Source organism: Carcharodon carcharias, chromosome 14 (genome assembly GCF_017639515.1).
Source record: "Carcharodon carcharias isolate sCarCar2 chromosome 14, sCarCar2.pri, whole genome shotgun sequence".
Lineage (NCBI taxonomy): Eukaryota > Metazoa > Chordata > Chondrichthyes > Lamniformes > Lamnidae > Carcharodon > Carcharodon carcharias.
Window position 1 is genome coordinate 26,711,957 of NC_054480.1, and position 243,793 is coordinate 26,955,749.

At 41.9% G+C, this 243,793-nt stretch overlaps 4 protein-coding genes across 7 annotated transcripts; 2 read left to right on the top strand and 2 right to left on the bottom strand.

Moving 5' to 3' along the window:
- Positions 1 to 30,098: 30,098 nt before the first annotated feature.
- LOC121287508 (peptidyl-prolyl cis-trans isomerase FKBP1A-like) lies at positions 30,099 to 30,356 on the bottom strand. The gene has a single exon (XM_041205442.1). The coding sequence runs from the start codon at positions 30,354 to 30,356 to the stop codon at positions 30,099 to 30,101; it is 258 nt and encodes an 85-aa protein (XP_041061376.1).
- A 19,354-nt stretch (positions 30,357 to 49,710) lies between these two features.
- Positions 49,711 to 93,675, top strand: LOC121287444 (EMILIN-3). 2 transcript variants are annotated; one of them, XR_005945192.1, is made up of 8 exons: positions 49,711 to 50,148; positions 50,626 to 50,751; positions 55,907 to 56,070; positions 58,352 to 60,226; positions 81,975 to 82,010; positions 89,244 to 89,375; positions 89,488 to 89,683; positions 91,447 to 91,562. XR_005945192.1 is itself a non-coding variant. In XM_041205333.1 (7 exons), exons 1-7 carry the CDS (start codon positions 49,973 to 49,975, stop codon positions 91,782 to 91,784), a joined length of 2,847 nt encoding a protein of 948 aa, XP_041061267.1. In that variant the 5' UTR covers positions 49,711 to 49,972; the 3' UTR covers positions 91,785 to 93,675. The 2 variants fall into 2 exon arrangements, 1 of the variants encoding a protein (XP_041061267.1); XM_041205333.1 differs by lacking the exon at positions 89,488 to 89,683 and having other exon boundaries at positions 91,447 to 93,675.
- A 1,168-nt stretch (positions 93,676 to 94,843) lies between these two features.
- Positions 94,844 to 187,202, bottom strand: LOC121287052 (phosphatidate phosphatase LPIN2-like). 2 transcript variants are annotated; one of them, XM_041204510.1, is made up of 20 exons: positions 187,027 to 187,202; positions 146,087 to 146,287; positions 144,796 to 144,891; positions 143,843 to 144,132; positions 140,634 to 140,741; positions 140,432 to 140,552; positions 138,938 to 139,427; positions 131,673 to 131,772; positions 126,533 to 126,720; positions 122,637 to 122,730; positions 121,426 to 121,495; positions 120,178 to 120,270; positions 119,663 to 119,739; positions 118,070 to 118,214; positions 114,925 to 115,073; positions 113,050 to 113,136; positions 103,472 to 103,624; positions 101,910 to 102,024; positions 101,280 to 101,383; positions 94,844 to 97,942 (listed from the first exon to the last, which is right to left on the bottom strand). In XM_041204510.1, exons 2-20 carry the CDS (start codon positions 146,276 to 146,278, stop codon positions 97,777 to 97,779), a joined length of 2,838 nt encoding a protein of 945 aa, XP_041060444.1. In that variant the 5' UTR covers positions 146,279 to 146,287; positions 187,027 to 187,202; the 3' UTR covers positions 94,844 to 97,776. The 2 variants fall into 2 exon arrangements, with proteins under 2 accessions (XP_041060444.1, XP_041060445.1); XM_041204511.1 differs by lacking the exon at positions 146,087 to 146,287.
- A 2,631-nt stretch (positions 187,203 to 189,833) lies between these two features.
- Positions 189,834 to 237,772, top strand: LOC121287128 (myosin regulatory light polypeptide 9). Of its 2 annotated transcripts, none has more exons than XM_041204693.1 (4): positions 189,834 to 189,982; positions 226,991 to 227,191; positions 227,680 to 227,841; positions 237,164 to 237,772. In XM_041204693.1, exons 2-4 carry the CDS (start codon positions 227,008 to 227,010, stop codon positions 237,334 to 237,336), a joined length of 519 nt encoding a protein of 172 aa, XP_041060627.1. In that variant the 5' UTR covers positions 189,834 to 189,982; positions 226,991 to 227,007; the 3' UTR covers positions 237,337 to 237,772. The 2 variants fall into 2 exon arrangements, with proteins under 2 accessions (XP_041060627.1, XP_041060626.1); XM_041204692.1 differs by lacking the exon at positions 189,834 to 189,982 and adding an exon at positions 196,149 to 196,277.
- Positions 237,773 to 243,793: the final 6,021 nt, after the last annotated feature.

Consider the following 243,793-nt stretch of genomic DNA (forward strand, 5'->3'; position numbering starts at 1 on the left):
GTGCTTCCCATCGTCATCGCGCACTCACGCGACATTTCTTTCAGCAGGCACGCGCCGGAGTCGGCTGCGCGCCCTTCGATAATTGAAAAGCCTATTAAGGCCATAAATGAGCTAATTAGTGTGAAATTTACGCTGCCCGTCCAACCTAATGGTTGACGGGCAGGCGAAAAGGCCAAGCAGCCTTTACATTTTTTAGGAAGCCTCATCCATGAGCGGGATGAAGTTTCCTAAAGCTAATACAAATTAAATAAAAACTTTATTTTGAAAATAAAAATGTGTCCCATCTCATGTGACACAGTCTTCCTTTTAGACTCCTTGCAGAACATGCTGTCCCTTGGTCAAAAGGCCGGTACATTAAACGCCTCCAGGTGTAAGTCTATACTATTCTTCAACAAGCCGGCACTTGCAAGAGTATTGCGAATGGCAACTAATTCACTGAGTATCCCTATCCCCTTGTGTCAGAATCACTGGGCCTCTGTTGTGTACCGTTCCCCATGACACAGCTAAGATTGGTTTTACGTCTTGGCACAGTTATGCAGTACCATGACATCTAATTTCTAAACATGTACAATGTCGCTTTCTTTTAGGATTGCACAGATTATTGATCAACTACGTTTGAATACAATATGTTACAAACGATACACTGGAAAAACATTGTTTCCAAAACCTCTATTCAAGTGGAATGAGCAAGTATCTATTGTTTTAGCAAAATTCCAAAGAGACAAAATGGGGATTGATGATGCCATGTATGAATAGAATGAGCTTCACTCAAAATGTGAGAAAAACACACACCAAAAGTAGATAACCTATCATTCTTCCGCATCATTTATCCTCCCCAGATATTATGATAATTAATGGTCTGTCAACATTATTTCAGCTGTTACTACAGGGTCAATTTAATTAGATAATTAGGAAATGTTCACTGTTTAGCATGGAAACAGCTGTGAGACTTCAAATGTTTAGCACGTTCTTATTTCCTGACAAAATAGTTCAATATGAGTCTTATCTTTCAGTTGTTACTTCATGTATAAATAAATAACATACATGACATAATTTGGCACATCCGTGTCTGGAAGCTAGTTTGGTTTTAGTGCCCAGGCTCATAATGTGTAACGAACACTCAGTTGACCTGAGAAGGCCATGGATTGACTTTAAAAACTCTCGAGCCTCAACAGCATACTCGGCATTTGTTACTGACACCTTCACAGACAGCCCAAGCAAAGACAAGCTGCCTGATTTGCTGGGAGGAGAGGTTGTAAGAGGCCGCATATAGGTTGGGTGCACCTATTTCGACTCCTGTGGATTCAGGAGAGCATTCTTGCTTCTCCTGCCTCTACAGGATGGGTTTTTAACTTTCTTGGAGTTAGCAGCTAGAGAGGTGTCTGAAGGATCTTGGGTGGGGCAGGCCCAATGTCTGCCCTACTCATCAACTAATTTCTCGATTGGGTCCTTCAACAGGTGCTAAGTTTCTAATTTACTGATATAAGGGGCCAGGGAAAACAAAGGGCCCCCGGAATTTAACATTGGGACCAATGCCTCTGCAAACTGGGTACAGCCTCTCCAACTGCTAAATTGGTATACTTTGCACCCACTTTAATCGATGCTTACCAATTTCTACCCCTTTTGAAGGATCAACTTAGTGGGTCTAAGCACTGTTGAAATGAAACTATGGGCTGAATTTTACAACCCGCCGGTGGGCGCACACCAGGCCCAATTGGGCTTAAAATTGCACAAGATGACATCGGGCTAGAATCCTTATGTCATCGCGCACTCGGGCAATATTTCACTCAGTGAGCACGTGCAAAAGTCAGAAGTGTGCCCGCTGACAATTAGGAGGGCAATTAAACCTATTAACGGTGCAATTGTCCCCCATTTTTCATGGCCCATTCAACCTTACAGTTGGCGGACGGGCGAATTAGCCAGGCGGCCTTTACATTTTTCATCAAACCTCATCCAAGGGCGGGATGAATTCTCCGTTATGAAATAAAATAAAAATAAATATCAATGGACAGCATTTTTAAGGAGGTATATTTTCAGGTGCTTGATTGTGAGGCATGGACATTTTTTTTTGCGGCTTTTTAAACCTTCATTTCATCATTTGCAGGTCTGCAGCTCCCTGAGGCAGCTGTCTGCCTTCAAGGAGTTTTCTCGCAGCGCTCACCTGCACCCACCATGACATCATCACCCGCCCTCTTCCCACCCCCACCCCAGCAGCGCTGAGCTTTTCAGCACGCGTTTTACACTGTCTGGCTGTTAACTGGCCAGCTAGCTTGAAATCGCAGTCGGGGGCTCATTTACTGGCCACTTTTGGGGCCCGCCTATTGTGTGCAGCCACCAAAGGTAAAATTCAGGCCCATGAATGCATAACTTAGGAGAACTTCACAATACTTCATAGTTGGAAAAAATAATATTTTATTGTTTAACTATTCATCCTCACTGCCAAAAATGCAACGTAGCAGTCTGCAATTCTGCTTCTTTAAATAAAGTGCCCATAACTATTAACATCTTCAGTTGATAATTAATAATTTACTAATTGTATTTTGTTTCCAAGAAAGCTAAGCAATGCTCAATGCAATTAAATTCTGAATTCAGAATTCAGCTCTTTTCCTTGCCTTAAGTTTTGTTTATTTTTTTTTTAAATATTCAGAAGACCGACAGATATAATCACAATACAAGACATTTATTCATCAACCAACACTATCAAAAGCAGAACAAAAACAGAATTACCTGGAAAAACTCAGCAGGTCTGGCAGCATCGGCGGAGAAGAAAAGAGTTGACGTTTCGAGTCCTCATGACCCTTCGACAGAACTTGAGTTCGAGTCCAAGAAAGAGTTGAAATATAAGCTGGTTTAAGGTGTGTGTGTGGGGGGCGGAGAGATAGAGAGAGAGGTGGTGGGGGGGTGTGGTTGTAGGGACAAACAAGCAGTGATAGAAGCAGATCATCAAAAGATGTCAATGACAATAGTACAATAGAACACATAGGTGTTAAAGTTAAAGTTGGTGATATTATCTAAACGAATGTGCTAATTAAGAATGGATGGTAGGGCACTCAAGGTATAGCTCTAGTGGGGTTTTTTTTATATAATGGAAATAGGTGGGAAAAGGAAAATCTTTATAATTTATTGGAAAAAAAAGGGAAGGGGGAAACAGAAATGGGGTGGGGATGGGGGAGGGAGCTCACGACCTAAAGTTGTTGAATTCAATATTCAGTCCGGAAGGCTGTAAAGTCCCTAGTCGGAAGATGAAAAAAAACCCCCACTAGAGCTATACCTTGAGTGCCCTACCATCCATTCTTAATTAGCACATTCGTTTAGATAATATCACCAACTTTAACTTTAACACCTATGTGTTCTATTGTATTATTGTCGTTGACATCTTTTGATGATCTGCTTCTATCACTGCTTGTTTGTCCCTACAACCACACCCCCCCCACCTCTCTCTCTCTCTATCTCTCCGCTCCCCACACACACACCTTAAACCAGCTTATATTTCAACTTTTTCTTGGACTCAAACTCAAGTTCTGTCGAAGGGTCATGAGGACTCGAAACGTCAACTCTTTTCTTCTCCGCCGATGCTGCCAGACATGCTGAGTTTTTCCAGGTAATTCTGTTTTTGTTTTGGATTTCCAGCATCCGCAGTTTTTTTGTTTTTAACTATCAAAAGCAGATTGACTAGTCAGTTATCTCATTGCCCTTTGTGGGACCTTGCTGTATGTAACTTAACTTGTGTTTGTCTAAATGACCATAGCAAATACACTTCTAAAGTACTTTGTTAGGTGTGAAGCACTTTGAATGTCCTGAGGTTGTGAAAGGCGCTATATAAATTATTTTTTTCTTTATAAATTAATGCACTTCAAGAACAAAAAGTCCAAATGATAACCAGGAGAACATAACCTGAAAAAAGTGAAAACATCACTCAAACAACATAACTTACGCAACAAATCACCCTCTCTTGAAACTGCAATGCAGTAGAAAGAAAATCAGGGATGGAATCATTTAAACTAACAGAACATTATGGAAGCAAGGGAGAAGTCCTACCCTCAAGGGGGGTAATCAATCACAACACCTAATTATTTTACTGGCTCAGCTCATCACTGGGAAAGGCAATCCATATGATGTGTTGGTCTCTGATGTCATACTTTTTCCCTCCACAATACTTCATAGTTGGAAAAAATAACATTTTATTGTTTAACTATTCATCCTCACTGCCAAAAATGCGACAAAGCAGTCTGCAGCTCGGCACAAAATGGAACTGCATTCAACAAATTAATGGCTAAGATGAGAAATTATGCCTAACCTGAATGCCCTGGGATGATTCTGAACTTAGTATTGCAGAGTAAAATGCTTCTGGCTGCACATAACAAGTGTGTTTCACAAAGTACTGTATGAAAGAAGCAATAACTCCTCCTACCCTAGAATGATGCCAGGACCTACAAGATGGTGTTAGATATCCACAACAAGGAATGAAAAGGGGGGAACAATTGACTTCAGCTATTTCTTGATGTAACGTGGAGCAAATCAAATTGGTGGAAGATTGACAACTGGATGCTGGGGACCTCAACAAGAGGTCAAGATGAATCATCCACTCCGCACTTCTGGCTAAAGATAGTTGCAAGTGCTTCAGCCTTGTGTTTTGCACTAAGGTGCTGGGTTCCCCCATCATTGATGATCAGGATATTTGCGGAGCCACCTCCTCTTGTTAGTTGTTTAATTGTCCCCCACCATTCGTAACTGGATGTGGCAGGACAGCAGAGCTTTGATCTGATCCGTTGGTTGTGGGATCGCTTAGCTCTATCTATCAAATGCTGTTTGGCATACAACAAGTTCTGTGTTGTAGCTTCACAAGATGACACCTGGTGCTGCTCCTGGCATTCCCTCCTGCACTCTTCTTTGAACCAGGGTTGATCCCTTGGCTTGATGGTAATGGAAGATTGAGGGAAATGCCAGACCATGAGATTGCAGATTGTGGTTGAATACAATTCTGCTGCTGCTGATGGCTCACTGTGGCTCCTGGATGCCCAGTTTTGATCTGCTAGAACTGTTCTGAATCTAGCCCATTTAGCACGGTGGTAGTGCCACGCAACAAGATTGAGGTTATCGTCAATGTGAAGACAGGACTTTATCTTCACAAGGATAATGTGGTGGTTATTCTTACCTATACTGTCATGGACAGATGCATCGTTGACAGGTAGATTGGTGAGGACAAGATCTAGTAGGATTTTCACTCTTGTTGATACATTCACCAGCTGCCACAGGCCCAGTCTGGCAGTTATGTCCTTTAGGACTTGGCCAGCTCAGTCAGCAGTGGTGCCAACAAACCAGGCTTGATGATTGGCATTGAAGTCTCTCATTCTGTGCCATTGCCACCTTCTGCACTTTGTCCAAGTGGGGTCCAACATAGGGAAGCACTGATTCATCAACTGAGGGACAGCAGTAAGTGTTAATCAGTAGGAGGTTTCCTTGCCCATGTTTGACCTGATATCATGAAACGTCATGGGGTCTGGAGCCAATGTTGAGGACTCCCAGGACAATTCTCACTGTGCCACCACCTCTGCAGGGTCTGTCCTGCTGATGAGACAGGACATATCCAGGGATGGTGATGGTGGTGTTTGGGACATTGGCTGTGAGGTATGATTTGGTGAGTATGACTATGTCAGCCTGTCACTAGACTAGTCTGTGGAACAGCTCACCCAATTTTAGCACAAGCCCCAGATGTTAGTAAGGAGAACTTTGCAGAGTCAACTGCGCTGATTATGCTGTTGTTGTTTCCAGTTCCTAAGTCAATGCCAGGTGGTTTTGATTTTGCTGTATTGGTTTTATACAACTAGCTAGGCCATTTCAGAGTACAGTTAAGAGTCAACCCCATTGATGTGGGCCTGGAGTCACAAGTAGGCCAGACCAGGTAAATATGGCAGATTTCCAGTTTTTCAAAAATCAATGATATTTTCATGGCACCACTTTTGAAACTAGTTTTCAATTCCAGATTTTTTTATTATTCACTTTGAATTAATTAATTGAGTTTATGTTCCACCATTTGCTGTGGTGGGATTTGAACCTATCTCCCCAGTGCATTAGCCTGGGCCTCTGGGTTATGAGACCAGTGACTAGGTCTTTATAAATAGTTCTTTTTAAGTTTGTTCATGATATTTCTGTTTCAAACTAATCTCCCTGTGTGTGCTTCAATCTTTATTTCACTCTCTGGAAACTTCTTAAAAAGTGGTTTGATTGTAGTTTGATTTTCATTTTCTGATTGGCTGACTGTGAGAATTCTTTAATGTGATTGCTTTTTTGGTCAACTTGATTACATCATTACAGTCCCATGCTGGGAATCCCCATTAAACTATGCTACAATCAATCGCACATCAATAAAATTACAGTTCTCACCACAGAGATTATTAAATCTCTCAGTGCAACATTCTTTGAGATCAGCAGTAAGTACCCTTGTTTTGTCACTGACCATAAAATGGGAGCCAAAATAACATTCACTGATACATCAATAAAACAACAAGTAGCAATAGCCATTAGCAACACTCGCTGATAAACCAATGAAATAATTTTCACTGATACCCATAAATAACACCCACTGGTACATCACTAAAATAACACTCAATGATAACCACAAATTACATCATTGACATATATAAATAATTCTCAAGTCTGACTCACATGATGACAATTCTCCATTTAATTCATCACTGAAAATTTGGGATATCATGAATGTGATTCATCTGATTTTCAGCGTGAAAAGCACAGGAAATTCAGGGATTTATATTGTAAAGACAGAAGAGAACCGATTTTCAATGATCTGTCTAATCAAGAAATTCATGGGGCAGAATTTTCTGGATGGCGGAGGGGTGGAGTGGGTACGGGCATTGGTAAGTGCGGACCCTTTCGCCGCTCACGATTGGGTCCACGCCACCATTTTACACAGGCCAATTAAGGCCTGCCCAGCATACTTCACGACTCCAGTGCATAGTGGGAATGGGCGGGTGGCGGTGGGCGTGCTCAGCCCACCAGGTCCAATGGCAACCCAGAGACCTGTATAAAGGAAGGCCTGGCAGACCTGGAAAGGCTGCTCAATGGCTGGGCGAAGGGCTCTGCAGACGGGCAATGGAGGTGACGCAGGTCCGGAGGGTAGGCCATCAGGGCAGGCCAGGCCGGTGGGTAGGCCATCAGGGCAGGCCAGGCCGGTGGGTAGGCCATCAGGGCAGGCCAGGCCGGTGGGTAGGCCATCAGGGCAGGCCAGGCCAGAGGATAGGCCATCAGGGCAGGCCAGGCCAGAGGATAGGCCATCAGGGAAGGCCAAGCCGGAGGGTAGGGCGGGGAGCCAGTGTGACCCACGTTTTTCCGATGATTGCCTTGCTGCCCTCCTCGAGGAGGTGGCAGCATGGTGGGAGGCGCTGGTTCCCCAGGATGGGAGGAGGAGGAGCAAGGATAATGTTGGCATTGGTCACTTAACCCATCAGGTCGGCTTTTCTCCCTGATTTGGAGAGGTGCCATGCATCCAGGTCCACTGATGTTGGTGAGGCTAGGATACCATGGCCAGGTATGTTTGCCCAGCTGTGAGGTCAGCATTGTTCTCCCAACAGCCATTGCAGTGCTGAATGTGAAGTGATTTAATTTTGCATCATGGCTTGATTATTGCTTATGGAAGGATGGGCGCATAATGATCCAGGGGACTGGGATGCATTTTGTCATTGTCTCCACGTTAGCTGGTCCAATGTCCTTGTTCTTCCTTTTAGCATCAGTGGAGCAGGGCCGGGAGGAGGAGCAGCAGAGGCCCCCTCTCACACCTGAGGGGCCTGAAGTCTCACCAGTGTCACACCATCTCTGCCAGCCAGGCACCAGCACAGATACTGGCACCTCGGTGGGAGTTAGAACATCGGCTCGTGTCTTGGGGCACAGCGGTGAGGGCACTTCACAGTCACAGGAGGAGCTGGCAAAGACAGAGAGTGACCATGGTGCCAGCAGTTGAAGGACTGCAGGGGACCAGGCACATGCTCAGTCGGTGGCTGATGATGTGCATCTGGAGTCGTCCGCAGTAGGGGCATGAAATGCGGCCGGGTGTGCGAGAGCATCTGGGGGAGATACATGAGACTATGCTTGGCCTGGTCTCCATTGCGGAGGAGTCTACGCAGACGATTGCTGAAGCAATGAGCCACATGTCCAAGTGCCATGCGTCATCCATGGAGAGAGTGGTGACTCTCGTGGAGAGGCTCCTCCAGGGTTTCCTGGGGATGCGCTCTGACCAGCAAGCCTTCACATCAGCATTGACCTCAGCTGGTCAGTGCCAGTGTGGGAGATGGTGTGGGCACCAAGTTTCCCAGCTCGGTGCCCATCCATACACGGTGAGCAGGGAAGTCCAAAGTGATTTCACTTCGGCACAGCCGGTGCCTGTTGTCTCTGCAGGCACCTCTCAGGGCGCTCCGGATGAGGGAGGCGGCACCTCCGCCCCTCTGCCAGTGACCGTAGCATCCGATGATGCTGCGACGACTGGGGAAATGCCAGTTCTGGAACTGGCAGCTCCCTCCCGGGCGGGGCCATCACAGGTTCCACGGGCCAGAGGACAACAGCCAAGGTCATCGAGGCCAACAGGACAGCAGAGTCAGCAGGCTATCTCAGAGGCCAATCCCAGCGATGGGGCAGCACCAAGATGTAGCACCTGGAAATGTAAATATAAGGCACCTTAGGCCCACCACGGGTTTATCACCGATGCTTTTGCATTGGCCTGAGATGAGGTCTTTATGATTTGGTTTGAATTGGAACTCCCTTGTCATTTTGTTTCATTATGTTGCTTTGCTTGTGATATTAAATTCAGACATGTGACAATGGCTGAGGGTGCCTCTTTTCTCCTGCATGTAGATGGTTTCCAAAAATGTTAGGAGTGCTTTGTGGGTCATTCAGCTTTATTAACAGGGCACTTAGTAACTGTTCCTAACCTGGAAGATTTAGCACATAGGTATCGAGTATGGAGCCTACAACCCAGGCTTGTCCTGCAGGTCCATCTGTGGTGTGCTAGCTGAAGTTTTGTTAGATTAAAGCCTCCCGTGTGTCACAGCCTCCCTGCAATATGCCCGGGTCAGCGACTACCCCCTCAGCATTTCCCTGTGCTTGCTCATCCTTGGACATTCACTGACGCATAAAATGGCGCGCGGTGACGTTGGGGAACTCCTGACATCACCGCGCCCGATTTAAATTTTCAGGAAGGCGGGAGCGCAGCAAAATCAGCTGTGCGTCAGTCAACCTGTCACTGACCAATTGAGGCCATTGACAGGGCCAATTAAGCGATTAAAGGACCTGCCCGTCCAACCTTAAAGTTGGTGGGCAGGCCAGGAGCCCCGGCAGGAACTAGACAAAGCATGAAACCTCATCCACGGGTGGGATGAGGTTTCATGTAGGCTTTAAAAAATTTAAATAAAGATGTTGTAAAAATTATGGACATGTCCCAACCCATGTGACATTGTCACATGAGGGGACATGTAAGGGAAATTTTATTTTTCTATTTTTAGCTTTTTTGCAATAAGAGTCGATCTCCCTGAGGCTGCACTCAGCCTCAGGGAGATGTGAGCTCTCTCGTGCACATGCGCAAAAGAGCGCACTCGCGATTTTGGGATCCATCCCCCCTGCCCGCACAGAGGGTGCATATCGCTCCCCTGCAGATGTCACGTTGGGCAGACTTTAATTGGCCCACCCACGTAAAATGGCGCTGCGTCTCCGATCGGGGATGCTGATCAGAAGCATGCCCGTACGCGCCCACACATCAACTTCCCCCTTAATGGGTGGAAAATTCAGCCCATTGTGTGCAGCCGCAGCCACTGCTTCGATGTCTTCATCATCCACTGTGTCCATTCCAGCAGAAGATTGTGGAAAGCGCAGTATGCAACCACTATCACTGACATACGATCTGGGGGATATTGGAGTCCGCCCCCTGAGTGGTCCAGGCATCAGAAGCGTATCTTGAGAAGACCGATGGCTCTCTCCATCACAGCCCTTGTGGATGCGTGGCTCCTATTGTACCGCTGCTCAGCTACCACCTGCTGGCACCTTGATGGCCACATGTGTGCAGTCTATTGCACCCTGGATGCGGGGGAAGCCAGCAATCACCGCAAAGCCTCTGGCTCACTGTGTCTGGCTTGCCTCGTCCCAACAGAAGTGGATGAAGGTCAATGCATGCCTTACCAGAGCATCTGTAACCTGCTTGACACAAGTGTGGACAGCTGATTGGGAGACACCGCAAAGATCACCCACCAACCCCTAGAAGGAGCCAGAGGAATTGAAGTTGAGGACAGCTATGACCTTTAGAGCCACTGGGATGGGGTGTCTATCCACACAGTTAGCGGAATCTCAGGCCCTATCATCTGATAGATATAGTTGACTGTCTCCCTTGAGAGACAGAGCCTCCTTCAGCATTGCACCTCAGACTTATTGAGGTAGCTGCTTCGCTGCCTGCGCAGCAAGATAGTGGCGTCTTCTGCAGCCCCTTCCACCTTGGTCTACTTCTTGGCCCTGCACCCCTTGTGCTTGCGCCTGTCCTCCCAAAGGTGGCTCCCCTGGAGGTTGAATGTGCACTCCTGGCTTCCTCCCCTTTCTAGCCCTCCCTTCCTCCTCAGTGAAGGTGCCTCCAGTGGAGAGTTCTGCTCCCATTCCCAGGTTATGGAAAGGCTTCCAGAAACTTGCAGGCCCAAAAAGGATTCCTCACTGCAGTGTGCTGACCTGAGGGTTAAGAGTCCAGACAAAACAGCTGGAATGTGTTTTGAAGTATTGCAGATCATACAGGCAAGTTTCAAAAGCTTTGAAAAATCAATATTTGACAGAGCACACTCGCAATCCCAGTGAACCCTCTTATCCCGCCCATGGATGAGGTTTATACAAATGTGTTCTACCCGCCTGCCCGTCGTGCCCATTGCGCCGACCCGAAAAATCGGCATCGGTTGGTGAGTCAAGGGCCTTAAGTGGCCAGTTAATTAATGGCGAATGCACAGTGGAGATCATCACCCACCCGCCCAACGAAATGTCACGATGAAACTGGCTGAATTGTTGTACAGATAAATCTTGAAGAGCTCTGATAAAATATCATCAGCGGAATTCTTCTCTCCACAGATGTCGCCTGACCTACTGAGCCTTTCCAGCATTTTCTGCTTTTATTTCAGATTTCCAGCTTCTGGAGTACTTTGTTTCAGCAAACTTTTAAAACCCCAGTTCTCAACACATTGAAGAAAAGACAAAGGAGCGGGGCTAGGCTCCGCCAGCAGGGTCTCTCATGGAATGGGCAACTCATTGAAAAATGGCTTTGCTTTGCCTAAGATTTATCATCCTTTGACTTTAATGGACTGCAGTGGTTAAAGAAGGCAGCTCACCGCCACCTTCTCAAGGGCAACTAGGGATGGGCAATAAATGCTGGCCCAGCCAGCGAAACCCACATCCCATGAATGAATTTTTTAAAAATAGGAAATTAAGCCTACCTGTGCAGTAAAGGAAAAAATACACTTCCACCTGATTCTTTATTGCTTTGGAGCTGACAGTTTCATGATTTTTATAACCTTCAAATGAAAAATAGTTGAAATCAATTCAGGACTTTGTACAACCCTGAGCTTATTCTTATTGTTACCACTCAGTTCAGTATACAGGTATTGCTTCCATTGTTGAATTAGGTCACTCGTGAAACAATAAATCCTGCATGGTTATCACCCCCAGCATAAGCAAAACATCCATTTTCAATTTCAATTGCTCCCTCTTATTCCCATTGCTAAGTTTAACTGTCATTTTTAGTTTTCAATCATACTTTTTTTTAAAAAAAGTAAAACAATATGTTGTAAAATCCTGAGAGATTTGGTCCTAATGTGCTCCTAGGCATGGTTACAACAATCTTTAATGAGATTTTTGTTGCTGAGATTTGTCGCATAGAAAACAATGACTTCCACAGTTGAGCTTAATATATGCACACACTGCTGTTCATAATGGTCTATTTTTTCACAATATTCAGAATGTACTGAAATGAACAAACACAGCTGAGTTAAACTTTGGCACTTCTTACATACCAAGCCTTTGCACAGGCAACAAAATAATGGATGATTTAATGGTACCTTTAATAGCCTTGTCTGGAAGGGGCTTTACCAACTTTCTCAGATACTAATTGGGTTCTATATTTGTACAGTATACAATTGCACCTTGTAACATTGATTTACGGTGTGAATTGTGTGTCTGCCAAATGACATAACTCTAGCAATTCATTTCATACAGAAACATGCAGGGAAATCCCATGGGGGCTTGTCAAATTAAAAGGTTGACGTTGTCAGAAAAACTGTATACATGCAAATTATTAGCACAAATTGCATCAGTCAGGGCCACAAGGTTTCATAGAACATTGATAGATTCAGTGGGCCATTCAAAAGCCCATTAACTTCAGCGGGACCATAAAATCCCACCGGTGTAAAATTCCACCCGCCGTTTCTGGGGAAAACATTAAATCACTTTTTTGAGTTAAGCTGATAAAATATATCACCTGTATACCTCATCACTGTTATTTCAAAGACAAAAACACCATTTTAATGCCCTGATGTAATGACTGGTATGTAGAAAGATAAGTGCACAGTAAAGTTTAAATAGCCCATTGAGGCCACAATTAACTGCAAAGAGAAACTACAGCTCTTAAAATATTATACATTCTTTTTCCAGCTCTTAATAGCATTTAACATAAGCTATTCTAAAATGTGGATGCAATGGCAATTTATATATTTGTTTCACTGCAGTTATTTTTAAAAGGTAGTGTGTTCACCTCACATTAGAGATATAACGTCACTCATATTTCTTCATCGTTAAACTTGTAAAATAGATTAACTCTAACAGTATTCAATGAGCTTTCTCAAAAGTTTGTGGGACTTATTTCATTCCAAATATGATGTTGCTACATTAACATCTAATACATTATAGGGGTTATTACAAGTCCAATGCTCCAGCAAGGTGCAGCAGTCAAAGGGGAACTTTCACAACCACATAACCCACTATTTTTCATGCTTTAAATTGAGGGACCTCCAGATCCTGGTATCACCCCTTGTATTTGATCCTTCCTGATGGTTCAGTGGGTAAAATATACCATGCGGTGTGGCACTAAACTTATTCTGTTCTAAGTTAGCACTTAGTTCTGGGATAACAGTGAGAAGGGCTCAGCATCCCTGTGATATAAATAGAGATGACAGTGGTCCCAACCCCTGGTCAATAATCAGCTGCCTCTGCAGGAATTACATGTGCAAGGCATCTGGTGAGAAAGACCAGTCAATGATGAACCATCTGTGGTCGAACAGCTCACTGACACATAAAGCCCTGGTTCATGTATGTGGAATCGACAGCTGGGTAAGCAACTAGATGACTCCTGCCAGTGAAATCAAAGTCCAGCATCAGTTATAACTTTGAAGAAAATTGTGAGAAGAGGATAAAATCTGACAGAAAATTAGAAAAGAAAATGCACAGCAAGTCATTTGCAGACTCCAGCCAAACACTTTGAAAGTGGAAGTATGAAAAATGAAGTCACTTTTAAAATTGTACACCCATGGACTAATTTATAATGATCAGCGTTAGAACGATTTTGCTTTGAAAAAGAATTAAATATGTTACAAAATAAAGGATCCTCTAGCTTCTAATGGTTGATTTCCTCTTTTTTGCAACACTACAGATGGTGTGCAAACACAGACAGATTAGTGGAGCTATTCTCTGTTTACAATAGGAAGCTGAAAGTGAAACACACACAGCAGTGGGGTGTGAACCCTAAATGCAGGCTCCTGACTGCAATGTAAACACAATCTCTGTACTCTCAGCAAATTCAAGATGACTTTGTTTTCAGCTTTCTGTTTGTTCACTTTCAACCCTGTTATTTTAAACATGCAAAGGTCATCCTCTAACTAAGTATTCTAACTCCATTCTGTTTTTAAATCTTATAATTTTACTTTGTCTCTTCCTAACCTTCATGCATTTTCTCAAAACGTGGCTATATGGCAAAGCATTCCCAAGTAGGCTTGGTGGCTATCTTTTAATTTTCTGTGAAGCACATTGAGAGTTTTTTCTTATGTTATAGGTGCCATTTAAATGCAAGGTCAATTTATCGGTACCCTCTATTCCTAAGTATACTTGCTCTCAACTCCCTTGGTGTAATACCACATGAGGTCGAATAGCCTTAGGCAAAGACGCTTTTTTTTTTGCACAATGTATTTTGATTTTCAAACCTTGCATCTATAACATGTCTTTAAAATGATTTAAAATCCTTAGGCACTTCAATGTCAGAAGAAAAATGGATTCTAGAGCTAAGGACGGAAAGGTTAGGAAAGACCAAAAAGATTTGTCAAGGGGATGGGTTATGTTGTTTATGTATGTGTATATTGAAATGTTCCTTCTCTCCCTGTGCCTTATACTTTTTGGTTGGATGCATCGGGTGATTTATGAATCTAAAGAGTGGGTGGACAATCTGGAATTTCTGACTATGCATTGCAGAGGCAGTCTCACTGATACAGTTGGGTTAAATAATGTTCATAAATAATGCTGCAATAGATTGCATCAAAAATTGGTGTAGGCCCCATCTTTTATAGTATGTTGTGCATATTTGCCTTTGGAACTTGCCATAAATTGTGCGGATTTTTATCTTTATGGGTATATATTTCATTTACTTTGATGCAGGACACAGTTCTGCATTACTGGCATCAAACAGTCCTAAAAATTAACTTCACCTGAATAATGTGATATCATATCCAGTTTGAGCCATATGGTTTACTTTTGTCTGATTTTACTGCTTGTCTCAGTTATCTTCATGCTTTTATCTTGTACAGGCTCTTTTTAAGTTATTATCTATTATTGAGTTTATGCAAACAGTAACAAATCAAGTTAGTGAATGCATTGGTCAGTATGAAACTGGGCCAAGTAGATCAGGAGATCTCAGGATCAGTCTCCACCCAGGCTCTGCCAAGTTAATTGATGCCAGCAGAGCACTATTGAGGATGCTACAACTGGTTTCAGAGCTTCTCCCGCAAACATCCAGTTAACCCTGCTACAGGAGTGGGCAAGAATAAATTGTGCATCCATGGTTGCCTGGTATGTTAGAAAAGATGAAAACAAATTTAAAGCACCCCACAGCTATATCTGTAGGCTTTCCATAACTTATTTTTGAAGCCAACTACTTTCCACCAGCTTCTGTGCCATTTGCCAAGGGAGCTCACTGACATTTTAGACAGCACACATTAGATTCGTAATGAGAATTCTATTATAGAATAGAAGTGGTGAATTTTTGGAAAAAACACAACTGATGAATAGATACTGATCAGGCAACACCAGAGGCACATGGTGCCAACCTGCCTAGCAACTCACAACCTGAACATTAATTTCTGTTTCTTCCAAAGTTGTCTTCCTTATTTTCTTGATAGGCTCCTTCGTTCCTATTTCATTATGTTTTATCCATTTTTTGGGGTCTTTAACACACATTTTCTCAGCCTGACTGAGATTATCTTAGAATTCCATGTAGCACTTTTCTTACTTATCAGTTTTTATTGGGTAAAAAATACACTGAGGTATTAAACCTCAAGTGGTTCCTCCACTACAATTCTTCGAGACATTTTGTTTTTCTCACAATTGAGACAATAGCATATCCTTTGAAACAAGCTTCTGGCTGGTTGAATATAATTGTAAAATTTGCTTTTTGATTCAGTCAGAAGAGAGGCTATAAAAGTCAGGCTGTTGGAAAAGTGGCAGGGCAGACTGACAGAATTTTCAGGGGTCTGATACTGCACTAACAAACTAAATAACACGTTGGTAGCCATTTCTGAGATTTCACTGAATATCTTATTTCATTGGTATCATGCATGAATTAACATCTTTTTGTGACATTATGCACCAATACATATCTATGATAAATGACTGGCACTGGTAGTGGAGCTGAACCAGACCATGGAGATTACTAATTTGTTAAGAGATCAGTTTTTGGTCCATTTGAGCACTTTCTACAGCTAGTATTCATCTGGAAGTCATTTGTCCTTTTTGTCTAGTGTCTGCAGTAAATAGTACAATATTTCTATTGCTGCAGGAATCAAGCCTGGAGGCACTTTTTCAATCATTTCTTATCCAGTCTGGACTATACGGCAGTAAAACCCCTTTTAGTCACTGTTCAGCCAATTTCCACTATCTTACAAAACTCATGTATGGGCAACTCACAAAATAGTGAGATATCATGCAAAAGAAATTGGAACCAATGAGATTTTCAGCTTTGGGTTTTTCATGTAAAAGGCAGCTTTGTTCTCCAGGCAATGCAGGCTATTTTCTATAGGTTATGAAACAGACAGACTTTTCTGCTACTGACAGTTCAAACCTTGTTATAATCTTAAGCAGAAGTATGAATTCTGCGCTCATTTACTTCAAAGTCGTGTGTGATATTGTGCTATGTTTGTGCAAATCTCGCCAGTCTGGTTACTGACCAGACTGTGGTTCCATATAAAGAAGCAAGAGTTACAGGACCAAGAAGAAACAATGATAGGTAAGATAATTAAACGTCTTCTGAGCTGCAAATAAACAAAGGTGTATTGTGCCAGAAATTATTATAGAAGAGCAACTAGCATCAAATGCTGTGGGGTTTTTTTCACCTCACCCTTCAGGTTGTATTATTTTTAGGATTCAAATAGCAGAAAATGCAAATTGATAATGAGGCATCTGAGACCTCCTGAACGTCGGGGCTAATGGTCTATCTCCTTAACTTATGACATTTATGGTGAGAGAAAGAAACAGAGTGAAAGATGGAGAAGGTGAATTTTAGTCAAATTAGACACAGAGAGATAAAAAGCAGGAAAGAACAATCGGATTACAAGAGAAAGAAACAGGAAGGAAAAGAAGAAAAACATTTTTAAAAACTGAAAGTTTTATATTAAAAAGCCTCTAACTTTGTAGGAGTGCCACTCCATCGTTTCAGTTCTATTTTGGGCCTCCATGTGGGTCACATGTGGATCATAAATCATATCATTAACAGGGCCCCTACTGCATGAAAGGCTGTGGCCAGATTAATTCATACTTACAGCACAAATCCAGCAATTTCTATAGATTTATGAGGTTGCCATGTGTAGCACATGGTAGAATGTGCTCCCATTCTTGCAAGGCTAACGGTGAAGGGACTCAATTCTTCAAGCAATTTGTGACAATTTGCAACTTCTAGCATATATTTTACTGTCCACAAATGGCTAGATATTTCACACACTAATAATGGCAGGTGCCATGAACTTGCCATCATTTTTCGAGCAATTTCTGGTCCAATATTTTTTGCAGTATTTCCTTTTCTCCATCTGCAGGAACTTTACAAAGTTGGCAGTAATTCGACTCTGGTATAAAAGTGTGTTGAAAACTCACCTGATAAATCCTGGACTTCAGACCGATATTTTATGAGTAGAAATGTTTATTGACCTTGATATACTTCCAGCTTGCAATGTTATAGTTCTATATCAACCAACCAATCACAAAGAGGTCCATTTATAAAGTGAAGGCTCAACATAAATATAGTGGATCCACATTCCAAGGTCCTGTGCATAAATCCATAAACTAAGACCGAAAAACCTTACCCTGATGTGAGACGTAAGACCTCTGTTTACCCTTCTGATGGAGAGTCTTGTTCACAAACAATGCATATCAGAAATTGAGCTCATGCCCTGTGCAGGATTTTCTGACCATAGATTTAAATGGTTTCCTGCAAAAAGCACAAAGTTGGAGAATTAACACTATGGTGTAAAAGGATCCTCGCTGGTCAGATTACTGTAGTTCCCAAAGTTGAGAAAGTAAGATTATACTAAGTACATTACATGAAGGGAGATTCAAGCAGTTTGCTTCCCCTCCTTCACTCAGGACAGCTGCAGTTATTGTGTTACATCCATCCTGCCACTCTTGAATCCATTTACAAAGTGATGAAAATCATCAAAATGTATGGCATATTCATCTGTTGAGTCCTCCAATGATGTGGTTCCATAGCTGTTGATACCTGAGAATCTGTATCCTAGGTTTATGCAAAGAGTATAATTTCTTTTTTCTGCAATGGATAGTTATGTTGTTACTCAGTTAAAAGTACATTGAATATATGCTATCCTAAATGGAGGTGCACAGGACATACATATTTTTGTTTCTGGTTAATTATGGGGTATACTTATAGGTTAAAGAAAAAAAAACAACTTGCATTTCCATAGCTTCTTTCATGACCTTAGAATGTCCCAAAGTGCCTTACAGCCAATTAAGTAATTTTGTGAATTACTTAATTGATACTTTACAGGAAAGTGTCACTTAGCAGATTGAAATTTTTAATAAAGTCCAGCACCAGGTTTTAATATTTCATGTAAAGAGATCTCTGGCATCTTAATAGCAGCAGCCAATCTGCTATCTAGATTTTATAACAGATATTCCAAATATAATAATTGCATAGATGTAAAGCAAACAAAAAGTTATCTGTTAAAGATTTTAAAAATTCACTATTTCTGCACTTGTGCATTTATGCAGTGAACTTTGTGTTGGATCTTTTATAAATGCATGTTTGCATAAGTATTTAACATATAACTATAATTTATGGGCCTTGGTCTTAAAATTAGAAAGTATTAATAAAATTTATGATAGTTGTTTGTTAAGTAGTTTAACAAAGATTTCAATCACTGAGGTAGAGAATTCTCATGTGAAGATTAAACATTCAACAGTGACACCTTGCATTTATATAGCACCTTGAACACAAAACTATCCCAAGTGCTTCACGGAGGTGCAAGTAAAAATAATGCTGCCACATAAAAGGATGGGTGAGGGGGTGAGGACATTTTTGGTTGAAGAGATGTATTTAAAGTAGGTTCTCGAAGGAGAAAATGGAGGTAAAGAGGCAGAGGGAATTTCAAGTGCGTGAGGTGGGTTCAGATGCATGCATAGTGGGAAAGTCCTGAAAATGGCTTTTGGCCAGCATCCCACATCATTCCCCAACCCCCCCACTCTTCCATTTCCCCCCGAAGCAGCTTCCAAATCCTGCGGGGAGTCCCCATGTATCTAGTGGAAAAGTAATTATGGTGATTGAAAAGGCAATTTAGAATTTTTCTAACCATTAATTCCTCCTTTCACAAGTGTTCTGATTCCACACTGAGTCTGCACCTCACCAGGGTCACTGAGACAAGTGCACAGTGGGAAGGGCTTCTTCAATGAAACTGACAAGCTGTGAAGGTTTTGGTCAGTTACACTGAAGAGCTCCAGCCATGGCCATTGGGAGATTGCTGTTCAAAGCACTTCTTCTCTCAGAGAATTCTATCATTGCTTCATCTTTCTAGCACTTCACTCACTTTCAGCTGCCAGACTTCAACAAAGCATAGGGCAGAATTCTCCGGTCGGCGAGCTGGGGCAGGACCCATTCGCCGACGTGTAAAATGACGCACACTGGCATCAGGCGACCAATCCGACATCACCGCGCGCCATTTAGGTTTTCAGTTCAGTGGGCGCACAGCCGACTTAGCTGTGTGCCTGCCGAACTGTCAAAGGCGTATTAAAGCCATTTAAATAGTAATTAATTAAATTAACTGAGCTGCCCATCCAACCTTAAGGTTGGCGGGCAGGCAAAGAGCACAGGCGGCCTTTGCATTTTTCACGGGCGGGATGAGGTTTCATGAAGTGTTTTAAAAGTCAATAAAAATTTTTAAAATAATTATTTCACACGTCCTAGCTCTTATGACAGTGCCACATGAGGGAGCATGTTTTCAAAGTTTTTATTTCCCTTTATTTAAATTTACACATGTCAAAACGATCTCCCTGAGACAACTCAGGTTTGCGCCCAACCCCACACAACCCCCTTGACAGGGGAGAAAATTCAGCCCATAGAAGCAGTTTGTGCAGCTCACCTTAAACTTCTACTGAGGTTCAAAAGCAAAGCCTTACCACCCGCAATGGCAGGAGCAGCAACATCCACAGCAGCACCAGCTGTCTTCTCCTCAACTGCATGCCCCCTCCATAGAGCAGGGGACATGGACACAGAGATCCAGTCTGAAGGAGGCAAGATCCCCAATACAGAGTCTACAGGCAGAGGAGCAGCTCTCTCGACATGTCTGAGCACCAGTGCTTCAGGAGGCCCAACCTCTCATGGGGGAGGGGACAAGTTGCTGCTGACAGCTGCAGCCTCCTGGAACAAGAGCTTCTTCCCAATGGAGGAGGTGGGAACACCTTGCCAGTGGCCAACAATGTGCCTCTCACTCAGGTCTCTGCCTCTCACCAAGTTGTGTGCTCTCTTCTCCTGTGAGGAGATTAAGCAGAGAGGTGTGTTCATATCATCCTATGTTCAGAGGAGGAAAGGGCAATATTTGTGCAGGTTGATTGTGAGGCATGGGTGCAAGAAGGCAATAGCGTGAGTGTGAGTGTTGGCTGTTCAGATGGGAATATGCATGAGTGCCTGGAGAGAGAGGAATGAGTGGTGCTGTAAAGTGTGGTGTTTTGAAGGGTGCAGAAGAATGCTGGGAAAGGCAGAGTGTGGGGCTTGTCACCTGAAAGTGTTATGCCACTCACCTTCCCTACCCTCCTGAAGTCCTTGATGCTCTTGGTGCACAGTCTTCAGACTGGAGGGATCACACCTGTGCTGTTGAGTTCCTCGGCTACTTCCATCCACACTTGCTTGGTTGGAGAGGTTGTCCTCTTCCTCCTGTCCTTGAGAGGCGCATCTCACTGAAGTTCCTCAGAACCCATGGCTCAAACTCCAGTTAAGAGTGAGACATCCCAGGGTACAGCCTTCCTATATCCCCTCTACATTCCTCTGGTAGCTGCAGGTTTAAAAATCTAAGTACTGGTGAGACATTCTAACTTATGCCATGGTCCTTTTAATTAGAAAGCCTTCCTTTGATAGAATGAATGCCTTGTCTTATCCACTTCTCTAATTGTTCAGGGAATCAGAGGTGGGATGATCATGTCTTTGCTTTGGGAAAGATCCTTGGCAAAGCCCGCTCACTGGAAATTGAGTTCCAGACCGGAAAATGTTCCTTTCATTCTAGCAGGTACTAAGTGGACAAGATTCTGCCCTTGGTTTCAGACAAGGATGAGGAAGAAGCAAAAGGAGAGCTCCTGGGGGACTTCTGAGAAGTACAGATATGGGAAGGAAGCTAATGCTCAAATTGCTTTGGCTACGATTGGATAAGTAAGAATGGAACTGAGCAGCCCTACAGCATTGGACAAAAGAGGCATTGGGAGGAAGAAAACTGGAACACGCCATGATCATAATCACAGTTTGTGGTTTTGATTAGGGCTGTGCATGACAATTTAAACAAGGTGTTATGGGAGAGACGGGCAGAAATCTGGAATGCTGCAGCACATCCACATACAATAGTTTCAAGACCATCTAGAATTGGTCATTATGAGTGCATTGTGAAGTTTGCTTGTTTGAATATAGCTTTAGTCTAAAAATCATTTAAAAGGGTATTGCATAATGTGAATATTTGCCAATCTCTATGACTTTAATATGCCAAGATTAAGTAATATGTGTGCATTTCAGTACAAGTCAGGTCAGACAAAACAAAATGTTATTTCACCTTGTTCGAACTCTCAGGAAATATTTATTTTGCCATTACTTAAACTTCTAATGTAAAAATTGTAGATTTGCTGCATTGACATTGGCCCCAGAAGGCAGTCCTACCAGTGACCAGGGCTGCTCTGATGACAATTTGGCAATGTCTATTCAGGCACTCAAATTTACCACTGGGTACTGATCTGATTATGTTTGAGCTAATGAATTTATATTGCCACTGCAGAGTGTGCTGGGAAGGGAAATGAAATCATAATGTTTTGATGCATGGGCATGATGATATGCAACAGTCATTTCTTTCCGTCTACTGAGCCTTGCACTGTCAGCAGCTTACTTCTACACTGTGGAACCAATGCTGCTCTCCTGTCTAAACATTCTCTCATTTCCAAGCAAGCCAATTCAGATCCAATTGCAAATGAGATAGGTCCAAATTGGCAGTCTGAAGAGTTACTTGTTTTTTTATGGGCTTTGGCAATTCCATTATTTCTCCATCAGGATTATCCCCAGACATTCCCAAGTATCATTTCCAGCTGTTGAGAACAGACAATGAAAAGTCAAAATTTATTCAATATTTAATATTTTTGTTGAGATCAAACCGAAAAACTTAATATTAGAAAGAAAATCAAAGTGATGGTTCCAAGGTTTTCTACATGTATTTCTAATCTTTTCCCTATTTTGTTCTAAATTCATCATTAAGCTCCTTTGCCAAGGCAATAAGGTCATCTATTCCATAGGCATCTCCATAAATATTTAAATATGTACAGTGCTGAACTAGTATTATATATGGACTTCCAGAAATCCCCATTGTAAAAGTGTTAGAAAACTTGTCACCCTGCCGTTTTATCTTGACCGTTTAAAACCAATGATGATGCCCTCAATCTGACAACATTGTTCAAGTAATACGTGTTTACTGCATTGTGAAACATGTCAACTTGTTGAATAAACAAAAAGAGGCAATTAACCTCGTTAAGAGTTGTAGAAAGATTAATCGAATGATTCTAGGCAATGGAGGAAGGTTACTGAAATCAGAAGTTGCTACATTCTCAATGGTCCTAGCAGAGGGTGGGAGCTAATATGGAGACAATTTGGCAGTGATCAACCAGATAACCACTAAAATGTGCCAAAAGAGCTGGACCTTGGTCAACTGTCAAAGAAATTCACACCAGAAAGCTACAAAAAATTTGCAATTCTATGCCTTTACCACTTTCCCTCTACTATTAAACGATGCAGGCAAAATTGGCAAAGTTCATTGTAATCACCAATCATCTTATTTAAAACATTCATTAAGCTGTAGAGCTTTCCTGACCTGTAACTTTAACCAATGACTAAACAGCGCAGCTAATATATTTCATAAAACAATTCAACCCTTGCATTACTTGTTTCTTGTAGGTTTCCCATGTTTCAATTACTTTTCTTGCTTATAATAAACCTGACAAATAGCTCTCCAAATTGTTCAGTTGGTAAGGTCAGTGTGTACCTGAATCATACAAACTAGAAATCCCAGGTTTAATTCCCAGTCTGTAAATTAGTTAATCTCAGCTGGGGAGACCAATGAGGTACTACTGGCTTCATCGTTCTTGAGTTGAGAGTGGAAGATTCAGCAGGTTTCTTTTTAGCTTCTGATCGGGCAAGCAGGTCTGTGAATGACTGCAGAGGACAGACTCCGTTCTGATTCATGTACTGCAGGTAGTGGAGAGTTACTGGTAAAAATGTGTCTTCGCCAGGACTTTCTGCCGAACAGGAGAGAAATTTGAAAAGAAATAAAAATTTAAGATGGAAAGAGAATATTGGTAGAAGAGTAAATAGGGACTAAAATGATAGAACATTTCCCTCAGATCTTGCCAAATTTAATATTGTTTGTCACTGGTTCCTGGCCTCAGCCAACCAGACTGGCCAGGGACCAAAGAAGAGAGAGAGAGTAAAAACAGAATTACCTGGAAAAACTCAGCAGGTCTGGCAGCATCGGCGGAGAAGAAAAGAGTTGACGTTTCGAGTCCTCATGACCCTTCAACAGAACATGAGGACTCGAAACGTCAACTCTTTTCTTCTCCGCCGATGCTGCCAGACCTGCTGAGTTTTTCCAGGTAATTCTGTTTTTGTTTTGGATTTCCAGCATCCGCAGTTTTTTGTTTTTTATAAGAGAGAAAGAGTGTTCGAAAAGTCTGGGGGTGGGGAAGTGAGAATGGGAGCCATGGGTGAGATTGGAGATACCTCTGGGTGGTGGTGGTGGTGGCGTGGTGGGTGCCGGCTGATGGTGGGGGAACTAGTTTGGAAGAGGGGTGAATATTGGAGGCTACTGCAGGGGGGGCACATAGAGTGGGGGACAGGGGGTTTGTGGAGCACAGGATAGGAAAGACGTAGGGCAGAAATTTTCGTTCAGTGGGCGGGCACGTGCCCGACCTGCTCAAGCGTGAAATGACGCACTTTGACGTGGGGTGTGCATGCCCACGTCAACACGCAGTCGTGCGATAGTTTGGTCGGTGGTCACGCGCTGGAGTCAGAAACTAAAAGGCCTCTTAAGGCCATTAAATAATCAATTAACCAATCAAATCAAAGATTGGCTGGGTGGTTAACAATGAGGTTGAGTGTCTTGGGCTATGGGAAGATATAGATGGGATGGTCAAATGGGCAGATAAGTGGCAGATGGAATTTAACCCTGAAAAGTGTGAGGTGATACACTTTGGAAGGAGTAATTTGACAAGGAAGTATTCAATGAATGGCATGGCTCCAGGAAGTGCTGAGGAACAAAGGGACCTTGGCGTGTGTGTCCATAGATCTCTGAAGGTGGAGGGGCATGTTAGTGGGTTGATGAAAAAGGCATATGGGATGCTTGCCTCTATCAATCAAGACATAGATTACAAAAGTAAGGAGATCATGTTGGAGTTGTATAGAACCTTAGTGAGGCCACAGCTGGAGTACTGTGTGCAGTTCTGGTCGTCACATTATAGGAAGGATGTGATTGCACTGGAGGGGGTGCAGAGAAGATTCACCAGGATGTTGCCTGGGATGAAACATAAAGTTATGAAGAGAGGTTGGATAGACTTGGGTTCTTTTCATTGGAGCAGAGAAGACTGAGGGGGCGACCTGATCGAGGTTTACAAAATTATGAGGGGCATGGACAGGGTGGATAGGGAGCAGCTGTTCCCCTTAGTTGAAGGGTCAGTCATGAGGGACATAAGTTCAAGGGGAGGGGCAGGAGGTTTAGGGGGGATGTGAGGAAAAACTTTTTTACCCAGAGGGTGCTGACGGTCTGGAATGCACTGCCTGGGAGGGTGGTGGAGGCGGGTTGCCTCACATCCTTTAAAAAGTACCTGGATGAGTACTTGGCACGTCATAACATTGAAGGCTATGGGCCAAGTGCTAGTAAACGGTGTTTCTCACGTGTCGGTGCAGACTCAATGGGCCGAAGGGCCTCTTCTGCACTATGTGATTCTGTGAACCTAAATTTTTCGCTGCCAATCCCACCTAACAGTTGACAGGCAGACAAAAAGGCAGAGCGGCCTCTGGAAACCTCATCCATGGGCGGAGTGAGGTTTCCAAAAGCAAATAAAAATGAAATAAAAGTTTTACAATTGAGTCACATGTCCCTGCTCATGTGACAGAGTCACATGAGGGAACTTATTATTACATTTTTATTTTCTTCATTTCCTTCTTTAAAAACAGAGATTATGGGCTGAATTTTCCCCCCTTTGGGGGGGAAGGTGATGGGCGGGCACGTTTCCAATCAGAGTTGCGGTGCCATTTTAGGTGGGTGGGCCAATTAAGGCCCACCCAGCATGACATCTGCACAAAAGTGCTATGCGCTCCCTGTATGGGTGGTGGGGGGGGGTGGATTCCTAAAATCGAGGGTGCGCTCTTTCACATGAAAGAGCGCACTCATCTTCCTGAGGCTAAGTGCAGCCTCAGGGGCAGAATTTTGCCGTCAACGAGCAGGGGGCGGGGCCCGTTTGCCGACGCGTAAAATGACATGGGATGACATCAGGCGGAACCCCCGACGTCATCCCACCCCATTTAAATTTTCAGGAAGGCAGGGGCGCAGCAAAATCAGCTGTGCGCCCGCCGACCTGTCAATGGCCAAATGTGACCATTGACAGGGTCATTTAAACAATTAAAGGACCTACCCGTCCAACCTTAAGGTTGACGGGTCGGCCAGGAGCCCCGCCAGCTAATAGGTAAAACATGAAACTTCATCCAGCTGCGGGATGAGGTTTCACGTAGGGATTTAAGAAGTTTAATAAAGTTTTAATGTAAATTATGAACATGTCCCATCTCATGTGACATTGTCACTTGAGGGGGACAGGTTAGGGAATTTTTTTTTTCTATTTTTAATATTTTTATAAGTGTCAGCGATATCCCTGAGGCAGCACTCAGGGCGCTGTGAGCTCTGTGATGCGCATGCGTGAAAGAGCGCACGCTCACTTTTGGGGAATCCCCCCCGCCCGCAGGGGGAGCACATAGAACTTCCTGCCGGACGTCACGCTGGGCGGGCCTTCATTGGCCCGCCCACTTAAAATGGCAGCAATGTCACATGAGTTGGGATGTGTTCATGATTTCCAAAAAGACTTTATTAAAAATTTTAAAACTCTACATGTAACCTCATCCCGCCCATGGATGAGGATTCATGTTTTTTCTAGTTCACGCCGGGGCTCCTGACCTTCCCGCCAACCTTAAGGTTGGTCGGGCAGGTCCACTAATTACTTTAATTGCTTTGTCAATGGCCTCAATTGGCCATTGACAGGTCAGTGGGCGCACAGCTGATTTTGCTGCGCCCCCGCCTTCCTGAAAATTTAAATGGGGCGGGGTGATGTCAGGAGTTCCGCCCAACTTCACCGCGCGCCATTTTACGCGTCGGCGAGCGGGCCCCGCCCCCGCTCGCCGGTGGTAAAAACCAGCCCTACAAGGTGCTCACTCACCTGCATGCACAAAGTCCACACTCACCCGGCTCACACTCCACACCCCCACCCCCCCCACCTCCTCAGCCCCGCAGGCACTGCTGTGCGCTGTCACTCGGGTTTCACGCTGGGTGGGCCTTAATTGGCCTGCTAGCTTGAAATTGCAGTCCAGTGCCTATTGCGGGCGGCAGTCGGCTTCCCGACCACCCCCGCCAAGACCACCTTCCAAAGACAAAATTCTGCCCCTGGTGCGGGCTTTGGGACATCAGGGCTCGAGGGGAGATGATGACATAGTGGGAGGTGTTGGCACATGGTAGAGGAGCTGTCCAATCAGCGGGCTGGTAAAGGCAGTTAAGCTAGATTTATCCTGCTGCTTAAGATAATCATCAGGGAATCTCTGCTTGTTATTACCGGAAATTTACTTTCAAGAGTAAGATTGAAATCCATTCAACTCAATGCTGAAAATATCCAACCAGACAGTTAATGCGGGTTCAGAAAATAAAAAGCAGCAACTGATACAATCTTTGCAGCCAGACAGCTCCAAGAATAATGTAAAGAGAGAAATATAGGCCTCTACTGTGGCTTTGTTGACCTGACCATGACACTCGATGTGGTTAGTCAAAAAGCTCTCTGGAAAAATTCATTAAAATGGTCAATTGCGAGGTGTCATGTGGCTAGAGTGAAGGAAGTTGGGGGCAATTCCAACTCCTTCCCCATTACATTTGGCATTAAGTGAGGGTAGTTGTTTGCACCATCAATCTTCAGCATTTTGTTTGCTGCCATTTGCAGATGACGGTGCTCTTTGGTTCACTCCCAATATTATATGCAAACAATCTTGAACCACTTTATAATAGCTTACGTGCAATTTGCCACAACCAGCCCCAGACAAAGATTACAGTTCAGCTAGCATCACTATCAGCACACTTCAGGCTACGAACAGATCGACCTAGCTGGGTAGCACTCTATTGAGAGAAGACTATTTCAATACTGAAGCAGCCTGCAGAATCACCTTAATCAACTTAGCTTTTGACAACTGTGTGACCATATCAGAGATAAGAGGCATCAGCTGTTAGACCAAGCTCAAAGTATCCATTCTGATGCCTCTAGCTTATGCCTCTGAAACCTGGACAGCATATCCATACCACATTAACAAACAAAATCACTTGCATCTGAAGTGCTTGTGATGACTAATGCAGATCAGATGACAAGACAAAATCCCTGACAACTAAGTTCCTAATACAAATTGCCATACCAAGCATAAACAGTTTGATCATGGGTGTCAGGTGTGGCTCAGTTGGTAATACTCTCAATTCTGTGTCACAGTGTTGTGGGTTCTAGTCCCAATCCAGCACTTAAACAGAAAAGTCTAGGCTGATGCTCCTGTGTAGTAATGAAGGAGTGCTACAATGTTGGAGATGCCATCTTTTAGATGAGATGTTAACCCAAGACTGGAACAGATTCTATGATGCTCTGAACTCTGTCTACAGGCCCCAGTCTATGAATTCATCACCAATACTGGTCAATGCTGCTCACAGAAAAAGCCCAAATTTTAGAAAGAGGGGAAGAGCATTTTAACTACATCCTCAATCAGCCTTCATCTGTCAATGAAGTAACAATCAACAGGCTGTCTTGGGTTGCCATCAGCTACTCTCATGATAACCCTTCCATGCTGTTAGAAATGATGAATCCAAACAAACTTCAGTCTCGCGCCAAAGCTCCAGATGCTGATGCTATTCCAGGTGAGGCCTACAAGGCTGGAGGTCAATGTCTGGTCAAGAAGCTGACTGAACTCTTTCAGTCTATGTGGAAGCAAGGAGCGACCCCGCAAGAATACAAAGATTCAAAGTTTCCATTGTCCACCTATACAAGTGGAAAGGAACACAACAATTATAAAGGAATCTCATTCCTCCCCATCACCAGCAAAATCTTCACAAGAATCCTTCTAAATCACTGACTGCTACATCTCGACCAGTGTCTGCTGTCAGTGAGTCAGTGCAGTTTCAGAAAAGGTCCAGGAGCCACTGATATGGTGTTTGCAGTTAGACAGCTCTTGGAGAAATGCCAAGAGCAGAACATGGACGTCCACACCAAGTGTGTTGAACTGGCCGAGGCCTTTGACACAGTCAGCTGTGAAGCACTTCCTGGCTTCACTTAGGTATTTTGCTATTGCCTTCAAATTCTGGGAGAAGCTTGCACAGTATCGTTGTACCTAGCGCCACCAAATAAAAACAGTGCGGCTGTGTTCAAAAGCAAGCGCACATCAGAGGCAGAGAGAAAACAAGAAGAAGAAATCCTGATCCAGTAACTCATCTAAAATTCAATCAGCTGCAGCATCCAGCAGAACCTTGTGGGTATAGATTGGCTTTAGCCGTCACCTACATAACCACCGGAACCCTACCAAACACCCCAGATGATGAATATGGTCATCTTTGCCTCAAAGGATGAGTAAGAATAAACCAAGGTCTTCAGTGGCCTCTCAGGTTCATGTTAAAGATCCCATTGTACTGCTTTGAAGAAGAGCAGGGGAGTTATCCCTGTGTCCTAGCCAATACTTATCCCTTAATTAACATCACAAAAACAGATTATCTGGTCATTATCACATTCCTGTTTGAGGGAGCTGCGGTGTATAAATTGGTAATAATGTTTTCTACATTATAACAGTGACTACACTTCAAAAGTACATCATTGGCTGTAAAACGCTTTGGGACATCCAGTGGTTGTAAAAGGTGCTATACAAATACAGACTTTCTCTTTTATCTTAAAGCCATGGCTATGTTGGTTAGGTTATGTGATGTGAACTTTGTATATTCTCTCATGGGGTGTGGGCATAGCTGCCAAGGCCAGCATTTGTTGCCCATCAGTAATTACCCTTGAACTGAGTGGCTTGCTAGATCATTTCAGAGGGAAGTACAGAATCAACCACATTGCTGTCAGTCTGGGGTCACATGTAGGCCAGACCAGCTAAGGATGTCAGATTTCCTTCCCTAAAGGGCATTAGTGAACCAGATGAGCTTTTACAACAACTAATGATATTTGGCATGGGAACTATCACAGAGACTAGCTTTATATTCAGATTTATTAATTCATTGAATTTAAATTCCAGTAGCTGCCATGGTGGGATTTGAACCCATGTCCCCGGAGCAATAGCCTGGGCCTGTGGTTGTCCAGTGACATTACCATTATGCTACCATCCCCCCCCGAAGCATGCTTTAAACACACTTTGAATCAGTGCAAGATAACCATCAATGGTGGGAACAACTCGCTCAAGATAAGAGAGCATGGTAAAAAGGCATCCATGAAGGCAGGTCCTACTCGTCGCATCTGTCCCTTGATTCAAGAATGGTGTTCTCACAGGGTCCTGAGATTATGCCTTAAATGATCAGCTGACCTTTTTTACTAACAGGCAGCTTGATGTTCATTCTTGATCATGCACAACTTAGAATTATCAGAAAGCAAAGCATGATTTTCTTTAAAAAATTAAAGTTCAGGATTGAGATCATCAGGTTTTAAGTAACAGCCCAAAAGGAACATGAGAGAAGCAGATTTGTTGCTGACATACAGGTTGTGGTTGGGGAAGGTAAATGTAGTGTGATTATAGCCAAGCCCTGCATATTCAATGCACATTCCCCAAGCTTGCTCATGTTTGTGTGCCAAAAGCAGGAGACAACCAAATAATGATTTCACTCAAGTCTCAAGAACTCTACATCAAAAATCATAGTAGTATTAGGTGGAATAACGACAGGGTGGCCAGCAGCTCCATAAGCATAGTCAGAGGTGTGGGTTGGTTTTGCTCTCTGTACAACACTCATCTGAACTAATCCTTCTTCCCCGCCCTTGATGACCTGATTTTCACCGATTTTAAATTTAAATGGCTGAGCTCGGTCCCGAGAAGAATCAAACTTTGTTCCATCCTTCAGTGACCCCGTATAGTGAACCATGTGACTGAACAGGCTGATTCTCGACCCACAGATCTTTGGGCACAAGGGACAGGCCATCCCTTGAGGTAGTGGGATCCAGAGAGCAAGAATGGCTTCCTTTTCTTTCCTTCTCTGCTATCACTCTGCCTCATCACTAAGACATTATGGCTCAATGTGTGATGCAACTTGATGGACAAGTTGTCGCCATTTTAAATAATTAGTGGCAAACTCCACCCAGTCATTAATGTCAATGCCGCCATGCTTCAAAAAAAGCTTCAGTGTGCCTTTGAAGTGTTTTCTTTGTCCTCTCCTGGAACGTTGACCATTTGAGAGGACAGAACCTGGTGAGTGAGAAGCTTTTCAGCCAGCCTGACATAGTGTCCAGTCCATTGAAGTTGATTTTGCAGTTTTGCCTGAATGCTTGTGGAGCTGGCTTCAAGAAGGACACTAGCATTTGTTCAACAGTCCTCCCATTGAACATAGAGGATGCAGGAGAAGCATTACTGGTGGAATATCTCTAGTGCTTTTATGTGTTGTTGATACACAGTCCAGCTCTAACTGAAGTACAAGAGCCTGGTGACAACAATTGTTTTGTACACTAGGACTTGCGGAGGACTTTGTTGTCAAACACTCGCTGCCACGACTTGCAGATGGTTAAGCTGGTGCAGCTGATCCTGTGTTGGTTCTCCTCATCAATGGTGGCCTTTTGAAAGATTTGGCTGCCAAGGTAGGGGAAGTGTTCGACACATTCCAAAATCTCTCCTTCAACATGTATTGGAGGTGGAATATTTGGTTGACTTGGTGTGGGTTGATATGAGTTCTATTCCTGCAATTGCTTCATGATGATATGACTGCAACTGTCTGGAGAGCTCAATTCTGAGGAGCATGATATTGTTGTAAAGCCAGGGGCTGAATTTTCCCTTTGGCATGAGGGGGAGGGTGCCCCGCACGTCTGCACATAAAACGAGGCGCGGTGACATCAGGCGTGCGTTCTGACATCACCGCGCGGCATTGCGATATTTTGCTGGGCGGGCGCCCACCATTAATTAACGGGCCAATTACGGCCCTTGAGGTGCCAATCAACGCCGAGTTTTTGGCGGCCATGCAATCTTTGGGTCAGCGCATGGGCGCAACAGGCAGGGTACGACACATTTGTATTAACCTCATCCAGGGGCGGGATAAGAGGGCTCATTGGGGTCACCAGTGTGCACAGTCAAGCATTTATTTCTGAAAGTTTTTGAACTTGCCTGTGTGATCCAGAGAGCAAGATTGGCTTCCTTTTCTTTCCTTCTCTGCTATCACTCTGCCTCATCACTAAGACATTATGGCTCAATGTGTGATGCAACTTGATGGACAAGTTGTCGCCATTTTAAATAATTAGTGGCAAACTCCACCCAGTCATTAATATCAATGCCGCCACGCATACCAGCTGCTTTTTCTGGACTCTTAACCTTCAGGTCAGCACTCTGCAGTGAGGAATATTTTCTGGGTCTGCAGGTTTCAGGAAGCCTTCCCTTAGCCTGAGAATGGAAGCTGAACTGTCCACTGGAGGCAGCTCCTCTGAGGAGGAAGGAAGGGCTAGAAGGGGGAGGAGGCCAGGAGTGCACATTCAGCCTCCAGGGGAGCCACCTTTGGGAGGACAGGCGCAGGCACAAGGGCCGCAGGGCCAAGAGGTAGTCCAAGGCGGAAAGGGCTGCAGAAGAAGCCACTATCCTGCTGACAGGGTATACAGGCGGCGAAGCAGCTACCTCAATTTGTCTGAGGTGCAGTGCTGAAGGAGGCTCCACCTCTCAAGGGAGACAGTCAACTATATCTGTCAGATGATAGGGCCTGAGATCCTGAGATATCCCCTAACTGTGTGGGTGGACACCCCATCCCAGTGGCTCTGAAGGTCACAGCTACCCTCAACTTCTATGCCTCTGGCTCCTTCCAGGGCTTAGTGGGTGATCTTTGCAGTGTCTCCCAATCAGCTGTCCACACTTGTGTCAAGCAGGTTACAGACACTCTGTTCAGGCGTGCATTGACCTTCATCCACTTGCGTTGAGGCCAGGCAAGCCTTCGCGGCCATTGCTGGCTTCCTCTGTGTCCAGGGTGCAATAGACTGCACACACGTGGCCATCAAGGCACCAGCAGGTGAGCCCAGTGCCATTGTCAACAGGAAGGGCTTCCACTCCATGAACGTGCAGATAGTGAGTGATCACAGGATGCAGATTCTACAAGTCTGTGCAAGGTACCCAGGCAGCTCCCACGATGCCTACATCCTCAGACACTCTCAGGTGCCGGGGCTCTTCAGTGCTCCAGCCCGGCTTGATGAATGGCTGCTGGGAGACAAGGGCTATCCCCTCAGAAGGTAGCTCATGATGCCTCTCCGCCATCCAAGAACAGAAGCCGAGCAGCGGTACAATAGGAGCCATGGCACCACAAGGGCTATGGTGGAGAGAACCATCGGTCTTCTTAAGATGCGCTTTTGATGCCTGGACTGGGCGCACTCCAGTACCCTCCAGATCATGTGTCACTGATAGTGGTTGGATGCTGCACTCTCCACATTCTTGTGCTGGAAAGGGGGGACACTGTGGACGATGAAGATGTCGATGCAGTGGCTGCGGCTACACAGCAGTGAGTCCGAGGATGAGCAGGCACAGGGAAATGCTGAAGGGGTAGACACTGACCCGGACATACTGCAGGGAGGCAGGGATACCCGGGAGGCTTTAATCCAATGAACTTTCAGCTAGCACACCAGAGATGGACCTGCAGGACAAGCCTGGGCTGTAGGCTCAATACTTGACACCTAACTCCAAAATCTGCCAGGTTAAGAACAGTCACTAGGACCTTGTTAATAAAGCTGAATGTCCAACCAAGCACTCATTACAGTTTTGGAAACCATACACATGCAGAAGAGACACCCTCAGCCATGGTGACATATCTGAATTAATTCTGTCAAGCAAACCAACATATTCCAAAAAAAAAGAGAATAGTGCTACCAAACAAAGCAAATCATAAAGACCTCATCTCGGGCCAACACAAAAGCACCAGTAATAAACATGGTGTGCCTAAGGTGCCTTATGTTTACGTTTCCGGGTGCTATGTCTTGGTGCTGCCCCATCACTCAGAGTGGCATCTGAGACAGCCTGCTGACTCTGCTGTCCTGTTGGCCTCGATGACCTTGGCAGCCGTCCCCTGGACTGTGGTGCCAGTGGTGGTCCCACCTGGGAGCTATCTGCCATTTCTACAGCTGGCATCTCCCCAGTCGTCGCAGCCTCACTGGATGCTACAGTCACTGGCAGAGGGGTGGAGGAGCTGCTGCCCTCATCTGGAGCACCCTGAGAGGTGCCCTCAAAGATGCCAACCAGCTGCTGTGCCGACATGAGGTCGTTTCGGACCTCCCTGCTCACCGTGGATAGATGGGCACTGAGCTGCGAAAGCTGATGCCCAAACCATCTCCCACACTGGCACTGACCAGCTGAGGTTAATGCCGACGTGAGAGCTTGCTGGTCCGAGCGCAACCCCAGGAAGCCCCAATGGTTGTCCCGGAGGAGCCTCTCCATGAGAGTCGCCACTCTCTCCAGGGAGGACACATGGCGCTTGGACATGTGGCTCATTGCTTCGGCAATCATCCACGTAGACTCCTCCACCATGGAGACCAAGCCAAGCAAAGCCTCATCTATCTCCCCATATGCTCCCACACACCCGGCCGCAATTCCTGCATTTGCTGTGTCGCAGACGACTTCAGAGGCACATCATCAGGCACAGGCTGAGCATGTGCCTGGTCCCCTACAGTCCTCTAGCTGCTGGCGCCATGGTCACTCTCTGTCTCTGCCAGCTCCTCCAGTGACTGTGAAGTGCCCTCACTGCTGTGCCCTGGGACACTAGCCAATGTTCTAACTCTCACCAAGGTGCTAGCATCTGCGCTAGTGCCTGCCTCGCAGAGATGGTGTGACACTGGTGAGTCTTCAGGCCCCTCAGGTGTGAGAGGGGGGCCTCTGTTGCTCCTCCTCCCAGCCCTGCTCCGATGATGCTGAAAAGAAGAACAAGGACAGCGGATCAGTTAGCGTGGAGACAATGTCAAAGTGCATCCCTGTACCCCGGATCATTATACAATCATTCTTCCATAAGCAATGGTCAAGCCATGTTGCAAAATTAAATCAATTAACATTCAGCAGTGCTAGGGCTGTTGGGACAATAATGCTGACCTCACTGTTGGGCCTAAATACCTGGCCGTGGCACCCCAGCCTCACTGACACCGGTGGACCTTGGCGCATGGCGCCTCTCCAGATCCAGGGCATCTTGCTCGAAGCGGCTAAGAATGGCTAACTGCGCCTGGCTACCACCAGTCCTTACCCGCTCTGCCGTGTTATGAGCATTCTTTTCCTGAAAATGAGAGACAAGCATTGATTTATGCAAATTGCACATGGACTCTCTTCACGCACGGTGGGACATATCAGGGCTCCAGTGTCTCCTCACCCCACTGCTGCCGAACACTCACACAAAGTTACTAGGCCCGCTCCCCACCACACCAACCACCCCCCGCCCCCCCGTCCGGACACATGCTGCCTACATCATATTAGGCACCGTACAGAATATCTTTTCATAGCAAGGAGGCATAAGCACATGGAGCGCAAAGGGCAGCAGATGGTTCGTTGCCATACCACCTTGAAGCTTCCCTCCCACCATCTCATCACCCTGACTTGGACATGTCCTGCAGTTCAAGCACAGGGCCCAGATGCAGCTCCTCCAGGTTACCCCCGAGCCAGTCATGTGGAACTCAGTGTACCACATGCTGCGGGGGCAAAACACACCTCATCACCACCCTCTCAGGCTGACCTCAGCATGGGTAATATCTGTTTGTCCACCCAGCGGAGGACACACGCCGTCAATGATACAATGCAGTCACTACACTCAGACTTGGGGGAGACAGCCGGTGCGCGGGGAGGGAGGGGAATGCTGTGGCAGCAGGGGAGAAAGTTGGCCTTCTGGGTTAAGTGACCAATGCCAACATTGTCTTCATCCTTCCTGAATGTAAAATGTCATTGAAGCGCTTGCGACACTGGATCCAGGTGCACCACACCTCACCGTGGGAGATCACCACCTCTGCCACCTCCTCCTAGCCGCATTTCGTCATGTGACGGGGCCTCCTCCTCCCATCCTGAGGAACCAGCACTTCCCCCCTTGCTGCCACCTCCTTGACGAGGGCAACAAGGCAGTCATCCAAGAAATGAGGGGCACACTGGCCCCCCCCGCCCTACCCTCCGGCCTGGCCTGCCCCGCTGGCTTACCCTCCGGACTGGCCTATTCACCAGAAGCCCTCTGGTGAGCCCTTCCACTTGACATTGCGAGCAGCCTTTCTGAGGCTGCCAGCGCTTCTGATAAACAGGCCACCGGATGGCCATTGGACCCAGCGAACAGTGCACTCCCGCCTCCACCCACCTACTCCCGCTATCCTCGGGAGTCGGGCATTACGCTGGGCGGACCTTAATTGGCCCGCCCGCATAAAATGGCGGTGCAGACCCAATCACGGACAGCGATCGGGCGTGCGCCCGCTCCCACTCCGCCTCCCTGCCAAACAGAAAACTCAGCCCCAAGAGTTAAATGGCAGATGGAGAGAATATATAGAATTGCCCTGTTTGATTGCTCAGAACTTTCAGAATAACAGCCAGTGTAAAACCCAACAGAATTGCAGTTTTGATTCTTAAATTACTTTCCATCTTTTTTCTCTTGGATTCCTATCTCAGTTTCCTGGTTTACAACAATAATGCCTCACCTGTGCTAAAACGTATACAATCAGGCTGCTAATATATAAGTACCTACTGCAAAAAATATTTTGCTGTTTTGCAGTGTTAAGCATATTGAATAATACAATTAAATACTGTGTGTTTTGGAATTTTTTTACATTCAGCATTATGTTCATCATATATCAATAATCAAAAAATCCCAGTAGGTTAAAATTTTGGAATAATGAAGGATATGATTTAATCTGTGTTTCACATGAGTTCCATTTATTGAATCATTACTGATGTAATGAACCTGTGATAGATTTACTGTTTAATTTATTACTTACTTCCACAAGATTCCTTCAAACTATTCTTGTACTGCTTCCAAAATCGTGACAAAATGAGAGACTTTCAGTTTATTTAAATGCTATTATTAATAATCCTCCTCTGTTATTTTTCATTTGAAAAGTAGGTGAATAAATTAAAATGAGTGCCATGCCGTAAGTATTTAACCTTCGGGGTGACAGATGAATTCCTGATACTTAATATAGCAAGTTGATGGTAACTTGAAGTTGTGTATCCATAGTTCGTAGTTTTCATTTTATCCAATGGTTTAATTTCAATTTTAATTTGTAGTTTTCTTCCCTTCTGATCCAAAAGTGCTGCTCAATTGGCCCCTCAATATTTCCTATCCATCTCATTATCTTCCTGAGATTCAAAAGTCTTACTTACAACCAAAGCACCACTTTGGCCAGAACCCAGTATAATATCATTTGGAAAGGAATTTATAATGTAAACCACCTCATGGTATTACTGCAACTAAGCCCCAGTCCTACGTTCATGGTGTTATTGCCAGATAAGCCAGTGAGCATAAAATCTGCATTTTATCATCCTTCTTTGTCACTCGGCAACAGCTGATGGCGCATGTTAATGCAGTATTATCTCTCTGGTGTTAGTCCAACACTGGTGATAAATATGGCTTAGGGCTTGAATTATCCAAAATGCAGATTTTCCAAACTCTAAGGTTGAACACTGAAGCCATGTATTTATTGGCATAATGGCAGACTTGCATGGGAGACCCTTGAAGATAACACAGATGTGAACCCTTGCATCATTGCTTAATGTAACAGACAAAATAGTACTTCTTGAACCTAAATGTACATTCACAGTCATATTGTCATTCTTGTTGCAAAGAGGTATTTACAAATTAAACTTTTGACATGCTAAGTCTTACTGTGAGTAACCTGTAATAATTGTATTCCATTAAAATTTTACTGCATGTCATTAATTGCTCTCATATCCCTTGCCTGTGATATTTCATACCATGAATGTTTTGATGTTCCAACCACTTGCTGTGTCACTGTCAAAAGGCATGTGATTACAAGAACACTGTCAATCTTGTGCTCTATGAAGATCGTTGGACCTCACCAATCACTTGTACCACAAAAAGGACATGAAAATTGAACATCCAAAATATCCATAGCTCAAAAACTCAACATGTTATAATGATTAAACTTTTAAATAGTCAAGATAAGTTAAGTTTTTGACAAAATTTCAGCAAACTTTAATATCTAACAATATTTATATTATCCTTTCTTCCTCTGGGCATTAATACAAATATAACAATATATAGGATTTACAGCAATGCATTGCTGGCATTACTTAACTAGTGACAGTGTGCTTAAGATCATAAGACATAGGAGCAGAAATTAGGCCAATCGGCCCATCGAGTCTGCTCCGCCATTCAATCATGGCGGACAGGTTTCTCTACCCCATTCTCCGCCTCCTCCCCTTAAGATTGCAGTTATGCTGCTAATTGCATAAACTCTATAAAATTCAAGTTAATGCACAATTTGCATAGCATGGCAGTCATTTCTGCACTCTTTTACACTCCCAGGCAGGATTCAAGAAAGTACTTCTTGTCTGATAAGCAATCCATAAGATCTTAAGTTCATGAGAAATAGAAGTCGGAGTAGGCTATTCAGTCCTTCGAGCCTGTTCTGCCATTCAATAAGATCATAGCCGACCTGATGGCCTTAACTACATTTTCCTGCCTGGTGCCCCATAACCCTTGACTCCTTTGTTGATCAAAAATTTGTCTAACTCAGTCTTGAATATATTCAATGACGCAGCTCACCGGAGGAAAGAATTCCAAAGTCTAACAACTGTCTGATAGAAAAAAATCCTCCTTGTCTCCATCTCAAATGGGCCAACTCTTTTATTTTGAAACTGTGCCCCCTAGTCCCAGACTCCATTGCAAGAGAAAACATCCTCCCAGCATCCACCCTGTCAAACGCCCTCAGAATCTTATGGGCAGAATTTTCTGCCTGTCGGGCGAGTGGGCCGGACGCAATCTCCGGCGGGTGGGGAGACAATCCTCGTCGGAGAAGCGGGCCCCGTCGCCATTTTAAGTGGGCGGGCCAATTAAGACCCGCCCAGCGTGACGTCCGGTGGGAAGCGTTATGCGCTTCCTGTGCGGGCAGGGGGGATTCCCCAGAAAGAGCGCACATCTCCCTGAGGCTAAGTGCTGTCACATGAGATAGGACATGTTCATAAATGGATGAGGTTTCATGTCTTTTCTATTGCCCGCCGAGGCTCCTGGCCTGTCCGCCAACCTTAAGGTTGGACGGGCAGGTCCTTTAACTGTTTCAATGATCCTGTCAATGGCCTCAATTGGCCATTGACAGGTCGGTGGGCCCGCAGCTGATTTTGCTGTGGGCCGCCCTCCTGAAAATTTAAATGGAGCGGGATGACATCGGGGGTTCCCCCGGAGTCATCCCATGCCATTTTACCCCTGCTCACCGACAGCAAAATTCAGCCCCATGTTTCAATAAGATCACCTCTTCTAAACTCCAATGAATATAGGCCTAACCTGCTCAACCTTTCCTCTTCATCCTCACAACCCCTTCCTCCTAGGAATCAGCAGAGTGAACCTTCTCTGAACTGCTTCTGATGCAATTTTGTCCATCCTTAAATAAGGAGACCAAAACTGTACACAGTACTCCAGATGCGGTCTCACTGAGGCCCTGTACTGCTGAAGCAACACTTCCAGAGGTGAAAGTAAACTGGGACGGTCCAGTACAGCATACCGGTAAGAAAGTGACTTGTGCATTATCACATGGGCAAGTACCTCCATTTGTAACTGTTGGTTTGTATTTCTGATTGGCTGAGTGGATATAAATGAAGGAGTGTTTTTTGACTTGTACTGCTGCACAATTTATACTTTCATCATTAACCTATCAGAGGAATTCCCATGAGCAATCAAAGTTTTCGGAGATTCCTGCAGGAACATCAGGATGCCAAGGTCACAGATCGGTAAGAGGAAGAGGGCTTATGTTCCAAGCGAAGGCTCCCATTTTGATTTGGCCACTCACCTCTATATGTGAGGCCACCCCCCTCTCTCTCTCTCACACTCTCTCTCATCAGCTTCTTCCCTGGAACTGAGGGTAAGGGAATTTTCAGCCCAGTTGCTTCTGATATTCTGTGCTGACCCTGGTGGGGTCCCCAGCTGTTCCTCTCTCAGCTATTCCCTCGTGAAGTACGGCTCAAATCAGCTGTCTTCCTGACCTTTCAGTGAGTGATCAAATGAATAACTATCAGCAGCTGCACAAACAGCACTAATCGGATGTGAAAGGTGTTCAATCTGTGCCTTCTGATATGAAGTTTTATTTCATGATTATCACTGTTCGATTGGCGTGGAGGTAGGGAGGTGGGTTGCGATACGACCGTACCGGTAAGAAATTTAAGTTACTTCCACCCCTTAACATTTCCCTACTTTTATACTCCGTTCCCCTTGCAATAAAGGCCAATCCTTCTCTTGTCCCTTCAACTTCTCCTACTGACCTCTCCCAGAATCTTTCTTGCGTTTATTTTATTGATAGCTTTTCAATACTAACTTTTTTTCTCTGTTCTTCCTTCTAAAGAGCAAAAATATCACTCTTTCTGCTCCTTTTCCTCAGCAGGTTTATATCAAGACTCATCACATGGTCTTCTATTCAATCCTATTTTTCCCAAGTACCTCGGAATTGTGAACCTTCTTGCACCCTTCAGCCTATTCTTCTTTGTTTGAACTTCATTTATTTTAAATTCAAGGTTGGTGTGACATACTTCACCTTTTGTACTTTTTTCAAACCTGCAAATGGATTGCACTATTGATCTCGGTTTTCCAATTGAATTATCAAATTCAGACATCTCTAAGACATATTATCTCTTTTTCTTACAGAAAATGTGCTGTGTCCTCAGTTCATCCGTATAAAATAACTGTAAGAAAGTGAAGCATGTCAAAGTATTCCAGTTAAAATCTTAATTAACAGAGTTTTTAATGTTATGGCCTTTAATTCTGTATTTTTGACCACTGCATTTGTAACATTTCTGGCTGAATTTTAGCTGCTTTCAGTTTACAATATTTCTGGTAGCAATATGTTTGGTTGCTATGATTAAAATTCTGGATATAATTATCCCATGCTTATTTTTAAATAGAGGAAGAAGACAGTGAAGGAAGGGATAAAAGACAGGGTCAAATGCACCAGAAGTGGAACCTTGCACCCACCCTTACCAATGCAGCTACGTCTACATACTGAGTGACACCTATAGGGAAAGGTCTGAGGAAAATGGCCTCATCAGTGAATTGTGCCATCTGCTGGAATCTGCATTGCAAACAGGTTTCACCACAGGGATGGAACTGATTGTGAATCAAGGTCACCAAAGCATTGAACTTTTAGCCTTTGGCTCATTCTTACTGTGTCAGGGGTCACATCAATTAATGAACGAAGAAGATTCAAATAAAGCTCTGACAAGTTGTTTAACGATACAAACATTCTCATCACTTTTTCTATGGCAATCCAACAACAAAATGTGAGGGCACTGCAATTTTTCTGCACTGCACAATTCCACCAAGTCCAGGACATTATTACCAGTACCCATGCGGACACCAAGACCCTAATACACAAAAATGCCTTCGTATATGACAAGGGCTTTCCAGTCCATCAATATACAAATAGTGAGACAGCAGTCATGAATCTTCCATTTTAAGACAACCATCTATGATGAGTTATTTGAAGAAAAAGGTATACTAGAAAGATGGCTCTTAGGAGACAGAAGCCACGATCTTCAGTGCTGGCTTAGAAAATCAACAACAATTTATATTTATATAATGTCTTTAATATAATGAAACATCCCAATGTGCTTTACAGGAGCATTATAAAATAAAGTAAGACACCAAACCACATAAGGAGATATTAAATCAGATAACCAAAAGCTTGGTCAAAGAGTAGGTTTCAAGAAGTGTGTTTAAGGAGGGAAGCAAGAGAGAGAGGCGGAGAGGTGTAGGAAGGGATTTCGAGAGATTGGGGCCTAGACAACTGAAAGCACGGCCACCAATGGTGGAGCAAATATATTATAATAGGTAATGCACAAGCGCCCAGAATTAGTTGAACACAGTTATCTCACAAGGTTATGGGGTTGGGGGCGATTGCAGAGATAGGGAGGGGCAAGGTTATGGAGGAATTTGAAAACAAGCAGTGGAATTTTCAGGTCCCGCGTGCTAGTGGGATTTACCAGTGCCTTCTGGCTGGTTCTCTGCGGTGGGGCCCGCTGCACCAAGGCCAAAAAATCCCAGCCAAGGATGAGAATTTTAAAATCAAGCCATTGCTCGACCAGGAGCCAATGTTGGTCAGAAAGCAGAGGGTGATAAGGGAATAGGACTTGGTGCAAGTTAAGACAATGGTCAGCTGAGGCTTGGCTGACCTCCAGGTTATGGAGGGTAAGATGTGGGAGACCAGCCAGAGACCATTGCAATATCCAAGAACAGCAACTAACCAAAAAAAAACAGTTAACAGGGTCACTACTGAATATACAGTCAGCATCTTAAAGCAGAAGTTTAGATCCCTGCATGGATCGGGGGTGGGTGGAATTGGGAGGGTGGTGGGGGGGAGTGGGGGTGGTTGGTGGTGGAGGCAGGGTTGGAGTACAACCCATTGTGTCTCCACGATTACTGTTCTCCGCTGCATGCTCCTTGACTTCATCATCCAGAAATTTCCAACAAGAAATCTACTGGAGGATGTATTGGGCATATCTACTTTTCATTTTTGAGGGTAAGAGTCGGCTTACATTTGACAGCATGTAACTGGGAATATACTTAGCACTGTTGTTTTTATTTTTGGAGGTTAAGAATGAGGTTCAAACACATGTTATGCTTATTCCTTATTAAAAGTCATAATTTGCCCTGTCCTACCATCAGTAACAATAATTAAATATTTCAGATCGCTTGACAAACATGAAAATAATTGTGAATTGGTAAGAGTAGTGTTGTGTGTGATAACCAAAATTATAGGTTTTGAAGCAAAGGAGAGAGATAGCAATGCAGATGTATTTAGAGAGGCCATTTCAGAATGTGGGGCTAAGTTAATGATTGGTTGTCACTAATGGTACAGAGGGAGGGTGGGGAATACAAAGTCAGCCACAGTTAGAAGAATCAGACAAATGGTAGAATGGGGCAAGATCATGGAGAGTCTCACTGATGAGACCAATCATTTTGAAATTGATGAATTGGAGGTAGAGAGAAAACAAAGATTGGTGAGGACAGGGATGATAAGAAACAGGGACTTAGAGAAGTTTCACTCTGTGAAGGACTGAGTTAGGGAGGCCAGCAAGCAGCTATGGAGTAATTGGCCCCAATTTTGGTCTCTCTATCAGGCAATTTATCAGTGGGATTGGTGATGTAGTGAGCCTATACTGTCAAAATTAAGCTTACAGGTGACTTCTCACCTGAGACCTGCTCACTGTCATTTTCAAATGGGTCTCAATGTAGGTGACCAGAGCACCTGCCAGAACCAGGCAAGGTGGTGTCTGATGATAATGCTGACGACCTGATGTATGCCAAAGATGAAAATCAGTGATTTTCACTGATTGGCAAGGTGGATACACACAGGATTGGGTGAAATGCTGGTTTTATTCCCCACTCAATGGCCAGAATTTTACGGGCCTGTCACACAGGAACTGGGCCATAAAATGCGGCAAGTCATTCTAAACTCCATTGATTTCGGCAGGACCATAAAATGCTGCTGCTGTAGAATTCAACCCAAGTTATTCTTATTTGACTTTTATGGAGAATAAAACTGGCAGGGTATAAAATCAACATTACACCTGATCCTATCAATTCCCTAAAGGGCATGTTAGGTTACAATTAACGACACTGTCTCTGAAATTAAAGCATGAATAAAAATTTCAGTAGCAATCGGCATGAGGTAAGGATGGAAGCAGGCAAAGCTACAGAACAAACTGATTTAAGTTCCCATGTATACAAGTCATTAAAACTGATAAGCAACTGCAAAACGTAATCAAAGAGGCGAATAGAATATTGACCTTTATGTCAAAGGGGTTGGAATTCAAAAGTGAGCAAGTGACGCTTGGTCAGAACCCATTTGGAATACCATGTTCAGCTTTAGGCCCCAGTCCTCAAAAGAATACACTGCCCTTGAAGAGGGTACATCACAGATTCATCAGAATGATAGCGTGGCTAAAAGAGTTAGCATTAATGAAGCAGACTGCGCATCCGTGGCTTATATTCCCTTGGGTTTAAACGGTTGAGGGGTAATCTGATCGAGCTGTTTAAAATAATAAAGCAATTTGAAAGGATATTTCCTCTAGTGGGAAAATCAAAAACTGGAAATTGGAAAGCACTTTTTCACACAAAGTGTAGTGGAAATGTGGCACTTGCTTCCCAAAAGGCTGTGGGTTCTAGGGCAATAAAAATGTTCACGTCTAAGATTAATGGATTTTTATTGGATAAGGTATAAAGGGATACAATGCAAAGGTGAGTAAATGAAGTTGAGATGCAGATCAGCCATAATCCGACTGAATGATGGAACAGGCTCAAGGGGCTGAATAGTGGACTCCTGTTTCTACGTAAACCTTCAGAAAGAAATAGTAACATGTTTGAGCTTCTATGAGTAAATAACAACTGTCACAAAGTAAAGAACAAAGAACAAAGAAAAGTACAGCACAGGAACAGGCCCTTCGGCCCTCCAAGCCTGAGCCGAACATATTGCCCGTCAACTAAAACATTTAGCACTTCCGGGGTCTGTATCCCTCTATTCCCATCCTATTCATGTATTTGTCAAGCTGCCTCTTAAACATCACTGTCGTACCTGCTTCCACCACCTCCTCTGGCAGCGAATTCCAGACACTCACTGCCCTCTGTGTAAAAAACTTGTCCCGCACATCTCCTCTATAGTTTTCTCCTCTCACCTTAAATCTATGTCCCCTAGTAATTGAATCTTCCACCCTAGGAAAAAGCTTCTGACTATCTACTCTGTCCATGCCGCTCATAATTTTGTAAACTTCTATCAAGTCGCCTCTCAATCTCCGTCACTCTAGTGAGAACAATAAGTCTCCCTATTTGATCCCTTACAAGTGTACAGAGATGTCAGAGCAAGTGGTAGCACTCTCTGGACTTGGAAAGTGAAGGCTCAGCTGCGGGAATGATCTGAGGCACTGAACGATAAAAGGAACCACAAGAGAGTCAAAGGGACAAATGCATAACCGCCCCATCACTTAAATGCCTACATTGTCCATTGCACAACATTCATATGTGCACAATGCAGTGATCCAATCCAACATTACCAACATTACCCTCTTGATTTACTCAACTACCTTGGGCACCTATCTTTTATGTGCTAAAATGTTATTCTGAACTATCAGAAGCAAACTCTGGGCATTGTTGAAGTGGGAAATCTCTGCAGATGCTGCCAGCCAGACCTGCTGAGTTTTTCCAGGTATTTTTACTTTTGTTTTGGATTTCCAGCATCAGCAGTTTTTTTGCTTTTATGTTGTTGAAGTGGGGTCCTGTTTGAAACCTTAACAAAGATGAGTGCATAAGCCTGATGTGTTGTATCCCAATGGTATCAATGTTCTGGAATCTAAGTTAATGTTCTTTCTACATAAGATGTCTGTTCAGTGTAAGTAGGAAACTCTTGCAGCTTGAATGTGTGCCCTGCTGGAGTCCAGTATGTATGGTTATCAAAGAAAAAATTGAGAGGTTGTATGAAGACTTGGCTTGATGAAACAGTAAGTATGAAACAAGCAACACTTTGTAGCTAGCACACTTATCCATTCCCCTGGTAAATGATATTGTTTAAATTCCCAAAATAATTGCAGTTATAAAATGGGGGAAGGAGTCGAAAGTATAAGATTTCAAAGGAGTTAAACAAATTCTTCCTGATGGTTTAGTCAGTGAGTAAATAAGCTGTACTGACGAAATAGGTCCAAGGAGCTTTTAATCTCACCTGGGCATAATATCTGATCACAGTAGCCCCAGGCTAAAGAGGTGAAAATCAGCAGGGTTTCCAAACATGATCACTATCCAGTAATCCCCTGCTGGAATCTTGCATGGCAAGGAAAGAATTCGTTTATTCTATGAATGGCCTGAATACACTCACTGTGCTCATGCACAGGTGGGGTACCAGGAGTCACCTGTGAATCTGTACTTCAATGTCAATGCTTAGAGAGGGAGGAAAACTGGCAACAAAAAAAATAAAACACAACCCTGTTTTACTAATGGGCTATGTCCAACTTTGTACGGGGTGGGGAGTTTGCATATCATCAAAGCTATGGAAAGAGTATAGAACGCATTCACAGAGATGATACCAGGATTAAGAAGCTTCGTTTGTAGGGGGAAATTTGAGAAAATAAAGGTTGATTTTAACTTAGTCCACCCAGCAGACACGGGGTGATAATTGTTGTGGTAATTACTCTGAGAATCCATTTGTCTCTGCAAATAAAATTTCTTACTTTATCGCAAATATTTTCCAGAAATCCTTGTCCTTGTTCTGTGGAATTGCAAACAAAAAAGTGAGATCATAGAGCTTTAATCACACACCAATTCTTACAACAGTTCATTCATGACGTACAGCAGAAACAATAAATTCCTATGGAAGTGTATTCTTTGGCTCTTACATTTTCACAACGATTGCAGGAGTTATGCTGCTGTCAGTCTGATGTGCATCAATGTAAGTCACAAATTGGACATCTGGTATAGGCTACAAAAAACCTAGCTGTTGTATAGAACTTGATAAACCTTTATTGCACATCTGTAGTAACTGAGTTTGGCACTTTCTCAGAGGAATGTGCATTGACCTTCTAAACATAAATCAACTCTGGACATTGATTTTTAGAAAGAAAAACTCAAGTGATAAAATTTGCACTGTCAGAGTGCAGTTTTACTGAAACCTTCACTGCAACACAGAAGTCACAAAATAACTTAAGAGCTAACCCTTAAATTGGGCAGTGTAAAACCCCTTCAGAAAAATTATCTCATGTTCTCATATTTCCAATATTTTTTAATGTGTCAACTAGCAGCAGAGTTCTGCATGTGTACGTAAGAACCGCAAACACTGAGCTCCCTCTTGGCCAGAGGAGTTAGATTCACAGCCAGACAATATAAATTCACAGCTGCCAGCTGTAAGCTCGGTAGCTAAGAGTATAACCACAGCCTTAAACACTAACCGGGAAACACAAGACTCCCATGAGTTATGGATCACTTTTCATTTCAGAACATGTCCGCTGCCCTAAAGCCCTTTTATTTGTGGGACGGTTGAATCATTTTTTTTTTGTACTTTCCACTTCAGGGAAAATTCAGGTGTCACACCAAGTTGACAACTACCTCATCAAAAGTTTGCATGTGGCATGCACATACACAGGACAAGGTTTGATCATGAAGTGTTGGTATGCAAGTAAGGAGGGTTGCAGCTGATAATTATAGACACAAAGCTGGTATATTCTAATCAGTTTCACGAATGCGAATAGCAAAATTTAATATGCTTTGTTTACATTATTGGCATTCTGGGTGGAGTGCTATCTATTGAATAACCCTGAATGCTCTTCCTTAGAAGCTCAAGGATTGTTTCATTAATTTTCTTTTTGTTAGGAATTTTCAGAGGAGCAATACCTTTGATGCTTAGTCACATGCATCACCACAAGATTGAGAAAGGAAATTTCAAGTGTGGTGCTGCATCACCAGTTGTTTAATAAAAGATTTGGTTGAAAGAACCTTTTCCCTTAAAATATTCCTTCATCTAAACGGTATCATGGTCAACCCTTCTTCCACAGCACCTCCCAAACCTGCAACCTCTACTACCTGGAAGGTCATGGGAAGAATATCCAACTTTCCCTCAAATTCACACACCATCCTGACTTAGATTATTTATTCCTTCATCATTTCTGAGCCCAGTTCCTGGAGCTTCCTCCCTAACAGCACTGTGGGTGTACCTACACCACAATGACTGCAGCGGTTCAAGAAGGCAGCTCACCACCACCTTCTCAAGAGCACTTGGGGAGGGCAACAAATGCGGGTCCTGCCAGCGATACCCATATCCCAACAATGATTCAAACTCATCTGAAGGATAAATCGACGTCGGTTTGAAAATCAACTCCTTGATATGGAAAGTGATTTTCCCTCCAAAATTATACTTTATTCATAAAATTTGTAAAAGTACATGACAAAACAATTCAAATTTGACATTATATTAAAGTGCAATCTGGTACGTGGAGGGGGAGGTGGCCTGAGACTGTGGCCTTTCCTCATTGAGCCTTTATGGTGGCTGCCCCAAGCTTCCTTGCATCCCATAGCAGGTCCCTGGTTTTTGGAATGTGCCAGCCTACAACACTTGGGCATGGACAGCTCTTTGCACTGGGAAAGCAACAAGTTTCGGGAATACCAGACAATGGCTTTCAAAACATTAATGGTCCTCCAACAGCAGTTGGTGCTTTATCTTGGTATGTAACCACCCCCCCGCCCCCCCCCCCACCGAGGACAGAGCCCTGCATGGCAGAACTGCTCGGAATCAACCTCGACAACAGCCACTGCGTCTCTTTTCACTCCTTCTTTGCAAAGGCACGTTCTGGAAGGGAGGTGGGCAATGATCCTTTTTAATGCCAAAAAATGGGTCTGCATTGTGCGTGATGAGATCGCGGGGGTTGACATTAGGCCACTTTAAGGTGGGTACAATTGAGCTGACCTAGCAAAGATGAAGATGCAGCGGTTGGCGGTTTCCATCTCTCGGGAGTGTACGTTTGATTTTTAAACAAATAGCAGATTTCCTGGTTTAGTGCTCGGAAATGCCTCTATACCCCGCCCAACGTCAAAAGTTTGGCTCCGATTCATGAGTCGTGCAATCACTGAGCGCGATACTCAAATGTCAGTTAAAACGACACGAAATTCGGGGACATGGAGCTGCGTACGAAACACCTCCCGGTCTAACTGCTCGGTGTGAGCAGCGAGTACTGTGCCCATGGAGAACGCAAGCCACTATCGGACAGACCCTTTCTTTAATGTGGGGGGTAAGCATTATATTCAGTGATTCCACCCGCTTCCTATTTTAGTGGATAAAACATTGAGCAAGAAATATCTTGCTCAAAGTGAATCGTGACCAGGAATTAGGTCAGTGACTGCAAGGTCCAGATTGTCATTGCGGCTACCAGGGTATAAACAACTATTGACTTTATAGGGTGTGTGCCAAATGATGCACATTATCCCTTTCTAACTATGGCCGGGATAATTCAAGTCGCTTCCCTCCACATTAAAAACTCCCAATGGTTATTATTTTCTATTAACCCCACACACACGTTAAGGTCCAACCTGATCCGAAGCTGCGGTGAGGAATCAAACGGACTCGCCACAGAGAGGCTGCTCAGTGTAGCGGGACAGACTCTCTAACCTGTCCACTCTGGGGTGGGGGCAAGATTTCCCCCGTCCTCTTCAACTCTTGCCTGACATTTTATTTTATTTTCACAATGCGTGACATTATTTTCAAAAAGGGGGGGGGGGTGGAAAATAAGCCGCCTTCCATGTTCCCCCCTCTCTCTCTCCCTCGTTAGAAAATCAGCAGCGAAGGTTATGAAAACACAGACACACATCTTCCAACAGCAAACCCGAACTCATTTATCCCGGAGTGACATCCCGAGCGAAACTCGGGAGAAGTCGAAACGTTAACTCTTGTTTCCCTCTCCACGGATGCTGCCGGACCTGCTGAGTTTTTCCAGCATTTTTCTGTCCTTTTTTTCTAAAAAAAAATTCAGATTTCCAGCATCCGCAGTGTTTCGCTTTTATCTTTCGGATGGTGCTTATTGGCTGCTGGGGGTGGAGGGGAGGGTGGACTGTTTTATTTGCCAACACTTTTGGGGCTGTTTTGCTTAGTTGGATTGTATTTCTGCAAACACGCTCGCCTGCGGACCCTCTCTCTCTCTCTCTCCTCCTTGAATAATCTCCAGTGAAATGAGAAGGTGCCTACCCTGTTGTCCCGGAGAGGCGCAGGCTGCTGCTAAAAGGGAAAGCGGCGAGGCTTCGTGCAACAATGCGCTGGGCGGGGAGAACTGCATTAAAACTGGGAACCTGCGCTTCAAGGGAATATGTGATTGTTAGAGATCAAAAGATTGGCTTCTGCCCGAACGGTAGTGAGAGTTTATAGGAAAGGTGGGGGGAGGAGGAGGAGGGGGGTTGCTGAGGGTCGCTGCTCCCTCATTGGCAGCGCTGTGGGAAGGTGGGGTGGGGGTTGTTCCTGTTACTGCCATACTAAATATCAATGAAACGCCCACTTGTCCGGGTCCGCTTCTTCTCGAGGTACAGGCGATGAGTGCTGACATATAGACCCAGATCCAGAGTGAATGGCTCATCGGTTGCCTCCTGTGCAGCAACCCCCAACATCTCAGCTCTGATCTGGCTTCTTGTCTCTCACCAGGGGGGGAAGCAAGACTTTTATTTACCACCACCACCTCCTCCTCTCCCTCCAGTGAGAGACTGTAGCTCGAAGTGGCCAGTCCCTTTCACAGTGAATTCCTCCTTCCGCACCCAGGGATTTGCCTCTCCTCCGCTCAGACAAGCAAAAGGGATCTGAGGGGGCAGCATTGTCGTTGCCACTGGGAGAAGCTGTCACGATGTTGGAGAGTACCGCCGGCTCTGCCTCTGTCACCCTGCCCTGCCTGTTGCTACTGACCATCCTAATACTCACCGATGCGAAGGGCAGTTTTTACCCTCCTTACCGATACAACCTCTTCACCTCTGGGTCCAGCCCTACTCTGAAAGGAACAGGACGGGTCACCGGCCGGCACAAGTGAGTCTTTTTTTTAAAAAAAAAACTTTGCTCAAGAAATAAACAATTATTCTCCAATATATATATAAAAACGAAAAATTATTCTCCAAACTGCCTGCAATGTTAAGCCTCCAGATATTTGATGCATTGATTATTTTGCAAAGCTGAACGCAACGGAAAGCAAACGGGGAAAATTTGAAGACAAAATAACTTTTTTTCTCCAGCTTTGAACACTGCCAAACTTTTGATTTTCTACCTAGTCAAATAATTTTTTTTGAGAAACTTTTAAGAGCAATCCATATTTTATGCAACATCGGAAAATAGATCCGTTGCATTTGTTTTTGACGTGAACCTCGTTCGGTTATCGTCATGTGTTGATGCAAAATTTCAGCTCTGTAAGGTAGAGAGAGATCTGGCATCAAGTGTTGCTCCTGTAAACGTTCCAGTGCAGAGAGAGAGAGAAAAAAAATATATGTCTGGTTTGTTTTGTTTTTGTAGGAACTACTGTGCCTATATTGTGAAAAAGAATATCACTTGCACGATGCAGGACGGTACAGACACCTATGTGAAAGCCGAGTACCACCAGTGTGCCTGGGGCCAATTGAAGTGTCCGGGAGTGGTCATGTAAGTCTTTCAAACCTCGAAACGCTGCACGACACCACATCAGTAATGCAGGAGGAGCCCGAGAGGTAACGGGCTGCTAATTTGCCATTACAGCTGCGGTGTCTGTATATTTGTTTCCAGTCTGGTGGTGCCCTGAACACTACAGACTTTTTTTTTAAAGACCCTGTCACAGTAGAATGCACTATGCAGATTTATTTTGACGGGATCTTCCATCCATCAGGGAATAAGGGACACGTTTTAATCCAGGGGCAAATCATTAAGGGGGGTGGGGTGGTAGGGGGGCTGCTTTTGCGTGACTTTTTAAGTGCGCATCTCCTTTAAACTCCAGTCCACAAGTGATTTTCATGATTTCAAAATAAACCTAGGGTCACTTCACGTGCACAAAAGAACACAAGCTTAAAAGAGTGCTTTTGTGCAGCGTTCAATGGGAGATTGCGCAGAATGGTCTGAGCTGATTAAAACTTGATGGTTGACTGTTTCTGGCTTAATATTATTCAGTGTTTTCACATTCTGTGAAAATTAATACATTGGACGATTTTAAATGGGGGAATTGTTTCTGTGCGGCAATACACAAATTTGAGACGGTTGCTCTAAATTGACAAAGAAAAAAAAACAAACTGAAATAAGATTCGGAACCGAGAAACTGCATTGCTTGTAGAGTCATTTAACTTTGAGTGTGGGGGAAAAGGGGAACTTTCTGAGCAGTGGCGCAGTTGTGCCCTCTGGTGGCAAGGAAAGGACAATCACGCGTCTCAGTATCGAATCTCAGTATCCAACACCCTCTTACAAAAAGATGCCAGGTATTTTTTCATCAAAAAATACATTTGATGGTTTTAATCACATCGATATGACTTAGTACCACAATTACCTATTTAAAATTCATTAAATTCAATTGGTAGTACAGACTGTATTGAACAAAGACTCCAAGCAGGATTGAAATTTAAAAATAAAAGTAACTAGTGCAGCTTATTTAAAATCCACTAAAATGGTCAAAGCACCCTTGATTGAAAAAGGCAGAGTTTTCTATTAGAGTTGTTTAATTGATACACGGCAGAGAGACTGGGAAAGCTGAATTGTTCTCCTTAGAGTGGGGGAGGTTAAAGGTAGATTTGTTTTTTAAAATGTTCAAAGTTTGTGAGGGATTTTCAGAGTAAATCAGGAGAAACTGTTTCTACTGGTCTATAGATCAACAACCAGAGGACACAGATTTAAGCTAATTGGCAAATGAATCAGAGGGGTGAGATGAGAATATTTTCAGGCAGCTTTTGTTACACTCTGGAATGCACTGCCTGAAAGGATGGGGCAAGCAGGTTCAATAATAATTTTTGAAAGGGAATTGGATATGCACTCAAAGTAAAAAATGATGCAGGCACGGACAAAGTGGGATGGATTCAATGACTTTCAAAGAGCTGGTACAGACAGCATGGGCTGTTTGACCTTCTTCTGTGCTGCAAGGTTCTGTGATTTGATGGATTGATACAAGAGGGTGCTTCTATCTTCACATGCACATCTATAAGTCATAAAGGACACCAGTATGGTGGCATCATTATCATACTGGTGTCCTTCCAATTTGTCAATGACACAGTTTCCAATTGAAAGGCAACAATAGTGCATATGCTGGAAGCCTTAGACTGGCACCAGGAGCAAAGCAGTTGAAGATCTGCCAGGTATTAAAAGCAGCCACTGAATTAAATGCACAGCGTTAGAAGCAAATGTGTGTTTGGGAAGATGTTTCATATTAGGTCATCATTTTGGCCAAGCTCTGTTATTAGAGTAGCTTCTTCCAAAATCTATTAGCAGATGCTACCAAGAACCCCAAAGAATGAAGGGCAGCTGCTTTTCAAAAGCAGGTTGGCTACTAGGGCAAGTTGTGCTGCAGATGTTACATCTGCTGTAGCAGACATTTGCACAATGTGTTTTCTAGTTCAAAGGTTTTTACAATTTAAGCTGTAATGAAAACAAAGAATTAGTCATGTCAGATGCTGTCAGCAATGCAGTAACATACATCTTATTAGGAGTAATTTCATATTCCTGATCATGCTAAACAGTAATGTCCTTGTTGGAAGTAGCATAAATCAAAGTTATAGTAGCTTATAATCATTCTTTCATGTATTGGTATCAGCCAGAAAAACCTGCTTATATGGGGGGGGGGGGGGGGGACACCTCCTTATGCTGCTAGTTACAGTTTGTTTGCAGTTTTTTATGCAGCAGAAATGGATTATTGATCCGATGCACTTAGTGCAATTACTCTGCTGACCACCACTTTTCAACTTGAAGTCCAATAAATATAGTAACTAGGAGCAAAAAGATGTGGTCAGTTGTGTAACTACACACAGAATTGTAGCAGTGCACAAGGAGGCCATTCGGCTCACCGTGTCTACACAGGCTCTCCAAAGAGCAGCTTCCCCTAGTGCCATTCCCCTGCCTTCTCCTTGTATCCCTGCACATATTTCCTTTTCAGATAACAGTCTAATTCCCATCTGAATGTCTCGATTGAACCTGCCTCCAGTACAATCTCTCAGGCAGTGCATTCCAGACCTTAACCACTCGCTGTGTGAGAAAGTTTTGCCTCATGTCACCTTTGCTTTGCCAATTACTTTAAATCTGTGCCTTCTCATTCTCAATCCTTTCAAAATGGGAACAGATTCTTCCTATTTACCCTGTCCAGGCCCCTCATGATTTTGAATACCTCTATCAAATCTCCTCTCAACCTACTCTTCTCCAAGGAAAACAGTCCCAATTTCTCCAATCTTTGTAACTGAAGTTCCTAATTCTTTGAAGCATTCTTGTGAATCTTTTCTGTATTCTCTCCAATGCCTTCACATCTTTTCTAATGTGCAGTGCCAATTAAATAAGGAATGAAATATTTTCATACCTTGAGTGGGAAGCAGAATTTGTGTTCTACTTAGAGAGAAGGGAAAATCTGGAGCTAAATCGTCACCTGTTCACTTTTGGACATTTCTTCTTTGGCACAGCACTCGTGGTGGCCCGAAAGCAGGTCAGTCACCACTCTCTTGCCTAAAGTTGGCCAATAAACTGCAGCTAGCTGAAAGAGAAAATATAAACTTAAAACAGTAAGACATCAGAAACAGGCTTCTCTGGCTGATAACCAGACATGGAAAATTATTATAATACAACAGTTAAGCATAGACTGAAATTGGAATGGAATATCAAATTGGATTGCAGTATTTCTGATTTTTTTTGCCTCTCACTGAAACTACCAGTTGACTTGGAATGTTTAGATTATCATAGCAATAAGACTGCATTAGGACTCCACTCCGTCTTCAAATAATTAATAATCTGAGCAGAATAATGACCACAGCATTAGACTGTTGCAAGAAATTGTTGCTTTGAACCTCAATATCAAAGCCAGGATGTTTAAAGTAGCCACTGACTATTTTTCCGCAATTCTGGGTTTTAACAAACGTTCCCAAACATTTTATCACAGAGGTACCTGCTGATCAGTGGGTCAATGAACTTTAAATGATTATTCCTGGGAAAAAAAGACATTAACTATTACTGAAATTAGTCTGACCCCTTCAATGTGCTGGGAAGATGCTAAATTAAATTATCTGCCTGTTCAGGTAGATCTAAAAGGTCCTGGGATACTATCCGGAGAAGAGCAGAAAGTTATTTTAGGGTAATTCCTCCCTCATATGACATTAGCAGGTTAACAAGTAACTGATTTAATGACAATGGGACATGAATTGAGTAAAGTTGTTGCTGTATTTTCATACATAACAACAGTGATTAATTAGTTGCAAAGTGCATTGTGATATGATGAGGATGTGAAAGGGATTATATAAATGCAAATTCTATTTTTTACAAGACCTTTGCTGACAACTGAGTAGAGGTGAAAATATTTGGGTTGTAAATCTGCCTAAGGGAGGATAGTATATATAATAATGTGACAGTTATATATCTGTACAAAAGGCTAGACTGCCTTAGCTTTAAATGCCTCCAAATTCAGCACCTGTTATTCAATGCAAAGTTTCACTAACATAAAATACACCATTATACAGAGTGATGTTGAGTACAACTTGCAAATGTCTCACAGCAACAGAATCATGTAGATGCTAAATCTCTACCTGTTGGAACAATAACTCAATATCTTTGGCATTTACGATTGAAGTTGAAAGGATTGCCAAAAGAATGGCACAGATCTATTGTATTATGAACAATGTTTTGACGTGCAAATGTGTATTATATAAATACCAAACTACACACTGGATTAGGAAGGTTAAAACAATCGATTTTGTTTTTGAATAAATGTTAACAGAAGATACTCAATCAGAAACGACATGGCAAGTCAGGTGGGAGTCCAGTGTGCTACGTAAGCTGACTCTCATGTGCTCCCTTTGTGTGTTCTGTTACTACCACGGTTAATGAAAAACACATTGCTTTATTTAACTGGCTATTTTTAGTTGTTAGAAACAGCTGAATAACCTGGATGACTTTGAACCTCAATCGAATGCTGAGATCTACTTCACAGCTGTCACTTAATTTAGATTTAATAAGAGTATGTGAAAATACAAAACGATTTTAACTCGGGCCTGAGATACTCTTGCATGTGTAAGGGATGAGTCAGTCACTCCCTTCGATACATCAGCAACAGAAGTGTTTTGTTACAAATTGAATAGAGGTGGTGAGAACCCAAAAGCATCAAGGTAATAGCTTAAAGGGTAGCAGAAAGCATGAGTCATTACTAATAATGAGCTCTATCTGTAGGGTTTTGAGGATAGCGGGTTGATTGAGTTGAAGAATGCAGCCTGTGAATTTGAAGTCAGGAATAACTTTCAGTACATCTCCCATTGAGATAGCGTTAATTTGGTTCCAAATTCTCATTAAAAAGAAACCTTAAGCTTCTTAACCCAGACTCTCTCTCTCATACCCAGGTTCCAGAAATTAAGAAAAAATACTGTGTCATCTTGCATATCTACAGCCAGTAAAGCTTTGTACTGGGGTTAAAAAGTTCAAAGTAAACAATAAATGACTAAGCTAGGAAATCAGGACCAAGTCACTTTTGAGCTTAATTTCACACTATTTTAAAATTACTGCCATATTGGAAAGCACATAGTTTGTTTTAACTATTCTTATTAGCCTTCAGACTGTAAATAACTGTTTACTGATCAAAGATAATCATTTCTCCACACAGGTACCGGACCTTTTACAAACCTAAATATAAAATTGGATACAAGACCGTTACAGAGTTAGAATGGAGATGTTGTCCAGGGTATTCGGGTGATGTATGCCAGGAAGGTCCTACCGGACTGCCTGAACTTGTGCCATCACACCCTGGACCCAGAAAAGGTTATTATGGTAAGTTTTAATTTCATTCGAGGATTTTTTTGTCTTTTTTTTATATTTCATGGACGTATATAGTGTTTTATTAGCTGTGTTTGGGACCTGAGGCTAGTTGGAATTGTAAGGTACTGGAGCAATCTGATCTTTTCTGACTTCTCCAGTAACGTTTTTTTGTGTTAATTTGCAATAAGCTTAAAACAAGACAGCCAAGTGAGATTTGGTTCTTCAATTACTCGAGTGTCCAAACTACAACCACGGACAATCCAGCCTGCTTAACTCTGTTTATATATCTTGCTTGTTAATTTGAATAGGGCGCTCCTTAGTGTTTGTTTCTTCACTGGTGCATAAATCCAGAATCAAAACCGCAAGGTCTGTAGATCTAGTATTCACATGCGATATGTACAAATTAATGGGAATGTTCATTTGAACATTGGCCTGAAATTTCCTACAATGGCATAACAATGCTAAAAGTTGCTTGTGAAATTTCCTAAGAATCTCATTTAGAATACATCAGAATGTTAAAAAAAGTACAGAAATCAGCATTAATTGGGGCTTGAAGAAATGTCACAAGGTAATTCCCTCTTTAAGTCCTTTTTTATGCATGATAATTAAAGTTTGTACTCAACGGACCACCCTTTACATAGATTATGAACATTAATTAACACACTTAAGAAAATATCATGAAAACTTTTCAATTTTTCATGGAGTTCTTGTGATACAAACATACAGTGTAGTCTCTGTCATGAGAAACAAACAAATTGATTAAAAAATTAAATATAAGAAATATGACTAAATCCTACTGCTCCTAAAATTTCAGGTGTAATTTTACAGCCCATTTGTAAGGGGCCTAAATGCAGGAAACTCTTCCATCTTTTGCACGATGAGGTGGAACAGCATTAATGAACAACAGTGGTTTTTGATTTGAATCTGTTGCTTTTGTGCAAATGTTGAGGAAATTCCGGGCTGTTAATCCAGAAACTCCACATTATTTACTAAGGAATCCAATAAGATAAAAAGCTTGGGCAATTCTACTTTCATTGGGTAAAACATTAGTTAAGAATAGATGTACTTGATGGTGCATCGATGAATCCTAAGTTTTACAGCAGTTGTCCTCCCCAAAAAAAAAGAGCTGCAGAGGAAGAAACAATCTGATTCCATTTATCGTTGATGCGTGGCACTTTAATGCATTTAGGAAGCAGTAATGAAGATTTGCAGGATCAATCTTGGGCAGTCACACAAAATGGGCACTTAGGATTGGCAACCCAGTTTGCACGTTCTGCTTCCAATGACTTGGGGAAAAATAAACTGGTAGCGTCTGAAACGTTAACTGCCAACTCACCTGCACACGTCACACCATAACCTAAGAGTAATTTTACCCCCTTGGTTCTTTCCAGGATAAGCTTTTAACTGTTACATCTTGTAAAGAAAAATGTTCTTACATGGGGCTTTGACAATTATGAAAATATGAAGCAACGTTCACAAGCCACCCAAAAGTTCAAATCTCTAATATATTCATTCCTCTGAAGGCCATGTGTGTAAACTCATTTGTGGAAGAATCTGCCCTGCAGTAACAAGAAGATTTTTTACAATTGCCTTGCCAGATTATCTGACTCCATGGCTTAACTTTTATATCCAAACAAATAATCAGAACGAAAAGCCCCAAGTTTGAATGTAAATAGGATGTTCATGCCTGCAGGCTGAGATGTCACTATGAATACTTGATGTTTTGTAAAACAGTTATGCAAAACAGATACTTCCTAATTTGATTCTTTATTATAAAAGGTCCCAACTCATTCACTATCTTATCCTGAGTATCAAATATAGATTAAATTATTGAAGCCAGACATCACCCTTTAAAGTGTCAACAGTATTAAGGAAGGGATGGGGGAGGTGGGGGAGGGAAGGACTTTTTGTTTCTGACCTGGAGCTGAAAATTTACAAGCACCTGACAGTCTAGAAATGTTTCACAACCAAGAGTACTTGATTGACCTCAGGATATACTTGGATCCTTCTCATCTCAATAGTGGCTTTAAAAGTACAGGTCCTGCTAGTCACTTATCATAATTATCCTCCAGATCACTTGTGAGTAACACCTTGATACTTCATTTATGTCACTTAGCTTGGTTTAGAGCCTTAACCTTTGTGGAACGTGGCGTATAAACCATAGGTCCTTGTATTAGTAATTATACAGAGAGAGAATATTAAATAATGGTACAATTAGTTAACAGCTTTTTAAAATCTCAATTTATATTTAATTTTTATAATTCATTAATCTGATAATACTTGTCCTTCCCAGGTCCCAAGGCTCCGGATGTCTATGGAGAACGAATAGATCGTTTGGAAGATGAAATGCGACGTTTTTCACAATCGTTTGAGAGACTCCAATCCATGGTGAGTGGGATCAGTGACAGTCTCAGGCTATCAATTCAGGAAGACACCAATAAAATGATTGTATCATTGCTGAATAATCTAAAATATCCAGATTCTGTAGTAGGCTTTGGATATATAACTGATGGCCTGGAAAACCTAAGTAAAGGAGAAGCAACATATCCACCAGCAATGGGAGACTTAGTAGCCAAAGTGACAGAGGTTAAGGATGTCCTGAAAACAAAGAGTGATTTGCTTGATGAAGTTCATGGGATGGTGATTGGCCACGATGGCCAAATCAGGCAACTTCTGGAGGCCAATAGACCACCTTCGCCTTTAGCAACTGTGGATTTCCTTGATAGTTACATAGATAACAAGCTCACCAAGTTCAGAGCTGACCTACTAGATGGTTTTGAAAACAAATTCACCGATGTACAAACTGTCTGTGATTATAAAGTAAAGTTGGTCCAACAACAGTGTGAAGAACAGAAGGGCATAAATCAAAGACTTGAAGGAATGATAGATGGGACAGAATCTGGCCTAAAAAAGGAGATTAATAACTTACAAACACAAATCGATGGTTTGGCTGTCACTGAAAATTGCTGTGACACTGTTAAGTACCTATCAGAAAAAATCAATGCTCTGGAACGGAACCTACAAGAAATCTCGGACTATCAAATGTCATTGACGACCCGGTTTGAGAGTGAGCTGCCACAATTCTCCAGTATTCATGTGGAAAATGTCTACGATAGTAGGCTGGATGACATCGAGGCTAAAATCAATGCCACGGAGAGGAGTATAGAGGAAAATTGTCAGTCCGTAGAGAACAACATGAAGGGACATCTTGGAACTGAGCTGGATGGAATGAAGACTCTCCTGCATGATAAGCTAAAGGACCTTGAAGGCCGTGTTACCATTATTGTTGAGGAGTTGAGCAATGTGTCTGTACCTGCCCACCTAGAGGGAGAAGTAATCCCAATGCTGGAAACAGAGATTGCCGCAATTAAAAAGAAAACTAATGATGGCCTAGATAATTTGGGAGGAAGGCTGGTAGCTTTGGAGAATCTGTGTACTATTGGTTGTACCTCAATTATTAATGAAATTGAAACTCTGAGAACAGATATTGATGCTTGCCAGAAAAACTGCCAAGATATTGTGACCAAACTAGATAAGAACTCTGGTCTACTTAATAAACTTAACTACTCCATGTTTGAAATAAACAGAAAAATTAAAGAGGAAGAAGAATCCAGCGCAGTGCAGGGAGAAATTACTTTATTAAAGATCAACATCAACTCTGTTAACAGAACACTAAAAGGGATCAAGGATTCTGTCAACAAATATGCTGATGACTTTGCATTTGCCAATTCAACATGGGATGAACACGAGCGCAAAATGACAGATGAGGTCCATCTGATCCAGCAGATAGTGAACAGCCAAGGTTCCCAGCTCATGTTTAATGACAAGCGTGTCCATGAGCTCAAAGGAGATCTGGAACGAATTAACCACAGGATAATGTCAGATCTCCATAACTGCAAGCACAATGCTCAAGATATCCAGAAGGAAGTGTCACAAGTTGACAGACGAGTAGCTGAGATGGAGAGTCTGTGCAGCAAATTAAGTGCAGTATTAAGGAGTCTGGATTATATTAAGGATGATTTGGATAATCATGCTGGTGATCTGTGGAGTTACTTAGACCAAATGAATGGAACCCTTGTGGTACACAGTCAAGATATCACTGGTCTGAAAGATTCAGTCCGTGAGTGCCATACCAGAATAACAGGCATTGGAAATCGGGCATTAGATGGTAAGCATCAAAAATGCTGTACCTTCACTACAACTTTACAAATAGAATATAAAACAACCAATTCAAAAACCTTATAAAGACCTTTTTAGGAATTTGGAAGAAGTCCTATCAGATATCAATGTTCTTACTATCTTTATTATGAAATAAGTGTACACAATATAGTAAAAGAAAAGCACAGAGATAATTATTAATTACAAGCAGCATTTATTCTATAAATCAGTTATAAAGCAGTAATCTAGAGAAAAGGGTTTAGACACATAAATTGCCAAGCTTGTTTGATTTTCAGTTGAATCCTGTATTTGGGCTATTACATTTAAATCAATTTCATAGGAATTGGTTTCAAAAGCAAATAATATGGGGATAGAGCCAAAATGTGGAGCTGAGAGAGAAGGTCAGCCATGATTTTATTAGATGGTGGAGCAGGCTTCAAGGGCCATATTGCCTGCTCTTGTTCCTACTTCTTATGTTCTTATGAATGCACATTGACAATGACATTGTGCAACCCTTATCCTGGAGTGTTATTTTAAAAATAAATTTTCACTTCAAGTTTAGCATTGGTAAGAACCAGTTTAATCTTTGCTTCAATGCTAAATTTATGTCGTGTAGATAAGGTATTAAGATTCAAACTAGCACAAAAGCAGAATAGTGAGGCTCCCTGCTCATTCACCAATTTTTTTTTCCATACTTGAGGTATCAATTTGGATCTTCATGTGTAATTATCCCGACAGTGAAATTACTGGTCTCATAAATTGAACCATTATTATTTTGATTACAAAACTGAATTAGAGAGGAAAAAATTACAATTCAGTGGCATTTCCTAGTTAAATTGTATTTTTAAAATACTGTGGCTACAAGAGCAGGTCTGAGGCTAGACATTCTGCAGAAAGTAACTCATCTCCTGACTCCCCAAAGCCTGTCCACCATCTACAAGGCACAAGTCAGGAGTGTGATGGAATAACCCACACTTGCCTGGATGAGTCCAGCTCCAACAACAGTCAAGAAGCTTGACACCATCCAGGACAAAGCAGCCCGCTTGATTGGCACCCCATCCACCACCTTAAAAATTCATTCCCTCTACCCCGACTCACAGTGGCAGCAGTGTGTACCATCTACAAGATGTACTGCAGCAACTCATCAAGGCTCCTTCAACAGCACCTCACAAACCTGTGAACTCTACCACATAGCAGGACAAAGGCAGGAGAAGCATGGGAACACCACCATTTGAAAGTGTCTTTCAAGCCACACACAATCCTGACTTGAAACTGTATTGCGGTTCCTTCACTGTCACTGGGTCAAAACCCTGGAACTCCCTCCCTAACAGCGCTGTGGGTGTACCCACACCTCAAGTACTGCAGCAGTTCAAGAAGGCAGCTCAGAGCCATCTTCTCAAGGCCAATTAGGGATAGGCAATAAATGCTGGCCTAGCCAGCAATGCCCACGTCTAGTGAACAAATAAAGCGAAACAAAACAACACTTAGCAAATGAAAGAAAGTACCAGTGTATTCCTTTTCTACCATGCATGGTTTTATATGAGCAAACATGGGATGTATGATGACTATCAAATTCACATATCTACCTAAACCAACATAGAACTGTGGAAGTTTACAGCACAGCAGCCAATCTTGCTTGTATTAGCACTTTCCTAGACCAGTTCTAAACAAATCTTACTGCTCAAGATAGAAGCAAAATACTGCGGATGCCGGAAATCTGAAACAAAAACAAAAATTGCTGGAAAAACTCAGCAAGTCTGACAGCATCTATAGAGAGAAAGACAGACTTAATGTATCGAGTCCGTATGACTCTTCAGAGTTCTGATGAAGAGTCAAACGGACTTGATACATTAGCTCTGTCTTTCTCTCCACAGATGCTGTAAAATCTTACTGCTCTGCTGTGTCTCCTTAGCCCTGTATCTTTCTCTGGTTTAAATGTTTATACACTTTCCCTTAAAAGGTGCAAATTGTCTTTGCCTCAACTATTCCCTGGGCCATTTCTAAACAATTCCCTGCGTAAACAAATTTCCCCAAACTTCTCAATCCCTGTCAACATTTTAAATTAATTACTCCAGGTCATTAACTTGCTAACCAAAGGAAATAGTCTTTCTCTACCTCCTGCCCCCCATCAAAACCTTTCATAATCTTAAACATCCCTTAAAACTTCTTTTAGCCTTCCCCACTCTAGTGGAAATAGTCTCAGTACTTCAAGTTCAGTCAGAACCATCAATATTCAGGGGCAAACGTACTCACTCAATGTACGAAAGCTTCTGTACTTGAGAAGAGAAATCCAAATATTCTTTTGTGTCCATTTGGAACTGTCAATATTATCTTCAGTACAACATGCACTAACAACTTTCCTAAAACTATTGAAATTATGCAGCTGTTGCACAAACTATTAACATCCCATTACTGAGTGTTAGATTATAATTACACATTTCACATTTTGAACAACGATGCTGGGTCACTATTAAATTGTACACCAAATTGTTATATTTTGTTGTGCTGCAAATGTCAAGGTAAAATTTTATTTTATTTAAGCACCAACAGGAGACTCCAATCATTTTAATAGCTTTGGAATGCGATTTACTTCACAGAAAGAGGAACCTTTCTCATTTCTGTTGCAACCTAAAATGACGCAAAATTGAAGGCTCGTTAGAAGAAATGCTGCACCTCCAACTCATATCATTTACCTCAAGCAAAGCATTCAATTATATTTTGACAGACAGTATTTAATGAATAGACAGGTTTTAGCTTATAAACACAAAATTACAGCAATTCCAATTCTCTCAAATTTCAAACTCGTTAACACACGAGACAGGGAAAGTTGAAATCTCCCAACAGCCCCTACTCGTTGCCCACGTATAGGCATCATTGGTCATCTGCAGTATGCCCCAATAGAACAGAAGCTGGGCCCATATACACACCACACTAACTCAGTTCATACCTAGTGCTGCTTGAATACTTTTTTATAGCATATTTAGATAACATTTCTTAGAGCATAGGCACATAAAGATTTTTCTAATTTTATAATGCTGTAACAAGCTAGAACAATCTACAGAGTATGTTGTGCACTTCTATGTAGCAAGCAGGAAGAATGGAAAAGAAAAAAGGATTATTGAAATTCGTCTTGAATTGTAAAAGATAATATTGCTCCAACACTGAGTTCCACACATAATGATCTTCGACTTGCTGTTGGGGAGCAGAAATGCTTCGTGTTCACCCTCTGGTACTAACTCTGAGTGCATTGTGTTGTACATTTCTCTACCACTCCCCCAGCCCACCTCCAATTGTACCTGCACCCTTATGCTGAATAGGATGTGGTGTAAGAATTACATAAATTGGTACAGAAAAGCTCAACAATGTTCAGCCATGGCCCATGGCCATATGCAGCCTTAAAACCCTGACAAACTAGCTCTCAAATTTCAAGCAATTCACTCTTAGTTGCACTTATGTTTTGCAATTAATGGGTTGTCCCTTTTGAATTTTGAAGGCCATCGGCGGGGGGGGGGGGGGGGGGGGGGGGGGGGGGGGGGGGGGGGGGGGGGGGCTCTTTTTGATGCCTCATTGGCATATCAGAGATCAGAACACCAAGACCTGATGTATCAGCAACTTAATCGGAATATGAGTTTAAATTTCATACATCATGATCTGAGGTTCCATGATGTGGACCTTTCAGCTTGGAGAACAGAAACCACAGACGCTCCTGAAACTAGGCGTTTGAGTAGTAGACTGAAGGAAGCTGTGGAATTAATGGTAAATTGCATTATGCTTGTTGCATTAGGCAGATGGGAAAAGTTATTACATTAAAGATTCCTGAAGGATGAAAACCCAATATTATGAATCTAAAAAAACACTTTAGCAGGAAACCATACTGTCTTTTAGGAGAAAAAGTTGCCTCCACATATCTAATGCATGGATGTATCAAGCTTGGTTCCAGTTAAAGTCAAGTTTTATATTAGTCTGACCCACATTGAGGAAGTGGACAGATCTGACAGCATAATTGAAGAGAGAGAGACAGAGTTAATATTCTGATGAAAGATCACAACCCCGAAACCTTAACTCTGTTACTCTCTCCATGTATGCTACCAGACCTGCTGAGTATTTCCAACATTTTCTGTTTTTATTTCAAATTTACTGTATTTTTTTTTTTGCAGTATTTTGCTTTTGTACTGGGGCAGTGGATATGCATCATTAAAAGACTTTCCTTCAGGTTAATAGAAAGAAAGATACAAGTAGGCATGATGGTAACTAATATTCATAAATATTGGCCTTAATTAGGCTACAAAATATTTGTTAATATGGTGCTATACAAGCTATTGCTAAGGATAGAGATGTTTTAAGACTTAACCTTTGCTATCTAAAGTAGTTTAATGTATAATTTACAACCAACATATAAAGAAAAAAAGAAAAGAACATGTATTTATAAAAAGTTCAACTTCTGGGATTCCTTTTTTAAACGAGTACTAAAAGGAGCTACATCTTGAGTTACACCTAATGGCTCCAATAATTGAGCAGACCTTGGGACAGACTGGCCCCATGTGTCAATTGTTGGCAAAAGACATGCTTTTCCCTCTAATATAAATTGAACAAAGATATTACCCAGAGGCTTAATAAAAGAACATAACAGGAAATTGTATAACCTGCTCATTTCAAATTCAAAGGGGAGTAATTTATTGGGAAGGAATATTCAGCGTTCATTGATGAAAACTTTGGATTATTCAATTTTAAATCGGCATACAGCTCTTTATGCTGCTTCTTGTTTCATACTTTCATCGGAGTTATCTTCGAAACTTGATTCTCCGTTTTGTACTCAATTTCATTCATTTCTAAAACTTTGTGTTTCATTCTACAGCATTCTTTACTATATAAACTGTTATTTGATATATTTATGTTAAAGAAACAATAAGGTAACATGATGCTTCTGCTAGGCTGAGATTTAGAAATTTCCTTTGTGGACTTGACCACCAATCTTAAAATCCAATCTTTAATTTCCATTTAAAATGAATTCCGGATCTCAGATCCCATCTAAATGTGTGTGGCTGCCTGCCCACTTTGTTTCTGCTTTTAATATACATCAGTGCTGTGTTTCCTCTTTTAGATGACAGTGTACAATAGGTCAGCTATAAGCAATTGAACTTTAATGTCTGATTTTTAAAACACCTCGTAGTAAAGATAATACCACATATACAAAAATTCTTTTATGAAAATAGCTAGAAAATAGACTATTGATCAAGATTTATAAAGTTGACTAGTAGATGATCAATGAAATGGGGGATGCAAAGAAATGTTTTACTGATATTTCCCTTGGTATTAATTTCCGTGGCTCTGATTTTTCAAAGTTGTACCAAGTGTGAACAATATGGGTCAAGAAGCTGAAATAGTTGCGGAGTTTCAACAAGGGCGGCTGTAGAGGCCTGACAAATTACATCGCTGCTGTAGGAGGAGAAATAAGAAGGAAATGACAGGTAGAAAGAGGGATGCGGTCTTGCATCAAGAATTCAGGGAGTTAGGCAGTAGACTAAAAAGCAAGACCTCTCAGGTTGTAATCTCTGGATTACTCCCAATGCCATGTGCTAGCGAGCCCAGAAATAGGAGAATAGCGCAGATGAATACGTGGCTTAAGAGTTGGTGCAGGAGGGAGGGTTTTAGATTCCTCGATCACTGGGACCATTTCTGGGGAAGGTGGGACCTGTACAGGCGGGACGGTCTACATCTGAACCAGAGCGGGACTAACATCCTTGTGCGCGGGTTTACCACTGCTGTTGGGAGGAGTTTAAACTAATTCGGCAGGGTGAGGGGACACAGAATGTTAGCAGAATAGGGATACATCATAATACAGTAAAACAATCAAGTCAGGGGGAGTACAGCTGCATTAAGTTTCAAGGGAGTAAGGCAAGACTGGATGGCCTCTACTTTAATGCCAGGAGTATTACAGGTAAAACGGATGATTTAAGATTGAGGATTGACATGTGGAACTGTGATATAGTAGCCACCACTGAGACGTGGTTGGGGGAGGGGCAGGATTGGCAGCTCAACATTCCGGGATATAGGATCTTTAGGCGAGACAGGAGAGGGGTAAAAGAGGAGGAGGCATTGCATTATTAGTTAAGGAGTCAGTTACTGCAATATGGAGAGATGATATCTTGGAGTGGGCATCGAATGAAACTTTGTGGATAGAGCTTAGGAATAAAAAAAGGGGCAGCCACGTTGTTAGGTGTTTATTATAGACCCCCAGATAGTGGGAAATTGAGGAACAAATGTGTGCACAATTTGTGGAGGTGTGTAAAAACAGTAACAATAGGGTAATTATATTAGGTGATTTCAACTTTCCCAACATTAATTGGGATAGACATAGCGTTAAGGGCTTGGATGGAGTGGATTTCTTGAAATGTGTACAGGAGGACTTTTTAGGTCAATATGTAGAGGGTCCAACAAGGGATGGCGCTGTGCTGGACCTAATTCTGGGGAATGATGCCGGACAGGTGGCTGAGGTGGTGGTGGGGGAGCATTTTAGTGATAGCGACCACAACATGGTACAGATTAAGCTTGTTATGGACAAAGAAATAGACAAGTTGCAAAAAAAATGCTTTGGATTGGGGGAAAGTGGATTTTAGTAAAATAAGACAGGATCTGGCCAAGGTAGACTGGGAACAGCTATTTGTGGGGAAATCCACAGAAGAGCATTGAGAGGCGTTCAAAAAGGAAATGGAGAGGGTACAGGCTCAACATGTTCCCTCTAGGGTGATAGGAAGGAGTTACAAACCCAGAGCACCATGGATGACCAGAAATATTCAAGATACAATTAGAAGGAAGAGAGAGGCTTTTAGCAGGTACAAAGGAAGCAAATCAGCGGAGGCATTAGTGGAGTACAGAAAGTGCAGGGTGGAGCTTAAAGCAATTAGGAGAGCAAAGAGGGGATATGAGAAAGCTCTGGCTGATAAAAATAGGGAAAATCCCAAGATATTCTACAAGTATATCAATGGGAAGAGGATAATCAGGGAAAGAGTAGGGCCCATTAGGGACCAAGGGGGCAATCTATGGGTGGAGCCAGAGGACGTCGGTAGACTGTTGAACGAATACTTCACATCCATCTTCATCCAAGAGAAATAGGACAAAGGTATCGAACTCGGGGAGAAAGACTGCGAGGTTCTTGAGCAAATTGATACAGGGAGGGACAAGGTATTGGAGGTGTTGGCAGGCTTAAGAGTGGACAAATCTCCAGGTCCAGTTGATTTGTGTCCCAGACTGCTCAGGGAGGCAAGGGAGGAGATTGCAGGGGCTCTGACCCAAATTTTTAATTCCGCTCTGGCCACAGGGGAGGTGCCAGAGGATTGGAGAACAGCTAATGTGGTTCCGCTATTTAAGAAGAGTTGTAGAGATAAGCCAGGGAACTACAGGCCAGTGAGTCTCATGTCAGTGGTAGGGAAACTATTTGGAGAAAATTCTGAAGGAGAGAATCTATCTCTATTTGGAGAGGCAAGGTTTGATCAGGGATAGTCAGCATGGCTTTGTCAGAGGGAGGTCATGCCTAACAAATTTGATTGAATTTTTTGAGGAGGTGACCAGATGTGTAAATGAGGGTCGTGCAGTTGATGTAGTTTATATGGATTTCAGCAAAGCCTTTGACAAGGTCCCACATGGGAGACTTATAAAGAAGGCAAATGCACATGGGACATAGGGTAATTTGATAAGGTGGATTCAAAATTGGCTTAGTTGCAGGAGACAGAGGGTGATGACAGAAGGATGTTTTAATGACTGGAAGCCATTGTCCAGTGGCGTACCACAGGGATCTGTGCTCGATCCTCTATTATTCATCATTTATATAAACGACATAGATGACTATGTGAGGGGTAGGATTAGTAAGTTTGAAATGACACAAAGATTGGCCGGGTGGTTAACAGTGAGGTTGAGTGTCCTGGGCTACAGAAAGATATAGATGTGATGTCAAATGGGCAGAAAATGGCAGATGGAATTTAACCCTGAAAAGTGTGAGGTGATACACTTTGGAAGGAGTAATTTGCCAAGGAAGTATTCAATGAATGGCATGACACTAGGAAGTTCTGAGGAACAAAGAAACCTTGGCATGTGTGTCCATAGATCTCTGAAGGTGGAGTGGCATGGTGGGGGTGGTGAAAAAGGCATATGGGACACTTGCCTTTATTAATCGAGGCATACCAAAGTAGGGAGGTCATGTTGGAGATGTATAGAACCTTGGTGAGGCCATATTTGGAGTAGTATGTGCAGTTCTGGTTGCCACATTATAGGAAGGATGTGATTGCACTGGTGGGGCTGCAGAGGAGATTTACCAGGATGTTGCTTGGGATGAAACATTTAAGTTATGAAGAGAGGTTGGATAGACTTGGGTTGTTTTCATTGGAGCAGAGAAGACTGAGGGGCGACCTGATCGAGGTGTGCAATATTATGAGGGGCATGGACAGGGTGGATAGGGAGCAGCTGTTCCCCTTAGTTGGAGGGTCAGTCACAAAGGGACATAAGTTCAAGGTGAGGGGCAGGAGGTTTAGGGGGGTATGTGAGGAAAAACTTTTTTTACCCAGAGGGTGGTGACAGTCTGGAATGCACTGCCTGGGAAGGTGATGGAGGTGGGTTGCCTCACATCCTTTAAAAAGCACCTGGATGAGCACTTGTCACATCATAACATTCAAGGCTATGGGCCAAATGCTGGTAAATGGGATTAGGTAGGTAGGTCAGGTGTTTCTCACGTGTCGGTGCAGACTCGATGAGCTGAAGGGCCTCTTCTGCACTGTGTGATTTTGTGATTCTGATTCTGTGAAATCAGCCAGGCTCTCGACCCCCAAACTGATACCCAGGGACCTTGCTAGAAAGTGAATGTCTGTGGACATCATGCTCGATCAGGATAAGACCTTTCTCATATTCTCCAGATTGGCTGCAGAGATTCACTCTCTAAGCTAGAAGGTGGAGAACTGATTAATTATCCAGTAGAACTGTATCCCAGTTTAAGTCAGAGCTTTCATAATGAGGAGCGATAAATTGGAGCCTCTTAATACTTTTTTGTGGAAGGGGACCAAAGATATTGTGAGCAACATAAGCCTTTGAACATCTATTTCTGATGAACAACGTTCATTTTGAAAATGATGACTTGGTTTGAGACCACCTAATCAACAATCCCGCAAATTGATATCGCTGTTGCAATTTTAGTCAATTATGTAGCCTGTTAGTGATGATTTTCATTCATTCAGATGGATAATTCACAGCAGATGATGGCCACGGAAGCATCCTAACTAAGGTGTTGATTTCCACCCAGTTTTGCAGATGAACAGACTTGGCATAATTACATGTATTTTTTATAAATAATAATTATTGGTTTTCTACAGGAAACCTGACTAATTATTTTTAAAAAGCATTTTTAATCTAAAAGCAAATTATTACACAAGGCACTATTCTACTGAATCCTGAAACACGTGGTTTCCTGTTTTCTGGTATATGTAGTTTATTTGAAAAGTTGCAATTAAGTTTGTGAATGCCAGCTAGTCTCTATAAGTCTTTCCTGAAAGCAAATTGTTCTCTATTTTCAGTACATCTGTAGTGTCACAGTCTCACCAAATTCATATCGTTTTAATGAGAAGATTGAGGTTTGTTAGTGCAATTTAAAAACTTGGCTGTTGAACTGTACTAGCTGGGACTCCATTAAAAGCAGTGAATAGCACCACTGTTTGGCTTGTAAAGATTAAAAGAACATTTTATTATTTATAGTGTGTCCAACTATACTGATCAGTAGGAATATATGGCAAAGTCTCTGGGACAGGTTCCAAAGTTCTTTCTGAACAAGACTACTTCATGTTTATTTGTTTTGAAATTTGCTCCATTTCAACCAAATGTCACAATCCAGTTAAAATAACATGGATTATGAAAGCCCCTTCTCATGTCCTTAGGATGTCCAAATTGCTTTACAGACAGTTAATTACCTTTAATCTGTAGTCATTGCTGTCTTTTAGTTAAACAATGCAATCAATTTCTACACAGTGGGGTCATCTAACAGTAAGTTGAGTAAACGATTAGTTGATTTTTAAAAAAAATTTTGGTTGAAAGAGGAATGTTGGGCAGGACAGCAGAACTTCCTGCAGTGCAGGGCAGGCGATGGCAAAGTATTGTTGCTGGACTGGTAATCCAGGAACCCAGGCTAATGCTCTGGGGCAAAAACAGAATTACCTGGAAAAACTCAGCAGGTCTGGCAGCATCGGCGGAGAAGAAAAGAGTTGACTTTTCGAGTCCTCATGACCCTTCACAGAACTTGAGTTCGAGTCCAAGAAAGAGTTGAAATATAAGCTGGTTTAAGGTGTGTGTGTGTGTGTGTGTGTGTGTGTGTGGGGGGGGGGGGGGGGGTGGGGGAGAGAGAGAGAGAGAGAGAGAAGATCCCCCCCCCCACCACACACCTTAAACCAGCTTATATTTCAACTCTTTCTTGGACTCGAACTCAAGTTCTGTTGAAGGGTCATGAGGACTCGAAATGTCAACTCTTTTCTTCTCCGCCGATGCTGCCAGACCTGCTGAGTTTTTCCAGGTAATTCTGTTTTTGTAATGCTCAGGGGATCTGTTCAAATCCTGCCATGGCAAGTGGAACTTGAATTCAATAAAAATCTGGTATTAAAAGTCTAATGATAACAATGAAACCATTGTTGTAAAAACCCATCTGGTTCACTAATGCCCTTTAGGGAAGGAAATCGGCCATCCATACCTGGTCTGGCCTACATGTGACTCCAGACCTTGACTCTTAAATGCCTTTAGGGATGGACAATAAATGCTGGCATAGGAGTGACACCCCCATCCAGTGAATGAAAAAACACAGTGGTATAGTATCATTACCTTATCAATTTTCAGCCTAAATTGTGTCCTGGTCTCGGAGTAGTCGTTGAACCCACAACCTTTTAGACGCAAAAGCTGCAGCTCTCAAATTGCACGACAATAACAATGTGATTTGAATTCACTTCAAAGGGGAATTCGGTACTATGAAAACTGATGTTAAGAATGTGGATTTAGATTCAGCCAAACCTGCTTATGTGCATGTGCTCAGATTTCTCCCCTTCCAACAATAGAAGCTTTATTACACTAATGTTGGAGTACTTGGAATTTTCAGCATCTTATATAGCACCTTAGAGCTCCTATTATACTGAGAAATTAGTGCAAGTTCATACACATACTTTTGTACCCAGACCAAAATCTGTTGCCTAATGTTCGGAACTAGCCATTGAATGCTTTAAGTCAATCTGAATTTTAAAGCTTTATTCTAAAATTACCAAAAATTATAACCTAAAACAAAACTCTAAAATAAATTGCTGAAATTCTTGATACTTAAAAGAACCTTGATTCAAGTAAGCAAAAGCCACTATGATCATTATGATCATTGTGTAAGGTCTGCTGTCAGTCATACACAGGCCACCCAGTTATTTAGCGCCTGCACAAAACTACAATATGATTTGACCCACAGTAAACAACTATATTAAGTATTCTATTTAAAAAATATAGGAACATAGGAGGATTAGGCCAATCGGCCCTTTGAGTCTTCTCCTCCATTCAATAAGATCCTGGATGATATCTGGTTGTGGTCTCACTTCCACTTTTTCTTGTCTGTCCTCCATAACCCTTGACTCCCTAGTCTATCAAAAAGTCGTCTAACTCAGCCTTGAATAAATTCAATGACTCAGCCTCCACTGCTCTCTGGGGAAGAGAATTCCACAGAATAATGACCTACTGAGAAATAACATGTTTCCTTATCTCCACCTTAAGAGAGACCTGTTATTTGTAAACTGTGCACCCTAGTTCTAGTCTTCCCCACAAGAGGAAATATCCTCCTGGTATCCACCCTATCAAGTTCCCTCAAAATGTTTCAATAAGATTACCTCCCTTTCTTCAAAACTCCAATGGGTATAGGCCCAACCTGTTCAACCTTTCTTCACAAAATAAGCCTTTCCCTCCTCGAAATCTGTCAAGCGAACTATGAAGCATCCCACTTTGGATGGTGGGGGTGGTGGCAGGGAAAGAGAATGAGATTTAAGAAATGAATCAGTCATTTGGGGCTGAATTTTCATTTTTGGTTCCCAATCCTGCCTTAGAAAGGAAATGTGGGTTGGGAAGCCAGCACTGGTGCCTAGAGGGTGATTTTCAAGGTGGTGTCATGGCACACTCCTGAGGCTGGAGGGCCAGTAGAAGACCCTCCACCACAAAGATCAGAAGCCCCACCATCAGACGGGCCCAGCCTGCCATCTGGGAAATTCCAGATAGCTTCTACCAAGTGACCTCAATGGGGAATTTAATTGAACTCATCAACTACCCACCACTAGTGGACAGGCAGCCTTTTACACCCCCCCCCCCCCCTTCCCACCGATCTGGTCTCAATGAAAAGTTCCCAGAGGTGGGACCATGACAGTAGCCTGGCACGCCAACTGGTAGCTGGAAATGGCAGGTTCTCCCGCCTCCAGTCCTGCCTCTGCATCCCAATGAAAATTCAACCCTTGGTGGCAGCAGCAATATTAAGACGGCGCTGAAACATATTTCAACATCTGTAATCCTACTGCAATCACCAGTTGCAACTGAACACCAAGACATGTGTTACAAGTTTTTTCTTGTGTATATCTGAAATGAGAGACTTGGACCAGTTTTGAAACTAGAGAAATTGCCAACTTGACACGTGTTAAACTGGAGCTCTTTTTTTAAAAAAGGGATTATTTATCTGTTGTTGCTAAACTGTTTGAATATGGATCAGCAGGCTGGTTTGAGTATGAATTTCAAAGAGCAAGGTTAAATAAAATCCAAAAGTATCAGTGGTGTAGTGGTATTGTCACTGGGCTAGTAATCTAGAGACCCAGCGTAATGCTCTGGGGACCCGGGTTCAATAAAATATCTGGAATGAAAAGTACAATGAAACCATTGCTGATTGTTGGTTCATTGCCATCCTTACCTGATCTGGACAACCACAATGTGGTTGACTCTTAACTGACTCCTGAAACGGCCTAGCAAGCCACTCAGTTGTGTCAAACTACTAAAAACAAGTCAATAAGGAATGAACCCTTACTAACATCTGGGGGCTAGTGCCAAAATTGGGAGAGCTGTCTCACAGACTAATCAAGCAACAGCCTAACATAGTCACGGAATCCTACCTTACAGACAATGTCCCAGACACCACCATCACCATCGCAAACCCCCACCACCACTGCGCCCCCGAACCCAGCAGCATTCTGTAGAAACTGTTCCCTCCATGACACCCTGGTCAATCCCCAAATCCTCATCCCTTTCTCATGACACCTTTCCATGCAATCACAATACCTATCCCTTTACCAGCTCTGTCCTCACTGTCCAAGGCCCCAAACACCTTTCAGGAGAAGCAGCACTTTATTGCACCTCCTTCAATTTGGTCTACTGGAGTTGAAAAAATGGCAGAGGCTGATCCTTTGAATGCAGAGGCTGGTGGGGCAAAAAGGAAGGACAATGGGGACCCTACCATAGCTCTGGGAGGGAGGTGAAAGGATAAGGGTCAGACACGGTTGAGGGCCCTATCAACCACTAAGTAGGGGAACCCTCAGTTGAGGAAAAAGGAAGACACTTCAATTTGGTCTACTGTATTCGCTATTCCCAATGTGGTTGCCTCTACATTGGGGAGGTGAAACACAGGCTGGTGAGCACTTTACAGAACACTTTCACTCAGTATGCAAGCATGACCCAGACCTTCCTGTCGCTTGCCATTTCAATTCACCATCTTGCTCTCATACCCACATGTCCGTCCTTGGTCTGCTGCAATGTTCCAGTGAAGCCCAGTGCAAACTGGAGGAACAGCACCTCATCTTCTGATGAGGCACTTTACAGCCTTCCAGACTTAGCATCGTGTTCAACAACTTCAGAGCATGAACTCTGTCCTCCATCTTGACCCCTTTTTTTAATCCAATTTTTTTTCTCCAACAGCCCACGCCCCAACCCCAAGCAGGGCCATTGATACTTGTTCTTATGCTTTGCTTTCATAGAATGCTGACCCTTGTTCTGCTATTAACACATCCTGCCATCTTACCTTTATGCCACTATCAGCACCTCCTTTAGTCTTTAACACTACCCTTAACACTCCCTTTGTCCTATGTCCATGACATCTTTGTCAAATCTCTCCTGAGCGTCCACCTAGCACTGACCTATTTTGCTCCACTTGCTCCACCCCTCTTAACCAGCATAAAATCCATCACATTCCAAGCTCCCTTTAGCCCTGAAGAGGAGTCATATGGACTAACTCTGTTTCTCTCTACACAGATGCTGCCCGACCTGAGTTTTTCCAGCATTTTCTGTTTTTATTTCAGATTTCCAGCATCCTCATTATTTTGCTTTTATCTGAAATAGAACTGCAGCTGGCTTCACTGCCATGCATCTGTGATACTGAGACCTAAGTGGATAGCATGTTTCTGGATGTGGGTCACCCTGCAGCTTGAGGGTGTGCAGGTGGCGAAGGAATGGATGATCGCCAGGCAGTTAAGAATGACCAGGCAAGTAGTGCAGGAATCTGAGTCCTTTCACTCACCAATTAGTATTCAGTTCTGAATACTGGTGAGAGTGGTGGTCTCTTTGGCAATGACACCAGAATGGCTCAGCTGCACAAGGGGAAAGGCAGAGGAGTGGCGGAGCAATAGTGGTAGGGGATTCAGTAGTGAGGGGAACAGACAGACACGACTCTAGGATGCTATGTTGTCTCCCTGGTACTACAGTCAAGGATGCCACTGAGTGGCTGCAGAGCACTCAGACGGGGAGAGTGAGCAGCCACCAGTTGTGGTTCTTAGCAGTACCAACAACATAGGCAGAAAGAGGAGTGTAATCCTGCAGGCAGATTTTAAGAAGCTAGGAAAGAAACCAGCAGGCAGGATCACAAAGGTAGTAATCTCCAGATTACTCTCAGTGCCACGCAGTAGTGAGTACTGAAATAGGGTAGAACACAAGAATGCGTGACTGGGGAGATGTTGCAGGAGGGATGGTTTTAGATTCCTGGCACACTGGGTCTGGATCCGGGGAGAGATGGGCCTGTACAGGCCAAACAGGTTGCACCTGAATAGAGACAAGGCCAATGCCCTCACTGGGAGGTTTGCTAGTGCTTTATGGCAGGGTTTATCTAACTTGGCAGAGGATTGCAACCAGGAAATAGCATTAGAGAGGAACACAAGGAGTACAAAGAATTGGGAGAGACACATACTCACAAAGTGAGAAACAAAGTATTAGGAGGGGTTAAAGGAAGAGTGAATGCAATAAGGCACAAATTGGGTTTATTGTACATGCATGTGAACACACAGTGCGGTAAATAAAGATGGTAAGCTGCAGATGCAAATAGCCATGTGGAAAAATGATGTTGTGAAGATAATGGAGACCTGGCTGAAAAAAGAGCAGGGCTGGATACTAACTACAAAGGTGTTCAGGAAAGTAGAGAAAGAAAGAAAGGAGGAGGGGTGGTGGTATTGATTAAGGAAAATATTACAGTGCTAGAAGGGAGGATGAACTGGGGAACAGGTCAAGAACAGAATCCTTTTGGTTAGAGTTAAGAAATAATAGAGGTACCATTAAAAACCTCCAGGTACCATGCCCTAAGTGACCATGGACTTCCATTGGACTAGTCCATGACTATGGATCATATAATTATGAGTATGTTTATAATATTAAGCATGATTATCCTTGGCAAAGTACTACAGCAGTTTGCCATTGCCTTCTGCCGTGTTGCTGACCAGGAGACTCTCCTGCTCTTACTGCCTGCCATCAGGTTTATTCAAAGGACTTACAGGCTGATAATCAACCTGTCTGGCCACGTTATGAACACCTTCTGTGGCTATCAAGTTCTGAAGTGGGACTTGAGCCTGGAGCTTCTGGTTCAGAGGTAGGGACATTACCTCTGCTCCACAAGACCTTCTAATCATTACAATACTGGGTATATTCTATAGGTCACCACTATTGGGAAAGATAGAGAGGAACAAATTTGTAAAGAGATGCAAAAACTATAGAGTTATTGTAATGGGGACTTTAATGTAGATGGGGATAGCAATAGTGTAAAGGCCAGAGAGGGGGAAAGAGTATCTAAAGTGTGTGCAGGAGAATTTCCTAAATCGGTATGTTTCCAGTCCAACAAGGCTGGATTTGGTTCTGAGGAATGAGGTAGGACAAGTGGCAGTAAGGGAACCTTTAGGGGACAGTGGTCATAGTATGATATGGTTTAGTTTAGCTATGTAAAAGGACAAGGAGCAGTCCAGAGTAAAAGTAGTTAATCTGGTAGAGGGAAAATTTCAGGGGATGAGAAAAATGGTTTTATAGAAACATAGAAAATAGGAGCAGGAGAAGGCCATTCGGCCCTTCGAGCCTGCTCCACCATTCTTTATGATCATGGCTGATCATCCAATTCAATAGTCTGCTCCCGGTTTCTCCCCATATCCTTTGATCCCTTTCGCCCCAAGAGCTATAACTAAGTCCTTCTTGAAAACATACAATGTTTTGGCCTCAACTACTGTCTGTGGTAGTGAATTCCACAGGCTCATCACTCTCTGGGTAAAGAAATTTCTCCTCATCTTAGTCCTAAATGATCTACGCCATATCCTCAGACTGTGAGCCCCGGTTCTGGACTCCCCCACCATCGGGAACATCCTTCCTGCATCTACCCTGTCTAGTCCTGTTAAAACTTTATACGTTTCTGTGAGATCCCCCCTCATTCTTCTGAACTCCAGCGAATATAATCCTAACCGATTCAATCTCTCCTCATATGTCAGTCCCGCCATCCCAAGAATCAGTCTGATAAACCTTCGCTGCACTCCCTCTGTAGCAAGGACATCCTCAGATAAGGAGACCAAAACTGCACACAATATTCTAAGTGTGGTCTCACCAAGGCCCTGTATAATTGCAGCAAGACATCCCTGCTCCTGTACTCAAATCCTCTGGCTATGAAGGCCAACATACCATTTGCCTTCTTTACCGCCTGCTGTACCTGCATGCTTACCTTCAACGATGACACCCAGGTCTCGTTGCACATTCCCCTCTCCCAATTTATAGCCATTCAGATAATAATTTGCCTTCCTGTTTTTGCTACCAACGTGGATAACCTCACATTTATCCACATTATATTGCATCTGCTATGCATTTGCCCACTCACTCAACTTGTCCAAATCACCCTGAAGCATCTCTGTATCGTCTTCACAGCTCACCCTCCCACCCAGCTTTGTGTCATCAGTTTTGACTGAAATAAACTGGAATCAAAGATTGGCAGACAAAATTGTGATGGAGCAATGGGCCGCCTTTACAAAGGAGGTGGTTTGAGTACCATTGAAATACATTCCCATGAGCGGGTAAGATTGGATAAACAAAGCCATAGCTCCCCTGGAGGATGAAAGAGATAGAGCATAAGATTTTGTAGAAAAATGTTATGTTTGACAAAAGGCAAGTTTAAAGTATAAAAGTGAGAGCCAGGCTGAATATACAAGGTTCAGAGGGAAGTGCAAAAAGAAATAAGAGCAGCAAAGAGTATGTATGAGATGAGACTGGCAGCCAACATACAAGAGATTGAAAAAGTCTTCTATAGGCATAAAAATAATAATAGGATGATGATAGGAGGAGTAGGATCAATTAGAGACTGAAAAGGGGATTTATACATGGAGGCAGAGGGCATGGCTGTGGTATTTAATGAGTACACATTGCAACTTTCTTTATCAAGGAAGAAGATGCTGCTAAATCATAGTGAAAGAGGAAGTAGTTGAGATATCGGATGGGTTAAAAATTGATAAAGAGGTATTAGAAAGGCTGGCTGAACTTAGTCACCATTACCAGATCAGATACATCCAAGGATACTGAGGGAAGGAAGGGTGGAAATTGAGGTGGCACTGGTCATAGTCTTCCAATCCTCCTTAGAAAAAGTGGTGCCAGAGGACTAGATGACTGCAAATGTTACACCCTTGTTCAAAAAAAGGTGTAAAGTTAAGCCCAGTGTTATGGCACAGCCGATAGTAAATGCTGAGTTGTTCAAATCCCAAAGGGAAACTTGAAACATCTGCCACAACTGGTTTTGCAGTTTGTATAAATTTAGAGATGCGTGCCCTGACTTCAGTAGTAATATGACCACCAGGTCTTATTGATTTTACAAAACTAGAGTAAACATCTATTAATAAGAGAAGTGATTTTAAATACATACATAGATCTACAAATTACTACTATGATAACTTCTAAATCCCCTAATTAATCTAACTCCCAGTTGCACTTTTGTTAAGGCAACAGTAAGACACACAGATTTTAAAAGACCCAGGCAAAGAAACATGATACCCTGAACCAGTCAGATTCAAAGTGAGTTTTCTTAACTTTAGTTCTTTTAAAACAGCAAATGAGGCATAGATGCTGAAGGTTTTTCACACTTGTAAGATCTTAAAATGTCTACCCTTACACACAGCTTTCGCTCCTTCATACATATTCCCCCTTTGAATGCAAACTCCCATTGTTTCTCTATGTCTTTGGACTTTATCTTCCTGATAGTAAAAACCTCTCATAGCACTAAGTTTTACCAGTAATCTTTGGGAAAAATAAACATATTTTCTAAACTTCACCTGGCTAGGTTACACATTTCATTCCCTCTTTTGAAAACAATCTAGTCTGGCTTATTTAAAATGCAAGTGTTCCCTTTACCTCTTGCATTTTAAATTTACCCAGTCTTTACCATGTTTACATCAAACCCTTCATGCCAGCTGCCTTTAATCCAATTAACTTTCTCTCTCTCACACACACACCCCATTACTCTATTTTACAATAAATTTCAATAACATTGAGAATTATTATATCTTCCTGACACCTGCAACAGGCCAGTCAGTTTAACCTCAAAGGTGGGAAAGCTTTTAGAAATGATCATCTGAGTCAAAATTAAGTCACTTGGACAAATGTGGATTAATTAAGGAAAGCCAGCACAGAATTGAACACAATTTGTCCTTAACTCTAATTTGATTGAGTTTTTTTTGTTGAGGTAACAGAGGCTTTGTGGATAATACAGTTGATGTGGTGTGAATGGTTATTGGATAAACTGACAGATGACAGGCTTGTCAACAAAGTTGAAGCCCATGGAATAAAAGGGACAGTGCCAGCAGGGATACAATGTTGGTTGAATGCCAGGTAGCAGAGAGCCATTGTTTTTCAGGCTGGGGAACAGTATATAGTTAGGTTTCCCAGGGGTCCATATGAAGCCCACCACTTTTCTCAATCTGGATTAATTTCAATTTCAAAATTTGCAGATGACACAAAAATTGTAAGTATTGTGAACTGTGCGAAGGGTACTGATAGACTTCAAAAGGGCACAGGTAAGTTGGTGGAATGGGTGGACAGGTGGGCAGATGAAATTTAATGAAGAAGTGTGAAGTTATACATTTTGGTAGGCGGAATGAGGAAAGACAATATAAAATAAAGAATACAATTCTAAAGGGGTTGCAGACACAGAATAACCTTAAGGTATATATGCACAAATTGTTGAAGGTGGTAGGGCATTGAGAAAGCAGTTCATATGCTTAGGAGAGGCATAGAGTACAAAAGCAAGGAAGTTACGGTGAATCTGTATAATACAAGTTTAACCTCAACTAGAATATTATTGGGCACCACAATTTAGGAACAGTGTGAAGGCATTGGATAGCGGGCAGGAAAAGTTTGAGATTAATTCCAGGTATGAGAGACTTAGGTTACCTTGATAGATTGGTGAAGCTAGCATTGTTCTCCATTAAGAGGAGATTTAATAGAGGTGTTCAAAATCATAAGGGGTCAAGACAGAGTGGGAAAAAACTGTTCCCATTGACAGAAGGGTCAAGAATCATAGGACACCAATTTAGGCTGATGAGTTTGGGTAGCGTGAGGGAAAACATTTTTACGCAACAACTAGTTTGAATTTGGAATGCATGGTTTGGGAATGTGGTGGAGGCAGATTCAGCTGTGACATTCAAGAGGGAATTGGATAATTCTCTGAAGAAAAAAGATTCGCAAGGCAATGGGGAAAGGGCAGAGTAGTGAGATTAGCTGAGTTGCTCTCAGAGAGCCGGCACTGAAATGAGGCCTCCTGTACTGTAATTATTTATGATCCTATGGATCCTTTCATGATATGCTGTTCATTTCGAGGTTGCAAATATCACAATCAATAGTAATATTCGATCGAGGCCCTGTATCATAGTGCTTTAATGTGACAGCTGAATATTTGGAACACAATGTTATAACATGATGCTTTTTAAAAAAGACTCATATTCAACACACACACACTTTTGGGAGACACACTTTGGGGAACTACTTGTTCACAAACCACTAAACTTCATAGTTTGTAATGTAATCTGCAATTGTTAATTGCATTACAGAGCACAGTTCTCAATTCTTCATTTTTATTATACTTCGCAGTTCATCATGCAACTGATTATAAAGTTGCTACAGGCTTTGTGAAAAGAAAATCCCTTATGAAGTTCAAATGCTTAGCAATGAATTTAAGGCAGTTATCTAATTTTAGGGATCCTGCTTTCATTCACAACAGATCAAACCTGTTTAGCATCTCATCAGAAATGCGGGATTGAATTTGTCTTGTAATTTAATGATAGTTGTATTTCATCCTTTTTGTAATTGCCTCACATTTAGTATCATTAAATGAAGAGATGATTGTAGCAAATGGCAGAGTTTGTTCATCTGTATTATTTTAAGTGTTAGTAAGGAATATATGTAGCAATTATTCCAATAGGATTGTTCTTTTAATATTTCTTTGTTAAAAAATCCTGGTTCTAGAGTAAATTTCTGTTGGTTTAGTGTAGGTTTAAAGCTACAACCAAGTGTTTCACACAGGCCAATCCATTAAAAATGTTTTTTTGTTTTCTACACAGGATCTAGTCAGGCCAAAAACAAGTAAAGCTATGGAGTTTTGCAGAATCATAGAGTACAAAGGGAGGTCATTCCTCCCCTTGTGTCTGTGTAGGCTATTTGAAAGAGCTATCTAATTAGTTGAGTACTTTTGATGAGCTATATCAGATTATTGTTATTGAAATAATGTAAAGAGATAGACAACTGTTTTTTAGTTTAATTTGTTCAAAAAGGGTAACCAGGGAATCAGCTGGTGATTTTACAAATCCATTCTTATTATAATGCATAGTTGCACAATTATTTAATCCAATACTCTATATTGGCAATGATTTCTAAAATGTATTTCAGGTCAGGAAAAAAAAAATCCAAATTATAATAAATCATTGGCCAATGTGTGATCAGAATTTGGCTGGTTTAGATTAAGTAGATGCCAGAGACGCCTTTAACTGATCTGTTACACTCGCACAGTACATACAACGCGCAGCACCTGAAGCTATACTATGCATAACGAAGATAGAACTCTGAGGTAATAACAATACAGACATTGAAGCAGAACAAGCACATATTCTATACACATGGATCTTGTTGATAAAAAGTTACAACTAAATCTATCAATTTTCCCTGGATTGTTTTATGTTCCTGGATTAGATAGGTCACCTGGATTTATGAGTTCACTAGGTGGCCTGTATGGTACATAATTAAACAGATCCATGCAATAGTAATTGAAGATTACTTGTATAATAATTAGCCAGTGACAGTTCTCAATATTGGTATTTTGATATTTTGTCAAAGGAAATTACTTGCATATCTAGGCAAAGCTCCTTACTAAATGAAAAATGCCAATATAAAAATGGATGGAATTAAATGTCAAACTCTTGAAATACAGTCAGTGGCAGGTTTCCAAAATCTAATTGTGTTATTCTGAATTTCAGATTTACAAGGACCCATAGGCCCACCTGGATCATCAGGTAAAATTACTAAAAGTATGCAAAAAATACTTTATAGACTACTGGTATCAATTATTTTCCAGTCAGTTCTTTGATATTAAAAATACCAGTAGTACAGCACATCACAAAAGATTAAGGTTCATGATTGCCAGATAAATTTCCAAATTTTAGAATCATACCTAATCAGTTTTTATTGATATCTTTAAGTCACATGGAAAACTTAAACTTTCATAGCCCCTCTAACCCCCTCCCCTATTTACCACAACATTCCTGCAGCTACCAATCTGCTTAATCTCTTGCCTCCCACTTTGATACCCTTTATCCCCAGTTAAACCCTTTCTCTCATCTTCGTCGTTCCCCCAGTACCACTTCATCTCCATTCTCATATGTTTAAGGCAGACATATGGTTGAGCCATTTACCACCAGATCTGGCTGGACCAGAAATGTACTCAAGTTCAGCTTTACTGTGCCAAAACTGTTTGCTATTCCAGGAATGCCCTGGAATGCAAAGGTATCTCCTGGCTTCTCTTCACTACAAACTGCCTTCTTAACCCCCTCTTCCGAACCCCTTCGCCACACTGTTCCAACATACCTAAGGAGCCCATGGACTTCTTGTCACAAGTTTGAGACTTCTTTTCAGCTTCCTCTGCTGCTTCCCTCCCTGACCAGCTCCCCCCCCCCACCAACCCTGCCCTAGCCCTGAACTCTTAGCTTTCTCTAGTTTCTTTGCCATCTTCCCTCATAACCTCTCTGAGCCTGAGATTTACCTCCGACCCCTTCGGCCACCAAGCTGCTGACCACCCAGCCTCCCTTCCTAGCGCTCATGTTAGTTGTTTTTCTTAAAGGTACCACTCCCTTTCAAATCTGCCACCGTCCCCTTTCCTTACAAACTACTCTGCCCCTTCTTGTCCTTGCAAACTATAACCCCATTTCCAATCTCTTTTCTCTTCTAAGTATTTGAACACCTACCAAATCTGTGTCCATCTATCTCTGAACTTTATGTTTTAACCTTTCCAATCAGGTTTCTACCCATCTAAGAATGAGCGTGATAAACTATCCCCTTTCATTCTTTTTGGCCTGTCTGCAGTCTTTGCCATGGCTGACCATGGCATTCTTCTCCAGCACCTCTCCACCATCATCCAGATGATTGGAACTGCACTCACTTGGTTCCATTCTTATCTATCCAGTTGTAGCCAAAGAATTACCTATGATGGTTTCTCTTCCCATTCCTACACCATTACTTTTGGTGTCCCCCAAGGATCTATCCTTAGCCTCACCCTATTCCTCATCTACATACTGCCCCTCATCATCTGAAAACATCAGATTCCATACGTAAGCCGATGACACCCAAGTCTACTTCACCGCCATCTCTCTCAAAGTCTCCACTGTCTCCTATGTGTCACGCTGCTTATTTGACACCCAGTATTGGATGAGCAGGAATTTCTTCCAATTGAATAATGCAAAGACCAAAGCCATTGTCTTTAGGTCCTACCACAAACTCTGTTCCTAACTTTTGTCTGATGTTGAACCAGACTGTTTTTATCCTTCGTGTCCTAGTCCACCCTGAACTGAGTTTCCAATCCCATAGCCTCATCACCAAGATTGCCTACTTTTACCTCCATCATCTCTGCCTCTGCTCATCTGTTCCTGAAATTCCTATCTATGACTTGGTGACCTCTATAATTGACTGTTCCAATGCTCCTCTGGCTGACCTCTCACCCTTGGTAAACTCGAGCTGATCCAAAGTCCTGCTGCCTATGTTATACTCTCATCTTAGTTTTCAAATCACTCCATGGCCTTACCCTTCCCTATCTCTGTAACCTCTTCCAGCCCTTATATCCCTTTAAGATTTCTGTCCTTCTCTAATACTAGCCTCTTACATATTCCCAATTTCCGTTGCTCCATCATTGGTGGCTATGCTTCTGCTGCTTGGGCCCTAAGCTCTGGATCCCCTTCCCTAGATGTCTCTGCCTTCAAGACGCTCTTTAATATCTACCTTTTCAACCAAGTTTTTGGTCACTACCTGTCATGGCTCAGTGACAAATTCTGTTTCATGGTGCTTCTGTGAAGTGCCTTGCATTAACATAGCAATGTGTCCTAAATTGTAGTAGTATTTAACACAGAAAGCCCTAGATTGCCTTGGTAGAAAGGAATTAGTATGAGAGGAAGCTTGCTAGAAATGCAAAACAGATAAAAAGAGTTTCTACAGGTTTTTAAAAAGGAAAAGAGTAAAAAAGTGTGTTGGTGCTCCAGAGTGTGTGAATGGGGAGTAAATAGTAAATAATAAGGAAATGGCAGATTAAATGAACACATTTTTTGCTTCTGACTTCACTATAAAAATGCAAAAAAAATTCCAGTAATAGCTATAAATCAGGTGGTGGAAGGAAGAGAGGAACTTGGTGAAATTACAATCACTAGGAAAGCGGTACTGAGCAAACTGATGGAGCTGTGGGCCAACAAGTCTCCAGATCCTGATGGATTACCAGAAGGATATGGAGGCGTTGGAGAGGGTGCAGAGGAGGTTTACCAGGATGCTGCCTGGTCTGGAGGTTATTAGCTTATGAGGAGAGGTTGGAGAAATTCGGATTGTTCTCACTAGAGCGACGGAGATTGAGGGGCGACTTGATAGACGTTTACAAAATTATGGACAGAGTAGAGTCAGAAACTTTTTCCCCAGGGTGGAAGAGTCAATTACTAGGGGACATAGATTTAAGGTGAGAGGAGAAAACTTTAGAGGAGATATGCGGGGCAAGATTTTTACGCAGAGGGTACTGAGTGTCTGAAATTTGCTGCCAGAGGTGGTGGTGGAAGCAGGTACGATAGTGGTATTTAAGAGGCAGCCTGATAAATACATGAATAGGATGGGAATAGAGGGATACGGACCCTGGAAGTGCAAAATGTTTTAATTTGACAGGCAATATGATCGGTGCAGGCTTGGAGGGCCAAAGGGCCTGTTCCTGTGCTGTACTTTTCTTTGTTCTTTGATTTCATCCTAGGGTCATAAAAAAGGTGGCAAATGAGGTAGTTAATGTTCTAAAATTCGCTAGATTCTGGAAAGGTTCCATCAGACTGGAAAGTAGCAAATATAACCCCTCTATTCAAGAGAGGGAGGCAGAAAACTGGAAACCGTAGGCCAGTTAGCTTGACGTCTATCATTGGAAGGTGTTAGAATTGATCATTAAGGTGGTTATAGCTGGGCGCTTAGAGAAAATCGGGAGGAGTCAGCATGGTTTTGTGAAAAGAAAATTGTGCTTAACTAATTTATTGGAGTTCTTTGAAAGAGTAACATGTGCTGTGGATAAAGGGGAGCCTGTAGATGGACTATACTTGGATTTCCAGAAGACATTTGATAAGGTGCCATATCAAAGGTTATTGCAGAAAATAAAATCTCATGATGCAGGGGAATAACATATTAACATGAATAGAAAATTGATTGGATGGCAAAAAACAGAGTACGCATAGATGGGTCTTTTTCTGATTGGCAGGATGTGACGAGTCCTGCAGGGGTCAACTTTTCACAATTTATATCAATGACTTAGATGAGGGAAGCGAAGACATGGTAGCTAAATTTGCAGATGACACAAAGATAGGTAGGAAAGTTATGTTCTGAAGAGGACAAAAGGAGGTTGCAGACGGATATAGGTTGAGTGAGTCAGCAAAAATTTGGCAGGTGGAATATAACGTGGGGAAATGTGAAGTTGTTCACTTTGGCAGGAATAATAAAAAAGCAGAGTATTACTTAAACAGAGAATGGTTGCAGAATTCAGGGCACAGAGGGATCTAGGTGTTCTAGTGCAAGTCACAAAATGTTAGCATGCAGGTACAGCAATTAATTAAAGTGGCTAATGGAATGCTATACTTTACGCGAGGAATTGAACATAAAAGCTTTAATGAAGGGTCATACGGACTCGAAACGTTAACTCTGTTTCTCTCTCCACAGATGCTGCTAGACCTGGAGTTTTTCCAGCATTTTCTGTTTTTGTTTCAGATTTCCAGTATTTTGCTTTTCTATTATAAAAGTAAGGGTGTTATGCTTTAGTATACAGGGCATTGGTGAGACGCTCCTCTAATACTGTTTGCAGTTTTGGTCTCCTTGTTTAAGGAAGGATATAAATGCATTGGAGGCAGTTCAAAGGAGGTTTACTGGATTGATACCTGGAATGAGTGGGTTGGCTTATGAGGAAAGGTTGGACAGACTGGGCTTGTTTCCACTGGAGTTCAGAAGATTGAAGGGTGACTTGATTGAAGTATATAAGATCCTGAATGGTCTTTACAAGGTGGACGGGGAAAGGATGTTTCCTCTTGTGGGTGATTCCAGAACTAGGGGTCACCCTTTTAGGGCAGATGGAGATTTTTTTCCCGAGGGTTGTGCAATTTTGGAACACTTTGCCTCAAGGCAGGGTCATTGAATATTTTTAAGGCAGAGGTAGATAGATTTTTGTTAGGCAAGGGAATCAAAGGTTATTGGGGGTAGATGGCAATGGGGAATTCAAAACAAACAGATCAGCTATGATCTTACCAAATGGCAGAACAGGCTTGAGAGATCGAATGGCCTACTTCTTCTCCTGTTTCCAATGTCCGTATGTCCAAAAATAGTGCATTTCAGTCAATTGTAAGCATTAAAGATACTTGCATTCAGAGATAGAAATTTATGTACCCGTCAGGAATGATCAGCAGCTAGCAGGACTGTTGCATGCTGGCACTGAAAACATTTGTATTCTTGTACATATTTAATGTTAGAAGGTAAGTTAACTGAATATTTAAACTAATTTCACAACAGATCATTGAATATGCTCTTAGTCTGCACTTGCACTTTTTTCACATATTCCCAGTTTATATTCATTTCATAATGGTAGAAAAAAATCTAGAGAGTTGAAAGCCCCCTTTGTGGGACGTGTGTGTATCCCATATGTAGAGTCAAATATAATTGAGTAGTCATAATATTCTGCCCAAATTTTGTATTTTGAATTTACTACATTTGAGTAGGGCCTGAACTTTTGCCTCTGCCAGTCATTTCTGTGGGCAAACCTGAATTGCTTGTTTGAGCTACAGATTAGCTTGGCTCAGAGATTTAAATTACCAAATGATTCCTTTGATTTAAAATACTGCTTTGGTCCATCATGTTTTCCTCATAGATGTGTGAATTGTTCATACACAACAGTTAACATGCTGTTTGAATTTCTTCACATCCTTGCTTTTGATCATCTCTTCTAATATCCGTTTGTTGGCTTACCATCCATTTGCATCCAGTTACATCTTCATTAAGTGCCTTGGGACATTTACATAAACGAGAGTGGTTTTATATTTCCTCTACATTTGTAAAGGTATAATTCCTATTTTAAATTGGATGTCGTCATGCACTCTCATAGCCCTCATGGGGGAATCTAGAACTAGGGGGCACAATTTAAAAATAAGGGGCCTTCCATTTAAGACGGAAATGTGGCGGAATTTCTTCTGAGTATCATTAGTCTTGGGATTTCTCTTCAACAGAGCAGTAGATGCTATGTCACTGAATATATTCAAGTCTGAGCTTGACAGATTTTTGATTCACAAGGGAGTCAAGGGTTATGAGGAACTTGGCGGAAAGTGGAGTTAAGACCACAATCAGATCGGCCATGACTTTATTGAATGGCAGCAGTCTTAATGGGCCCAGTGGCCTACTCCCGCTGCTGCTACTTATGACCTAACAATCACTCTCAAGACCAAACAAGAACTTTGAGTTTAATGCCTTGTATAAAATCTAAGGCTTTGAAACATTTCTTTGTTCATCCATTGGTAGAAATGCACAGACCAACACAGGAGCCCTTAGTATTAAGGGTAATTAATCCATTTCCAACTATGTCAGTTTACAAACGTTTATTCCAATTTTATTATGACAGTTATTGTGCTTCAATTGGCTATGTAAATAGTCAATTGCTTTAGTCTATAAATCTTTGCCACATAACAAACACTATTTTGAAAAGAATGTAATAGTATTCTGCAAGGCTACAGCAAATAAACAGATTATTGTAAATAAAGTGTTTCTTAGCCCTGAAACACACCACCTGTAACGTATGGCATAAAAAGGGTAGTTTTCAGATCAGAAACAAATGCAGGGGATAAGTATGAGATTGTCAGAAGACGACAACATCAAAACCTTCAAAACTGAAGCATCCCTCCAAGTTGGCAAGATTTTGTATTCAGTAGCTTACCACAGTGTCCAGTTCTCTTAATTTGAAAATGGCATTTAGCCATTGTTTCTGCTTCTGCAATCACCAAACCAAAACATAATCCTCATTAGTGAATGGGAGAAAAAATATGGGCTGGCAAGTGCAGAAGCAGAAAACTCCAGCCATAATGCACGTCACATGCTGTAGTCATATTAAGATAGCTGCACAAGAGGGTTTGTGTATTAGAGAGCAACAGCAACACTTCTGTATGAACTATGTTGAATGCATCAAAGGTATTTCCTTTCTGAACTTTGCTCTAACTTTTGAATTCTCTGCATGTATTTAAGTTTAACATGAATAATGACAGAGCTAGGGAATATTTTCCTTGATAATTATGCCAAGTTTCACTTTAGGTTTGTGCTGTACTTTTGTATCCAGATTGAGTATGGACTAAATTTAACTGCACTAGTCAAGATTTGTTCATTGCATTTGTCTATACCAGTGTCAAGTTCATCACTTCAAAGGGTCAAAGCACAGTGTTCAAAGTCTTTATGCCAACCACATCCAATAGGCCTTTACTTGGGTTAATTTGGCATGAATTCCATGCTTTTCTTTTTAAAAAGGGTACTGGAATATAGCAAGTTAAAATGTAGATCTGTTTTATACAGATCTATTCCTAATAGCGATAACCCAAAGGCCACTTCACATTATAGCATTGGTTTACATCCAATTAAGAAAAGCATAACATTCAAAAGTTAAGATCATTTAAACGTTTTGTTTAACGTTCCCAACATAGAAAGTGCCTTGAACAGATTCTTTCCATCACAAACATTTCCTGTACTGGCAGTAACCAGCTGGCCAAGTTTTATTTTTCCTTGATAAAAATCAGGTTTTATTTATCCCAAGACTGCTTTCACTAAATAGATTCAATATGCATGAATGTTTTCCATTATTGAATACTGCTGTCAATGTTTAGTCACAAATTATGTCATAGGTCTTTATGTGGCTTTTCAATTAAAATAATAAAATCAACCAATTCCAAGCTTTTTTCATTGTAATCTATCTTTTTTTAAAAGAGTCCATTGATTATAAGTTTTATTTCCAGGATTACCAGCCTTTGAAAAACATGTTATATTTTCTGTGGGTCTGACTGAAAAGCCCTACTCTGCCGATAACGGTGTTGTAAGATTCAACAAAATTCTCATCAATGATGGAAGTCACTATGAACCCCGCACAGGTATGATATCATCTAGCACATTCGCAGCTGTTTTATTGGCACAATGCTTTTAGTCATTTCAAAACAGTATAAGCCACTTTACAGGCTGAAGCAAGCCATTTCTATACAGCAGATGTGCCTTTTCGGAACTTATGAACGCTACACATCAATCCACAGCAGTAAGGCGATCTGCTCCCATGTCTTTGCCATTTACTGCTCCTCGACGGACAACTAGAAATGGGGACCGGGATAGCACACCCTCCAATCATCCATTCCTCCATTTAAGCACAGATGGGATTGGAGACTTACTATCTGGAGAAATTATACACGTGAGCCATTTTTGAGTATACTGCCACCTCCCCCTAAGTTACACCACACATTATTAATTTGTTGATGGCTTTTTTCATACCTACTGCCAGAGAAAAGGGTGGCATACTCCCATAGCAGACCAGTAGATTACAACTGAAAAACTTTATTTAAATCTGTTAATCCAACTCCTTTTACATCTTTAACATTTGAAAATTTAGCCTGCCTTGTGGAATATCAGTCCTTAATATATTAGACTACAGTTGAAAAGAGTAGTCAGATGAGAAAAATCAAGTTCACCTCCAGATTACCTCCCATCTCTGGCTCACAACTGAATACTGAATAAGGTCTGGTAACTTTATCATCTGCACATTTAATACCAATTGCTTTGCTTTCTTCTAGTGTTCAGTGAAACCTCACTTATTTTGAAGTGTATGATTTTATTGATTCAACTTTCAATCTTGTAGCAGTAAAACCATCTATATGGAGTACTTTTTAAATTAACTGGTGAGTCAAGAATCATGGTTATTGCTGTGCGAATGGCCAAAGCATATTAGTCTCCTCAGTACAAGGGGTGGAGAAGTGCCAGTATCATTTACCAATGCCTAAGCCTTTGGGAAGTTTATGAAAGCCAAAGTTTATAGTTCTTTTGAGGAGTAATTTTGAAACTGCCCATCTGGAAAAGAAAACAACAGTAATTTGTGGATATGCAGTTCTACGCAAGTTTTTTTAAAAATTTACTTTGGCTCCCATTAACTTCAGAAATCACTGGGGAAGTTCCGTGCAGGTGAGTAATACAGAACCACTTGAGTCTCTGTGCAGAGGGTAGTTTCATCTCATTTCATCTCATTGCCTCGAGCAGAGGACAGGGAACCATCTGCTATACATTAGCTTCATGAATTTATCTCCTCCTTCTGGATGGTCTCCATCTTCAATCCAGCAGTTCCAGGTAATTGCAATTCATCATGCTATTTCATTCCTTATCTGCTCAAACAATTTTACATTGAACCCATCCTTTTTCTATTGTGATCAATAACCATTCCTATATTGCTTTCTTTCCCTCCAAGTCTTTTTCATATTGTTATTTTCTCTTAATAGTTATTTGCCAAAATAATACAGCACAACATGTTTGAGTCAAATCACTTCCATTGCCTAATAAGTGATTAATTTGAAAAACATTAATGATAAAATATCTAGTTGGAATTAAGTCTGTAAAATCATATTTGACAAGAGGCTATTTACCATCCAAGCAACTACAATGTTTTCAACAACACATCTAAAGCCCCCCCCAAGTGATTCCTGACAAATGCCTTTTTGCAAAAGAAGAAATCTAGAGAATGATTATTGCACCATTAAGGTCCTAAAATGTATTATTTATAGAGGAGCAACAGCAATATCACAAATTTATAATTCTCATCCTTGTGTTCAAATCATTCCATCGCATTATCTCCTCCCATCTTTCATTAAGTCTCTCATGCTTCCCCAATCTAACAGTTGTGCCTTCAACTGCTTTGGCCCCAAGTTCTCCCCTCCCCTTCTAAATCTCTGGCTTTTAAACTGTTTTAAGATACTTCTTACAACATACCTCTTTGACCAAGCTTTTGATCACCTGCCCCAATAACTCCTTATGTAGCTTGTCGTCAAATTTTGTTACACTCGCTTGGGAATCACTTCTGAAACACTTTGGGACATTGAAGGCATTATGTAAATTTTAACTGCATTTGATTCACTCAAGGATTTTTCCACAACTGTACTCACTAAAGGTTTATAATTTATTGTTTTGCAGGTATATTTACAGTTCCTTACAGTGGACAGTACTTTATTAGTGCTGTACTGACTCCTCAGAGAAATGAGCGCATTGAGGCTGTGCTCACTGTATCCAACGTGAGTGTTGCACAAGTGGACACAGCTGGCTACAGAACTGAGCTATTAGAAATTGCTGTGGATAAAATTGAGAATCATCCTGGAGGTGGCCTTGCTGTGTTCAGCCTAATTCTTGGTCTGAAAACTGGTGACGAAGTGAGTGTTGTCGTCATGTCAGGAAAATTAGCTTACGCAGGGACTGAGGAGCTACACTCTACATTCAGTGGTGTTCTGCTGAACGATTCACCAAGGCACAGTTGACAAAGCCCAGGTAATTTTGACAGCAGCTAGAACTGAAGGAACTGGCCATCATCTGATTTAAAATGCTTCTTGTAGAGCAAACAGTGAACTGGAAATATTCATTTCAAATGTAAACATTTGGCAGATCGAACCATACTAGAACCAAAAATGGTATGTGGCTAATCTATATTTTTAAATCAAGCACCACTGAGCAAAACACAAATTTGGGTTGCTGCCTATCAAGTATGATTACACCTTCAGAAAACAACAAGTTTAAGTCATTGCCGCTGATGTTTGTGCATTAACCCTTTGAGAACAAGACAAAATTACAATATTGACAATACCATTTTTTAAAAATCTAGGAACACATTTAATAAATGTCTGTTGCTTTTGTACATATATAATTCTATTTTTAATACATATTTTCAGAAATTTCCAGTTTTACATAGTTCATGCAAAAATACTTGTACTTAGAAAGCTTAAAGTCTCAGTGCTCAAAGGGCTAAAATGCTAAGGATTTTATATGGGATCTTCAAAGAAATGTTCCAGTTAAATGCCCACTTAACCCCAAGAATTCTTTTCCTCAAAGAAAGTGCCTCAAAAGTAATAAAATTTACCATATTAAACATCATCAAATACAAGCTGATGCAAGATAAGCACTGAGGTGGCTGGGGGAAAATCTCAACGTTTGGAGTTCAAAAATATTCTACATTAGTTAGATGATCTGTACTATACTGGCACCATCACTGCTCACTACCAGGATGTAAGCTACCATTAGCCAGTTAGGCATTACATTAGCTAATAAAGCCAAAGTTTTTTTTTATTCATAATAGCAAAAATATTGACTCAGGTAGCATTAAAACATCCATAGAGATGCCAGTGTTATTTTTTTCCCAAATGTAAGCTTTAAATTAATTCTTTTCTATGAAAATCTGTCGACTGACCTTCATCCTAAATACTGGCTAATGTTACATAATCTGTGCCAACATTTATTTTCTCATAAAACAATGCATGAAATCTTGTGTATTGCATTTTTTCACTCTAAACATCCAAAGATTCAGATAGCATATGTACACAGAAGGAAAGCAATTACCTAGGTTCAGCACTAGCAAACACCAATCAAAGCGAGAATGAGAACACAAAATTGTGTGCACATCTGTACGTATGTGGTCAAGAATTACAAAATTTCACCTAGTTTACCAACTACAGTCCACTAGTTCAGTTGTCTTTAACAATGAAATGATACACAACGTTTGATGAAGATGAATAAGCTTTTATCAGTTGCCATCTGCAAGATTTGAACATTATGGGATCCATAAATATTTTCTGCACCAGCAAAACATTTGTAAATCTTGTGCTTTATTGGATCTGTAAAGTTCAAGCACAGTCTGTGGCAGAGACTAAAATGAGATCTTCTATGTTGTTTAAAAATGTTAATGAATGGTTGTGAAAGATCAAGGACTGTTTTGTGGCTGAGTGTATTTCACTGGGTTAAGGAAAAAAACTTTCAAATTCAAATTTTGAATGGGCAGAAACAAACTACCAAATTTTTGATCAGATGACTGTATTTTGGGGAAGGTGACACTTGTTCAAGATGAAGCAAACTGCCACATTTGTAATAATTTAAAACATTTTGTTGAAAAATGTATTCAAATGAGAAAGTATAATTGTTTATCTTTTTTAGTAATAAATGCTAGCATTACATTGCAATTCAGTCATTTGTAATTGACATTGAAGAACTGTTCAACATACGTATGAACTTGAAGTCCTCTTGTTTTGTATATTAGTGTACATCTTTGAACATATGGAACTAAACTTTGTGAACAAGTATTGGTGCTATTTTCTGTAAATTAAATACACATTTTCTACTGTTTAATTTAATGTTTGCAATAAACATATGGTTTGAAATTAAGCTAGTACACATTCTAATTATTTGTTAGCAAAATGTGAAAATATGAAAGATGAATTCAGGTGCAACCCTTGTGGTTTTGTTCTTGGCCAAAGATGGCAATTCTAATGCTAATGGGGCGGTTATCCATTTTGCATTGTTGCAATGTGATTTATGTGCTGCAGTAACAGAAAACAAGTAGCACAACTGTAACTAAACAAGTGAATGGTCAAGAATGAACTGAGAAACATCATCCAGTTAGAAAAGAAAGGCTCCTTTGAATGATGGTTCAAGGCAGTCCTGAGTCCAGCAACGAAACCAATTTCAACTTCCTGTTCTCAAAGGTGGCAACAAAATACATCCAGCTTCTTGTATTAAAAGATGGCTATCAAATGTACAATCCCATCTGCTGACTAGTGCTGAATGGTCCACTGTAAAAGTGTACATTGTTCCTGCCTAGGGCACTGACGGACACACACAGTTTTTCTATTGCGTGCTGTGCCAAGACAGTAATCTAGTATTAACATACCTGGCATGTGTCCAAAGAGAACAGGTTAAGTTCTGGCCTGTTGTATGTGTCTTGTTGCCAGCAGGTTTCCTGTCCGTTGACTTACATCACAGCATTTGAAAAGCACTGAACTATCAGCCACACAGTTCAAAGATCCAATTGTTTTACATGCCAGATAGTCTCTGACTGGTTTCAACTACCCAGAGAAAGCCATTATTGCAAAAACAATCAAAGATATGGTTAGAATTATGCATGGGATGGAATGGATCTACAACAGGTCACGACAAAGCAACTGCAGCTAGAGATGTTTTAAATTAAGGAAAGATCTATTAAAAGCTTTACTTCTTTAAAATATCCTGAATTCCCTTTGAAACTCAGTTTGTTAAACTTAATTGGAGCTTGATGCGGTAGTGACTTCCAAAGAGGAGGATAAGGGATATTTTTCAGACACAAGAGACAGACTTTTGCTCTGAATCTGGCCCAGTTTGTACTTAAAATGAGTCCTTGATGTTTTCATTGTCAAAAGTGAAAATGCTCTTTCCTCCCATTGTAAAATACTTGGTGTATAATATTTAGTAAATACAATTACATTTTTTAGTCCTTGGCAATGTTATTTAACATTAGAATGAGATGTAAACATTTTGACAGCTTACCATAAAAATAACAAGTCAGACATACCACTCATTAATTTCATTTCTTTAATTACTCTTGGGACGGAAATTTACGGCCCTTCCCGCCAGGGGGATTTTCCAATCCTGCCAAAGTCAATGGGCTTTTGAATGGTTTTTTTTCCGGCCCTGCCGTGAAAATTCCACCTTAGGTATACTTAAGAAATATTCAACAGTGATATTTGAAACACATTCACTTTAATAATTATATAAATTATAATAACTTCAATGTGGCAAATCAAATATATTTGGAATACTGCTACTTTTTCAACACCATATTACAGGTTGATTATGGAGTGATTTTCTGAATTTGCACTTAAGACTTATTTTAACATGCTAAAGAACAACAATCTTAATTTTGATCACAAATATGAATATTGAGCATGTAGACTGCTTACCATTTAAGATTGTGTCTATTTTAACCAATATTCATAACTGCAAAAAAGAAACTCCCATAGAACTGATGGTTTAATAAATTATCTTGCACTACTGTTCAAGAAGCAAAATATTTTCCAGGCCAGTTAAGAGAGCTATTACTTGTAAGCATTTGCTTTCTATGCTACACTGTGCTTTGACCCTGATCCAGAGCAGGAGAGTTACATCAATGAACATCTGCTATGTGATTTGTGCCTTACGAAAAAAACCAAACCCATAAAAAAAACTCAGCTCATTCACACAGGGAGTACGTGCAGCGTAGTTAAAATAGAAAAAAAAATTAGCTAAAATGTGATTCTTTGCAAATGTTTGAACTTTCACAGAAAGAACATACATTTCAAATGGTCTGTTCTACTAATGTCCAATCAGTACTTGCTGAATGGTAACAATATAACTTCTCCATTTAGATCAAAACGCAACCCAACATATTTTGCATTTATAAAGTGAAATAACAGAAAAGTACCAGTCTTTCAAACCCCTGTGTAATAACTGTTCCAAAACTGCACAGTTGCATTATAAGATTTTTCTGCTTCCCTCTCACAGATGTCTCACTATCATGAGCCTAGCCCCAACAAAGAATTGAATTGTGGTCTTAATGGCTGCATAATCGCTAGCACCAAACTAAACCAAAAGGTTTAGGCAGGAGGAACAGCATTTTTTTTGTTGTTTACAATATTAAATTCTTCCTTTTCACATGACACTTCATCTCATAGCTCATTCAAGCAGTCTCTGTAACTGAGGTTAGTTCAAGGATTTAAGCTTGCAAGTTTTTGATTGGCAGTTGTGAGCTAATTAGCTTAAGTTCCCATCCTGCTTCACATTTCAGTAGCATTTTTATCAAAAGAGTTTTCACACTGGGTTTGCACCACAATCAAATTTATACCACACAAACCATGGATCAGTATGTTCATTAAACATGTTGATCTAAAATGTTATAACATCTTGCATAAAAAGATCTTTATGGCTTACTGCTCATTTGTACTATAGGATCTATTTAAGTGTAATTTCACTGCTTCCACACCAGAGTAAATGTGTAGCATACAACTTGCCAAACTTGTTGTGGAAGCTGTTTTCTGCCAAAACACCAGATAGGGAAATGCAGTATTTTATTTATAACTGAAAAACGGCACCAAACAAAAGAAAAATTGATTGAATTTGAATCTGCTATAAATGGTCAGTCTAAAAAGAAAATCAAAATGAATAGAGATCTTTGCCTTTGCCAAATTTAGTAAAGTTAGTGTCCACTGGCAAAAATTCTCAGACCGCATGTCCCTCCTTGCCATACAATTACATGAGATATATCAGGGCTATTGTTCTACAGCTTTAAAAAGGAATGAATAAAGTTTTTTTTTATAAAGATGTGCCATCATATTGTGTAGCTTAAAATTTACTACAATTACTCTGAACTCCTTTTTGAGAGGCAGACCAAAAGGAAGCAAATACTCAGCAGGCCCTACAAAACTATTTAAAAGGTGAGCAAGACATAATCTTCTTTTATGTCATGCCTTTTTGCTTACCACTGCTGTAGATTTGTTTTATTTTCTATTAATTTTCTTCTTTGCTTTGTGCTGTACTATTGCAACATGAGAAAAGCTCTAGATTCCAGTCTGCAGTCAGGCATTATGACTCCCGCACTTACTGTCATTTTGGTCTGCCTTACATCTACATTTCTAGTGGCCAACTGCCTCATTCCAGCTTCCCATCTCTTGTTCATGGCCAGGTTTCTAATCATCTCTAATCCAATTTGTTCCCCCAATTTTCTAAGACCTCCAGTTACTCAATCTCACTCCATTTGCAGGCTTCTGCTCAGTTCAAACAAAAATAAATCAAAGTCTCTCCCAAAGATTTGACTGCTTGATTTCTATGTCAACCCTTCTCAGTCCCATCCATGTAAGGCAGCCTCTTTTATGCTACTTTTAGGCACAGCTTATTTAGATATCCATGCATCGCCAAAAGGCTCCATTGCACTAAAGTGGTCCACTATTGTGAGACATGGGAGCAATGAAGAGGAGTTAACTTCAGAAACAAGTGTTCTGCATGAGAATTGCATCAATTTTCCAGTTTTGATGGAGACTGGAAAATCTATAAATTAGGAAATAAGAGATTGTCGTCTGCATCCTCACAGAAATACAATAAAATATGGGAATTCTCCCATAGAGATGAAAGTGCTGTGCCATAAGCACAATGGCTTTTCAAAGGATTTGCAGTCTATAACATATCTTCATTTATATCTCGAGTCTTTAGCGTGCAAAGTGCTTTACCTGTAATCTGAACTTTCCGATTGCAGTTAGATGGAGAAACAGTAACACGAGACTGGTCACAAGTGGCACCTACTGAAACCCCACTTGATTTAACTTGGAATAATACTTACAACTAGTACTTTAACTGTTAAACAGGTTATAGATTCTCCACATCATTGGACTTCAAATCAGAAGTTACAGATCACAATGTGCTATATTAGAATTGAAGGCACTGATATGCCTATGTGTTGCTCTCAGTTCTCGCAAAGTCCCATTATTCTTTAGTGATTTTAAGTTCATTGAGCTCATCTGCATCAAGTTCGCAAAGTGGTTCCCGCCAAAATGCAAAATGACTGTATTCAGGGTAAAGAAAAGCTGAGCTTCTTTCTTGTGCTATTAGTGGAAATACATGTTCCACTAATTCACCCAACCGTGGATACCTGAGGGAGAAAAGGAACATTTTAATAAATGACTGCAAAACATTCTTCCACACTATTAATTACCAACATATAAAACATGTCACAATGTCACTCATGAGACACAGGAAGCATCCCATGTAAACCCTAGTAACAAATCAATAGATCAAATCAATCAATGCTGTTTTGGCCTTACTAGTGAACCATTTATTCTATTTTTTTTCCATCACTACATGACAATTACAACCATGCAGTAAAATACTATGATAAAAACAAAAAAACTGCGGATGCTGGAAATCCAAAACAAAAACAAAAACAGAATTACCTGGAAAAACTCAGCAGGTCTGGCAGCATCGGCGGAGAAGAAAAGAGTTGACGTTTCGAGTCCTCATGACCCTTCGACAGAACTGTTGAAGGGTCATGAGGACTCGAAACGTCAACTCAGTAAAATACTATGGTAGATAAGAGACAGCCCAGAATTGGGAGCATACCATTGTAATTGTCACAATGCTAGATTACAAATTGCTCTGCATTATGTGGCTTACAGGGGCACTCTGCAACATTAAGCTGTATCAACAGTACTGCTAGGCACAACATCCATAAACTTAACACTGTAAAAATGGGGTGGCTGAGAGGTCATTTATTATGAGTTAGTCATGGTACAACTGGGCAACCTGTTAACAGGTCTGCTATGGTAGTTCAGTGGTTATACTAGATTAATAATGTTGAGGCATAATATACTGGAGAACATGATTTCAAATCCCATGGTATATTGAATTCAAGAATTACAAATCTCATTTAGAAAAAAGAAGTCTGGACAGAACAGATAACAACACATTGGTGTTGAAACTCTAATGTGGGCAGATGTCTTGCCCCCCAAATCTTCTTTTCATGTTTTTTTTTAAAACTTCAGAATCTGCCATTTCAAATGGCAGTACCAAGATGATAACTAACAACATACAGATAACCAGCTTTCTCAACCTCAGTTCTTGGGAAATCAGCTGCTGGCAGAAATCAATGCCTGAAGTAGAATTAACATGTGGAAGCACAAGATTAACTCACTACACTATCAAAATTCAAACTGTCAATATGAAAAATCACAGAGCACTATTACAAACAAACTACTAGGTACAACAACTACACTTCTATTGTAGTTGTCTTACCTCCAATTAGATTTCTATCTCTCTTTTTACCAGCACAGCTTTTCCAGTTTATAAATCAAATTATTTGCTCATTGCGTTCATTACAGTTAAGTAGGTGCTAGGTAGCACAGAACTTGAGTATTGCTGAAAAAAGTTATTTAATTACATTAACAACCAATTGATTATCACAATGTGGCTCCTGTTGGAAGCTACATATATTCACACGCGGGGCTCTTCTCTGCAGGCAAAAGGAACATGTCCAGGCATTGCACCTTATTTGAATTAAACAAAAGCCTGAGGGACAAAAGTTCCCTACTGCATTCTCCACAGCAACACTTCGACCAGAGTTGACTTGCCAACCAATCAGCTTTTCTCATGCAGTATAAACTGTTGCTCCCTTTGAAATTTGGCGTTCCTGCCTCTGTCCTGATGATTGCAAGACAAAACGCTTCGACAGCATGTCTCTTTTCTCAGCAATACTCATTGTTGCTACTGAGAGAAAGGAAGAAACCCACAATACTAAGTAGTCTCAGCCAATTCCTTTGCAGCACTGCTTTTTAAACCATTGAACAATAAATTATTTTTGGCTTCAAAAACTATATCATAGTACACCTGAGATTAGAAGGTAGAGGGGTAACCTACTCAAATGAGAAATGGGATTCAATAAGGCAAATACACAGAAACCATTTCCTTTACTCACGGAATCTAAAAGAGGTCATAATTTTAAAATAAGAATTAAGCCATTCAGGACTGAAGCAAAGAAAAACATCTTCCTTACAAACGTTAGTGGTATTCTGGAACATGCTCTCCCTAAAGGCTATTGGGTTAATTGAAATGTTCAAGGTCAAGATCAATACATTTCTACTGGATATCGTCATGACCATAGGTCCTATCCCCAATTACTTCTGAACATATTGAACTTTTAAGAAAGGTGTGATTTTTTAAAGAAAAGACCTATAAGCGAAAGCTGGTTGAGGCTATAAGGTAACCACTTGCTGGAAAATTCTTATGCGGATTACTTGACCAACTAGCTCAGAGAGAATGGAATGTTGCACCTAAAAAGGTGCAATATGGCCTGCTTCAGACAGAGGCACATCAAAGGATAAGATACAATGCAACTGAACCATAATCTCCTGCATTTGCGGAGATAATGGAAAATGATTACCATCTCAGCTAAAATCATCTCCTGTCGAGTTATATCCCAGACTGAACAGGAACTGAGTTGAAAAGAAAACAGATTTGGGCAAAGCATGTTTGTTTTTTCCCCTTCCAGGAATACATAAGGAAAGGGGTTAAAAAAGCCAACTGCAACCCTAGTTCCATGTGCTAGTCTGGTGTTCTGTTCTGGTGTGTGTGCACACGCTGTGAAGGTCACAGCTGAAGAACACCATTGGGCATCCCTGCACTTGCAGGTAAAAACTTTACTGCTAGTCACAAGTCAGCAAAGCCACAGTTGAAAAGAAAACAAGACAACTCCTTTCAGCTAACCTGCAGAACCAAGAATCTCCAAACCAGCTGCTCAACTGCCAAAGTCAGCGCTATTGGAATCACCCCAACTTAACAGCCTCAACACTTCATCTTCTCCTTACGGACAAGCCAAAGGACTGATTCGTATTTCTTAAACTTTTATTTTTGGATTCAATATCTCATTTCTAAGCTGTTGCGTTTTTATTATTTCTTCTCGCATTTAAAACTAATAAACTCACTCTTTCTTTGATTCAAGAAAGAGTGATTAAATTGGCTCTTTTTAAAACATAAATACATTTGGACTGGGAAAAGGTATCCACGAAGTAAAGGATCTTTTGTAAATTAACTTGTTGCGACCAACTGAGGGGGTTGAATAAAGAAAGGGAGCCAGTTCACCCCTCCTCACCGGGGATCATAACAAGTTGGGGGGCCTCACCCAGGGACCAGTTGTAACAATACAGATATGGAACAAAGGTGGGTAAATGAAGTTGAGCTACTGATCAACTATGTCCTAACCAAATGGGAGAACAGACTGGAGGGGCTGATCCAAACACCCTGTTCCTGTGTTCCTACTTCAAGATCCTGGAAAACCTACAAAAATCAAAATTTGAGTTGGGGGAGGGGAAAAATCCAAAGAAATGTAATTCATATCAGCAGAGCTCACTACCTCTTCAATAGTTGTACCAGTGCTGTAAACAAAATAAATTTACGCATGCCCTCTTTTTAAGGATACAAGTGATAAATCTACTTACGATGACTTGTTGCTCTTGGTTTGTTCCTGAATTAATTCTCCTTTGGGATTCACTATGAAAATCCTGCTTTCTTGGACTCTGACTTGTTTGTATGCATAAGCATCCTGCAATTCAATATCAGCAAAAAGGGTCACCACAGATGTTTTAAGAATAACTTTAACTCGTGAATAAAGCTATCAGTCACAAATAAAAGCTTTTAGAAATCAGCTTTTAAATGGCCAGGCAGGTTAGCAATAACAGTGCTGACTTCACTGTTAAAATGATACAAATCCAGGCCTCAGACTTGCCTGATGCATGAAATTTGCTGGCTTCAATTGTGATGGTTTATCAACTTTTAGCAAGTACGGTATGAACATTCCATCTTGAAGAAATGGAATAACCAACACTGTCCACTTTCTATGGCTGCAAGCATTTCCTGTTAGCTGATCACAGGACACCAATGTCCTCTTGAGAAATCCACAGCAAGGTTAACCTGACCAGCCTGTCTCCAGAAGTTTTTACTGTGTTGAATGGTATATGTATGAGGCAGATGAGCACAGAAAATGGCAGAAATTGGATTAAAATAGTATTTAATGACAGGAATTGTTTGCTTTTGCATTCAGCTCTTACTTCAAAAGATATTTTACTTACATTAGTCCTGTTTCCAAAAGCAGCATAAAATGGACACCTATGTGGATTAAATAGATTCCTGATGTCATTCAAGCAATGAATTTTGAACACTTCTGGTTTCTTCTCAATTACTTCCCTGAAAACAGAAGGAACAAGTTTTTTGGCATTATATCACACCACATTATTACAGAAGATTTTGCTATCACAGAATGTTAATGGCACAGGAGGAGGCCATTCAGCCCAATGTGTCTGCACCAGCCCTCCAAATGAGCATTATGACCTAGTGCCATTGCTCTGCCTATTCCCCGTACCCCTACACATTGTTTCTATTCAAATTGTTTCTATTCTATTCAAATTCTATTCATTGTTTCTAACTCAACAGATGTGGATAAAACTCTCTGCCAATTAAAAATGATCCATTACTGCATTTTTAAACACATTATTCAATAATGCATTAACCAGGAAATACTCTAACATGCTGCTTCGTAAGATTAAACTAACCAAACGAGCAGTTTGTCATGGGTTGGGATGGAAGGTGAGAAAGATTGGGCATCGGCAGGGAGGAGGAGGAGTTGGGGGTCCAGAGATTGATTATGTTGGAACTGGGAGCATCATGCTCATTTGTACTTAACGTTTTTTAAATGTAGGTGATGTTTAGGGTTGATCTTCTCTGACACAGCCAGCATGGAGCCAATGTTGCAGCGAGTACCTGAAGCTGGCATTGGGTCCCCTATTTGCACATGCACCTACCAAACACCTTCCTTTTGTTTGTCCTTAACCAATATGGTGGGCAACATATTTCTAGTCAGACCTGCGTGTGCACCACAAGCCCACTATTTTGAGGCCTTAGAAGACCACATAGCACCTGAAAAACAGATGCTATGAAGCTCAATTAACCCACACGCCATGCATGAGAGATGATTTCGGGTTATAGAATAACTTATTGTTTTGAATTTAAAGACATTGGAAAAAGGTCACTGGAATTCCCAGAAGTATAGGCAGTAAAATGTGAAACTATTCATGTGCAAAATGCAAAGACTATGCAAGTGTTGCAATTTCAGTAGCTTCTTTATTAGATTTTTAAAAAAATTTGAAACTGAATTCCTGATAGTACGAAAAAGGAAAAACAAGTTTACTACCTACAAGTAAAAATTACCAACACAATGCTATAACTATCTGAAGACCCAAGTCATCATTAAAGAACTTTTGTCAGTTGTTGAAGCTGTTTAATGAATATGATCTTTAGAAAACCACAAGAGAAAGTTAGATTTGTCCAGATTGAGTCATTAGGGGTATTTGCAGATAGTTTGCAGATAGAATCAACCAACATGTCGAGACTTCCCCTGTTACAAGTTATAGTGAAATTCTCCAAACAGGTGAGGTTTTCATAAACTCTGCTATGACAATATAAAAAGGTACAGGTTTTTATTTAAAGCACAAACACTTGGAGAATTTTTCCCTTTAAATATGACTGTACCTTAAAGCTTAAGTGAAGCTTAAAACACAATTAGATTTGCTGACATAAATAAATGATGACAATTTCATTATTGATCAAATACATAAATATTGAAAAGAAACATTACCTGTGTAATGCTGAAAACAAACTACTTGGCGCCAGCAGAAGAGGTCCTCTGGGAAGTACAGTACCTCTGTCATTAACCCAGTGTAAGTATCCTCTGGTTATATCTGCCATTCCTATTGCGCGGGCAGAGCAGTAAAGAAATTTGTAGCCATTCCTGTATAACAATCCAAATAACACTATTAATAATGGTATTCTTAACTTGGTCTTGGATAACCACAATTTATTTCACTTGGACTAGTGTTTACTTGCATTTAAGCTGCAGGATATAGACTTTAGGATTCATTAACCCAAAAAGAAAAACCTATTTTAAAAAAAAGCACTCCATATTTTTGACAGAGAGCTCTGCATGACCGCCTATCAAACAACTAAGTTACCCTGCAAAGACCAAAGAGAATAGTAGAGAAGGATGAGGAATTTTCACTAGTAACAAATGTTTGCTGCTTAGAAAAAGCACTCCATGGTTTCTGATGATTTTGCAAAGATTTTAACAAGAGTGGAATTTGACTTATGCAGGGAAATATCTGTGCAGGCTTAACTGACCTAATGGCCTGCTTCTGCCCTCTAACCAATAATACAAATTTCATCCATTTCAGGGATGGATGCATTAGATAGACTGAACACCAAGCAGCACACAATCTTTCCACTTTGAGATGAAGGTCAACTCCATGGGGAAACGTGGAGAAAGGAGTTAAAAAATATATTTAGAATCGACAGGCACAATGCAACTTGGCAGTGTTCAGTGCTTCAATGATTTGAGCTTTTACCAGTTCCACTAACTTTTCAATTTCTTCCCTAAAAATAACTGCAAAATCACAAGCTGTGAGGTTACAATCTGCAGAAAGGAACAGTGGTGATCTGTGACAGGAAATCATTCACTACAGTCCACTTAATAACTTGCTTGCTTCAGCCATGGTTCAGTGGTAGCAATCTCACAGGATCAAAAGATGTGGGTTCATGCCTCTCTCCCGAAACTTGACCACAAAAATCTAGGCTGACACTCCAGTGAAGTATGAGGGAGAGCTGTATGGTCAGAGGCATTGTACTTTGATTGAGATGTTAAACCAAGTGCTCTGTCTGCTCTCAGGTTGGATGGAAAAGATCCTACAGCACAATTTTGAAGATGAGCAGGGGAGTTAATCCTGGCCAATATCTACTCCTCAATCAAAATCACAAAATCAGGTGATCTGATCATTATAATATTGAGAGCTTCCTGTGCACAAATTGGTGTCATGTTTCTTACATTACACTTCAAAAATATTTAACTGGCTGTAAAGTGCTTTGGGATGCCCTGAGGTCATGGAGTTCTATATGTATGCAAGGGCGGCATTTTGGCAGGTCCGGAAATTCCCGCTCAAAGTCAACAGGCTTTTGATTGCTCTCCAAATTTTCTGGACCACCCCCTGCAGCGATTCTTGCCATGGGTAGGACTGGACAATCCCAGCCCAAGTATCTTTTGTACATCAAGTGGCAGAAGTCTAAATTACTCTTCAATGAGCACAAAATCAGGAGCTAAAAATTTCATTCACAGGCCAAAAATGGGGATAATGCTCAACAAGGCTTTTCCCTCATGCAGGACCAGTGCAAAAGCACAAACTCAGGTAAGCAAGAGAAAAATAATTGGAAACAGGTTGCCTTTAATAACATCACTAAGTGTGCTACAGCAGCTTTATATTAAAAAAAACTCATTGCTTCCTAAATGTCAACATGGCCTTGGCAGGTGCAGGTAGCATTAGAGTCACGTAGAACCCACCTATTGTTCAAGATTGAAGGTTTCAAACTAAATGTTACATATTGAAATTTAACATTGGTTAAGTAGCTTAACTTCACATATTCATTGAAATAGCAAATATATTGAAAAAATAAATAGTGTAAATTACCATCCATGGAAAAGAAACTCGCTTGGCTGGCACCTTATCCACCACTGTAAACATTCACTCGCTCCACCACTGCGATAGTTGCAGCAGTGTATACCACCTACAAGTGCACTATAGCAACTCACCAAGATTCCTTAGACATCACCTTGTAAATCCATGACCTCTACCATCCTGAACAGAAAGGGCAGCAGGCACATGGAACACCACCACCTAACAAGCTCCCTTTCAAGCCACACACTATTCTTGGAAATATAAGGCTGTCTTTTTAACGTGGTGGCATCAAAATCCTGGATCTCCCTCTGTGGCTATTCCTACGCCTTAGGACTAGAATGGTTTATGGCGGCAGTTCACCACCATCTTCTCTAGGACAAATAAGGATGGACAACAAATGCTGGCTTTTACTGTGATGCCCACATCCCATGAATAAAAAATTCTGAGTCACACAAAATGCCAAATTGCAATCTGAGCAAGAAAGATTCTAATTTAAGAAAAGGTTGTATTACCTCACCAAACTAAAAGAAACCACCTCAAAGATAAATCAAGTAAACACAGCTACCCTGTTAATTCATTTAAGCTGAACTTCTGGATAATCTGAATTTGTATTTCACAGCTTCCAAATCTATTTTATTCCAATTACTTAAATCTAATCACTGGATAATTCATTTTTCACAGCAGGAAGCCAACTCTGAATTAACTGTAAACTGTAGATCATTTACTGATGTTGCTTAAAGTACTTGTTGATAGACATTAAGTTAAATTTTCTACCCATTGGCCGCAAATCTAGCCTTTTAGTTTTACAAAACAAGATATTTTGTTCCTATCTTTTTAGACAAGAAATAAACATAGCTTCAAAATAAAACACCCGGTGGCCAAATTATTGATCAAAATTATTAGCAGTTAAATGTCTCAGGGATCCATTTTTTAAAAAGGCAGTATGTGAACTTTTCTGTAACCTCACTAGCAAAAACTATGGGCAGAATTTTATGTTTGTCAGGCAGGCAGGCCCGACGCATTTGGCGGCGGGCGTGTGGCTGATCTCCGCCGGTGAAATGGGCCACACCGCCATTTTGCACAGGCGGGCCAATTAAGGCCCGCCCAGCACGCTGCAGACTCCCGTGTACAGCGGGAATTTCAAATGTGCGGCGTGCGTGTACAGACCGTCAGTTCCAATGGGGAACCGGCAGTCTGTATAAAGAAAGGCCAGGCAGCCTCCTTTAGGCTGTTCTGCACAACGAGCTCGAGAGGAGGGCAGGGCAGAGGAGGAGGGGGGGGGGGCAAGGCTGCAGAGTGGCCAGCAGGGAGGCAATGTGCCCCTCGCTTCTCTGATGCCTGCCTTGCTGCCCTCCTCGAAGAGGTGTGACAATGTCGGTAAGTGTTGTTTCCCAAGGATGGAAGGAGGAGGGCCCCCCCACGTCGGTGAGGCTGGGGTACAGCAGCCCGGTATTTGAAGCCCACAGTCCCATCAACTCTGTCTCCATACCATCCAAAGCACTGATGATTGCTGCAATCATTAATGCTGCAACACTGCTCATTCACAGACTGATACAGTCAGACGTGTGGGTCAGACACAAAGGTCCCTCAGCCCCTTGAGGATGCACATCTCTAGCACCTTCCAAAGTCACCTTATTCCATTTGTGACCACTATCCCCATGGCCTAACATGCCATGGCATCGCTGCTGCACATCCAAAGACTTATTGCATCTTAGGAGGGTTTGTACCTCCACCACCCTTTCAGCCTGTGCGTCCCACATTACTCGGTCCAAAAAGTCCTCAGCACCTCACCTGTCAACCTCATGGCACTCAACTTAAATAAATGCCACTACGTTAGGCATCCCTGCGCCAAGGGGAAATGTTACCTTCTGTCCACTGGTCTGTGCCGTATATTCTATGCTGTGCATTCATAATGGTAAGAAGGTCAATAATGTGACCTGTCAATTTCTTGTGCCGCACGGCAAATGTCATAAGTGTATGCAATGTTTCCTCATAACTCCAACTCTCCAGACCAGCATGCATCCAGGTCAGGAACCTCTGCACTCCCCACTCCAATGCCATCCCTCCCATGAAGCGCAGGTCACAACTGAACGCAGAAGTGTAGCTCTGGCCTTGACAGCGTTTTCTGCACTTGCAACATGATCTCCCTTTTCCAATATTCTATTCCTTGGCTAATAAAGGCAAGTCTGGCTTTGACCTTGTTAAACACCTTATGTTCCTGTTCTGCTACCTTAACAGGTCTGCCCAGCAAGGTTCCGGTCTTACCATTACTCACATATTCCCGTACCATGCTTGTCTTGCCCAAGTGCTTAACCACACACTTATCCACATAACATTCCATGTGACATTCCTTAGGCCATCTGACCAGCCTGTCTGTATGCACATGTAATGTTTGGGCTCCTCTATTTACCACCCCAATGTTGGTCTCCTTAGGTTCTTGAAGGTTGAGAACATTATGAGCCTGGAGGGGAAAGGAATGAATTGTGTTACTGGCTGAACGCTAACTGATCCACTGTCCTTGTTGTTAATTTCAGCATCACCACTGCATGGCCGCCAGCAACAAGTCCAGAGGGCCCCCTCCACACCTGAGGGGCATCACTTGCTTCACATCATTTCAGCAAGCCAGGCACCAGCGCAGCGACTACCACATCAGTAAGGATTATTACGTCGGCTAGTGTCCGAGGGCACAATGGAGAGGGCACTTCACAATCACTGGAGGAGATGGCACGGACAGAGAGTGCCGATGGTGCCAGCAGGTGGAGGACTGTAGGGGACCAGGTACATGCTGAGTTCGGCAATGATGATATGCCTCTGGAGATGTCCGCCATGCAGCAGCTGCAGGACAAGCAGCAGGGTGTGCAGGAGCATCCGGCAGGGTTGCATGAGGGTGTACTTCAGTTGGTCTCTGTGATGGAGGAGTCCAGGCAGAGTGTCAGTGATGGCATGAACCTCAGGACAGAGCTTCAAGCTTCCTCCATTGAGAGATTGGCGACTCTCATGGAGAGGGGCTTCCAACGGATTGATAACCATCTGATTGCCAATGACCACAGGTCAGAGCGTAACCCAATGTGGGAGATGTTCTGAGCACCGAGTGTCCCAGCTCAGTGCCTGTCCATCTGCGGTGAGCAGGGAGGTCCAATGTGATCTCACGTCGGCGCAGCAGCTGCCTGTCGTCACTGCGAGCTCCTCTCAGGGCGTTCCGGATGAGGGCAGCAGCTCCTCCGATCCTCTGCCAGTGACTTTTGCATCCGTTGAGGCTGCAACAACTGGGGAGGTGCCAGTTCTGGAACTGGCCACTCCCTCCCAGGCGGGGTCAGCACAGACTCCACAGGCCAGAGGACGCCCGCCAAGGTCAGCAAGGCCAACAGGACAGCAGAGTCAGCAGGCTGTCTCACAAGCCACTCCGAGCGAAAGAGCGGTACCAAGACGTAGCACCCGCAAACGAAAGCATAAGATACGTTTAGGCACTCCAAGGGTTTGTCATTGGTGATTTTGTGTTAGCCTTAGATTAGGGAATGTTTGATTCTCAATGTCAGAGCGACGATTGTTCATTTTTTTGGTGGCAATAAAGTCCACATTTGTGTCTATGGCTGAGGGTGTTACCTTTGTGCTGCATTTGTCTATTTCACAGTCATATCATGAGTGTTTGAGTGGACATTGATGTTTATGTACTACGCCCTTAGTTGCAGCTGATGTGGTGGAAGATGTAGCCCCTAAGTGCCACATGTGGAAGCGCCAGGCAATGCTAGTCCTGCAGATCCATGTGTGTGGAGCTAGCTGAAGATTCGTTGGATTAAAGTGTCCCAGATGTCCCTGCCTCCTTGGTGTAGTAGCGGGTCAGCGTGCTGCCCCTCATCATTGCCCTGTGCTTCCTCATCCTCTGAGCCACTGCTGGATTCATCATGTGCAGCCTCATCCACTGCGTCAAGGTCTTCATCGTCAACTGTGTCCTCCCTTTCCAGCGCAAGATTGTGGAGAGCGCAGCATGCTATCACTATCACAGAGATGCGATCTGGGGGGGTACTGGAGTGTGCCCCGAGTGGTCCAGGCATCGGAAGCGCATCTTGAGAAGACCGATGGCTCTCTCCACCACAGCCCACAGCCGTGGCTCCTATTGTACCGCTCCTCAGCTTCTGTTCTTGGATGGCGGAGAGGGGTCATGAGCCACCTTCTGAGGGGATAGCCCTCGTCACCCAGCAGCCATCCATCCAGCCGAGCCAGAGCACTGAAGACCCCCGGCACCTGGGAATGTCTGAGGATGTAGGCATCATGGGAGCTGCCTGGGTACCTTACACAAACTTGCAGAATCAGCATCCTGTGATCACACACTATCTGCACGTTTATGGAGTGGAAGCCCTTCCTGTTGACGAAGGAACCAGGCTCACCTGCTGGCACCTTGATGGTCACATGTGTACAGTCTATAGCACCCTGGATACGGGGGAAGCCAGCAATGGCCGCGAAGCCTCTGGCTCACTGTGCCTGACTTGCCTGGTCGCAGAAGTGGATGAAGGTCAATGCACGTCTAAACAGAGCGTATGCAACCTGCTTGACACAAGTGTGGACAGCTGATTGGGAGACAGCGCAAAGATCACCCACCGAGCCCTGGAAGGAGCCAGATGCACAGAAGTGGAGGGCATCTGTGGCCTTCAAAGTCTCTGTATGGGATGTCCACCTACACAATTAGGGGAGATCTCAGGGCTAATCACCCGACAGATATAGTTCACTGTCCCCTTCGACACTGCACCTCAGTCATATTGAGGTAGCTGCTTCGCCGCCTGTATACCCTGGCAGCAGGATAGTGGCGTCTTCTGCGGCCCCTTCCACCTTGGACAACCTCTTAGTCCTGCGCCCCTTGTGCCTGCACCTGGCCTCCCAAAGGTGGCTCCCCTGGAGGCTGATTGTCCACTCCTAGCCTCCTCCTTATTCTAGCCCACCCTTCCTCCTCAGAGGAGCTGCCTCCAGTGGAGATATCAGAACCTATACCCCCAGGCTAAATGAAGGCCTCCAGAAAGCTGCAGGCCCGATAAAGATTACTGACTGCAGACTGCTGAGCTGAAGCTTCAAAGTACAGAGAAAGCTGTTGGAAATTGATCTGAACTGCTAACAATCACACAGGCAAGTTTAAAACATTTTCTGCATTAAATACTTCAGGTAAAACATTAACAACGCCTCCGAGCCCACATATCCCACCCATGGATGAGGTTTGTTTAAAAAGTCACTTACCCGCCTGCCCGTTGCACCCACGCGCCGAGCCAAAGACCGCACGGGCGCCTCAAAATCAGCCTCGATTGCCAAGTTAAGGGCCTTAGCAAGGCCTTTAACTAATGGCGGGTGCGCGTCGTGCTTCATCACGCGCCTGCCTGGCTAAACATCACGATGGCGCATGCTGACGTCGGCAAGCTCGCCCAACGTCAGCACGCAACATTTTAAGCACTGTAGTGCGGGGTCCGCCACCCACACATCATACATAAAATTCTGCCCTATATATAAAAAACAAACCGAAATTTAAACACTTGAAACAATATTGCACACCACCTGGTGGTGGACTCTAAAAAATGTTACAAACAAAATTTCTCTCTATTCTCAATTTCAATCTGCTCTTAGAAAATTCAATTACACTTGGAGGCCAGCCTAATTCAGTTCATTCACTGATAATATTGACACGTACACAACGACCAAGTCTCCAACAATTTCGAAATACGATTGATTTTTTTTTTAACCAAAGTCTGAGCTTACAACAAATTTTGTCCCTGTACAGTGGCTAGCTAAACTGTGCCCCAATTACCTTTTCATGTTATGAATCACAAATTATTTTAGGAAAAAGAATGTTTTTACAAATTTACTGGCCCATTTATTGTTCTGGCTGCTGTTCCCAGCAGGTTTCACCTGGCCACCACTGCTCTGTTGCTCAGGTCTCAAGTCAAAGTAATAGGTAGAGTCCCAATGATGTTAATGGAGCCCAATCTGCATGTTCAAAGAATGCCTAACCGGCTCGGGGGTGCGTGTTCTTGCCACCTGCAATTTAGAATTGTAGACAGCCAGGCTGGGACAGGAAAGGAGTGGGGAAGTCACCATTCTATTTTTTTTTTATTCATTCATGGGATGTAGGCTTCGCTGGCTGAGGTAGCATTTATTGCCCATCCCTAATTGCCCTCAAGAAGGTGGTGGTGAGCTGCCTTCTTGAACCGCTTCAGTCCATGTGATGTAGGTACATCCACAGTGGTGTTAGAGTTCCAGGGTTTTGACCCAGCAACAGTGAAGGAATGGCGACATATTTCCAAGGCAGGATGGTGAGTAACTTGGAGAGGAACTTCCAGGTGGTGGTGTTCCCATCTATCTGCTGCTCTTGTCCTTCTGGATGGTAGCAGTCGTGGGTTTGGAAGGTGCTGTCGAAGGAGCCTTGGTGAATTCCTATTGTGCATCTTGTAGATGGTACACACTGCTGCTACTGTGCATCGGTGGTGGAGGGAGTGAATATGTGGGTGTGGTGCCAATCAAGCTGGCTGCTTTGTCCTGGATGGTGTCGAGCTTCTTGAGTGTTGTGGGAGCTGCACTCATCCAGGCAAGTGGGAAGCATTCCGTCAGACTCCTGACTTGTGCCTTGTAGATGGTGGGACAGGCTTTGGGGAGCCAGGAGTAAGTTACTCATCACAGGATTCCCAGCCTCTGATCTGCTCTTGTAGCTACAGTATTTATATGGCTAGTCCACTTCAGTTTCTGGTCAATGGTAACCCCCGCAGGATGTTGATACTGGGGGATTCAGTGATGGTAATGCTGTTGAACATCAGGGAGCAATGGTTTAGATTCTCTCTTGCTGGAGATGGTCATTGCCTGGCATTTGTGTGGCACGAATGTTACTTGCCACTTGTCAGCCCAAGCCTGGATATTGTCCAGATCTTTCTGCATTTGGACATGGACTGCTTCAGTATCTGACGAGTCTATTTAAAATCTCCAAGCTTGGTTTCCAGACAAAATCATTAAAACACGTGACAAAAAGCTTGAGCGACGAGATGCACTTGTAAGAGTGATGTAAAGGAGGAGAAGGGTTTAGGGAATGAATTCCAGAGTTTAGGGCTGAGGCAGCTGAAGGAAAAGCCGTTAATGGTGTAATGAAAGAAAAGGTGGATGTGCAACAATATAGGAACAGATATTGCAAGGGTTGTAGGGCTGGAGGAGGTTACAGAGATAGATATGGGAGAGGCCATGGAGGGATCTGAAAATAAGGGTAAGAATTTTAAATTTAGACATTGCTTAACTATGAGCCAATATAGGTCAGAGCACAGAAATGATAGGTGAATGGGATTGGTGCAAGTTAAAATTAAGGTAGAAGGTACCTTGAGCTCAAATTCACAGAGAGTGGAAGATTAAAGACCGGTCAGGGGAACACTGGAATAGTTGAGGCTGGAGGTAACAAAGGCATGCATGAGGGTTTCAGCAGCAGGTAGGCTATGGCAGGAGTGGTGGGTAATGCCATAGAAGTGGGAAGTAAACAGTCTTAGTGATGAAAAAGATATGTGGTTGAAAGACCAAACACGGGCCTGATTTTCATGGTGCACTAATCCAGCAATACTCATTTGAACAGCAGAGGTCAACCAACAATTCCTATGGAGTTATGCTTCAGCAAGAACTGCTGTTTGAGAAAAAAAAAAGGGGTCAACAAAAAGTTCTGATTTTATAATTTCCTGTTATCTATTTAACAGATGTAAATACATACTGATGTATCTTATGGTAGAGTTTTGCAATGCCCTGGTGGGTCCAATCCTTTCCCAGCTGTGGCAAAATGTGGCCTAAAGCATCGGATCTGGAAATACACAAAATAATCATTGGTATTAAACATATACATTCAATATTTCACTGAAACATGGCTCAACTGCATCAGAGTTCAAAGCATAAGTGAGTCAAAGCACAGGTGTATGTATGGTTGAGGCCCAAGGCAGAATTTTCTCCAAGGTGGTTAAATGTGAATTTATAGTTAATTTATTCATAGGATGAAAAAATATAGGGGTAGAAATTTGTCTCGGGCAGTGGCACAAAACTAGTGATATCAGATATTAAACACAGCGCCTGATATTCAGTTCTACCTCTGTCAAAGAAAATATCAGGCACCGCATATCACGGGCAGCTGATCTAATACCACCTGTTTTACAACACTGCCTGACATGAATTTCTAACCCATAACTCCCAGCAGCAGCACTCACGGCTGCTGTTTAAAGGAAAATCGTTCCCTTTTTACTGTTATATTGAAGAATGAGCTAACAGCTTTCATAGAACCACAGAAACTTAAAATGCAAGGAGGTCGTCATTTGGTTAGTTGTGCCTGTGCTGGCTCTTTGAAATTTCCCATATCCTCACTTTCTGCCCATAATGCTCTAAGCTCCTCATCCTCAAGTACCTACCTAACTCCCTTTAAAACTTTACAGAATCAGCTCCCACCACCTTCTTAGGTAAAGCATTCCAAATCCTGACAATGCTCAGAGTGAACAATTTCTCCTCACCTCCCCTCAATCTTTTTCTAATGATTTTGAATCTCTAGTTATTGACCCACTAGCCAAAGTTTATTTATTCCACATTTAATCTATTAAAACCTTTCATCATCCTGAAAACCTTTACTGGGTCACTTCTTAACCTTCTGTTCTAAGGAGGGCAGTCCTAATTTTTCCAAACTCTCTTCATAATCAATCCCTCATCCTTGATAACATCCTTCTCTGCCCTTTTTCTAATACCTATATATTTTTCTTGAAGTTTGGGGCCCAGAATTGTCCACAATACTTCAGCTGAGGCCTAACCAACGATAAGATTCCAGAATGATACCTTTGCTTTGATACTCTATGCCTCTATTTATAAACTCAAGTAACCCACATGCTTTTTAATTACCTTATCAACATGCCCTGCCACCTTTAACAGCATAGTCTTAATTTCTCCCAAACAACATCCCTGGTACTGAAAATGTACTTTTAGAAGTATAGTGTCTCATTCTTTCAGATTTTAATTATTGTTGGAGGTTTTTTTAAATATTTAATTTTTCACTTTTCCTTTGTCTTTTTATCTCTCTCTCCCTTAACCCCATTTAAGCAGAAAATTAACACATCACTTAGGCTCACCTTTAACACAAAGTAATGGTGATAAAGAGTTATTTTCTCTCGAGGCATCAAGTTGATTAAAGTACAATCTGTAAATTTAGGGAGTGAATGGTCAACCCATAGCTATGAAAATCTGTGTGTTTACATAGCATATGCTTTAAACCAGTTTGCATTTAACCAGAATGCTTAGCATTTAGTAGGAGACAAAAGAATCAGCACTCCTAACAATTGTACAATTAACCAAAGTGCGCTTTTATGCGAGCTTCACTATACTTCTCAATTGGTAAAGATAAATGACTAGTTTCATTCTGCAAGCCTTGGAATATGGTTCAAGAACTGTTCATCCCTTTTCGCAACATAGAAAGGGGAAAACTTACTTCACATTCCCATCAAAAGTAAAATATGATATTCAAGTATAAAATTAAGATATGGATTCCTATTAATTCAGACTTTTTTTTTAAACGAACACAGATTTCAGTAAAAATAACTAAGGTTACAGGTACACTTACTTTGTTATTGTCCCATCAATATCAGATATAATAACCTTATCATCCCAGTTCCAGAGGTAAATGGTACCTTCACAACGACAGGTTCCCTGATATTGAGTTGTCACACTGAACACTGCATTATTTGGGCCATCCTTTAGATTTAAACTTTTCTAAAAGACACAAAAGAAACAAACATATATTGAGAATAATTCAATACTATAATTAAGCACTGCTGGTTCATTCCAAACAAGCATCAGCTGCCTGAACTGATTTGTATAGGATTTTGCATCAGCAGCGAAGCAATGGCATCACTGCTGACCTGAAGAATGCTGCCCACAAAGATTTAGCAATACCTGTGGTGAGGATTTCCCCTTTCCCAATGGTAGCTTACATGTGGCGCACAGTCAAGGGAATCGCTAGGCATCCAGCAACAGCGAGGTCATCAAGCAGGGTAAGCAGCCAAAGGAGTATTCTTACCACAAATCAAAGTTAAAAGCACTGTTTATCCTTCACTTTGAATTTAAAATTTCAGATAGCAAATAAAAAGAGCAAGACTGGATTAAGATAAAAACAAAACAGACTTTCTAAATGCGATTTTAAAAATGTGATTTTATTTTAAATCATGGAGAAATGTGACATTCCACAAATATGCTTTCAAGGCCAGTGAGGGTGTTACCAGAGATGAACTTAATACACCATTAAAAACCTCATTCAACAAGATGTAACTTTTTCAACATTTTACAGTGAGACAAACAGCTTAAAAGCAGACATTTGCGTGAATTCACTGATGGCTTATGGATTGCACTGTGGGGTAAACTCAGCAACACACCCACTGGAGAAGTGTAGAACCACTGACAGCAACTTTTAGATTTCTGCGTCATTCTGTGAAAGTGCAAACTCCCAATGGTGCTGCCACCTTCACCGTCATTACCGTGGCAAAATTTGGGCTATTATCTTCAATCTTTAAGAAATCCATCTTGCACAGCACTGTGGGTGTACCTACACCACAGGGGCTCCAGCGGTTCAAGAAGGCAGCTCACTACCACCTTCTCAAGGGCAATTAGGGATGGGTAATAAATGCTGACCTAGCCAGTGATGCTCACATCCCGCAAATGAATAATTAAAAAAAAACTATACTTTATGTGGCAGTGTCATTGTTATAAATTTGGTAACTTGTAACATTGGTAACTTAATATAAACGCGATGCATAAATCTCATGCCCATCTATACTTTTGTTTTAATTACGTCTACAGGAGTTTGGGGGCGATAGCGGGAGGAGATGTGGAGTGGAGAGATAGCCAGTCATTGACCTTCAACCTTCCATTCGCAAGCACCTGAAAACACAGCTCAGGAATCAGCGCTCTTTTACTTTTAAAATTAAGTTTGAAGCTGGGGTTGAAATATTTAAATTCTGCAGATGGTGTCATCCTTGCCTCAGTGGTAACACTTTCGCCTGAGTCAGAAGGTTATGGTTTGGATTTAAAGGCCAGCCACGAAGGAGCGGTGAATGCCGATCACTTGGCTGACAGCTGCCCACAGAGTTTATGCAGTCTTCCGAGCAGAGACTTTCTGTCATCCAGCATCTGACCCGGAAGATATGTGGCGTCTGTGAGCAGGGCAAGCAGCAGTGGGGGCTTCAACCAGATTGAAGAAACTTCACAGAGACAGAGGGTTAGGAACCCAACACCCAGATGAATCCAGGCCCCAACACCAAGCTGCGTCACTCTGGCTATTATCAAATGTAAATGACCGAATTGAACAGATGATGAGCTTGGTGTCCAATTAGTGGCACCAAGAACCCTCAAAGAGTTGCCTGCCTGGTGCCAGTGGCAAAGGCAAGCTGTAGCCATGTTGATTGCTGCTACTTTCTTGCCAGAGAGAGCAGGCAGCTCCCTGGAGGGCCAGCATCCACAGTAACGCAAGGGGGTCATGCAGGCGAGATTACAGAGCAGGAGATCCAGGAGAGGTCAGTTATAAACCAATGTGAAGAAAGTTTCTAGTGACCCTACAGTGAACTAACGTGTATCAGACAGTTTTGCTTTACAGAACTGAATTGAGCTTTACAAATTCCGATGGTGAACGGACAAATCTCTTAACAAGCTCCTTAATGTGCTCAAGGGGCTGTTAATTAGTGGTGACCACACTTCCTGCTCCCCCGCCCGCGGCCAGCCAGCCTTTTGAAAATTCAAATCTGTCCCAGAGGCATTGGGATTCCGGGACAATGATTTTTAATTGCCACCCCCACCGGATCCCAATCCCTCAGCCCTTTGAAAACCTGGCCCACAGAGTCTAAACCCGGAAGTATAAGCCAAAAGCTATAAATTAGATTTAAATCATGTACATAACGTGAAATAAACATTGGGAAAGTAAGATTGAAAGAGAGTAAAAGGGAAAGACAGGAAAGTAAAAAGAAACGTTTTAAAAGTTTCCAACAATAATTGGATTGACGAAATAAAAATTGTAAAATTAAATTTTCAGGGTCAAAGATATTATTTGGCAATAATTATGACTGATCACTCACAGCGGAATGGACCAGCTCTAACCTTTTCAGGTGTGTTCTGCAGATAGCTGATAGGAAGTACCACAACCTCATGCCCTTACATTGATTTCAAGGCCAAACTGATTGGTGAGGTACGGTTATAAGCACAGAATGTGAGAAAAGCAAGGTAACTCTGACCGCAACTTTGGATTTCAGCGTACGGGTGCTCATTGATTTATAATGTGATAACAGTGTGCATTGTTTGGGTTGCCATTATTCTCAATACAAAATCCAGGTATGCGTGTGAAACCACTTGAAGATTCTATGCTATTATTTAAAAAACCAGGGGATTTCACCCAGAGTTCTTTTAACCCTCAACCAACGTCGCTAGAACAGTCTTTTGGTCATTTATCTCACTGTTGCCTGTGGAACATTGCTGCACAAAAACTAGCTGCCATTTTTCCCCAAATTACAACAATGACAACATGTTAAGAGGCTGAGACACACTTTGGGATGTCCTAAAATCATGATATGTACAATATAAATGTCAGCTCTTTCTTTATTAACCAAACCAATGACTTATGCATATAAACTTTCAAGTAATAAATATAAAAACAGGTCAATAATTTCTTTCACAATTTAAATTACAACATGGTTGATGCAGGGATTTAAGAACTATTTGCTTACTAGTTTTTCTGAGGACAGCCTCAGGGATTTTTTGTATGTAGGCGTACTGCTTTGACAAGGGGAATCTCGACATTTACAACCTGGCTTTGGGCGGTCCTTGATGGCGCTGAAGTCATCGTCACTAGAAGTTAACTCTTCTTTAGGCCTGTTCCATAAATAATGAAGTATTAAAATGTAAGCAAATGACAACATTCAACGTGCTAATGTTGTCATACCCAGGTTTTCCTATACAATTGATTAGAATATTCATAGCGACATATAGTACAAGTTAATATGTGCACCACAAATTATAGATTGTATGCTGAAAATAAATACATCTGTTGACATAATCCTATATGATATTAAGATACAAAACATCAGTTAAAAAAATAGAAATAGGAAGACTAAATTTTATAAATTTTGTATCTGAAGGAAAACTACAGCGAATTGTTGAAGGGTGTAAATTTGTCACGAGAGTTCTGATTTACAAAAAAAAATTCACGATGGCTTGTCTAGGTATTTAGTGGTTAAACAAGGTTCTCAAGCCTGTTCCCCTATTCAGTTAGTCTATTAAGAACTCCATTTACCAGCCTTTGATCCATATCCTTAAGACCTTACCTAACAAAAAATTATCAATCCTCATCTTCAAAATTTCAATAATCCAACATCCACAGCCTTTTGGGGGAGCAGGTTCCAGATTTTACTCATAAATTGCCTTGGTGTAATTTGAAGTTTAAGCCCTCTTTTTCTGGACTTCCCCATCAGAGGAATTAGTTTCTATCTACCCAATTAAATCCTTTTCTCATTTTACCACCTTGATCAATTCAAATGTCTGAACTCAGAATAAAACTAAGAATCTGTAACCTCTATTTATAAATTAAACTCTAAGCTCTGGCATTATTCTGCGATCCCATTCACACAATTTAGCGTGCATTCTAGCTTGTCATCTGCAAGCTTACATACACAACTTCCAATTCCCTCACACAAATCATGAATAACCATGGTGAAAAGCTGAGGCTCTAATACAGATCCCTGGTCCATTCAGCCATTCCATAATGAGGATTTCACAATCAAAATACTGCTGTAAGTCATTTCCAACATGTCTTATAGTTTTGCCATTGTGAGATTTGAACTCTTGATCTTGGGGTTACAAACCCAGTACCATAACCACTTGGCTATTTAGGCCAAGCTCCAACATGTCTTATATTGCACTTTGAACTGACGGTTCAAAATCATTGACCCTTAATCTGTTACCATGAAATCCAGGTGCAGTTTTGGGGTGCAATTTATCTGGTCATCCTGCACAATTGGTCTACAATAATTGGCTCACCTCCTGACTCTTCAAAGCCTCTCCAACACCTGCAACACTCACAACATCATCTGGATAGGTGCAGCTGCAATAATACTCAAATTCAAGAACATTCAAGAATATCATCTAAAACAGAGCACCTGCATGATGCACCTGCCATAGTAGTCAACATCCATATCACTTTTACCACAGACTCTCATTGTGGCCGCAATTTGTTTCACATACAGTTAACAAGTGTTAATAGTTCAAAACAGCCTTAACTTTTGTAAAGGTTGTAAAAAGAAAAGTTGATGCTTGAATATTACCTGCAACCTTCAAGTAAGCTAGCTTGTTTAGTTTCATTTTCATTCTGATCTTCACCTTTTTTGATACTGGATTCTGGCTAAAAAATAAAGACACTGCATCAAAGCCCTGCACATGCTCAAAGCAAAGCTGTCCTATAGCAAAACCATTACAAAGCTCATACCAGCTGAATTTTAATCTGTACCTTAAATGCATCGAAAAAAATCCAACCAAAACATGTATTGCATTTTTATAGAAAAGATCTTTTTGTTATGCATCTCGTTTCTTATATTATGTTTACAACTGTAGTGATCAGGTTCATTCTCAAATGAACTCCAATCTAGTCGTTATTCGTTGCCCATAGGGTGTGTGCTGCCTCAGAATCAATGAAGGTTATGTATAAATATTGTGTGACTACAGACAGATTCCCATAGAGTGCTACCACCTCAATCATCAACCATGCTATTTTTGTCTGTTTGTTCTTGCTTCATAACTATATTAAAAGTGACAAAACAAAGAATCAGAAAATAAAGCATACCTCTTTTACTGCAGAGTTTTTTCTGCGCCAGGAGAACCACCACCCGCCAGTCTTTTTTGGCATCTTTTCCTTTACCAGCTTATCTATAGTAGCCTAAGATGAATAGGAACAGGGACTTATGGATCAAGTCACAAGGATATAGTTATGAATCCTCTAAATCATTAAGCCTCTACATTTCTTCTCCTCAAAAACATATTATCCTAATCTTATAATGCCTCAACACATAATACAGGTGTACATTTTAATTTGAAATGTGAAATCTACCACTATTTACTATTTATGGGCACAGTAGTATACAAGTTAGTGGAATTTTCTCAAAAAAATGTTTATTAAAAGAGCCAGATAAGCTGGCTTGAAAATTGCATCTCATGACACAAAAATACTCAATGGTTTATAAAATGACCAATCACAATACCAAACAGCACTGCTGGTTTCTCAGTTCATCTGGTTAGCGGCTTTAAAAATATTTGAAGACTAGCCCACTCCTAAAGCAGTAACCTGTGCTCGCCATAGATGTTACCTGATTTGTTCAGTGCTTCCAGCATTTTCTGTTTGTTTCTAAATTTTTACCATCTGCAGTTTCTTGTTTAAAACAGTGAGACAGGTTCACATAGGAAAGCAGTAAAGAAAGCTAACTCAGATAATTATGCTTACCTACTGTCTTATAATGGTATTAGGAGTTGCCCCTTTGCTAAGTAGGTACATGCATCATGAGATGCACTGATGAGCCATAAAGAACTGATCGAGTGTTTCACCGCTGAGTCAGAGAGCGGTATGCATCCCAGGATTGATCTCTGAATATGCTGAATAAGCATATCCATCTCAGCCAATGGATCAGTAAAGGCATAACAACTGTTCACAAGAATCAAAAAGCGGAGAGCAAAAGGAAAATCTGCAAAGGTTCCTGATCACTAACTAGTGGCCACTGTTGGCACTGCAGATATGAACACTAGGTGTGGGAAGAGACAACAGCACATGCCATAATCAAATCACCTGTCAATCCTCATCATCTAAACTCACCAATTAGTCACTTCAGAACGATGCTGAAGAGTTGTTGGCACAGAGAGAACTATATTTTAGTGTCGGTTGTTGTCTTCAGGAGTAGAGGGGCAAGAAATAATTATTTCACTTGGAAGGTAATTCTGAGGTATAAAATTGACTAATGATTATCGGAAAAGACATAAATCACCTTGTAAATTCTAACCCTTTTGCTGAACCAGAACAACTTGTCAACTGTATAATATCTACCTTGGGTAAGCTCTTCTGAAAAGCTTGAATGCAGAGAATCATGGGAGAAGCAACTGCCCAGTTGTAATATCTACGAAAAACAAAATGTCCAGAGTTTTTAATGCCATTATAAATAACTCTACCTTTAAAATATTAATTTAGTACTCTAACCTCCAATTTACAATAATGCAATGGCCTGTTTTACCAAGTTAAAAAATGTTACCTATGTTTCTTGCGAACAAGGGCGATTTTTTTTCTTTCTACTTCAAAATTAATTTTTAGTGTGAAACACTTAAAACCATTTGAAAATGTCCTATATAAAGTAAATCATTCTTTCCTGACAATAGCTTTCCCATTCCACGGAGAGCTAGGATTCTATATGCTGGTTCACCCACATCCTACAGTTGATGAGGATTTTTTATGACATTAATAATTCGCCATCTCATCAAGACTTGGAATTGGAAACATAGGTTTAGAGAGCATGTGCTAGAGGCAAAAAACCAACATAATCCAACAAGAAACTCAGTCTGCCATTTTGAATTATTGTACATTACTAAATAGCAGTTCTATGAATTCAAGATTTTTTTGTGGTGACAATTTTAAGATCAGAATTAGATGTCCAGCACCTTGAGTCTTTTGATTACTGTGTTCAGAATGTTGCATGTAGTGATGAGTGGTTAAGGGATTTCTGGCTTCTATTCTGTTACCCAGAATTAGTCCAAAATCCACATAAAGCTTTACAATTAAATAAAATAAGCTGAATAAATATTAAGAATCACAGTATACAATGGGAAATACAAAACAGGCAGTGAACAAATCAGGATGAAACAAAGAAAATTACAGTATTGAAAAACAGGCTTGCAAATAAACAGAGTAGCTGTACAATTACTAAAACAAAATCAAGAAATGCTGAAAAAATACAGCATGTCACTCAGCACTTAAAGAGCAAAGCAAGGTTTGGATATAATTCTGTTCTCAGCAGCTGACTGATACGCTGTGTAATGTCAGCATTTTTCTTTCAGATTTTCAGAAATTGCAGAGGTTTTATTTTTATTAAATCAATATTAAATCAAGATAAACAAAGTACTTTATATAATAAATTAGCAAATTGATTTTAACCAATTTTCACATATTACTGAGAATTCAACCGTTTTATGAAAACAGGAATTTACGCAGCTGCATAATAACATGCAGTATAACAGTGCACATTGTTACGAAGTTTATGAACTTACTTTTTATTTATTCCAATAACCAAATTTGGATCATCAATAATTCCAGGATTTTCAACCAGGTCCTGGTATGTGACCATGTGCTGCACAAATTTCCCTGTGGCACAATTAATAAACAACCATTGGAAGAGTTTCAGCTGAGAATAACTATCATGCATGCAAAGAATTTGACATTGACATCTTAAATTCTTAACAAAAAAAAACAAACTAAATGGTCATTCAGAACTTCATGAACTGATCAGCAAATATACAAACATGCAATAAAGTCACTTAATGTAGCTTCACCAAAGGAAAAGAAATTATTCTGATTCATTGTTTTGGTGATGCTTGTTCATTTATTGTTGCTCTCCAGTCGGTGAACATATTGGTAGCAAAACAGTGCATTCTCATGTTCGAATTTAAATTGCATTTAGATGATTAGAGATACTCTGTAGGAACAGATATAGCTCCACCTCAGGATGGTGTGGCTTGGCGGGGAACTTGAAAGGGTGGTGTTGCCATGCATCTGCTGTCCCTGTCCTCCAGACAATAGAAGTCACTGCTTTGGAAGGTGCTAATTCAAGGTTGGGAAGGTGCTATCAAAGGAGAGTTGTTGCAGTGCATCTTATAGATGGTATACACTACTGACACTACTCGCCCATGGTGGAGGGAGTGAATGTTTAAAGCAGTGGATGGGGTGCCTATCAATGAGCTCCTTTTTCCTGAGTGTTGTTGGAGCTGCTGACAACCAGGCAGATTGAGTTTTCCCTCTTTTTCCTCCACTAACTTCAATTTTACACGGGCTGCTTGATGCCCTCAAAGTCAAATGCTGCCTGGGCGTCTAACACAGTCACTCTCACCTCATGTCTTGAATCAGGTCTTTTGTCCATGTTTGGACCAAGGCTGTAATGAGGTCTAGAGCCTAGTGGCCCTGGCAGAACCCAAGTGGAGCATCATTGAGCAGATTATTGCTGTGTAAGTGCTGCTTTTGCAACACCTTCTATTAATTTACTGATGATCAAGAGTAGGCCGACGGGCTGGCTGTTTTCAGTGAACAGGGAATACCTCAGCAATTTTCCACGTTGCCAGGTGGATGCCAGCGCTGTAACTGTAGTTTGGCTCAGGGCACAGCTAGTTCTGGAACACAAGTCTTCAGTACTATTACTGTGTGCTGCCAGGGCCCACAGCCTTTGCTGTATCCATTGCCTTCAGTCGCTTCTTGATATCTTGTGAAGTGAATCGAATTGGCTGAAGACTGGTGTTTGAGATGCTGGGGACCTCAGGAGGAAAACAAAATGGATCATCCACTTGGTACTTCTGGCTGATGAAGGTTGAAAATCCTTCAGCTTTGTCTTTTGCACTGACGTGGTAGGCTCCCCCATCATTGAGAATGGGGATATTTGTTGAGCCTCCTCCTCTAATTAATGTAGTTGTTTAAATGTAATCCGCCATTCATGACTAGATGTGGTAGGGCTGCATAGCTTTGATTTAATCTGTTGGTTGTGAGATTTTTTTTTGAAAAATATACTTTATTCATAAAATATCTGGAAGAACATTACAAAACATTTCAAAATCGCCATCACAAAAAGTACAATCAGATTCAACTTTTACACATGGATCACAAGGTGCATCAATACAATCAATGAATATTACAATCATTTCAGACAATCAGACGATGGTATTGGAGTTATCAACATACATCATGTTACACTCTGAGGTACTTCAATACAATTATAATACAACTAATATTCAATGCATACATTCATTGTAAGCTGTACAGCCCAAGGGGCTCTAAACAGTTCCCAGCCCCTCAGTGCACTATGGCAGAAAGGCCTTCGACAGCGACCTTTCCCCATTGCGCCTTTGTGGCGGCTGTCCCAAGCTTTAGTGCATCCCTCAGCACGTAGTCCTGGACTTTGGAACGTGCCAGTCTGCAACACTCGGTTGGGAGAACTCTTTGCACTGGAAGACCAACAAGTTCCGGCAGACCAAAGAGCGTCTTTCACCGAGTTAACGATCCTCCAGCTGTAGTTGATGTTTGTCTCGGTGCGTCCCCCTGGGAACAGCCCGTAGAGCACAGAGACCTGTGTCACAGAACTGCTCAGGATGAACCTCAACAGAAACCACTGCATCTCTCTCCAGACCTTCTTTGCAAAGGCACAATCCACAACGAGGTGAACAATGGGTCTCATCCCCATCACATCCACCTCAAAGGCAATGTTCTAAGGGGGTGAGACTCCTGCCGTGTTGGAAGCATCTGACAGGGAGGGCCTTTCTCACCACCAGCCAAGCTACATCTTGATGCTTGTTGGAAAGTTCTGGAGATGAGGCATTCTGCCAAATGACTTTGACAGTCTGCTCAGGGAACCATCCCACAGAATCCACCCTCTCCTTTTCTCACAGGGCCTCCAGGACGTTACGTGCCGACCACTGCCTAACGGACTTGTGGTCAAAGGTGTTTCTCTGCATAAATTTTTCCACGACGGACAGGTGGTATGGCACGGTCCAACTACTTGGAGCGTTCCACGGCAGTTGGCCAGACCCATCCTTCGCAACACCGGGGACAGGTATTGTTGGTTGTGATTGTTTAGTTCTGCCTACTGCAGGCTGTTTCTGCTCTTTAGCATGCTTGTAGCTTTACTTGTTTGGCACTTCATTTTTAGATATGCCTGGTACTGCTTCTGGTATTGTCTCCTACAATTTTCATTGAACCAGACTGATCCCTTGGCTTGATGGTCATGATAGAGTGAGTGATATGGCAGACCATAAGATTACAGGTTGTGGTTGAATACAATTCTGCTGCTAATGGCCCACAGTGCACCATGGATGACCACTTTTGAGCTGCTAGATCTGTTCTGCTTCTAGCCCAATTAGTACAGTGGTAATGTCATCAGTGAACCAGGTGAGTTTCTTTTTAGGAGAATCAGGTAGTTTCATTATCACCATTACTGAAACTAGCTTTTAATTCCAGAATTAGTTTGTAGACTAACACAAACATGAGTATGCATACTGCAATTAATTTTTTTTAATGCAGCAATTAATATTGTGTTGAATTTATCAAGGTCAACACTGTTCATGGCAAAATCAGCAATCTCTTGGCCCAATCTTTACATTTTGTCCCCTGCAAATGATAATGATAAAAGTGGACCAAATCACAAGTACTAGTGAATCATTTGCGTATATACAGCTTTTTGTTCTATATCAGTTAATAAAGGAGAAAACTTTCAAATATGGCAGTTGAGGAATTTTGTACAAATTGCAAATGAAGAGAGCATTGCACCAATGCAAAACACATTTGCATCTGTATTTAAAAGGTATTTAAATATAACAAATCAAAAAAGTCACTTATTAGTACAGAACTTGAGTGTTCCTGAAAAAAGAGACATGCTGTTGAATTTATTAGGACGGGCCTCAAGAATGCCAAATTTCAAAGCGAACAACAATTTATACTGCATGAGAAAAAGGATGCTGAATGGTTGGTTAGTCGACTCTGCCTGGTGCATTCTCCATGGCAACATCTCAACCAGAGCTGACCTGCCAACCAATCAACACCACTTTCTTCAAGCAGTATAAATGATTGTTCCCTTTGAAATTTGGCATTCTTGCAACTGCCCTGATGAGTGCAAGATGAAAAGCTTCGACAACATATCTCTTTTTTTCCAGCAATAAAGCAAAAAATTGAAACAACAGTGCACCAAGTCTGTAAGAGTTTTAACAATATGTTAGCTAAATGCAACACAATGAATATATAAGTACCAACTTGCAGAAGACAGCAAAAACATTCTTAAAAGAAAAATGGACAAAATAATATTTTGAGTGATCAAAAGCCAGGCAGAATTGTTACCATATCCAGCACAATTCAAAATATTAGAATTCTCCAAATTAGCAATCTTTAACCTTTGTACTCCAGTTCACTTTACCTTGGGAAATCTCATTGTTATCACTGAGACCACCACACAGGGAGAGATTTACATCTGGTAGTTCGCCTGCTGAATCAGACAAATACTCTGTGCCACTATCTGCACCTGCACTTCCTACTGATTGCGGAGATTGAGACTCTGAATGTGTACCAGGTTCATTCAACTGCTTAGAACCAGAGTCCTGTTCACTGAAAAGGAAGCAGAAAGTTAAGTCCGGCAGCAGACAAAATAATTAAAAACAAAAAGTAGTATTAATGAAATGACAAATTACACAATCAGCAAATTAAATTACAAAGCACTCATGGTAATACTTGAAATATGGCGGTTTAATTTTATACATTCTACATTGGTGACATCAACATCATCAAAAACCTAAAGATGAGAGCCACCATGTTATAAATGGAGTGCAATATTGCTATGCACTCATTGCACATCCTATGATTACCCTTCAAAGTAAACCAAAGCAGCCAACAGCAGACTGCATCTAGACAACCCACATCCCAGTCGCAGTAGTACTAGATTACTTTGCATTGGTTTTTTGCATTTAATTATTCAAATTAGTGTTGCAAAGTGCTCAGTAATAGAGAACCTTGAACTATCAAGTTGATGTTATCCATCTCCAAGAAATATATGTAGACTCACTTCTTCGCCAGTCAGCTACAATAAGAGACTATGACATTGTTAATTAAAATCTTCATGGAAAACAAAGAAAAGCTATTTATGTTATTTGTGTTCTGATTAACGTGGAGACCATAAAGATTATTTTGTTTCACTGAAATGTTGTAAAAGTCAGGCAATTTGAAGTTCTAATGTTTCTAAACCTCTTGATGAAGCCTAGAATGCCCACCTTTAGCAAAACTTCAAAATTCATCCATTTATGCTGGGAACTTCAACAGCTATCACACATTCGGTAGTTGCAGAGGATCTGACAGAAGTGGAATGGACTAATGCTCTGGAGACAGAAGTTCAAATCCCACTACTGCAGCTGGGGGCATTTAAATTCAATTAATTAAATAAAATATATGGAATAAAACAATGACCTTGAACTGACTGGATTATCCAAAAAGCCCATTTACATCATGAAGAGGATTCATATTGGACTCAGAATGTTAACTCTGTTTCTGTCTTCAAAGATGGCACCAGACTTGCTGAGTTTTTCCAGTGCTTTATTTTTATTTTTGGTTCAAAATGTCCTTTAGGAGAGGAAAGCTGCCATCCTTACCTAGTAATTAGAGTGGTTGACTATTTAAACTGCCGTCTGCAATGCCCTAGTAAGCCATGCAGCTGTATCAAACTGCTACAGAAAAGTTGAGAATGAATAAACTTGGAGAGACCAACTGGCATCAACCTAAGCACTGGACAAGACAATGGCAAACCCAGCGCAGTCAATCTTGCAAATTCCTCCTCACTAACATCTGGGACTTGTGCCAAAATTGGGAGAGCTGTCTCGCAGATATCTTGAGCAACAGCCAGACATAGTCATAATCACAATAAATATCCCAGACCACTAAGTCAGGAGTAATTGGTGATGGGAGTCCTCAACATTGACTGCAGACCCTATGAAGTCTCAAGGCATCAGGTCAAACATGGACAAAGATACCTCTTGCTGTTTACCACCTACCACACTCCACAGCTGATGAATCAATGAAACTCCATTTTGAACACCTGTTGGAAGCAGCACTAAGTGTAGCAAGGTCACAGAGTGTAGACTGGCCCTCAGGCAGATGGGAAAACTGACAAGAGGAAAAAACCTACTCTACGTCATCCTCACAATCTACCCGTTGCTGATGCTCCAGTCCATGACGGTATTGGTAGGAGTGACCACCGCACAGTCATTGTGGAAACAAAGTCCCACCTTCACACTGAGGATGCTATCCACAATGTTTTGCTTCACTACCACCATGCTAAATGGAACAGATTCAGAACAGATCTAGCAACTCAAAACTGGGCAACCATTAAGCACCTATGGGCCATCAACAACAGAATTGTATTTCATCACAATCTGCAACATCATAGCTCAGCATATCCCTCATTCTACCATCACTATCTAGTCAGGTTCCAAATGTGGTTCAATGAGTAGTTTAAGAGAGCATGCCAGAAGCAGCACCAGGAACACCTAAAAACGAGTTCCCCCAAACCGATGAAGCTACAACACAGGACCATGTGCAAACAAGGGAATGCTGTAGGCAGAACTAAGCAATTCCACAACTAACAGATCAGATCAAAGCTCAGCACTGCTGCTACTTCCAGTCATGAATGGTGGGGAGCAAGTAAACAAATGGAAGAAGGCTCAATGAACACGCCCGTTCTCAATGATGGCGGAGCCCAGCAGGTCAGTGTAATAGATAAGGCTGAAACATTTGCAATCATTAGTCAGTGGTGAGGAGTGGATGATCTGTCTTGGCCTTCTCCTGAGATCCCTATCAGCACAGATGCCATTCTTCAGCTGCTTCGATTCATTTCATGTGATATCAAGAAACAGCTGAGTGAATACAGCAAAGGCTATACGGCCCAGACAACATCCTGACCGTAACATGGAAGATCTGCGTCCTAGAACTAGCTGCGCCCCTGGCTAACCTGTTCCAGTACAGCTACAACACTGCTATCTATGCAACTAGGTAGAAAATTGCCCAGATATGTCCTATCCACAATAAGCAGGACAAATCCAATCTAGCCAATTACCACCCCATCAGTCTAGTCTCAGTCAAAACAAAGTAATGGAAGATATCATTGATAGTACTATTAAGTAGCACTTACTCAGCAATAGCCTGCTCAGTCTGGGTTCCACCAGGACTATTCGGCTCCAGATCTCATTACAACCTTAGTCTAAATATGGACCAAAGAGCTGAAATCCAGAGGTGAGGTAATAGTGACTTGCTCTTGACATCAAGTCATCATTCGACTAAGAGTGGCATCAAGGAGCCCTAGTAAAATTCAAGTCAATGGGAATAAGAGGGGAAACGCTTCACTGGCCTAGATGGCGCAGCTCCAACAACACATTAAGAAGCTTGACAGCATCCAAGGAAAAGTAGTGCACTTGATTGGCACCCAACCACCACCTTAAGTATTCACCCCCTCTACCACAGGCTGTAGCATGATCTACAAGATGCATTGCAGCAACCCATCAAATTCCAAACCTGCAATCTCTATCACCCAGACATACAAGGGCAGCAGGCACATGGGAACACAACCATCTCCAAGTTCCCAACCAAATAATATACCATCCTGACTTGGAAACATATTGCCATTTATTTACTGTTGGCAAGTCAAAATCTTGGAACTCATTCCCTATTAGCACTATGGGTGTATCTACATCACATGAACTACAGTGGTTCACCACCACCTTCTCAAAGGACGGGTGATACATGCTAGCATTGCAGTGATACATATATCCCATGAATGGTGGGAAAAATAAATTCCTACTCTGATTGGTGTGATGACCTTATGTTAAATAACATCCCAAATTAAGGTGGAATTTGACTGGCAAAAATACATAAAAGCTGACTGACGTATACATGTGCATGCCCCATAATCCTCTGTTAAAAAAAATGCTTACAAAGCAATGTTCAAAGCAGCCATTAAATTCATTCCACATGGCTGTTAAACTCCTGAACCAGCATGAAAAATCTAGTGACTCAAATAGCAAATCATCAATGCCTTTAAGGTTGCAAAGAAAGTGCATCAGATATGAACATGACAAAGTTTAGCAGAAAAGCACCATCTCTCAAAAGGGAGCAGGGGCAGCAGAGAGGCCACTTATAAATTAGTGTAAAATGTGCTAAGCAGTATCACCACACACCTGAATGACATGATAAATGTCAAAAGAGACAAGATGTTTGAAGAATCACTAAAGCAGAAGTGACATGATGCAGAGTGGTCTTAGCTCAGTGAGAAAGACGTTTTCAAATCACTCTCCACAGAGAAAATGGAGAGAGCAGGAAAAGCTTGCAGCCTTGACAAGATTTCACTAGAAATGCTACCGCATCTTAGAAAGAACGAACAAAAAAATGGCTGAAAATCTTTATACCCTGGTGCTGCTTCTGGCATGTTCTCCTACACTTCTCATTGAGCAAGGGTGCCAAATATATAAGACCCAATAACTAAGTGAGCTTTGCTAAAACAGCAAGATTACTTAGGGCATATGCAACTTCCAACTGCAGATTCAATAACTTCTTCCATTCTTTATTTCTCTCTTTGCTTCATTCATACAAACTGTCTCAATCAGTGATGCTTGCTATATTAGTGTCATTTTTAAGTTCTCTACTTTTGCACCTATTAGTTATTCAAAATTGGGTATACGATTCAAGGGAGTCAAAGGAGATAGGAAGGAAAGTGGAGTTGAGGACACGATCAAATCGGCCTTGATCTTACTGATTGGCAGCGCAAGCTCGAGGGGCTGTATGGCCTACTCCAGCTCCTAATTCATATGGTCGTAAAAAAAATTAAACTGTCTAAGCAGGTGGCAGTTTAGGAAACCAAGGGATCATCACCTGCTTGGTCAACTTAATTTTCAGTACACTGTTCATACAAGGGTATGCAGCAAAATGAATTTGTCCAAAAACACATAGGTTTTAGTCTTTGAAAAATCTAATCCAATCATGAATAGTTTAGTAATGCTATAAATTATAGGGCACCCCTTTTCAGTTTCTTCCAACTATCCGGGAAGCTCCTGACTGCCACAGCTCCCAACTCTTCAGGTTTCATACTTTACATTTTTCCCATTTATGCTTGAATCTGTTACCCTCCCACATTTTGTCTCCTCTTCAATCTCTTCTCTCTTTAACCTGCTTTCATCTACTTCCTCTTACAAGCACCAGTAAGAAATTGAGGCCTGATGTTTATTACAATGTGCCGGGCCTCTCAGCTCATCCTATTGTTCTGCCAATCATGTTACACATTATAACAGTACTCTTGTTTAGTCAAAAAGAACTACACAAGCAAATTTTACTTTCAAAAAATATCTTCTATCCCCACAACAGAAAACATACGGAGTCAGGTCAGTCAAATAAATATTGAACAAAATTTTTCCTATGTAGAGCAGACTTTATGGTTAGAAGTAACAGAGAAAATGAAGACACTGCTATTATTAGTCTGCTGAATCCTTTCACCATTTTCCTTTTCTCTATTTCGATCACAGTACCTCTTTGGGAAATACAGAGCCGCAATATTAGGATCCAACTTTTGTAGGTCATCCAAATAAATATCACAAGGGCCCAGATGTTGGTTTCTTTTAGGTCCACCTATCCCAGAGCACAAAAAAATGTAATATTAGCATTCACCTATATTAGTTGCCATTTTAAAAAATATAAACACACAAGATAGGAACCTAAATGCGATTTTTGCAATCCATCTTAGTATCTACCATGTATTTGCTTGAAGAAGTTATACGTGCCAGTTTAGAATAAAGGTTTTAATACTGAACTTGCATATTCACTAAAGTTTGAAATACAACAGCTGCCTATTTATCTGCTTGTATATACATAAATAAACTTTCTAGTTTAAATCATTATCAGCAGATGAATAAATCACACCAATTCAAAACATTATTTTGCCCAACATCCCATTTTTATCATACTGAAAAGGATCTACTATATGCAAAGAGCTACTTTATTTGAATGCAGTCAACATAGTGTTTCAAGTGATAGCATTTTTAATTCCAACCAAGAATTCGGAACAGTTTGAGTGCAAATTCGCTGAACTGCTCCAGCATTTTGCTCTCCGTTAGGATCCTGGGAGCACCATACCCCATTACTTCATTTGTTTGTAGTTGACAGGGTCTCAGCTGAAGCCACTGTCTCAACTGTTGGCATGTTACCCAAGACTCAATCTGTGTCTGCTACCAATTTCCAAAAATGGAAGTTGCAAATATAGTTAAACATGCAGAGTTCAAGAAAGAAAATGATAAGTGAACAAACAAGAATCAAAAAAAATGATGGAAATCAGATCTGCCAGCTGCAGCCTCCCATCCACATTTTTTGATTGGGACAAGGAAAGTAAGTGTCAGTAAGCCTGACAGAGTCAGGCTTTCTGAAGCATTTTGTAGTGATATATCTGAGGGTGGGACTGATGAGGTAAGACGGCAAAGATAGAGAACGGGGTCAACAGAAAGGCGGAGGCATATTGGTCAAAGCGATTGTACAAGTGTATCCAATATCCACCCTCAGTTTCGGGCTGCTCGTTGACAAGAGAAGGAATGCACAAGACAAAGTGAGGAATATGCCCTGAAAAGGTCAATGTATATACTAAGAAAACAGCTTGCAGACATTCATGCTTCTCATTAAAATAAACCAGGGTCATAATCTATGTAATATTACTACACTGTTTGTTAACAATAATATTCTGTTTTTTCCCCACAACTTCTTACTCTGCAACAGCTTAACTTGAAAATCTTTTTTGAATGTACAATCATAAGTTCGGTCAGTACAAGCTCAAAATTAAAATGAGTGAACATAACCTACTGTATTGAGCTACAGTGCAGTTTGTTATGAATATTAGTTCATGGTTTATATTAATATCTTAGAGGTTATGTTTAGTACTGGGAAGATTGTTGTTGTGAAGGCAAAGTAACTAAAATGCTGGGGTTTAGATATTGCCAGACCACCAGTTCAGAAGATTACCTATGCTTGCTTAAGAGAGTCAGAACAGAAGAGATGGAGCCATAAAACAGCATGTGAGCTTACCTAGCTGGAGAACTGGAGACTTACGGTCTACACTGCATGCAAAGACATGCAGTCCAGAAAGACGTTTATTTTGGGAATTAAGAGCTAAATTAGTTTAAAAGTATGCAGTGAACCCTGAATGGCTTTAGAGATAGGTAGAGCTCAAGAAAGTTCTCTGGTTTCAATTTGTGATTGCTGGGAGAAGGGGGGTCGGTTGCAGTTTGGAGCTCATATGGTTTGCAGATCACAGAGAAGCCCTGGGAGCCATTCTATGCAGTTAGAGCTCAGGAGAAATCCTGGGGAGCCAAGAAAATGGCAGAAGGTCGCTGGTTCCATGCCAAAAAGGGTTAGAGATCAAAAGAAGCCCTGGGTACTATTTATAGCTCTATGTAACCAGGAGACTGGAGTTCAGAGAAACCCAGGGCATTGCCAGCTTAGAGATCCTAGCAGTCTGCAAAAGAGTTGGAACTTTGCCGGAATCCGAGGCAGGAGAGCAGCTTTGTGAATCCCAATCACTGCAGTCTCAAGAGTAGAGACTGAACCATCAGGTAGTGAAAAGTAATTGAGACAGACCGAGTCGAAGGGGCTTTTGAGGGAATTCAGAGGCTAGAAATTTTAAAAGTGTTGAAATCCTTTGTGAGAGAGACAGAGTTTTAACAAGATTGCGTTGACTCACAGTGGTCACTGATACCTCGGAGAGTTGCTCAGGAATTTGAGGGATCTATTTTGGCTGCATCTGTCATTTAATGTACAGTATTGTGTGGTCGACCACAGTTTGCCTGTTAATTCATATTTACCTCATGTTAATTCTGAATGTTAGAGTATAAGATAGATATTGTAGATTGTCTTACTTTTCTGACTTTGTATAGTAAAGTTTATTTTAGTTGTTATTACTGTGGAATTTTGTGGCTTTATTCTCGTAGTTGGTAACTGGGATTTCGAACTTGGTCTACTTTAAACAAAAAGTTACTGACTGCCAACCAGGTCGTAACAAGTTTAACCCAATACTTACATAAAACTGAGACAAGGTGTTAATGTATGAGCAAAATGTACCTCTAATTATAACGACAAATACTTGTATTCTTAAAATGTACATTTCAATATGTCTACTGAGAAAGGAATTTACCACCACCTACAAGTTGCCCTCCAAACAACACACCATCCTGGCTTGAAATTATATAGCTGCTCCTTCACAGTTACGGGTCAAAATCCTGAAACTTCCTTCCTAACAATACGGTGGGTGTACCCACACCAAATGGACTGCAGTGGTTCAAAAAAGGCAAAACCATCAACACATTCAAGGGCAATTATGGATGGCAAAAATGCTGAGCCAGCAATGTCCACTTCCCATGAAAGAAACAAATCTCTAGGTGGGTCCAGATGGGGCAGGTAAGAGGCTGTAAATCAAGGAATTATGGTCAGGTTCAAAACAAAAACAGAATTACCTGGAAAAACTCAGCAGGTCTGGCAGCATCGACGGAGAAGAACAAAGTTGACGTTTCGAGTCCTCATGACCCTTCAACAGAACTAAGTAAAAGTAGGAGAGGGGTGAAATATAAGCTGGTTTAAGGTGGAGGGGTGGGGGTGGTTGTAGGGACAAGCAAGCAGTGATAGGAGCAGATAATCAAAAGATGTCACAGACAAAAGAACAAAGAGGTGTTGAAGGTGGTGATATTATCTAAAAGAATGTGCTAATTAAGAATGGATGGCAGGACACGCAAGGTACAGCTCTAGTGGGGGTGGGGTGAAATAAGACTAAAAGGGCATAAAAGGTATAGATTTAAAAATAATGGAAATAGGTGAGAAAAGAAAAATCTATATAAATTATTGGAAAAAACAAAAGGGAGGGGGAAGAAACAAAGGGAGTGGGGATGGAGGAGGGAGTTCAAGATCTAAAGTTGTTGAATTCAATATTCAGTCGGAAGGCTGTAAAGTGCCTAGTCGGAAGATGAGGTGCTGTTCCTCCAGTTTGCGTTGAGCTTCACTGGAACAATGCAGCAAGCCAAGGACAGACATGTGGGCAAGAGAGCAGGGTGGAGTGTTAAAATGGCAAGCGACAGGGAGGTCTGGGTCATTCTTGCGGATAGACCGAAGGTGTTCTGCAAAGCGGTTGCCCAGTGTGCGTTTGGTCTTTCCAATGTAGAGGAGACCGCATTGGGAGCAACGAATGCAGTAGACTAAGTTGGGGGAAATGCAAGTGAAATTATGGTCATGTTATCTAGTTGCACTTGTTCGATACAAAATAACACATAATACAAGAATACTTAAAAATAGAGGAAAGAAAATTAAGACATAAATCAACTTACAAATCTGCAGCACTCCTCACATTTAGAATGATGTCTCAGGATGAACGAGTGGACTTTGAGCAGGAAGAAGAAAAGGGGGCTGAACGACTGTCCGAGAGATAGGTCTTAGAATGCTTTTGAAGACATGAAGAGGAGTAACAAAGTGCAGGTGCTGATGATAGGGGCTTCCACATGGCAAGTGCATAATGGCTGAAAGATTAGCTATTTAGTGGTGGACAGCAGACAGCAAATCATAAAATATGAAGTTGCTACTGAGTAACGACACAAGAGGAAAGACCAAATAAAAGTTTTTTGAATTTATGGCTGCATAGAGGACTCTCAAAAAGATTTTTAAAGGCTTTTAACAGTGAAATATCCCAAGGTGCTTCACATATGGGCATCAGATCATACTAGAAGTGGGAGGAGTAGCTGACCCTAACCACATTCCTTATAGTGACAAATGCAAATGGTATATGTAGTAATCTAACACTAACATTCCATATCAGTATCTGAGCATCATTTTTATTCTGCTTTATAGTAATGCAAAAATGGCAGCTTAAGTACATCAGCTTTACAGCCAGAGTCTCTCTTGTGAGTTCTTTATTTCTACATATTATGTAGAGATTCCACATAAACCACTATATTAAAAATACCCTCTTCAAGATAATCTGCCTAACATCATGATTTGTAAATAGCAACATCAAAAGGTTAGCAACCAAGCAATCACTGCAATCATGCCCCAGGCCCACAAACTACCGATGAACAGCACCACAGGAGATCCATTGTCTGGTGAAGAAAATTACCATTTTATATGTGATAGAATAAACAATGATTGGGAGCAGAGGGAGATTTAGAATGACAAACTCAAATCTGGCATGAAAGTTGAACCATTCAGAGTCTTCTAAATTTTGATTCTGTCCAACATATTTGACCACATTTCTAAATATGATTTTCAATGCAATATGCATTTTCCATTTTTTCTTTTGGAGTTTAGTCATTGCAATTTTGAATCTTATTTTACTGATAGATACCACATAACCTTTTGTGCAATTTTAAAATATGATAGGAGGAAGAGATAAGGCCACAGTCCTCCCTATATGAATCCATGTAATTGCAGCTGCTTCCTTCTAATTAGCTGAGATCAGTAAATTATTGTAACTTTCAATGTCCAGGTTTAGCGACTGGTTTGCATTCTCTTTTCTTTATAAGATTATTCTGCATCTGTAACTCCTTATTTGACAGATATACATGAAATTCCAACAGCCTGACAATTAACAGCTAATTAACTGCTCCCTGAAGTGCTGCACCTAGTAGCACTATGAAATTAAAGTTTGTATTAAACTCAGTCATTTTTTCCCCAAATCGCCACACTCTATAGCTTTACACAGTAGTTTGTATGCAAGAGGATTTATGGCAGTTAAGCGTGAAATCACAAAACTGAATAGTTTGAACAATTATAAAACAGCCGTGAAAAACTCCCAGTTTTTCCATCCATCCCTTGCCTATTTCTGGCCCCCTCTCAACGGTGCCAGCTTTGGATGGGCATAAAAAATTTTTGTAGTATAAAAGCCAGCAGCCTCAGGTGACCTGATCAGTCATCATGCATCAGTCTGAACAGTGAGAATTGCAGGCTATTTGATTGTTGAGTGCTTTATACATTTGCCTAATTCTATTCTCACCCAACATCCAGATATTTTCCATCAAGGCTTGCTGGATAACGGTTAGAAGTAGAAATCCTCTTCCCAAGCCCAAACTGAAACCACCTCATTCAGCACAGACCAAAAATTAAACTTGGCGCCTTTGGTCACAAGGCCATCAAAGAAGTTTTTCTTAGCTCTCAATATACAGTCTTATCCCATTGTCATTTTTGTGTTCCAACTTTAACTTGTTCCTACTGGACAACTGCAAAGAGTTAATCAAAGTTACATTATAAAATCAGGTCAATCTTCCCATCTAGTTTATGTCCTTGTTTACTCTCACTTCAGCAAATGTGGCTAGGTTCTGTGATAAAGATTTTCATGCAAAAGGAGATTTTTTTTTAAAAAAAACAAGGCAGAAAATGCATATTTAGTCAAGAAAGCATTGTAGCAGTTCAGGCTCTTTCCTAACACTTCATGCTCATACCGAAAGGCAACTTCCAAGTGCACAGTGAGCCACTTCGAACCAAAACCTGCTCCCTTGCACATGCAATGTGTGGGTAATGCACAGGATTAATAATTACCTGTAAATCACGGTATCAATTAGAGAGATCGCTTGGAATGTCCAGTCCATGCTCCTTTTTTTCTCAAAAAAGGTAGAAGGTACCAAGCTGTCACACCAATGTGTACAAGCTAAAACTAACAGATTAATTTACATGTAGAATAACACACAGAAGCAGTGAGGCACAAGATACAGAATACATTACTTAGAATATATTACTTCACTGCAAGGGTAATTTAAAAGGTATTTACCCTTTCTAGAATGTACATCTTGTCCACCTTGATGAATAGGACAAAATATATGCAATAATGGTACGTCAGTTACAAAAATTTCAGTTTTTCCACAAGGTCAGATCTCCAGTGAAAATTAAGGACGTTAATCCTTAACAGTTCCAAAAACTTCCAAAAGTTCCAAAACTTCTACAGCACAATATGACATGATATCCTGTTCAGGAGCAGCTGTTCACACCTTAGCCAGGTCTTACATATTGGCCAACTTAGGTCAAAACCCTGACAAACTTATGAAGTAAAGGTCAAATCAGGATCTCACCAACAGTCTCCATTTTCAAGCTGCAAGGAAGGCAACTTCCAAAACAGGAGCATTTTTTTTGTTTGCCAAAAGATTAAAGCCCAATTTTCACAACAATTTTAACTCCTCCAGCCCTACAATCTCCAAGAACTTTGTTCCTTCGATTCCAGCAGCTTGAGAATCCCCATTCTTCGAGTCACTCTACTGGTTGCTCTACCTTCAGCTGCCTAGAACCTAGTTTCTGGAATTCCTTTCCTAAACCTCACTGGCTCTCTCTTCTTTAAGACTCTCCTCTCTTTAACCAAGCTTTAACCAACCTCCCAATACCTCCATTATTGGCTCTCCATCAATTTTTAATACTCCTGTGATATATTTTTCTATATTAAAAGCTCTATTTAAATGCAGGTTGCTGCTATTATAAATGTTGAAAAATGAAGTACCCATACCGGGTTATTCATGAATTTGCTTAACTTTTGGCCAAGTAAAATATTTTTTCTTTTCATTTATGGTAGTTTATTACATCAAAATCTAGTTTCAATATCAAAACTTTGAATATAAAATAGCTCTAAACATATTTTCCTGAAAATCAATATGAATTAACACTAATAATGCCAAAAGCATATTAATGTAAGTAAAACATATAATCTGTAGAACGCCATTCATTTCTAGAAAAGATATCCAGAACTCACTGAAAAACCTAAAAATGCCACAGAAAAAATTATTTTGGTGTTTACCTTTCTTTTTATCTATTTCTTCTGTTTTTACACTGGCATCTAGGTTTAATGTCTGTTGGGCTGGATTATTACTGCTTTCTAAAATGGCTGGGCTTTCATGTTCTGGCTGAGAAGTGGATTGAAAGATTTCAACGTTTTGGGCTTCTGACGTACATATTTCAGTCGTTTCTGATAGTGACGTTCGGGCAGCAATATTTGATGCTAAATTCTCTGTCACAACTTCTGTGTGCTCCAATGACCAGGAGGTGTCTTCTATAAAAGCTGGCTCTGCTGGGGATGGAGCAGTCTGTTCCATGGATGTTTCAAGCAATGCAGGGCTTCTTTGAGTTCGAGGCTGAGGTTTGAAAATAGTTATAACATTGTTGTTTGCAAAGGAATCACAAGCAGTTGCATCTGCTACGCTGCTGTCCACGATGACTCGAAAATGTGTATGCTCAGAAGGTGTGATAGTAGCTACTCTTGGTTGCTCAGATTTTTCCATTTTACTGACCTGCAAGATGAAAGCCATTTCATTAAGTAGCCATTAAGCAGTGATTGGAACATGTCCCACCATAAACACGCTGAAATAAAGTTAACTTTTAACATTTATAAATCAAAAGAAAAATGCTTTATAAATATTTAAAATGTTTTCTACTAAATCAACACATATACTACATATATAAATAATTCAGTAGAGATAAAACTATTATAAGTTTTTCTTAGACTACCCTTTTGTTGGCAATATGAATTAAAGTGTTTGGCAATCTAAAACTTTTTAAAGAGTTTAATTACTTTATCAAACAGGATTTGAAAACAGATAAAAACAAAAAACTGCGGATGCTGGAAATCCAAAAGAATAACAGAATTACCTGGAAAAACTCAGCAGGTCTGGCAGCATCGGCGGAGAAGAAAAGAGTTGACGTTTCGAGTCCTCATGACCCTTTTTTGAAGGGTCATGAGGACTCGAAACGTCAACTCTTTTCTTCTCCGCCGATGCTGCCAGATCTGCTGAGTTTTTCCAGGTAATTGTTTTTGTTTAGGATTTGAAAACACTTTTGCTAACATAATTAGCCAATTTAAAAACACAAATCGCTGACAAAAATGGACAATAAAAACAAACAAGATCTTCGTCTGTTGTCTTCAATCTGCAACATGTTTGTGAGGTTAAGCTTCAAGACATTGCTCTAAAGAGTCCTTATAAATTGCTGAGATTAATCAATGAGCATTTTGAACCACTTGTAAAGATCAGTTTCCAATGTTCCCACTTAGCTGTAGTCACACAGAAGCCTGGAAGGTACCACACACGCCTTGTTGAGGACTAAATACAATGTCTGCATGGCTACATGAAAAAAAATTGAGGGTACTGTGTATTGAAAAAACTGTGTCCACGGCAAGATTTAACAGGGAACACTGGCAATGACTGGCTTAATTTTTATGCAGCTGCAGGGATATTTTATAATCTGCATTAACTGTAGTAGTACAAATATTTGACAAGGTTATCAATTGATACCGTACCTGTGGAAAACCTCCCCATGTCCACTGCATCCGAGACTCTGTTCCCATAAGGGATCCTTCATGTGATTTTACAACCAATTCTGAGTCACTTTTTGGTGATGAAAGTCTGTTGTAAGAATGGCTAAAACAATACATTTTATTATAAGTTTCATAACATTATGGTAATGAAAATAAACTTTAAAACCAACTTCAGTAACTATACCTTTCAACAGAAGACCATTCACCATCTGAATACGGATAGATTTCACGTGAATGGTAAGTGCTTGAATCTTCGTTGGGTAACTCAGAAAATAAATTATACATTTCACTGCTGTAGGAAAGATAAAGAATTATGATTGGCACATTTTTTAAATACATACAACTTTTTAATTTATGTTGAGTGAAATAAACTTTACGCCAATATGAAATTTGACATCAAAAGTTCCAAGGCATTATTCAAAGACAAAAAGAAAGTTTCCCAATATCCTGGTCAACATTCCTTCCATAATTAATATCACTGAAAAAAAGCAACCAAAATTTCATTAATTTAATTCCTGTGGGATCTTGTATACACAACGTTTGTGTTTACTGAAATAATCATAGGCTCCGGATTGTAAAGTACATTTACGAATCGTGGGCACTGGACTGCAAAGAGCATTTACATGGATTGTTTTGAGATGCAATAAGCACCACATACATGTAATATTTTACTCTTTTCACACTTCATAGTTTTAGGAAAAAAAGTGTACTTATTAGAATTGCTTAAGTATACGTTTCATGGTACACTCTATACATGAACCCCATGTTTATGTTAGTTAATCAAGTGCTTCTGAGAACCTATTATAAACAAAGCACAATTAAACTCTTACAACACCCAAAGATATTTAAGGCTGTCTCTAGTTCCCCTGCTTTGGATGCAAGTCTAGTATTGCCATGCAGCGATTTCAGGTTCACACAGATACTAAACTAGTAGCATAAATCCAGTGCCAAACCTGTTCCAAAGTGAAGTGGAGACTCTCTGGAAGCAGTAAACTCACAATGTTTTCATTCTATATTGCCTGCAGTGTTTGTCCAGTATGGCGTCAAATCTTGCTTTGTCGTGTGCTCAGGAGGCCAGCTGAACATTTTGTTAACGTACTTGGCTTAATTGAAATGTTTAGGAAGAAGAGCTTCTCCTTCACCACTCTCTAACTTGCATTGAGCTTCTCCCCCTCAAACAGGACAGTCATATTCCAGGCAAGCAGGTGCCAACAAGTGCAAAGAGGATTCTGTCTGGCTTGAATCCAAACTGCAGTAACTGGCGTAATAAAGGCCAAGTTGCAAATTAAATGTGCCCTTAATGGGTATTATGTCATCCAAGTACTTAAGATATTAGAACACAAAAGCTAATGGCCACAGGTGAATTTATATAGTTTGTGCTAAAATCTTCATCTGCTCAGAATAATTAACTGTACATATTAAATTATTGTAAGTTAACTAGTTCTTAAATCATTATTGCATAGTTACGTTACTCTACCCAGTTACTGCTTGAACTTGTAAAGCAATTTCTCCTATAATGCATGCTGTTGCTTTAGACAAAAACTGAACTGTTCAAATATTTGCTGTAGAATATATCTGAACAGTTTGACAAAAAAAAAATGATGGCTTGGGGAAGGACAAAAACATTATTTTACATTGATTATGGTAAACTCAGTACCTTGGGGAAGCTGCCAGGACTAGAATTGATTTTAACTGTTTGTGCGTGAATTGGGATGAATATGACTAAGTTGTGATAAAAGGAAAAACAAAAGCACAAACCGGGAATGCACAAACAAGCAAGAGAGGAGGAGAAAAGTTAGTGAACTTCATTATTGAAAGCAGGTTTGCTAAAGTGAACAAATTATGACATTTTATGACTGCCAGGATTTTTATTGAACATAAAATCTGATTAAATAAACCTAAATCAAAGTACTTATAAAATTCAATACGACCACAGGCAAATGGTTAACTGAAGGATAAGCAGAAGTAAACTCAGGTACCATGGCTGAGTCTTAACTCTCAAAACCAGGTGGGTGGAGATTGGGTCAGAGGTTAAAATTCATAAAGTCTAAAGCAGGAATCCAGCCTGCCTTGAACCCACACACTTCCAGTTTTGACAATGGCAAGACAAGTGGCAAAGGCCAATCTGCTCATGAGAGGCTGTTTGGTTATTTGAATATCAATGTTGCTACCTGTCTTCATTTTACAATCATACTAATTTTTAAATTTACGTTGGTTGGGTCTCCTAGACCTTGGGAACCTGACAGATGAAAGGAAGCGAGAAGGGTTGAACTCAAAGTTAATTCCTTTACAACACTGCTTGTGGGCTGGGAAAAGCAAGCGTTTTCTTGAGGCTCACAAGCTAGTCAGTAATCCCACACCCCCATGATCTGTCTGCCCCTCACCAACTCCCACCGCTCCAACTGCCTCCCGCTTTGCCCCACAAATCATTAGACCCACCTCCCCAAAAACGCATTTGTGGCACCTCCCCTTCCAGCATTAGGACCCTCTCCAACTAGACCTACTTGCTTTCCTCGGTTGCAGTCTTGTGCTGCAGGCTTCCTCGCCTGACAGACCTCTGGTCTACCAATCAGGCTGCCTGTGGGCAAGAAATTGACAAAATAATTTGAAAAAAGAAAACCCTACAGTGCATGGCATTCAGGAAACCTATTTTTTCAGCTTTCCCAGCCTCAAAACAGCCACACATTATGGAATGTTCCTCAGGGCCAAAAACCCAGAACCATTTTTCTGATCTACTCACAAATTTACGTTGGTTCTGCAGTCACGGGGAGAAAATGGAAGGCAAACCAGCATAAAAATTTAACTTCAATACAGTGTGAGAAAATAAAATCAAATAAGTGTTAAGAAATTGGGGATAAAGGCAAATTGACAAAGATTGTAGGAGGACATAGTTGAGCAGGATAGGCTCATAGGTGGCACATGCAATAGAAAAATATAAAACTATAGATTTTGGAAGAAAGGGAAAAGGAATAGTAACAATGGCAAGGTTTTTATGGTAATATTTTAAACAGAGTACCAGAACTTTAGTGTGCATACCATTCAAATGCCACAAAATAGGGAACAGTGTCTCTTAGGTATGGTACAGAGATACTAAGTTGAACTTTACCTTGTATAGGAACTTAATTAATGCACAATTGTATTGTCTCAGGCTTCCCCTTATGAGGTCAAATACAAGCAATAGAAATGGTACACCACACATTTGCTAGGATAGTATTAGGCATCGAGATATTCGAAACGTTGGGTTTTTTTTCGCTGCAGCTGAGTAGGTTAAGGAGTGGCTTAATAGAAGTCTTACAATTTTATGGAGTGTTATACAGGGATAGATTGATGACAGACAGAAACAAGTAACTAATTGTCAATGCAAAAACCTTTATAAGTTGAGAATTAACCTACTTTGTAGCTACACATCGCAGTTGCTCCTCTGAATTAAAGTCCATGTCAAGTATATCTTGCTCATCTGAAGAGGACTCCTGGTCATCCTTCTTTGAATTCTCTGGTTTGTGCTTCCTTTTTCGACGTCTTTTCTTTTTGGCTGAAGTGTTATTTACAGTGTTATCAATTTCTGCGCCACTTGGTAAATCCTGATTCTGAATAAAATCAGGACTAGTCAAATCTGGTTCCCTTGTAAAATAAGCTCCTTCAACTGGAATCGGTGATGTTGCTAAGTGTGTGGGAACAACACCCTATGAAAAAAATAAAACTGTGAGCAAAACTGGCACCTTCATAAAATTTAAACCCCAGTTGTCACATTATTAATGCTTCTTTTTCGTTTTTAAAGGAGTTTATAATAGTAATTGAGAAAATGGGACTAAGGGTAGATAAACATAGAGGACCTGATGGTTTTTCACCCCAGGGTATTAAAAGGTGAAGAAATAGCAAAATTATTAGACATGAACTTTCACAGGTTTCCTGATTTGAACATTCTGCCATTGAGCGAGGGCGGGGGGGATGGGTGCAGGGGTAACTGAACACAGGCTAAGATGAGTTGATCAGAGAGCTGACAGTTTTGTCTTGTGCAAGTATGATAATGCAGTTGAATTTTTTGAGGATGTCATTAATAAAATATTATTGAATGAATACATTCAATTATCAATTTATCTTGAGGAGTTAGCGCTAATATAATTTGATTTTGATTTTCAGGTTTAATTTTTTCTAAATTTGGATTAAAGAGGTAAAACCAGCAAAGTGACAATTATGGACAAATCTAACAAGGAGCCACTGGCCAAACTCACTTGAAGCATCACATCATCACATTAGTTTGTTGTGAACCCATGTCAGAAAAATTAAAGTCTAAAGTATAAACTGCTGCAAAAGTCACCTGACTCATTTCTAGATCAGCAGCATACCTCATCTTTCTCAGTTTCTTCCACGAAAAAAGCCTCTCCATTGTCTCCAAGTTTCATCTGCAGCTCTACTGGTTCACCATTGATTTCAATGTCCACCTGAAATAAACAGAAACGTTGAAAGTAGTCTGCACTTCACAGTTTTGCTGCTCTAGTCAAAAGTCTGATCTGGCAAAAGGCAAATCTGCATTCAAAGTCATGTGCTTCAAAAACACACAACTGCTTTGCACCTTTTAATTCAAATGATATTTTAAGAGTGCAAAGAATCATGTGCATGTTTCAATACTGGAGACAGCCAATAAAAATTAAAAATTGTCAGTACAAGGCTATTATTTTCGATGGTTTATAATCTCTTTCATAATATTCATACAAGTTAGAACAAAAAAAAATCTCCAGCCCAAATAAAAGCCATTCCTCAGATTTGGCAGTGAACGTATGATGAGCTTCACTACTGCAAGGTCATTCAATGATATATCTCACAGCAAGACTGCAACCTACTGGATTGGACAAGAATATTGCAAAAGGCATTTCCGTTTTCCAAAACAAAGCTTTGTAGCTTCACAATGAAAATTGGGAAGCTATATACAATGGTGTTCACATTGATGAATTACTGGATGCCAATACTGAATCTTGTTTTATCATGAGGTTAAAGGTCACCTTGCAATGGAATAATGTCGCAAACATATGTCGCTTTCAACAACAAAACTGATCAAAAAAAAAACCTTAAATCAGTTATTCCTTCATTAACTCAAGTTCCAAATCTCATATCCTCCCCTCAGATCACAAGATTATTAAACACAAACTTATGACAAGAAATGCTTCACAAAACACTTAAAAAAAAAAACCCATTGCTGTGCATATTTAAAGAACTTGTAAAGTACTTAAAACTCTAAGAAGGTTCTGAATATTTTGTCTCAAAACTGTAAATAAGATTCAATCCTCACCAGATAAAAAAGAACGGCAAAAGAAGCCTGCTCAAGAAAGATATAAATGACATATCAACTTAGATGGTTAGCTTCCAGCAAATTCCAGGTGCAGTGTTATTCTAGAACCTGCCACCATCTGCACAAGTATTCACAAAATATTTTCTTCATTCAAGAACACTTGGATTAAAATATCAAAACAGTGAATTACATACATATCTGACCACAATTAGTGGTGTAAACTGATGATTTTCCTTTAACTGTGGAGATACAAGACAGAAATAAATATTTTGGAGTATTTAGATCATGAATTGAGGCCTGTTAAACTGGCTGTTCTGTTTAGCTCAATAAATGATGATATGAGAACTTACCACCTTCTCTTTCGATCGCAATACCCCAAGCTTCCCAAAACGGACATGAAAGGGTGAACAATGGTATGTGCCATCCGGCTGTCTCACTACTATGACATCAATACATCCTGTCAATGTGGCTGGATTCAATCCTTTGTACAGCTCCTTCACTGTGACAAACACCTGCTCAGCCAACTGTCCAACATAATTCATGGTTTGGGACTGCAATAAAATGAGGAGAAAATCAGGGACAATATGACAGATAAGCGCTAACAGATTAACAATAAGCTCTTTTTGGGCAATGAATTAAATGGTATATTAAAAAAGACCCAAATTCTGAATAACCAAATTATACTCTCATCTGTAGAGAAAAAAATCAGAAACTTTCCTGCATAATCAGTGAATTTTGAAAATATTCAGTATGTTTCATCATTTTCTTTGGCCTTTTAACAGGTTTGCTAAAAGCTATTGTATTAGAGGCCTGAGGGGAGGCAATTTAGCCCTTCTCAGAGATTTACCTTTCTTCAACAGGATAGGATTTTTCCTGCCTTCATCTAATTGTATATTTGCCAAATATGAATCAAATTTGAAATCAAAAAAATCACAGATTCCAACACAGGAGGAGAATACTACAGTCCATCATGCTTGTGCCAATATTAATTCTATAGCAGCCTTCAATTTTAGTTCCATTTCCTTTGAATTTTTTTTCTCTTATTTATTGTGATTGGCTGTGCTTATATAGTCACTTGCACTCGATGCTTTCATAGCACCCTTACATGAAAAAAATCTTACCTCGCTTTATACTGATAGCTCCAATCACGATTTCATTAGATTCACCAAACAGTGGAAATAATCACTGCTTACTTTCTCAAAACTGAGAACTTTTATTAGATACCCCCTTTAGATTTCTGTGCATGAGTAAATACAGATTCTTCAAGCTTCTCACCTTAATAATAGCCTCTCATCCTGGTATTATCCTAGGAAAACTATGTTGCACCTTTCCACATCCCTTCTATATAAAACAATAAACAATATTCCAACTAACATCTTATACATCAGAATCTTTTCCAGTGTTTCGGAATCCACTATCTCTATCTACCAAGCTCTAAATTCACTATTGGAAGGAGGGGGGAACACTTCAATTAAAACTCTTAATAAGTACCTGCATGGATATTACTCTTATCAGTGATACCATGATAGATATTTTCACTGCTAAAAGAACAAATAACTGATCTAATCAATGCATTATCTCAGTCATATGTACTTTGACCAAATGGTTTTGTTATGATTTACTACGGGGTTGCTTTGCTCACGAGCTGTTTGCATGTTTATCTGTCGGCAGGTGAGTCAATTACAATGTACTGCAGAGGCCAACATGAAATGAAGCATGTACTATTTATTTACACAGACAACAAAGCACTACATGATGTGTGCTTCTCCGGTTTGCCCCTACTCTAGACTATTAACATGGTAGCCCACGCTACAGAGCTATTGGGTCTTACAGCCATGTGGTCAATCTGCTCACATTCTCTTATAAGGTGTATTACAGCTCAGATTAACACATCCCGCCCCCTTTACTTGAAAGCACATTTTACAATATATTAACTATTTATAAAAATGAACTATTTACAAATCCAGTCTCTCAGGAGGCTTTTTCAAACATGTCGACTGTCATAGTTCTACAACTTCGGATGGTTTATCTGAGGTCTCCCTCTCAGGGGTTATCTGCCCACTAGACTCCCCAGTAGGAACCTGTAAGTTTGCCTCTCCAACTCTCTCAGGCTCAACGGGTCCTACAGGTACTTCCAAAGCAAGAAGAGTTCCTTCTACCTGTGATGTAGACTCCAACAGGAATGTTTGGCACACCTTTTCTTGTGGATCTGTTTCCCTTTTCCTGAGGTGATCTACATGTCTCCTGATTATCCAATCTTCATCCAATATATGGTAAGACAGGGGTCCTGAAACAGCACTGACTTCACCTGATAGCCATTTGGGCCCATCTTCAAGGTTCTTTGCAAAAACTGCGTCTTCTACAGTGAACTTTCTTTCACGACTGTGGTAATCGTGTTCATTTTTCTGGGCCTCCTGATTTTTCTCTACTCTCCCCACTAAATTTGGCCTTCAGTCTTAACCGTGTCCTGAGACGTCTCTTTATTAATAACTCTGCGGGGGCAATACCAGCGGTCATACACGGCATAGTCCTATAGCTGAGCAGGAAACATGATAACTTAATTACTATAGATTCACCCTCTAGTTTGTTCATTTGGCCTTAAAGGTCTGAACTGCCCTCTCAGCTAACCCATTGGATGCAGGGTAGTATGGCGAGATCTTGATATGTGTTAGGCTATTGGGACTTGTAAATCTTTGGAATTCCCCACCAGTGAATGCCGTTCCACTATCAAATATTATCTCTGGTAAACCATGTATCGCAAAACTCTGACGCAATCGGTCTATGGTGGCGACAGACGTGCGTGATCTCACCTCATGCATAGATTTGGAGTGAGTGATAAGGAGGAGGAATACCGCGCCCAAAAAAGGCCCCAACATAGTGAACATGGAGGCGGGCCCAAGGCCTTCCTGGTCATTCCCAAGGATGCAGGGGGAGCAGGAGGCTGGCAATTTCTGCACCTGTCAGCACTGCATGCAACTCTTGACCATGTTTTGATTTCAGCATCCATCTCTGGCCACCATAAGTAACTGCGCGCCAACATTTTAATTCTGGAAGTGCTGGGTTGATCGCTATGCAATTCTATCAATAATGGTTGTCTTCCTCTGGGAGGCACAATGACTCTTGCTCCCCACAGTAAGATACCATCCTAGCAGGTGAACTCGTATCTCCTGTTAAAACAGGGCTTCATTTAATCCGACTTTGGCTCATTAGGCCATCCCTGCAAGACTTGTTCCCTGATGTGAGGCAAAACTAGATTGCGGTCTGTCCATTCTCTGATCTGTTTGGCATTCACTGGTGATAAATCCAGAAAGCCTAATAACAAGACAAGTTCTTGAGGGATGGGGATTGCTGTCCTTAGAGGTAATCAGCTCAGCACATCAGCATTAGCACTGTGACTTCCCAGCTGATGGATAAAAGTATATTCGTAAGCAGCTAGAACCAGTGCACACCTTTGGGTGTGTGCCAAGGCAATTGACGGTATTGCCTCATCTTCCCCAGACAAGCCTAGTAGTGGCTTGTGATCGGATACAATGGTGAAGTGGTGACCATGGATGTATTGGTGGAAATTAACGCCAGATACAATGGATATGGCTTCTTTCTTTATTTGAGAGTGTCTTCGTTCAGCCACACAGTGTTCTTGAGATGTAGCCAGTGGGCCGTTCGGAGCCATCCAGTGGGAGAGTACTGCCCCTACTCCGCCAGGGGATACGTTGCAGGTTAAAATAATTCTTTGGGTCGAAATGTACCAACAGGGCCATTGAATGTAGTAACATTTTTACTGCCGTAAAAGCTTGTCGTGGGGCTTGCCAAGCCCACCTTTGGTTTTTTTTGAGTAATCCATATAATGGAGCCAGAATTGTCCACAAATTTGGAAGAAAGCGACCGCAGTAGTTAACTGTTCCCAAGAAGGACTTGAGTTCTGCGGCATTTTTTGGGACTGGCGCCTCACTAATAACTCTCACCTTGAAGGGTGAAGGCCCTGCAAGTCGACCCTATGACCCAGGTAAATCGCTTCTTTTGCTTGGAAGATACATTTTCCCTTTTGAAGTGTACTCCAGCTTCTGAGAAACATTTCAATGCCTCCTCCAAGTTAGCCAGGTGCCCTTCATCAGTTAGTCCTGTTACCAGGACATCGAGATAAACCACCACCACAAGGGGTATACTTTGGAGTAAATTTTCCATAGTCTGTTGGAAAATAGCACAAGCCGACGAGACTCCAAAGGGTAATCTGGTATAGCCAGATGTTGATAGTGACAAATTCCTGAGAAGCTTTTTCTAGCTTGACTTGCTGGTAAGCATGGCTCATGTCAAATTTCATATATGCAGTTCCCCTGCCAGCTTGGGAGTGCAATTCATCAATTTTTGGTATAGGGTGCCTATCAAGTCTGGCAACTTTATTAATGGTCAACTTGTAGTCCCCACATATTTGTACACTCTGGTCAGGCTTTAGTACTGGAACAATGGGCACTGCCCATTTGGAAAATTGTACAGGTTGTAAGACTCCCAACCTTTCCAGTCTGTCCAATTCAATATCCACTCTTGCTCGTAATGCATAGGGGACTGGCCTCGCCTTCAAATATCTGGGGGTTGCTCCAGGATCCATGTAGATTTTAGCTCGCAGCCCCTGAATCTTCCCGAGCTCTTCCCTAAACACAAAGGCATATTTCTGTAATAATTCTTGAAGATTTTCATTCCAAGTTGAAAAATCTCAGTCCACTCCAACTTTATTTCCTTAAGCCAGTTCCGACCAAGTTGGACCCTCACCTGCTACCACTATCAGAGGTAGGTTAGCAGATTGGCTTCCATATTGTACTGGAACCTTGCATATACCTTTCACTCCTATGTTTTCACCAGTACTTGTCTTTAGTCTGGCATCGGAGTTTTCCAACTTTAGTGAGTGGCCTCTTCCATTCAGATACTTAAACGTGTGTTCCCCTATGACTGTTATGGATGTGCCTATATCCACCCCCATTCAAATGGGTTTTCTGTTGACTTCTGCTGTCATGTTGATTGGCTCTATTTTACCCATTTTTAAGTTGCGTAGCGAGTAAATATCTGACTTTTTCTTCTGGCTTCTCCATTATAAATTTCATGCTTTCTGCCTGTGTTCAAAATTTTGCCTCAATCTTTCTTTACAATATCGCATAATGTGCCCATTGTGAGAGCAGTAGAAACACTAGGTTCTTTTAAATTGTTATTCGTGTGTAGGCTGTCTGGACCTAATTCTGCTATTACGAATGTGGTTTTTATCCCTTTGACCATTGCTTTTTGCTGGTCTGTTGATGGCGCCTGTTTCCCACCTTTCGACGGAGCCCTGCGCTTCTGCGCCATTTCTAACCAGTGCCTCCCTCCCAATGTGAAGAACGGTGCCATTTCGTGCTCCCTTGATTTCTTCCGAATCCCTGACAACGCTTTCCATTGCGAATGCCAACTCCAGCACCTTGCTGAAGTCTAAATTTCTTTTTCACAACTATCTTTTTTGAATGGCATCTTTGTTAATCCCACACACTAACCGGTCTCTTAACATGTCAGTAATTGACGTCCCAAACTCTCAGTGCTCTGTCAGCTGTTTTAAGGCTGCTACATAGCAAGCACCTGTCTCTCCAGGAGCGCAACACCTTGAATTGAATTTAAAATGCTGCGTGTTACCAAGTGTTTCAGTTGAAAGTGGCTTTTCACAAGATTCACCAACTTAAAGCTCTTGAAATCTGGGGTGTTGAGTGTCGTTAGACTACATAATTTGGGCCGTATGTTTTACTGCAACATGTCGACAAGTGGATCATCCGCCTCTTCTCCTCCCCCGATATGTCGTTGGCCAAAAAGAAAAACATGAGGCATTCAATATAATGTGACCAGTCTTCAGTGGTCTGATCAAACAGTCCAATGTGGCCAAATTGTAGCATACTGGAGAAAGATAATTTCGAAGAATACGATGAGGGCTTATAATTGTAAAGTACTTACAATTGGCCTGCAGGGCATGGCTAATTCACTACAATGAGTTTCTGCAGCTTTCCTTGGTGTTGTCGACTGGTCCTGTTTTGCCTCGTTGCCAGTTATGTTTTACTACAAGGTCACTTTGCTCGTGAATCGGCGTCGCGCTCATCTGTTGGCAGGTGAGTCAATTACTGCAGACGCAGAGACCAATATGAAATGAAGCACATGCTATTTCCTTGCACAAACAACAGAGCACTAACATGATGTGTGCTTCTCCAACCAGGCCTTACTCTAGGCTAACATTAACATGGTAGCCTGTGCTACACAGCTATTTGATCTTACAGTCACATGGTCAACCTGCTCACATTCTCTGAAAGCTGTACTGCACCTCAGATTACCACAGGTTTCCAGGTGCTTTTGCAAAAAAATCCCTTGTGCTTATTCTCAGAAACTGAAGTTTCTATAATCCAAAATAAAGGTTTAACCTTTTCTTTTAAATCAAAGATATTACATTTTCAACAGTTACATTTTAATGTTGGTCCACGGATTTATATATGTATATATTTTAATGCCTTTAGTAATGTTCTCAGTTGAAGGTCTCACCCTCTCTCAAAAGCATAGGCTTACACTTGATTTTTGTCCAAAGCCGTAATTCCATTATTATACCAAACTTGTTTAGCTTTTGCTAGATATGTTGGTTTGCTGTCTAGTTGATGTAAAAAAAATCTAAACTCGTAAGCACTGTAATAAGACTATTTGTTACAAGCAAACATACTAAAAGACCATCAAAACCACTAACCCTACCCATCCTGTTAAAGGTAAACTCTCTCACACTGTCCACCAACCCCTAGCAACACCAACTCCTTGTGATGGACAAAAAGTGGAAACAACCTGGCCAATTCAGCAATAGCTGTCAGATTCCTCCTGGGACTCTCCAAATTAACACCAGGAGAGCTAAAGATGCCTTTAGTATTTTCTAACTCAGTTAAGTAAGTTGCTGTTTTAAATAAAGCAATGTTGCAGAAACTTCAATAGTATATACTCCAAAACAAGCTCAGCAGACTGTTGTCACTTTGCCATTCTAACTCTTAAGCATTGCATCCAATAAAGAACTACTTAATTCACTTTCAAATCTGCAAATGACTTTGTTATTTCATGTAGTATCGCAGTAAAGGGGAACTCTGGAGCAATACATGTCAGTTACACCCTTTAGCCTCTGATTCATCACTACCTGTGATATGACCTGACAGTAAAAACAATCAGTCAGTCAAATAAGCTGCTGAATAACTGGTGAAAATCTGTGTCATGGAAATCAAAACCTAAACATAATACAATGATTAAAAGGGCGAAGTTCAGAAAATCTACAGCAGCGGATTTTAGAATTGCTTATATTTAAGTTTCACATTTAAACTTCACATCTAACCTGCGCAACATTCTAACTAGGTGCCTCTCCGTTATGCTACAGGCAATGGGAGGAGCTATATACAAACTGTTATAAAGCCAAGCTTTATATCAAAAATGACTTTACAGATTTACTGGCTGAAAATTACTGACTGAGTTTTAAAAGGACTGAAACAACATTCCAGGAACTTGAAACAGTAATTCCTAAGATGGTTTAGTAATTGCTAAGATGGATCACTGCACCATACAAATTCCAAAACCATTAAAGTGGAGTCAACCTGTCTCGCAAAGCCCAGTAGAGAAAATTACCTTAAAGGAGCGTGAATGGGATCATCTCCTAATCCATTCACAGGGCATCTAGACAATCATCTAGACGGGGGCAAGCCATTAGACAAAAATCACCTGGCCAACGGGACTTTGGCTGTGAAAGGAATTTGCCCAGACATAATCTAATCAAATTGAAACCTGACACCTGGAATCCACCAGGCATGACTATATTTGGGTAACTGGTCAGTTGGAGAGAAGAGATCAAGTGACAAGCCAGCAAACCCTCTTTTGTGTTTTAAGAAACTGCTTTCTCCAGGCCACAGATCAGAAAGGAAGAGCCAGAGAACAGAACGCGCCTGAGAGGAAAGTCTCCCAACCCCTCCCTCATTTTGCAAGCTCAAGCCCTATCTGCTATTTGACCATCCATGTGCTGCAGGCAAAGACTATTTTTAAAACATCAGAAAAGTAATCAGCAACTTCTGTCTCTGGAAGAAAAGAGAGATTGCCTACCAATATCTGTAGACCATCTCAACGCTGAATCCTGAGAGACCTTGTCCAACCTGAGGCCATCCTAAATCATCAACTTTTAAGATCCGTATACCTTTAGCTTTCACGGGACTTTAAAAATACCACATAATCTATCCTCTCGCCTTGTAACTTCCTTGTGTGGGTGTATGTGAACCTGTATGCTTGTACGTGAAAGCTGAAGCTTCTTTTTGTTATTTTTATCTAGACCAGAGTTAAGTACAATAAACGCCATCCTCTTTTTTTTTTAAAAGATAAGGGAGCCTAAATGAGTTTCTTTTACATTAATATTCAGTTAAACACTCACTGAATTGGCAAACATCCTTTTTTTGGATGATTCTGTCCATGTCAAGTAAAGCTTAAATCTCCTACCAATCTCACTAGAATAAGTCCAAACATTAAATAATTATAAACCTGAATAATTGTCCAGTGCAATTCAAATGTAAATGAAAGAAAACTTATAGAGCCTCAAGGTGCTAGGTTGGAGGATGAGACAGTCACAGAGCAGGTTCAGCAAACCTGACAGGAAACAGTACAAGGGGCCAAGTGGGAGAACCAGCAGCCAAGAGCAGAGGAAGCTGCTGAGAGTGCTCTCCTGTAAGTCAGAGTCCAAGTACAAGCTGAACATGGAACATGGAAAGAGAAATTGAAATGTGATGTTGCTGCCACGAACAGAGTGGATTAGTGGATAGCAGTTAAGTGCTAGTTGCCTAGATTGTTTCATTAAATTTTTAGCTTTTTCACAGTTGCTGATAATTCACTTGATTCCAGTTTCAATTGCATTTTAGATTGATAAACATCAAGTCCAATGTTTTCAGTTAACTTTATTACAGTATCGCAGTCTTTGATGTCAGTTTCTTAAAAGTCAGTCTCAAGAGTTTTATAGGTCTAAACTAAATTACTGCAGTCTGATAATCAACTGACAAATAATGCATTATGTTCAATACAAAGGTCAGATCAACAACTCCAGGAAGCCCAAGAACTCCTGGAAGTTCTGATAAAGAATCATCGATCTCAAACATTAACTGTTTCGCTCTCCAAAGATGCTGCCAAATCTGCTCAATACTTTCAGCATGTTCTATTTTTATTCCTGGAAGATAGCCTGATCATAGTGCTGCAAACGGATTCAGACTCAAATACTAAGGTTTCAGTATTTTCCACTCCTCCTTCTCATTCAATTTTTAACAACATATCCCATCACTGTTTCTTTCTTTCCCTTTGTCAAGGTGACCCAGCATAGAGTAACTGAATTCCACAGGCTGGCATGCACGACTTGCCACACAGAATTCACTGCTGCTTAATTTATGCACTTAAAGGTAAAATGCTTTTGTAGAAGGGGAAAGCACAAAGTCAATGAATCAAAGGCAATGCAATCCTAGGTAGTTCCCTACAACTTCTAGTGGCTGTGAGCCTGAATATATTTCCTGTGCTTTCAGTCAGGTAATTAAATGAATAAAAGAGAAAGGGGATAGAAACATTTTTTTCCACAAAGAGAAAGATGATTAAAGTTAAAACCATTTTCTATTTTAAGTATCTAGATTGGATTACCATACCAAAGTTCATTAGTTGAAAGGAAATGACTGTGGAATGTTTGATGGCAGATGACAGCATTTTGTGTTGCATTCTTAATCCAAAAGGCTAACTGAGCAAATGAAAAAGTTAACTTCCCTTCCCAAAGGGACTGAGAAAATCTAATTTTCTTTTACAATGACATCTACAATGTACATTTGCAGTGTTTTCAGCATATAAAAATATCCTAAGGTAATGAACAAAAGAAAGGCATCGACATCAAGCTTTCATGGAAGTCTTAAGACAAACAACCATAGGCTCTGTTGAAGAGATGGGTTGTAAGAAGGCTCTTAAAAGCCAAGGAGGAAGTGGAAAGTGTTTGGGGTCAAAATTTCAAGGAAAGTGAGCTGGAAGTCTATGCATCTATAGGACATCCAAACAGAAGGAAAACTCTTGATGGGATAAACTATTCTAAAAGGTCACAGTCTTAATACAACTGGGTGGGAATGTACTCATTTGGTTCCATTCTTCTATATCTAATCAAAGCCAGTATCAACTTCTCCTTCCTCTCCCACACTGTCACATATGGTGTTCCCAAGGGTCTATCCTTGGCCCTCTCCTTTTCATCATCTACATGGTGCCCCTCAGCGACATCATAGCATTAGTTTTCTCATGTATGCTGATGATACCCAGCTCTATCTCACCATCACCACTCTTGCCTCCTATACTGTCATTAAATTATCAGACTGCTTACTCGGCATCCAGAACCGAATGAACAGATATTTCCTCCAATTAAATATTGCTAAGACTAAGCCATTGTCTTGGGTTCTCGCTACAAACTCCTTTCCCCATCTACAATTCCATTCTTCTCCTTGGAAATGCTGAGGCTGAACCAGACGGAGCTTCCGACCACCTACCCATGCCATCACAAAGACAGACTTTATCTGCTTCCATTGCATCCTCAGCTTCTGTCGCTGAAACACTCATCAATGCCTTTGTTACCTCCTGACTTGACTGCTCCAACACAACCTTGGCTAGTCTCCCACATTCTACCCTCCATAAAATTGAGGGCATCCAAAACTCTGCGCCATGCTCAAATCCCTCCAAGGCCTCACCCTGCCCTAACTATACAATCTCCTACCAATCCCACGAGATAGCTGCATCCACCTAATTCTGGCCTTTTGAGCTTCCCCACTTTTAATTGCTCCATTACTGGTGGTCATGCACAGGCCTTAAGCTCTAAAATTTCCTCCCTACATCTCTGCTTCTCACAATCATACAATTGTTACAGCACAGGAGGCTATTCAGCCCGTCATGTCCATGCTGGCCTCTCACCTAATGCCAAGCCTCTGCCTTTTCCTTGTAGCCCTGCACATTTTACCTTTTCAAATAATGGCTTTGAACGCCTCCATTGAACTTGCCTCCATCATACTCAGGCAATGCATTCCAGAACCTTACCACCCACTGCGTAAAAAAGTTTTTCTTCATGTCGCCTTCACTTTTTTTGCTCATTACCTTAAATCTGTGCTCTCTGGTTCTTGATCCTTTCATCAATGGGAACGGTTTCTCCCCATCTGCTCTGTCCAGCCCTCTCATGATTTTGAATACCTCTATCAAATTTCCTCTCCGCCTTCTCCATGGAAAACAGTCCCAACTTCTCAAATCTATGCAGCTGAAGTTCCGCGTTCCTGGAACCATTTGCAGGAATCTTTTCTGCATTCGATTTAATGCCTTCACCTCCTTCCTAAAGTGTGGCGTGCAGAACTGGATACAATACTCCAGTTGAGGCTGAACCAGTATTCCATAAAAGTTTAACATAATCTCCTTGCTTTTGTACTCAATGCCCATATTTATAAAACCCAGGACGCTGTATGCTTCATTAACTACGCTCTCAACCCATCTTGCCACCTTCAATGATTTGTGCACATATACCCTCAGGTTCCTCTGCTCCTGCAGCCGCTTTAGAATTATACTCTTTATTTGTATCACCTCTCTGCATTCTTCCTACAAAAGTGAATCACTTCACACTTCTCTGCATTAAATTTCATCTGTCACTTGTCTGCCCATTTCACCAACCTATGTCCTTTTGAAGTTCCACACCATCCTCCTCACAGTTCACAATACTTCTAAATTTTGAAATTGTGCCCTCCACACCAAAGCTCCAGGCCATTAATATATGCTAGAAAGAGCAGGGGTCCTAACACGAACCCATGGGGAACTTCACTATAAACCTCACTCCATCTGTTCAGCACTACTCTCCGAACCCTATCACTCAGCCAATTCCATGTTGCTACTGTCTATTTATTCCATGAGCTCTAATTTTCTCAAACCTATTATGCGGCATTTTATCAAATGTCTTTTGGAAGTCCATGTACACATCACCAACAGCATTACTCTCATCAACAAACTCAAGCAAGTTAGTTAAAAATAGTTTGCCCTAAACACATCCATGCTGGCTTTCGTTAATTAACCCGCATTTGCCCAAGTGACTATTAATTTCGTCCCAAATTATCGTTTCTAAAAGCTTTCCCATCACCAAAGTTAAATTGACTGGCCTATAAGTGTTCTCTCCCTCACTTTCCTCCTTTAAGACATGCCTTAAAATCTACCTCTTGGACCAATCTTTTGGCTATTTGCCCAAAGATCACATGGTTTGGTGTCAAATTTTGCTTTTCTACTCCTGTGAAGCACTTTGGTACATTGTATTATTTTAAAGGTGCTATATCGTCAGGAGTGTGATGGAATATTCTACACTTTCCTGGATGACTGCAGCTCCAACAACACTCAAGCAGCTAGACAACATCCAGGACAAAACAGCCCTCTTAATTGGCACACCATCCACAAGCATTCACTCCCTCCACCACCAACACACAGTGGCAGCAATGTGTACCATCTACAAGATGCACTGCAGGAACTCACCAAGCCCCCTTACACAAAAGGAGAAGCTATAGTAACAACAATAATTTGTGTTGATTTTTTTAAAAATTCATTCGTGGGATGTGGGCGTTGCTGACTAGACCAGCATTTATTCTTGTCCCTAATTGCCCTCGAGAAGTTGGTGGTGAGCTGCCTCCTTGAACCACTGCAGTCCATGTGATGTAGGTATACCCACAGTGCTATTAGTGAGGGAGTTCCAGGGTTTTGTCCCAACGACAGTGAAGGAACAGTGATATATTTCCAAGTTAGGATGGTGAGTGGCTTGGAGAGGAACTTCCCTTATTCAGCACCTTCCAAACCCATAACAACTACTATCTAGAAGGACAAGGGCAGCAGATACACGGACCACCACCACCACCTGGAAATTCCCCTCCAAGACACTCATTATCCTGACTTGGAAATATATCATCGTTCCTTCACTGTCGTTTGGTCAAAATCCTGGAATTCCCTCCCTAACAGCACTGTGGGTGTACCTACACCACATGGACTGCAGCGGTTCAAGAAGGCAGCTCACCACCACCTTCTCAAGAGCAATTAGGAACAAGTGGCCTAGTCAGCAACACCCACATCCCACAAATGAATTTTTTTTTAAATCAACACAAGTTACTGTTGTTACTGTAGCTCCTCCTTTTGTACAAGAGTTTAGTTATGCATATATTTTTGTCTGAACATGCAAAAGAAAGGCTCTTTTGGAGTTGAGGCTGGAGAAGATGGCAGATAGGCATAAGATTATAGTTTTCAGTAGAAAGAAAAAATTGTGAGATATTTTTGCATTACAGGGCAATTCCAGGCTCAATTCCTAACCCCTGCTGTGCTAGATGATCTTGGCTATTGTGGCAATGGAGATCGACTTGACTCAAACATTCTACATGAAGGGAGGGAAACTTAGAGTAGGTTCCTGTTCCTGACCACTATTTATTGATCCCTACTGGAACTATATATGTACAATCTCCGGGTGAGGACAGGCTCAAATAAACTTGTGATGCCACCCATGGCCACATGTCCTCACACTTATCATCTGGGGTGAAGTAACAAAGAGTGACAATGCGCCCACAGAATTGTATTTCAGCAAAGAGGTATTCGAGAAGGAAAGCAGAGAAAATTAGTGTCAAAGATAAATTACTGAGGGGAGGACAATCTGTATTCAGAATGAGCTACCATAACAAGAAAGTGTCAGATCCTTCACTATGAGTTCTATTTTACTTTCTCCGCATATACAAATAGTATCCTCCAAAAATAGTTTTTAAATGTTCCTTTAAATGTTGTCCAAAGAGAACGTCAAACCACCCTGCAAAATTTTAGCATTTTAAGCTTGTAGAATTCATTGAAAACTGACCTGGACTACACTACAGGTAGAATACACAAAATATTGGTCAAAGTAAATTAATTCAGCTCCTTGCAAGATATCTGAAATTTTGACTTACCCAAATGGAAGGCGACAATGACACAAGATGATTCTTTTTTCCCTCTGAAGAAAACTGATGTTGAGAAAACTGGTCAACAGAATTGAGATTTTCTTCTACAGACATTACTTGCAGTTACTGACCACAACTGGAAATTCAGCATTTCTGGCACAAGGAGGACTCACGCTACTTCAAAATACCAACACAATAAATTCCAGAACAGCCTCCATCTACTAAATCCTATGCAGCACTATCCAGCAACTGCACTAGGATTGGAGGTGCCACACACATTGGAAACAAACAACTTCCCAAGGCTGACAGCACACAGGAAGCACACCACCCTCCTCCACACCCACCCAAACAGGCTTCCTTTAAACATACATGCAAATCAGGTTTAATGTACACTTTCATTTTCAAAATGAACAGATTTGCTTAACGCAACATTTCATGACTGTACAGTATCCACAGTATTATGATTTTACAGCAGGGCGCAGCAATTAAATCTCAGTACAATATTGCTTTATTTTCTAAGCATGGTTAGCGATAGTAGTCCATTCCAACATTTACAGTGCACTGTAAAATGACAACAATAAAAATGTATGACTGGCATCATTCACATGCAGACCTGTGCAATAGTTCACCAATTGTCCACTCAGAACTTTTCCATTTGTTTCAAAATTAGCTTTGAATACAAATGCATTAGTGTGCACTTTTCAGACACTGGCGATAATAAAAGCCTCAACATGAGTTAAGCGACTGCTATGTTGTACACAGTCAGGATATCAGAACTGGCTCTGTTATTAAAATCATTTATTTTTTCCTATATAGGGAGAAGTTTTACAAACGTATGTTAAATAGTAAACCCCAGTCTATATAGCTGCAATTTTGTTAAAGATTTTGTAATGGGTCAATTACTGTATAGATCAAATACCACTATTTACCATAACAGCATAAGCAAAGATTTGGCAGGGGAGGTTCTGATATAAATACAGCAGTATGAGTTGAACATAAAAGTAATAAAAGATGAGTAATGTGTTACAAGGATGTGCTGTTTTTCTTAAGAAAAGGATACAATTTTTAATTTTTTCTTTTTCTGACTGGAATTTAAAAATAGATTGAAATCCTCTTAAGCCAATGGAGGTCTGCCTCACAGCTTCAATATACAAGCTTGCATTCCACCAAGTAGGATGAAACAAAACAGACACTCAACCCCCTGGGGAGTGTGAGGCCTCATCTCCTATTAGCTTTACACTATCCTGAAACTTTTCAAAAATTGGTGAGATGAGACATCAAAATGCAATTACCTGTTCTAAAAACGACTACAGCAAACATGGATTAAACAAATTGCTCTGGAATATACAGCCTGCAGAGTACTTTAAGGAGATTGTGTTATCAAGTAGAAGGAGATCAGGGGTCAGACTGCTATCCCGAAAAACAGGTTGCAAAAGCGGTTTGCTCTTTCTCATAAGTATTGTGCTCAGATTTGCAAAGGAACCATCCTAAGAAAAGAAATCTACTGCAAAACAAAATATTTTAAGAATGAATTGCAGAAATCTGCTCTATACAGCCTACAATATAAACATAGCATTTTAATTTTAAATGTTGATATATTTTTAAACTACACACCAATTGTTTGCTACATTTGCCTATGTACCAAGTTGCAGCACTTCAAAGTATTTTGCCACATCCTGAGGATGCGATCACCATCAATTTAATTTTTTTTTATTCATTCATGGGGTGTGGGTGTCACTGGTTGGACCAGCATTTACTACCCATCCCTAATTGCACTAAGGTGATGGTGAGCTGCCTTTTTGGACCACTGCTGTCCATGTGAGGTAGGTGCACCTACAGTGCTGTTAGACAGGGAATTCTAGGATCTTGACCCAGCGACAGTGAAGGAACAGCAGTATATTTCCAAGTCAGGGTGGTGAGTGGCTTAAAGAACTTCCAGGAGGTGGTGCCTGCTGCCCTTGTCCTTCTAGATGGTAGTGGTCATGGGTTTGGAAGGTGCTGTCTAAAGAGCCTTGGTGAGTTGCTGCAATACATCTTGTAGATGGTACATACTGCTGCCACTGCGTCAGTGGTGGAGAGAATGAATGTTTGTGGACAGGGTGCCAGTCAAGTGGGCTGTTTTGTCCTAGTTCATGTGGAGCTTCTTGAGCCTTGTTGGAGCTGCACTTCATCCAGCCAAGTGGAAGGTATTCCATCACACTCCTGACTTATGCCTTGCAGATAGTGGACAGGCTTTGGGGAGTCAGGAGGTGAGTTACTTGCTGCAGGTTCTTAGCATCTGACCTCCTCCTGTAGCCACAGTATTTATATGGCTCATCCAGTTCAATTTCTGGTCAATGTAAGCCCCAGGATGTTGATAGTGGGGGAGTCAGCAATGGTAATGCCATTGAATGTCAAGGGGCAATGGTTAGATTCTCTGTTGCTGGAGATGGTCATAGCCTGGCACTTGTGTGACTCGAATGTTACTTATCAATAGTCAGCCCAAGCCTGGATATTGTCCAGGTCTTGCAAGTCCTTATCTCTTTTAAATGTAGATTTATTTCTTAAATTGTCTTGCCTTTCTATCTTTGGTTATTTGGCTTTACTTTAATATAAAGATCATTCCCAAATCCTCTTCCTATATATTTATTTTTTTAGATTTTGACTACAAGTTAGAGTAACTGGTACTGTGGAATAATGAAATCAAATGGGCTTTCTTTATCTGAAACTACCTTGCAATCTCGCCACTGATAGCACTGCAACTCATACAATAAGACCCAGCTTTGCAAGAGCATAGGGCTGTTACTGTGACGAAGGTGGTCATAAATGTGGGTAGGGCAAGAACTGCAATCTGTAAACAAAGGTGAGGATTGTGAAATCTGTTTTTTGGGGATTGGGGAGCCAATGGGCTTCAAAGGTGGGAAGTGAGCAGAAGTTGTGCACAATGCTGCTTGAGAGGTCGTGAAGAATATAGATTAAATGCTTTGAGAAATCCAGTGATTGCTAAAAGCACTATATAAATGTCAGTCTTTTTTTTAAAACATAAAATAGTCATCAAAACCCATACCAATTACAATCCACAAATCTTTCAGTTTAGACTGAGATCTACATTGATTTTATTCTGCTCCCACTAGGTGGTGCTATTCTGCACTATTATCACTTATGGGTTTGACATCATTGCAAGGATAGTTCAACAACTGAAAAACATGGAAGTGTGCCATCTGCAGGGCCACAATCATCTTTGTTGGGGGGGTGGGGGTGAGAAAATCAGAACACTCCAATCAACTACTTAGCCAGATAACAAGCTAACTATCCCCATTTTTAAGAAGGACATACATAAATCATATCCATTTGTGACACCTTGCTGGTTCTTTACAATTTGTAATTCATCTTGCTTGCCTCAGGCGCCATTTGAAGACTTCAGATTGCAAATAAGATTGAATTGTACAATATAACTGTGGTGCTGACGCAAAACAAAGGTTTGACTTCAGGCTACCACTGAGAAAGAGTGTGACTAATTGGATAGCTTTTTCGAAGGGCCAGCACAGGTATGATAAAAACAAAAAAACTGCGGATGCTGGAAATCCAAAACAAAAACAGAATTACCTGGAAAAACTCAACAGGTCTGGCAGCATCGGCGGAGAAGAAAAGAGTTGATGTTTCGAGTCCTCATGACTCTTCGACAGAACTTGAGTTTGAGTCCAAGAAAGAGTTGATGATTTGAATGGCCTCCTGTGCTTTAAGATTCTATGATATTGTAGTTATAATACAACCTGAATCCTGTGTTAGAGCACTGGGCTGCTAGCATTTTCTAATTTTGTTTTAGGTTAACATTTGCAGTTGTTTCTTTATATTATTTCAGGTATCCAAGCTTTTTTCCTGTTCTGTGACAGTAACACTCCTTATAGTAAATCTGTAGTAATTATGGTCTTATTTAGTGTGTAATGTACCTTTAAGAATAATACTGGTTAGGCAAGATCACATGATCTGCAGTAACCAATTGGAGAGTAGCATGGGCGACCTCAGGAGACAGTGCAGAGATAGAGTTGAAAGCACACGTACATGTACTTGCTGCTTAGTATATTGTAAATAAACGTAAATGTTTCCACCCAATAATTGTCTGCAGATCAACTCTATCATTAATTGTACAACTCGGCCACCTTACAACAAACTAGCAATGAGGATAAAACAGGATTGAATAGAAGAAATCAGGTTAAAAAGAAATCGGCACTATACCTCGCCCAGTGATTGAATAGCAAGCTCCGTTAGAATTGAAGAAGTTATCCTCCCCTCAAAATGCCACAATTTGAGAGAATTGATCCTTTTGAACTTGCTACACAGACGATTGGTCTCAATGCATAGAATGTTTTTTTTTCAGTGAGCGAGATTACGGAGGAAGAGAAGAGGCGAGAGATCCTTGGGTGCTTGTGGGAGCAAAATCTACAGCTTGATTCAAAGTTTGACGGCACCCAGTGCCCCAAGTTCAAAGAATTTTGATGAAATAGTGGACCTCGTGAAGGGTCACTTTCAACCAAAGCCCTCAGCCACGATGCAGAGGTTCAGATCTAACTCGCGAAATAGAGCCCCGGATGAGACAATTGCATGCTATCCAAAAAATCTGAAGCAGCTAATGGAACATTGAGAGTTCGGTATGACTCTGAACGACATGCTCAGAGATCGTTTGGTATGTGGTGTGAAAGAGGATGCTATTCGGAAAAGATTACTGTCTGAAGTGAATCTGGATTTCAAGAAGGTGCTAGAGATAGCACTGATCATGGAAAGCATAGTAAGAGGTTCTAAAGCAATACAGGGTACGCAAAATGGCGCTGTCCTCCACATCGGGCAGGAAACTCAGCCAAAAGAGGCATCAAAAAGCTAGACTCCACCGAGAAGCAGGAAACAGCCCCCGCTAGCTGAAGACCAAAGAAAAATAATTTAGCAGCAAAATCAAAGAATAATTTTAATAGAGGTAGAAACAAGCAGTCTTTTAGCGACTGGTAGTTTAAAAAAAATGGATGGCTACTATTGTCATAGAAATGGACATATGATGATGCAATGTAAACCAAAGAAGAAGCCCAATGAAATCTACAATGGACAAGAGCTTGAAACAACAAATTCAGACATTTACTCATCGTTTAATCTGAAAGTTAGAAAGGCAGAACCAATATGTCAGTGAAAATAAATGGCAAGCCTATTAGAATGGAAGTGGACATGGGAACTTCCACTACAGTAACTGGGAAACATATCTTCAGGTATTTGTATAATGGTGAACATCAATTAAGTTTAGAAGAAACAGCCACCAACCATAAACATATATAGGAGATGACATTCAATTAAAAGACATAAGCAGAGTAACTGTCCGTTATGGAAGCCAATCGGCAAAGCTACCAGTGTTAGTACTGAGAGGCAGAGGGCCAAACCTTCTAGGGCGAAACTGGCTAAGGGAAATCAACCTTGATTGGCCACTGGGATTCCAAAAGGAAGCTAAAAGCATTCCAGTTTTGAAAAAGGAGCATGTAAGGACCCAACAACCTGAAGAGATGCAGGTGTCTTAAGCCAAAACCTGGAAGAACAGCAGAAGGAATTAGAAGAGACCTGCTTGTTGACAGAGTTCGAAACAAAGTGAGCAACTTTCAAAGGGAAAAAGAAAACCTGTTGAAAGACCTTCATACACTACAAGATTCCCTCAGGTCAAAGCTTGCACCTCTGGAAAAGTATGAAGAGAAACAGAAAGAATTCTGTACCTCTCTGAACAAACTGAAGAATAAGTTGGCAGAGAAGACACAACAATGTACAATTTTCCAGAAGGCAGCAAATAAAAATGAGACGGAAGAGCTGCAGAGTCAGCTAAATAAAGCCAAACAGGCTTTGGAAGCAAAAGTCGCAGAATTTCCCAAGAAGCAGACAGATGATAAAATTCTGGGAGACTGAGCTCAGACAAATTGAGCTTGCATCTGAGAGAAGTCTGGCCAACAGCAAAGTCAAAAAGGAGGCCGAGATTAAAGTCTGCGCTAGAAAAAAAGAGAAGTGCACGTTCCAGGCAAGGGAGTTCATCTATTTGGGTCACCAGGTAGATTCACAGGACCTCCACCTGGTTGAGGAGGAAGTGAGAGCCGTAAGAGAGGCACCTACGCCAAAAAACTCCTCAGAGCTCAAATCATTCCTAGCAATTATCAACTATTATGGGTGGTTCTTGCCCAATTTGTCTACAGTGCTGCCCCCCTTGCATTCTCTACTCAAGAAGAACCATCATGGATCTTGGGAGGCGTCCCAGAAAGAAGCTTTCATAAAGGTGAAACAATTGGTGCACTCATCCAATCTATTAGTGCATTATGACCAGACGAAAGAATTGGTGCTCGCATGTAGTGCATCTCCCTTCAGGGTGGGATGGACAACAGCATGGAACAGCCAATAGGTTATGTATCAACAGCGCTCGCCAGAGCAGGAAAGGGATATTCGCAGATAGAAAAAGGTGGCCTGTCCATCATCTTTGGCATCAGAAAATTTCACCAGCATGTACACAGCCATCATTTTACAATCGTTTCAGACCACAAACCATTGCTAGGATTGTTTAGTGAGGACAAGGTTATACCATCCATAGCCTCAACAAGAATACAATGATGGGCTTTAATTCTGGCAGCATATGAATACACTTTTGTACATAGGCCTGGCAATCAAATTGCAAACACCGGTGCCCCTAGCTGTTTGCCTTTACAAGAAAACGATGAGCACATCCCAATTTCACAGGAACATGTTTTACTGTTAAATTTCTTAGATTCCTCGACGGCATGTGCTCAACAGATCAGACAAGTCGGGGCCCAGTCCTATCTCAAGTACAAGAACAGGGGCTACATGGGTTGGTCACAGAAGCCCGTATCTGATTAAATTAAACCATACTTCAACAGAAGACATGAAATAACCAGCCAAGATGGCATCTTATTGTGGGGAGCACAAGTGATAGCTCCTCCAAAGGGAAGGAAGCCACTTTTAATTGAACTACACAGTGCCCATCCAGGAATTTCCCAAACGACGACCATGACATGCAGCTATCTATGGCGGCCTGGGATGGATGGTGAAAGAGAGAGTTTAGTAAAGCACTGTGTGCAATGTCAGCAATTGCAGAAGTTGCCAGCATTACACCTACAGGAGTGGCCAGGTAGACCCTGGGTTACACATTGTTCCCAGGAACGGTCCAACGTAGTCAATGTTTCTGCTCATTGTTGATGCCCATTCAAAATGGTTGGACGTACATGAGGTGAAGTCACCAATGTCGGCCACTACAAATGAGAAACTACGTCAGAGTTTTGCCGTTCACGGACTACCAGAAGTAGTAATTTCCAATAACAGCACAGCATTTATAAGGGCTGAGTTTCAACAGTTTATCTGCCTCAACAATATCACCCGTGAAAACTGCACTGTACTACCCTTCTTCAAACGGATTGGCCTGAAGGGTAGTTCAAACATTGAAGGCATGAAAAAGCTAACTGGCGATTCCTTGGCAACCAAGCTAGCACGCTTTCTTTTTCATTAAAAGACTATCCCTCACACAACAACAGGTGTCACTGCAGAGTTATTCTTGAAACATTGTCTCAGGACGAGACTGAGCTTAATAATGCCAAATTTAGAGAGGAAGGTGGAATGGAGTCAGGGAAGCCAGAAAACTAGACACAACTGGCATACTTGCGAGAGGAAACTTACCGTGAGAGAGCCGGTATACTTGAAAAACTTCAGGGCAGGGCCAAAGTGGTTTCCGAGTGAAATAAGTGCAGTGACTGGACCTCTATCTTACACATGGAAGTGGAAGGCCAGATCATTAAAAATATGTGGACTGTTTAAGGAAGAGGGAGACAAATCACCAAGATTTGGTTCCAACAATGATCATGACCAGGTCAGTTTCCTGTTGAGGATACTCAACCCAGGACTGACATGTCTGATGTTCCTGTTAAGAGTTGAGAATACAGAACTGCAAGTGCCCACTGAAGCACCTGATGTTCAGGCAACTCCAGAAAAGGTGGTTCCTGACAAAGAATCTGAAGTTGTGGAGCTGAGATGTTCCACACGTACCAGGAGACCACCTGAAATACTGAACTTGTAAATTCCTTACCCAGTGTAAGAATTATGTTGTTTTGAAAAATATGTACTTGTAAATATAATACGGATAGCTAAGTTAAAGGGGGATGAATGAAGTAGCTATTGTTTTATTTAGTGTGTAATATACCTTTAAGAATAATACTTGTTAGGCAAGATCACATGATCTGTAGTAACCAATAGGAGAGTAGCGTGGGCTACCTCAGGATTAAGTGTAGAGATAGAGTTAGAGTTGAAAGCACACGTGTAGTTGCTGCTTAGTATGTTGTAAATAAACTTAATGTTTCCACCCAAGAAGTGACTGCAGATCAGCTCCATCATCAAAAGTACAACTCAGCCACCCTACAACAAAATCTAAATGTAATAGAATCCCCTGCCAATAAACGGTTACCAATAGCGAAAGTTCTCTTGCATGTTTGCAACAGTTTTCAAAAATTCAATGATTTCTGGGGTAAATTAATCAGACAAAAATACATCACTGATTTTCTCTTTTCTTAAGACATGCTAAAACACAGGTATTCTATTGAAATATGATGAACGTTCTATTGGCTGATGTTTGTAAGAATCTTTTAGTAAGATTCTATTTATTCCTAACACAACTGTCCAGGCCATATTGATCACCATTATTTTATGCAGACAACAGCTGCAATTTATTTTGGCAAAAGTATCTATGCAATTTATATTATAAATTCTTCTAATGTTCCGTGAAATATCATTATTTGATTGAGTGCTGTTATCCCTTTTTAACCTTCATACAAAATCTAATGTTAGGAGGAAGCAAGATTTTCAAGTCACTCTCATAATATTAAGAGTCAACTGCCAAGGATTTCAGTTCTGCACAAACATGAAAACATTTACCTACAGAACATGGTCCTGACTGGAAGTGATGAACAACAGTGTGCAGCGGCCATGTATAACTTAGGTGCACAAACCAGCTGTGTTGTGGAGACCCACCACTACATGTATGTCTAGACTGACCATGGCACTTTTGACACTGAACACGCACAGAGTAGTGATGCTATGAGGAGCCATCACAACGTCAGTACATAGAAAAGAGCAGCATACACAGAAGTCATGATATTGCTTCATGGCATCACACCAGAACAAGTAACTGCTGCTGGACCAGGACGGCTACACATCCCAGGAAGACTAGTCCAATAGCACTCAGGAAAACACAGCAAACAGATCTTCCTCGCCACTAGTTTTTTCATAAGCCTATTTATTTTCGTGTTGCTCCATTTTGTGCAGGAGCGACACAGCAGTGGCTAGTTGCCAAAATAAGTTTCCAAGATTCTATGAGAACAGCTGCTTTTGTATGTCATCATAAAAGTAATTATTTAATAAGCAGTTCTTCTTGACATTAGCAATTGTATACTCTCATCTATGAAGAATATGCATTTGGAGCACTGAATTGACTCTTAGATGCTCTCTAAAAATGCTTAATGCAGTCTTTATGAAACAATGCATTCTCATTCATCGACAGACCTTTCTTTGGAATTCATTTTGAGAATTATCCAGCTGGTCCCACATTCTCTAGATCAGATGGAGTGGCAGACCTACTGGTGAATTTGTCATGTCTGTCACTGTACCACATTCTTCCTGGGAAATTAGGTTAGGTTGCAGATGGGTGGGAATGTGTAACTACAGTCTATCATGCACAAAACAGCAGCTCTGGTGAAACAGCAGGAGTGCTATGCCACAGTATGTTTCTCAAATTTTCCGGAATGATTCACAATAATAGCTGTTCCGTACCAGTGCCAAATGATTACAGAAAAATACTTTATTTTAGGCAATATGTTAGTTATCCTGCATGTTAGGCAGCACAGGTCCTTGTTTATTAGGCTTTTAAAGTACCTTGTGTGCGGGAATTCTGCATCTGTTGTTGTGGCTGCATTGTATTTTAGAGGAAGTATTGTACCCAAAATCTAAAATATCCTGGCCATTTTGTGCACATTGAATAAGTATTAACTTAATATAAGCTCCAGTTTAGTAGAAGATTCCATGCCAGTGCCATTTGACACATGCCAATATAATCTGGGCAAAGGGAATTGTGGTACAATCTAGGCTTCACTGGCTCCTCTAATTCAGAAATAAATCCAAGGCTCTTTGTGCTTGGTATTGGAAGTGAGGGTGGAGCAGGTGGGGGAAGATATTTGGACAGATGGTTAGTCTTGGATAAAAAGCCTAGAATTGCCACCCAGTAGTACACAGAAGATAACAAAGCACAGTAATGTTCATATGGCCCTCACAATTCTGATGTACACCTAGGTCAATAATGCTCAAGTTTGTGTTCCTCTGACTTGAAGCAATAAAGATGACGGTTATAATCAGGGGAACTGTTAGGAGTGGGAAATTGTGATTGGTTCAGAGGATACAATGGGAATTGAAGGTAGAGGCAACAAAGTAGTTAATCAGACAGACGTGGTTTTTTCTTCCCTGATAGAATGGTGACAAAGTAGAATTGGGAACATGGGTTAGAAATCGGAGATAAATCTTGTCAGAGGGGAAAGGTCACAAAAGGCAATGGTGTTAAGATGGGGAAGTGGGTACTGGCAAAAGACATGGAGTAGCATTTATAAAAAGGTAAGATTCAATGATAAGAGGGCAGAGTAGGAGAGAGGGTTAGTGAAATTTAAAGTAGATCACAATCACAGGCTGAAAGGGGGGAAGAAAAGGCAACTCAGTGGAGAAGTCAAAAATTGAAAGATTTTCATTGAAAAGTTGAAGGCATAGAGTAGGACAAAATACTTAAGGAGAAGAGGGAGATGCCAAAACGATCTGGTAGAAGCAGCAGTGGCACTGCAATAGTTATGGCAGGGTAAGCAATAGAGTGACACATTAAGACATTTCAGTGTCTTTGTTAGTATCAGGGTGTCAATAGATCCATCCAGAATGAGCTCATGAGTATCAGTAGTCCTGTTTGCAAGGAAGTAAAGATTCTGGTGGGCAATATGAAGAGGTGAAATGACCCTCTGATGGAGTAGAAGGGACAGAGTGAAAGAAATAAAGTAGGATGGTGAGGAGGTTAGTAAAAGTAACACCAAGAATAAGCTGGTCAAAATGGACAGGAGGAAAGAATATAGACTGGGAACGGTGATGGGCGGGATGGGGGATCATGAGGGGCAAGGTAACAGTGAATGGGGAATTGAAAGAGAGCATAACTGAGCTAGAGGGAGAGGAGAAGATAACAGAAAACAAGACACACATACTAATGAATACAAAGGGAACCTTAAATTAGCCAGTTCAGAATGGTCTTTGAGAGGTTGCAAGGAGAGGATAACAAGTCAATCAAAATGGTGTGCATAATAAATGGTTATGCATACTGCAGCATCACTTAACTCAAAAATTATTTTAACCAACAGCTGACAATATTAAGTTTTAAACCAAAATAAGACGGTGTTTGAAAGGTGTTATGGCACAGCAATTGATAAAGGCTGAGTGGGGTGAGAAGTATTCAAAGGATCATCCTCCACCATTTCCACTAGCTCAAGCAGGATGCCACCACCAACCACATATCTGCGCACCCCCCCCACCCCACCCCCCCCGCCCCCGTTCCCTCCGGGACACCCTGGTCCTGGTCCACTCCTCCATCACCCCCAACACCTCATCCGCTTCCCAGAGCACCTTCCCATGCAATCGCAAAAGGTGCAACACTTGTCCCTTTACCTCCTCCCTCCTTTCAGGTGATACAGCACTTTACTTGCACCTCCTTCAATTTAGTCTACTGCACCCGCTGCTCCCAATGCAGTCTACTCTACATCAGGGAGACTGAACGCAGACTGGGTGACGGCTTTGCAGAACACCTCTGGTCCGCAAGCATGACCCAGACTTTACGGTCACTTGCCATTTCAACACACCACCCTGCTCTCATGCCCACATGTGTGTCCTTGGCCTGCTGCAATGGTCCAGTGAAGCCCAAAGCAAACTGGAGGAACAGTACCTCATCTTCTGATTAGGCACTTTACAACCTTCTGGACTTAACACTGAGTTCAACAACTTCAGACCATGAACTTTCTCCTCCATCCTCATTCCCTTTTTCAATCTCGTTTTCTACATTCATTTTTTTCAATCCACACTTGTTTTTATTTTTATTCATTTATCTGTGGTTTTACCCCCTTCTCACCCCCCTCCCCCACATATATCCCATTTTCTATCCTTTACTTTCCCCCGCCACCACCCCATCCCCTACAGGGCCATCTGTTACTTGTTCCAGGTTGTTCTTTCACACAATGCTACCCTTGGTCTGCTCTCATCACATTCTGCCTTCTTACTTTTATGCCACGATCAGCACCTTTTTTAGCACTAATCACTACCATTATCACTCTTTGTCCTTTAGTTCATGACATCTTTGTCAATCCATCCTTTGTCCCCACCTATCGCTGGCCTTCTGTCCAACTCCACTTGCCCCACCCCCTTAAACAGTATAAATTTAATCAAATTTCCACTTCTCTTCAGCTCTGAAGAAGGGTCATAGCTGTTTCTCTCTCCACAGATGCTGCTAGACCTGTTGAGCTTTTCCAGCATTTTGTGTTTTGGTTCTTTTGCAGACAGTTGTGGGCTTACAGGCTGGTTAGATGTTAAATGCTTCTGACTTCCACACTCAAAACTCTTCTGTATATACCTAGCCTTCCCTTTGAATATAAATTCTCATTGTATCACCAGGCCCTTTGAAGTCAACCTCTTCTAACAATAAAACCCATTTCATAGTACCAATTTTATTAATAATAAACATATTGCTTGGTGTCTCCTAGCTAGGTGCAAGATTTCACCCCCAATTTTTGAATGGTTTATCCAACAAAATGCAAATGTACTCTTTACTTACTGTTTCACATCTCAAAACTACTATACATCAAAGCACCCAGACTAGCAAGTTTTAATCCAATTAACATACACACTCTCAGACACAGACAACTACATGTCCAATTTAAAATAATTTCCAATAACATTATACACATTAATATCTCTTCATGACAGAAGGGGGAAGGGAAATTGGGGTACAAGATTAAGAAAGCTTGGCTGCAATTGTACAGGGCTTTGGTTAGATAACTGTGCACAGTTTAGGTATGCACCCAAGAAAGAATATACTTGCCTTAGATGGCGGGCAAAGATTTACTAAATTGATTTCTGGGATGAGAGGGTTGTCCTGTGAGGCGAGATCAAGTAGAATGGGTCAATGCTCCCTGGAGTTTAGAACAATGGGGGATGATCTTATTAAAATGCAACATTATGAAATGACTTAACAGGGTGGATGCTGAGAAGCTGCTTCCCCAGGCCGGAGAGTCTGTAACTCAGAAAGGGTTCCAGCATTTAGGACTGAAGGAAGAGAAATTTCTTCATTCAGAAAATTGTGAATCTTTGAAGTTCTCTATCCAGAACACTGTGGATGCCCAGTCACTGGATATATTCAAGATATAAAATCAATAGATTTTTGGACTTAAAATCAATGGATATGGGGATAGGACAAGAAAGTGGAGCTGAAATAGAAAATTAGCAATGGTTTTATTGAACGGCAGAGCAGGCTCGAAACGCTGTATCACCTGCTCCTATTTTTTATGCTATGTAAGATCAGCATAAAAAAGTATTTTTTCAGATTACAACACTGCCCAGAAAAGCTTAGATTAATATCTTAGTGACAAGAATAATGATTTATTTCCTCCTCAAAACTTTGACTCCTTTATGTGTTCAAACTTCTCCATGGTCTTGCCCTCTATCTTTAACTTTTACCTGCCCTATAACCCTTTGAGAACACGGAATTCCTCCCACTCTGGCTTCTTATACAACCCAGCTCCTTCACTCCACCAATGGCACCTATGCCTTCAACCATCTAAGCCCTGAGCTCTGGAGTTCCTTCCCTAAACCTCTGGTTTGCCCTCTTTCTTTAACACCCTCCTTAAAACCTATTACTTAGAACAAACTTTTGGTCGCTGCTCCTAATATCTTCTTTGTCAATTTTTTGGAGATCACACTCTTATCATACCATTATACTTGGAACATTTTTCTATGTTAAAAAGGTGCTATTGTCAAGGGGACATAATTTTATTGGAAATTATTTTAAAATAGAATTTAGTGGTGTCTGTGTGTGTCTTAATTGGATTAAAGCCAGCTGATCTAGAGGCTTTGATGTATAGAGAAGCAGGTTTCAATGGTAATTAGGTAAACATAGAGAAATAGGTGAGGTATAAAGGGGCAATTAGCATTTTTAAATAGGCCATTCAAAAGAGTGGGTCAAATATTATACCTAACCAGGTGAAGCTCAGAAGCAATGTGTTTATTTTTCTCAAAGCTTACTAGTAAAGTGGGTATTATGAAAGGGTTTATTATTAGAAGCTTTAATGTTAAAAAAAACCAAGTTTCAATGAGAATTTGCAAAGAGGAAAACATATATAAAGGAAGGGAAGGCTGTTGATAAAAGGAGAAGGGATTCTAAGATCTAACACCTCCAGCCTGTAAGCCCCAAGTCTGTCTGCAAGGACCCAGAGCTGAAAGAAACTAATTTTGAATGCAACTGCCCAGGGTGTGCTTTGCCAGAGGTCTGTTTAAATCTATGTTTTTTATTGTTGCCTTAACTGAGCCGTGGGGGGGGGGGGGACAGAGTCAGATTAATTAAGGGATTTTTGTAGTAATATTGTATACATACATACATACATATACACACACACAAATATATATACACATATACACACACATATATATATATGTGTGTATATGTGTATATATATTTGTGTATATATATATATATATATATATACACATACATATGTGCTTACAATCTTTCTTGTATTAATAAATGTTTAACTTAGTTTTATTTTAAAAAAAACCTCGAGACTAGGTGGTCTTATTACTATGAATTCAAAGCCTACATCTCGAAACATACAAAATTGCAAAAATTGGTTATGACAGTTGTTTCAAGTTTCCCTCTGGGATTTGAACAACTCAGCCTTTACCATCAGCTGTGTCATAATCCTACATATGCAAGTTATTGTTCTTAGTAAGGTACAGTACCATTCAATAAACTAAGTTCACAAACAAGGCTTGAGAGTGAGTGTTGTCAGGCTATTTGACCAGAGGGGCACCACAAACAAGAATGATCTTGGCTTCATCCAGTAGTGATCACAATCAGAATCAGTAACACCAGCCAATTTTTTTTCTTCTATAACCTAGAACGTAAGTCTGTACAATTTAAAAAAACAGCTACAGGTACTTTGAAAATGCTCAAATTACCACAGAAATAAGTGCTCTCAATGCCACACAAATATATTGGACTACCACCTAAATCCATCATTACAAGCCATGAAGCAGGCCTATGTCAGCCTACAGCAGAACCTAAATAATATCCAGACTTGGGCTGGGGCATGGCAGGTAACATTTACAGCACGTAAGTGTTGCATAACAGTTAACTCAAACAAAGGAAAGCCCAACCATCTTCCCATGACCTCCAATTACAACACAATTACAGAGTTCTGCATAAACATCTTGGGAGGGTTTGTGGGGGAAGGGGGTGCCACTATTGGCCAGAAGCTTAATTGGATCAGACACATCAACACCATGGTCAAAGAGAAGGGCAGAGGCTCAGAACTGTACAATCACTACCTCAACTACTGATCCCTCAAAGCCTCTCCACCATCTACACAGATCAAGAAATGCAACAGTGTGTTGGAATGTTTATCACTCACTCAGATGGGAGAACCCTTATTTTGAAACTGTGGCCACTAGATCTTGATTCTCTCAAGAGAGGAAAAAGAGAAAAGATCCTATCAGCATTTACCCTGTCACGCCCCCTCAATTTGCCAACCTGTAAATGGCCCATTTATCCGAACACACTTTTCTCTTCGTTAGGCAATCCTCTGTCCGTGGTAACATGTCAAACCCAACACCATGAGCTCTTAAATAGTGCAGTAGCCTTTTATGTGGCGCTTTATCGAATGCCTTATGGAAATTCAAATATACCGCATTTACTGGTTTATCCACCTAGCTTATTACATCCTCAAAGAACTCTTAAAAAAAATTGTCAAATATAATTTCTCTTTCACAAAATCATATTGACTGCCTGATTATATTATGATTTTCTAAATGCCCTGCTAACAATGAATTCTAGCATTTTCCCGATGACAAATGTTAAACTGTGTTCAAAATTCTCCTTTTTGTCTCCCTCCTAGCTCGAATAGAAGTGTTACATTTGCCATTTTGCAAACTGCTGGGGCCTTCTAAAATCTAGGGAGTTTTGAAAGATTATAACCAATGTATCTACTATCGCAGCAGCCACTTCCTTTAAGACTCAAGGATACAAGCCATCAGGTCCAGGGGCCTTGTCAGCCTCTAGTCCCATTAATTTTCCAAGTACATTTGCTCAATGATCATCACTGTTTTAAGTTCCTCCGCCTCTTTTGCTCCCTGCTTTTCTACTATTCTTAGGATGCTTTTTGTGTACTGTGAAGACATATTCAAAATACTCATTCAAAATCTCTGCCATTCCCTTGTTTCCCATTATAATCTCCAGTCTTACCCTCTAAGCGACAAACACTTACTTTTGCTATTATTTTCCTATGTATATGCTTGTAGAAGCTTTCACTGTCTGTCTTATATTCCTTGCTAGTTTTCTCTCATACTCCAATTTCTTCCTCTTCTTTTGTTATCCTTTGCTGGTTTCTAAAATTTTCCCAACATTCTGGCCTAACACTAACCTTTGCAGCATAGTACATGTTTTCTTTCATTTGATACCATCCTTGACTTCCTTAGTTCACCACGGATAGTGTATCCTTCTTGCAGCGTCTTTCTTCCTCAATGGTATATCTTTGTTGACCGTTATAAAATATATCCTTAATTGTCTACCACTGCCTCTTTACCATCTTACCTTTAAACCTATTTTCCCATTCCACTTTGGCCAACTGTCACAAACTCAAAAGCAATTACAATGGTGTAAGACACTAGTTTTAGACATGTTATGATCACTCTTATCTAGGGGATCCTTTACTATGAGGTCATTAATTAATACTCTCTCATTAGACGTTAACAGTCTAAAATAGTCTGTTTTGTGGTTGTTTCTAGAATATTCCTGGTAAATGAATCACAAAAAGCTAGTATGTAGGTACTGTAAGTGAAAAGGAAGAGAAATGGAATGTTGGGATTTATTGCAAGGGAACTGAAATTTTATTGCAACTGTACAGGGCATTGGCGAGAGCACACCTGGAATACTGCATACAGTTTTAGTCTCCTTATTTGAAAAAAGATATAATTACATTAGAAGCAAAACAGAAGGTTCACTCAACTCATTCCTGCGTGGAATGGCTTATCATAAGAAGAAAGGTTGAACAGGTTGGGCCTATACCCATTGGAGTTTAGAAAAACGAGGGGTGATCTTATTGAAACCCCGAGGGAACTTGGCAGGGTGGATACCAGGGGATGTTTCCACTTGTAGGGGAGACTAAGACTAGAGGATACAATCAAGAATAAGAAGTCTCCCTTTTAAGACAGAGATGAGACATTTTTTCTCTGAGGGTCATTAGTATGTGGAATTCTCTTCCCCAAAGTGCAGTGAAGGCTGAGTCATTGAATATATTCAAGGCAGAGTGAGACAGATTTTTGTTAGACAAGGGAGTCAAAGCTTATGTAGGGCAGACTGTAAGGTGGAGTTCAGACCACCGCCAGATCAGCCATGATCTTACTGAATGGCGGAGCAGGCTTGAGGGGCCGAATGGTATTATCATAATATATATATGTCATATGATACATATTAATATCATATTTATATTATATAAATATATATGTCATATTTCATAACTTTCAACCAAGATATACCAATGGTGTTACGAATGGTATTGTCACTGGACTACTAATCCAGAGATCCAGGGTAATTCTCTGGAAACCAGGTTCAAATCCCACCATAGCAGATGGTGAAAATTTGAATTAAATAAAAATCTGGAATTAAAAGTCTGATGATGACCATGAAACCATTGTCGATTGTTATAAAAAACATCTATTGATCTATCCCCTAGCCTAGTATCCCAGTTAACTTCAGCATGCTCAGCTTTCATGCCCACATGGTTGCCCTTATTTAAGTTTAACATACTAATCTTAGACCCACTCTTCTGCCTTTCAAATTGGATGTCAAATTCAATCACATTGTGTTCACAGCTACCTAGAGGTGCCTTCACTGAGGTCAATAATTAATCCTGTTACAATACACAATACCAAATCTGCTCTCAGGTTGGTTCCAGAACGTGCTGCTCTTAGAAACTCTCTCCAAAGCATTCTATGAACTCCTCATCCAGGCTACGACTGCCAATCTGATTTTTCTAGTTTGTGTGTAGATTAAAATCACCCATCCCTTTATCACAAGCACCTAATATTTCTTGTATATTTTGTCCTAAATTGTGGTTACTGTTAGGGGACCTGCAAACCACTCCCGCTTGTGACTTCTTTCTCCTATTACTCAACGCCAAGCAAACTGATTCTGCATCCTGATCTCCTGAACAAAGGTCATCTCTAACTATTGCACCAATGCCATCCTTGATTAACAGTGCCATCTCCTCCACCTTTACCTAGCTTCCCGTTCTTCTTAAATGTCATGTACCCATCAATTTTCAGGACCCAATCCTTGTCATCCTGCAGCGACGTCTCTACAATGGCTATCAGATATTTATTTACTTCAATATGTGCTATCAATTCATTTACTTCATTTTGAACACTATGCGCATTCAGATACAGAGGCTTTAGTTTTGTCTTTTTGTTATCTTTGTAACATCTAGTCTTGACTATTGGCGTATTGTTAGGTTTTATCTCTCTGCCCCTCCCTCCTATTCTATGACCCTCATTTCCCATATTATTATTATTATGGTCCCTTGCCTTGAATCTACTCCTTGATTTGCCATATCTACCCAAGCATAATCCCTCACCCACCTGCTAGTCCCCCACCACACTGTTTAGTTTCTCTAGTTATGCGATTCGCAAGAACACTCATCCCAGCACAGTCCAGGTGCAGACCATCCCAACGGTACAGCCCCCACTTTCCTCAGTACTGATGCCAGTGTCCCAAAAACAGGAACCCATCTCTCCCACACCAGTTTCTGAGCCATGCATTCATCTCTCTAACCTTATTTCCCCTATGCCAAAACACATGTGGTGCAGGTAATAATCCAGATTATCTTTGAGGTTTTGCTTAATTAATTTGATACCTAGCTTCTCATACTGACTACTCAGAACCTCCTTCCTTATCCTGCTTAAGACGTTGGAACCTACAAGGACCTCAGCAGCTGGATCCTTCCCCTCCCACTATAAGTTCCTCTCCAGCCCTGAGCAGATGTCTTGAGCCCTGGCACTGGGCAGGCAACACAGCCTTCTGGGCTCTCGCTCTCTGTAGAGAAGAGTGTCAATCCCCTCACTCTACTGTTTCCTACTACCCCTACATTCCTGTTTGCTTCCCCAATTTGAATGGTTTCCTGCACCATGGTGCCAAGGCCAGCCAGCTCATCCACCTTGCAGACCTCACTTTTGTCCACACAGATTGTGAGCACCTCAAACCTGTTTGATAACTGCAAAGTCTGAGGCTCCTCCACTACTGCCTGCTCGGTCCCATTACCTGCCTCACTCTCAGTCACATCCTCCTGTCCCTTACTGCTGACTAAAACAGATGACCCTATTCTAATAGGCGTGACCATCTCCTGGAACAAAGTTTCCAGATATTTCTCACCCTCCCTTATGTTCTGCAGCATCTGCAGTTCGGCTTCCAGATCAATGAGCCTGATCCAGAATTCCTCTAGCTGCTTACACTTTCAGCAGGTGTTTGTCCTGGATCGCCTTGGCTTTCAAAAATTCCCACAATCAACATAACATCTGTCTCACCATTGTCACTTACGTTATTTAGTTAACTTAATTGCTCACTTAATTAACTTAGAATAATTCCTACTTATATCACAGCTCTTTGCACCATGCACCGAATTCCCACTTGAACCTAATTCACTACTCACTCAGTCTCCATCTCACTCTGGCATAGTCACCCATCTCCTCACATGCCCCTTACAGATCGTTAGGTTTGAAAAGCCTTTCTCTTTCATGATCCTTCCGATGAGCCACTAGCTAGTTTAGCTTCCTGCTAAATTAATCAACACCACTTGAGCCAACTGCTTTCAGGTGATTGACAGACAGCTCCAGGCAATTCTCTACTTAACAAGCAAACCTAACGTACTTGAAGGTTAGTACTATGTCAGATCTTGATTCTTAATCTATAGTTGAAACCTGAAAAGGACTTACCAGAACTTACCATGTGATCGAAATTCACTACTCACTCAGTCTCCATCTCATTCTGGCGTTGTTGTCTGCCTCCTCCCTTACTGATCTTTTTTAAAATTCCACCTGTGGGATTTAAACCCAAGTCTCCCAATTACTAATCCAATAACATTACTACCATGCTGTCGTCTCCCCTCAATCCCCTCATCCGGGAGCTTGTGCCAAAATTGGGAAAGCTGTCTCTCAGATTAGTCAAGCAACAGCCTGACACTGTCTGTAATGCATGATTCCGTGAGTATGTCGATGTCACAGACACCACCATTACTATCCCTGGGAATGTCCTGTCCCACTAGCAGGACAGATCCAACAGAGGTGACGGCACAGTGGTATCCAGCAGGAGGGAACATTGCAGCAGGCTAAGGATGGACATGAGAACAATATGGTGAGTTGAAATGGCAAGTGACAGGAAGGTAGCATCTACAAGATGCACTGTAGGAACTCACTAAGCCTCCTTAGAAAGCACCTTCCAAACCCACAACCACTACCATCTAGAAGGACAAGGGCAGCAGACACATGGGAACACCACCATCTGGAAGTTCCCTTCCAAACCCTCATCACCCTGACTTGGAAATATATTGCCATTCCTTCACTATCGCTGGGTCAAAATCCCAGAACTCCCTCCCTAACAACATTGTGGGTATACCTACACCACATGGACTGCAGTGGTTTAAGGCGGCAGGGAAATTAGAGATGGACAATAAATGCTGGTCTAGCCAACGATGCCTACATCCTATCAACGAATGAAGAAAAAATGGTATGATCCTGCTCCTAAATCCTATATTATGATCCTACTATTCTACGAAACTGTCCCAAATACACAATACAAACTCATCCTCCAGGCTATCTTTGTCACTTTGATTTGTCCAATCTAAGATGATTAATATCTCCCATGAATATTACAGTAGCTTTCTTACAAGCCCCATTCTTTCTGGATTTATACCCTGTCCTACAATGTGGCTGTCAGAGGCCTTATAAACCACCCCCATTAGTGACTTCTCTCCTTTGCTATTTCTTATCTCCAAGCTGATTCTATATTTTGATCCTCCAAATCAAGATCATTTCTCACTACTGTATTGATCTCAACCTTTATAAACAGATTTACTCCACCTTCTTCACCTTTTTTCCTGTCTTTCTTATCCTTGAATTTAATTCCAGCCATGGTCACTTTGCAAACATGCCCCTATAATGGACATTATATCATACTAATTTATTTCTATTTGTGCTATCATGTGCTAGCATACAAATACTGCATGCATTCAGGTGAAGAGCCTGTAATTCTGTCTTTTTATCATTTTTCCATACTCTGCAGGAAGAAATTGTCTAATGGTGAATCCAAGGTTTACTGCAAACATTTAACTATTTTTAGCTTTTAAAAAAAATTATCTTTTCATTGAGTGCATGCATAAAGAAAAAAAAGTTGGGTGCCTCCTATGCTCTTTCATTTCCCAAATGAAAGGAGGGCATTTGGTGTAACCCTGGGACAGGTGTCAGGTTTGTCTCAAGGAGGCAGGTCTCTGTGCTATTTGTTTGCCAGTGACCCCTCATCCCACTCCTTCATCTTCCTAGCACAGATTGGAGGTCTTCACAGTGAACTTGTGCTCTTCCAAACGACTTGGAGCAGTGCACCGTCAGGGAGGAGGAGACCATCACCTCCGCTTACCTGGGCTTTTGTCTGCAGAAGCAAGGCAATCTGCTGACTGACGGCAGTTTCCTGAGAATATTAGGTACAATGTTGGAAATGGACTTGTGCAGACAGCAGGAATGGTTGGGGATGGTAATCAACTGCTCCAGCCTGCAGACCTAAATTCACCAACCACAGGCCCCACGAGATCCCTGTGCCTCCAGGTTCATTTTGCCAGACAAGGAACAGAACAATGTTCACCCTCAGGGGGAGTCTCTATACTCAGAGGACTCTGGTCCCTGCCACCCCTAATTAGTGCAAAGGAGCTAGATGGGGCCTGCGATGCTGGACAGTTCCAGAGCCATATCGTGTAAGGCAGGAGACTTCACAGATTTAGTCAAGAAATTCACAGAGTTTACACGTTTTTAAAAAATATTAACTCTTGATATCATAGCATCAGATAATCCACACACCATTTAAAATTCCATTAATGATAGATATATTTTACACTTTATATAAGTGCATGCAGAAATAACAATCACCTGAACTGCAAATTCAAACAAAAGCTTGCATTCATAATGTCTGGAAAGATAAACATTTGAAGGGACTTCACAAATAGAAGATGGCAAGAAAAGGGAGAGAGAAGTGGAGGCTGATCAAAACCTGGCCAAAACAGATGAGAAGTTTTTTTTTTAAAAAGAGATAAGTTGAGCGTACAGACGTTAGGAGGGAGAGTGGAGCCAAGGCCACCAAGGGTCCACCATTGATGAGGTAAAGAAGGGAGATATAAAAATATCCAAATCAGAGGACTGAAGGTTGCTATGGAATGTAATAGAAGACTTGGAGGTCATTGTAGAGATACATGTGGCAAGTCCATGAAGAAATTGAAGAATGACTAGCTTAAAATTGAATATGCTGTGGGACAGAAACTATTGCAGATTCATTAAGGGGAAGGGCAAATGGGACTTAGTGCAGATTGACACAGGCTACTGTATTTTGGGCAAATGCGAGAATCTGGAGGACGGGAGGGCATTAGAATAATTGAGTGCTGAGGTAACAAAGAATGGATGGCAGTTTCAGTGGCAGGGGAGCGGCAATGTTGCAGAGGTAGAAATAGTTGGTTAGGATATGGGATTTAAAAATCAGCTCAGTATCAAACTGAATATCAATGATTCAGGCAATATGTAGCTGGGAGGGGATTGAAATCAGTGCTTGGAGAAATAGGGGTTAATAGGAGACAGCCAGCCCAGACTTGTTAAAGCCAAGCCATGCCCGACTAACCTGATTGAATTCTTTGATGAATTAACGGAAAAGAGGAATGAAGATTGCAATCGATATACATATAAATTTTCAAAAGGCATTTGATAAAGTACCTGGTAACATACTTACTTGTAAAGTAGAACCACTTGGAATTAAAAGAATGGTGGAACTTCAGTACAAAATTGGCTAAGGAATAGGAGCCAGACAGTGGCAGTGAATGGATGTTTATGACCTGGACTTGTATATGGCCTCCTTCTGTGCTGCAAATTTCCTATTCTAAGGGCGTGGAGTTTATAGCTGCCACTTTCAATTTTATTTGGTCCCACAGCACGGCATATTGTGATAGCAGACCACGACAGAGTGTTCCCATAGTCAAACTATTGGCTACAATTCAAAAAGCTGTCTAAGGAGGACATATCGTGAGGGACGTGGTGGGGTGAGCAGGTTAACTAAGGTATTGTTCACCCAACTGTGGAGTGCCCAAAAATTTGCCCTTATATTTCAATGTTTAATTTATTGAGCAACATACAATTCAAATTATCAAGATCATCATTCCAAGTATTATGTGCTTATGCTTGAACAAGGTCAAAAGTCACATTAAGGGAGAGTAATGCTATTAAGCCATTGTTTAAGTTGCATACATGTATTATAACTTGTACATTTTTGTACAGTGCTTGAGCATTAAAAAAGTTAAAATATTAAACCGATACATTGTTTAGGTCAGGAACAGGTATGCAATAAGAAAGTTTGGCAACCACTGATCTATGGGAAGCACCACAGGAACTCACCAACTTCATCAACTGCTTCCCCTCCTGTGGCCTCTAGCACCATGAGCCAGAACAACCTGATTAACACCATGATTAGCAAATTCCTCTCCCAAGTCACACCCTATTTAGACATATTTCACCTTTCTTTCATGGTCACTGGGTCACTTCCCTGGAATTCCCTACCTAACACTATCGTGACAGCATCATTACCTGCAGTTCAAAGGAGGCCCAAGCTATGCATAAATACATTGCCAAATTCACCCACACCCTGCTATCAAAAACATCAAACATGGCTACAAGTGATCACTAGGCTCCCGGCCATCATGGTGTCACGGTCCCAGAAAAGTCACTTCCATCTTAAAAATTACCATTCCACTTGTGCCACAAGTTGTTCATTATCAGTTATCAGCATCCAGACCACAAATGTCATAAACATCACACTGAAAATACCAAGTCACTAGCACTAACATCATGATCTGGACACCACGACTGCTCAAATCAACCCTTCAGCCGCCAGGGCACCAAGTGCCCACTCCACCAGCTGCCTGGCACAACAGCTCAGAACATGAGACCAGAAATTCAGCACTCTTGGTAAATTTTTTTAGAACATTTATGATCAAAGGGAACCCCTCTTCCCCCCCACACACTCCCCTTTCCCCTTACCAATCTCTTTCCCATTCCACATTTAGCCTTCCCCCGCTTCTTCAACCCCCCTTCTTCCCCCTACCTCCAAACCCTATTCCCATGCCCCCGCCCCATCTCCTCCCCAATGCCCCTTTCCTCCATACCCCACCCCTTTCCCCCTCCACCTTACCTCCAAACCCCTCTCCCCACCTCCCCCCTAACTCCTTTCCCCCTTCTGCCTGCTCCCTTCCAATGTCCCTTTCTCTCACCTTCCTCACCCCATTCCACCCCATCCTCCCTCCTCTTTACCCCCTCCAACCACCCCTTTCGCCTGCTCCTCCAACTCACTTTACCCTTTCGCCTCCTACTTACTCCCTTCACTGCCGTTCTCTTAACCCCCGTCTCCCTGCCCTGCCAGTACCCTATCCCCTTATCCATCTCCCCCTCCCCTCCACCCACCATGTCCCCCCCAACCCCATCACCAAACCAATTCCCCAACCACCCCACCCCTCTCCCCATCCCCCACCCCTCTCACCAAACCTTTTTCCCCATTCCCCCCACCACAAACCATTTCCTCATCCCCTCCCACCCCAAACCATTTCCCCTCCCAGGGACCCTGCCCCTCTCCCACCCCTCCAACCTGTTTCATTACTGCTCACCCACACCACACCCCCCACCATTTTCCCCATTTCCGCCCACATTGCCCCACAACCATTTTCCCCACCACTTTCCCCATTTCCCACCCATCTCCCCCTCTCCCCATTTCACCACCCACTCCCCCCTCACCCCATTTAAAACCCCCACACCCCCACTCCACCCACCTCCCCTCCCCCACCACCCCACACCACCCCACCACCCTCCCCCCCCCACCCTCCTCACCCCACCCTCCCCCCCTCCACCCCACCCTCCCCCACCACCCCACCCCCCTCCCCTCCTCCCCACCCCACCCCCCTCCACCCCAACCCCCTCCACCCCACCCCCCTCCCCCCCTCCACCCCACCCTCCCCCTCCCTCCCCTACCCTCCCCCCCACCCCACCCCCTCCCCTCCACCCCACCCCCTCCCCTCCACCCCACCCTCCCCTACCCTCCCCCCCACCCCACCCTCCCCTCCTCCCCACCCCACCCCCTCCCCTCCACCCCACCCCCTCCCCTCCACTCCCCCCCACCCCCTCCCTCCCTTACCCTCCCCTCCACCCCACCCTCCCCCCCACCCCACCCTCCCCCTACCCTCCCCCCACCCCCTCCCTCCCTTACCCTCCCCCCCACCCCACCCTCCCTTACCCTCCCCTCCACCCCACCCTCCCCCCCACCCCACCTTCCCCCTACCCTCCCCCCACCCTCCCCCCCACCCCACCTTCCCCCTACCCTCCCCCCACCCCCTCCCCCTACCCTCCCCCCACCCCCCCTCCACCCCACCCCCTCCCCCCCTCCCCCCCTCCCCCCTCCCCTCCCCCACCCCTCCCCCTCCCCTACCCTCCCCCCACCACTCCCCCTCCCTTCCCCTCCCTCCCCTACCCCTTCCCCTCCCTCCCCTACCCTCCCCTCCCCCACCCCTCCCCCCACCACTCCCCCTCCCTTCCCCTCCCTCCCCTACCCTCCCCTCCCCCACCCCTCCCCGCACCACTCCCCCTCCCTTCCCCTCCCTCCCCTACCCCTTCCCCTCCCTCCCCTACCCTCCCCTCCCCCACCCCTCCCCCCACCACTCCCCCTCCCTTCCCCTCCCTCCCCTACCCCTTCCCCTCCCTCCCCTACCCCTTCCCCTCCCTCCCCTACCCTCCCCCACCACTCCCCCTCCCTTCCCCTCCCTCCCCTGCCCCTTCCCCTCCCTCCCCTACCCTCCCCCACCACTCCCCCTCCCTTCCCTACCCCTTCCCCTCCCCTCCCTCCCCTACCCCTTCCCCTCCCCTCCCTCCCCTACCCCTTCCCCTCCCCTCCCTCTCCTACCCCTTCCCCTCCCCTCCCTCCCCCCACCCTCCCCCACCCTCCCCCCACCCCTCCCCCCACCCCTCCCCCTCCCCCTCCCTCCCCCCACCCCTCCCCCCACCCTCCCCTACCTTCCCCCCACCCCTCCCCCTACCCTCCCCCTCCCTCCCCTACCTTCCCCCCACCCCTCCCCCTACCCTCCCCCTCCCTCCCCCCACCCTCCCCTACCTTCCCCCCACCCCTCCCCCTACCCTCCCCCTCCACCCCTCCCCTACCCTCCCCCCACCCACCCCTCCCCTACCCTCCCCCTACCCTCCCCCCACCCACCCCTCCCCTACCCTCCCCCCACCCACCCCCACCCACCCCTACCCTCCCCCCACCCACCCCACCCACCCCTCCCCTCCCCCCACCCACCCCACCCACCCCTCCCCTACCCTCCCCCCACCCACCCCCACCCACCCCTACCCTCCCCCCACCCACCCCACCCACCCCACCCACCCCTCCCATACCCTCCCCCCATCCACCCCTCCCCTACCCTCCCCCCATCCACCCCTCCCCTACCCTCCCCCCCCACCCCCCTCCCCTCCCCACCCCCATCCCCCTCCCCTCCCCACCCCCATCCCCCTCTCCCTCCCCTCTCCTCTCCTCCCCTCCCCCTCCCCACCCTCCCCACCCCCGTTCTCTGGCCGTTTCCCATGTTGTACTTTGCTTATTGACATTTTGGGGGCAAGGCACAAAGTTGCTGCAGCGCACTTACCACCCAAGAAACGACAGCTTGGCCAAAGTTCCCTCAGCCGCGCCGCAACTGGGGAGAGAAGGCTTTTCTCCAGGTGTGAGTGAGACTGTCCACGGGAACTGCGACCGGTGACTAGGACAACGGTACTGGGGGAGTGGGGGGGTGAATCCGAGCTCAACACAACCTCCTCAAGAGGGACAGGCTGGCACTCAGCACGCATGCGTGAGCGGCGCCAGCACGCACGGTGACGTCATTACGTTAGTTCGGCGTCACACCCCTTTGATGTATCAATCATGGGTAAAAAGCGGAGAGTTCCTTGCCGCAGAAAGTAATGGTCAGCAAGGGGAAATAAAATTAAATCTTACATTGATGTAACACCTTTCAACGACCATCGGACCTCCCCAAAGCGCTTTGCAGCCAATTAAGTACTTTTGAACTGTACTGTAAGGAAATATGTACCCTACTTCCAAACCCTTGCTTCACACTAGTTTATCTTCCATCTCACCAGAAACCTTAGTCAAGCTCACCTCATTCATGACACTCACCTCCTGCTCCCTTGGCCTTATTCATTGCAGACTGGTTAGCACCCAACTTTAAGAAGGAAAGGAACTAAGAAGGAGTTCCCGTTTTAGCCAATATTGTAAATTGTACTTGTATTTTCAGAACTATTGACATCATACCAACTTTTGTTTTATTCATTCACGGGATGTGGGCTTTGCTGGCTGGGCCAGCATTTGTTGCCCATCCCTAGTTGCCCTTGAGAAGGTGGTCATAAGCTGCCTTCTTGAACTGCTGCAGTCCACGTGGTGTAGGTACACCCACAGTGCAGTTAGGAAGGGAGTTCCAGGATTTTGACTCAGCGACAGTGAGGGGACATCGCTTTATTTCCAAGTCAGGATGGTGAGTGACTTAGAGGGGATCTTCCAGGTGATGATGTTCCCATCTATCAGCTGCCTTGTCCTTCTAGGTGGTAGTGGCCGTGGGTTTGGAAGCTGCTGTCTAAGGAGCCTTAGTGAATCCCTGCAGTGCATCTTGTAGATGGTACACACTGCTGCTACTGTGCATCGGCGATGAAGGGAATGAATGTTTGTGGATGTGGTGTCAATCAAGCAGACTGCCTTGTCCTGGACGGTTTCCAGCTTCTTCAGTGTTGTGGGAGCTGCACTCATCCAGGCAAGTGGATTCCTAGCCTCTGACCTGCTCTTGTAGTCACAGTATTTATATGGCTAGTCCAGTTCACTTTCTGGTCAATGGTAACCACAGGATGTTGATAGTGGGGGATTCAGTAATGATAATGCCATTGAACATCCAGAGGCAATGGTTGGATTCTCACTTGTTGGAGAGGAGACACAGTTTAAAAATAAGAGGTCTTATTGACATTTGGGGACAAAGTTGCCATGTGCATGCTGAGTTCCAATGGACAGTCTTACTCACACCCAGGCAAAAGGTTTCTCTCCCCAGTTGTGGTGCGGTTGAGGAAACTTTAGCTGAGATGTCACTTATTGGGCAGTAATGCGGCTCCTGCGGCTACTTTGTGCCCTAAATGTCAATAAGACCCCTTATTTTAAGGGGACAATGATGAGGAGATTTTTTTTCTTCAAAGGATTGTGAACTTATGGAATTCTCTTCCCCAGAAAGCAGTGGAAGCTGGGTCACTGAACTTGTTCAAGGCTGAGTTAGATAGATTTTTGATAGACAACAAAGTTAAGGGTTATGGGAGGCAGACAGGACATGAGTAGAGACCACAATCAGAATGGCAAAGCAGGTTTGAACAGCTGAATGGCCTACTCCTGCTCCTATGTCCTATGTTCCTGTCAGACCCCCCCCCCCCAATAAAAATTACCCTCTGTCCTTGTAAGACAATCCAGTTTGTCTTTCTACTCATGAATCCTGAAACCATGCTCATTTTTCCCAGGTGCTATCTGAGTGTCTGCGGGCTACTCAGCTGTAGAGGATATCATAGCCAAACCAATGTTGCCTTCATCCCTAACAGCACTGTGAATGTACCTACGCTGCATTGACTATAGCGGTTCAAGAAGCTAGCTCACCAACACCTCCTCAAGGGCAATCACAGATGGGCATAGACTCAATGAGCCAAATGGCCTCCCCTGCCATAACAATGACTCTAGCTCACATCCAAAGAATGAATACTTTGCTACACTATATTTTAGGCACCCATTAACTGCAATTGTCCATGATGCATATATGAGCCTTGAATGACAAGTGGACATCATAGCCCAAGGCAACGGTGTGCTCAGCCTACTTCCGCATTTGTGCACTTGAGCAGAAGTGAATACATGATGGTCAGAAGTGTAGATTTTATCTCTTTAACTTTGGAGTGCTGCGGTTATTTGACCCATTTTGCGAAATTTGGCTGAAATCTTTGTGCTTAATCCAGAATACGAATATAACTCGAGATTTTTTCATCAACGTAGCTGAGCTATTCCTTGTATAAACCTCCTTAGCGGCAAGCAAAGCCTATGCTTCCATTTTAATCATGTTGTAGTACAATTATTCCACATAGTTTATTCAGCCAAATTTGGAACATTTTGTTTAAAAATGAAATGAGGTTGTTTTGTAGCAATTTGGTAATTGTGGAAATAATGCTCATTTGCTAAAGTGTCCTAACAATTCTTCATTGTTAGGACAATTTACTGTATAAATTCCGCATTATTAAACTTGTAGTTTGTCAGTTTTACAAAGACATTGCTAATGAGTTAAATTAAAAGCGCTTCGCAGCATGCGAAAATATTCACCGGCTGGTCAAATTTTAAGTTCAGTGTCTCAGAAAGTGAGATGGCGGCTGATTGTTTCTGCTCTAATGCTGCCGGAAGGGTGGAAACATCGTTCCCCTTTCAGTTGCTCAACGTACTAAATTAGTCCATCATTGTGATCCCCGGCTGACTGAAAGATTGCGAAGGGAATTCGGTTCTCCGCGTTGTTCAGTGGAGGAGGATTTGAGCCAACTATTTTCACAGTAAGTCTTTGAACAAGGCTTTTTGAACTTCAAGCAGACTGTGTCCTGAATTGGTCCGTTCAGTAAGTCGGTCGGAGCTCGATGCTGTAGGATGTGCTTTACCATTCCGTATGTGTATAGATCAGTTTCTAGGCTCCCATTAGATCGGGAATACGTTCATTTAAGGACTTTATGAGATTTAATCCAATCAGGCAACGTTACTCTGTATATCAAGGGGCAAATATTTTAATTGGAACATCTAGTCTGATTTGCACAAGGTAACTTGAGATTGAGAGGAATGGGGTGATTTTAAATACAGAACTCAAGTTTATTTAGTGAAGGGAAGCTTGAATTTGTAATAATTTCATGTCAAGACTGACACAGTTTGGGTTCCGCCATGGTCACTCGGCTGCTGACCTCATTACAGCCTTGCTTCAAACATGGACAAAAGAGCTGAACTCCACAGATTAGGTAAGAGTGGCTGCCCTTGGTATCAAGGCAACAATTGACCAAGCCCTAGCAAAACTGGAATCAATGAGGACCGGTAGGGGTGGGGTGGAATCTCTGTTGGTTAGAGTCATACCTAGCACAAAGAAAGACGGTTGTGGTTGTTGGAGGTCAATCATCTCAGTTCCAGGACATTGCTGCAGGAGTTCCTCAGGGTAATGTCCTAGGCCCAACCATCTTCAGGTGCTTCATCAATGACCTTCCTTTCATCATATGATCAGAAGTGGGGATGTTCATTGATGATCCACCATTTGCGACTCCCCAAATACCAAAGCAGTCCACGTCCAAATGCTGTAAGACCTGGATAATTTCCAGGCTTGGGCTGACAAGTGACAAGTAACATTCGCACCACACAAGTGCCAGGCAATGATCATCTCCAACAAGAGAGAATCTAACCATCGCACCTTATTGTTCAATGGCATTATCATCGGTGAATCCACCACTATCAACATCCTGGGGGTTACCATTGACCAGAAACTGAACTGGACTAACCATATAAATACTGTGGCTACAAGAGCAGGTCAGAGGCTAGGAATCCTGTGACAAGTAACTCCCCTCCTGATTCCCCAAAGCCTGTCCACCATCTACAAGCCACAAGTCAGGAGTGTGATGGAATGCTTTCCACTTGTCTGGATGAGTGCATCTCCAACAATATTCAAGAAGCTTGACACCATCCAGGACAAAGCAGCCTGCTTGATTGGCACCTATCAACAAACATTCACTCCTTTCACTACCACAGTGGTAGTAGTATGTACCATCTAGAAGAAGCTCTGCAGGGACTCATCAAGTCTTCTTAGACAGTACCTTCCAAATCCACAACCACGACTCTAGATGGACAAGGGCAGCAGACACATGGGAACACCATCACCTGGAAGTTCCCCTCCCAGCCACTCACAATCCTGACTTGTAAATATACCACTGTTTCTTCACTGCTGCTGGGTCAAAATCCTGGAACTCCCTCTCTAACAGCACTGTGGGCAAATCTACACCACATGGACTGCAGCAGTTCAAGAAGGCAGCTCACCACCATCTTCTCAAGGGCAACTTAGGATAGGCAGTAAATGCTGGCCTAGCCAGCAATGCCCACATCCCATGAATGAATAAATAAAATCTCATTGCTTTCTTGTCATGTTTTCCGATTATTCCCACACCTTAAATGGAATAGTATTCCATCAGTGTCACATTATTTACATATATTCACTTAGCACAGGGTAAGGGAGATTTATGTTCCCTGAACTGGTATTTTTTAACTTTTTACTCCATAAGTATGAATTTGAAACAAATTAATATATTAAAATAAAAAAACTCTTCCGATATCAGTTTTAATATTGTATTGTTAACCCTACACAAAAAGGTAAATATAATTTAAAGTTTTATTTAAATTCCTCTTTATTTGGATGTTAGCCTTTAGAAAGTTTACATCGGCAATGCGTCAGCATAACTGGGGAACCAGTGTACAGGCATCCTACTGACACCAATATAAAGACAGCTACTAAGAAGGGGCCGGTATAATCAAACTTGGCATTTGATTGCATACTTAGGATATACAGCACAGAAATGGGCTATTCAGCCCGTCACTCCATTTCAGATAAAAGCAAATAAGTGCGGATGCTGGAAATCTAAAACAAAAACAAAAATTGCTGGAAAACTCAGCAGTTCTGACAGCATCTGTGGAGAGAAAGACTGAGTTAATGTTTCAAGTCCATATGACGCTTCTTCAGAACTAAAGAGAAGTAAAAATGTGGTGAAATATATACTGTTTAAGGGGGCTGTGACAGGTGAAGCTGGATAGGTGGAGGCAAAGGAGAGATTGCTAAAGATGTCATAAACAAAAGGTCGAAGCGGTGTTGATGGTGGTGATACCAGCTAAAGGAGGTGCTAATGGTGACATTAAGAGTAGAAAGCAGAATGAGCAAGTGATAGATGGCCCTAGTGGGGTTGGGGTGGGGGAGATGATGGTGTGGGAGAAAAGATCGAAATAGGCTAAAAGGTGGGGATAAAATAATAATAGAAATAGTTGAGAAAATATATATATATATATATATATATATATACATTTTAAAATAAATATTTGAAAAAAGGGGTGAGAATGGAGGAGAGAGTTCATGATCTGAAGTTGTTGAACTCAATGTTAAGTCCGGAAGGCTGTAAAGTGCCTAATCAGATAATGAGGTGCTGTTCCTCCAGTTTGCATTGAGCTTCACTGGAACATTGCAGCAGGCCAAGGACACACATGTGGGCATTAGAGCAGGGTGGTGTGTTGAAATGGCAAGCATTCAATTTCAGCGTTAATGCTCTGCTCGAGCACCCCCATCCTTCCTCATCGAACTCTATCAGCATAACCTTCTATTGTATTCTCTTCTCCCTCATATGCCTATCTTGCTTCCCCTAATCTATTCACCTCAACCACTCCCTATGGTAGCAAGTTTCACATTCTCACCACTTTCTAGGTAAAGAAATCCCTTGGTTGCTTAAAAACTGGCTACAAAACATTTTCCTCAGCCAATCAAAATCTGCGAGAGTCAAGTTTGATACAGCACGTAAATAATCATAATCAACTTTGACATAAAAAGAGAAGTATCATTGGTGAATGATCTTATTGATGGCCCTTGCAACCTAACATATCCTGAAGAGTTAACACTGGGCAGAACTTCTCATTCACATTCCAAATATTAAGAAATGCAATACAAGTACTGCCAACATTTTTATAATTTCAGATATTTTTTCAAAGTTATAAAAGGTTTGAATAGCACACACTCTGTCAGTTGTCTAAGTAAGAGGTTATTTAAAATGCTTTTATCTGTGGACCATCTTGATTATAGGGGAAATGGGAGGGGTGAATTGTCAAACTATATCCAGCGCCTGTGCTTCTGTTAGTGAATATAAACAACTTACAAGCTTTGATAATTCAGAATGTACAAGATTGAGTGGTCATGGATGCCAGTGGTAAGTAATTAAATATGTTCCCACTTTCTGGACCCAAAATTATCACTAAGCCTGGTGGAGTGTACCATGATTCAGATAGAAAGTAAAAAACCTAGTATTTTGCATCAACACATTAGTTAACCCCAACCTCAAGAAGAATCTAGTCGGCTGCATTTGCATTTCTATCCTTAACTCCACGCTGACTTAATATCAGTTAATGACATCATAATGCGCTGTCTATATTTCTTATTTTGCCATAGTCATATTACAAGTTATGAACCAGAAAGGGAGACAAAAACATACTTGGCCATGTATTCAGCAGACCCGCACAGTTTACTAATTTCATTTTTTTCTTACTTTATTTTAATCTTAAATTTCCTTGCTAATAAGGAAACAGATGTGTGGAGAAAACTGCAGTGCATGCAGACAAAGTATCAAATGTGATAGTTTTCCGCCAACTCCAGCATGATGCCACCACCAAACACATCTTCCCTTCACCCCCCCGGTGGCATTCAGCAGGGATTGTTCCCTCTGAAACACCTTGGTCCACTCCTCCATTGCCCCCTACACCTCAACCCCCTCCCATGCACCTTCCCATGCAACCGCATAAGGTGCAGCACCTGCCCCTTTACTTCCCCTCTCCTCAACGTCCAAGGGCCCAAATACTCCTTTCAAGTGAAGGAGCATTTCACTTGCACTTCCCTCAATTTAGTCTACTGCTTTCGCTGCTCCCAATGCAGTTTCTTCTACATTGGAGAGACCAAACGCAGACTGGATAACTGCTTTGCGGAACACCTTCAATCTGTCCACAAGCGTGACCCAGACCTCCCTGTCGCTTGCCATTTCAACACTCCACCCTGCTCTCATGCCCATGTCCGTCCTTGGCCTGCGGCAATGTTCCAGTGAAGCTCAACGCCAACTGGAGGAACAGCACCTCATCTTCCGACTAGGCACTTTACAGCCTTCCGGACTGAATATTGAGTTCAGCAATTTAGATCATGAACTCTCTCCTCCATCCCCACCCCCTTTTTTCCAATAATTTATATAGATTTTTCTTTTCCCACCTATTTCCATTATTTTTAAATGTATTTCCATCCATTGTTTTATCTCTACCTTTTAGCCTATTTCGATCCCTTCCCTTCACCCCACCCCCACTAGGGCTATCTGTACCTTGCTCGTCCTGCTTTCTACCCTTCATGTCATGTATTAGCACATTCCTTAGATAATATCACCACCGTCAACACCTCTTTGTCCTTTTGTCTATGACATCTTTTGGCTATCTTCTCCTATCACCTGCCCTCTATCCAGCTCTACTTGTCTCACTCCCCCTTAAACCAGCTTATATTTCACCTTTCTATTTTTCCTTAGTTCTGTTGAAGAGTCATAAAGAATCAAAACGTTAACTGTATTCTCTCTGTAGATGCTGTCAGACCTGCTGAGTTTTTCCAGGTATTTTTATTTTTATTTTGTTATCAGATGTGACAATTGGAGAATGGGTGCATGGCTACAAAGAGCCAAGTTACTGGTTCTCACAGTTGTTTTACTTTGGATCCTCACATTATCAATGAGAGGGTATTTCCATCCCAGCGGTATTCAACAACAACTTCAGAGGTGAAAGGACAGTATATTAATGCATTGCAATATTAAATTCCCTTCTGTCTCATATATAGAGTACACTTTATAGCTTTATAAAATATTTTACCTGGCATTTCAATTGCATGCCTTTTCACAATTACACAGAGTAATGTTTTAGTATCTTTTTTTAGGTAAAGCAAAACTACTTTGGCCTTTCAGCATTCATTCACAGGCTCAGTGACCAATGTTCCATCTAATATTTTGAATTCACTTCATTTATTTTTAAATGGAAAAGGAAAGATTTTTGCCACTCATTATAGTTTTAGTAAGATATTAGGTGCATGCATGGATCACAGGAAAGGGCCTTGGGCCTTCACTGTTGATGCAGAGTGAGGAGATAAAAGGTTAGGAGTTGTATCTCCTGTGTTTACATGGGAAGGTGGCGTGAGAAGAGAAGTGATTGAGGAGTGTTGGGAGTGATTGAGGAGTGGCCCAGGTGTTGCAGAGGGAATGGTCCTTTCAGAATGCTGAAGGGGGAAAGGAAGGTGTGTTTGCTGGTAGCATCATGCTGCAAATAGCAGAAATTGTGGAGGATGATCCACTGAATTTGGAAGCTGGTGGATGGAAGGTGAGGACAAGGGGAATCCTATTGTGGATCTGAGAGGATGGGGAAGAAGTGAGAGAAGAAGGGTGGGAAATGGGACTGACACAGCCGAGGGCCATGCCAACCATGGTAGCGTGGAATCATTGGTGGAGTTAAAAGGAAGATATATTGGAAAAAATGGTATGTAAAGTGGCAACATCAAAACAGAAGTTACTGAAGGTGTGACAAGGATGCATCTGATTTCTAGCATTTCTGTTTTTGTTTCAGATTTCCAGCATCCACAGTAGTTTGCTTTTATAATCATGCCATATCCTTTTAAAGCAAATAAGACATTTTGGTATTATATTAGCCTGTGAAATATAACTGTCTCTGTGGTACATTTCTACATTACAACTGCTGGTTTGGCTTCATCGAATAGTTTCAACTATATAAGGCATCTTATCTGTTTGTGTGGATTTCCTTGTGCTAATATGCCAAAATCCATTGTACAATAAGCTATTTGGCAGCAATCCAGTCAGCATTTTATTGCCTTGTATGGACAAATGCCTGGAATGGGAGGGGAGGGAATTTAGAATAGCTGTCACTAGACATTGGATGGTGTGAACACATGACTTGTGCATCAGCTTAGGCAGAGCAAACACTGGCACAGCTCTGATACTTTATACTTGAAGAAAATTCTATATTTCTCATCTTTTTTGAATACAGGTAAGAAGTATTTATATATCACCTATGCATATAGTAGTAAATTATCAACACATTAAACTTTACAGTCATTATAGTGAATCGGGAGAATGTTTAACTTTAAAAACTAGCCGCCTTGTGTCAGCTCGCCAAAAATGTGTCTAGAGGAAGCAATACCAAAGTTAACTTTACAGGACAACTCATAGCCTTATGAAAGGGCACAGCAACAAGGATACATATAGAAAGATAGATAAAGAAATAAATGGTAAAAGTAAAATGTTTTTGTTGCGCTATTAGATAATTGATTCAAGCTTTCGAAATCCTTGGAAAACTGTTTACTGCTTTTGCCCAAGGTTTAAACACGCAAATAATTGAGAAGCTTGAGCATCTTTTACAATTGTTAATCAATATAAACTGTACATTAATTCAGATCAAAGCTTTTGATTATTAACATCTGCTTTTCACTCTGTATAAGCTAGTTGTGTTGGAGAAGATTTCCTCTGCTCATTTTATGTTGACATCATAAAGACAGCAGGAAGATTTCTTTTGTAGCAAAATTGTTAACACATTTCTGATCATGCTAGAAACTATTACCAGAAGACCTTTCCTTCATTGTTTACAAAATGTTTCTTGACTTTTTCCCCCATTGAAGGCTGCAGATTATTTTTAAAAGAAAAAAAAAACTAAAGGTTATTAATTGCTTTTAACATGTTGTCAACCTCTACTGTTTAAATACTGGAAAACCTTGGTATGTAACCCCATGAGCTGCTCTATGTAGTCAGCTATCACTACATTCTTCTGGATTTAAAGAAATCTGCACATTTCACAATGATTACAGCAGTGTTATCACAAGGCACTGGGTCTGGTAATCAGTTTAAAGCCAGAGACTGTTACTTGCATTCCTGAGCTTCTGAGTAGCACAAAGATTTCATTGCAAAGAGTGGTTAACTTGTTAAATGAACTGTGGACTTTAGGGTAAATATGACCAGGACAGTTTGCAAACTGGGTAAACAAGATTTCAAATTAGCTCATAAGTGTAAAAATAACTTTCCTGGATCTGATTAAAAACATGCTAACTTTATTCCTGCATGGTGATTTAAGCAAAAGTTCAGATGAGAATGCTAGCCGAACAAAATGGAGTAGGTGGAATTTAGTTTCAAATATTTGAGTCAGCATAATAACAACACCAACAACAACTTACACTTGGATTTGATATTCTATATAGCAATTAAAGCTTAAATGTTCTACAATTCAAAAGATTCCACGTATAACTAGAAAGTTAAAAGACGTTGCACCACAGTCTTTTTTCACCCAACTCCGAAAATTCCCTACCAAAGCAAAATATTGTGGATGCTGGAAATCTGAAATAAAAACAGAAAATGCAGGAAATACTCGGCAGGTTAGGCAGCATCTGTGGAAAGAGAAACAAAGTTAGCCTTTCAAACCGATGACGTTTCATCAGAACCCAAAATTTCTTCTCTTTGGAGGCACTCAACAATGCTAAGCTGCAGTTTCATAGATGCCAGCCGTGCTCAAGTGTTTTACCTAAGTGACCATTCCCAATGTGTGAACCTAGTGAGTATCACCAGGGTACCTTTCCAAAAGAGGCAATTCAGCCAAGCCCAATCCTGGTGTCCACGTAAACTCTATAGCACCTAGGTCTGCTGAGTCGATTTTCTTTCCTTTGCCCTTATCTCCATTTCTATCAAGATTAGCAATGCAGCATAGATTACATTTCAAACCTCAAACCTGATGTATACCGTTCAGTTTCAAGATAAATGGTGTATTTTCAAACTGAGCCATTGGGAAGCTGCCAGACCCTTTTTTATTATTATTTCATGGAAAATGAGCGTTGCTGGCAAGCCCTGCATTTGTTGCCCATCCCTAATTGCCCTTAAGAAGATAGTGGTGAGCCTAAACAAAAACAGAATTACCTGGAAAAACTCAGCAGGTCTGGCAGCATCGGCGGAGAAGAAAAGAGTTGACATTTCGAGTCCTCATGACCCTTCGACAGAACTTGGTGAGCCTGGTGAGCCACATTCTTCAATCGTTTCAGTCGTCCACAGTGCTGGTAGGAAGTGAATTCCAGGTTTTTGATGCAGTGACAGTGAAACAATGGCAATATACTTCCAAGTCAAGATGTTGTGTGGCTTGGAAGAGAATTTGAAGTGGCAGTGTTCCAATGCATCCACTGACCTTTATCCTTCTAGGCGGTGGAGGTCATGCATTTGGAAGATGCTGTTGAAGGAGGCTTGGTGAGTTGCTGCAGCGCATCTTATAGGTGGTTTTAAAACAATTTCAGCGTTGGATTTTTTTCGTACATGTGCCACTGATTCTTTATTTTGGGTTAAATGCAGATATAAAATGTTACATATAAGAACCCATATTGTCTCCATCACCAAGACCTATTTCCACCTCTGTAACTTTTTCTGACTGCACCCGGCTTCAGCTTCCCCAGTGCTGAAACCCTCATCCATGTCTTTGTGACCTGAAGACTTGACTATTTCAATGCCCTCCTGGCTAGCCGCCCACGTTTCACCTTCTGTAAACTTGAGCTTGTTCATAACTCTGCTGTCTGTATCCAACTCCTAAGTCTTGTTGACCTATTACCCCTGTGCTCGCTGACCTACACTGACTCACAGTCCAGGAATAGCTCAATTATAAAATTCTCATTCTTGTTTTCAAATCCTTCTATGGCGTCACCCCTCCCTAGCACCCTTTTATCCCTACAACCCTTTTTGAGATCCCTGAGCTTCTCCAATTCTAACTTCTTGTGAATCCCCAAATTTCAAAGTCCACCACCTGCAGCCATGCCTTCAGTTGCCTAAACTCTGGAATTCCATCCCTAAACCTCACCATTTCTCTACTGTGTTCTCCTTAAACCCTACATCTTTGACCTGTTTGGTCACCTGTTCTAATAACTCCTTCAGCAGTGGTGTTACGTTTTGTTTGATAATGCTTCTGTGAAACGCCTTGGGACTTTTTAACTAATTTAAAGGGGCTATATATGTGCAAGTTGTTATACTACATTTTATACAATCTTGAATATCACTCCAACCTAATCGCCATACAATTAAGGGATTTATTTGTAAAATAAGCACTGGACAAATCTGTGCAGACTACATCCACTCTTATTATGAAATTGTATTTGCTATTACTGTTTCCCTATTAAAGAAATCATCTAATTGAATGGAACCAAAAAAACAGAAAGTGCTGGAAAAACTCAGCAGATCCGGCAGCATCTGAGAAGAGTGAAACCGAATTCTGTTTCTCTCTCCTCAGATGCTGCCAGACCTGCTGAGTTTTTCCAGCACTTTCTGTTTTTATTTCAGATCTCCAGCAGCCACAGTATTTTGCTTTTATTTAACTGAATACCATAATCATTTATGAATTGCAGAAACCAGCAAGTTACTCCAGTGCAATTTAGTACAGGTACTGAACATTTTTTGATAAAAGTTATGATCCTGTATAAGCCTCTTGAATCACAGTTCAATGTAATTTTGCTGCCTACTACACAAGTTACTGCAAACTTTCCCATAAATGGATGAAATCTATTTCTTCAAGATTAATTGGACAAAATGCTTTTTGAAAACATAAATTATTTATGACATATAGAGAATGGCATAATGAATTGAAGAACCAGTGCGCAGTGCAATGGTATGAAAAATACAGATTCAATATTCTCCCCTTTCCACTATGTTCCAGATTTCAACTCTGCTGCGGTGGGAAGGCATCAATGAGGCCTTAAGACCCTTAACAGTGATGGGAGAAATTCAAAGGGAGAGGAATCACGCACAATTTATCCCCTTCCTCACCTCCCAGACTATCTTAATTAGATTGATTGCTTGTTTTCTTTGACTTCAGGAGATAGGGAAGGGGGAAGCTGGAGGGAAAAATTAAAGGATTTTGGTGCAAAGAAGTGCAACCAGGAGATGCAGAAGGTAGACAGAAACTTAAGTACTTTGGGACATTTGTTTTCCATTGATCATCAGCGTATTTTGGAAGACGACAGTTCTATTATATTGCAGGCCACAGGTACATTCTTCACCCACCTATATGCCCAAACAGCACAACCAGTTTTTTTGTAAATTAGTCACAATGGTATTTTGTGCATGCAGAGACTAGCTGTAACAGTTTGGCCATTTCTAAATGCATAAAGTAATGGTATTACTTTACCGAAGGTGACATCACTATAAAAAAAAATCACCAGGATTATTCTGGGCTGTCAGAACAGTGTATTCACAAGGCCTCAAAGACTGATAGCATTCAAGTCAAACCGGTAAAACCTCTGGAGTTTGTCTGCTAGCTGTGCAAGACCTGTATGTTGGCAGCCGATAGCACAGAAACATATAAAAGCAGCTGAAGAGAGATTAGATTTTGCCATAGCAGGTAATGATTTATATTAATCTATTTAGTTGTAAAGTAAGTGAGGCAAATTTTGCATTTAATAATGGATGACAGGATTATACAGGCATGCAATACAGAGGTTAGTTTGGGATGACATTCAGATCTTAAAACCGATTAGGATATAGATCCTCTTTTTGTAATTATCCTAAATGTATGCCTCATTAAATCCAACTAATGTGGACATGCATGCATAGTTTTACAGTTTGGGTTTAATAATTTAGAGGTTGGTGGTTGTGATTTAATGGATTCAGTAGGAGTGCTGGTAGCACACTGCATTGTAAAGAATAGTAAAATGAAATGGAACACATAGGTTCCTCCTTATATTCCCCACATGGTAAGTCAAAATCTGTTGAACTAGGCCTAAAAGTACATGCCAGATTCTTCCCAGTGGAGGAAGATTACACATTGAATCTTCCATGGAACGCACTGCATGTCCTTGTAGCAGACAGAATATTCAACAACAACTTAACATTGTAAAACACCCCAAGATGCTTCACAAGAGATTATCAAGCAAAATTTAAAGTTGAGGCACATAAAAAGATATTAGGACGGATGATTAAACGCTTGGTCAAACATGTAGGTTTTTAAGGAGAGCATTAAAGAAGGAAAGAGAGCAAGACAGACGGAGAGGTTTACGAGAGGAATTCCAGAACTTGGGGCCTCAGTAGCTGAAGGCATGGCCTTCAATAATAGATCAATTATTGGCTAGAATTGAGGAGCGCAGATATCTCATAGGATTGTACGGCTGGTGCAGATTACGGATATGGGGGGGGACAAGGCCATGGATGGAATTGAAAACAAAGATGGTAATGACATTGTGAAGCCAGGAGCCAAAGTAGGTCAGGGAGCACAGAAGTGATGAGTGAACAGGACTTGGTGCAACTTAGAATAAGGGAGGTTTTGGATAGCCTCAGATTTACAGAGGGGAGAATGTGGGAGACCAGTCAGGAGTGCACTGGAATAGTCAAGTCTAGAGATAACTAAAGGAATAGATAAGGGTTTTAGCAATACGAGCTGAGACAAGATGAAGTTGAGTGGTGTTATGGAATTGGAAATAGGCGGTCTTGGTGATAGTTCAGATATGTGGTCAGAAGCTCATCTCAGAATCAAATACGATACCAAAGTTGTGAGCAGTTTGAATCAACATTGGACAGTCCAATGTAGAAGAGGTCTTCCTGAATCCTTGGTACAAGAAAATATAAAATCAAGAACATTTTTCAAACAATAGGATATAATAAAGTGGTTTGTTGAAGTTCATTGTCTTTATCCATTTTAAAAAATATATAGACATTTGACAGATCAAATTTTCAAACTTCTGCATCTAAGGACCACCGTGCTGTCACCATATCCCAAACTCCAATCTCCGTTATAAGCCCACAGTTGAATACTGAGAAGATGAAAGCTTTGACCCTTGCTACAAACATTGCATCCTCAACAATGATTCGGTTTTCCTCCGAGGCATTATCTCAGTTTGAGGCTAACTGCCTGCAATTTTGTCATTCTATTTGACCCTAAGCTGAATCTCTGACCCTATACTCTTCCCATCTCAAAGGCCAGACCCTTCCAATTCTATAACATCACCTCTATCCGTCCCTACCTTGAGCCATCTGTTGTCAAAATCTTCATCTGTGTCTTCGTCACATTCAGACCTGATAGTTTCAATGCTCTCTTTACTTCTATTCTTCACCCTCCATAAACTTCAGTTCATACAAAACTCTTAAACTACACCAAGTCCAGCTCACCCACTACCCGAGTGCCCACCAATCGGCATTGGCTCCTGGTCCCCGAACACTTCCAATGTAATGTTCTGATCCTTTGTGTTCAAATCCTTCACAGCCTCATCCATCCATATCTCAGTAACCTCTTGAGAACTCTATGCTCCTCCGAGTCTGGCCTCTTATGCTTTCCTCTTATGCTTTCGCACAGTTGTATTAAGGTGAATTATTGTTGTTGTTTATGTATCAATTCCAATTTCTCGTTTTGTGATGACACAAACTGTGGCATAGTGGTGATGTCAATGGACTAGTAATCCAGAGGCCCAGTTGAATTCTGTAGAACATGGGTTCAAAGGCAGCTGGTGGAATTTAAATTCAATAAATAAATCTGGAATTGAAAAGCTAGTATCACCAGTAAAGGTGACCATAAAACCATCATTGATTGCTGTAAAAACCCTTCTGGGTCACTTAGGGAAGGAAATCTGCTGACCTTCCTGGTCTGGCCTACGTGTGACTCTAGACCCACAGCAATGTGGTTGACTCTTAATTGCCCTCTGAAATGGCTGAGCAAACCACTCAGTTCAAGGGCAATTAAGGATGGGCAACAAATATGGCCTTGTCAGCAATGCCCACATCCCATGAAAGAATAGAAGGAGAGATACAATTATTCTGGGCTTTACAAATGCACCAGTACTGGAGTAGAAGGGAGCTGTTCCAGTGGGATGGGCTTCACTTGAACTGTGCTAGGACCAGGGTCCTGGTGAATCGAATAACTGGAGCTGTAGAGAGGGTTTTAAACAAAATGGGTGGGAGGACAAGGAGGGGGGGTGGGGGGTGGTGCTGCTGGAGAGGGGATATGTAGGCTAACAAAGCAAATGGATATGGCAGCATTGCAGGGCAGCTATTTAGGCATTGATACCCAGAGTGTGACAGGAACGGACAGAGTGTACAAACGTTTTTTTTTAAAGCAACAAATAGGGTCAAAGGGGGAAAAAATGGTAAAAAGACAAAATTAATAGCTCTTTATTTAAATGCACATAGTATTCAGACAAAATAAATGAATTAATGGCATAAATAGAGGTTAATGTGTATGATCTTATAGCCATTACGGAGATGTAGTTATAAGGAGATCAAAGCTGGGAACTAAATATTCAGAGGTATGTGACTTTTCGAAAGGACAGGCAGGAAAGAAAGGTTGTAACTTTGTTAGCATGAGATGGAATATGCACGATAGCAAGAAATTATCTTGGATTGGAAGATGTAGAATCCATAGGGATGGAGGAATGAAATAACAAGTGGAAGAAGACACTGGTGAGAGTAGTCTATAGGCCCCTAACTGTAGTTATACTGTAGGACAGAGAATAAATCAGGATAGTGAGGGCATGTAAAAAAGGCAGTACATTAGTCATGGCATCTTGGGAACATCAAACTGGCAGAGGTAGCCTTGAGCAAGAATTCATAAAGAGTATTTGGGACAGTTTCCTTGAACAAGATGTTGTGGATCCAACCAGGGATCAGGCTCTTTCGGATCTGGTAATCAGGCAGGTTTAATAAATGATCTTAGAGTAAAAGATCTTCTAGGAAACAGTGACCATAACATTGTAGAATTTAGCATTCAGTTTAAGATTGAAAAGCTTGGGTCGGAAACAACTATGCTAAACTTAAATAAGGGTAATTACATAGGAATGAGTGCAGAGTTGGCTGGAGTGGACTGGGAAAGGAGTTTAGCATAAAAGACAGTTGATGAACAATGGCAGACGTTTAAGAAAATAGTTCATGACTCACAACAAAGATATATCCCAGTGAGGAAGAAGGTTTCTAGGAAGGGAATAAATCAATCATGGTTAACCAAGGAAGTTAAGAATAGTATCAAATTGAAAGAAAAAACATACAATGTGGCAAAGGTTAATGATAAGCCAGAGGATTGGGAAAGTTTTAAAAAACAACAAAAGATGACCATAAAAAATAAAGAGGGAGAAAATAAACTTTGAGGGTAAACTAGCCAATAATATAAAAATGGACAGTAAGAGCTTCTTTAAATATATAAAAAGGATGAAAGAGGCCAAAGTGAACATAAGTCCTTTAGAGAATGAGGCTGGAGAAATAATTATGGGAAACCAGGAAATGGCTGAGGAGTTGAATAAATACTTTGCATTAGTCTTCATGGTAGAAGATACTAATAGCATTCCAAAAATACTAAATAATCAAGGGGCACAATAGGGGGAGGAAATAAATACAATACCAATCACTAGAGAAAAAGTACTAGGGAAACTAATGGGGCTAAAGGCCTCTGGACCTGCTGGATTGCATCCTAGGATATTAAAGGAAGTAGCTACACAAATAGTGGATGCACTGGTGATAATCTTCCAAGAATCCTTAGATTCTGGAAAAGCCCCCGGAAGATAGGAAAACTGCCCTAAATGCCCTTATTCAAAAAGGGAGGGAGACAAAAACAGGTAACTATAGGCCAGTTAGCTTAACATCCATCATTAGGAAAATGTTAGAGTCTGTTATAAAGGATGTAATACCAGAGCATTTAGAAATGCGTAATATAATCAAGCAGAGTCAGCATGGCTTCATGAAGGGGAAATCATGCCTGATAAATTTATTAGAATTCTTTAAGGAGGCAACAAGCAGGATAGATAAAGGGGAACTAGTAGATGTACGTAGTTCCATTGTTTAAAAAGGGATCAAAGGAAATGCCAAACAATAATAGGCCAGTTAATCTTACATCGGTGGTGAGAAAATTAGTAGAATCAATCCTGAAAGATAGGATTAACTGTCATGTGGAAAGGCATGGACTAGTCAGAGATGGTCAGCATGGATTTGTTAAAGGAAGGTCTTGCCTCACAAATTTGATTGAATTCTTGGAGGAAGTGACAAGAAGGGTTGATGAAGGTAGCGCAGTGGACGTTGCGTGCATGGATTTTAGCAAGGCATTTGACAAGGTCCCACATGGCAGATTGGTCAGGAAAGTAAAAGCCCATGGGATTCAGGGTAATGTGGCAAACTGGATAAAAGGTTGGCTTTGTAACAGGAAACAAAGGGTAATGGTCGATGGATGCCCTTGCGAATGGAAAGTTGTCTCAAGTGGTGTTCCACAGGGCTCGGTGTTGGGATCCTTGCTGTTTGTGTTATATATTAACGATTTGGACATGAACATGGGGGGCACAATCGGGAAATTTGCAGATGACACAAAGATTGGCTGAGTAGTGGATAGTGTGGAGGATAGCCATAATCTCCAAAACGATATGGATGGGTTGGTGGAGTGGGCGGTAAAGTGGCAGATGGATTTTAACATAGAGAAGTGTGAGGTCATACATTTAGGGAGGTCAAACAGTTGCAGGGATTACAAAATAAATGGGAATATTCGAAGAGGGGTAGATGAAGTGAGAGATCTTGGCGTACAAGTACACAGGTCCCTGAAGGCAGCAGTTCAAGTAGACAAGGTTATAAAGAAGGCATATGGAATGCTCTCCTTCATTGGCAGAGGTTTAGAATATAAAAATTAAGGATATAATGTTGGAATTGTATAAAACACTGGTGAGGCCACAACTGGAGTATTGTGTGCAGTTCTGGTCACAAAGGACGTAATAGCTCTGGATAGAATGCAGAGGAGGTTTACAAGAATGTTGCCAGGGTTAGAAAAGTGTAGCTACAAGGAGAGATTGGATAGGTTGCGTTTATTTTCCTTAGAACAAAGAAGGCTGAGAGGTGACTTGATTGAGGTGTACAAAATTATGAAGGGAATAGATAGAGTGGACAGGATAAAATTGTTTCCCTTGGTGGAAAATTCTAGAACCAGGGGACATAGATTCAAGATAAGTGGCAGAGGGTGTAGGGGGACATGAGGAAGAACTTTTTTACACAGAGGGTAGCGGGCTTCTGGAATTCGCTGCCCAAGTTGGTGGTAGAGGCAGAAACACTAAACTCTTTTAAAAAGTACCTGGATCTGCACCTTAAGTGCTGCTATAAGCTGCAGGGCTATGGGCCGGGTGCAACAAGGATTAGAAAGGGCACCTGGGTGTCCTCGGACTGGCATGGACAAGATGGGCCGAATGGCTTCCTTCAGTGCTGTAACTTTTCTATGGTTCTATTGTTTATTTATTTAATATATTTGGATTTCCAAAAGGCTTTCGATAAGGTATCGCACATAAGACTGCTTAATAAGATAAGAGCCCATAGTGTTGGAGGTAGTATATTAGCTTGGGTAAAAGATTGGCTAACTAATAGAGGACACAGAGTTGGGATAAGGGGGGGGGGGGGCGTTTTCAGGATGGCAACCTGTAACTAGTGGAGTGCCACAGGGATCAGTGCTTGTTGAGGGGGTGGGGGGCACAATTATTCACTATATATATTAATGACTTAGATGAGGGAAGTGAATGTAGCATCGCCAAGCTTACGGATGACATAAAAATAGGCGGGAAGGCAATTGGTCAGGATGACACAAGGAGTTTACAGAGGGATATAGACAGGTTAAATGAGTGGGCAAAAACTTGGCAGATGGAATATAATGTGGGAAAATGTGAGGTTATGCATTTTGGCAGGAAGAATAGAATTTACGTGGAGAAAGACTGCAGAAGGCTGCAGCACAGAGGGATTTGGGAGTCCTTGTGCATGAATCCCAAAAAGCTAACATACAAGTCAGCAGATAATAGGTAATGTAAATGGAATGTTGGACTTTATTTCAAAGGGAATGGAGTATAAAAATAACGAAGTCTTGCTAAAACTATACAAGGCACTAGTTAGACCAAACCTAGAATGCTGTGAACAATGTTGGTCCCCTTATCTAAGGAAAGATATACTGGCATTGGAGGCAGTCCAGAGAAGGTTCATTAGGTTGATCCCAGGTATGGAGAGATTTTCTTACGGGGAGAAGTTGAGTAGGTTGGGCCTGTGCTCATCGGAATTTAGAAGAATGAGAAGCGACCTTAATTGAAGCATATAAGATTCTTACGTGGTTTGACAGGGTAGATGCTGAGAGGTTGTTTCCCCTTGTGGGGGAGTGTAGGATCAGAGAGCATAATCTCAGAGTAAGTGTTTGCCCATTTAAGATAGATGAGGAGGAATTTCTTCTCTCAGAGGGTAGTCAATCTGTGGAATTCTTTACCACAGACGGCTGTAGAGGCTGAGTCATTAAGCATATTCAAGGCTGAGACAGACAGATTTTTAATCAGTAAGGGAATCAAGGGTTATGGGGAAAAGACAGGAAAGTGGAGTTGAGGATTATCAGATCAGCCACAATCTCATTGAATGACGGAGCAGACTCAATGGGCCAAATGACCTACTTCTGCTCCTACATCTTATGGCCTTATGATTTTACCTTGTTCATCAACTATTCTGTCATCTGGATCAATACAAGAACAAATTATTTTACTAAACTATATAGCTAGAGTGTTAGAAAGTCATAGAGAAAAAGTAATTTAGGTTTATTCTCATAGCAGCAGAATGAAAAAACAGAGGGCTATTAATTAAGTAGTTGCTTTAAATCATTTCCAGGTTATAATGGTGTAAGTGTTTCTTTAAGTGCAAGATTCAATAAACAGAAGAACAGAGTAGTGCTTTCTGGCTGCGAAAGTTTAAATGATTAATGCCTGGTCTCCTTATGGCTCAATGAGTTTAACCACTGAATAACTCAGCTATGCAGACTGTGAAAATCCCAAATTAGTTCACCTGAACCTGGATATCAGGAGAGGTGCTGCTATTGAATTTGGGAGGGGGACAATGTCTAGGGCTCCCATTCCTGATCAATCTCCACTGACTCCACTGGATGTACCTCTGTGCACAGCTCAGAATTAGCTTTGGCAATGACGCTTTCAGTGGTCAGACAGATTGCTGACATTATCCATGTTCACAGATGAAGAATGGCTATTTGGTGGAGGTAATGCATAAAGTGTTTGTAGAACCGTACCCAGCAAGGAATCAATGACCTTGGAACAGTTAGGCAAGGGAAAAAAATGGAATGGGATAAAAATGAATGATCCCTTGACTAAAGTGGTTCTAATAACCTGAGGATTTCAATGAAGTCTGAGCATTTGTACAGATGAAATAATCATGCAGTGTTGTAAGGTTCATATTGCAGTAAAAGCTGATGCTAGTAAAGTTTAATGAAATTGTGTATATTCTAATATTTAATGCAGAATCATCTTGATGTAAGTAAGGAAGATTATGATTTATACAACACAATTATCTTCAGTGATAAAAGATTTGCATATATCATTTTTAAATTATTGAACGTAAAACTCTAAAAATATAGTTGATTTGTGATGCCCTCTATGATGATAGTAATGGCCGGGGGACTGTAATAGCACATGGGTATCTGTGTCCAATAATGCAGCACCTTGGAGCTGGATTAAATATAAGGAAACGACTTAGGATAGGAAACTGTGTTTTATTTACCATGAACTGTTTTTCTACTTCTGAAGATTCAGACATATTAATTGAAGTACTGTATTATCTAGTACAATTGTCTTAACTGGAAAGAGCCACGATTGCAGTTTTTCAGGCAGCTAGTACCAGACCTTGAGAACTACAGTTGGAGAAGCTGTTTTAAGAAATGCTTTTCAATGATTCCTTAAATAACTCTCTTACCCACAATGTAAAAATTACATGTACAGATTTAACTACATCTGGGCATGGCTCTGGTAAGGGTCAGACTCTTAAGAATTTAAAGAACAAATCAAGCAACTGAACTTGGGCAAGTTGGTGGCTTAGTGGTATTGTCACTGAATTAGTAATCCAGAGACCCAGAGTAGTTATGTGGAACATTCCTTGTTCCAGTCCTACTCCGGCCCCCTCCCACAACTCTTTCTCCGGTACATCAATGATTGCTTCGGTGCTGCTTCATGCTCTTGTCTGGACCTGGAAAAATTTATTAATTTTGCTTTTAATTTCCACCCCTCCATCATTTTCACATGGTCCATCTCTGACACTTCCCTTCCCTTCCTTGACCTTTCTGTCTCAATTTCTGATGATAGACTGTCCACCAATATTCATTACAAGCCTACCGACTCCCACAGCTACCTCGACTACAGCTCCTCACACCCCGCTTCTTGTAAGGACTCCATCCCATTCTCTCAGTTCCTTCGCCTCCGTCACATCTGTTCTGATGATGCCACTTTTGAAAACAATTCCTCTGACATGTCCTCCTTCTTCCTTAACCGAGGTTTTCCACCCACGGTGGTTGACAGGGCCATCAACCGTGTCCGGCCCATCTCCCGTGCATCCGCCTTCACACCTTCATCTCCCTCCCAGAACCATGATAGGGTCCCCCTTGTCCTCACTTATCACCCCACCAGCCTCCACATTCAAAGTATCATTCTCCGTCATTTCCGCCAACTCCAGCATGACGCCACCACCAAACGTATCTTCCCTTCACCCCCCATGGCGGCATTCCACAGGGATCGTTTCCTCTGGGACACCCTGGTCCACTCCTCCATCACCCCTACACCTCAACCCCCTCCCACGGCACCTTCCCATACAACCACAAAAGGTGCAACGCCTCCCCATTTACTTCCCCTCTCCTCACTGTCCAAGGGCCCAAACACTCCTTTCAAGTGAAGCAGCATTTCACTTGCACTTCCCACAATTTAGTCTATTACATTCGCTGCTCCCAATGCGGTTTCCTCTACATTGGAGAGACCAAACACAGACTGGGTGACCGCTTTGCGGAACACCTTCGGTCTATCCACAAGCATGACCCAGACCTCCCTGTCACTTGCCATTTTAAAACTTCACCCTGCTCTCATGCCCACATGTCCGTCCTTGGCCTGCTGCATTGTTCCAGTGAAGCTCAATATAAACTGGAGGAACAACACCTCATCTTCCGACTAGGCACTTTACAGCCTTCTGGACTGAATATTGAGTTCAACAATTTTAAATCATGAACTCTCTCCTCCATCCCCACCCCCTTTCCGATCCCCCTTTTTTCCAATAATTTATATAGATTTTTCTTTTCCCACCTATTTCCATTATTTTTAAATGTATTTCCATCCATTGTTTTATCTCTACCTTTTAGCCTATTTCAATCCCTTCCCCCCACCCCACCCCCACTAGGGCTATCTGTACCTTGTTTGTCCTGCTTTCTACCCTTCATGTCACCCATTAGCACATTCCTTAGATAATATCACCACCTTCAACACCTCTTTGTCCTTTTGTCTATGACATCTTTTGGCTATCTCCACCTATCACTGGCCCTCTATCCACCTCTACCTGTCCCACCCCCCACCCAAACCAGCTTATATTTCAGCTCTTTTCTATTTTTCCTTAGTTCTGTTGAAGAGTCATACAGACTCAAAACGTTAACTGTGTTCCTCCCCACAGATGCTGTCAGACCTGCTGAGTTTTTCCAAGTATTTTTATTTTCGTTTCTAATGCTCTGGGGACTTGGGTTTGAATTCCACCAAGGTAGATGGCGAAATTTGAATTTGATAAAAATCTATATGACCAGATTCGATGAAAAATCTGGATGAAAATTGTTGTAAAAAACCCATCTGGTTCACTAATATGCTTTTTAGGCAAGGAAACTTGCCAGAAGGAAATGTGAGTTCAAGATCACAGCAATGTGGTTGACTATTAAATGCTCTCTGAACAAGGACAATTAGGGATGGGCAATAAACACTAGCCAGCGACGCCCACATCCGATGAACAACGTTCAACATTGCTTCATAAAGGCTGATTCTGTAACTGCCTGTAGATTAGGTAATGCAATAGGAATTTCAAAATGCTGCACTTCCTAATTTCACTCCAAATGATTAGAACTGATTCTTTATTCAATGATTAATAGGAAGTCCAACAAATGTCTGCATTCAGAGGGACAAATAACGTCTACATTTTGTTGATTATTCAGTAAGAAAATGCATTCTCTTTAATTTTAGATTGATTCTGGTTTAAGGTGCAAAAAATGTAAAAGAAATATTCAAATAAGGTTAAGGGGGGAAAAGGATAAGGGAAAATTTCAAACAAGTCAATGGGTTTTGCTCATAAATTTTTAACTCAAAAATGTGCAGAGAAGTACAGTTGATACTTTTGTAATATTAAGAATTGGGGAAGGAGACAATTTGGCCCACAACGACTGTGTCCAAGATAGGAGCTAGCTACTCTCTTCCTGTTTCTCTGTTCTTTGCTTGGATCCTTTGATATGTTGTTTCAAGTGTTTATATTATTTTCTCAAGTATACTCTTAATGGCCCTAATAACATCAAACTGAAACATCTATTTTCCATAAACCACTATATTGTTAGTTTAGAGTAAAATTTTCAGCTGTTAGCTGAAAAGATTCACTTTGTGTGTGTTGAAGGGCTAGAAGGTGAGGGGCAGTTGATTGGTGGAGGTCCAGTAATGTGCAACACCTGTCTGAGGATATGTATATTTCTGTGATAATTGTCCAACCAGATAGTCTATGGAAGAAAAGGGGCTTGTCAAGAAGTTACTTGCTTCTGTAGCCTACTTTGAAATGCTGGTTGAAATCCAAGTTTGCAGATGCATCAATTTGGTTATTAATTGTATCCTTAACAAGATGACTTGGTATTCTCTATCTTTTAGAGAGGGAAAGAAGGCATTGCATTTATATAGTGCCTTTCACATCTCAGGGCACACTTCAAAGCACTTTATAGCTACATCTCAAGTGTGTTAATCGTTGTAAAGTAGGAATGCATCATGATCAGCTCCTGCAGTCTCCAATCTAAAATAACTCAATAAAACAGAAATAAACAGTCCTGTGACTTGTCCTCCCATTCACAGCAGACACATAGGCTCGAATTTTGCGTTCATCATGCACGCATAATCAGTGGGCCTGGGAGCAGTCGGGAAATGAGCTTCTGAACGTGATCAGCCCCCAACCGCGATTTCACGCTGGCTGGACAATGAACACCGCAGACGAGGGTGAGCGCTTCCACTGAGCTCCCTGAAGGGCAGACAGCTGCAGACCTGCAAATAATAAAAGAAAGCACAAAAATGCTGCTGCAAAAAATGTCCATGCAGCATACTCAAGCACCTGAAAGCATACCTCATAAAAAAGCTATCCCCAGATATTTCTTTTTATATCCGAACGGAGACTTCTTCCCGCCCTTGGTATCATCAAAAGTGTAAAGGCTGCCTTGCCGATTGCCATTGGCCATGAAAAATCACTTACAATTGCGCCGTTAATGGGCTTGTCAGCGGGCACTCTTCTGACTGCTGCACTCGCCCGCCGAGCGAAATATCACGTGAGTGCGCGATGTCATCTCGCGCGATTTTGCGCCTATTCGTGCCCACCCATGGAATTTAAAATTCTGCCTATGAAGTTGCATTTATATAGCATCTTTCTTGATCTCCAGATATCCAAAAAGGTATTAAAGCACTTTTGAAGTGTACTTGGTGTTATAGGGAATGCTGCAGTCAAATTGCACACAGCAAAGTCCACAAACAGCGGCGTGATAATAAGCAAACAATATTTTTTAGTGATGCTGGGTGAAAGATAAGTATTGCTAAGGACACCAGGGCGAACGTCCTCCTCTTTGAAATAGTGCCATGGGATCTTCGACCTCATGTCCACATAAAAGGGGAGATGGGACCTTGTTTGTAATGTCCCTCAGCACTGCACTGGATTGTGTGCTCAAGTCTCTGGATTGGAACTTGAACCCAAAACCTTCTGGCGAGAGTGCAACCAACTGAGCAACAGCTCATACCATTTTTCAATGTACTCCATTTATACTTCCAGTACTAATCCTGCCTATATTATCAATTTACTCATAGTGGATGGAACCTTTCATTATATGTCCCCTCAAATATTTGCATAATTTCCTATATTTCTACAAAAAATCCCTCTTTAATTTTAAACAAAAAGAAAAAATACTCAGCAAGACAGGAAGCATCTGCGGAAGCAGAGTTAATGTTTCAGGTCTGTGACCTTCCATCAGAATTCATTACCTTTTGAATTTTCAGGTGTCCCTGTGCAAACATTGTCTGGGTAGTATAGAGGGGTTTTCCGCTTGGATTTGTGCTGTCACCAGCGAGTTACATGGATCGCTTGACGGAGTAATTGTCTGCCCTGAACACTTGGTGTTCAGTCTCTTGCAATGCTAGTGGCACCTGCAGATTAGATCTCTATCATGTGTACAGAGTGGATAAGGCATTCTATTTTCAAGGCAGAGAGGGCATTTCAGTGACCTGTTTTAGTAAAAACAATCAGTTAGGAATTCACTTTGTGCAAGCACATTGTGCTATATTCACAGAATACTGCCCTTTTTCTATGAACACAGGCTGCAGCGTGGCACCTATTCTATGTTGAAAAGTTGTACAGTTTATAATAAGTATTGTGAGAAATCCCGAATTTTAAGAATCTTAATGTTAACCACTTTTCATAAGCAGATGAAGCGAGTCTCTCCCCACTAAGAGCCAAGCTGTGCATTCTGAAAATGGGATTGGGTACCATGAGACTAAATTATCCCTTCTCATTGCACTGTGGAAGACATAGCATGCCCGCCATGTTTTCCTGTCTACTCCAAAGGCAATAAAATCTATTATTAGATTGTTATGTTCATGCTAAAACTAATAGATAATAACATAGAAGGAAAAAGATTCAGCAAGTTACTGATGGTAGAAAACAAAATCCATTTTTGGGACCAGCGAGAGGACTGCATAGACTTCCGCAGTTTTTTTAAAAAAGCTTTGCTCTGTTCCTGACAAGGGGTTAAACTATTTTCTTCAGGAAAAAGTCTGATAATATGAAAAATATTTTGAAAAACGTAGACTCTTTTGATGTGACATTTGGAGATGGATGAGGTGATATTCTATTCCCCTAAAGAATGCAGCTGTCAATTGTCCTTTTCCCACTTTTATTCCCAGGTTTTAAGGTGAGGACTTTGCAGGTTTGGGAAGGAACTGTCTTTAAATCTTCCTCCTGGATACAGGTGCCTGCCTGAGGAGCCTCCATGTTCAAGTAGTGCACCACCATTACCCTGCACCCCCCACCTCCCCCTGCCAAGGTCTCTGACTCCCCCCCAACCCCCACTGGGCCCCCAATTCCCACACCCGCATATGGGGTCTACAACTTCCCCACCCTCAAGCCCCCACCCTTTCCTCACCTCTGATCTCCCCTCAGGCCGTCAACCCACCCCAGGCCTCCGCCCTCTGTCCCCCTCAGATTGGCAGCACACCTGATTGGGTCCCCTCCTATCGCCCCATTGGTTCTGAGCTGGTTGGTATCGCCCTTCAATCCCTGATTGGCCATACTCCCACCCACTATCAGCCTATCCCCCGGGAGACTGGATTAACCTGCTCTTGCAATCTTCACCGATCAACTTCTTGCTAGATTTTGGACCCAGCTTGTCAATAAGACTGGTCTTTGGGCAGGGAACCAACAAAGACAAGCTGTTGTCTACAGCATTCGGGGAACTCTGAATTCTAGGTTTCTGTTTAACCCACTCCCTGCAGATCAGGTAAGTTTAAAAACTCAGCCCAATGTCTCCCCAACAGCGAAAAACACTGAAAAAAATTGAGCTACTTGTTGAAAAGGGTTTCAGCAATTTCAACGTTAAAAAACTTTGGAATAGAAATTTGTCTTGGATGTAACTCGAAATGACTGCTGTTAAAATATTCGTTAGAGAACACAAGTGAATATTGGGCGGGGAGTAAATGGGCTGGCTGATTTCATAAGCCTGCTTTGCACCACTGTCCAATGTGAGTTCTTGCACTTTATGTTTAATGCATACCCCATCCGTCTGAAATAAGTTAGAAATAGAAATTCAGTGGTGCTGCTCCCATTTTAGGACTGTTAAACGGGCTCCTAATGGTCCAGTATGGCATGCCACCGTGCTCTTCCCATGTGGAAATACGCTGTCCATCATTTTGAATTGGACTGCTCAGTATACGATTAAATAAGGCTCCTATGGTAGGTGTAGAACCCTTTCAGGGAATTGGTCTATCCTTGCGCATGACTGGTTGTTGATAAACATCCCCAGCAAATCAGAACACCAACAATCAGCAAGGACTCTGTAGAAATACCAATTAAAGGCTCATCTATTCCATCCAGGTTAGTTGCTGCTTTGTCCTCTCGGGTTGCTGGCTTTTTTGCGACTTTTTTTTTATATTTGTTTGAGTTAATTCTGACATCTGGGAACAACTTTGTGCTGGTGTGGCACTGTTTTTGTTTGCTTTGGAAAGAATTTTTGTTCCACTCATGGGTGGTCTCATATATCTGCTGGACTGGAGGATAAGGAGGAGCAGCAAAGATAACAGGACAGAGATCGGCTGGGAGAAGAGGCGAGATGGTGTGTATTTTCAGGAGGCTATACCCACAATGGGTCTTCAGGGTGGGGGTGAAGATTACTCGCAGACAGCTTCACAAAGAAGTGACTTATAATGCACCTTCACTTTACCAAGGAGGCAATCATGGACCTGTATCACTTGCTGCAGCCAAAGGTGGAGCCCCAAACCAAGGCACGCACAGTACTGCACGTGTTGCTGTTTGCTGTGCACCACTATCTAAAGTTGATGGCCGAGGCTTTGTCATCGAGGTAGAACATGCACACCACACACCCCATCGACAAAGCATACCTGGAAAGGAGAACACTTGGCTACATCCAGATTGCAAGTTTCTCCAGGGTCCATGGCCATAGACTGCACTCATGTTGCCTCGGATGCTCCCCATCACAAGTCTGAAAACTCACTCAATGGAAAAGAATACCACTCTCTCAACATGTACCTTATTTGTGACCCCCATGCGAGCCTGTGCCTGATTTCCTGGGAACAGTCATGATTTCTTGATCCCCACCAGCCTTTGGTGTCTGTTTCATTCCAACTAAGCCATCGGGTCATAAGCTGGGTACTTTGTGACAGGTGATATCCCCTCCATAAATAGCTCATGACTCCTATCAGAAATCTGGGCACAGATACACACGAGAGCCAGGCCGCCACCAGACATCTCATTGCCAAACATCATTGTATTACTAGAATACTTTCACAAGTTCACACTTGCAGGAAGAAAAGAAACTACGGGAGGAATTTCATGGTTGCGGCTGTGGGCCCAAGCACCGGCTGCAGAGCCAGCGGTGATCTCACTGCAGCCATTCCCAGGAGCATCATCAAGATTAATTACCAATTAGGCAGCCCCCGGGCTGCCATTGAGGTTCCCAGCTCCAAAAGGGGCAATTTCCTGCCACACTTTCTGATGCAGGGCGGTGTCCTGTCTTAGCAGCTCTTCAGTACTGGCACCAGGAGCAATGGCCACTGCCAGTACTGTAGGAGGCCCGTAGATGAAGGTTGCCGCCGGAGCCACTTAAGGGCCTCAAATGGCCTTCGGGCAGGAAGGTTGTCATTGACTCTTCCTGCCCTGGACTTTATTGAGGGGAGTCGGGAAAGTGATGGTGTCTTCACGCTGGACCTCCTTGCCCCATTACATGGTCCCTCCACCCCCTCCCAGGAGAATATTAAGTTCTGCCGTGGCCTATAATTACAAGTGGAAGCATGCAACAAGATGGTTTTGGTTTGAATATTTCCCATCATCTTGTGGTGTCCCATGTGACTGACATAATGAAATAGATTTGATGAGCTGAATGGCCTCCTTCTGTGCTGTAACCATTCTATGACTCTATGACATTCATACTTAGTGAAAAATGTTCCAACTTGGCTAGAGGACAAGACAATGTAGTTTACAATTTGGTTATTTGTTGTGTAGAATATTGCGATCACAGCAAGCTGCCACTTGAAACAATCACAGAACGCTTGAATATATTATTTTTGCAGTAGGAGCAGTTGTTTGCAGAATTATAATAATTCCTAGGGAGTTAGATCTTATGATGACTTTGCACAGAGTGTGCACAAAATAACCAGTTTGTTTTTTCTGAAACAGTTTTCAGTTCACCGATGAAGGCCTTGACGCCTTCATTCAGATGTTGTTTCACCTGCACCAAGTGCTGAAGTGGTTGTTCTTCACGTGTGAGACCAAACAATGAGAATCAGAAGGATATTCAACTTCAGGGTGCACCACAGCCAGATCTGATATTGTATTTACCCGATTTCCACACAAGTACATTTCCAGCAGGGATTAGTGGACAGTGACCTAGAGCAGGAACTGTGCCCAATTTTGATTTGATTTATTTTTTCCCCTCCCTAGCCAAGTGACATTGAGACTAATTGAAGCATTCTTCTGCCATCTTCATTCAGATCAGCTTACTCAGTGCAAGCCAGGCATGAAATTTGAGTAGTATATCTGAGCACCACAGGGCACAGATTCAAAATAATTGGCGAAAGGAGTAAATGTGATGGAGTCTGGAACAAACTTCCTGAAAGGGTGGTGGAGACAGGTTCGATCGAGGTATTCAAAAGGAAATTGGATTGCTATCTGAAAAGAAAGAGTGTGCAAGTTTATGGGGATAAGGCAGAGGAGTGGGACTAGATTAAATGCTCTTTCAGTGAGCCAGTGCAGACTCGATGGGCAGAATGGCCTCCTTCTACACTGCAAAGATACTGTGATCATGTGGTGTATTTGCTCATCAAGCCATCATGGGAGTGTCAGAAGCTGTTTATACTAAATTTAGAAAAAGTATTGGGAGTAAGTTACAAAACAGAAAATGCTGGAAAAACTCAGCAAGTCTGACAGCATCTGTGGAGCGAAAAACAGAGTTAATGTTTTGAGTCCGTATGACTCTTTAGCAGCCTAGAAATTCAGTAGCTCTGAAGAAGAGTCATATGGACTCAATGTTAATTCTGTTTTTCTCTCCACAGATGCTGTTAGACCTGTTGAGTTTTTCCAGCATTTTCTGTTTTTGTTTCAGATTTTCCAGCATCCACATTGCTTTTATCTTGGGAATAAATTAATTGTTTTCTATTGCAAAAGCTGATGCTCGATTTAATTTGGCAAAGTAAGTACGTCATTGTTAACAGAACTTTTAAAATCCGACTTGTTCTGTTTGGGGGGCTTCAAAATTCAATTACATTTTAGTCAATTTCTTATTTCAAATATTTCATTTGTAATGGACGGCTTCAATATGAACAATGCAGATAAATTAAGTGAACAAGAGTTTCCTTCTTTCTGTTTTTCTTTCTGTCTGTCTGTCTTTCTGGCGCAGAGATAGCTGATTAATGTTTGATTCTTCATGACAAGAAAGAAGCCACTCTTTCAAAGTCTCTTGTAATGGGAGACAGCTGTAGAATTGCAGTGAAACTAACGCTGTAATAAATAATCCCGGCAATTTCATTTGAAACAAATTACTGTTAATGAAATGTGCAATTGAGTACGATTAAAAATGGACCTCGTACCTAGTCAAGGCTCCAGAGCTGTTGCCTCACTTGACATTCACAATGAATGTTCTCCTTTTACATTTCGAACAGCTTAATGGGAAAAAATATTTTTCAATTAATTGAATATAGAAATTTAACAGCAACAAAGTAGACTTGGGAAGCATCTATAACCGACCGAGATGTATTGAAAGCTATATTTTTCAAGTTCCCTAATTACTTTGGCCTACACAGATCAGGCAGTCCCATGTTCAGTCCCAAGTCCGTGGCACAGTGGTGGTGGGATGACCACAATGTCCTGAACCTAGAGTGAAATACAATGTACCAAAGTAGCCTATCTTGATTGTCTCCTACTCAAATTATACATGTGGAGCATAGGATTAAGCTCATTCAGGTTGGCATCTAAACTGATAGTTTGCTAACACTCGGTCCAGGCGAACATGTGAGGGATAGTAAAGCTTAGAGGAGAGCTGCTGTGAGTCATGGGACCACACTTCAGTACGGTCAATACTTTCAGACGAAATTTTTAAAACGGGAGAAAAGGGGAAAAGCAAAACATCACAACAGAATTCTTTTTTTCCTGGAGAGTTGGATGAGGAGGATTGTTTGCAGTAAAATTGCAGACCACCACAAGGTGAAGCGGGTTCCCTCTGTTACCACTATTAGAAATCAGTTTGAAGAGAGTGGCAAAGCAACAAAGAGCAAAAGCAGTGAAGGAGCTGTTGGTGTACTACAGTCCAGGTCCTGCTCCTTTCCTCTGCTTTCAGACAGCATTTAATTAAAAACAGAGCCAAATTATATGAAGTGTATGAACTGTTCTATTTCCTGTGGGTTGCTATTTAAAAACTATTATAATATTTCCTTAACAGACCAACTCCAGGAGAAAAAAACAACTGAACTTTATTAAATTTTCCAAACTTGACAGGAAAACTAACATCAATCCTCTTGTAATAAAGGGTTTTTTTTGCCCCTTTCCCTTTCAATTTTCTTATTTTTCCTTCCTCTTCTGAATGTGTTAAACTCCTTCCAGGCATTCAGTTCCATAGTGCAGTAGCCACCTTTCAGTGCCTCACCTACATTGCCTTTAATGCATGCACCACGATAGCATGTGAAAGCAGGCACTTTGACTGTGGTGGGGAGGCTTTGCGAGGAGTCAAACCTGTTACTACCCTCAACTGATGCATCGCCAGCAGGTAGGTGTCATCCCGACAATCTGGAAGCATTGGAGAAATCCTTCATTCCCTCAGCCAAGGGTGCTGCAGCCAGCTGCCGGGCATCTTCCACTATCCTAGCTGACATCAGCTAACAAAGCAAAGCCTAGTGATCAAGTCGGGAACCTCGTCAGGATATATCACTCACAGACTTTAGCTCAAGGCCAGCCAGACACAACTTAATGTGTCTCCTGTGAATAATATAATCTATGTGAAGCTGATTGTAGAGGAATAGCCCACCTGTGGTGTAGAATTTCAGACACTGCTAGTTATTATAAACCTCTACAAATTCTGGTGATGAAGTAGATAAAGACTATAATTGGACTAATTTCAATATTATTCTCAAATTATAAAAATATAGCATGGAATGTTCCAATAATGTACCATTAGTGCTCATAAGAGTTAACTTATACTCATCCGTATTGTAATACTTTTAAACAATGGCCGGAAATTTCCAGCCCCGTTGGCGTCGGACATCACGACAATATGGCGAGAAGGCCAAAAATCAGTTTTATGCTGTCGTGAAACCAGTTTGCGATCGTCTGCACCACCCGCCAATGCAGGTCGCGTTTCCTGCTGCCGGATGTCAAGAACATCGTTTTAATACATTTGCATCTAATTATAAGCCCTGCGTGCCAGAATCAGCCCCCTGCACCAGATTTACTGCTCACGTCGGCGTGACTTCCGAATGGCATGCTTAACAACTGCCTTTAAAAGATGTGCACCTGGTGACCTGAACTCCGAGGGTAACCCGGAGGCAAGTGCGCAACACTCGTGAGCATCGCCCATAGGATGAGGTGCTGTGCATTTGCAGGGGTCACAGGCAAGTCACTTTATCTTGGCTGGCTTTCAATGCAGAGCAAGGGCTCCAGTGCGGGTCAGATCGTTGGGTGCGGGGCAGGGGTGGTGAGTGGGAGGCAAGGCAGCGTAAACAGATAGAAAGACTGGCTGGGGGTGAGGGTAAAAGGGGGTATAGTGAGGGAAGCAGCCACACACTTGGAAAAGCTTGTCAAAAGTGAGCAGCTGCAGCTATTGACATGCTGGGAGTCAGGCCTCTGAAGCTTCTCTGCCCATTCAAGCAATGCAAAAGCATAAAAGTGCCACCAAATGCTCCAGAACTTTTCACCCCTTGGGCAGAGACTGAAAACTAATTTGCATTTTAGGGGGCAGCAGAACAATTAACCGACAGGGTAAGTTGTAGAATCCCCTTGCGAAAGGTAGCCATGGCATAGTCACTGCTGGAGGCGCTCACAGCCCCTTGCAATGTCTTTATTAAGGTGTGGACCCGCATCCATCATAGTTCAAGCTAACAGCACAGCCTTGCAGCGTGGGTTAGGAGAATGCCTGTGCCTAAGCTGAGAGCAGAGCATGCAGTCCATTGGCCAAAGCTGCCGCCAATCGGTCAAGTGGAGTGGGGCAGAGTTGGAGGGGGTTTCGGACAGCCATGAAGCACGCTAAACTCTGGCCGTCCAAGTGGTGGCCAGCACTTCTCTGCATGCATGAAGGGGCCTTCAGATTTAATCGAGTGAGGCTCTTAGGCCTCATATGCTAATCCACGCATCTCTCTCTTTGATCCTGCAGCAGGAGAACATAAGGATCATGGAACCTGGTGTTTTAGTGCTACACCTCATGGCTTACAGAGACCAGAGGGAAAGAAGAAGAGAGTGGCAGAGGCACCTGGCTAGGCAAAGGGAGGAGAACCTCCCTCAAGATGGAGGAGTGGCAGGGCCTGCTGTGCATGTAGCTGAAGATCCACAGTGAGCCATCACTTGCAGGCATCTCACTAAACCCAGGGTCTTTTGCAGGTGCCTGTCATTCCAACAGTTGGCTGAGGACCAGTGTTGCCAAAGACTATGCATGCTTAGGGAACTGATCGGTCACATATGCCACCTGCTGCAGAATTTGATGCCACAGGGACATGGAGGGCATCCACTGCCAGTGGCCGTGAAAGTGACCACGGTGCTCAATTGTTACGCCAGTGGCTCCTTCCAGGGCTCTGCAGGTGATCTGCAAGTCTCCAAGCACAAGTGTATCCCGGAGGTCACAGACATCTTCTTCGTGAATGCACAGAACTTTGTGTATTTTGCCTGGGATCAGGAAAGCCAGGAAGCAAGAGTGCTGGGATTTGCGCTGATCTCAGGTTTCCTACAAGTGCTGGGTGTCAGCGACCACAATCATGTGATGCTTAGATCTCCATGGCAATGAGCAGTGTCAACCACGTTAACCGCAAGGACTTCTACTTGCTGAATGTTCAGCTGGTGTGCGGCCGCCACAAACACATCCTACAGGTCTGCACACGATTCCTAGGGAGTGTCCATGACGCCTACATCCTTAGCACGTCTCAAATCCCTGACATCTTCCAGGGTCCAGAGAGGCTGCAGGGTTGGCTCCTCAGGGACAAAGACTACCCACAGAGGGTGTGGCTGATGATGCCCGCGCGGCGTCCTCAGACTGCAGCAGCGTGACAGTACAACAAGGCTCATGCCACAACCCAGACTTTGGGGGATCAAATGATAGGCATTTTTAAAATGAGGTTCCTGTGCCTCGACAGGTCCAGTGGAGCACTGCAATACAGTCCCCAGAGGGTGTTGCGCATCATCGTCACTTGATATGCACTCCAAAACCTGGCGCTGCAACGGGGAGAGGAGCTGGCTGAGGAGGAGATGGAGGAGCTACACATCTCCTCCGATGAGGAGGACGCTGAAGGGGATAACGGTGATGAGGTCCTCGATGGCAAGGATGCCGGCGATTGAGGCCATTGCACTTGCCAGACAAGGCAGGAGTGCTCAGGAGACCCTCATAGCTGCAAGATTCCTGGAGGATGATGACAAGATGCAGTGAGGACAGTCCTGACATCCTCACCTTGCATCTGTGAACATTTTAGCTCCTGTGTGGCTGATGGCAGCGCACATACCCTCTGTGCTTAGGCTCATGTCATGGAGGCAACTAATAGTTGTTGGATTGCAGGAGGATGATGGCAACATGCAGTGAGGACACTCCATAGATCTTCACATAGTCTCTGTGAATGTCTAACTCCTGTCTGGCTGAGAACAGCTCGCTTGCACTCTGTGATCAGGGTCACAGCATAGAGATGCAGCTGTGAAACTTTAAAAGCATCAGAACCTTTGTCAGCCTTCAGCACCTGTCTCCTTCAGGAGTAAAGTGTTACTGGACACAGATGCTGAAGAGATGGGGGGCCCCAGCCCCACCTCAAAAGGTGCTGAGAGAATGACAGAACTTCATGAAGTCTGCCCATGAGATTCTGGCAGTAATGACAAGCACCGTCAAGATGCAGGCGTCATTAATGTGTCCAGTGAGTTGAAGCCAGACCATGCACTCTGAAGGGGTACACACTGCAGAGGGAAGAGGCCCTGGACTGAGACAGTTGCCTTTATCTTGTGCAGCAACCAAGATTTCACACCTGAGTGACACAAACACTGCTCATCATAACAAGGAGCTGTAGGCAAAGAGACATTCTTGGGAGTCTATTTATAATAGCGAACATTAAGTACAAGTGATTGACACCCGTACCCAGGCTATGCAACTACATCTTCTTGGGGCTTGGCCTAAATAGCCAAGTGGTTATGGTACTGGGTTTGTAACCCCAAGATCAAGAGTTCAAACCTCACAATGGCAAACTATGAAACAATGTAACTTCATCTGATACAGATGGAAACGGGCTTGTACTCGAAAGAGTTACATCTTCTTGGGCTCCAACAATGTTCTCCTCCAGGCCACCTATGAGGGGGTGTGGGGTGGGGTGTCACCTCCTATTTTCCATCGGGGATGTGGGTTGGAGGGTGTTGCATGAAGCAGTCCCATACAACCATAGGTTGTGTCGATTCACATGCTCCCAAGATGCCTCAGTATTTTGCAGCCTTGTGGAGTCCGTGGACCACACATATGTAAGTTGTTGTATGCTGCACTCCCTTTTTAGTTACTTGAAAAACCTTTTGCTTCTGTTTTGTTTGCACTTTAGTCCCATGCTTCTGTTCTACGGGCACCCAGTGCAGCCAAGAGGTAGGAGAACCTCCTTGTGAACCTGCTCCTGGGCCCGGCCAAGTTGGCCATTAACAGGTCGAGCCGATTGACGGTGTCATCCGACCTGACTGTCTGCCTCTCTTCCGTGGCTATATTCGCAGCCAGGTGTCCCTGGAGAGGGAACATGCGGTGTCTGCTGGCACTTTCAAGGCCTTCCCTGCTTGGTGGGCATCGTGGGGACTGGGGTGTTTATTTGACCCCTTTAAACACATTTTGGTTTGATGTTTGTAAGTTTCCTTTGAATTTTGTCTTTTGTTTCTGCAGTTTCCATTTAAGGGGCTGCTTTTACTTTGTCCCTGATTTTGTTAATTTGGTTTAATTGTTTTGTAACAAAAAGAGTTCTTCTTAACCTTCCTAACCCACAGCACAGGTGTAGGCAGCTTGCTGAATGCCCTTTCTGTGATGACCTTGATGGGTATCCTCTGGAGGGCTGAGACCTGGAGGCCCCAGCCTGCTTTTAGGGTCCTGCTGTGTGGCAGGGTCACCCTCCGTGACTGATGTCCTGGACCAAGCACTCCATGGCAGCCGCCATCTTACCAGTGTTGACCGCGGTGTGTTGGAATGCTGGCACTATCACTTCAGACTGAAGGCAGACAGCTCCTCCATCATGCCTTGCAACCTGAGGAGTGCAGTGGACATCCCTTCCTGATATTCCCAATCTTACCTCCAGCGACTGAGGTATGACCAAGTCCAGAGCCTCCTCATCTGACTCGGACTCAGCAGATTTCTGGTCTCCAGCAGCCCTCCGAGTGCCGGAAATCAGGGGAGTCCCTGCCGCTGCCTGCTGTGGATCAGACAGTGCGATGTGCTCACCAGATTGTGACCCTGACAGAACTCTAGAACTAGGTCCCACCAAGGTGTGTGTCTCTGCGCTGGTGGAGGGTGTGGGTGAGCGCTATGGTGGGTCTTCAATTAGGGTGTCATCAGATTCTTCTTCTGAAGTGTCTTCACAGCTTGAGGCGAGGACCTGGGTCATGGACCTCCTCAGCTGCTTCCCAGATGTGCCTGCAAAAGCAAAGAGAGATAATCAGTGCATGGCAGGGGACTGCGGAACAGGGGAAGAGACCTGTTGGAAGTTGCATTGCTGGATCCTGACTTGATTGAGCACCGCCAATCTCACCGTCAGCACAGGAATGGTCCAGATCCTCGCCGGCCAGCTGATTGACTATTTTCAAGTCAATGAGGACCTTGATATCAAGCATTCCTCCACCAATCTGCAACCTCTCCCTTTTGTTGTGTGCCAGCTTGTCCTGCATGAATAGAGATGGAGAGAGTGTAAGCAGGACACCTGCCAGGCCAGATGATGAGTGCCTGGCATGTGTGGATGGCAACTGGTACCATGGATGGGATGACGATGCAATCCCCAGGGTAGATGAAGGTGTGTGTGTGTGTGTGTGTGTGTGTGTGTGTGTGTGTGTGTGTGTGTGTGTGTGTGTGTGTGTGTGTGTGTGTGTGTGTGTGTGTGTGTGTGTGTGTGTGTGTGTGTGTGTGTGTGTGTGTGTGTGTGTGTGTGTGTGTGTGTGTGTGTGTGTGTGTGTGTGTGTGTGTGTGTGTGTGTGTGTGTGTGTGTGTGTGTGTGTGTGTGTGTGTGTGTGTGTGTGTGTGTGTGTGTGTGTGTGTGTGTGTGTGTGTGTGTGTGTGTGTGTGTGTGTGTGTGTGAATGGTGATGTCCCTTGAACTGGCAGTGAATAAGATCCCTGTGTAATTGTGATTTGAGGGTGTGAGAGTTGAGAGTGATGAGAGGAGTGACTTACCCTGGTGGAATGGAAGGGATCATTCATCCTCTTTCGGCACAGTGGCTGTCCTCTTTTGCACGGTATTGTCACTGACCACTGCTACGACCGCCTCCCCTGCTGGATTGGTAACCTTGCTTGCAGGTCTTTGCCCAGCGTGGGGATAGAATACGTCATGGCAGACCTCCACAGCATCTAGTTGGTGCCCGAGGGAGGAGTCGCTAAATTTGGGGCAGCGTGTTTCCTCCCTTTGGCAGTCATGGCTTGCCAGCAGCTTCTGATGCCTTAGAGAGAATTAGCTCTATGCAGCGATGCCCTTTAAATATGGCACTTGGATTACTGAAGGCCTGAGGTGATGGTGGGGCAGGCAAATCAGAGGCTGCCCCGCCAGCAATCCGGCGTGTTTCCCGGGAATGCATTATTAATGAGGCGGGACTTGCCGGGACTGGGACAGTGTGGCGCAAAAAGCCACCATTACGGCCGCCAGATAAAACGTCCTTTTTTGTACCTGCTACCGCACTCAGTGCAAATCTGGTACAATTCTGCCCTATGCTAATTAAATGCCAGAAAATAAATTAACCTTTTGATCGGAATCATGTATCTACACTTCAGTAAAGCTGGAACAAAGATGAGAACAAAAGTTTTTTTTTACAAGAATTACGCTCTGGCTTCAAAAATTTTTTCATACGTTCAGTTTTCCAAAATCAATTAGTGACTGACTTAGCTGCAAAAAGGGGTTTGATTTTAAAAGCGAACATCCCTCTGATAACTTAAGAGTTTAACAATCAATCTAAAATGAAACAGCTTCACTACCTTCAGCAAAATCTTTACTTTCTGAGGGAAATGAAAAGCTATTTATGGATTTTGCAATACCCTGATTTTAATATAGCAAATTTCACCTAATCCATGTTGTGAGTTTTGGAGCATTTCCCTAATTAAGGGATTAATCCCAGTAATTACCTTCTAAGGAACTGTGCTGAAAAAGATAAAAACAAAAAAACTGCGGATGCTGGAAATCCAAAACAAAAACAGAATTACCTGGAAAGACTCAGCAGGTCTGGCAGCATCGGCGGAGAAGAAAAGAGTTGACGTTTCGAGTCCTCATGACCCTTCGACAGAACTAGAGTTCTGTCGAAGGGTCATGAGGACTCGAAACGTCAACTCTTTTCTTCTCCGCCGATGCTGCCAGACCTGCTGAGTTTTTCCAGGTAATTCTGTTTTTGTGCTGAAAAAGATATGGGCATGTTTAACTTCTTTCAGGGTTCAGTGACTTGATGGCATTCACAAATCAGCTCTCTTCTACCAGTCAGATGGGCCCAGACTTACTAAAACATGAATCAGACATGTCTTGAAGCCTGTCTACTACTTGTGGTGCATAAAATAAAGCTTTTAACTTGTGCCCTCTTTATTTAGGTCACTAAGACATCAACATGTCCAGCAAAAGAGCAAAGGCAAAGACCGCAAAGAAGCGCCCTCAGCGTGCAACTTCCAATGTGTTCGCAATGTTTGATCAGTCTCAGATCCAGGAGTTCAAAGAGGCTTTCAACATGATAGACCAAAACCGTGATGGCTTCATTGACAAGGAAGATCTGCATGACATGTTGGCTTCTCTCGGTAAGGTGTACAGCACTTCCATGGGAATTATGGCCTACCTTTTACTAGTCCATTTTTTCATACTAGAACTTAAAATAAAAGGCCTTTAGGTTCCCCAACTCCAAATTACGAGCATAAAATATAACTAATTGTTTAAAAACCTGCTTATACTTGTTTGTACAACACACATTATCAAGAGCTCATTGGTATAAAATAGTTGTCAAATGAAAAGGTCAATTGTGTTTATTTTGGTGTCAGTCACAACCACCTAATAACATACAATCACATGACACAAATATATTGTTTCCTCAAATGTTAGTGTTAATTTTTTTAAAAGATGCTTATAAAAAACTGTTTTGCTACATTAAGCTGCATATTTTTCGCCTTTAATGCTGCAAAGCCTCTTAAGAATGACTCAGTCACTACATAATCAGCTACTCTCCGCTGTACAGGACATTCTATGAAACAATGCAGGCAGCTCACTTTCAACTTTGAACCCTTGTTAACAGGAAAGAACCCTACAGATGAGTACCTAGAAGGAATGATGAATGAAGCTCCTGGTCCCATTAACTTCACCATGTTCCTGACCATGTTTGGTGAGAAACTAAATGGCACAGATCCAGAAGATGTCATTCGAAATGCTTTTGCTTGCTTTGATGAAGAAGGAACAGGTAAACAGCTTTGAATAAGAGGCAGTAATCTCCAGAATCTATCCTAAAAGTATAAAGAAAAAGAAGCCCGGTGCTGCCAGCAGTTCTAGCAGATTTGGATTAGTAAACATCACTGGACTGACAGCAGATTGTACACAATTTGATTAATTTTCATGTTGTATTTTAAGTCAGTTCAGCTGTATAACATCTTACTCATATTACATTATGATATTTGCTAAATTCTCTGCTTTTCAAGCTTAGCTAATACCAGAAATTGCCCAGGTTCTGCAAAACTGCAACTTATTTATTTGTGGGATGTGGGCTTCGCTGGCTGGGCCAGCATTTATTGCCCATCCCTAATTGTCCTCGACAAGGTGGTGGTGAGCTGCCACCTTGAACCGCTGCAGTCCATGTGGTGTAGGTCCACCCCCAATGCAGTTAGGGTAGGAGTTCCAGGATTTTGACCCATAATAATGTGTAGGTTTAGGAATAACTGTCACCATTTTAAAAGCTGTTTAGTTATTCATCCCAGTTTGAGAATACTCTAATTAATTGCATCCCTAAGTTCTGCTCCCTCATGTGAATAAGAGGTGTATGTATGATGTAGCAGCTATGTCTGATTACAATGATGATCAAATGCTGGAAAGTTCCCATTGGAAACTATGCCCTTGATATTAATCACCCCAATGCAGATGAGAGGGGGTCGGAGATGCAGTTAAAGGCTTAAATATGGGAAAGTGCATGGCCAACACGCTGTGCATGTGTCCCCTGACTTTATTATGATAGCGATTATTGGGTACCCTCATGTCCCACGTGGAAAGGCAGGACTCCTTACTAGCATTTTTAAATTAGGCTGCCACAGTGCATTTGGGAATCCAATGTAAAATTCACTGCTGCTACACAGGTTTCTCAGGGGTTGAGAAACCCCACAACAAAACGAAATTGGGAGCTGCAGTTCCACATGGTCATAGCATTTTCCAGCATTCCTTGGGGGCCAGGAAGGGCAGGAGCCCCATTTGCTGACCACTTCCCATCCCAAACTCTGTTTGGCAACCTCCTCCCTCCAATACCCTGTTTACGACATACCTCCAGACCAAATTGCAAACATTGCCCCTTTCCAGTTTCCAGCAACCGTTCCCAAGAGTGAGTCCATCCACCGGCCAGGTTGTTAACTTAGCTGGATGCCAGATGAAACAGAAGAAGAAACGACAATCAGGTCCTGCAACGAGTTCAGCAGGGCCTTCACACCCCTTGCCCTTTCTCAGCCTCCAGGCAAATATCAGGGCCTACACAATTCCTGTTTGAAATGGTTTAAAAATAATACCTTACTAGTTAAAATGTTTGGAAGCCATGTTTACTGTGGCCTTTAACTGGCAATCAAGTTACTTTTTTGAATAGCTGCACAGTGGAGATTCACTGAGGACCTATTGAATTAAACCTGCAATGTTACAGTAAATTAACTCTATTTGGTATCCTTTGTGACCTAGTTATATATGTAAGCCTCCTGAACTACAGTCCTGGATTCACAAATTACATAGATTAACTGAATTGTTCAGAAAACTTAGAATTACTAATACACTGTTGCTGACCCTACTTCTAATGCTTTTTATCAGAACAAAAAATGTATGACATGGGATCCCTGGACTCAATGGGAGATCGCCAAATTTCTATCTGACATTATTTAACCTATCACGGAGGTCATTGTTTACAAACATTTTCTTCAGCAATCATAGCACTTTGTTTTTATATTGGATAGCACGCATATCATCATCGGAAAGTTTATCTTAATATTTGCGTGGGATTCTTTGGAGGGTGTTAACATATTCGGGAATCCTCCATGAACAAATAATTGAAAACCACTTGCTGAATATAAATGAATAAAACAAAGCTATTTTGTGAAAGTGTTGCTATCATCCAATTTTTCAGACTTTTCCAATTTAAAAATTGTAATGGTTTGGATATTATAAAACAGCAGTGGTGTATCCCCATACTTGCACTTTTAAATTCTTTCGCGGGTTGTGGGTGTCACAGTCAGGGAGGGAGTTCAAGGATTTTGACCCAGTGACGGTGAAGGAATGGCAATACAGTTCCAAGTCATAATAGTGTGTGGCTTGGAGGAGAACTCGCAGGTGGCGGTGTCCCATGCATCTGCTGCTCTGGTCCTCCTAGGTGGTAGAGCTCATGGGTTTGGAAGGTACTGTCCGAGGAGCCATGGTGAGTTGCTGCAGTGCATGTGTGTTGGTGATGGAGGGAGTGGATGTTGAAGGTGGTAGATGGGATGCCAATCAAGCTCTTGTAACAACAGTATTTATATGGCTGGTCCAGTTCCATTTCTGGTCAATGGTAACCCCCACCCCACCCCACCCAGGATGTTGATAGTGGGGAATTCAGAAATAGTAATGCCATTGAATATCAAGGGGAGATGGTTAGATTATTTCCTGTCAGAGATGGCCATTGCTTGGAAATTGTGTAGCACAAATGTTACTTGCCATTTATCGGCCCGAGCCTGAATATTGCCCAGGTCTTGCTGCATATGGACAAGGACTCCTTCAGTATCTGAGTTGTCGTGAATGATGCTGAACATTTTTTTTTATATCTGTTCATGTGATGTGAGCGTCACTGGCTAGGCCTGCATTTATTACCCATCGCTAATTGCCTTTGAGAAGGCAGTGGTGAACTGCTTCAGTATCTGAGTCATTGCAAATGGTGCTGAACATTGTGCAATCATCAGTGAACATTCCCACTTATGACCTTATGATGGTATGAAGGTCATTGATGAAGCAGCTGAAAATGATTGGGACTAGGACGCTACCCTGAGGAACTCCTGTAGTGATGTCCTGGAACTGGAATGATTGACTTCCAACAATCACAACCATCTTCCTTTGTGCTAGGTATGGCTCCAACCAGTGGAGAGCTTTCCCCTGATTCCCATTGACCCCAGTTATCCTGGAGCACAAGTCTTCAGTACTGTTGTTGGAATGTTGTCAGGGCCCATAGCCTTTACAGTATCCAGTGCCTTCATCTGTTTCTTGATATCCTGTGGAGTGAATCAAACTGGCTGAATGCTAGCATCTATGATTCCAGGGACCTCTGGAGGAGGCCGAGGTAGATCATTCACTTGGCACTTCTGGCTGAAGATGGTTGCAAATGTTTCAGCCTTGTCTTTTGAACTGTGCAGGGCTCCCCCATCATTGAGGATGGGGATATTTGTGGAGCCTTCTACTCTGGTGGATTATTTAATTGTCCACCACCATTCACAACTGGATGTGGTAGGACTGCAGAGCTTAGATCTGATCCGTTGGTTGTGGAATCCCAAAGCTCTGTCTATCACTTGCTGCTTATGCTGTTTGGTATACAAATGGTCCTGTGTTGTAGCTTCACCAGGTTGACACCTCATTTTTAGGTATGCCTGGCCATGAGGTTACAGATTGTAGCCAAGTACAATTCTGCTGATGACCGACAGCGCCTCATGAATGCTCAGTTTTTTGAGTTACTAGATCTGTTTGAAATCTATCCCATTTAGCACAGTGGCAGCGCCACACAACACGATGGAGGGGTATCCTCGTTGTGAAGACGGGGCTTCATCTCCACAAGGAACGTGTCGTGGTCACTTCCACCGATACTGTCATGGACAAATGCATCTGTGACAGTTGGATTGGTGAGGACGAGGTGGTTCCCTCACCACCTGCCACAGACCCAGTCTAGCATCTTTCATTTAGGACTCAGCCAGATCAGTCTGTGCTGGTGCTACCGAACCACCCTTGGCGATAGACTATCAAGTCCACCACCCAGAGTACATTCTGCACCCTTGCCATCCTTCGTGCTTCCTCCAAGTGGTGTTCAATATGGAGGAGCACTGATTCACCAGCTGAGGGGGAATGGTATGTGGTAATTAGCAGGAGGTTTCCTTTCTCATGTTTGACCTGATGCCATGAGAATTTATGTGGTCTGGAGTCAATGTTGAGGACTCCCAAGACAACTCCCTCCTAACAGGATACCACTGTGCCGCCACCTCTGCTGGCTCTGTCCTGCCGGTGGGACAGGACATTCCCAGGGATGGTTGCTTGACTAGTCTGAGACAGCTCTCTCTCTCAGCCAATTTTGGTGCTGAACCCCAGATGTTAATAAGGAGGACTTTGCAGAGTTTTCCATCTGATTTCATTCCTTATAGACTTTTTAGTGGTTTGATAAAACTGAGTGGCTTGCTAGGCCATTTCAGAGGGCAGTTAAGAGTCAACCACATTGCTGTGGGTCTGCAGTCACATGTAGGCCAGACCAGGTAAGGACGGCATTAGTGAACCAAATGGGTTTATCTGACAATCAGCAATGGTTTTTATGACCATCATTAGACTTTTAATTTCAGATTTTTATTGGATTCAAATTCCACCATCTACTGTGGTGAGATTTGAACCTGGGTCCTCCAGAGCATTACACTAGGTCTCTGGATTACCAGTCCAGTGACAGTACCACTTTGCCACTGCCTTCTGATCTTATGATGGAGGGAAGGTCGTTGATGAAGCAGCTGAAGATGGTTGGGCCTAGGATATGACTGAGGGATTCCTGCAGCCATGTCCTGGGACTGAGATGATTGACCTCCAACAACCACAACCATCTTCCTTTGTGCTGGGTATGATCCCAACTATTGGTGAAATTTTCCTGATTCCCACTGGCTCTAGTTTTGCTAGGGCTCCTTTATGCCACAGTCGGTCAAATGTTGCCTTGATGTCAAGGGCAGTCACACTCGCCTCAACACTTGAAATCAGCTATTTTGTCCATGTTTGGACCAAAGCTCTAATGAGGTCAGGAGCCAGGTGACCCTGGCAGAACCCAAACTGAGCATCAGTGAACAAGTTATTGTCGAGTAAGTGCTGCTTGATAACATTGTCAATGACACTTTTTATCAATTTGCTGATGATCGAGAGTAGACTGATGGGGTGGTAATTGGCTGTGTTGGATTTGTCCTGCTTTTTTATACGGAACTTACCTGGGCAATTTTCAACATTGCCAGATAGATGCCAGTGTTGTAGCTGTACTAGAAGCTTGGCTAGAAGTGTGGCGAGTTCTGAAGCACAAGCCTTCAGTACTATTGCAAAAATTTTGTCAGGGCCATAACCTTTGTAGTACGTAGTGCCTTCAGCAGTTTCTTGTTATGAAGTGGAGTAAATTGAATTGGCTGAAGACAGGCATCTGGGAACTTCAAGAGGAGGCCGAGATGTATCATTCACTTGGCACTTCTGGCTGAAGATAGTTGCAAATGCTTCAGTGTTGTCTTTTGCATAGATGGGTTGGGCTCCCCCATCATTGAGGATAGGGATATTTGTGGATACTGCTCCTCCAGTGAGCTGTTTAATTGTCCACCACCATTCAGAACTAGATGTGATAGGACTGCAAAGAATTGATCCATTGGTTATGGGATTTCTTAGCTTTGTACATTGCTTGCTGCTTTTGCTGTTTGACATGCAAGTAGCCCTGTGTTTTAACGTCACCAGATTGACATTCAATTTTAGGTATGCGTAGTGATGCTCCTGGCATTCCTTCCTGCAAGTTACATTGAACCAGGATTGATCTCCTGACTTGATGTTAATGGTATAGTGGGGGAATATGTGCCAGGCCATGAGGTTACAGATTATGGTTGAATACAGTTCTGCTGCTGCTGATGGCCCACAGTACCTCATGAATGCCCACTTTTGAGTTGCGAGATCTGTTTGAAATCTATCCCGTTTAGCATGGTGGTAGTTCCACACAACACAAAGTACCGTCAATGTGAAGACGGGACTGTGTGACCACAAAGATTATGCGGTCGATCGCAAGTGCTGTGCTATTCAGCCTGTTATGTACTTCTACCTAAACATGATTGAGTGAAAGCAGTACAGCCTCTTGTTTTTCTGTACAACTAAATATGCATCACCTAGTTCTACTGTTGCTTTGTATTGCCAGTTGAGGTAATGTTCAATAGGAAGAAGCATTGTACAATACAGATGTGAATCACACTCACATGGAGGAAGAAGTAAAGGGAACAATGTATTCATAAGCACAGAAATATGGACACACCATCAGACCTGAAAAGGGATTGGTGTATTTATACAGCTGAGGAGTGCAGACTGCTCATCTGATACAAGGAGGGAGTATTAATAGAAAAATTGTTTCAATTGATATGAAATAAAGAACTTGCATTTATATGGTGCCCACCACAAGGCTAAAGTATCTCAAATCATTTTACAGCCAAAGAAATACGTTTTTGAAGTGTGTTCACTGTTATAATATAGAAAAGGACCATTTTCTTTTTGGCAGCATGTTACTACATGTGGTACTTCAAATTCAGCTACCTAAAAACCGACAGTGTCCAAAAATCAGATGTTTTTGTAGTACAGAACTTGACTGTTTGAACCATTGCACATTGGTTTACGTCTGCTTGGAAAAATGCTTGCCCAGGTGAATGTCCACAAAGAAAATAATTAATAAAGCGATTTGAATAACTGGACATTTTTGAGATGGTGCACTGGTCAGGCACAGTGCAGGTTGAGCCCTACTCTGGATCAGTTCTAGCTCATCATTGCTTACTCCCTCTGATTCTGATTGGCAACATGCTCTCAAATGTAAAAAGCCAGACACAAACTGTTAACTGAAGACTAATATTGCAGGGAAACTGGATGTTAACCTGCTAAAAGCAAAATATTGCAGATGCTGGAAATCTGAAACAAAAATAAAAATAGCTGGAAAAACTCAGCAGGCCTGACAGCATCTGCAGAGAGGAAGACAGTTAACGTTTCGAGTCCGTATGACTCTTCATCAGAACCAAAGAAAAATAGAAATGAGGTGAAATATAAGCTGTTTAAGGGGGGGTGGGGCAGGTAGAGCTGGATAGAGGGCCAGTGATAGGTGGAGGCAAAGAAGAGATTGCCAAAAATGTCATAGACAAAAGGACAAAGGGGTGTTGATGGTGACGATATTAGGTAAAGGATGTGCTAATGGTAACATTAAGGGTAGAAAGCAGGATGAGCAAGTGACAGATGGCCCTAGTGGGGGTGGGGTAGGGGGAAGGGAATGAAATAGGCTAAAACGTGAATAGGCGGGAAAAGAAAAATATGTTTAAAAAGTATATAAATTATTAGAAAAAAGGGGATCGGAAAGGGGGTGGGGATGGAGGAGAGAGTTCATGATCTGAAGTTGTTGAACTCAGTGTTAAGTCCGGAAGGCTGTAAAGTGCCTAGTCGGAAGATGAGGTGATGTTCCTCCAGTTTGCATTGAGCTTCACTGGTACATTGCAGCAGGCCAAGGATGGACATGTGGACATGAGAGCAGGGTGGTGTGTTGAAATGACAAGTGACAGGGAGGTCTGGGTCATGCTTGTGGACAGAAAGAAGGTGTTCCGCAAAGCGGTCACCCCAATCTGCATTTGGTCTCTCCAATGTGGTGAAGGCCGCATTGGAAGCAGAGAATGCAACAGACTATATTAAAGAAAGTGCAAGTGAAATGCTGCTTCACTTGAAAGGAGTGTTTGGTGCCCTTGCACAGTGAGGAGAGGGGAAGTAAAGGGATGGGTGTTGCACCTTCTGCGGTTGCGTGGGTAGGTGCTGTGGGAGGGGGTTGAGGTGTAGGGGGTGACGGAGGAGTGGACCAGGGTGTCCCAGAGGGAACGGTCCCTATGGAATGCCGGCGGGGCTGGGGGGTGGGGGGTGGTTGGGTGAGGTGGTGAAGGGAAGATGTGTTTGGTGGTGGCATCATGCTGGAGTTGGCGGAAATGGCGGAGGATGATCCTTTGAATGCGGAGGCTGGTGAGGTGATAAGTGAGGGCAAGGAGGACCCTATCATGGTTCTGGGAGGGAGAGAAAGGTGTGAGGGTGGATGCGCGGGAGATGGGCCGGACACGGTTGAGGGCCCTGTCAACCACCATGGGTGGAAAACCTCGGTTAAGGAAGAAGGAAGACATGTCAGAGGAACTGTTTTGGAAAGTAAACCCGGTATATTGAACTAAGTGAGTGAACCTATTGCATGATTTAAAAAATAGGTTACTTTAAATGACATGCCAGGTTGGACGTGGAAAATCCAAAATCTGCTACGGTCTCGGTCCCAAGGGTACTGGATTGTACCTGTAGTAACTTCTATTCATAGTTAGACTAATTTAGACAAAGCAGTATCCATAATATGATATTTTAATTTATTCTTGGAGAAAAAATATTTGCCCAGATAAATTGTTAATTTGATTGCTATCCCAATGGTTCAGTGAGTTTATGAATCGAACAGCTAAGTCATATGGAGCAAGAAGATCTGAAGTTTGATTTCCACTCTGCTAACTGATCTTATCTATGCTAGAAAGGCAATAAGGAAGTTACAATTAGCTTCAATTAGTCTGAATTAGGAAAAGGAAGAAATTGCCCGGTACTGTTATTACCTGCCATCATTTGGTGGAAGGGCACCATGTGGATTGGTGAGAGGAAATGGTGATGAGAGGATTGCGGCCTCAGCTATAATACCCTTCACAGCTGATTAACCTATTGACACTACAAAGAATCGCACAAGAATAAGGGTCATCGGAACAAGGTACCTGCAGAACTTTACTAAAACAAGGACTCCATGGGAAAGAACTGAAAACAGGAAAATTGGCCAAGAGAAGGGAGGAAAATAAATTGTCATTTAGGGGATTTTGTAGATCTCTCTCTCTCTCCCTTTTTCTGCTATTGTGAGTAAAGCATGTGTGCAATGATCCAAAATTTACACCTTTTCAAAACCTACTTTTACTTGATTGTGTGGCCTGAAGATTTAACAGGTGCCTGCATTGCAGTAACCTGTTTGCTGCATTAGACATGATCTAATGCTATGCCGCAACACTCTCTGAACTTGGAGATTTTTTTATTCTTTGATGGGATGTGGAAGTCGCTGGCAAGGCCAGCATTTGTTGTCCATCTCTTATTGCCCTTGAACTGAGTGACTTGCTAGGCATTTTCAGAGGGCAATTAAGAATCAACTACATTGCTATAGGTCTGGAGTCACATGTAGGCCAGACCAGGTAAGGATGGTAGCTTTCCTTTCATAAAGGACATCAAGTGAGCCAGCTGGGTTTTTATGACAATCGATGATAGTTTCATGGTCACTATTACTGAGACTAGATTTCAGTTGAATTTAAATTTCACCAGCTGCCATGGTGGGATTTGAACCCATGTCCCCAGAGCTTTAGCCTAGGCCTCTGGGTTACTAGTGCCACCATCTCCCCCCACATTATTGAATTGAGACTAGGTTTTTTCAAACTGAAGCAAACAAAATATTTTTCTGTAATTAAGTATAATGAGACATCCAAAAGTTGAATAATAAAACTACAATATATAACAAGTTCAATTTTCTATAGGTTTCATCCATGAGGACCACCTCCGTGAGCTGCTGACCACTATGGGAGACAGGTTCACAGATGAGGAAGTTGATGAACTTTTCCGAGAAGCACCGATTGACAAGAAAAGCAATTTCAACTATGTGGAATTCACCCGCATTCTGAAGCATGGTGCCAAGGATAAGGACGATTAAAATTGCATATTGTATCTGCTTCTAATTTCGCAACAGGTCATTTACAGCGCACACCACTCGCCACTGATGCGATTCATTTACTCTAAGCAGCAACTTTGATTCCCACTGTTTTATACGAAGTTTTAAATTAGTATAGGCTAGCATCACATTGTAAGAATGTTGGAAAATGTGGCACTTCAAATAGGATGAAAACAATCCAAAAAGATGTTAAACATTCCATTAACTTTACATATACATTGCATTGAAATTGATTACTCTGTCATGAACAATAATAATTGAAACTCCTGCAAAGCGATAGAGTAAAAAGAGCTAAATGCAAATATTTTATAGTGAAAAGCAGGAGCACGAGAATGATGGTATCTACAGCAGGATTTGCTTATGGAACTTCGTATTTTTTCTGAGTATTATGTGACTAAATAAAAGCCCCATTACACTTGAAGTGGCTCCGTATTCTGTAATTATGCATTTCACAATGGGTTGGTCAGGAATGGATCCATTTAATTATCTTTTTGTTAAGGTGTTACCTACATCTAATATTTGCTGAGACCTTGCGTTATTTGGGCCTTCCCATATATTCCTCTGAATAGCTGGTCTCAAAACCAGTATTCCCATATGAAGCAGAATTATATTAAAAACAGACAAGTGTTACAGGCAAATTCTATTTCAGTTTACCAATAACCCGCAGCAAACTAGTGTTATGATTAACTCAGAAGGTTAACCCAGGGGAGAAGTGTTTGCAACTTCCCACTCCACTACACACATGTGTGCACACAGTAGTTGAAGGGTGGGGAATAGAGAGAGAAAAAAAAGTGTTTTAAAACTATGGATAGAAACAGTACATGAACTACAGAAATGAACATTAGTTCATGCGATTTCCAGAGTCCGAGAAGTCTAAAGGCCACAGGGTGTTTCTTTTGTACCGGAGTTCAGTACCAATGAGTTTCTGGTTGGAGATAACAACACAAAAATCCTTGAAACGAATAACACTGCAGCACAATTGGCATTCTATGCTTAGACCACCTGGCAGGCATTGATCAGAGACATTTAACATCAAGCAGGTTCCATGGAGTTGAGAGATGGTAACCAGCTGCTTGCTCAGCCGGGCAGCTGGAGTCCTATCTCGTTTATGTTAAAACATCAGTCTTCCTGTGAGGCCAAAGCTGTCATGTTAAAACTGTCCAAAAGGCCAGAGGCCTGGGTCATGTGCCCACTAATTGTTAATTGCAGCTTAACAATCAGTTTCTGTGCTTCTGGCCCAAATTAGATTGATCCCTCAATGGTCCCCTTTTGAAATGGAGCTGGACAATCCTAGGTGTGAGATAGTAGTTAACAGTTCTGCAAGCATAAGTTTTAATCTCTCTTCTGTGATAGTTCAGGTTGGGAAATCAGTTTGTCTGCACTTCCTCTGCTTTTGCTGATTACAAGGGGCCTGTACAATGAGATGTGCGATTTCACAGGCTGAGAGGGGAATTCTTTTATAACTCCTGGTCGTAGCTCCCAGAACAAAGGGCCAGCCCTGCGGTCAGATATCTTGTAGCAGACATCTTTTTTGATTCAGCAGAAAGTCCTTTTTTAAAACATGGCAAAAGAATGGATTTCCTTTTATGTCATATGGACCCAACAGAAGGGATATGTTACAGATAGGGGAGGAGAGATAAACTGAAAGCATAGTTCCTGCCCTTCTGTCCACTATTTTTGAGAAGATAGATGGGTATTGCTAAACCCCCATTGGTGGTCAATTTAAAAGGTACCAGAAGCAGACTCATGGGTTTAAACAAAGAGTATTATTCACACACGTGCACACCCGCACGCAGAGCGCTTGCCCGAAACATGACCCGTCTCCATGAAAATGGGAATTTGTTTTTGGGGGCGGGACTTGATTTTCAGCCACATCCACTGTTTTCGCCACAATGGAGATGCTTTCTGTCATGGCAAAAATCCTGGAAATAGCCAGGAATTCTAAGTCCCAACCCTGAACATGGCATTTCCTATTTTCACAGGGCTGGTAATGGAGCTGGACCAGGGTTCACGGGGTGCACAGTTTACAAAGGCAGCTGCCCATTTACATTATCAGCTGCCTCCACTGAAGTGGGTTTTTCTAGGTCAAGAGTGTGAAACCTGAAGTGTGCAGATTAGAACAGGTAAAAGCAGGTATGAACTTGGTGGATTCATTTGGATAGCCAGGTTACCCCCTTGGATATGGTCCCAGCACACCTTTAGGAGAGGTAAAGCACCCTTTGGGATTGTTAAAAATAAACATGATTGTGCGTAAGAAGTGCAGTAACTCATTAGTACTGTTGAAGCTGTCAAAGGATGCTCAGAGTTGGCATGGAAGAGGTAAGGGCAAAGGGGGTGAGTGAGGGGCATGGATTGGCACCAAGTTGACATGGGGCTATAAAAAACCATGGGGATGTGGGGTGGGTAGAGGGGCATGAGGTGACATGGGCATATGTGGGGCGGGTTTGAGAACTTTATTTTGGTTAAGCTATTTTTAATGATTAAATGTAGCTGAGCACATAGGCAGGCCTTCCGCCCAGCCCACCTCTACTCTCGGCAGCCTTCGCTCCCCTTCCTCACCAATCCCCCTTCCTTCCCCGGAACAAAAATCCCAACTGTGAGCAGCCATTTTTAAAAGGTCAGGTTTGCAGAGCCAGTAATTCTCCCATGTCTGCGCACCTGACGCGGGAGCAAAAGTCTGAACCTAGGAGTCCATTAACTTTGCATTTTGGGGTAAGCTTCAACAACGGCAGGTGTGACTCCCACAAAGGATGACTGTTTAGACATGTACATTAAAGGGAGAGACCCCCACCCAGTATGATTCAATTCGGAACATTCCAGAAGAGTCTGTGTTGAAGTTACAAAAGTCACCTGACTCCATTGGGAGCCATTTTAATGATTCATCAGTGTCCCTTTTTAAGTAAATAAAGGTAGTTCCAGAAGTTTTCATACGAGTATGGTCCATGTTTAAAGTTATGAATAAAGTCTTCTGTTGCACAGGACAGATGGTAGTCAATTTTCTAGTTGCAAGTTTGATTGCTAAAACATAAGCTTTCCCACAGCCTCAGAAAGTCCATATTATAGTGAGATTTCAGGAACTTCGTAGAAATAGCAAGTTTGACCCAGTATTCCACCTTCTTTGGATGAAAGAAGTAGTTTCTATGTAACTATAATACTTCCAAATTTCTCTTGATTCGGGATTTGTTCCTTTAGATTGGAAAATTGTGCAAGTTACTGTACATTTTAAGAAAGCTGGAAGAGGGAAACCCCAGGAATTGAGAGCCTATAGTTAAGGATAGAGTGACTTAACATTTTGAATTTTTTCATTTGATTCCTCAGATTAACTCCAATTTCTAAGAACAATTTGAAACTAAATACTACATGATCTATAATGCATGACATGGTTTTGATTCAATCACCCCTTTCTCTCCACTCTCACACTAGCTCAGTGCAAATACAAAGTCCTGCATCTGTGTGTATGCTGAAAATAACAGTACGCTCATCACTAATGTTAAGACAACTCAAATAAAAGCAAATACTATTGAATCTCATCAGGATAGGTAGTACAGCAGAGTACAATGCCCTGAATTTAACCCGGGGTCAGGTCTGAGGAGTGTGGCACACATTGTGACAGCATGAGGCCTGGGTGTTTTAACTCAGGCCTCACCTACTCAACTTCACTCAGGTGCTCAACAGGAAGCAGCAGCAAGGGGGAAGAGGCTGCCAGCTGGGACAAAAGGAACTGTTTCCAGTACACAGGTAAGTTGCGGGGAGGGAGTTTTACGAGGGTCTGGTAATTGGGATGGAGGGGGCAGCCTGTGGCAAGGAGACTTAATCTTTTCCCTTGTAAGGCCCGGAGGAGGCTTCCTGCCCATTTTGGCCCCAAAAGACAAGTTAAAAAGTAAGTTGAATAACCTCTTCTAATCCCAACCCTTCTTCCCAAGAAACCTACAATGGTTTCCCAATTTATGCCACTGGTTAAAATAGCATTTTTTCCTGATGATGTCACTGGGACTCAATCTGTGTATATAATAGACTCCACTGATCAGAAGTGCAAAACCAAAAGACTGCAGGAAGGGAGCAGAATGTTGGTGGGTCGGTCTTCCAACCAGATTTAACTGCTCACCAACCCAGTTTCCGCTGACCCAACAGGATTAAAATCATTCCAGTCTACTGGAAATTATGTTGCGGTTTTATTATGCACTGGGGTATACTTCACTTGCAGCACATATTCCATCCTGCAAACTTACTCCTAAAAGAATAGACGTACACTTGAGAGAGTTGGTAGAAGATCAAGGTGTAGATGTAGGGTTATAAGATTTAGTGAATCTGAGGTATAGTCTGGAGGGAATGTTAAAGGGACTATCTCTGAGGTAAATTAAGTATTAAACTGCAGAGATGTGCTGAACCTACAATATTACTGCAGGTATGTCAGGTCAGTTCTTTATTCATTGTTGTAGAGTTGATTTTCCAGGCAACTTTTCTTGGTGGACACATTTAACTTTATTCACAAGACGGCAGCAGCAACTACATGTGTGCATCAAACTCAATAACTAAAGAACTCTCCCCTAGATGTTCCCCGCACTGCTATCTCATTGGTTTACACAGATCATGTGATCTTACAACACAGGATTATTCTTAAAACTATAGTCCTACATTAATTCAAACTATAATTGCTACATTCCTCCCCCTTTAACTTTTCTGTACATTTAGTATTTACAAGGATATTTATCTCATGACGTTATAACATTTACACAGCTCATGGGGCAGGATTTTATGTCCCATGGGCAGGCACGCACCCAACCCGATCGGGCATAAAATAGCGTGCGATGATGTCGGGCAAGCATCCTGCGCAGTATTTCAGTCGGCAGGCACTCGGGGGTCAGTGCACCTGCTGTAAAATTAAGAGGCCTATTACGGTCCTTAATCAATTAATTGAAGCCTATTTTTTGATGCCCATCCAACTATATGGTTGGTGGGCAGACGAATCAACCAGGCGGCCTTTGGATTTTTTGTGAAACTTCTTCCATGGGTGGGACGAGGTTTCCAACCATAATTAAATAAAATATAAAAATTTTCAGACATCATTTTTATTATGTCCCTGTTCATGTGATTGAGTCATTTGTGGGGACATGTTTCTCTCGTTTTTAAAATCTTTGTTTATGTTTCTACAATTCTTCAGCTCCCCGAGGCAGCTCTGTGCCTTCCGGGAGATTTCAGTGCCTGCTCCCCAACGCATGCGCAGACTTTAGCCCTCGCACTCCTCCTGCCCCCACCCCAGTAGCGCAGATCTTCTCTTAAATAATCCACATGTTTACGGGTGATCCAGCCCTCCACAACCATGACCAATGGTTGGGTCACAGAGCTTACTTTAATCAGGTAACCACTTAGATCTTCCACTGAAATTCCTTACATATGCTGCTTCTCCAACACTAAATTGTTGCTCACAACTAGACAAATCATGAGTCACTTTTTGGTTCCCTTGACTTTTCTCCACCTTCTCCTCTAAATTGGGAAGTATCAGACTTAGTCTTGTTTGAAGGTGGTGCATCATCAGTAACTCTGCAGATGTTGCAGCTGTCGTAGTGTGGAGGAGGGTTGCTCTGTAGTGAAATAGAAAACGAGCAAGTCTCGTTTCCAATGATTCACCTGTTAACTTTTTCATTCCCACTTTAAAAGTTTGTACTGTTCTTTCCACCAGTCTGTTAGATGACGGATGGTACGGTGCCGTCTTCAAGTGGTTGACACCATTGAGGCTGACAAATTGCTGAAATTCAGCGCTCGTAAATGCAGTACCATTATCTGAGACGATTACCTCTGGCAATCAATGGATGGCAAAGCTTCAGCATAGTTTTTCTACAGTAGCACCTGATGTTGGTGACTTTACCTCATAAACATCTAATTTGGAATGAGCATCTATAATCAGTCGAAACATGGTTCCAAAGTAACCTATGTGCAATCTCACCCAGGGTCTGCGAGGCCATTCCCATGGGTGTAATGGGGCTGCCACTGGCAACTTTTGTACCTGTTGACATAGTGTTTTATCACCTTTTCAATATCGCTGTCCATCCCTTACCACCAAAGATAATTTCGTGCTACCTTGAGATTCCTGGATGGGCACTGTGAAGCTCTACTCTGAGTGGTTCCCTTCCTTGTGAAGGAACTACTACTCATACACCCCATAATAGAATACCACCTTGACTGCTCATCTCATGTCTTTGGTTGAAAAATGGCTTCAATTCATCAGAAACTGGTTCCTGGGACCAACCATGTAACATTGGTCTCTCACTCGAGACAGGACTGGATCACGATTCGTCCAGTTTCTTATCTGCCTGGCACAAACTAGTGAGGAGCCCAGGAAATTCATCACTAATACAAGCTCTTGGGGATTTAGGACACGGTCATTGTTCTCTTGCAAAGGGAGGTGAGTTAGGGCATCGGCATTGGCTAAATGAATCCC

What these genes read in the sequence shown, in the direction of transcription:
- LOC121287444 (XM_041205333.1), top strand. Translation starts at nt 49,973, where the DNA reads ATGTTGGAGAGTACCGCCGGCTCTGCCTCTGTCACCCTGCCCTGCCTG. An exon ending in AGGCCCACCTGGATCATCAG is followed by an intron (nt 82,011 to 89,243) that starts GTAAAATTACTA and finishes TTTTATTTCCAG; the next exon opens with GATTACCAGCCTTTGAAAAA. An exon ending in TCACTATGAACCCCGCACAG is followed by an intron (nt 89,376 to 91,446) that starts GTATGATATCAT and finishes ATTGTTTTGCAG; the next exon opens with GTATATTTACAGTTCCTTAC.
- LOC121287508 (XM_041205442.1), bottom strand. Translation starts at nt 30,356, where the DNA reads ATGGTTCACTATACGGGGTCACTGAAGGATGGAACAAAGTTTGATTCT.
- LOC121287052 (XM_041204510.1), bottom strand. Translation starts at nt 146,278, where the DNA reads ATGAATTATGTTGGACAGTTGGCTGAGCAGGTGTTTGTCACAGTGAAG. An exon ending in GTTATTGGAATAAATAAAAA is followed by an intron (nt 121,496 to 122,636) that starts GTAAGTTCATAA and finishes TGTTTTTCGTAG; the next exon opens with ATATTACAACTGGGCAGTTG. An exon ending in TTCAGAAGAGCTTACCCAAG is followed by an intron (nt 120,271 to 121,425) that starts GTAGATATTATA and finishes TATTCATCTTAG; the next exon opens with GCTACTATAGATAAGCTGGT.
- LOC121287128 (XM_041204693.1), top strand. Translation starts at nt 227,008, where the DNA reads ATGTCCAGCAAAAGAGCAAAGGCAAAGACCGCAAAGAAGCGCCCTCAG. An exon ending in TGACATGTTGGCTTCTCTCG is followed by an intron (nt 227,192 to 227,679) that starts GTAAGGTGTACA and finishes CCTTGTTAACAG; the next exon opens with GAAAGAACCCTACAGATGAG. An exon ending in CTTTGATGAAGAAGGAACAG is followed by an intron (nt 227,842 to 237,163) that starts GTAAACAGCTTT and finishes AATTTTCTATAG; the next exon opens with GTTTCATCCATGAGGACCAC.